The sequence below is a fragment of the Chlamydotis macqueenii genome, chromosome 2, assembly GCF_036417535.1.
Source record: "Chlamydotis macqueenii isolate bChlMac1 chromosome 2, bChlMac1.mat, whole genome shotgun sequence".
Taxonomy (NCBI): Eukaryota; Metazoa; Chordata; class Aves; order Otidiformes; family Otididae; genus Chlamydotis; species Chlamydotis macqueenii.
Genome location: NC_141557.1, coordinates 104,135,010 through 104,423,367, shown reverse-complemented (window position 1 = coordinate 104,423,367; position 288,358 = coordinate 104,135,010). Strand labels below are relative to the sequence as shown.

At 36.5% G+C, this 288,358-nt stretch overlaps 3 protein-coding genes across 6 annotated transcripts; 1 reads left to right on the top strand and 2 right to left on the bottom strand.

Annotated features, from left to right (window-relative positions):
* Positions 1-53,501: 53,501 nt before the first annotated feature.
* On the bottom strand, positions 53,502-67,545 carry LOC104474825 (protein-glutamine gamma-glutamyltransferase 5). Its single transcript, XM_086741489.1, has 13 exons — positions 67,539-67,545; positions 65,007-65,186; positions 64,466-64,708; positions 63,041-63,159; positions 62,393-62,521; positions 61,982-62,159; positions 60,918-61,050; positions 59,779-59,882; positions 59,432-59,674; positions 57,684-58,010; positions 56,627-56,784; positions 56,161-56,294; positions 53,502-55,200 (listed from the first exon to the last, which is right to left on the bottom strand). The coding sequence occupies exons 1-13, from the start codon at positions 67,543-67,545 to the stop codon at positions 53,502-53,504; spliced, it is 3,654 nt and encodes a 1,217-aa protein (XP_086597615.1).
* A 20,800-nt stretch (positions 67,546-88,345) lies between these two features.
* TMX3 (thioredoxin related transmembrane protein 3) lies at positions 88,346-114,995 on the bottom strand. Of its 3 annotated transcripts, XM_086740560.1 has the most exons (16): positions 114,938-114,995; positions 114,599-114,653; positions 110,246-110,285; positions 109,081-109,204; positions 108,614-108,659; positions 108,199-108,279; positions 106,703-106,802; positions 106,370-106,447; positions 104,065-104,131; positions 102,120-102,218; positions 99,985-100,042; positions 99,071-99,124; positions 98,672-98,728; positions 95,028-95,157; positions 92,703-92,771; positions 88,346-91,466 (listed from the first exon to the last, which is right to left on the bottom strand). In XM_086740560.1, exons 1-16 carry the CDS (start codon positions 114,981-114,983, stop codon positions 91,200-91,202), a joined length of 1,371 nt encoding a protein of 456 aa, XP_086596686.1. In that variant the 5' UTR covers positions 114,984-114,995; the 3' UTR covers positions 88,346-91,199. The 3 variants fall into 3 exon arrangements, with proteins under 3 accessions (XP_086596686.1, XP_086596687.1, XP_086596688.1); XM_086740562.1 differs by lacking the exons at positions 88,346-91,466; positions 92,703-92,771 and adding an exon at positions 93,762-94,407; XM_086740561.1 differs by lacking the exons at positions 110,246-110,285; positions 114,599-114,653; positions 114,938-114,995 and adding an exon at positions 109,679-109,804.
* Positions 114,996-157,353: 42,358 nt separating this feature from the next.
* CCDC102B (coiled-coil domain containing 102B) lies at positions 157,354-276,588 on the top strand. 2 transcript variants are annotated; one of them, XM_086742168.1, is made up of 5 exons: positions 157,354-157,969; positions 159,697-159,911; positions 165,243-165,351; positions 184,663-184,857; positions 276,053-276,588. In XM_086742168.1, the coding sequence occupies exons 1-5, from the start codon at positions 157,364-157,366 to the stop codon at positions 276,140-276,142; spliced, it is 1,215 nt and encodes a 404-aa protein (XP_086598294.1). In that variant the 5' UTR covers positions 157,354-157,363; the 3' UTR covers positions 276,143-276,588. The 2 variants fall into 2 exon arrangements, with proteins under 2 accessions (XP_086598294.1, XP_086598295.1); XM_086742169.1 differs by lacking the exon at positions 276,053-276,588 and adding an exon at positions 205,477-205,578.
* Positions 276,589-288,358: the final 11,770 nt, after the last annotated feature.

The window sequence follows — 288,358 nt, the reverse complement described above, 5'->3', positions numbered from 1 at the left end:
TTAAAAGTGTAATAAATACACCAAAATATAACATTATTTTGTGGAACACAAAAAAAAACCCCATAACTTGTGGAAAAAAATATTCAAAATTTCACTGGTCTTGGTAGTATCATAGCATCATTGTAGTGGCTTCATTGCTGTTACTGGGATTTTAAAAATAAAGTAGTTAATGATGTATTTTCTTTATTGTGTATAGATCCTAAGGGATTTTCCCTGTGTCTTGCTCTTCATTTCCACTATCTTCTTTTTTTTAATATACGTATATGTGACATTTATGTGCACATATATATATATATATTAAAACACAAACTTCTGATCTGCAGAATTTATCTATAGAGAGCTTACACATAAAGTTTGGCACAGATCCTTCATGCCCATTGGCATCACACTAGAGCAGCACTTCTTGTGTTTCTTCTGTGCTGCATCATACTCCTCTTTAAAGACAAAAATCAGGAGGGAATGATGAGGAAAGCACAGAGCTAACAGCAGAAGATTGCTCAGCTTTGGCACTTGTCCACTTTAACAAAGCAGGCTCAGAGGAACACATGGCTACTCAGCAGAGCAAAGCAATTCTTTTTTTCATCATGTACTCCATCTCCAAGGAGATTACTAACAGTCAGATCACCTACAGCATAGATGTTCATTAAATATTCTAAAGAAAAAGAAGACAATGAAAAGCATCTTGAAGCGTGAGCATGAAACCTCATGGTATGGAAAAAAAAAGTGTTATTTGTAGGAGGAGGATTTTCAAGGCCTTGAAAGACCAACCTGACTCTATGGAACATTCAAAAGCGACTAAGAAATCCAGAGGGAAAAGAGGTATTCTTTTTAGCTTCCAACTAGCCAGGACTACTCAATATCACGGTCACATTGGTACAACTAAAGGGGAACTAAAAGCTGGGATGCTAGCCTGGACATAGGTGATCTTTGGCTACTTTATTTGCTGTGCTGGAAGCTTTCTCTGTGAGGCGTTCAAGACTGTGGTGATGAATGGAAATGTATCAATATCTTAGACAGAGAGGGTGCTAGCAGAGTACACATTTGAAAAATGCAAAGTGATTTCATCAAAATTGATGCAAGAAATTCTGGAAGAAATTCTGTTATTTTTACCCTGGAAGTAAGTCTGATCCTGGATGCTTTTCTCAGATGGATGCTAGAATCTCAGCGACCTGAATAGATTGGCATGGCTTAATACTCAACACTAAAAGTATCACACATACATACATAATTTTACTTACGTCATTTCCTCAAAGGAAAATTTTATAACTAAAGTGAGATGTGAGAAAAATGCGTGGACATAAGTTACTCTCAGTGTTCAAACATTTTTACAGTCATCTACTCAAAACAAGAGACATTAAAATCAATGGGACACTACTAACAAACTGAAGTAAAGTATCCTGTCCATCAGCAAACAGAAATGAACAGCAAGATAATTCTTATGCAGTACACACATTGACCAATATCAATATTGAAATCTTAAATTCAGTATCAACAAACAACAAAATCCTAGCATTTAATTGAACAACATTTATGTTATGGAAATGCAAGGGAGTTTGTATTCAGTATTTTAATCTTTTTTTTTAAAAACAAAAAATATGAAGCTAAAAATGCAATACATGAATTAATTAAAATAAATTGGGGGGAAAAAAAAGGTTTTTAAAATTTTCTGAAGTTAGTTTTAGGGTTTTTAGCTCATTTGTTATTTAATCAGAAGGACCTCTGAGTCTGTCACATATTTGAGTATTGAACTAGATTTTTCTGTGTACCTAAGTCAAAAATCTTTTAATGGCTATCTGTAGATAAAAAGTAGCTTGAAGTGAAACCTCAGTACATGATGTTCAGAAACAATAACTACCAAGCTAAATCTTCTTCTCCACTTAAATCAAAATCACTGATCTGTATGTTCCATATTTTAGCTTTAGACTTTTTTTTTTTAAAAAATTCTGGAATTAATCTGGGAAATGGTAAAGTAAGCTGTGACATGATTTTGAGAAATTCTGCAAGCTTATAATGGATTCAGTATCTTTTATGGCCAGTGTCCTCTGTATAAGAAATACTGTAAAGAAAAAAAAAAAAACAGTTTTCTCTAAGACCAAGGTCCAAGGGAACTGTTTTAGGGGTAAAAATGTTCATGCCCAGAGGACTCTGAATAATCACCGGGCAAATATTTTATTCTGTGTATTAATCCCTGCCTACTGATTTCTTAGAATTTACCAACTATTTTATACTATTTGTAAGTTACACATTAGCAACATATTTTAGATTATAGTCTTCCTAAAAATTTCTGCTAACTGAAAAATGGCAAAACTAAGGAGCATATGTCTTAGAGTAATTTAAAATAACTGTAACACCTTCTGTATCAAGTCCTTCAACTTGTGTCTTCTACAAATAATTTCTGGAGCTGGTAATGTCATGGCTGATTAAACAGTTGGATTTGTGGGAGCAAATTTAAGATCTCAAAGAAGCAAGCTGCATACACACCACATTTATGGTTTTATATGTGGTTGACTACCCACACAACCAAACCACAGTCTTAATTTCAATACTGGATATGTTATATTGTGTCTCTGCAGTATATCTTCTTCTTTTTGATCTCCTGACTGTAGTTACTTCTGTACCATTTGAACTTGGGCTTTGTTAAGATCAACATTTTGGACCTGACCAGACTTCTAAAAAAAGGTAAAAAGAAGTAGAAGATACCTTCTGGTATTGCTTAGTTTAAATAGATATAATAATGTCTCCTCTTCTGGATTTACTAGAAGTATGAGTTTATTTTTATGTGTTTTAGCTTGTTAGATACATATACCAAAAAAAGATATACATAAATGACAGTGACAATGGGATTTCCAGTGACACAATAATATTTCTAATTTCCTCTGACAAAATATCTAGTTTTAAAATACTTGGTGACTCTCAAGATAAGCTTAAAGGTCTGAACTCTTCTCCCTCAGTGTTTTTTGAAAAGTAGTCTCTGTAGAGGAAAAAGTAAGGACACCTTCAAAATCCCAATTTCTAATTTGATTTTCAATTCTTATAAAAAGGTTTATTTTCATTATTCATTTTTGTAGACTCCTGAGACTGCTTTTCACATTTCCAAAGCAGCAGTGCTGGAATTCAAAAAATACTATACAACATCTAAAAATAATAGGAAGCATTCAGTTTTACAATAATTGCAGTAATTAAATAACCAGCTTTGCCAACCTCAATTTAAATGAGATTACTTATGGATGAGGTTTTTTCTCCCCTTTGGTCCTTTCAAAATAAGCCCCATGTCTCTTTAAATGAAGCTTGCTGATAATACATACCTGTCATGCCATTCCCTTTGAGTGCTTGGGGAAATAAAAATTCATAGCAATTGATTGCCCTGTGTAGCCATGGATCCAGATGCCCTTTCAAATATTCATAAAGATCTTAAAGGAGTCCCTGTGGATCCCATTTGTCTGCTGTATATTTATACATCCCTCCAGTCTTCAGGAAAATTGTCAAACAAAAGTCACTTTTGCAGCTAGATATTATTGACTCTTTTTACCTTGCAGATTTTTGTATTCTCATGCTGTGTATTGTGAGTGAAAAATGGAACAAGATGAAGAAATATTTCTGAATATCATATACCAACTCTTAAAAGTTCTTAATTAAAGCTGGGGGCTTGAAAACTGTTAATGCTCATAAATGGATGAAAGAAAAGGACAAAAAAGTGTTAAAATTGGAGTCAAGTGGAGCAAAATCTGAGATAAAATTAAAGGACAAAAATGTCACATTTGCACTCAAAGTCAGACCACTAAATTCAGTGCTACATGACTACTGAGCATTTAAAACCTCTCACTTAGATCAATGTAAAGACTGAGTAGAAATATAAAGCAATTTTTAAAAGTTTAACTCTCTTTTATGAAGTATTTCCATGGTATTACATGTGTGAAATGTATGTTATTTAACTGATGATTTAAAGAGATCTTCCTTTCGCCCTCTCTCCCTAATAAGTTATCCATTTGCAGAATCCCAAGAAAGTCTGGAACAACCTTTAAGCTCTTCTGTAAATGCTTTGTCTTATCTGTTCTATTCAAAAAGTCATGGAGCAGAAGGTGCTCATCCAGCCTCATAAAGAAGTTCGTACTGGTTTGCAGGATAAAATTCTGTTCACATAATGATTTAGGAGTTAGCCGCCAGTTTCCATTTCCATCTTTCATATTTACTGAGATTTTCAACTTATATTTGTGTCTCTTTTTAAGAGAATATTCCAAAACTGTATTCAAAAGATGTTCTAAACCAAAGATACTGGATATGCAGAGTGCACCCTGAACTCTTCAATCCTTACCCTGTTCTGCAACAGCTACAACGAACTTGAACAGGCCATCACTGTTGACACTGCTGCCATGTCCTTGCTCCAACAGAGCATGACAACAGGAGTGCAACAGAGAGCCAGAAGAAAATGAGGGGAATTCATTCAGGAAATGAGTCTTGTCTGTCACCAATCATTTCCATTCTGCTGCTTAGGTAATAACTGCAGTTCAGAATGTAGGAGTTAATTAGAAATGTAGCAGCTATTAGATCACCTATGAAGTAATGACATAAGCTAAGCTAACATCTGTAATGCAGAATACCAGTGAAAGATAATTATTTATCATGATATCTGTCATGAATTTTCCAGGTGGACCTGGAGCTATGAGTTAAGACACAAATTATATATCACCATCAGTACACTGTAGGATAGACATCAGGATATTTAATGTAATATTGTTACCCATCAGATTCTACAGGCTTTTGTCAAATGATTTTTCAGTCTTCAAAAAATACACTGACAAATATAACGACACATGAAATAGACTTCAACAAATCTCAATAGAAGGGATGTGGTTATTTTTGTTGCTGGTTTTTTTTTTGTTTGTTTTTGGTTTTTTTTTTAAAGGAATAGAAGGAGTCAATTGCTTTGAATTAAAAATCCTAGAAGAGAAAATAAACAGTGTATATGACTCTAAGTTCTATGATATTATACAAAAGTACCCAATGAAACAATCAGTATGTAAAGTGAATGTGCTATTTTCCACTCAAAAAGCAGCTCTTTGCTCATGTAGTACCTTTCCCAGTTGAAATCAGGATGCAAACCTGCACAAAGTGAATCATAGAATCATAGAATCATAGAATAGTTAGGGTTGGAAGGGACCTTCAAAGGTCATCTAGTCCAACCTCCCTGCAAGGAGCAGGGACATCCCCAACTAGGTCAGGTTGCTCAGAGCCTCATCCAGCTTGGCCTTGAACGTTTCCAGAGATGGGGCCTCAACCACCTTTCTGGGCAACCTGTTCCAGTGTTCTATAACTCGCATCGTAAAAAATTTTTTCCTAATTTCTAATCTAAATCTACCCCTCTCTATTTCAAAACCATTACCTCTCATCCTATCGCAACAGGCCCTACTAAACAGCCTTTCCCCATCTTTCTTGTAGGCCCCCTTGAGGTACTGGAAGACCACTATCAGGTCTCCCCGGAGCCTCCTCTTCTCCAGGCTGAACAGCCCCAACTCTCTCAGCCTGTCCTCATAGGAGAGATTCTCCAGCCCTCTTATCATCTTCGTGGCCCTCCTCTGCACCCTCTCCAACTGGTCCATGTCCTTCTTATGTTGGGGGCTCCAAAATTGGACGCAGTACTCCAGGTGGGGTCTCACCAGAGCGAAGTAGAAGAGCAGAAGTGAATGTTCATTGTGGGCAGATTTCCTTCTGCTCTTTGTGAGTTGGATGAATCCACAACAGCAGGAGGTCGGTCCTCTCTCACATACTTAAGGAAACTCACAGAAAAAAAAAATGGAGAGAACAAAGATAACACTATGGGGCTAATTTAAACATCTCTTAAATAGGGAAGTCTCTCCCCACAGTGCGTGAAAAAGAGCAGTGCATCACCATATAGACTGCAAAACATTTTGTACAATGATTTAATTAAAATAGAATTACAGTATCTCCTCTAAGTTATATTGCTTTTATGAGTTTTGTCAGATAGTCCACATAGCCTTAGCAAAGAAATGTAAGACAAAAGGCTAACAATAAGTGCTAACTATTATCATTTGATGTGTTGAGCATGCTAATATCCCGTTCTGTTACGTTAATGGACAAAATACATTTGCTGAAACCAAGGAAGACTTTCTTTCTTAAGATTAAGACCATTAAATATGAATGAAGAGAAAATGGAAAATCTTGTCCTGAATGTATTGGGTAACATCAAGGGCTTGGAAAACCTCTTGCAAGTGGTACCTGTAGTACTGAAATTTTCAGTAAAGATTCTGAGATACATGCTGCAGGACTTACTCTTCATGGTCCAGTTCACATTCCAATGTGAAGTTCAGTGGAAAAATGTGATTGTCTCCTTCTAATGAAAATTTTAGTGGAACTGTCTCTGTTAGTTTCAACATGTTGTCAAAAATTCTTTGCAATGTGTGCACCTGCAAAATGATTATTTGTTTCCTTATGATAATAATAGTGATGAAAAGACACTTAATAAATGACAAAAAAAAAAAAAAAGAGAAAATACAGAAAAATCAGCACATTTCACAGATTTCACTAGATAGAAGAAAATTTCAGTTTTCTGCATTTCAGGTCACAGCACCCCATTTCTTCTCTCTACTTCTCACTTTTTTGTATTGCAGAAATAAAAATATTTGTAATGAAAGATTTGTTATGTGGGGGGTTGACCTTTGCTGGCTGCCTGGTGCCCATCAAGTCACTCTAGCATTTCCCCCTTCTCTATACGACACAAGGAAAAAACACCACGAAAAGCTCATGGGTTGAGATAAGGATAGGGAGATCACTTACCAATTACTGTCATGGCAAAGCAGACTTGACTTGGGGAAGACTTGATGAAACACTGGAACAGGTTGCCCAGAGAGGTGGTTGATGCCCCATCCCTGGAAACATTCAAGGTCAGGTTTGATGGGGCTCTGAGCAACCTGATCAGGTTGAAAATATGCCTGCTTATTGCAGGGGGGAGTTGGACTAGATGATCTTTAAAGGTCCGTTCCAAACCAAATGATTCTATGATAAAATTAATTTAATTTATTGCCAACCAATCAGAGTATGATAATGAGAACTAAGGACAAATCTGAAAAAACCTCCCCATTCTTCCCTTCTTCTCAGGTTCAATTTCACATCAACTTCTTTGCAGGTGGATGGGGAATGGGAGTTGTAGTCGATTCATAGTGTTTTTTCTGACACTTCTTTCTCCTCACACTCTTCCCCTGCTCTTGTGTGGGGACCCACCCACAGCAGACAGTCCTTCACAAACTGCTGCAGTGTGGGTCCTCTCTGTGGGGTAGAGTCCTTCATGAACAGATTGCTCCAGAATGGATTCCCACAGGGTCACAGTCCTGCTAGAAAACCTGCTGCTGCATGGGCTCCTCTCCATGGTGCGTTGCTCCTGCCACAAGCCTGCTCTGGCGTGTGGTCTCCACAGGCTGCAGCTTAGGGCATGTCCACCTACTCCGGTACAGGGTCCTCCCCAGGCTGCAGGTGGATCTCTGCTCCTCCGTGGGCCTGCATGGGCTGCAGGGGAACAGCCTGCTTCACCATGGTCTTCACCACAGGCTGCAGGAGAATCTTGGCAACATTGCTCTTCCTCCTCCTTCTTCACAGACCTTCATGTCTGCAGGACTATGTCTTTCACTTCTTCTCACTCCTGTCTCCCAGTTGCTGCTGCACAGCAGTTTTTACCCTTTCTTAAATGTGTTATCACAGAAGCATTATCAACATCACCAATGGGCTCAGCCTTGGCCAGCAGCAAGTCTATCTTGGAGCTGGAGCTGACTAGAACAGGCTCTATTCGACATGAGGGCAGCTCCTGGTGTCTTCTCATAGAAGCCACCTCTGCAAACTTCCACTATCAAAATTGTGCCATGTAAGGCCAGTACAGTTAATTTGATAGCACATTGTGACACTCATCAGATAGAGGGAAACTTAGTTTTTATTTGAGTTAAAATTTTCACACAAATTCTTAACAGAGTATCTTCTGTAGACCAGAGAGTCGTTACATGTGTAAATACACTCACGTTGAAACACATTATTACTGAATTTCTAAACTTCTGATTTCCAAAATAGAAACAATGTTTAGAAAACATTTTCTTCAAACAAGTCATGAGAAGAAAAAAAAAGGAATATTAAATTGGTCATTCAGGTTCCTTTTTTTTCTACTGAGAAATTGCAGATCAATCAATATTCTTTGAAATCAGATTTGATTGTTGTATGCCAAAACATTACCCTGCCCAAAAATGGGAGGAAAAATAAAAATTGCTTATATCTTTTATATATTGTTAACAGTGTCAGACTGAGTTAGTCTAACATCATCTTGAAATACTAGGTAAGTAAAAATTAATGTTTAATCAATTAATGTGATTTGTCCTACTTAACTGCATCACTGATGCTGCTCAATAGCACCTGCTGTGCTGCTACTGTAATTTTAGACATGCTCCACGAAATCAATGACAGGAATGTAAGGTTATGGTGAGTTCATCAGCAGTCCTCTTAGACCCTTGGTTTGATGTGACTCATTCCTTTGTGATTACACAATTAGTTTGAAATGGTGTGTAAAAATCTATTGCATTGCTAATCAAGATGATTTAAAGTATTGCCTAGCAGCAGAATTACCCTATAAAGAAACAAGAGGGGAAAATTGCAGGATTTTTTTTTTCCTTTTTAAATGCTTTCATCAAAGAAATTGTGTTTGGCTCTATGTGTGCCAAGGAGAGCATGAAAATATGTGAACTTGAATTTGAGAGCTCCTGTAAATAAGAACCAAAGACAAAGAATAGACATGATCCTTCACTCCAGCCACAATGTTGCAGAGGAAATTTTTTTTAAAGCATCTATTGAAACTAATTGAGAATTAGAAATATATGCCCAATGCATTTCCTATGTAATCAAAATTAAGTGTGCTGTATGTGCCACTCCCCCAGCTTTTATATGCTCACACACTAATTTTCCAGAAGCCATGATCAATGCTTCATTCAACACATTGGTTGGACTGTGCTTTGAGGTGCAATAATTTGTCACCAAAGGTGGCAAGTGCATATAGAATAAAGCATGGATTACAAGAAAAGAAGCCATAGTCTTATACATCAGTAAGTTAAGTGCTGCTCTGGAAAATTGTGTGTTTTTCTCTAAATCTGCCACTGAGCTGTAGTGTGTTATTGGAAAAAATCACCTAAAATTAAACTTTCCCTGGATGCCTGGTAATTGTATGCTTCTGTATGCTGAGAATTCTGAACCTAAGGCCCTGAAATGTTCATACACTGAAAGGAAAAATGCTCTAAATTGTTAATTTTGAAAAATAGATTTCAGATTATTTAAATTAGCTCAAGTTAATGGATACTTTTGATTTTGGTCTCTTTTTTTATTCGCTGTTTGTAAAAATGATGATGTAATATCAAATACTTGGAAATTGTGAAAATAAAGTCACCAGGCCATGAAGTATGCCAGTATAATTCAATATCTCCCTATTTTTTTTTTGTGAGAAATTCATGTCTAATCTTAGATCCATCATGTCCATAATTGATAGTCTTGTGTTTATCACATTGAAGAGCTTACCTCCTTGGAGAGACAAGCAGCCACCTCATTACCACCACCTGACATCAATAACGTCAGTGTGAAGTACCTACTCACATCATTGAAAAAAAACATTGTTTTCTTTTGCTAATAAGGCAGCTGTAACCCTACTTGCTGATCAGGGTACTCACTAGAATTTTATTTACACCTTCAGCCCCTTCACCTTTTATTTACACGCAAAAGAACTATATCACTCTCATCTGAGATTTCTGATTTGTGACTTTACAATGTTAACACTCTTTAAGAGACAGTAGTGGCTAAGGCGATCTGTGCTTGTTGCTGTATAATAGAGGCTTGCTACTGCAAAGTGTTAAGATCCAGACTTTTATAACATCCTGGTATTGATCTATCACTCCTATTAACACTTAAAATCCTTTGGTAATTCAGGATATGAATGGGAAGAATACTGCACAGAGAAAGGTGGAAGTATCTGTCTAAATTTTATAGAAGGTACCTTCATAAGAGGTAACAGAACAGAAAAGCACAGATTTTCTTAATTCCAGTAAGAAGATAAGTCTACTACTCTCTATAGTTGTCAAATTTTACTATCAGAATTTTTCTATGTCAGTACATAAACTGATTTTGTGCAACTTGGTTGATTTTATTTCTTATTCCACTGTTAATAAGAGTTTTTGTACAAATGCTAAAACACTAAAAAAGACATGGTTTCTGTTGGATGGGTACATATCTACCATGATATGCCAGGATCTTCAGAGGACTTGAAAGAGTTAATAAAGGTCTGCGGTTGGAGAATAACACAACATTAATAGGAGAGATTGAATATTTGCAACAAAAAACTGAAACAAGAATTATTGCACCTTGTCAGCGTGAAATCTGTAGACATTTTCCGAACACATTAACACCTTTAGCATTTTATGTTCCAAATGCCTAAGAAAACAATAAATTGATTTAGTGTTTCATTACCGCAACTCATCTTTAGGGGATGACATTAAATCTCATTAAAGGCAAAATAAAATCGAACTAGTCTGTTTAAAGTGTGGACCACTAAGACCAAAGTAGAAAGAAAAAATAAGTCCTAGAAGGCCACGGTGTCAGATACAAATCCTGTGCCAGGTATTTTACTCTAGATACGCTGTTGATGTAAACAATTTCTTTCCCAAGCTGCTCAGTTGGAAAATTATGCTCTGCATCCTGTGAGACAGAAGTATGCTTCTTAGTCAACTATTTCAATGGAGGAAACAGACAATGCATTCATATTCAGGCCCTGACTGACTTCTGCACACGCTGAGCAAAAATGTAACTTCTATTTCCATATATGGGATGATGGCAGATGAAGTTGCCAAGCTGCTGTCGATCATATTTGAGAAGTCATGGCAGTCTGGTGAGGTTCCTAATGATGGGAAAATGGGAAACATAACCTCCATTTTTAAAAAGGGGAACAAGGAAGACCCAGGGAGGTACAGACCTGTCAGTTTCATCTCTGTGCCTGGCAAGATCGTGGAGCAAATCCTCCTGGAAATCATACTAAGGCCCATGGACTATAAGGACGTGATTGATAACAGCCAACATGGCTTCACTAAGGGCAGATTGTGCCTGAACAATTTGGTGGCCTTTTATGATAGGGTTACAGCATCGGTGGACAAGGGACAAGCAACAGACATCATCTACCTGGATTTGTGCAAGGCATGCACAACATCCTTCTCTCTAAACTGGAGAGACATGGATTTGATGGATGGACCACTCGGTGGATAAGGAATTGGATGGATGGACACACTAAAAGATTTGTGGCCAACAGCTTGATGTCCAGGTGGAGACCGGTCATGAGTGGCATTCTTCAGGGACCAGTATTGGGACTGGCCCTGTTTAAAATCTTTGTCGGCAACATGGACAGTGGGATAGAGTGCACCCTCAGCAAGTTTGCTGATGACACCAAGCTGTATGCTGTGATCGATACGCTAGAGGGAACGGATGCCATCCAAAGGGACCTTGATAGGCTGGGGAGGTGGGTCCGTGCTGGTGGATGAGAAGCTCAACATGAGCCAGAAATGTGTGCTTCTAGCCCAGAAGGCCAACCGTATCCTGGGCTGCATCAAAAGAAGCATGGCAAGCAGGTTAAGGGAGGTGATTCTCCCCCTCTACTCTGCTCTTGTAAGACCCCACCTGGAGTACTGTGTCCAGCTCTAGAGCCCCCAGCATAAGGACATGGACCCATTGGAGTGAGTCCAGAGGAGGGCCACAAAGATGATCAGAGGGCTGGAGCACCTCTCTTATGAGGACAGGCTGAGAGAGTTGGGGCTTTCAGCCTGGAGAAGAGAAGGCTCCGGGGAGACCTGATAGCAGCCTTCCAGTACCTCAAGGGGGCTTATAAGACAGATGGGGAGAAACTTTTCAGCATGATCTGTTTTAATAGGACAAGGTGTAATGGTTTTAAAATAGAGGGAGGTAGATTTATACTATATATAAGGAGGAATTTTTTTACCACGAGGATGGTGGAACACTGGGACAGGTTGCCCAGAGAGGTGGTTGATGCCCCATCCCTGGAAATATTCAAGGCCACATTGGAACCTGATCTAGTTGGAGATGTCCCTGCTCCTTGCAGGGGGGTTGGACTAGATGACCTTTAAAGGTCCCTTCCAACTCAAACTATTCTACTCTACTCTACTCTATTCTATTCTATTCTATTCTATTCTATTCTATTCTATTCTATTCTATTCTATTCTATTCTATACATTTTAGGTGTCAGGAAGCACACTGTACTACATCATTCATGTGACATCAAAAAAGTGACCTCGAATTAGAAGGTAATGTCTATTTCTCTGCATGCTTGTACTTAATCTTTTTTCAATCAGAGAGCAATATTTATTGCAGTAATGCCATTTGGGAGACGACACATACTTACTCGGTCTTCATTTTCTCCTCAAAACAGGTAACTCAGAATTCAGTAACAAAAATGAAAAGAAAAGCTTGATGCATGAAATAAAAAATAGTTACGAGACACAGAGTTACATTCTGAGCTAGCTAGGAAAACAAATGTGTAATATGTTCACTACAGGAAAAGGAAAGGAAAAAAAAAAATGGTAGTGGTAATAGATCTCCAGGTTCTGAGATTTTTATGTTGTTGTTCTTTTTCTTTAAAAAAAAAAGATTTAATCTATTTTCTGGAATTGACAAAAAAGGGAGAAAAATACTGAAGAATTGGTAACAGTGAGAGGATGGGGAAAAGTCTGATTGTGGCAAGGTACTGACACAGATGGGGCAGGAAGCAAAGAGAAGCTTTATGGACCTGAAGCAACTTACTGCATTCAAAAAAATGATCTGTCACTGAATAGGGCATTCAGGACTGTAATCCACAAGATTGGATCCATTCAGTGTTCATCAGAAAGTGTTCTTTATACAGCATTTTAGTAAAACTTACTTTAAGAGACCAGCTAGAAAAAGGCCTTCAGTCCCACTAGCTTTTGTGGAAAACCTGCATTGTTCCTGAAAAAGGAAGGAGAAGGTGAAGCTCTTAAAACTGATGTCGTGACTGTGTGAAGATTTGTGCATCCACTAAATGTATTTGCTTGCAAATCAATGACATGTGTAGGAGATATAAATATATACAAGCTTGGAGCGAGATATCATTGCTTTATGTAAATCTTGTACAAAAAAAAAAGACTCTCATGGCTAAATATGAAGCATTCTGAGCAGAGAGCTATTCCTTTCTCCTCACCTATATTCCCAAAAATTCAGCACATTCAAAGTGGCATCAATTACATTTTTCATGATATTTCCTATTGGAAAAGCAAAGGCCAGCATCTATTAATTGTGTTATACAGCTTATTCAACTATAGAAATAGACCGCTAACCGAGGAAGTGAGAGAGAAAGAAATTCAAAACTATATGCCAGCACGCTACAATGTCAGTTTTTAGCAGTAAATCTCTTCTTATTGCAAAGAAAATATTGTTTTATTGTAAAAATATTATAGGTGAACTATCCCTATCCCTTCCCTGGAAAAATCAATTTCAGAGGCCCTATTGATATGTGAGATTTTTGTACAATGTATTTCTCTGTTGCTAAAAGACTGTGTCATTCTGATGTTATTCAATTAATTATTGTCTTATGACAGATGTTATCATTCCTAATGTCTCAAAGACAGACTAGTAAACTCAGAGGAGATTTCAACTCTGAAATATCAGCTGGACACAACTGAGTAGTGTTACTTCAATATTTTAGAGAAGCAACAAATAACTTAATATCCATTGAGTCAATGCATCTACCATACCACTGGTCAGTAGAGACCCAGGTAGCCTAAATACATGAGTGGTTTGATACTAATATCCTCTTACATCCGTGGCACTGAAGTGAACAGTTGCAGCTGCATCACTTAATATTTCTAGCTGATGCTATGAGTTCTAGGCTTAAGAAGTGAGCGATTTCTGATAGGTATCTGTACATGTTAACTGATTTTACTTTGAAACAAGTAAACCAGAAAAGGAAGAAAAAGGATCCACTAATTAGATTAGAAAATGACAGAAACGGTGAGCTGAGTGTGTTTTCATAGGAACTGCAAGAGATAGAAATCTCAGACTCCATGATTCTGAATGACCAAAATAGGAACCTCTGTTTTACAGTAATACTAAGAGTAATAGCAAAAAAAAAAAAAGTGAAAAATAATCTAAGGTTCAAAATTCAGACCTTAGTTAAGACTTGTCAGAACTGATGTTGCTAGAATTCATGTTTTGATATCATTTGCAACTGTAGCCTGATACGCTGTTTTTCACATCTGTTATTTTTCTTCCATCATTCAATATTATTTTTACTCTACTATAATATGTATCTCCAGATTAATTAAATATAGAATTTAAACTCTGAGCTGAACATTAATTTCTTCACACGTATTTCTCCTGTACTCTTACCATAGGAACTAATCATTTTACAAGCATTAATATATTTCTCTTTACAGTATATCAGTGAAGTAAATTCCTGAGTTCATAAATAAGAAACTAAAAAAAAAAGATATTAAGAATAGAATAGTTTAAAACATCCAAGAATTTGTGGTATTCAGTTGGAAATTGCCTAGGACTTGGTAATTCAGAGGACTTGGCACTTCAGAGAACTTGGCACATGCACATTATTTCCTACACAGCTGCATAAACGTAACAGTTTCGGAAAATGTGTGTAGGCATCTCCTGTTGAAAATCCAGAAAATGGGCAATGGCCAATTCCAAAAAGTTTGTTTCACATGAACTAAGTAGCCACCTACAGGAATCCTGCACCAAAAAAAAGAAACAAAATCAAAGTTTAACCATGAGACCAGAGATTCTGTTTCTTCAGTTGCATAAAATATACTTAATAATACATAATATAATACATAATATATATTTCTACCACAACAGAGCATAGGCAATAAAATAATGTCTTTCATTAGATCCCCTACATCTTTCACTACTTCCACTCTACTCTGCTCTCATGAGACCTGACCTGGAGTACTGTGTCCAGCTCTGGAGCCCCCAACATAAGAAGGACATGGACCTGTTGGAATGAGTTCAGAGGAGGGCCACCAAGATGATCAGAGGGACGGAGCACCTCTCCTATGAGGACAGGCTGAGAGAGTTAGAGCTGTTCAGCCTGGAGAAGAGAAGGCTCTGGGAAAACCTTGTAATGGCCTTCCAACACCTAGAGGGAGCTTATAAGATCAGGAGAAACTCTTTATCAGAGCCTGTTGTGATAGGATGAGGGGTGATGTTTTTAAAATAGAGGGAGGCAGATTCAGACTTGATATAAGGATGAAATTTTTTACATTGAGGGTGGTAGAACACTGGAAGCAGTTGCCCAGAGATGTGGTAGGTGCCCCATCCCCGGAAACATTCAAGGCCAGATTGGATGAGGCTCTGAGCAACCTGATCCAGTCAGGGATGTCTCTGCTCCTTGCAGGGGGGTTGGACTAGATGACCTTTAAAAATCTCTTCCAACCCAAACTATTCTATGATTTAGAATTTAGTCCCAAAATATTTTGTGTTGAGTACTAAACCACATAAAAATATTTGTTAAAAAAAAAAAAGACCATATTTATTAAGGAAAGTATCTTACAGATAAGCTTGACCAAATCAAATTAAATTCACAGGCTATTTTTTAAAGCAATTTTTTATTTTCAAAATCAGATTTACTAAATTACTCTGTCTTTAACATTGCCCAGACATTAACTTATTTAATTTCGATGTAGTTTTTTAATGCCTAAAAAAAAAAAAAAAAAAGGAAAAGAAAGAATTAAAACAGTTGTACACAGTCATTAGTCTTTGAAACTTTTGCTTTTATAGCATGGAACTCAGCCAAGTTAAAATAATAACTAGCAGCAGCAGTAGGCCCTTGCCTTTCCATGAACTCTGCCATAAAATGGAGTGGGACATAAATCTCAACCAACTTCACAAATATGTGCTAGTAGCAGCAAAGTGTAGGTATCAGCAGTCTTGCATTCACTTCTAGGTTTTGAAGGAGAACTTTCTGCAGTGATCAGCAATCATTCAGCCTATCCCATAGCTTCTTACATTGCTTCTTCTCTCTGTTCTTTCTCTAGCTTCTACCCTTACACAGCATACTTACTGACATCCTTCTACAGTCCCATCCCAGGCTCCTCATGTTCTCCCATTTCGGTCTTGGCAGTTCTAAGCCTAGTCCTGAATTATATCATGCTCCACCATTTACTCTTGCTTACTTCCCAGTTCTTGTCCTTGCAACTTTTTCCACTTGTTCACTCCAAATCTGTCCATTACCCCTTTCTCACCTTTCTCATCACATCCTTTCTCTTATTCTCTGTGAACCCTTGCTACCAACAGCAGATGTAATGATAAATGAAGACAGACTCTTCCCAACTCTTTTCAGCTCCTTTACCTCCAAACATGGATAATAACAGCTTAGAGGAACAACTGGAAGAAAAAGGCAGGAAGAGAAAGGCCTGGAAATTGCATGACAGTCCTGTCAACACTCACAAAAATATATTTTCTTGTCGTTTAACTAAGATATAAAAAATCTCTTTGTGGGTAACAAATAAATTTTGTAGCTTTTACAATGTGACTGAAGCTGGGTAAATCACATTACTGCTATTAAAATGCTATTTAATTCTAAGTTTAAAAAAAAGCTTCTCAATGTAATTTTTTCAAACACAGATATAAGAATACTTTTTCCCTAACCTAGTTCTCAGAAATGTCATTTTTTTTTAGTCTAAACTATTCTTGAAACTTTCTGCATAAGCTAGAAACCTCTTCTTGAAAATGTCTGCTTAAATTGATTAAACTTTAAAAAAATTACGAGAAGCTGAAAACAGTTATCTACAGAAAGTATCTGAAAAAATAGAATACAGACTTTAAACCACATGCATACACTTAAATATAATAGAAAGAGTCTTATAAGAAACAAACATCAACCTGGGAATTACTCCTGTTATATTACTTAGAAATACAATCAACAGTAAATAATAAACTTTCTAATATTTTTATAAAATTGATGCGCAAGGTACATCAATGAGCTACACCCCTTTACACTGACACCAGAAGACTAGCAAATGTTAGCACTGCCATTTATCAAGATGGTAAAGCAGTAGCTAAATCTTATTGTATACAGTTATGTAGGTACTCTGTCATCTTTGCTATTCAGTATTGATCATTTTCCTCTTGATTCTTTCTCTGGGGTTACTACTGCAGCTCTGACTGTGACTTTATTGGCTTCCTGTCCCCTGCTCCTGCTCAACCCTGAACTTTCATATATTCAGGAAGAGTAAAAATAGGCTCTGCTTAAATGTTTTGGTATGGCAGATTATCCACTGCATCTACTGAGGGCCAGAGAGCTTCATCTTTATGCCTCACAGATTCGGAGTTGATCTGTTTCTAAGTGCAGACTCCAGAGCAGGAAATTAAGTGCTCTAAACTGAGTTATCACAGAACCCCATGCTCATCCCATCCCTTCTCAATTGAAGTGGAGCCCTAACTGATGTCCTAAATGCTGAAAGTCACCAGGCTATTACCAAGAGTGGCGCATTTTTCAACAGCTTTCAGAACGATCAGAAATGGTAAGGAAAAGTCTCGTAATGTGGTGATTCAGGAACATGCCTCACTTCAAACTACGTAAGTCATTACCATTACATGCAGGTCATCTACTTTCTATCATGGTTCATTTAGCTAACGAAATGTTTTGGCAGCTAGTCATAGATTTGCAACACAAAATCTACTAACAGAGGATATATTATGAAATAATGGGATATTTTAGTACATAGCTGATCAGCTGCACATTGTGTTTAATACACAAGGGTTTTTTTTGACTGTAATCTCATCTTATTGAAAGGCAATGGATTTTATAAATATGTAAATGTCATCACTGCTAACTCTTTTATTGACAGCAATTTCACTAAGAAACACCATTGGTATTTATAAACTAATTTTTAAAATGGCAAATGCCAGAGACACTGAGTGGTATTGATAATGTACTGTTATGAAAGCAGAACAACTTTGATTTGTTTAGTAGGTTAAAAGTTTGCAGTGATAAACAACTTTTGCAAAAAAAAAAGAACCACAAAAAATTGCTAGTTTAAGTCATGAAAGTTTTAAGGAAAGATGGCTTCTATAAAATTGAGCCCTTCTGGAGCTTAAATCCATCAAAATAAAAAAAAAATGCTGCAATCACAGGAAAAATAGAAGATTAGTAATCAGAACTCCCTGTTCTGTTTCTGACTTTCTAAACTCTCACTGTACCTATGAAAGGAAGCACAGGAAGAGGAAAAGCTCTTCAGGAGTCTGAAGTAGACTTGCTTCAAAGTTATTCCATGAAAGTGTGGTAGGTGGTCTTCAAATGAGGAACGAATTACAGTTTCCTCCTGAACCTCCGCAGCAGCTCAACTCCCCTCTTAGAGTTGTCCATCCTTTCAGGTGATGTTTAGCAGATTTAACAGTCCTGGAGTGAGGAGCTGTATTGACAAGTTAATATAAAGCAAAGGAGGCTTTCGGTTAGTCAATGGTGAAAGTGGCCCGTAGGGATGGTAGTTTTGATCAGAAACTTAATTTAGATGTTGTGAATCTCCCTGTGGATAAAACTATAGCATGACTTTTATGTATTAAAAAATTGTCCTGGCCTGTGCTGTTCACCAATATTTATTTTTGTCTTTCATCAACAAGTCTCAGTAAGTCTCAACATCTTTAAAGAAAGATGCATGATGATTTTTTAAGAGGTAGTGCATGAATTTATGTTTTAGACATTCTCATCTCAGAAACTGAAGGGGTAGAGGGGTAGATGTAGCCCAAGAAGTTTTTAATAGATACTCCTCACCTGTAGAGGTACTATTAATTTTTTTAAAGATTAGTGATGAAGAACACATCGTTCTTTTCAGGTGTCATTTTGAGTCGCTGATTATTGCATCAGTTACATTAGAGGTACTGGGTGCTGAATACTCTGAAACATAGCATTGTAGCTAATATAAAAACATCAGCCTAGGTGTTTGATTTCTGCAGTGAAAGAATTTGATATTTCCTATCAGCTTTAAAAACAGTACAAGGTTCCTAAATAAGGTGCCTTTTTAAATGCTCAGAACTGAGCAAGTGAGGTGAATCTGAGAACAACATTTGAAAAATTTCATCCAGGATTTCTGCAAAACATAATCCTTCTTCCTATCCACAAAAGACAGTATGAAGTAACTTAAGCAAGTTTATCCGACTATTGAAGCAAACTCTGCTCTTGAAAGTAAATAGTGTATCTTTTGTTGTGGAGAAGTGCTGAAGTACCAAAGTGCTGCTGTGGCAAAAAAAAAAATTACTGTCCTTAAGAAAAACATGATTACTTTAAATGTGAATATAATAGTTAGATAACTAGATAAGCAATGAAGCTAAATCAAGTTAAAATGAGCAGATAAAATTTTGCCTTGCCTGAGACATTTAGCTGAAACCAAGGACTTGAGCATTCAGTGTTACAGTGTTCTTTACTGTCTCTTCTGCTTGATGTTAGTGAAAAGACAGACCTTTCTTTAAAGAGATAAGTTCAGAAATACCCAATGGGAGTAAACAAACTGTCTAGAATGGTAAAATCACAATGACTGCAATGATATCTCATCTTCAGAAGCAAGCTAAAGTATTAACAGTAGTGAGAAAGAAGAAAGAGATGACACACAAAGGTAGCAGGATTTTTATCTTCCACAATCCAAGGTCTATCATGCAAGTGGGAGGGAAAAACTGACAACACAGAAAATAAAATCTTTACAATTTTAGAAAAATATATATATATATCTGTAGCAGAAAAACTATATTCAGCTTTATCTAAACAAGCCTGAATTACATGAAATAAAGCCATTTTTCCTCTTGTTTTTGGCGACTCACTTGAAAGAGAATCTGGACACAGCTTAAGGTACATGACCAACTGCCTAAATTAAAGCATGTTTAAAAAGAATTGACCTTGTCTTTCTCTGTCCTCTCATATCTAATAGAAAATCTTTCATGTAAGTATCTACTCTTTGTGAACGTATTTTGACTTTGACACTGCAAGGATTTAATTTGTTGACTTCAAAGGACTTCATGCTGACCTGTAATGTAAATGCTAGTTTTATCCATAAACTGTTAACATATCTCAGCATTTGCCCCCGACAGAACTTTCAAGATTTACACTTCCTTATCTTTTGTTATAGAAACAGCTGATTTTGAAAAGGAACAGGAACTGCTTTAGATTAATCTAATTGGTGTCATTTTCACTAATTATAGACTAATTTTAAGGGACTTCAAGGGCCCAGCTTCTCAGCTGCTTAATGTTACAAAGATTTCAATTGAAGTATGCAAATTGTAAAGATCCATGGCTATAGCTATATGTATAATAAAATTTATATTTTACAAAAGTCTGTTTCTAAAGTAGAGTTTGATATTTTACAAATGCTTTTTAAACAGGACACAGCTGCTGCAAGCTGAAATGGCTCTTGGTCACAAGGATGTGGCTTCTGTGAGCTTTAAGCTCCGAGATGAACTGAGCCAGATACAGATGAAGACAACAAGTTACTGCTTACACATACTTCAGGAAAAGCTCTTTCTAACAATTATTTAACTGTTTAACAAAACTAAAAAAGAGAAGTAAAACATAATGCAAAGGTTTGGAAGACCTTAAGATGTCAAACATGACAGAAAGACTTTGACAGAACATTATTTTAATTTTTTAATTATTATTTCTTGTTTGTTAAAGAAAAAAAAAAGATTCTGTTCTACAACTGTGCCGTAGTTCAGCCCTGATCGGGACCAGACTACGCAGTCTCTCTCTCACTCTCCCCACCCTCCGAGAGAATAGGGGGGGATAATATAAGAAAAACGGCTTGAGGTTTGAGATAAGGACAGGGAGAAATTTTTAAACTTACTGTTACAGGCAAAACAGACTCGACTTGGGGAAAACTATTCATTTATTACTAAAACTAGCAGAAGAATGAGACAGAGAACAACACAACCTCCCCTCCCTACCCCTCCTTCTTCCCAGGCTTAACATTATCTCTACTACCTTCCCCCCGCCGAGTGGCACAGGGGGGGAAGAGGGAATGGGGGTCGCAGTCATAGAATCATAGAATCATAGAATCACATGGTTGGATGGGACCTATAAGATCATCTAGTCCAACCGTCTTCCCACTACCATTGCTGCCACAGCTACTAAACCATATCTTGCAGCTCCTCATCAAGCCACCTCTTGAACACTGCCAGGGACGGCGACTCCACCTCCCTGGGCAGGCCATTCCAGTGCCTGACCACTCTTTGGGAGAAAAAGTTTTTCCTCAAGTCCAATCTAAACCTCCTCTGGTACAACTTGTGGCCATTTCCTCGGGTCCTGCTTGTTGCCTGGGAGAAGAGGCCAAACCCCTGCTCATCACAACCTGCCTTCAGGAAGCTATAGAGTGCAATGAGGTCTCCCCTGAGCCTCCTCTTCTCCAGACTAAACAATCCCAACTCTCTCAGCCGCTCCTCATAAGACTTGTGCTCCAGACCCCTCACCAGCTTTGTTGCCCTTCTCTGGACACGTTCCAGGGCTTCAATGTCTTTCTTGTAGTGAGGGGCCCAAAATTGAACACAATACTCGAGGTGCGGCCTCACCAGCACCGAATACAGGGGGATGATTACCTCCCCGCTCCTGCTGGCCACACTATTTCTAATGCAGGCCAGGATGCCGTTGGCCCTCTTGGCCACCTGGGCACACTGTCGGCTCATGTTCAGCTGAGCATCAACCAACACCCCCAGGTCCCTTTCCTCTTCACAGTCCTCCAGCCACTCAGCTCCGAGCCTATAGAGCTGCATGGGGTTATTGTGGCCAAAGTGCAGGACCCGACACTTGGCCTCATCCCATTCAGCTCAGCCCAGCGATCCAGCCTATCCAGATCCCTCTGAAGGGCCTCCCTACCCTCAGGCAGATCAACACCCAACTTGGTGTCATCTGCAAACTTACTGAGGGTACACTCAATCCCCTCGTCTAGGTCATCAATAAAGATATTGAACAAGACGGGCCCAAATACCGACCCCTGGGGGACACCACTTGTAACAGGCTGCCAGCTGGACTTGACTCCATTAACTACTACCCACTGGGCACGGCTCCCTAGCCAGTTCTTCATCCAAAGAAAGGTATACCTACCCAGTCCACGGGCAGCCAGTTTCCCTAGGAGAATACTGTGAGAGACCGTGTCAAAGGCTTTGCTGAAGTCCAGGTAGACCACATCAACAGCCTTTCCCTCATCCACCAGTCTGGTCACCCAGTCGTAAAAGGAAATGAGGAAATATGGCAGTCAGTTCATCACGCATTGTTTTACGCCACTGCTTCGTCGTTGGGGGAAGAACTCCTCACATTCCTCCCCTGCTCCATCGTTGAGTCCCACCCATATGCCACAGTCCTTCCTGAAACTGCTCCGGCGTGGGTCATCTCTTCCACAGGGTGCAGTGTCTCCAGAATGGCTGCCCCAGCGGGCCCTCCACGGGCCACAGCCTCCTTCGGGCATCCACCTGCCCCAGCGTGGGGTTCTCCATGGGCTGCAGGTGGATCTCTGCTCCTCCGTGGACCTCCATGGGCTGCAGGGGGACAACTGGCTCCACCATGGTCTGCACCACAGGCTGCAGGGGAATCTTGGCCAGGACCCGCATTACTCCTCCCCCTCCTTCTTCACTGACCTTCGCGTCTGCAGCTGTTTCTCTCACAAGAAAAATTCTTCACAACAGGCTGGCAGACGCCTCTCAGGATCTTTTTACATCTCATTCACATCTCATCTCCTCTCCACTTCTTGCAGCCAGGCCGGGCCAAGTCAGCCCCAGTCAGCCGCCTGGCGGGAGGCCAGAGGGTGAGGCCTGCAAGGCCCATGAGGCCTGCACCTCCCTCTCTCTGCCCCCACTCAGCTGCTTCACATCTTCTCCTTTTTTTTTTTCTGTTTTCCCCTTCTTAAATATGTTATCGCAGAGGAGTTATCAAGGAACATTCTGCTACCAATTGGCTCGGCCTTGGCCAGCAGCAGGTGCACCCTAGGCCCGGCCGAGTCCACTGAACAAAGGGAAGCAACTTCTAGCAGTTTCCTACAGAAGCTACCACCTTAGGCCCCCCCCACTAAACAAAACCAGAACAAACTGTATGGTGAAATTCACAATTTAGTTTCTTATGCTGAGTGTATTAACTCCATAGGTAATATTAGGAAAAGTTACTCAGCTCAGAGAAGGATTTAACAGGCATCGTAAGTAGACATTAAAAAACACTGAAGAAACAAAAGTCTCTTGCAATTCTAACCTTTTTCAGGAAGAAGGTGAGAGGGCTTCATGCACTCCTTTGAGATCTGTAAACACCTAGTCTTTGTTGTCTAAAATGTATTTTTTGGCAGTAGAGGTGGGATTATACCTTTATTCTAAAAGAGGTTGAGAGGAGAGGTTGATGATAACAGTGCCTCACAGCACTGATCAGCACTATTCTTTCTCTGAAGGGATTTAAATCCATATTGTCATCAAGTGTTGACTGTCCTCGACACTTGGTTTACAGACGATTTTGCACCCTTCCTTCCATTCAAATTTTGGTATACTGAAAAAAAAAGAAAAAACAAAACCAAAACCAAAACCCTGAAAAGTTGTTGTATGGGAGAATACGAGCATAAGGGATGTCAATCTCCTATTAATATCTAGTCTACTCACTCACATGGTTGAGAACTAGAATCCAGTAGAGTACCTCCATATTAGCATGTTGTGTTATATCAGGGTTATGGCTGTGATGTGAAACCCTCCACTGTCTCCTTTACCATGCTGTGGTTCACACGCTGGAGACACCTCTGGCACATGAACTGGATTCCTTTTGCTTCACTCTACAGAACTTCTCCTGTTCTGCTGTGCTGCTTGCAAATGAAGACATATCCGAACACAACTCAAAAGCCAGATTAAATATTTATTTGGAGAATAGGTTAAATTCCAGCCTGTTACAGAGGAAATTCCCTTAGAGATGGAAGGTGTGTGTTTGAACTCCTTGAGATGAGGCAGTGCTTAATCTGAATTCCTTTACAGCTTCATGCACTCTCATATGTCTTTTAAAAGGAGACCAGTAATTCTTCAAAGGAAAGCAGTCGTGGTTGCTGTGTTATACTGGAATTTAATTCTGTCAGTTTGTCCTGGTCTCACAGTCCTCCTTCCACAACAGACATAGCAGAGCCAAAGCACTCCCACACTAGGCCACATCGAAGGACCACATCGCCCAACATCCTCTCTCCAGCAGAAGCCCATAGGAAATGCCTTGGGAAGAGTACAATTATAGAACAGAATAATACTAGTTCTTCACTCACTTGAAGCTATTTCATACTTACTTATTTCTTACTGCCCTTTCCTGGACACTATGAAGATGTAACATTTTTGATGAGAAAAAACCAAGATTGATGCAGAATGTAACAGATGTTAGTGCACTATGATTTTAAATAAAGACATAGGGGTATTTCTATAATGTTTCTCTGCCTAATAATTTCTAACATCCTGTCTGCTTCCAACTGCTACTCTACATGGAGTTTATATAATTTTTTCACACACTATTTGTTACAACTCCAAGATCTCCTTCTTGACTCACTGGTTAAGCTACATGACTGCATAAGTAAAGGCAGGTTTGGGGTGGGTGTTCTCTGTACATCATTCCAGATTCATCTCCATTGACTTTATTCTACCATTTTGTTCCCAGCTGACTCAGGGAGCCCTTTTGCAGTTTCTCATTGGCTTTTTCTTACTTCGAATACTTCACGTTGTTAGAACACTAACATTGTTTTTAACCAAAAATGATTCCCCAGTCCTCCATGCAGATAAGGTTTGGTTTATTTTAGAGAGAAATATAGAGTTTATTTTGACATGTGATCTTCTAGAGAATCCAGATTCATTGGTAGCACATGACTTCAGTATCTAACTTGCCTGTCAGTCTGTATCATTATCATCAGCATCATCTGCTACCAAGCTGCATAGAGAGTGCTGCAGATTTAATGAACAGGTGTTTATTTAGTATTGAATTTATTTTAAAGGTGATCTATTATTAATTGATATGCTTCTAGCAACATCAAGATACTTCAGGAATAAAAATATCAGGCTCTTGATGAGAATTCTGTCTATAATGCATGAAAAGACTATGAAATAGGTCAAATTCACTCCTTGGTAACACTGCTTAAATAAGTTTTCATAGTAAATACACAAAACCAAGGCAACAAATGTTATAGTTGCTAATAACAATAACCCATCTTTGCATACTGTCTCAACATAACTCAAGCACTAAGAATGCCAGGGGATAATCTGAATTCTTTCAAGGATGTAGAAGACCTACAGAAAGCCAAAATTATTATTATTAGCCTTTGTTGTAACTGACAGCAGAGAATATGCAAGACCATTAACTCAGCTGTATAATTGGATGAAACTTGCAGGCTAAACAACTCCAAAAATAAAAAGAGAAACCATATAAATTGTCTACATGAAGTTTTGAGGCAGGTAGTACCTCCAGCCTCATCAGAATCCCATGTGCTTATGCCCCCCCCTTTTAAACCAGAGTTTACTTTATACCTCTCTTGATCTGGTCAAATCATAATATGCACCTCATGTAATACAATTACAATAAAATATGTTTGCTGCTAGGATGATAAGAAAACTGCTTATTTTTAGCACTGCAGTTCATGTCTATAGGAATGACATATGAAATAAGTGGAATATTATACCTTCTTTCACATATACTGGAGAGTACAAATCTACAGAATTAATCTATAAGAGATCTCCACCTTATATGGATCTGTTCAAAAAGCTGCAATCATGGTGATACACAAAGGCCCTGAATAAAGGTAAGAATAATAATCTTCCTCTATTTAAATTTCCTTTGATGTGTAAAAGAATGGCCATATTTTTGCTCGCAAAAGGAAATACTGATAGGTATGTAGGTTAATGAGTGTGGTAATGACAAGATATGAGGTTACTACAGCTGATAGAATCTCATAGAATATTTGATTTTTTAAAAATTAAAATATAGACACAAAGATCTGTAGTTAAATATAACTATAATGAATATCCATTCCAAAAATTCCTGTTGTGTCCAGAGTATGTCACAAAAAAAAAACAACCTTATTCTTTGGTGAAGTACCTGAGAGTGTGTTTGTAACAGAGTGGGGGTAAGGAGGACACCAGAGACAGAAATATTTTTAAGATGCCTATTTTTTTGCGTTTTCCTCTTTTTCTAACAGTATTTCATCCTCAGCTTTTCTTTCCTTCACATTCATTTCCTTATAAGTTTTCTCAATGCCAGCCCAGAAGAGAAGCAGTAACTAGCTTTCTTGCAACAGGAATGTTGTTTGTAATTTACAAAATATTGGCACTGGAAGATATGACGAGAAAGAGAAGATGAAGAGAAGAGAGAAAGAAGAGAAACACAAAAAAAGTGAACAGTAGCCTGCAATAAAAGTCATTCTTCTTCGCCTAAAGGAAAAAACATGGCCATGAAATAATTATGGTTCTTGTAACCCATTTGTTGACATTTTTAAATAAGACATAGTAAGCATCAGCAGGCTAACTTAAAGTATTAATTGTAGATTGGGACTTGAAGTAGGGGAGAGGATGGAGGATAGAGACAAGTACTGATGGTACTGTCAGCTGAGATGGGGACAGGAAACAACCCAAGCCACATCAGTGCAGCCGACTCCAAAATGAAACTGCTGTCAGTTTCACTTTGTCTCCACCACTGTCAGCACTGCTTTCCCTCTCTTATACAGTAGCCTCCTATTCTATCTCTCTCTTTTCTGATTGCTCTCAGAGTTTATACCTCAGGGAATAATGCCACATTATTTTTCACTTTGTGGGTAATCACCTGTCTCTTTAAATCAACATCAGGTGACAGCTCAGCTCAGGACCTTCACATCAAAAAGCTCTTACTGACTTGGTGAACAGTAAGACTTGCATCCCAGTGCTTAATTATTTTTTTTAGCAGCTGCTTTATGAAAGCAGCCTCACGGAAGACTCCTGTTTTCACCTGTTTCTTTCTCCCTGACACTGCTGTTTTCTGTGTGAAAGCGTGCTCCTCTGGCTTAATTTGCTTTAGTAGCATGCAGTGCACTAGGGCTTTTACAGTTGTTACTAACTTGTGAGACAATTGCTGTTTTCTGTGTGGAAGCGTGCTCCTCTGGCTTAATTTGCTTTAGTAGCATGCAGTGCACTAGGGCTTTTACAGTTGTTACTAACTTGTGAGACAATTGCTTACAATGAAAGCAGTGCCATGTTTCTGTGGGTTTTTTTTTTCCCTCTGGGATGTATAAATAATTCCTGTTGGGAACATTCAAGATCTTATTATTGAATATGTCCAATCAAAAACCAAAATACAATAAGGACAGACAAAAATCATGTAATTCCAGTAAAAAAGCACTCACAGGTCTGTTATTCCTTCTCAGAAGAAGGGAAGACCAGGAAGCTACAATCTCACCATTGAGGAAATCAAAATGAAACTCTGTGGGTGCAGCTAGGTAATTAGCAGGCAGACAGGAACCAGGTTCTGCAGGTTGGAGTGCTAGGCTTTATGCACTGCCCCTGCTTGAGGCAACTCAGTGAGTCCCAGGAACTGGCCACAGCAACAAAACTTCAGCCAAGAAGACATGTATTCATGCCAAGTAACTAGTCAAGGACAAAATGCTTATTTTCTCCAAGTAGACAGTGGAACCTCCTCTAGATCTGTATTGCATGTCCTTTTTCCATTTGATGTCACTGGTTGATCGGTATCTCAGCTATTAAGACCCTTCTAGTCAACCCTCAGATAGTTAATAAAAGTGAAAGAGTGTGATTTCTGCTCTTATTTCTCTAGAAATCCAAGAAGTTCCTCTGGGCAAAGAAAAAGAAGGAGAAAGAAGAGGGAGTAAGAACCAAGACAAATTATTAGAAGCAGGTTCATTAGTTGCTGTGCCCCTTTTGAATGGCTCATGATGAGGTGTACCTGTCCCATTTTCAGCTAAGGAGTGTTTGAGAGGTCTGAGAAGATAAAAGGATTTAAAACTATGGGAATTTAACAACAACAATAAAAAAGTAGCATTATTTCTGCAGATAAGAGAGAGAGAGGAACTATTGGTAGAGAAGAGAAAGTAGGGAATGGAAGGGCCATAGCTTGTACAGACTAAGGGGAAGAAATCTGCAGGTAGAAAACAGAATTGAGGATAAAAAATGCAAAAAGTAAGAAAGTCTGGAGAAAATAAACTAGGTGGTGAAAGATGAGAAAGGAGTAGCAAAATGGGAAGATTATGGCACAAGCTGCCTTTGCTGAACAGGGAACTATCTGTTCAGTTAACCAGAGCACTTGTTGGCTGCAAAGATATCCTATTCTGTCAACATCTGTAGAGTTCGTGGTGACACAAAAAAGGCTGGTGAGGGTCAAAGTGCTGTACTTCCAGAAAGCACCCTGACTCTTGCTTTAATGAGTAGGAACAGGAAGAATCTAGTAGATAAATTAACTATGCTGGTTTTATGTAGAGATTATTGGCATATTTTGTGACCTCCTTTCTTTTTGCTCTTTTTTTTTTTCCCCATAAGGTTGGAGTCATGGCCAAAACAGTAACAATATAGGGAATTTTACTTAAGTTAATTTACTGACAGTTAAAACAAACTTTTGATGATTGATTCAGATTTTTAAAAAAAAACACTAAAACATAAAAAATAAACAAACATTTAGTGAAACAGCCTCTGTTCACCTTCCCCAGGCTAACTTCCATCCCACACCTCTCTTCCCTCCTCCCATTGCTTTTGCCACTTGTAACACTCAGTCCCTCTCAATCCCTTGGTGAGGCAAGGGCCAGAGCAAGATTGTTTATTTCTGCCACTCTTTGCTTCATTTTTCCTTCACTGCTTATGGCTTCTTCCTTGTTTCCCTATCCACCAGTGTAGGCTGACAACAGCTGCAGTCACTTGAGAGTGCCCTCTCCCTGGTGTTGATGACTCACAGCTGGGATCTTTCAACATTCTGTCCTCTGGCAGGGAGTACATCCTTCCCAGAGTGTATCTCCAGCCCTGTCTCCAGCCATAACCCCAACAATGGCCCATCCATTTCTCCTCACATGTCCTCTCCCCACAGTGGCTGTGGCTCTTTCTTAAATATGTTAAGGTTGGGGCACCAAGGATCCCCTGTTTGACTGCAGGGCTGTTCTCATTGGTGTTGGAGCCAGCTAGATCATGGCCTCCCATGCAGGGACCCTGGAGACTCTTACTCAAACTCTGCCAGGTGTGCCTAGTGTAGGATTGGCACAGATCAGCACACAGAATAAGAAGGATACTGGATCAAGGACAAATCTTTCCTAGCATTAAGAGGCATTCACATATAACTCAACTGATCTCCGAATACGCTTATAAACAAGAACCCATATTCATGAGGAAAAAATTAAAAGAAGAATGAATGATTAACTGACCCCTCCCACCCCCCCAAAACCAGTAGTCATTAAAAAAAAAAAACACTTCCTTTTCAAAGTCAAATTTGAAATCAATAAGTCTTATATTCCTGTACACAGTCTGCTGTTAATTACAGGCCTAAAATTTTATCAATTAAAAGACTCATTCGTTTCACCAATAAATAAGGACTAAATTGCAGGTTTTGCTGCATAAACAGTAAATATGTATTGTTGCATTCTCAACCTACCTTTGTCCTATGTTTAACATGGTAATTAACTACAGTAATTATGACTGATTTCAGCACCTACCTTTCCTCTACAACTGGAATTAATCCTTCCACTCTGTGCTCCTTAGTGAATAACTAGTATGCTTGAAAAGATTTCCCTGTTTGATTACATGTATCTGTCTTGACAAACAAGGAGAATCCTTGTACCGTTTTTTAAATGTAATGCTATACTTTTGCCCATTTATGTCAGTATGACACGTGTTGCTTTGGAGGATTATGACACTATCATTAAACTCCACTTGACACAAACAGCCTCAAAGATAGTGTAGATCTCTCACCTCAGCATTTAATTCTCAGAGTTTTAAGGACCACTTACTGAAGTAATGAGAAACTAGAGGTTTATCTAAGATCTACTTAGGAAATAAATGTCCAAACTACTTAATTTGTACCCTTACTAAATAATAGAAGAGGACAAGCTAATATGATGCCTATAAGAGTGGTTCCCCTGAGAAGAAATAGAGATTATTTTGATAGTGTACAAGAGCATGAAAGCTTTTAAAAGAATGAAATTTCACCTAAGCACATGACACACTGCCTTCAAGCTAGCCTCAACTACAGGACCACAGGATAGTTAATGTAAGTAGAGGTTCAGGTGCTGCACTCTCCAAATTTTACATAAAATGTTGCATTTAATGAAATAGTTTAACTTCTCTCTCTTTAATTTCTGAATTTATTTCCATAGGTGTTTGTGTACAATACAAACGGGTAAGGGTGAAAGGGAAGGGTGTGCTCTGTAAAAGCCAGGAAAGGAAGATAAAAAGCACATGAATAGTAACACAAAAGTAGAAAATCAAACAAACAGGCAAACAAGAAACAAACCTACACCCTACTTCCATGGAGTATTAGTAAGGTTTGGAAGAAATAGATATCTTTGCAAAAAATGTTGATTAGCTTCCTTGGCAACAGACATCTGATCTGAGAGGGAAGGAATTATACAGAAACTAGAGTGAAGTAGGAGAAAGAGAAGGAGTATGAGAACTGAGTATAACTTCAGGGATGTGTCTTATCCTTTGGTGGCTTGAAGCAAGTTATCCCTTACTGAATTTACTTTGAGCTACTTAGGAGAGAAACATTATTTCACTAACAGTTGAGTTTTAAAGGGAGATGGTATGCTTTTAAGTTAAAACATAGTATAGAAGTACTTAAACGCCTGTTTGCCAAACTATTGCAGTTTAACTATTTTTTTTTCACAACACTGCATGCCAGGCGTGAAAAAAAACTGGCTGAAATACACACAATATCAAGAGCACAGCCAGAAATTCTCCAGATATAACCAATATAAAACCTAACCTTGGTTATAGAACCATATTAGTATTGTCATTTGGTACATAGCTTCTAATATTAGTAGTCTTTTCAGTACCAGAGTGATTGCTTGATGCACTGTTTTGCAAAGACATGTTTATCCAGAGATGAAACATAGCATTAAAAAAAAAAAAGCTTTAAAAGTTTTGTGGTGTCCTGCTGACAAACAGTACAAATCATCCTTACATGATAAATGAGCAGGTTATTTGCTGAATGATGAGGTGATGGAATTACTTATAATTCTTATTTAAAACCTGACATGACACTCTTGCCCTTTAATTGTGTCTTGACACAAATTGCAGATGTTCTAATTACAAATTTCTTAACATCTGTCCTTCCCCTTGGGTGCTCTACACTACAGATTAATTCCACAAATGTACACTGCATCTCTTGAGAGACGTGCAAGTTAACACTACCTTGCTTCAACATCTGCAGCCATCCAGTAGTGAAATTCCTCATGAATCTCACTGGTTTCTTCATTCTTACAGTTTTTTCCAGTCCTCCAGACTCCTACCGTAGTCACTTGGACTACCTTAAAATGAGTCTGAGTTCTGCATATTCCTATGTAAAAACTTATTTATAATAACAGGTCCCCTTTTGCATGAGCTAAAGCCTTCCCTTTCTACTTAGAGCGTGATTAACAAAGTTAAAAGCATACTCTTCAGTGTTTATAAGTCAGACAAAAAGAAGACAAATCAGAAGAGTTTCTCTTTAACATTTTTTTTTTCCCAGGGGGAGATACATCCTTTGCCAGCTATTTATTACCCAAAAATTGATTAACAACAAAACTGAAAACAGATACAAAACATGACACATAGACACACAGAGACAGACAGAATCACACCTAGTTTTAATAACAGCTGTCTCCTGCCCCAACCCAATGCCCCTGGCTTTTTTCAATGCACAACATTGGCTGTCCATCTTAAGTCATTCTGAGGAAAAAATAATAGATCTTCTTTTTATTTGGCATAGAAGGTCTTGCAAAATGGAAGTGGAAAGAGCATTGGAAAGGCTTTCAGAGTCTGCAGTGCTATTTTCAGACACCGTTTGTAGGTGTTTTCAGAGACAACAACAACAACAATCTAGGCTCCTATTCCTCATCCTTATGACAATAGGGAAATTTGTAACTCTCTTCTCAGGCCTCTCGAGCATCTGCATGCCTGGCTTTCACAAAGCATGGTATATTTCTGAAATTTCAACAGTTAAAAAAAGGTAACACCACTCAAAGGAATATTGTGTTCTAGGTCTGCCCACTGAGGTCTCTTCAGTCCACCATGCCCAATTCTGACAGTTTAAATTTATTGTACTACTTTCAAAGAGTACTGGAGAACTTTTTACATACTTTTGTTTTCAGCTCTGGTTTTCAGCACAAGCACATTTAGTGGTAGGAAGACTTATGCATTCACAGTTGTGACAAACACTGAAATACAGATTTTCAAGCAGACAATGCCTCTGATTTAAGATTATCAACTTGAGAATCAGGAAATCTGTTTTCACATTTGTTACTTTAAAATTATTTTTTAACGTTTTTTAAAGATAAGCAGTCAATTATTTGGAGCTCCAGATGGGCTTGTGAAAATTTAAGCTCCAAAATTTTGCATAGTATTACAGAGAATATTACACTTCAGCGCTTTTTTTTTTCTGCTATAATACATCTCTGTATTTCAAAATGGTGTAATGTTATCTGTTTTCATGGTATGAATATCCTCTAACTCCACGTACTGACAGAAATAACGTACTCTTGAGAGGAACTCATGAAACACAGGCTTTTCTCCCTTTTTCAAAGTAAAAAAAAAAAAATCTGCTTAGCATACTCTTTGTTCATTAGCTTTCAAAAATCCTCTAAAGGTGAAACTATTTATACATTTTATGTGGCTTATTTTTCTAAAGCTTTTCTTATTCAGCCTAGATTGAATATTTTCATTGTTTCCCAAAATCTGTTCTTCTTATTTGTTTTATAAATCACATAAATAAAATAACAAAATTTTCTTTAATTTCGTTCTCTGCATGCCTGCTTGAGGGTATTCTATATTTTATTTATCTTAACACAGTTCTTTAAGGAACAACAGCAGTTTACATATGTTTTTCATAGACACTTATTGTAAAGACACAGAAATTACATAAACCTCCTTCTCAGGTGAATTACAAATAATGTATGTAAAATACTTTCGTTATCTGTTGGTATTTTATTTTTCAAAGGCTAGTACCTTCTTACTTTGCCTCTGGTGGCTTCTACTGAAGCTTGATTTCTGCAAAAACCATCAGAGTTAAATCAAGCACACATACATTCACAAAATTCAGTAACTGTCAAAGTTTTGTGTCATTACAAAGGATCATTTAGATGCCAAAGCAATGGAACATAGTCTACTAGAGGCAGCATCTGGCACTTTGGCAAACTCATCTGGCAGATGGTTTTACATTTGCTTCTCCTGCTATTCCTTTTACTGCCATACGCTTGAGGTTTTTTTCTTGATACAAATTCATTCTAGAAAACTAGCCACTGTCCATGTAACTGTTCTGTTCTATACAAATATTTTTTTACTTTTAAATAAATACTAAAAATAAAAGAAGAACAGAAAAAAAAATTAAAAAATTATTGTCTTTCTGCAACTCTATTGCAATTACAGTGAACTCCTCCACGTAGTATGCATTTACTTATGCATAGACATTGAATTCTCAATTCAGACATCCTGTTGTTTTTTTTAAACAGAAGTGATATGTGTGTCTTCTTACACAGAGTTCACACTCCACCTTACAATAATTTTATATCTGGGAAGCACAAGGCAAGTTCTAGGTTTAGGTTGGATATTAGGAAACACTTCTTTACTGAAAGAGTGATCAGGCGCTGGAACAGGCTGGCCAAGGAAATGGTGGAATCACCATGCCTGGAGGTGTTAAAAGAATGAGTAGATCTGGCACTCCAGGACATGGTTTAGTAGGTATGGTGGTGTTAGGTTGACGGTTGGACTTGGTGATCTTGGAGGTCTCTTCCAGCCTTAAGATTCTATGATTCTACGGTTCTAAAATGGGGGAAGTTTATAAACATCTAAGTATCCACCCACTTGTAATGTACTAAAAAAAAACCCCACTTCTGTCTTCACTTTTAAGAATGAGGTCGTTTATAGCTACAAAGAACAACTCTAAATCAATGAATTTGCTTTTGTCCAGCATTTTAGAGTGAAAGCAATACATATCTGACACTTCTGTTATTGAAGTTCCTGGGAAAAAATCTCAGGCCTAGTGGGTCTGGATTTCAAATCCAAAGCTTCATAATCAAGTTTTACCTCTTCCAAGGAAGGAACAGCTAAAATAGACCTCAGTGATTGAACAAGTCGATACATAGTTTAAATTATTCCAGGTCTACTTCAATATCCAAATTAAATAGCTGAACACTGAGGCTTGTGAGCATCTTTAATACTAACCAAAAACTAACAGTGGTTTGCATTTGCAGAGTGGTGTGGCATTTGCTGTCCTGCATTGATTGATTCATTAAAAGTGATTTAATGATGCCTAAATATGCAGCCTTACTACTTAAATAATATTGTTATGTGCTCTACCATCTGTGTCATTATACGTATGTGTCTCTACTGCCACCTGCTTGTGCTAGTACTAGGAAAGTTTTCTTTCCACCTTTGAAAAGCTCAGAAGAGAACATAATGAATTACAGATGGTTTTTGTAAATTTTCTGTTTATATTTTATCTCTATTCTCTAAAAAAAAAAAAAATCTTAACAAAACCTATAGGTCTAATGGAGGCAGCAATAAAATAAATGTCTGAGACCTTCCAAAACTCTACCAAAAGACAATGTTTTCCTACTTCCTGCCAGGCAGAACGAACCTACATCTAATCATATTGTGCAAAGGTAAAATTATGTGCCCTGTCTTACCGTAAACCTTCAAAGGTACATCTCATCTACTTCTCAGTCTTTCAGTAAAAATCATAGCAGTGTACGTAGAAAAGGTGAGTCACTTATACGTGTACTTATGCATATGAGTAAAAGGTGATCTCAAACAAGAATGTAAAATGAAAAATAAGAATAAAAAGCTCTGCAATGAATGATGAATCAGGTGAAAAGAGTAGGTAATTCTTATCCTTTCTTAAAAACAGAAATCTTGAAAGAACATAGTGAACTACTATAGCAAGGGCAACACTGAGAAGGAAGTGATACGAGAAGATAAAGTAAAATTCAGGAGAGAATTTGGCACACAAGGATGGAAAACAAGTGAGGAAGCCCTCCGCACTTGAGAGGAGTTACTGCCGTGATAATGATACAATTTGCATTCACAAAAGTTTTCAAATATATCGTGATTTACTTTGACTCATGAAGTCATTGCCGCAAGCCTAAGCACTTGAGAAGTGCAGTCTGAATTACGTAGTCAGATATACAAATACAATGTGGTCTGTTGCCAAGTCCAGTGCCAGAACATTATGTTTGTTCAATATGTTTGCAGCATAGACTTTTGATTGCCCTCAGAATTTAAACTTTTCTGTACATAGATGAGCTCTGGGTCCTGAAAAGTTGAATATCTTTGAAAGTTTTGCCATCACTGTACAAAGATGATGACTACTCTACTGAAGCTTCTGCTAACACCTTTTTTTGTAAATAGCTGACAGAAAATGTGTAATTTCAAAACACAGCAAGAACACCAACTGCAGTAAATAAAAAGGCTCTTTCTGCACAAAAGTTTTTGTCAGTGTTTTCCCATTTCAGTGGGGAATGAATTCAATAACTGTACTAAAGAAGAAAGAAAACACAAGAGAGAAACCATAATAGATCCTGAGAACATTGTGACTAGCTGCAAACATTTCTATGCGTCTATGAGACTCTACAGTCTTTATGTCATTAGACAGGTGTTACATTTAAAATAATATCTCTATATTACTCAACATATCATTATAATGTTGGCTGTAGTTTACTTCCCAATTCACTTGTAATGCTGGTGTGAAAGGCTGGATTCCTAGCAACTGCTGTTTGACAGGTTTTTACATAATACTATGTTTTCACACAAAGTATTTGTATGTGTGACCTAAAGTTACTGTTCAAATTTTGTCTGAGAGGACTCTGACAAGGAAGGGAAAGAAAGTCTCTTGGTAGCAAACCTGGAATATGTTGACAGTGAATACAGTGACACAGTCAGAGCTGTGAGCTTTTATTGCCACAACTTAATGACTGAGACATAAATGACCTCCGTTAGCCAGGAGAGCACCACTGCTTGGCAAGGACCACCAGCCAGGCACTGCAAGAGGCCTTCTCCAAAGATAAACCAGTCAATATGGACCTGAAACGGAGCCTTCTTACTCACAGGAGAAACCATGGTCAGCAAGAAAGTGGCTGGTCCCTGTGCAGAGCTGAGTGGCTGCAAGACACTCTCCCCTTGGGCTGTAGGCAGTCAGCAGCCCAGCTGACCTAGATGAAGAGAAATAAGTGCTGCCTTTCCAGGAGACACGTTCCCAGGGCAAGGCCAGAGCTGACCTATCCGTGTGGAAAGTATTCGATGAGCGGGAAAAAGAGCACAAGTGCATGATAGCAACCGGCTCATGTTGGTGTAGACAGGGTTTGGCTGATGTATTGCATGCTGGGCTCCAGGACAACTCTCTGGGACATTGTCTTCACAAAACCAAAAAAAAGCATGGGAATGCTCCTGAGGCCTAAATATGATTTGTCCCTCCTAGAGGTACTGTAGGTTTGCAGCTCCTCAACCTGACAAACGTGAATCTGGAGAAGAAAGGTTACTTCACTGAGTGGTAGAGTGCCAGGGAGCAGCAAGGTTGGGCAGCTCTGCAAGGGAAGGTGAAAAGGGAGCCAAGGGCGACAGCAGGGCTGGCAGGGTAGGGACTTCACTCGCAGAGGTACCAAATGAGGCTTCCCATAGCTCTTTCTCCCAGGTAGGGTATTTTCATGTCAATCTGATGCTCTGAGGTTACAGCTCTATCATCTCTGAGCAAAGCTTGCGCACAGGCTGCAAAAGCCCTAGGGGGTGGGGAGGAGGTTGCAGAGGGAGAGATTGAAAAAAAAAAAAAAACTACATTACAGACAAATTAGGGCAATCAAAGCCTGTTGTTGCCTCCAGAAACCTGACAGTTTGGGCAGCACTTTATATGTTTATAAGAAAGTGTGGGGAGGGAGGTGGAAGTCATGAGATGTACACAGCACTGACACGGTGGGACAAAACAATTGCTGTGAGAGCTTTTGTGACACAAGTAAGTCTCTGTACAGTCAGGTGCCACGTGACAGGTTCTCTAGGGTGCACGCTGTTAGGAAATTTAGAGTGTTGCAGTTTGGACACAAAAGCATTTCCCAGAGTGAGCAGAACCATTTGGGAAACATACAGTGGCATAATACGCAAATCTGAACTGTTAATTACACAGAGATATAAAGAAAAAAGCTGAAAAACCACACACAACTATGCCTCCCTGTTGTTTAAAAGCTTTCATTTGAAATTTGAAATACAGTATAAATTCATAAAAGTTTGTTTGGATTATGTTTCTTCCTCAAGAGTATTTCTGTAGTTTTTTCAACAATCTAGTGTCCAAAAGTTGTTACTGAAATAAAAGAAAAACAAGTTTACTTTCTGCAATCTTGGGTGGCCAACTGTTATCAACTGCAGATGTTAGACACCTTATTTGTGATTCCCCATTTGTGGACTACACTGTGTGGCAATCCCAGCCTTCAAGAGCAGCATCCAAGACTTACGGAGGAAAAGGTTTACCTCTGTTCTTACTCCTTTACTTCCTGGGGACACACTGACACCAGCAGGGACACTACAAATGTGACCATCTGTTATGACTAATTGTTGTAATTCATTTCTAAGGGAAAAAGACAAACAGTCCAAATAACTATATCCCACAAGTCATATGCACTATGGTTTATATCTTTTTTTTTTAATTCAGAAATTAAATTTTATATGAACAGAATGTAAGATTTTTAGACCAGCTTAAAATGTATTTACGGTGATGTCCATCTCCACCTTTAATACATTGCTATTAAAGAAACATACTCTTGAATGTTGTGTCTTTAAAAAAAAAAAAATCTGAGCATCTTTCAAAGTTTGAAAATCCAGTTAACTTTAAGTTTCAGTTGTTCTCTTAGTTGTGACTTAGGTTCCCCACTCAACTTATCTAGTTACTAAACTACCCAGAAAAGACTGAATAGCAAAGGATCAAATGTTCCAACTCCAGGATTCTACACCTGGATCTACAAATACAACAGTAGCTTAAACAATAGTATTTTTCAGTATAAAACAAAAACTCTTGCTTCCCATATATAGTTACGGTTACATAGTCACCAAAGTCAGACATTCTAACTTGCAGGATCTATTAAGGCTTCCATAAACCACAGTATCATAAAACCATCAGGTGTCATATATGGTAAACCGGCCATTTCAATTCCATTCATAGCTATAGTGTTCCACCAAAACAGCCCGCTCATATCAAATATGCAGAAATCCCAATAGAGTGAACTGGAGCTATCTTTCTTTGAAAAATTTAACTAAACATTGAACAACCAACTGAGCAGATGTTCTTGTTTATTCTGCAGTATTTTACTGGTCTAAAGCTGCATGGGGCTAGAAATTGGTTGATGAAGGCAGCTGTGAGCGCTCCAGCAAGAGGAGGATCTTAACAGATGCAGAAAAACCCGTCTGACCTCCTCGTTACAAGGGACACGTGGGTGCTATTGCAAGTGTATCAGAGAATGCAAGCACAGAACTCCGGCTGTCTCTAGCTGGTGAACAATCCCTTGCAGAAGCTGCCAGCTGGCATGAGCTACAGCAATCATGACTTGAACTGTTCTAAACAACACTGCAGTTCTGCTGTCAGAATTGGGGAACCACAATGGATTCCCTGAAGACTTTCTGTGGGATTCTTTTTTTTTTTGATCCTAATTAAATATTTTCAGAAAACAAAAATAAAACTTTCAGTATTTCTCAGAATCTTTTTTATTTTCCCCATCTGCAACAATTTGTTTGCCTGTTTGTCCTACATTTGGCCAATCACGCAATTTTTGGCCAAGAATGGCCTGGCAGCTGTGGCTAAAAACATGAAAAAACTCCACCACTAACCCTGCAGGACAGAAAGTAAATTCACATTATAGAGGAAAGGGTGATGTCGTATCACCTAACTTAAGTGTTTAAGGTAATATAAGCCAATACGCGTCAAAAAAGTTCCTGCCTAGTGTCAAGAGGAGTGTGTCCTCCCATCTCGTTGAACAATTAGATATACAGACATGGTACAGATGGCAGGCAAACGTCTGTCCTGATGCCTTACTTACTCCTTCCTTGTCCCAGCCCAACCGCTGTTTTCCTTTCTATGCACATAGCAGCATCTGTCAGCATGCCAAGATAAAGTGCACAGAAGAAAAGTGCTGCAGAAGCAAGTCTGATCTGTTCTTTCCTCAGAGAAAAATTAAATTTTCAGGAGTAAAATTATAGGAGGGAGAGCTGCAAGTTTCCACAGTTAAAAGCTGTAAGCTTATATGCTGACATTTGGAGGGATCTGTCAGTTACAGAACTGTGTAAGTTTCCTTCATCTCAGCTCACAGACTTGGCTAACCTTATGTTAAAATCAGATTTACACTTTTTAATTATCAGGTAAACAGAAAGATTAAGTTCTGTGTGTTTATTAGGTCAAGTTGCTTTTCAATATTAGCATATATGATTAAAATGAAATAAATTTATAGCACCACAAAATGGACGCATACATGTGTCCATTACATACATACACATGCATGTGGCTCGTGTGCTGTGTTATATGTAAACCCCATTTCTCACGTATCACGACAGAGAAGCCAATTCCAGCTTTCCCAGCTGGGTCCCCAGTCCCTCAGGCGACACTGTCAGCAGCCTCCCTGTTGGCTCAGTCCCTCACTCTGTGCTCCCCAGTCCCCCTCTCTCTGATAAATACCAAGTATCCTAACAAAACATCCAGAATGTGAAACATAATTTGTCTTCATTTTGTGCTCTAAACACATCATTTTTTTCATTGTTTTCCTTCTCCTTCCCAGTCGTTACCTGCTGTCATGTCATCCCGTCTCCGTTCTTCCCTGGTGCTTTGTGCTTCATTGCTCTCCTTTCACCCTCTCTCTATGCTCTGCTAAGCACCTTGGCTGCAGCTGGCTTAAGGAGATACTCTCCCCTCCTTTGTTGCTTCGTAACTATTATGTCCATCCCTGTTCAGCTTCGCTGACTGCATTGGGATTAATAACCAGTTGTTGTCTCCACATCCTTTTACTTTATCACTGATTTCACAGAGAAAAAAAAAATTACTGGAAGATAAAAACTACAGGTATATCACATCCGTTTTACTCCATTAACTGAAAAATATATTTTCATAAAATTTCACAACTGCGCAAAATATGTGTGTAAATGTACTTTAAAATCTATACTGTTCTTATGCTGAAATATACAGAAAATCAGGGATGAAGATGACAAATATGAGACAATTTTGAAAGAATAGGAGATAGATTTTGCTTATATACACTAAGAGGCAACAAATGAGGTAATAGCTTGTTCACCACCTTTTTCTTTCCACCATAAGTCCACCTTCACCTTCTCTGGGCAGTACATCACACTCAAAACAGAACAGGTTCAGTTTCTCTGCAGCTGTTACGGATCTTCTGTTTGATGACTCAACTCAGCTACCCATCTCTTCTCAGTGATATTTACATTCCAAAATAGAAGACTTTTAATGTATGTCACATCCATAAAATGGAAATATTTGGGGTGATGCCACACCCTATACTTCCTGATGCTTATAAACTTGCCTGGGAAAGTAATGTTAACTTCAGCCGTGCCTTGCTGGTGGAGCAAGGAGGGAATTTTTGCATGGCTTTTTTATGTGTTGGCAGGGAGTTCCCAGTGGCTTAGACATCCACTCTTGATAGTTAATAGTTTTTTGACCTAATTGTGTATGTTTAAGTGGTTCAAAAATGTAAGCCATATGGGTTTTTTCCAGGTTTGCAGCAAAATGGTGTATATATGAAATACTTTTAGTTTATTTCATGTTCTTTCTCTTAAAAAGCAGTTAGAGTAAGGAATTAATCCTGAAAAAAATCATACAGGTTTGTGTGACTCAGGAATTATTGTGACTGGTAGGCCCTTAACTTGACAGAAGTAATCTTCTCTTACTAGAGTATGAATTCAATGCACGGCATAGGCAGTGTTTCCAGCTGGTGAATAGGTATGTTTGTAGCATTTCTCAATGGTATGCTGACAGGATGCAGCATGGCATAGTCTGCTATGTGAAGAGTTGGTAAGGAAAAATCATGCCTATTCAAGCAGACACAAACAATTGCTTCTGCAACTGCAGTCAGAGGAAGAACCTAGAAATCATTCATGGAAATACAGATTTCATTCACCTAATATTTTAACATGACGTGAAGATGACAGTGAAACCAAGCACAGACAAAGAACTTCCCAGTTGACTACAGGCAGAGACTTTAGGGAATGCACTTCAGGGGAGTGAATACAACGCCTAGTAGTGCCTGACCACTTTCTGATACATACACATATGTTTCCATGTTTTGGGCACATTTCCACTAGAATTATGGGACAGGGATGTACTTTTAAAGCTAATCTCTCAAGTCTCAGTTATGAGATTTGCTTTGTATTTCAAAGTCATCTTGGGACACAGGAACAACATTTCTTCTGGGTGAGATGACCTAGAAGATCAACTCCACCCCCTTATGTGCACTCTTGAAGAATATATTCTTGGGATATTGGATCCTCAGCATGAACTGTTCTGCTTTACAAATTCACTTCTATTCACTTGCATTGCTACATAGACATACATTTTAGAGCCAAGGGAGAGGTAATGGACACAAACAATGATCTATATAGATTGTACTCAGTGAAACTTCTTCAGTACCCAGGGAAGTTAGTGGGAACTAACTTCAGTACCCAGCAAGGTGCCTCCTTAGAAGGCAGCTCCTATTTCCTGATACTCCAGTACAGCTCGACCTGGAATAGGAAGAATGAAAAGCACCTATCGCTTTATAATTATTTTTTTTTAATTCAGAATTGCATGAACATGTCTCAGTAGAATAGTTCATTTTATGAGTCATTTTAAACTTACTGTTATGTATACTCTTCACTTGTGTTAATAAATAGCACTTTTCCTGTAATGGATGACTGTAATTTTTATAAACAAAGACCCTGGAAATGTTCAAAGATGGACACAGAGATGTGTGGACTAAGTCCTTAATGGCAAGGACACTCAAACAGCTATTTTCTTAAATATTCTGAGGATTAAAAATTGCTTGTATTGTTGGGGTTTTTTTCTATATTTGTTTAAGAAAAAATGGTTGCAAAGGTTATCCAAGTGACTCAGACTCACTTATTCAAATAAACATTTGCAAATACTTCCTGCTCTCACTTGCCCTTCACATTTTATTAGAGAAAGCATTCAGATTATTCTGACTACTTGCCTGCACACACAAAAACTAAGCATTTCTGAGGAACATGCTTTGATGCTTTAATATATTACACAGTAAAAGAGGTGTCATAGTTTAGCCCCACTTGGGATCAAACTACGCAGTCTCTCTCTCACTGTCCCCACCCTTTGAGGGAGTAGGGAGAGATAATGTAAGAAAAAAGGCTCAAGGTTTGAGATAAGGACAGGGAGAGATTCTTAAAGTTACCGTTACAGGCAAAACAGACTGGACTTGGGGAAAACTATTTGTTTATTATTAAAACCAAAGCAGGATAATGAGAAAGGGAACAAGATAACTCCCCCCACCCCTGCTTCCCAGGCTTAACATTATCTCTACCTCCTTTCCCTCCCAAGCGACACAATGGGGAAGAGGAAATGAGAATTACAGACAGTTCATTACACGTTGTTTTACACCGCTCCTTCCTCCTCAGGGGAAGAACTCCTCACATTCCTCCCCTGCTCCAATATGGGGTCCCTCCCACAGGCTACAGTCCTTCATGAACTGCTCCGACATGGGTCATTTCTTCCACGGGGTGCAGTCCCTTATGAACAGGCTGCCCCAGCACGTGCCCTCCATGGGCCACAGCCTCCTTCAGGCATCTGCCTGCTTCAGCATGGGGTCCTCCACAGGCTCCAGGTGGATCTCTGCTCCTCTGTGGGCCTCTCTGTGGGCTGCAGGGGCACAGCCTGCCTCACCATGGTCTTCACCACAGGCGGCAGGGGAATCGTGGCCAGGACCCACATTACTCCTCCGCCTCCTTCTTCACTGACCTTGGTGTCTGCACCCATTCCTTTCACAAAAAATTCTTCACAACCAGCTCAGACAGACGCCTCCCAGGTTGTCTTCACATCTCATCTCCTCTCCACTTTTTGCAGCCAGGCTGGGCCATGTCCGGCCCAGTCGGCCATCTGGCGGGAGGCCAGAGGGTGAGGGCCACAAGGCCCACAAAGCTCAGGCCTCCCCCGCTCTGCCTGCGCTTCAGCTTCTTCACTACTTCTTTTTTTCTTTCTGTTTTTCCCCTTCTTAAATACATTATCGCAGAGGTGTTATCAGGGAACGTTCTGCTACCAATTGGCTGGGTCTTGGCCAGTAGAGGGTCTGCACTAAACCCAGACATGTCCACCGGACAAAGGGGAAAAAACTTCTACCAGCTTCTTACAGAAGCTGCCACCATAGTCCCCCTCACTAGGTAAAACTAACACAACAGGCATGTAAGTTGATAATTACATACTCATATTTACAATGAAAAATCTTCCTTTTAGCTCCTTGAGGGAAAGCATGGCTTTGTATTTCTTATTTTTTTTTTAAAGAAATCTCCTATACTATTCATATGGTGGGACACTGGAACAGGTTGCCAAGAGAGGTGGTGGATGCCTTGTCCCTGGAGACATTTAAGGCCAAGCTCGCCAGGGCTCTGAGCAACCTTATCTAGTTGAAGATGTCCCTGCTTCTTGCAGGGGAGTTGGACTAGATGACCTTTGAAGGTCCCTTCCAACCCTAACTATTCTATGGTTCTATGATTCTATGATTCAGGTAACAGCCAAGAAAATGAGTCAGACTCAGGTGAATGTTCAAGTAGATGTTATGGTGGTAAACACACTCGTTAAACTCTCTGAAACAGAGAGCAGGCTCTACCAACAAAATTATCATCATGAAGAGGGATAGTTACTAACTCCATAGGCATCCTGCTGGAAAAAAGATTAAAGCTCTAATTTTGAATGAGAAGTTCTATTGAAGTCACAGATATTCTGAGAAAACAGAACCGTACAATTCTTTGCCTGCTGAACTTCATTTCGTGCATCTTCTCCTTCATATATCTCTATTGACCAAAATCCATTCAGAAATAAATAATCGTGGGATCATTTTAGTGGCAATATGTTTATCTAGCTGCGTTCCTCTACTATTCTCAGTTTTTCAGTTTTTCTCATTGTTGTTGTGTAAAGTATAGAATTTATAGAATTCTATAAATTATAGAAACAGACTCTGACTATCATGTTTAAATGGAATAGCTTTACACTGCAGTTTCATAACCAGTTTTGTATGACATAAGCCAGCTTCAAAGAGTCGTCCCACCATTCCCGAGTGCTTATTTCTCCACTCATAACTGCAGGCGCATGCAGTCATACAGCTATGCAATTAACTACCTCAGGAAAGTAATCTGAGATAATTAATCTGGAGGAAAAAAAAACACACAACAGCAACAAAATCAGACATTTAAACCTTTCTCTCCTAACTAGGTGTTTTTTTTCAAGAAACTCTCTTCATCTACCTGATGTTTTTTTCTTTTCTGGTTTTTTTTTTTTTTTGACAGCAGAAGGGAAAACATTTTGGGCAACAAAAAACTGCCAAGAACTTCAGGTAGTAGTGCCACCTTATGCAGATTTAAACTAACATAAAACTATGATGTCATCATTCAGTCAATTCTGTGCACTCCAAAAAGCTATTAATTAAAATGAATACAATGATACTCAAAACAAAAATAACCTGGCTTAAAGTAAACCACAAAACCTGAAGTAAAAAAAATAAAAGTATCACATAAACTACTTGCCATATAAAAGTGATAAAATCAATGCCAGCATATAATCTGTGATTTAAAATAGCAGCAGAGCAGCTGGAAATCTATAAAGATTTTGTGTATGTAAAAGCAAATTAGCTGTGTGATTTTGCAAATCATCTTCTGTCTCCTGCATAAGTAAACAAATAGAGTCAGGCATCTTCCATCACAGGAATTATCCTTAGCACAGGTTACTTTTTCCTGAAATAAAAGTGGATTTTGCAATGCGCTTAAGCTCTTAAAGTGAGACATTGACAAATTGTACATGCAGACTTCTGAGGACTTTGTCTTGGAGGCACTGTAGTTCTGTATGTGCTTAGTCTGTCCCTTTACATTCACCAAACCTTGAAGTCTTGTTTCTGGGCACACCCCAATCTTGCTATCTAAGCAGCGTATACAGCGTATGCAGCTGGCTTGTGCCAAAACCAGGCCAAGGTCTGCAAGCTAAGCTTGGCACTGATAGGGTTGATCTTCCTATAAAGTGCAGCTATTGTTTTCCTTTAAGGGAGAGGAGATGATGTTACCTCTTTCATTCCTTAGAATACTGGGGAAATATTGTTAACCAACAGAATGATATAGCACTTCATCATAGGCTATTTTTTGTGGCATACCTTTCACTTTTCAGTTTGAAACTTTGCTACTGAACTGAAGGAAATGCAAGAGCTATGAAATTTCTGAGCTATAAAATGACGAGTACGTCTCAGTAACCAAATGCCTAGGACATTAACCTGGGAACACAGAAGTCCTGATTTCCTGTCACCACTCCAAAATGATCTTCTGCTTTTGCTCTTCTTACATACTTCAGTACCTACTGGCTAAAATATAGAGATGGTGCTGTGGACAAGATGCTTCCTCTACCTTAAAATTTACATTGTAAAATCATAGTGTATCTCAAGACAAGTATCTCTATAGACCCTCATAATTTGTTCTTCTACTCTATATTTCTGACTAGATAGTTCCAGAGACATTTGGTATGCTGAGTTTGATGGGATAATTCAGAGACAAGTAATTTCTATCATTCGTTGTGTGAGAACTTATGTTATTGTTTTGGATGTTTGGTTCCACTTGGGGAGTCAGATCACTAAAAGAAAAGTCAGCACTGAAGCAGTCTGTCTACTTGGGAAGGATCTCTCCTTATTCTTGTTGGTTTCTGTAAATTATGTATACTGTTCATTGGGGGGCCTAAACTGCCAAATTAATATAATTAGTATTTAATAATAATAAGTATTATTATAGCAATAATAATAAAAGCAGTAACTGATTCATCATTTTTAAACCTAATCATTATTATAGAACAAAGTTCTGGAGGGAGAGTTAAAAGATTTCTTTAAGCACTCAAGTAGGTAATGATTTTTCAACAGAAAATATTTGTTATACAAGTATAGATTAGTTCAAGTATAAAACCACTTTCTTATATTATCTCATGTTCATTCTTTCAAAAATTCTACTACATATGGTTTTATTTTGAGGCATATTTGCTTTCTTAATATTTATTATGAGTAAAGCTGTGACTAGTATTTATTATTCACAGGCACACACCAAGGATTGAAATTTATTGGAGATAGGGATGCTAACATCTCATTGCCAAAGCTCCATGTTATACCAATTTTCCAGGGATTTTGTCGGTAATTAGTATATTTCTGTGTCAACGAATCATTTGTGTTTTCATTCTCAAAGATAATTTCAGCCTAGAGAGAGGCTATAACAAAAACTTATTATGTACATGATATATTGCTAGTGAAGAAAAGGATAATGAAAAAAGTGTTTTATGAATGCCTTACTGAAATATAGGTAATGAATATTACACTTAGAATAAAATTATAACGGTTCTTAAACGTTATTGTTAGATTTCGTAGCCCTTCATATACACCGAGCCCATCCTCTGCAATTCCACAGGTTCCTTCCTGCTCCAGTGAATCCGGCAGGAGTCTAGATGCTGACATTGGTAGGAGCCACATCAAGCTGTGAATGAGTTAAGGAAGAAGGACATCTAACATAATGTTGTGTGTCAGTAGGTTGTTCCACATGAAGCCAGGTTTGAAATAAAAGCAGATTGTCCAAGGAATATTTGGCAAAATCAGTCCTAGGAGAAAATGGAAGGAATTAAAATTATATATGGAGGTCAGTGTGCTTGTCAGGGAGCTGCAAGGGAGACAAGCCAAGAGCCGAGTGAGACAGCACTGCCAGCAGGGCAGGGACCTCACCAGCATGGGAGTCCATCCCACAGCTTATGAGCAAGGTGGGCAGAGCAGGGCCAGAGCAGGAGTCACAGCCTCAGGATGGTCGAGCAAGGATGTGGGGATGCATATGGGCTGAAGTTAGTGTGGGACATCAGTCATGGGTGGTGGTCTGGGTCAGGAATGAGGAGGTAGGAGGCTCAGAGGTACCTGCCACCCAGCTCAGGCAAGACCAAGGGCAAGAGCTGCAGCTTCAAAGCAGATCCTGAGCAAATCCAAGGAGGACCTCACCTCTCTCAGCAAGTTGCACCCAGCTCTGCTTCACGGCTATGCAGCTGCACCAAGCTGGACCTCAGCCCAGCCCAAAGCCCTACAAGTTGGGGCAAGGGGAGGGGTGGGGGGAGATTTGCACACAGGAAGGCTTTGGAAAGTTATGCTACTACTTCTTGAGGTTTTAGTCATATGGCCATAAACTATAAGATAACATTTTCAAACTGAAAGACCAGATACCAAAGCAATTACAAAAAGCCAGATAACTAACATAATAAGTTCCATATTACACAAGTTTAAATCTCTTAGAGTCTTAAAAAGGAGAAATATTCCCAGTGAACGTCTGTCAAAGGAAGAATTTCATTCTCAGTTCAATAAATAAAATAAATTAAGTAAGACTCACTTTTATTTCAAAATCCTTAATCCAGCAAATTTAAAACTGTGGATTTTAACTTCAACAAATGGTAGCCGAGATAAAAAAAAAAAAATTGAAGTATGAGTTCTGCATTCAGAAAAAAGCTTGAGCAAATTTTCTTAATGGTAAATCAAGTATTTTCAACACAGATCTTCACTCCTTTAAGAGTATGTACAATCTACGTCAAAAAGTAGATGTCAAAATGTCTTCATTAAAAGAAACTATTTGAGCATCATTGTATTCTGATCTTGGAAATTAGGAATGTCCACCACAGGATATCAATTATTTCCTCCCTAGTAGCCTTTTCTACATAATCACTGTAGGAACTAATGTTTAGGAGTTTTACCCCTCATTCACTTATTTTCCTCTAAAACAAATCAAAAATGTGATGCTGTGTGCATGGTAAGAGTATTAGTTGCTGAGAAAAGGAACCAGTGAATACTGGCCGGTACCCAGAACCTCTCTAATGACAGTCAAGAAGAAAACAATTAGCAAACAAGCATGTGGAAAAACTTAATGCTGTGGTGATTATGCACCTCACTCAGAGCAATAGCCACATCCATTTCTGTGTGAATCGGCAGAACAAGGCTAAACTTTTATTTTAAAGTAAAACCAGCATCAAGTGCCTGGAACCTTTGTATCAAGATTTTCCTATTTGATTCTTTGCTTACCAGAACAGAATGTGTCCTTTGTCTACAGAAATACCCTCCCAAGACAAGCAGAGAAATTTACTGTCTGTTTTGTAAAGGGGAAGAGAAAGACAGCACCCTTCTGCTACAGCTGAAAAAAAAAGAAAGAAAACAAACTATATAGGAGGAAAAAAACTGAAGGCAAGTCATTCCTTTGGCTTGTTGATAAGGCAAAGTGTATGTAAGTCCTAGATTTTGGGTCTAGCTTAGAACTGTGCTTACATTTTGCATTAAACTGTTGATGAAAGTTAAAGAGCAGATAAAATACAAAATATTAAAGCTATTTCTGAACTTTGCGGATGTGCTTATGTTATATGCATTCTGACAAGCTCAAAGATTAGACCACCAAGGGAATTCAGACTGAGAATATCTAGCTTCTGGACCTAGATTTGGCTTAAGAGTAATGAGGAGCACACCAGGATCAATATAACTCTGACTGGGACAAAAATCTATACATACTGGGACACAAATACAGGCACCTCAAGATTTAAAAAATAAATCGTAAGGCTCCTGCAGGGTTTGGATGTTGCCAGGATTAAGCAGTATCCATCACAAAATGTTGAGAATTTTTATTTGGGGCACTTAGTGTCTATTTTTTGCCTCATGTATCAGACAACTCTTCTACATCTTATTTCTGTTTGATCATAGTCTTTGAATAAACGTCATACCTAGTTTTATAGGAGCATATGAAGTTTCACTGTGAAGTTGTTATAGACCAGATCTCAATGAATCCTGTTTATTATTCCTTCTGCATTGATATTGTCCTTGGCAAATGGCCTCAGTCAGCGGTGCAGAAAAGTGCTCATGTTAGTATTCAGCTAATGTGCAGTTGAGACCCCTAATTTCTCATGCTATTATATAATTGACTGAGATCACCTAAAGGAAAGAAGTAAAATCATTACAATTTATCAGTATTCTCTCCGTCATACAATGTTTGTGCTCTGAAGACAGCATTCCGCATTAGAGACTTTGAAATATCTATTGAAGGCTATTGTAACAATTTTGATGATATTTGCATCTGAGCAGCTACTAGCTATTCTAATTGTTCCACCTGCATGGAAAAGGGATAAAGGCCAGAAGAGGTCAAAATGAAGTTAAAAGATAAGTAAAAATTAGAAGATGAAGATGCTACATTTAGCTCAGCTAGAATTATAGAGTATATTTAGGTCAGATTAATATCCAATGTCTGAGCTCTAGATCCACAAACTGCTGCAGATTATGGTATATTTCAATACATTGGAGCAGCAAGGATTCTTGGTAATATTTATCTCAAACATCAACGTTTCTCTATTTCTAATTAATCCAAAGCTAACTTGATATACTGTCATAACTTTAGTAAAATTTGAGTTCTGATACCCACCACGAGGAATCAGAGAACATAAAAATCACAGAAGAGATTTTCTAAAAGGAAACAGTGTATAGTGGTGACATTTCTTACAACATAAAGATTTTTCCTTCTTTACATAGAACTCCTTGTTTTCTAGATATTATTTCATCTTATTAATTTTTGCAACTGATTCATACCTATAGCACTGGTAGTCGGCACTAAACATGCCTTATGGAGAAAACAAACATGCAGTTCAGATGTATGATGGCTGGAACATACTAAAAAGTACAGGTTGCTCAAATAGCTAGTGCAGTCTACTGAGCACTATCAATGGCAACTTTTCTGAGGAGAGAAGAACAGGAAAAAATTATTGCTAGTTGAAAAGTTGGATAAGTGTGGTCAGTTAGTAAATTTGAGGCAAATAGTTTTAAAATCCAAGTTAATGTGGTAGCAGAGTTAATTATTACTATAAGCAAGCAACAGAACAAGGGCTCAGCTGTGCATGTAGATGGTATTTGATCCTCAGGTTAGGAACACTTCCTGTTTTCAGTCCTGCGTTGGTCTCCTGCACAAAACTTTTATTTTGATGTGAGTCAAAGGGTGAGAAAATTATCCAGTAGAAATGAGCATAGGGGTGCATTGCATAACATGCCTTGCAGTTCAAAGACAAAGAATTTTAAATCTTGAGCAAAATCATCCAGGAAGAACATGCGAAGACGTGGACGAAATTCCTCACATCTAAGACATCAAAAGAAAGAAAAAGCTGGGATGCCTGTAAGATATTTGAATAGGATTTCCTTCCCTTATAAAAACACTTCAGCAAGTGCAGTATGAAAAAATAAAGTTTTGAAAATTAAAATATAATGAAAATGTACAACAGATAACATGAAATTGCTGCGTAAAAAAAAAAAAATCCTTTTTTCCTTTTGCATTTTGAATATTTTCACACTTTTTCCTAGTCAGCAAATATAATTTCTATATTTTTATAAATGTCATAGTATATGTTCAAAAGGATGTTTTTTGTTTGCAACACTACGTAAAATTAATATAGTGTTTCCATAATTTAATCTTCTTGTCTGATACAATAAATCAAATTCAATTTACCTTTCTAACTAATGCTTGGTAGGAAATAGGTTCACTGAGTTATAAATTTCAATGTTTTTTCTTGCAGGTAATGGAATACATAAAAATAAATCACATTTCACTCAGGCATTTCATGGTATGTCACTAGCAAATGTCCAAAGAAGCACAGATCTTAGACATTTAAAGTTTGAAAAAGTTAGCTTGCTACTAGATCTTCATAACTTCTCATCTTAAAAAAAAAGATTTTTAAAGGTCTAATGAACTGTTAGGGATAAGAACTGAAAATTATCACATACTAGAGTCTTGCTTGTCCTTAAAAGAAATACAACGCTATTTTAGATTCATGCAAAAATAAATTCCAGTTTATTATTTATTTTTATTATTATTTAACATAAATTTATGTTAAATCATGGAAAGGGTAACTATAATAATTCATGAGATATTGCCTTTTTTCACCTTCAGTGGCCTAGAAATAAGTTAATAGATTATGCTCACTTAAATAAAATATATGTCTGAACTGAGATTAAATTAGAAATGTATTCCTGAACACAGGAATACATAGTACTGTATTCAATATCTGATGACTATAACTGTCATGCTTGAGAGGTGGGCCTGTGAGAACCTCATGAAGTTCAACAAGGCCAAGTGAAAGGCCCTGCACGTGGGTTGGGGCAATCCTAAGCACAAATGCAGGCTGAGTAGAGAATGGATAAAGACCAGCCCTGAGGAGAAGGACTTGGAAGTGTGGGTAGACAAGAAGCTCAACATGAGCCAGCAATGTGTGCCTGCAGCCCAGATAACCAACGGCATCCTGAGCTGCATTAGAAGAAGTATAGTGGGAAATTTATAGATTTCCTCTAATTTCAGATCCCATTTTGAAGCCTTGTTTTCAGACTTTAGGGAAAGGAAGAGGAAATATAACAGAAATGGGTTGGAAGGAAGATTTCACATTCCCAGGAAGGAAGATTTTTTTTTTCCCTGCTTTCCGGGATTACAAAAAAAAAAAAAAAAAAAAAAGAAACCAAACCAAAACAGAATTACAGAGTTTTTTCTAAATTTCTTTTTTTTTTTATTGTCAGTCAGGCAAAGAAATTTTCAGCAAATTCCCAGTAGAGCCTATTGAAACTGTGTAAAAACAAGTCGATGAGTTGTGACCACTCAACTACAATATCCAGGCAAAGATTTCTTCTACCATACTCAGAATCATTATGTATTTGACAGTTGGTTTGTTCATAGCTAACATCTGACATCACGCCTTTTCAAAATCCCCAGAAGGTTACTCAATCTTATCACAATGCATAGGGGTATGAACTACAGTGATACTACTGCAATACTATTGCTACATGACTGAAGATTCTGCAGCACCAGCAAAATTATCTTACCATAAAACCCCACTAAAACTTACTACTAAAAATAACAGAGCACTAGAGGAATATAATGGAGGGATGGGAGGTGTTGTCAGCAAATCCAAAATTATTCTGAGCAAATCTAAATTTTGAGGACAAGTCCATTAAGAAAATGTATGATTTCAATTCCTAAAACACTAGGAGAAGGTTAGCATTGAAGCCATGTCAATTATCTGAGGAAAACATCATACATTTTCATTCACTTTCTTAATCTTTCAGTTGGGAGGGCTTGTTGTTTGAAAGAAAGAATACTGTCATACTTCCTTCTCTAGTTCAGGTCTGCTGATGGAAGTTTCCTAGCTATATTGAATCACAAAGGCATAGGCTTGGAATTAGAGCTTTTCCCATTAACCTAAATATATGCAATATATATGAGGAAATTTTTGGAATATGCTAGGTGAAAAATACTCAGCTGTGAAAGCCAAAATTTGGTATTAATCATTTATGAAGTTTTGCAGCCTTTCTAACCTGACCTTTGGATTCCTGATACTGGAACTGTAACACATCAAGAGTAGTAATGCTAGATTTATTATAACTGTTTGGGTTTTTTGTTTTTTTTTTTAAAAAAAAAACCTCTTCTGTTGATTGGTAGTGATTTACTTGCTCTATGACCTCCACAGATTTCTTTACCTCATAACTAAGAAAATATGAGTGCATGCAGAACTGACCTAAGCCACAAAAATACTGGAGGTCAGAGGCCCAATATCTCTTAGGCAAGGTGTAATGTAAGTCTGCTGCCAACTCTTTGCAGCTTCCAAAGTACAGCACACTTCATGCAGGGAGAGCAACATTCTATGAGTGCTGTAGTCCAGGGAGATCTGAGAAATACACATTGCAAGGAATCAAGAGGAGAGAGTGAAAGCACATCATTTATAAAACAGCTTGACCAAGCAAGTAAGTCTGATTACCTGCACTGTGCAACTATTGTCACTACAGCTCCATGGTGAGCATATTCATTTGTCACTTCCACCATACCATATCTCAAGACATACTAGTATTACATCAAATGCATCCCTCAGCGGTTGGCTAGCAGCCTGCTTTCTGGCACATCTCAAATACGTGGATAAATACTCAGGACGCATACTGCCCTCCATCACCCAATTTCTAATCTCTTTCAAAGCATCTGTGCACAGACTTTAATTCCCTGTCTTTGGCTTTTCCCCAGGTCGTTCTCCATTATAGGTACTTGCGTTTGAAGTAGGTGAGAGTGCTTCTGCTAGGGCTCCAGGGTGTGCGGGACCCGGCATGAGGCAGGGTGCTGCTGGAGGGGCGTGACCCAGAGCGAGGCAGGGTGGCATAGGGAGAGGGGGAGGTAGAGCGGGGCAGGGTGGTGTAAGCAGAGCGGGATAAGGTGTTGTAGCAGGAGCGGGTCAAGGAACTGTATGGTGGGCGCGTGAGCGTGCCATAGGTGGTGCGGGACAAGGGAGAGTAGCCCGAGCGCCCTGTGAGGCTCCAGGCTGAGCGGGAGGCAGGCATCCACGTGGAGAGGGAGCCTGAGCGAGCAGTGGTGTCACAAGAGGGGCCCCACTGAGGGCCACACACTGAACGAGACCCCGATGTGCCCACAACCCGGGAGATAGAGTGAGAGGCAGGGGCACAGAGGGAGTGGGCTGTGGTGGACGCCAGGGGGCGTGGGGTTGGAGGACATGGAAGACAGGCTGTCGGTGAGTCCTCGGGGTCAGCAGTGGGTGAGTTGTCAGAGTGGGTCACTGTGGCCCCCAGTGAGACAGCAGTGGGGGAGCACAACGAGTGGGCCGCAGGGGGCCCCACCGGGCGAGAGGCTGGGGAGCATAGTGAGTGGGCTGCTGGAGGTCCCACAGGGCGGGGAGGTGGGGAGCACAGGGTGTGGGTTGCTGAGGCACCCCCCATCTGCAGCCCTGCTGGGGTGGCACTACGGGCAGCAGAGTGGGACACCGGGGAAGCCGCTGGGCAAGGGCTCGGGGAGCACACACCATGGGCTACCACGGCACTCAGGGGTTGGGAGGGCAGGGTGGCTATTGGGCCACATGGAGGCTGGGTGGTGGGAGAAGGTGCAGAGCCACAGACAACATGTGAGATGGAGGCAGCAGGCACTGAAAGGGGAGCCGGTGGTGGCATGGGACTGCCAATGGTGTGGGCTACTGGAGAGCACACAGGATGGGATGGAGGAGTAGATATATGGGAAGAGACTGCCTGGGTTGCTGCAGTGGGACTGGAGCCAGCCATGAAGTGGGTTAGCAGGGCACTCACCGCATTATTTGCAGGGACAGAGACAGAGTAAGACATTGGCCCCCCTCCACCTCCAGGTTGGTGCACAGGAGCAGGACCTGTCTCAAACATCACGTGAGGCATAGAGGGGCACACAGGGTTGGATGCTGGGGCAGGTGTGGAGCCATACACGGACGGAGGCATCGGGGCGCACGTAGCAGGAGGCACAGTCTCGCATATGACACGGAAGCCAGGATCGCATCCCACTTCAAAACCAGCATTACCGCCTGGATTGAAGCCTTGGTTGCCAATGGAGTTGCATAAGGGATGGCCTGCAGGGAGGTACACAAAGTCGTACACAGGCTGGCCCCCTGCACTGCAGTTTGGGTTGCACACTGGGATACATACATATTCACACATGGAGTTGAACCCAGTGTCTGCCACAGGGACAGGCCCAGAGCTGTTCATGGGGAGGGAGCCATTCTCACATACTGGGAGTGACCCATTCTGGCTGACAGGCAGAGCACCATTCTGGCCCATGGGGCTACACACTTCGGCCTTGGCACATCCCTTGCAATAAGCAAACTTGTGACATCCGAGGTTGGCCAGCAGCCGGTGGCTGCCAAGCCTGTAAGGTGTGAACTCCACGACGGTCCGTGCCTGTTGGTTGGATGCCAGCGTTCCTAAACTGGACCGAGAAAAGGAAAAGAATTAGGACCCTGGGTAGCTCAGAGACCTAAAGCACTGCAAGATGAGTGCACACGTTTAGGCTTGATTTGCTATAATATTTTCAGAGATAAACTCTCATGACAACTTTGTCATTCTTGCCTTCCTTCAGAAAAGCCACATTCTGTATTGGGAAAAGCACAGTAACAAGTTCCGTCCCAAAAGAAGATTTGTAAAACTCCCATAGCCAGTTCTGTAATTGGAACCGGAAACTCATGCATTATACTCTCTCAAATTCTTAAAAAATGTAGCACCCTTCTGCCTCAAAGATGTATTTACTGCTTCCCATTTCCAGTAGTCTAAGTTAGATGGGGCAGTTTTGTGGAATCAAGTTCATTATTATTCAGTGAGAACAATTCCTAATTGCTTCCCCTCAAAACTAGTCATACTTCTGTCAGTTCTCCTTGTCATGAAGAACAGCAATGCATATTAATGAACAGCTACTTTTCCTAGAATGTTATAGCATCCTGGAAGTTTCCAGCTTCCTGTGATTAACGTGTTATGAGCTTAGAATATATTGCTATTTCTCACTGTCGTTCTCTAATTGTTCACGTATGTGGTGCCAGTTCATGAATATTTAGAGGAATTATATTATAAACTCAATAGGATTATAAGGGATGTGAGTTCCAGATAGAATTTCTTACAAAGAAAAGAGTGCATTCCCTTTCAGACAGAAATTTGAAACACATACTTAAATTAAATCTTGAGAAAAATGAAGCAGCATCTTATCTTGTCAGCTCTAAATGATCCATCAGTTTCAAGAGAAGTGAGGCTTTTCATGGAGTCAAAGTAAAAAGGAGCAAAAAGTCCTGTTCAGGGCCAAACTAAAAATGTCAGAATGTCTTCCTCAAAACCTGCTCTGATCTAGCATACCTTAGTCAATCCCCAATATTATTCCAGTTTAAATAATTTATGATCTTACTCAATGGTCATTGGCTCTTTGAATAAACCACAGCCTTCTAAAGTCATTACGCAGTTCTTCATATCTTCCTGGAGAGGATTGCAGAAGGAGATCTCAGCAGTACATGGTACTTTCAGTCTGGGCTGGCTCAGTAGCTAGTCAGAAAATAAATAAATAAAAAAAACATTTTATGTTTTGTAACTCTTACAAAATTAACTATGAAGTAAATAAATGGAAGTAAAAAAAAAAAGGATTATTTAATCATATTTCTTTCTGCTTTACTTATATGATCTCTATACATCACTCTAAGTCAACCGTTAATCATTTAAAATCACACTGATCTTGCTAAAATAAAAAAGAAAAGAAAAGAAAAGAAAATTAAAAAAGAAAGAATTTCAAGTTTATTGTCATTGTACTTAGGAAGTGGCCAATAATACTCTCTAAGTCTGTTCTTTAGATCACAAAACCTATAATTAAAGTTCTTTACCTTTACAATAACAGGTGGCCTGTTGATCACAATATCCCTGCTCACCATCAGAACTTCTCCACACTCTGGATCTGAGACAGCAACTACTTTGATAATGTTGTGATCACAGAGGTAAGGTCCGTATTGACTATATGATATACACAGTGGAATTTTTTTCACTGTAAAACAAATTTATTTTCATTATTTTTTCTGATTTTTTTTTTGTTAATATCCACTTTCCTTCCTCCTAAAGTTTAACTAGCACTTATAATGGCTTAATCAAATATTAAGTTATCACAGTATCTTTGCAAACGGACATGATATTTCCTGGCTTAGGGTGATACATTGCTACCTTCAACAACCAGCTTCGCAGTTTTCAGTTAATTTAACTATATCAGTGCATTTACAAGCAGGTTGGTTTATTATTATTATTCTTCAAAATTCAGAAATTTTCATTCCAGTGTAATTCCTAAAGCAATAATTCAAATGTAGGCAAATTAAAGATTGGTAAAACAGAATGTTAATATCAGGTATGAAATTTCATCTTACAATGATGTATTTTAATTCAAGGGATCATTTTTCTTCCAGAAAAAAAATATTAACCCGGAAAATGAGTGTTTATGCTCTGATATACCTTTGCACTTCCCATATGATATATGGGAAGTGCATATGATATATCTAGAAACAATTACTTTTGTGCTCAAAACAAGTGTTTTACACTGACTAATATCTTCTGGCCAGAGGAAACAAATTGCTTTTCTGATAGACAGCTGTAACTTTGTCTTTGTATTGAATACAGAATCCAGAATTGAACTTTTAGTGGAAACAAGTTTTTAAATTACCATAAGAATCTCTAAGCCTTGAGAAGTTAAGGAAAGACTATGATTTACCTGTCACTATATTGACATTGTGTTGATTTTTGAGTGATTACCCGAAAGTGAGTTCAGCTGTCAATATTTAACATTGTGCTCATTTTACTTCCCACCACTACTAGGAAGTCTCCATTAATCCTAAAAAACAAACTAGCTCCTGAAAAGAACAGTGGACAAAAGGATATTAGACAAATTAACCTTCTTACCTTCCCTTGGACCCAACGTGACGTTCACACAGTCTTTCCAAAACTGATCCATTGGGCAACCACTGTAGGTTATTATTTGCGCACATAAATTAAACTTCAGGGTTTTGTTTTCACTACGCAAATTTTCAAGCAGCCAGTGCAGCTGGACATCTTCACCATACATTGGGCAGTTAGCCATCTTTAACCTCATGTTAATACCAGAGTCACTCAAAAATGGGTTTTTCAGAGATGATAACTCTCTATCAATATGACAGTTGGAAGCATTGCAGTACCCCGGGTGAATTCTTCTGTAAGCCCTGTAATAGGCTTCTTTGTTTTTCACTGAACCTGTTGAAGAAGATACATGATAATGAATATGCTAGAGGCACAAGAAGCCATATCTACCTAAATAATAAAGAGAATTAAATTTCTTCCTCCTCCTTCCTGAAAACTAATGTGGCTTTGTAGAACAAATCCACCAGATGTTGAAACAAAAGATACAGTAGCCTGAATGCATAGAAGAAAATAAATATCTCAGTAAAACATTTAAAAAATATATATGTTACTTTGATTAATTAAATTTTAAAATGGTCATGTAAATCTCAAAATGTATAATTCATGCAAAACTCAAAATACAACCCTTTATAGGGGTTAGGGTGACTATGAAATGCTATTATGTCTCTCAAAAGGCAAAATACACCATTCAAACAAATAAACTATCATTTTTTTTCTTTTTTTTTTTTTTGTTCCTATTAAAAATAAAACCCAGAGCTTGCAATTTTACAATCAGCTGTGATCCACTCTTCATTCCTTCAGGCAATTTTCCTCTTTGAACTCCTCCCTACTACTGGAAGACGAAAATCAGTAATCAGTAGCCCAAAGTAAGAACAGTGGAATATCCTAATAATGTACAAATTTAGTAAGTAACAGACAGACTTGGTACAAGAAGTAACAAGTAAGATGTTAATCCTGGGTTTAAAAGAATTTAGAGGTTTTTTTAGATTATCTAAAGTCTGCTAATATTTTAAACTACTGTACAAGTGTGACCAAAACATGTACATATGAATAGTGGTATTAAACGGGCTGGAAGGCATGCCCTATGAGAAGCAGCTGAGGACTTTGGGTTTGTCTAATTTGGAGAAAAAGAGGTTGAGGAGTATTCATTTCTCTCTACAGCTTCCTGATGAGAGGAAGTGGAGAGGGAGGTACTGATCTGATCTCTTTTCCCTGGGATCCAGTGATAGGATGTGTGGGAGTGGCTCATAGCTGCATCAGGGGAGGTTTAGACTTGAGGTTTCTTTACCGAGAGGGTAGTCAAACACTGGGAACGCTTCCTAGAGGGGTAGTCAATGCCCCAATGCCTATCAGTGCCTTAAAGAAAGGCATTTGGACAATGCCCTTAATAACATGCTTTAACTTTTGGTCAGGCAGCTGGAGCAGATGACTGTTGTAAGTCCCTTCCAACTGAAATATCCTATCCTATCCTATCCTATCCTATCCTATCCTATCCTATCCTATCCTATCCTATCCTATCCTATCCTATCCTATCCTAAATAGATGTAATCACTGTGTGGTTTTTTTGAATCATGTAAATATGTTTAGAAGTTTAAGAATCAAGATCTTTGAACAGAAAGACATCTTCATCTTTCTCAGAAAAGCACAACTTCAGATTGTTCTACTCACTTTAACACAGGAAAAATTACATCCATAATTTCATGCAATTAGCATTTAAGATTTCCTCTAAGCCATGTAATGACTTTTCATCATACCTAGTTCATACTTGTAAGCCCCAGTGATATCTTCAAATTGCTCACTGCCAACACTCTTGGTGATTAGTTTTTGTCCACATGGCCAAGCGTCACAGAAAAATTTTGTTTTTTTAGAATTATTTTGGGAAAGCCAACCAACATAGTTCGAATTTACTCGAGAAAACATATGATGACCATCATAGTCCAAGTCCAGTTCCCCTTCTCTGATGCTTCGAACCCATGTAGGACCGCTGCAAGCTGAACCTAAGTCAGATAACAAAAATGTTATAACAGGTTGCAAGCTGAGTAGTAGAGAAACTCAACAATATAAGCCGAGGAAAACAATTAAAGTTGTAATAAACAGTTACCTCTGCCTGTTTCCAAAGGTGTTGGATCTAGACACTGCCAATCACCACAGCATTGGTTTAAGTCTCTGCGAGCCATCCAAGATTCATTCCAGCAGTGATATCGCCTGTAGGATGCAGGAATATAAGATTAAACACATTTCTTGGATCATCGAGTTTAATGCCTTACAACGGAGGAAAACCACGTCAGAGATAACCCTTTAATCAACTGAAGACTCTCTATGTCTTAACACTGTTAATGATGTTTGGGGACAGGAGTTGTTTGCTTTCAGAATGGAAATTTGTTCCAGGAGTCTGCAGACCTGATTGCAAAACATTCTTCTTATAGTCCTTTTTTTTAAGTTAATAGTGATTTTAAGTTAATAATGTTAATAAAGTTCTTTCGTTTAAGTAGTTTATTTTCCTAACATTTTCCTCCTGGTTCTTTAGAGGAAAATCACATACTGTCTTAGTTTTCTTTTTAATGTCTTAATGAAGAATAAACTCTTAAGTATTTTGTGCTAAAATAAGATCCTCATTCCCTTAGTATTTCAGTTTGACCTCATCTTTTTGACATGTGAAAGGGCAGAAAATTTATTAAAAGCTCTCACAGATAAGACTTAGATACAAACAAAATTCTAGTACAGTGAAACTATGAATACACAGGCCAAGGGTGAAAGCATGAAATTCTGCTATGATAAGTGATAATGTCACAGTTATATGAACATGAATTGAAAAGTTTACAAGAACAAAGCAATCCATGATAAGGAGCCTCGGGAAGACAATGTAATAATCAAACAATAGATTATGACTGAAAATAATAGTCCTAATTTGTGATAAATTTTCCCTTGTAATTTGTGTTCTACTTAATATTTTTACAGCTACTAAGATTGATGGCTTTATTCTTTCAACTGAGAAGGATAAGCAAGTAGCATCAGTTCTCAAAACTGGTTTTGGTTGTTTTTTTGTTTTTTTTTTTTCTGAAAATGTACATTGAGCAAACTGCCTCTTAAGTAATTTCATGGTTTTGAAATGCATTATTAGGAAACGGAACAGCCTTGCCACACCAATGAAAGAGATACACTGATCTGCTAGATTTACACTAGTCTTTGTATCATTTATTTTTTGACAAATCCAAAAGAGCTTGTTTGTTTCTTATTTACCATAGTTTGTCTTTACCACTCAGGTTTTTTCCAGTACTGTCAAAAATCTCGTTAATACCAAGGGGATTCTCAACTGAGCATGGAAAACAGAAGTTCGTGACAACACGGCTTGGAATTCCCAAACACCTCATCACTGTAAGGAAAAATATATCCATGAGTCATTACAAATGGTAGTAACCATTGCTACTATTCTTTGTTACCATTGTTACAATTCTTCACTTATTTTATAAAAAATTCTCCTATGTTCTGCTTTACAATTATATAAACACAACGGATAGGAGGCAATATTTGGGATGCATCCATTCTGTCTTCAAAACTTCTTTTTAGTGGTTGAAAAGTAGTCTGAAAAAAGTCTTGCAGAAAGGAATGGCTTGTTATTCTTCCAGCTCTAAAAAAAAACCCCAAATTAGGTCTCTTGTAAGTTCAGAAATAATGATCCTGATCCTGCATTAATAAAATGTGGAAGTTTTTTTTTTTAAACAGTGCAGTACGTAGAGATTAATCTATGGAATATCAATCTAATTTTCTTCAATACAGAAGCAGATTCAGTAAATAAATAGTATAAAGTTGGAATCAAATGTTCTGTCTGTAGAGTTTAGTTCACTATTATCTCATCCTTTACAGTAAAAGAAGATAGTAGCCTGTTGCTTTTATGTTTTAGAGCTAGAGATTGCTAGAGGTCTTCTTCCTGTTCATAACTTAGTGGTTTTTCTCATCCATCAAACCTCATCCAAAGAATAAATTTTTGCTCCACAATGCTGCCGTTGCTCTGTGTTTTAATAAAAGCTGAAGTATTGATAGCTGCATGGTGTAAAGGTCACAGAAAAGACAGTACTGCTTTTCTTCCTGCTCTTTACAGTGTATAGGAAAGCAATAGGTTTATAATAAACACTACGTTAGGAGCCATGCTATATCATAACAGGAGAAAAAATAGTTGATTTATTTTCTAGTAAAATGCTTATGAGCATTATTCTTCCAGCAGTTTTTAAAGCCAGAAGTTTTTCATCCCGGTTTTCTCTCTTCCTTTTTGGACAACTAAGTAAGTGTAGACTGAAATATCATACCTGTGCACATTACTGAAGCAAGAGACCCACAGTACCCATATCTCACTGGCCTACATCTGCCATTGTACCACTGCTGAAGAATAGGGATGCTTCCATTCCAGGAAAACGGTTTTGTTCCTTTCAGGTAATCATTGTTTTCTGGAATCTTCATGATACTGTTAGTGGTATGGCTGCTTATCTAGAAAGAGAGAAGAAAAACAACGTTTCCAAATAGCTGACCATGTCTTCACACATTAAGCATATCACAAAATCATCAGAGATTAATGTTACAAGTTAGTTTTTCCTTTGAATCGGAGCACTGAAAGGATTTTCCCTGCTACTCATGCTGTGTTAGATTACAGCACAATTTGTTGTTCTATAATATAGTGAAGTGTGATCTATTCAGAGGTCACATGCCACTAGAGGTCTTACCATATGATTTACCACCATGCTGACATGCACAGGATCATTGCGCCAAGAATGGTCACGATCAGAGCCATGATGGTAACTTGCACCCATGTCTAGGATCTTCAAGCAGATATCCAGAATCCCATCTTCAAACTGAGGAAAGAGAAGTTAACACAGACGTCATGGTATTCTGACATAGACAAAGTACCTTTCTTGTCAGTAGTCTAGTCATTATCACATATATGAGCTGCTCTCTCTCCTCCCCTCCTCTTTTTTTTTTTTTTTTTTTTTTTTTTTTTAATCAAGCACAGCTCCTAGTGGTCTGTATGGTTTTGTCTATCTGCCTTAAGGAAATCCAAAGGGAAAAACATGTCATTTTTGCTTATGTTTGAGACCAACGGAATAATTTTCCTTCAGAACTACAATATTCTGTTTCACCTTTTCCAAGAACATTCTGCAGTTTCCTTAATTTTACTACAGAAAACATCCTTCCAGTCGTTTGGGCTACAGTGAGATTTTCAGACATTTTGTTTTGTGCATGCATAGTCTGGATCAGTCCTAAAAAGGTTTCACTCTCCATAACATAGCACATATTTCTGAAAAAATACAGACAACACTTCATTTATCCATCTATGGATGACATGTACTTCTGAACCAGTTTTCACAAAGTACCTGCCCAAAGTGCCATGGTCGAGAGGTAATATGCTTGTAAACTCCTTCATACAGTATGCCATGTTCATTCAGAACATATTCTTCTCTATGGGCCTGACTGTCCAAATATACAGGATCATCTGGAAAAGATGCAGACCTATCAGTCAGATAATACGTACATTTCTAGAACTTCTGTATCTTCTACTTCACTGAATTCCTCTTTCTTTCCTTTTTGATTTATACTTTTAAACATGTTCAAGGGTGCAGGCTCTTTAAACACTCACAGACAATTCATTTTTACTTACAGGTAGATATTATCTTTATTAAGTCTCTCCCTGCTGTAGTACACCTGAATTACAGAAATTACAGTTTATCTTCACACTAAGCTCTTCTAGAAGTCAAACACTGTGCACTTAGAGTGAGGTATCTGATTTTAATCAAATCAAAATTAAAGACAATGAGAATATTTGCCATGTATTGCTTTTGGCAAGGTCCTACAGGCTCCAGAATTGCTTGCTACTGGAACCAGATCTACAAAATTTCATTTATATTTGTACTGTATTATTTCATGGTGATATCACAGAATTCAGACTCATAGAATGGTTGAGGCTGGAAGGGAACTTTGGAGGTCATCTGGTACAATCCCCCTGCTCAAGTAGGGAAAAAAAACCTGCACAAACAACAATTGCAGTCAGAGACAGGAGTGAGAATACATTAGAGAAACAGTCCTGCAGACACCAAGGTCAGTGAGGAAGGAGGGGAAGGAGTAATTGCTGCTCCTGACAAGATTCCCCTGCAGCCCGTGCTGAAGACCATGGTGAGGCAGGCTGTACCCCTGCAGCCCATGGAGGTCCATTGTAGAGCAGAGATCCACCTACAGCCCATGGTAACTGCTGAGGGATCTCCCTATTCTTATCTCAACCCATGAGCCTTTCATTATATTTTCTCTCCCATGTCCAGTTGAGTAGGTAGAGTGATAGAGTGGCTTTGGTGGGCACTTGGCATCCAACCAGCATCAGCCCACCACAAGCAGGGACACCGGGAGCTGACTGCCCAAGACCATGTCCAAATGCCTTCTTAATATCTTCAGGGATGTGCCAGTGCTCCGTCGCCCTCACAGTAAAAAAAGTATTTCCTGATGTTCAGAGGACACCTACTGTAATTTAGTTTGTGCCCATTGCTTCATTTCTTATCAAGCCATTGCAAAAGTGAGAGAAAAAATTACACTACATCCCTACTACCATCAAGAAACCAAATCAAAACACTGGCTTGAGATACTTTTAAACTTTCAGGAAAAAAAAAATAATAGAATAAAATCCCTCACTGTTTCTCATTATTTCTGTGACTTCATCCCTTACTTACCTGATAAGTAATAAACACGTTCAATATTTTTGCCCATCACTAGAATTTTTCTTAAAACTATCTGATCATCACTAGAATTCTTACCTGCACACCAAGGGTTAAAAAGGACGTAAAAATCTCCAAGACATCTCTGATATGTGTGACCACAAGATGTGATTTGCATATTGAGAATGTAACGGCCAATGCAGGCGTTGGAGGGAGGAAACACACTGATATTGATGCATTTTGGCTGATGAATTTTGTAGGAAGCACTCCAGCAGGTTTGATCTAGACATCTGCCCATTGGGAAGGTACATTTCGTCTCATTTGATTCACAGGGTCTGAGGCCTTTTCAGGAAAATAGATACAATTTCAATCAAACTAAACAAAGCACATGTAAAAGGCAAGTAATTTGCTTAGCTATCGTTTGCAATGCAAAGCTCCCAAGGGAGGATTTCTTTTTCACTTATCACTCCTGTGGCAGAGTGAGAAAACTTCACGTTAGCAGAACTGCCTGAGTTAGGGGAAGGTAGTCTTTTCACATGCAAGATGAAAGAGTAGATACTATGTGTCACTGAAGACTACGGGAAATATTATTTACCAGCAAAGGACTGGGAAAGACTACACAGAGTTTGGGAGTGACTACCTGTCTCCACGGTGAAAATGGCCTGGTCCACAGAGTCATCCCATTCCCGATTTTGGAAACGAGCATAAAAGCTGAAGGCTTGTCCTCTCCTTATTATCTGTCTGTCAGTTCCGAAGAAATGTGTATTATGAATCTGGCAGTTGGAAGGACAGTTCAGGTCAACTTCTCCCAGCTCGATGACTGCAGGATGGAGAAAGGAACACAAAGGAAAAAACAGATAATTGAGTTTCCATCATTGTCTGAGGTCAAGATTATATGAAAGAAGAGATAATGATGAAAGACAAACATAATTGTTTAAAAAATATCATTCAAGAATTCTTTCAAGCTTCAGCAACACTGAGATTGAGACATACATCCATAAAAGTATTCTTACAAGTTCACCACTTCTTTAGCTTGCAGGTGGAAACTCATATAAGGCTTTGATTTAAAAAGCTGTGCTACAAGTTTCACAACTTTTATATAATGCCTTTTTGCTTTATAAATACCTGATGCTGAGGGACAATATTAGTATCTTTACTTGAAAAACTGATTTTGCATTGTAATATTCTCTCCACATTACAACACACTGTCTACAGACAGTTGTTTTTCAAGCACAGGTAGGCAGTACATGTTTTACACATGCTGTCAGTTGAGAGCTGTTTTTTTATACAAGTAATAAAATAATAAAATAAACTGAATAAATAAAATATTTAATAACAAATGTAAGTGTTTGAAAGCTTAAATGGCACTCCAAATGAGTTATGAAAAAAATAGATTTCAATAAATGTCCACTCAAAATTGTAAATACTGTTAAATATGCATGCAAATGTCTCAGTCTGCATTTCCCGAAGTCATAAAAGTTTGCAGACATCTTTGAGGAACTTCATGGAGAAGGAAATATTCACAAATTGTGACATCTAAAAAAATGCTGACAATCTATTCCAAGTGCTATGATTAGCTTCTCAAAAATCTTGGCTGTTCCCTCCTTGGGCATCTTGCCTGGATAATATCAACCATTTCATAGGGGTAATTATGATCTTGGTGCCGAAAGGATGGGTGGCAACACTCATTTTTACTTATTTGCATACAACTTTTTATTTTCAAAAATGCTTCACTCTAATTGACAACAATGGGAGCCACAGATTCTCAGCCATTTTGGAACTTGGCCTTCTGAACGATGAAGTCTTGTAGATTATTTTAACTCCAAAGGGTTACATTTGGTCCTGCTAAGCCTGCAGAACAACCAAAAAATGCAACTTCTCTAATTATATTGGCACTAAGTTGAATTCAGAGTTGGTAATTAGGGGAAACTAATTTTTCCCATCCAGAACCAAGGATGTATCCACATAAAAGGAGACTCATAGCTAAGCCCATGGAACCTTGACACTTTTAACATAAACCACTGGAGTTTCCCAGGATCATATCCTGAATTAAATCATAATTGAAATGAATTGGGAGGGCAGCGGGGAGCAAGGAGAAAGCAGCAGCTTTTTCTGATTTGTTTCCTTGAACCAAAATAATTTCATTTTTCATCTAACCATTTAAATTTGGTAATTAACTGCTCATTCAGCTCTTCAGCAAAGATCAACAGATAAATGCAGAACTGGGTGTTACCCATGTTAAAAGCATGCACACTGTCAAAACCAACCAAAAAATATGGCAATACATTACATCATTATTGCTCATGAATGCATCATACCTGCTGACAAGAAAGAGTAACAGAATTGAACTGAAAATCTCATATCTTAATGAGAATTGTCAACCACAATACAAAGTGTTCTGGTTGAACAGAAAGGATTAGAAGCGCTTATAGCACGTATGACGAATTCCTGTGGTCAAGAACACTGAAGAAACCTGATAGATCCTTGCCCATCCTCTGGAGGCGTTTATACACTGAGACAACTACACTTCATCCACTCATTAATCCAGCTGAACCGGAACATCAGGGAGTTGAGATATTACACGTTTCCCAAGAAAGTTCTCTAAAGTCAGACCACAGTTTTCTTATCAGAGTTAGTTATCACAACTGGATCACAAAGGCGTTAACTATTGCCTTCTTAAGCAAAGGCAGCTCAGAGAAAACACTAAAGGCTAATCAATTTCACATCTCTTACTGGTTTTCTCTCTCTGGTAAAAACAGGACCTCCAATAGCAGCCACTGGGTTTTCTCTATCAGTTCACATTTTGCCTTAATTCCAGAGAAAATACTTCAGGTATTCATTGTGAAATAATTACTTCCAGCATGAGAATCCTGAAAATTAGTACTTTGTAGTTTATGCTGGAAATAAAATATATTCTTTTCCATGCTCTTTCTTATTCTCAGAATTGGCTATTGTTTCACCAATTCTTCTCCATAGCTCTCTTTTTCCTTCATAAAAGGAAAGGTTTTTTTCAAAAGTTGTTTTTTTTTCTTTCTCACTAAATCCACAAATAAAATCTAAACCATAAAAGTAACCCCTACAATGACTCCACACACCAATAGGTACATGTTTTTTTTTTTGTCCACTTTCAGTATTGAGTCAAGTGATGATAGTAAAGTTTCAAGACACTCACCTTCCATTTTTCTTCTACATGCACTAGTATCTGAAGCACAGTACTGGTGGAGGTACCTGCTCCTCAGCAAGATGCACTGCAGTCTGGTTGATCTCCTCTGTGAACCAACCTAATTTCCTCTCAGTAACATTTATATTCAGAACTAAAAGGCTGTCACACATATTGCGTCAACAAAATACCAGTTTGCAAAGAGGCCACACCCATGTGTCTACTGATGCTCATAAATGATTCATTTTAACTTCCAGCATTATTAGGGAGAGTCCTGAGGCTGAAGGGAGGGAGAGATCTTGGTACCTCACCTATAGCATAGCACTGTCGATGTCCTACAACTTGCCATGTCTCAAAAATATTTTAAGACCAGGATGAATATAAACACATTTCAGCGTAAGTCATTATTTTTAACCATTTAAAGTTCCCATAAATCCCAGCACCTACTATTCCCTTCTGGCTAGACATCTTCAATCACCTGTAGGAAAACAATAAAGAACACTAGACATAAGTCAAGTTTAGACTCTCTGAATATCATCAGTAGACATTTTTATTACAATGTAAGCAGAGATCTCAGCTTTCAGAAAGTCTGTATAGCACTCCCTCTAAATGGAGGTCAGAGTAAAATCAACTGTTACAAACTTTCCCAGCTAAATTGTAAAATAAACAGAGCAAATGCATAAAGTGTTTTTGAAGTAGACAGTAAAATTTCATCTAAAAATCTTTATACTTTTTGTATATTTATGTTCTAGCAGACAACTAGTTTTGCAGCTTCTTAGCTTACTCCACCTCCCTTCCCCCAAAATTATGAAAACCATTTGAGATTTTTCCAATTTCTGTGAAAAGAAAACATTTCAATATTGTGACATTAAAATGTATTATTTTATTTAGGTTCCATGCATATTTAGTAAAATAAACCAAACCAACTACAAAAAATGTTCTCTCTGCACACTCAGTGATGAGGACATTGACCTACAAATAGAAGAGATGGATTGAAATTTCCAAAACCTGAATGAACATTTGCTACAGTTGCCTCCTATCCTTCTTATGCACCTATGCCAAGCTTTACTCCGTAAGATATCCTTTGAATGGCTCCAAGTTATTCTACTTTGGATTTTTTTTTTTTTAAAAAAAACAAACCACAAAACAATGCAAACTAAAAAAAAAAAACCCAAAAAAAAAAAAACCCAAACAAATAAAAAAACCCCAAACTAACCCAAAACCCAAAAAATCATTAACTGATACAGAAAGGACACAATGACTAAAGTTCAGTGATTTGCATAACTGCCTGGATTCTAGACAGTGCTTTAAGAAATCATAAAATGAAACAGCTTAACTAACAACGAAATAACTTAGTAAGCATAACTTCACAACTCAGGTATTATGAAATAACTTCAGAGAAATTAAAGCAAAGAAAAAAATCAGCACATCAACAGTGTCTTTGGAAAAGAGTGTACATACAGTACTTGTATGACTGATGAATATGAAAGTGAACATAGTATTCAACTGATTCATATTTGAAATTTGTAAATATTTGGCTAGTCAGTAGACAGACGTGAAAAAAATATATGAATCCTAAATATTTCATTCATTTCTCATATATCTGAAAACTTTATTTTTCTTAATATTTGACATTTGACTATTAAACTTCAAGTAATTGAAAAATTAGAAACAATACTATTTAATAAAAAGTAATTTAGTAGCCATAAACATGTAATCAACTTAAAATCAACCTGTAAAACAGGAGTGGTAGTGGTCTAGTCACCCACTGGAGATCTGACTACAAACATATGTCCATACTAGTGTCCAGAGAATAGAACAGAAAAGTATTAAAGTTGGTTACAGTTTCCAAGAATAGACGAAAATCCCCTCAAATTCTTCTAGTTCAATCAACTGCCTGAAATATTTTTGGTAAAAGAAAGCCTGTGACAAATAAAAGAAAATAAATAAGCATCAGTAAGTGGCTGCACCTGTGGGTTCAAAGAGACTTAATTAACAGTGTAAAATAATAAAGGCCTGAATCAGGAGCGGAACACTTTCTGTATGGATATGAGTCACTGACTTTAGTAAGAATGCTTGCTTAGATCCTTGAAGGTGCTTTGGTGCCTATCTGTCTCTGCCGGATCACTATATAGATACCCAGCCCCAAAGCAAAGCTTCCCAGATACCCAAGTTCCCACCTGTCAGTGTTTGCAAAGCCATCCAATTGCTGTTGCCAGCCCACAGCTATTAGACTGGTTGGTCCTCTTACTCGAGCCCATGTCCCAAGTGCCTAAAGTAAGAATCTTTAAGAAGGTAGAAAATCATAGCATACTAGCTCTCTAGGTGCACTCAGTCTATTCTTACCCCTCTTGCTTTCCAAGCCCTGCATCGTATGATAAGAGCTGGACTCAGGTAGTCCGTGCAACAGGGCCACCACCCTAAAGAAAGGGGTGTGGGACACTTAGTACAAAAGGAAATAGAGATATGGTCCAAAGAAAGGTTTTGTGCCTCAGCTTATGGCCTATCTAAACAACAGATTCATCCTGATTGCTGACCCCCAAGGCAGGTTGCTGCCTTTTATCCAAGGTGTCTCCTCTTGGATAGAAACCGTTCCTCTCCCTGCCTGACAGTGAGGTACATCAAGCTAAGGCCAATAGTCCCTTGGTCCCAGCTGGGGCTGCTTTTCCCCTCTGCCTCTGTTTTTTTTTTCTCTAATACTTTGCTCATCATTCACTTGAGCTGTCCTCTCCACATGACTACGCTATCTTACATATCCAACATTCCTTGAAATGTACAAAGAAGCTGATATGCCTGATGCGTATCTGCAGGATAGCACATTTCTGAGGATTTAGGCACTTCCAGAATTTAAGCCATTTAGATTATTAAGTTTCTTTAAAGACCTTGACTTTGGCCCTTACTGCACAAGCATCTGTGCAGTAGTAATTTAGAGAGGATTTTTAAATTTCTGGAGTAATGCGTATTTATAAGAGTACAGACTACATTTACCTTTTACAATAACTGAGGTTTTTTTTAAATACTACTTGCATTACAATAGACTGACATATGATGAGCATTGACAAAGTCAAGTGGTGTGCCTGCTAAGGCTCCGAAATCTTCACAGCTTTAAATTGCCCATTATGCCACTAGGAAAGGGCAAGGATTGAAAAACAGGGCATTGCAATCACAGAAATAACACTTGTGAACGGCACTGATGCAGTTCCGCAGAATCACTAATATATTCAGGAACAACAGAGAAGTCACAGTAATCAAGCATCCAAGAAATCCTTTCAAGAAAAAGGAACACAAAATGACAGCCTAACAGGGCACCAAGGAAAGAATTAGAAAATACGTGAATTGTGGTTGAAGTGTTTTGGTGAAAGTGTCATCTAGTGGAAGGCTGGGTTAACTACAGTGCTTAAAAAGCTAGGTACTGAAGCAGCCCTCAAGTTCACTTTTTGCACTTGGTCATATAATTGTATTCCTTTGATCACTAGCCCTGGAATTTACTTTATTAAAGAACTTACAATTTTGTAGAAATAGCAAAGAGTGATGGAGTACATAGTTACCTGTCAAGTCAGGATATTTGAGGTCACTAACTGGCATTACTGTCTGATCCCAAGAGTTCAAGAGTGTTCATGTCTAATGAGGAAAGGCGATAGAGAAAAAAAAAAAAAAAAAAATGGATACCATAGGTTAGCACTAAAATAAGCACGCATTTGTTAGGAATCCACATCCGACATCTAGAAACTTCATATTACAAGGACAATAGGCTGGCAAACTAACATGAACTCTGTCACAGAACACACCCAGAAGTTTCTTAAAATTCATAAATCAATTTGCAATGAGGGTGCCTTTCATTAAAGAACCTGAAAGCACTGGCAGCTATTCTGTTGAGTGTAAGCAAGTATTACAACACCCTATTTACAGATGAATTAGGACAAAGAAATGCTGCTAATGAAATCTTCAGCAAGAAGCCTGTGTGTTTTAAGAAGTACATAGCAGCTTTGTCTTTCTAGAAGCTGGAGGAAATTAGTAGCATTAAATAATTATAGGTGGTTTCTGACACAACAAAACCACCAGTCTTCATACAAAGAAAGCAAAAATTCCTTCAAGGCAGCTCCCCTCCAAGCTGGTCCATAGGACTCACTTTGCGTTCTGATGAAGCTACTTGCTCTCTTGTCCCTTAGCCTTTTACTGGGTTCACATTAACTGTGCAAGCCACTTTTTTTGCTCTATTTAATAGGATGGTTTTGCCTATTATCCACAGTGCCAATGAGAAAGACATACACCTATAATGTTGCAGTACATGCAGAATGCAGAAAGGTCAAACAATTATAGGATGTGTACTTCATAAGAGCAAGCAACTACATAATTTGTGCTTAATGTATATTGTCATCATATTTAGGACAGGAGCCAGGTAAAATGCTAACCTGAGTCATCCAGTAGGCCTTAATTCTCTACTTCACCTTTGCTCTATAGCACTTCCATAGTATTTTTTTTTTTGATTGGCTCTTTTTTTATGTACCTTAATAACAGTAGCAATGATGACCAGGTTAACTTAATAGACTAAAACCATAAACATGGCATAAATTGCAATTAATAAGTTTCAATAAAATGAAAAATTTTATTTGTCTACCAAAAAGAAAAACCAACTTATTTTCACAAACTGAATCTAGAATTTATAGTTGAGTAATTTGCCAGGTAAGCTGCTCTGAGTACTGTAAATTCACTTTCAAATGAGCATTTTCACAACTCTATTTAAAAATGGAAGTGGAATAAGCTAGCAGTACTGTAAATTCAAACCTCAGCTCACTGAGCAGTAACTTTCCCATACAGAGGAAACCGTGATTATAACCCACCAGTCTAACTGCCCAAGCAATGGAGTAGGTACCATGGATCTTTTACCTGGACAGGCAAAGATAATTGGAAAAGATTCAGTCTGAGCAGTGTGAGTTGAAGAATAAAACAAGGAGAGACGTTTACTGGGTTGGATCACAGGAGGCTTGACACTCTCCAGAAGAACACAATTTGGCTTCTATACTGCTTCTTAATTTAAAACTTCAACTTTTAATGAAGCCTTCTTTTTGTTTAAAAAATATCTATTCTCTCCTCTAATGCTTTTTTGTAGATGTTCATTTAATTATTTTTTTATATATATAAGAGTAGAGCTCAGCATCTTGAGGCACAGGTCTAAAACACAGATGTTCACACCAGCAAAAAAAGTAAGAGTCTTGAGTACTGATATTTACAATAAAAAGAGTTCTTGCTTTTACCTGGGAACTATCTAATATTAAAAACAGAGATGAGGAAATATTTTGGTTCTGACAAACTAATTTCAATACCCGCCTGATGTAACTTTTTTCAAGATTTCTAAAATTTCCTGTGCATGACTTATTTTGAAGTCAAAAATAGATACTTCTGTTTTAATTTTAAGCAGTTAGGAGCAGAAGAATCATAAGTTCAAATTAACAGGGACAGATTCTTAAAATTTTTGGCTGCTTCTTATCTCTATGTCGGGTATCTTACACATGTACACAACATGGTGTATATAGGAGATAGTGTTATGTACAAAGAGAGATGCAAAATTAAATTTTTATTCTTGTAAAAAATATATACAGACTCACTCTTTCTTCAATGAGAAATAGAATAGTAACTCACTTGTAGGCTCCAACGTCACAAAGACTTTTGCAGGGGGTAAGATCCAAATACATTTAAACTTATTTACTAACTTCTTAATTTTTAGTTTTTTAGATTATCAAAACTGACAGCTGGTGATTTCTCTGTTCATTTAGGAATTATTAGACAGTGGATTTGGGCAGACAAAAGAACACATTTGCTGGAACGTCAGGCAATTACATTTCTCTAGTGGTATTTGCCTCAGCTTTCAGAGCCCTCCCAATAGTAGGGGATTAGCAAGTGATTTTAGTGAAATATGGAGCTCTGTTTTCAGCAGCATAAATACAGCACAAAACATGGAATGAAAGGTGTTAAAGAGAGATAGGGAGCTGGAAGGACCAATTTAGATGGAGGGAAGCAGTAGGGCAAGTCAAAGTAATAGATACTATTGGAAGTATCATCATGGATTGGTTTTACATGTGTAATAGGCTCCATTCCACTTATAATTTCTCATCCAACTCAAACCCTGTTACTTCAGCAGATTTTTACTTCTAGTTTATTACAGTGTCATTAAGGAATGGCAAACATAAGCCAGGACTAGCATGAAGACATTTGATGTCTCTCAATATGAAGCAGTAAATATTTCCAGCTCCTGTACAAGCATGGTGTATAAACATAGTCTTAGAATGATGTAGCAAATACATTGAACTCTTTTACAAATGCAGCTGCACAAACACAGGTATTGATGCCAACACCTTTCTTTGAAGGCCCTTGTTTCCCCTTACTAGAAGTTCCTGAGTCAGTAGACTTTCTTTGCTCAATAAACAAATTTTGCTTGCTTTGAGATCTCTGCTTTCTGTCAATATGATCCTTCATGTGTCATTTAGCACCTTAATACATAGTGGCCACAATCAGACTTTTAACAAGACCATTTAATAATATTCTATATTTTGAACAATAGTTTCTGATGCACACTTCAGTTTATGTTTACTACATTTTACTAAGCAAAATATCCATTAACATAGTCTATAAAAGCTATATAGGTGCTATCATCTTCAAAATGAAAGGATACCATAATAAAAGGAACTACCTTAGCTTAACTTAGATTCAATATACAGCTTTTATTCAGTAAGCATTAGATATCATCAATTTATACTAACAAAAGATATTAGACAGTTCAAAATAAGATAGTTGGTTTGGTGTTTTGTTTTTAGCAGGATACAGTATATAATGTCATGATGCTCGCTGGACTGAATTTTAAGTAAGTTAACGATCTAACTTAAGATGTGTAAGGTGCTAGTTTCATCTAGTCATGCTTTTTTTTTTTTTTGTCCTGAAAATTGGCATGGATAACTTATTTTCATGATTCTTAATGAAATTCCCCTCACACATTATATAAAAAAATAGCATAGGACTGAATATGCATCCTTTTATACCAAGATGATCAGTACTTCAGGTATGATTGGCTAAGTACTATTCCTCATTATACTGTTGTGGCTTAACTCCAGCCAACAACTGAACCTCACACAGCTGCTCATTTACTCCTTCCTGGTGAGATGGAAAAGAGAATTGGAAGAGTAAAAACGAGACGATTTGTGGCTTGAGATAAGACAGTTTAATAGGTAAAGCAAAAGCTGTGCAGGCAAGTAAAGCAAAACAAGGAATTCATTCACTACTTCCCATTGGCAGGCAGGTGTTCAGCCATCTCCAGGAGAGCAGGACCCCACCACATGTAACAACTACTTAGGAAGACAAATGCCATAACTCTGAATGTCCCTCCTTTCTTCTTCTTCTTCTGCCTTTATATGCTAAAGATGACATCATATGGTATGGAATATCCCTTTGGTCAGTTGGAGTCAGCTGTGCCCCCTCTCAAATTTTTGTCCACCCCCAGCCTAATCACTAGTGGGATGGCGTGAGAAGCAGAAAAGGCCTTGACCGTGTAAGCACTGCTCAGCAGTAACTAAAATATCTCTGCTTTATCTATGCAGTTTTCAGCATAAATCCAAAACATACCACCATACTAGCTACTAGGATGAAAATTAATTCCATCCCAGCCGAAACCAGCACATACACATAGGCAACTTCTTCACCTAACACATCTGAGCAAAAATTCATGATGCTGAATTTTTCACATATGGAATTATTTTCAATAGAAAATCCAGAATAAGAATCTGCTTTCAGGTTGTTTTTTTTTCTAGTTGTTTTAATACATTCCTAAGTGCACAAACCTTCCAAATTTCATGTGATACACAGAAAGAAAATCCAGTTCACTCCTTTCCTCTTGGCACTTCTCTGTCAGAACAGTGAAAAATACTTCATTGACCTAGTAAAAAAAGTGGAATAACCACTTAATTACATCATGAAAATAAGCAGGGAGACATCTACACACCCAGGTATCACATATTTCAAGCAGCACCTTCCAGTTTTTCCAGTTAGCTTTTAAACAAGTCTGTATTTTAAGGACATACTAAAATGCTTAGGGCTAGTTTATTACATACAAGCATGGATTCTCTGCATGCTAAAGTTACAGTAGCCATAGCCTTGGTTTTCTGCCTTTTAAAATAATCCAGTTATCTTCAGTAATGTCTTTGTCTAATCCTGCTTTCCATTATGTTTTAAAACTTGTTTTTTAACATCATTTCTCAGTTTCTGCGCAAAGAAACTGAATATTCACGAGATCTACTGCAAATAATTTTGCTATGCTTAGAAATCAGTAAGAATATCAAGTCTATTCTTTGCTAGTTTTGAACATCACACATTAGAGTACCATCCTAACATCCTATACAATAATCTGAAATGAGTTCTTTTTTCATAAGCACGCACCCAGCTGAGCAATAATTACAGTGAAATGTGCTGTCATCTTGCCAAAGAATAGTAATTAGGGATATGAGCCTGGATGTCTTGCATGCTTATGGAAACTTTTTCTTTCCAGCTAATGATCATCCAAATAGTAAATCATTAAAGGAAAATGGTAAAGGGTGTGGATAGTGGCTGTCATCAGCCTTGTGCACCAGCTCCAAACTCTGTCATCTTCCTTTGGAAGAGAAAGCATGATGATGCAAAAGATAAAATTCCTCGTGCTTCTTTGGAGAAGAACATAAGTACAGGTAATTCATCTTGTTATTTACTATTGATAATACTTAAAGACGGATCTCCCATGTTTCCCTCTCTCTTTACAGATCTGAGAAAACATCTTTATATATTCTTACTATGTGGGGCAAAGAAAGTCAAAGACCATCTCATCCCAAAAGTAGCTGTGTATCTATGATTGTTATAATAATCTAAACCAAGACCTAAGAGCCCAGGTATGTACGTACCTCTCTGTCTGAAACCCTAGAATCATCACAAGCTTTCCTTTTTCTAATCAGACCAATTTTTAGCACTCACAAACTAGTGTGATCTGATTACCAAGAGGAATGAAAAAGACCTCCTGGGCTGTATCACTGCTCCATTGCACTGGAAACAGGAATAATTCCTGTTGGGTACATGTGTAACAAGTACCTAATCAACAAGTATCTGAAGCTCTTTTTCATTAAATGTCTCAGTGTCAAATAAATATTTAAATAGAGTAATTACTACCAACTCTTAGTATTATCTTTATTATTTTTCAATTAACACTACAAAGGTAACTGATACTTTCTTTGCTGTTTTTAGAGTGATACATGCCAAACTGTTATATGTCCAGTGCATCCATCTCAATAATATTTTCTTGGGATTCTCTTGGGAGAATCAGCTTCCAGAGATATAGGAGAAGCTACTTCAAACCAAACAGCATAGGTGTGACTTCAATTCTTATCTTCCAAATCATATGTGTTCTAATCCTAAAGCCCTTACAGCAAAGTTTTCTTGTCTCTGTCATTTAAATGAAAAATCATAGTGTTAATTAAATAACAACGTGGGGTTTTTTTTCCTTTCTTTTCCCCTCTTTTCTTTTTAATATCAAGTGCAGCAAATTTCTGTGAATTTCCCCCTCAATGAGTGAGCACATTCCAATGAATTTTTTTTTTTTTTGCATCTGCTGTTAATTTTGAAGATGTTCAGAAAAATATTTTTTAGGAAATAGGGTACACTAGCACTGCAAGAAAGCTTGGTAAGAGTTGTGAAGAAAACAGAGGCAGAAAAGCAGGACTGAGAGACTATTGTTTAGTAAGAAATGCTTCCCTCTTTTCCAAATACTTTGACTTTTTTTTTTTTTTTTTTTTTAGAACAAGTAAATGTTGTCAAATCTATTCCATATTATTCCCCTTCCAAGTATTTTTTTTCTTCCTCCAAGCAATAATACATTTCAGGTTTTGCATTTGTTAATCAATATGCTGCCTACAAACCACAGACGTGTTAAGACACAAAGCAACATGTTATATTTCATCAGCCTCACTGTGATGAAGCAGGTTTGTACATGTTCCTGAAACATGTTATTGCTCACTTTGAAGAAATTCCAAAGGTCTGATGGTTGCTACTCGTGGTCAGGATACAAAAAGTTTTAAAAGCGATAATGTCCCACAGCAATATAATTTAAACAAAAATGCAGTAAAATATTATAAAAGATAGGACACAAGTTTAGAACAATAATATTTTAGGGCATTATACAAGACTTACAAACACCTTAGTTACAACATGCATAAAGTATTACAAACAAGCTAGTAATGCTCAGCTCATGGTTTGATCTCAACACAATAACCAGATACTTTGGGTTTTGTTTTGGGGTTTTTTTTTTTGGTTTTTTGTTTTTTTTTTTTAAGTGTTTGATGTCTGACATACAAAACTGTAATTATAGGGATATTCCCATTTAGCTATGTGTAAGCAATAGTGAACACTTCATAAAAGCCTCATGCACAGAAAGAACAGGCCTAGCAGCTCCTTAAAGAACATGTATATCTAACAAATGTCATTTACTATGGTCAACAAATCACTCCTGCAGAACAGGTTACACATTTGTACTGAAATTTCACTGCCTTCCTTATGACATCAAAGAGCTTCCAATCTAGGAAAACATCACAGCAGATCTGGATCTGAGAACTGGTTTGTCATTATGACAGTATTTTTCTTTATTCATTTTTTCTTTCGATGGAAAAATACATATCATACATTAAATACTACATGTTTTACTAGGATAGACACACAATTTACCAGTCTTTTCTAATACTAAATGTATGCCTAATTCCCCCACCTCCTCTTTTCCTTTTTGTGTAAAAAAAGTCACAATAGATTTTCCACATTGAAAACCAAAGATTGATTAGATCTTTTAATTAAGTAAACCAAATACATCCTTTAAATTCTGCCTATATCCCTGAACAAAACATATACTTTCAATGATTCTTCCATACAAACATACACTTTCAATTCATATTTATGATTTCGGGAAAATAGTGATGAAGTTATGAACCAGACTCATTTGTTTTGGAGTAATTTATAATCTGATGAAAATTAGGTAATGTTTTCCTGTGATTCAGTGTTTACTGATACAAATCAATCTTGCTTATACATAAATCCTTGTTTATACCATGAAAAATCTGTATTTTAGTCTGTATTCGGCTACTGCACTTACCTTTGAAAACTATCTGTTGTGACAATCCATCAGTACAAAATAAAACTCACAGAAGTTTGGCTATATCTGGCATGTTAAACATTTAACTTCTGAAACACTCAGCTGACACTCCTTCAAGTTCATTTTAAAAAATGTATTCAGAAATTCTCAGAGTAATAAAAGTAAAAATGACAGAACCTAATAGAAAAATAGCATTATTGCTCTACCAGACCTATTATTAACCTAACTATGACTTTGCCTTCCCACACTTAGGAAAAGAGAAATTTAAACGGATTAAGCGGCTATTTAAAAAAAAAAAAAAAAAAAAAGCTCTTCCATTAAACAGAAAATACCCACATGACTTTAATAAAAAAAAATTAACACTAACTGTACATGTACTACTGTAAGTTAGAATCTAAGTCTAACTTCTCAGTTTTTATTAAGAATCGCTATAAAACACTGGGTTAAAAGTTCTAAACACAACTGGAGTAAAATGCCTTTTTAAAAAAAGCCATGATACGATAATAAGTGTTCATTATAATCAGATTCATCATAGCAATGCAATCTTGTCCTCTGAATAGCAGGGGGGATTTAGTAACCATCATCTTTCTCTCAAATGTATATGTTAGAATTTTAAACTGTGTTGACCAATTCTTTTCAAATATAAAGCATTAAAATCCACTTCTGGGTTTTATTAGTTAGTCGTAACCAATGAGTCACAAAGCATTTTCTGAGTGGTGGGGACCATGAGTGGAACATGTTAAAACATTCGCAAAGAGAAAACATTAAAGGAAGAGGCTTGAAAACATTATTTTTTAAAAATTATTTTGAAAAACACTATGCTTTATTTCCATTGAATTATTTTGAAATATGTAATTATATTTCAGAGACTTCCAGTGGTCTTGTACTAGAAGGACTGGATTAGGCTGTTAATTATTAAGATCCCACATTAACACACAGAGTTAGATTCAGAGACTTGTCATTTACTAATATTACCATATGAACAGAGAGGCACTGCTGGAAGATTAAGACTTGAAATCCCAATTAAATTTCATAGTCTGTTTTCACAAACAGCTGTCCAGAACCGTCTTAATTTTTGTTGAGAAATGCGTAGTGTTAACTACAGAGATGTTCTTTTAATTTTCTGTAGAACAGATCACCCATGGTATTCTAAATTTATTTTTCAGGGAAGATAATCTACATTTTCTCTATTAGTCTCCTCAGTAATTGAGTCACATGCTGTTAAAAAAATAAATTATACAAATGATAGACAATTATAATATTTCCCCCTTTTTATTCACCAGTGTGTCTTTTTCCCTGAATCTCAGAAAACTAAAGAACGGATAATTTAAAAATCCTTTAATACTGTCCTCATGTGAATATATGAAACTGAAAAGATATAAATGTTAACTTAAATAAGCATATTATCACTATTACCTGTGTAATCTAGTAACACCTATATGATCGAGGTATGAATTTTTAAAAAAATTTATTTTGTAATTGATAAGTTTATTTGGAAGTTTTATATTGTCTCTCATTGGGATTCTCAGTTTTAGAGACAGTTCAATTGTTTATATATTTGCACTGTCTGCATTTAAAGATATTTCATAGCAACTGTGTAGATAGATACAATCTATAGAATGATAAATTTAGATTGTTTATCATTACACAGAAAGTTACTCTAGAACATTATAAGGTCCTGAACAAGCCATTAGTCAATGCAAAAGCATTCAGACAGAAGTAAATTATGTTAAAATTGTGTTTCTTACAGTTATGTTTCAGAGAGCTAATAGGGAGAAGTTATTTTGCAATGTAAGTGGATCTGTAGATCCACTTCTGTTAGAGTTAAGTATTACCTTAGCCTTTCATCTCCAGAGTCCATGGTTAAAATATTTCAATGAACCACAATTTACCAGACCTCAATAAAAGTGCCGCAGGACCAGACTAATACAATTTTTCCTGTGAAACCTAAGCTGTGGCATAGCCTAAACAGTATCATATAGAAATGAAACATTTTGGCTCATTGCAGAGGACACAGATACCAGAAATTATACTAACTAGCAGTCTTATGTCTAAACTTTAATAATCACAGGCAAATTAACTTTTAATTTGTAATGTTTGGGGGTTCCATCATACAAGAGAGTTCACTGAATCATCGTTTTTCCTGTTCCGTTTCCGTAGGCAGCACAGAAATTTACAGCTTGCACAACTAGAAGTTTGCTAACAAAATGCCATTGACAAGAAAACAATCCACAAAATTTACCTTGCAAAAAGGTAATAAACTACAGTAGTAGAAAGCTTTGAAGCATCCATAGAGATCTTATAGTTCTGCTCAAGCATAAACTATTTGGACTAATCGGGAATTATTCTTGTGAATGTTGCAGAAGTACTGGTCATATCTAAAAGAAGAAAAATGAGATATTTTCCTTATGAGAACTACCCACACAGCTTGTCAGTTGCACAGGTCCCAGTAGTTTATGTCTATGTTTATGTTAACAGAGAAAGGGAAGGTGAAAGATGTCTCCATGAATACACTTTGGCTGGATGAAAATCAGAACACCCTTATGGCATTTGGGAAAAACAAAAAGCGTAAGTTATGCCCAGTTAAAAGTTTTGCCAAGAGAACAAACGTATCAACAGCTCTTAGACAGTAACCATTGTGTTTTCCACAGACATTGTGCCATTGCATTAAAATGACTCACTTCTGGATCACATTATTAACTGCCTTCACTCAAAGCTACAAAAACAGGACGCAGGGAGGAAAGAAAAGCCCTCTGAAAAAACCCATTGTTTTTTTTTTTTTCCGTATGAAAAATATATGCTCTGCATCCATATTCTAATTAACTAGACATCAATTCCTGATCCAAAGATCAACAATAAGACCAACAGGAGTAGCAGATACAAATGTATCTACAGTATTTTCACTGTAGAAATTAATAATTGGCTAGAGGGAAAGAAGTAATTTGGAAGACAATGTTTATAATCTGAGATCAAGACAAAATTAATCTGTAAGTGCTTGACTGTATGGTCTTTATTGAAAGGAAGCCTTAAATTCTTGATTAACTATAGTAAAAATTCCAAAGAGGAAAAACCTAAATTTCTCCTGTTTTCTAAATATAAGAGTGAAACGTGACTATTCCCAAAAGGAAGGCTCAAAGATGAGATGTTTTATGTAATGCATATAAATCTATTAAATCTCAAATCAGTAAGTTATCTGTAACAAGCTTTCCCCTTACTTTAATAATAAAATACCCTATTGATTTCAACTCGCTCAGTCAAAATTAATGAACTTATTTTATCTATGTAAGATTCCAGAATATTGAGCATGTTGGGCCACTAAGGAAATAACATCATTTTGAAACAGCCTGAGAGGTCACTGAACAAAGATTTTTAACTACAGATTGTTTCATAATTGTCTGACGTTTTCTGTATATTTCTGACAGCTAAGATACAGAGAAAGACAGAAATAAGAATTAAAAAAAAAAAAAAGCTTGGAAAAGGGCAGGAGAAACTGAGGTGGTAAAGCAGTTAGATGGTACAACCCAGAAGAAGAGAGACAATGAAAATTCGAGGAAAGGAGAAAAGAGGGGAAACAAAACAGAATGCATTAATAGATACAATAGGCAAGTGAGGAACTGGTCGAAGAAACCAGTCTTTTCAGCCAAGAAGAGTGGTCAAGGCACTCTCTAAGTCATCAGCACACATCTCTGGCTACTGCTGGTTAAAGGTGGCTTTTGCTTTTCTGTCAAGTTACTAGGAACAAAATATATACGGCATTTGATACTATATCCTCTGTTTCTCCCAGGTTACAACCACAGTTTTCTCATCTAACTTGGGAAAAGTGCTTCCAAAATAAAGCATTGCAGACATTTGAGATTTTCGTTTGACCTTCCCTTGCAACAGTTCTTAAATCTACTCACCTCACAAAACTCTTAGATTCTGATACAGAAAACTCCACCAAAAAAAAAAAAAAGGCGATTGCTATATAACAGATAGTCTAAAATTTATGCAGTTATATTTATAGATTAGATAAGGTTCTCTTCTAAAACACAAGTCTGAAAACCCTATACATTTCTGTAAGGTAGCTCTTATTTCTCTTAGTAATTTGCATAGGTAGTCATGCAAATGAACAAATGAAAAGGATTGCTGAGTTCAGAATCAGAGTTCAAACATTCCGAAGTTTTAAATGTACATGTGGAATTGTAAAGCAGGACTTATCTACAAATGTATAATGAGTCACCTTATTGCTATGACAGTGATTGCCCACAGTTACACTCTGAGAAGTGCATCCTTCCCACTCTCACCTACTTAGATCCTGTGCAAGATGCATTTTGCCTAACATGACAAGACTCAAGATTTTTCCTCTTCCATGTTAACTGTCTCCTAGCAAGGAGAGGTTAAGATACATTACAAATATTAACACATTACTGAAAGAGGGATGATGGGATAGCAACCCACAGTTTCTTTACTGCAAAGCCTCAGACAAATCACCTTTGTTTTCTGGATGGGGCAAGCAAAAGACGAAATAAAATACACAGGTCAGCATAGCCAGCTTATCATGAAACACCCTTTAAAGGTTTCCCCCTCTGGTGCTGCCTCCAGACCCTCATTGCTGTCTCATATCCTGGCATGCTGTTCTGTCTAAAGAGTTGCATTCATCTGGGTCAGTTCATTTATCCACTTACAGCACTGCTTTTTCCAGCAGCTTGTGAGGCCATAATTTGAAGGGCAGCATGCAAAAGCATGAGGACAGAAACTCCTTAAGCTGACACTGTCATTAAAGTTGCAGTATAATGAAAATACGGCCTAAGTATCTTGCCTAAAACTACACCTCACGTCAAAAGAAGACAGCCAGAAACTGAACTTAATGCTCCATGGCATGTCCACACTCTAATTTAAACATGACAGGGCAAGTTCACTGCTGAAGGACTAACAGGCACAGGCCAACTTACGTCTATGATCATGAACTCACTGTCCCCAAAACAAAGTGGCTTTGTCCTAGCTTCAAACAAGCTTGTATGGGCCTAAGCAGAGGAAATACCCCATAGGCTCTTGGGTCTGCTCACCTCCATACCTCATGTATTCTTTCTCATCTTATGATACATCATCACAGCAATGCAATGATGACTTTAAGTGTTTAAAGAGAGTCCTTTTCCATGTGTCTGCAGACAGTCATTAAAACTGTCCGCAGCAGAAAAGAAACTGGTGCTGGAGCTGAGCTAGTTCAGGTCAAGGGTCTGCACTGAGGCATTTTTTTCTTCTAAAGGGAAGACATGAAAATAATTGCCAGTGCTATGGAGGCTTTTCACTTTTTCTTACCAACGTGGTCTCTTTTAAGATGACTGGCATGACAGAGTAGTATATTATTTGAATATGAATATTGCAAGCTTCATTATTTTATTAGGCACTTCCATTATAACTCCTTCCCAGCCTCCACTGCACCGTAACGTAAGGAATAGTCTTATTATAAGACCATCATACCTTTAGGCCTCATTGTAAACTTCATTCCCTATAAGCCTTGCTCCACGCATTTAGCCAAGATCATTGCATTTGGATGCAACAGTTAAGGATGTCAGTAGAAAAAAGTCCTCCCATCTCATAAACATTATTTACAAAACTAAAAGAAGGCTTGCAACTTCTTGCTTAAGCCATAGATAATAATTCTCCGTTAGTTAACACACCATAGACATTGTTCTGCATTAGCTAACACACAATGCCTGCATTTAATTAGTTTTCCATAAATGGCTTGACCCTTTGCAAAGCTAAGCGAGCAACTTGAGGTCTTATTTCTAGCATGTCCTTGCATTTAGATTTCTGACAACTGAAGCTGACACTGAGTTATGGCCCACTGAAAGAACCCCATGCTTCTACATTATACCTGAATTCCAAGTACTCTCCAGAACCTAAAACTCAACACAGATTCACGTGAATGCACTGAAAGCTTTCCTCTTGAAGACAGACTACTTGAATTATAACAACACGTGATGCAAAGTGTAAAAATATAAATATATATATGTTCAGGTCAAGATTCATATTTACATGTAAAACCTGTTCTAAAAATCAAGTATTACTTACTCTTACTCTGCTAGAAATACTTCTATTTTAAATCATTACAATGTGATACAAGAAGCTCCCACCCACTTCAAGGTTCATTCCAAAGAGTATTTTTCATATTGTGGTACATCTGTCTGTCAGAGACACTCAACACAGAACATTACTTCTGTTTACCTTTTAGAAGATACTTCCTTTTCTCCTTCAACCCACTTTGAGTCTTTTGAGACTTCCTACTTCATAGTAGGATCAGATAAATCTTAAAAAGTTAACATCAAAATATATTGCAGCATGTCTTGCAACCCATGGCATTTGGCATGTGATTGAAGTATTTAGGAATTTTATAAATGAGCCACGAAGAACAAAACTATGCATTCTTTCTGCATTTGTTTTTAAAGAGTATGTATTTTTGAAAGATGGAGAAGGGGGAAGATATGCATCGCAGTATTGCCATCTCAAGGTTTAACTTAATTCTCAAGTGTTTTTCATTTGCATAAAGCATAATTTTGCATGAAGGCACAGCATAATTTATAATTATTTTCTCCACTGAGACTTGGACACAGCTATTAAATGATAAATCTGCTGAAGGCAATTAATCTCTCTCTCTCCAGCTCAGGAGCAACTAATGCAATGTCAAGGACTTGTTTGGGCCAACAAGTATTTCTCCGATCTTCTGTGTACCAGGAAATATCCTCTAAATGTAATGTTTATAGTGACTGAAAAGAAGGAAGTCTTAGCTTTCTTCCACGTTACATAAAAGGAGATCTCTTACTTCAAAGGGGAACTCTGTTCCTATAAGTTTTAAGTTTCTATACAAACCATCTACATGCCTACCTCTACTTGAGATGCAGTCTACCGTAGGACCATCTTTTTCTGTCATTCCTCCTGCTCCAACAAATGTTCTGTTTAGGGACAGGAAAGTTATTCTGACACTTGAAAATTTAAATGTTTGTTGAAAAAAAAAGAATCTCAAAAAATGTCTTTTACAAAAACACTCCAATATTTTGATAGCTTCTAAGCGGTGTCCTTTTTTTTTATGGTTAGTGAGCTCTGTGATTCTACAAGAAGTTCTAAGTAGAAGCTGCTTAACTGACTCGATGTGCAAAGGTGAGATCAAAAAAAGACATGTTTTACAAAAGCAAAGAGAAAATAAAATTAGCCAGTGGCCATCCAAAATACCAGTCTGGATTTCAGTTTTTAATATAAGGTGTACTGTCAGAATTCCTTTAGAAGAGCATACTAAGAAAACAAATAAAGATTAATTAAAAATTTACAGTAAGTTCTAAGTGAAAATTATATACTTTGGGAGGAGATTAAAAACTTAGGTACTGAAGTCCCAAAGTCTTTGTTTTCCTTTAATACCGAGTCATTTAAAAGTTTTTACAGTCTATGAACAGTATGCTATCTGCTTTAGATTAAGAGTCAACATTTACTATTCAGGCAAAAAGAATGAAATTGCAGTGACTGTTCCAAATTTTTTAATTATTATCTGAAAAAAAAAAACCCCAACACTTCTTTAAGATTAAAATACAAATCCTGCATTATCGATTAGATCTTGAATTCCTGAAAGCATTAAGACTACAAGTTGCCAATTCTTTGCAAGAATTTAAATACATTCAAAAGTTATCATTCCTTCAAAGTAGTGGTATAGCAACCTAACATGAAAGAGTTGGTTTTTGTTTTTTTTTTTAAAAATAAACAATGAACATTCAAGTACGTTATTTTGAGTGACTTGGAGTGTATGTTTCTGCTGAGAAACAGCAAAAATATCCATAAGTAATCTTTATTGGGTAGTAATGCTATTTACTCTGTATCAGGCAAACTTACTCAGCCAAAGGCTCTCTGTAAAGTAAACAGATACAAGATTTCTTTTGGAAGGACTTAAACTCCCGCTAGCTATGCATGTATGTTAAACGTAGCTCATCCGTACCAAAACATGACACAGATACAAGAACACATGGCCCTGCTACATTCCTTTCTCCTGTTCCCATTGCTCCTGTCTATGCATTTTCACCCTCTTGTGTCAGCCTTAGTGCTTGCCAAAGTTTCAGTCTCTGAACTCAAGACAGCCTAAACCCACCCATTTTGGTCAGGACAGTCGTTAACCTAGCTGAAGCCTATGGCAACCGAGCAACAGGGGCTGCTGAGTACCAGAAGCAATGCAACGAAAGTAAAGTGACAGAAGCACACACCGTGTGACAGAAGCAAAACCGTTTTCAGTACAAATAAGCTGGCAAGCTATACGCTCATTCAGTGATGTTTTCTCTCTTCTCCAATCTAAAGTTATGAGGAAACTCAGCTACAAAGCAATACTATTATTGTCATTAGTAGAAGTCTTAAAGGTTTCCTTGCTCCTCTTCAAAGGACCTTCTAGATATTTCATGTTTTATTGTTAAAAGCCACAATACTCCATTTTAAAATGCTCTGTGTAAAATACTTGTAGTCTATTTATCCTTGCTAAACAACTGCAAACATTTCTATACTCCTTGGTGTATAAGCAGAAGGAAGTTTGCTAGCAACAGGAGAATTCACATGAGCTGCTACATGATGCTCTATGTCAGTAAATTGATACACAGGATAGTAGCAGTAATCCTTTAAAATGGTTCAAATTTCAGAAATCAGAGAAAGGTAATTGTTTCGGGAACGCCTACACTGCCTAGGCAGACTACCAACACCTTGCAAGTTAAGAGTTCAAAGCAGCATTCAACACCATATTGTCCAAATTCTCTTTGTCGGTTAAAGCAATGAAACATGCAACAGCTTTGTATGATTCAATCTGTTACCAACGTTCAGTGATGAAAACAAAACAGCAGAAAGCTGCTTTGCTCCCTGAGAGGTTTTGAAAGCTGGTACCACTCTGTCACAGTATAATACAACCTGAAAGGTCTGCAGTCTCATGAGATTTTAGCAGCTTAAGAGACATACATTCCAGTTTTGCAGCCCTTTCACCAACTTGAGCTTTTGGCTGTCATCAGAACAACTCTCCACCCTCCCAGCCCTCCAAGTACAATCACCCCTTTAAACATACTGACAAAAAAAAGGAACAGGTAAATTAGTTCTGGGCCAGAACAGAGCAAACTAAACCTTTTACTTAAACACTTCATGAAAACTAAGCATTCTTGTGCCGTCTTCAACACATCAGATTTAAGTGTAATCATTCCTTCTTTTAAGCAGTGAGCACCACAGTGTGGACAGTATCTGTTAAAACAGCCTAGGTAAATAAGCAATGAGATGCTACACATGTCCAAGTGTCAAGGCTACTCAAAATTAAGTTATCCCAGAAGGAGATGTGCACTAGAACAGCCTGCCTCAGGTTCCCTTTGCTACTAAAACTCTTGTAAGAACTTGAGAGTATGCTAAAGGAATGAACTGGTATTTGTAAATTTATTTTTCAGAAATGCATTTGTTTTACACTGCTACAACGCTCACTAAATAAAAGACAAGTAAATGTTAACTCCTACATCTAGAGAGTATTTTCAAAATAATGCAGAGAAGTTATCAGACACGATTAATTCCTTTTTTCTTTTTAAAAGCTACCAGTTTCATTTCTGTACTGTGTTACTCAACGTTTAAAGTATGGTTACAATGATTGTCCCAGGAAACATGGTCTCCTACATGCCTAATATCCAAGCTTAACACAGTATAAATTGAGCAAAGGAAACTAGCTCTTTTAAATGTTTTTATTACAGAAAAACAAAAGGCTTACACTTGACTTAGAAAAGCAGCATTATTCTGTGAAATCAAAGTTATTACAGTGAAGTTGCTTTAAGAAACCTTTAGAGACTGAAAAAAAAAAAAAAAAAAAAAAGCTAGATCCCCGCTCAGACAGCATTTGTGTGACAACAGCAAAACTCCTTATTTCGCATCACTTCTGACACCCAATGTATTACTTGGATGCTTTTCTTTTCCCTGTTTCCTATTTCTTGCTGAATAGAGCTGAGAGAAGGATTTGGTGAAAATGGCAGTACATTTCAAGTTTAATTCTCAACAGTTCAGTACACATCTGATTGACATTATAGTTCAGAAGTGACTGACGCACATGCTTTCCTCATAACTCTAGCAGTTAAATGTTACAGTTTTAACAGATCCTACTGTGACTTGTTTCTTAAGACAGTATTTATCATTTTCAGGTCCATATCTCACAAGATTTCTCAGCAAGTTATTTGGCTACTACTGATCATAAACACAAAAATAACCACAAAAATGAAGGCTCATAGTTGAAACAGTTCTCAGCAGTGCAGCAGAATTCAGATTTTTTATTTTTTTTTAATTACATACCACAGAAGGAACACCAGTGTTCCAGCGACCACTTCAGGTTTTTTTTTTAAGTCAAAAGCTGCAGGTTTCCAGCCTGAGCCAAAATTAAATATGTAATTGATCTGTATTTGAAATCTTCAGAAAAGAGACAAATCAAGAAAATATATAACTGCCTTAATAGTCCTACATTTTAACCATCAGCACTGAGTTGTGCAAAAGTCCAGAGAAATTCACAGGCTTGTCATCAAGTGATTTTTTTTTTTTTTGTAATACATCTCAAAAGTTCTACATCATGTTTAAAAATTTTCTAAATACATCTTTAAGCATCTCACTCTTCAAATATGTAGGCTAAAACTACACCTCAAAGATTCTGCCACAAAAAAAAAAAAAATCAAAGCAAAAAGCAAGAAAACTCAAGTCACTATTTACAACTAGCTATGGAAAAAAAAAATGAAAAAAGGCAATTCATAGAAGGAAAAAGAAAACAAAAAAAAAAAAAAGGAAAACACCCCATATCAGACACCTGCTACTCACTATTCTATGAACTAATTTTTTTCCTCTCCTCCTAAAACAAAAAAGGTTGGACTCAAAATCAGACATGGAATTTTTCTGAAAAAAATTCCTAATTTCCTTAGATATCATTTATACTATTTGATAACAAAAATCCTTGAATTCAGGCATCTACTTACTGTACTCTGCACTGCCATATGAAGGCAGCGGTTACCAAGCTACTTAAACAGAAGAAACAAGTTTCTTTCCTACAAGGAAAAAGGATGCAATACATTTTCCCTGGTTATGATTTATATCATCATCAGGTTTACTCAAATACAGAACTTGTCAATTTAAGCTTACCCATGTTTTTAATTTAGAATTCCTTAATGTAGTGCTATAGCACAGTAATTTCTTATGTGATCAAGCTGCCTTATAAGAAGAATATTATAATCTGTATTATACAGTAATATAGCCTTAAAAAAAAAACAAAACAAAACAAAATCCAGCATGAATACAAAGAGGAAGAGCAATATAAGTTTTGTTTCTGTGTTACTCTCCATGACATCAACGTCAAAGGCTCTTTATAGCTTATCCTTGGAGATTTTAACCCTGAACACAAATTAGTCCTTTTCACAGTTACAGGGTTGTATTAAAAGTGACTTTTATGATGAAACAGGTAACAAAAATGCATTATAGTGACGAATGCCTACGTATGGTAACATTACACTTCATTAACTCCCTCCTTCAAAGTAAGTAACAGCCTCCCTCTAACAAAAGTATCAACACCAACTACCTCAAAGATATGTAACAATCTGAATTAAATACTGTAAAACAAATTTACACCATTCAAAAAAAGCTTGTCATTAGACAGTAACGCAAAATAGTCAGAGGGTGTTTATGTTTACACCTTCCTTTAGCAAGTTGTACTGTGGATTCAGAAAACTTAAAGATCATTTGCACTATAAGTTTGTGTAAGCAGTAATTTAACAGACAATCACTTTCTAAAAGGTTTATAATGTAGTTTTCCAACATTTTCAGATGCTAAAGCACTAATAAAGTCCTAATTTAGCATACAACTCTCAAATCCTGTATCAAATAGACATTCTTGATTGCCAATAATTATATTATTACATTTATTACATGATAAAACAGTCCTCTAATTACTAACAATTTACATTTAACTTGAGAAAATATGGAAGTTTGAGTTTTGGGGTTTCTTTTTTTTCAAAATAATGTGCAACAGATAGAACACATGACTTCTAGGAAAACTCGGGAAGTTGTCTTCAGCTATCAGGCTCTGAAAGACTTCACAGATCTCAGATTTCTTGATTTTTCTTGATTTTCAGCCTTAATTTTACATGAATGAGTATTTAGCTGGGCTATATTAGGAGTAGTTCATTACAGACACTAAGGTCAAGTAACATTATTTCACTGTTCTGGAAATGAACAATTCAAAACTCATCAAAAAAACCAAACCAAAACAAAACAAAACAAAAAAAAAACCAGTGTAGAATTGTACCTGCAAATTCCTTCAAATTGCTCTTTGTTAATCTAATAAAGACAATCAAGAGAACATCCATATTTTTTTCTCTTGATTTCTGAGAAAATTTGAATACATGCAAGTCAAAACTACCATAATGCAGACAAAAAAAAAAAAAAGGTCCTCTTTCATGAAGATCATCAATAAATGACTACCTTCAATAAATAAGTCTATTTGGAAATTCTAGAGAATTGTTTTGCTAAACAAGTTAGTCTTTTTTCTTTTCCATTATGTCTTTCTGTTTAAGCTCTCCATCTGAAAGTTCTGTATCTTTTTCATTCTTTTCCTCCTCTTGTTCTTCCTCACTGCCTTCGTCCGTGAGCTCCCGATCACCATGTTCCTTTTTAGCTGCCTCATGTTCATCTACCCCTCCATCTGTATCAGCTGTGCAGATTCCATAACACATAATGCTGATGACCCCCAGGGGCAACCCAAAGAGAAAGCATCCCAGAAGTGGTGAACTCTTGAACACAGACTGTTGAAACACAAATTTAAAGTAAAAAACACTTTCAGTAACTATACAAATCTACCACATTACTTCTCTTATTACTCACTGTACTTATTCAGAAACATCCAAAATGAAAGTCAGGGTTTTTTTGTTTGGTTGTTTTTTGGTTTTTTTTGGGGGGGCAGACGACGTTGGGGGGTGGGAGGAGCATCTGTTTGTTGGGTTTTTTTTGTTTGTTTGTTTGTTTTTGTTGTTGTTGTTTCCTTTTTTATTACAGAAAGGAGCAGGAGTCCTCATTTTAACCATTCCTATGGTAAATTCATTTTTAAAGTCTTAGAACTTTGAATATTACATGTTGCATTGGGATGGTTAACATGCCAACTGTATACCCTATTAATTGAAGCATGAGAAAAAATTGTTCTAATACTGTTAAACGAACACTTTGAAGCAACTAGTTTAATCTCTTACTTGTATCTCATTCGCAAAAGTCAGTGTGAGTAATAAGGGATGTGCAGAAACATTCTGTTAGGACAGCTACCTACTAAAGAGTAGTTTAACAGTACAGGATGAATGACTTAAGGTTTCAGAAACTGATGGCTAAACGTTGCACATTCACAGAAGTTTGGAAGCCACTCATACAGAAACATGTGAGTTTCAATTTAAATTCACAGTACAGTTTTTTTTTGCTTGTGTAGGACAAGGGAAGAAATGGATTCATGTACATCTTCCCAACAAAATTCTCTTAAGCATAACTAAAATCTAAGAAAGAGGATAAAAATATTTACTTTCAAACTACACCAAGTGTGGTATTTAATACCCTTAAGCCCTAACTAATTAGACTGAAACCACAACATTTCTCAGAACGTTAAAGTGTTACCAATCTCAATGAAAGTATGTCAAAAGGATCCAGAAAAAGATTTTGAATTCTCTCTGTTCTACCCCTTAAAACACATGTCAGATTAATACTGAAAAGATGTGAAAAATAAAGAAACTCACGTATGTTGAATATTTAGCACAGTGGAAAATATTTAATAATATTTTAATAAAACTTTAATCAAGAAGTTTATTTGGCTTAAACCTAATGTATATATATATGTATATAATGTGTATATATATTATATAATATATACCTATATACCTATAATATATACACAATATATAAAATACAAACAAAAGTATATAAAAATATTTCTAAACCCTCTTAAAAGATTTGCATCTTGATTGACAAGAGTACCACTTAGTTTAATGAAAAATAAAACTTACCACTACAGTAGACTTGGCATCATAGATTATTCTCTTGATCCGTTGTAGAAGGCCATCACCACCCTGTGCCTGAAATTTCAAACGGAATTATGTCAAAACTGCTGACACTTTTCAGTTACGATTCAAAAAATTAAAAAAATTCATTCTTCAGAGCTTGCAATCTTAAGTCCCTTTAGAAGGAAATTAAAAATAATTACGCTTGGATCTTATGATTCCCTAGCACTCCAACTTCTCAAGTATAGATAAACATTTCAATAGTCTCATGAAAAATTATCTCACAATTGTTCTAAATAATCAGTGCAAACTTTAACAGCAGACTGGCACTCCACTCTCTTACCATAGAGGAACACTAACAGAAACTATCAGCTATCCTCATGTAACAATTACAAAATTGCAGAGATCTTCTGAACTTTCCTGCAGCTGATGGGTATCTATTTATGGATTATGACAGAAGCAGTTAGAAAAATCTAAGAACTACGTAGCAAGAAGATATGAAGGTATAATAAAGAAAACTTGCATCAACCAATGACAGACTATACCTACACTACCATCTAATTTAGCACCCTTCAAAATAACTGAATGAATACGAAGAAAATTTGTCTATTGAACGGGATCAGTTTTCACCTGTCTTGAGTTGCAAGAAAAACAAATAGGAAGAAAACCTACATTTTGAAGTCAACTGATCAGCCCTTGAGCCTGACCAAAACCCAAGTTACAAAAAAAGTCCACAAAGATGAAACACACTCACAGAAGCCTGCCCATAGGGCCTTGCAGAGAATAACAAGAAAGTTAAGGTGAACAATCCAACATCTCCCAAGGAAGGGAGTGGGGGATGCTATACTTCTCAGAAATTTTACTGTAGTTCAGAAAGTCCGAATCCTATTACTCGTTTACCAGTATACTTTGAAGACTGTCATTGCTCAACAGCTGCACAATTTTTTGGGCATAAACATAGCCAAAGTAGTGCCATTTTATGTCTATAGACACTACTTAGCTTAAATGAAGTCACATCCTGTATTGTCAGTCTTGTATTAGCACTCTCACATAAACAGAGATATGAATTTAGACAGACTTTTAATCATTCTAGTTGAAATACTGCAAACAAAAGGCAGAAAGACCTAAATGACACTATGGCAAAAAACAGAAGGGATCACAAATAAATTTCCTCAAAGTTAAAAAACAGACAAAAATCAATTTCACTTGTTATTTCAACCAGAAGGATATATTTAGATGTCGATAACGTAATAGATGCCGATAACGTAATTCAATGCAATTAACAAAGCATTAAGTGAGAACTGAACAACAAAGTTACAGAAATATCCCTCACCCTGCAACTGGAAACATGACCAGTAAAGTTATAAACAGCAAGCAAATCCACCAGTATCATGTTGCTACATCAATTTGTCAGATTAAATAAACCAAAGTATCCCACATGACTGAAACGATCTACAGCATTATTTGTCATTACCACTTGATGACCTAAAATTGCTAGCGCAATGTAAAGATGGATTCAGCTAACATAATAAGCATTCAATATACTGTGAATTGAGGCTTAAACCAACACAGGCTTCTCCCAGGAGGCAGACAAATGATTTGCCCCTCTTCATTGCAAAGTCTTCTTGCCCCATAAGTGCAAATGAAAGCTTTGATCCATGCTCTCTTTCCTCATCCACACATCATAGTCTTCTGTCCAACTTACAGTACACTGAGGGAATAAGTAAACGCGAGTTTGTTTGCCAACATCAAAAAATTGTCCAAGCCGCCACTCTAGATGGATTTATTAATTTGTGGGTTTTTTTTTTTTTAACAGAAGACAGCTCATTTTAGTTTTAGAGCAGAGGGAGAGGGGTAAGCTTGTGTCTGTTTGTAATGTGCAAAGCAAGTATACTACTAATTTTTTAATCTGAACCTATCATTCATCAAGCCATTTGATTTATCAATTAACTGCCCAAAATAAAGAGCAGAGTTGAATTATGCACTATAAAGAAGAATAAAATTTTAAACAAATGCATTTAAAACAAACCAGGAAATGAATAAAAAGCTATCCATTTACCAGTGATACCAGTAAAAGGAACATCAAGAGAATTCAGCTAACATTATGCTATAAACAAAAAAGCTAGCTTTCTAGAAGAGGTTCTGCAGTCAGAACAGCACGATACAGCACATGTCAAGAATTCAGAATCACATATTCACTGACAGCACCCAAGAGAGGAAGACAGACAGGAAAGGAAGATAAAATACATGTAACCATTTTTTTTTCCCCTACTTTAGCATCTAAGGAAATAAACACCCTTGAACATATTCCAACTCACAATGAGGACTTACTTCAGCTGTACCATCCAAGATATTGTTAATAAATTGAACCATGTCTTCTGCGTTCTCAATGCGCCTATCTGGTAGAAAATACTGCTGATTGGAGGTATTCAGTACAACAATAGTAGGAATTGTCAAGTCACTGGAAACATAAAACAGACAGTTTAGACATTTAAAGAACTACTGTGTAAAATATTGCAATTCAAATCATTTCTACACCATTTAAAAGGGTATCCATTAATCTTCACTTTGTGTGTGTTCCTTATACCAATTCCTTAAAGGCAAGAGGGAAAAGAATCACCTCAACAGTATGAGTATGTTTCTCATTAATACTTTTCCATCACATCCATGTCAGTGACGCTATTGAAGCTTTCCGCATTTTACATACCCATAGTAACTGCAAATCAGGTACTTTATGACTTGCCAATTAGTAAGGGATCACAGATAGTAGCCTTGTATTTGAAATGTGTGATTAGCACAACACATTCAGCGTTTCAGTGCACAAAGGCAAGAGTTTCAAAAATTCAATCCATACAACTGTGGTCCAGCTGATCAGCTCTATCAATTAATCTCTACTGTCAAGTCAAAAGAGTAAGCCATACCAACCTACCAACCAAAATTTTACTTTGTCTCTTTTAGATATGGCACATGAGCTACTGAGTTTTTAGACAATTATTACTCAGCAGTTGACCTTCAGATCCATAAGCATTGTTTACTATTACAGAAATGGAAAGAAATTAAAAAAAAAAAAAAAGCTTAGACATTATCTCTGGAGATAAACTAGTACAATCCACTGTTCAAAGTAGCTCTAAATTCAAAATTAGATCAGGTTTAGGAAAATTTAATACTGCACAAGTGCATTGTTCAACAAGCAAGATTTAAAATACACTAAGTAAGGTGACAAATCTCCTGTACTCTTTGCTAACTTTCTACAATTCTGTTAATAATTAGTTTAAACACTAGGTGGCTTTCCTTCACAGAAGTAGCAATGTAAACCTTGTTTTTCTACATTTTCACTTTTGCCTAATAGTGCCCCACCCATGTATATTTGTAATCCATGTAATACTGATTACACAGCCTTAACTGTGGCTATCAATCCATAATCACTAATTTCATGAAAATATTGTTTAGCGTTTACTCAAGATTCCTATTTTTCTTTGAAGGCATAGGAATTATGCTACATTTTCTCAGACATTTTAGATGTTTTGTTTGTTTGTTTTTTAATTTAAATGCAATTCCAAACCTAGAAGTGAGTAAGTTTAGTACTTATACATGAAAATTTTCTAAACTCCTAGAAAATGGAATACTTTTAAGACTTAAGGTGCAGACCACATTCCCAGCACTCAAGCTGAAAGCCTGGTAGCACCTCAGAAAATGTAAGGCCAACTATAGAGATAACAAAATAATTTCATCCTTTCAAAACACTTTAAAAAACCAACCAAACCACAAAACTTTGTCAACAGTGACAACCTGCAACATAAGATTCTCTAAATACAATTTTCCCTTGATATTTTTATTCTCTATTTATTAGAAGCAAACAAGAAATACAAGTAGGAGGCAATCAAACTAAGTCAGGTGTTTTTGCAAGTGCCAAGGCCCTGGTAACAACTTATCAACCTCTGCCAAAATACCTCAATCTAGCCTAAATAGAACAAGTTTTATTACTTGGATGCAGAAAAGATTTCTGTTCCACCCCCCACAAAAAGAAAAAAAGTGCTTCTATGGCATTTAACAGTCTGGTAACTGACGTTCTAGGAGTTGGTTGTAGAGCATCTGAAAGAAACTCGGCACACAAATGTTATTTGCTATAGAGAGATTAATAAAATAATGTTTAATATGTTTCTTCCAAGAGCTGAGGAATTAATACTCTACATACACCTATAGTTGATATTCCAATGATGCTATATACCTTAGCTTACATAAAAGATATAGATTTGCTTTCAGTAAAACACATAATATGCTATTTTCTTGTTTTGTGCATACCATTTTTAATCCAACAAAAGCACGTTCATCCACTGCTGAAGGGACAGATAAATTATAATGTCTACTAACGGAGTTACAGCGAAGTTCATAAGTGAACTTCTATCAGGGACTATTACTCCTACTGTCCTCACGAATTATACATATTTTGTCCGTTGTGAAGAAACAGAATTTGCTCCTAAGTGCATCTAGTGCAATAAAAAAAAACATTCTGCAACAGATTTCCCATCAAGATTCTTTTTCTATTTCCACTTGCTGCCATCTAGTGGAAAACTGAAGCATTTGCAATACGGTTTTACTCGAGTTATTCAAGTAGCCACCCGAAGACCAGCTATTTATATCACTGAACATAATTTTGCTTTCTTTTACTGCTTTCTACTTATGCTTACACTCTGTTTAGAAAATAATTAAAAGCCTGCGAGTACTTGACCAGCAACTTCTCATACATCACAAATTATAAACTCAGGCATTTTGCAGATTAAGTTAAACAATCCAGCTGAACAAATCTTTCCACTACTACCAGATCACTCCTGCTGTTAAGTGGAAGTTCTGTCTTCTTTCCCTTCATTGTCTTCCTCCCAGAGATCTCATCTCCTTCCTCTGCTTCTTTGCACATCAGTTCTGGTACTCAGCAGGACACACGGGAAGACATTTAAATGTTTTGCTGGAGCAGCAAAATAACTCCCCTAACAGCCTCGCTGAAAAACCAAACACTTTCCTGGCAGGTAAGAAGCTGAAACAACTCAGCAGACAGACATAAGAGCCTACACAGGAGAAGCACTAATGAAGTGAGGAAAGTCTCACTCTTAGCAGCTATAAAGCACTAGATCAATCATATCACTTCAACTGAGAGCTGTTTTTAAACTAATAGTATTCAGGCGTCAATCTACAGATATTCCACAGAAATACAGACCTTGTGCCTCCCAACTCCCCATGAAGCTCCCTGAATCCTTAGAGGCATAAACACATGCTTCGTTCATTCTTTGATCCCCAAGAAAGGGGTTTGGAAAACTTACAGAGCTGGCATATTGACCCATTTTTTTTCCCTTTTTTTCCACTCAAAGGCCAAAGGAGAACAACTGTAAATGCCAAGCAACTTAACTCTCTAATTACGCATTTTTAGACAAGGATCATAATAAGGGAAAATGTCAAGCATTTTGTTAACCTACTTAAATATTTCAAAATATACCATGTACATATCAAGTGCAGACAGCATCTTCCACGCATTTTATGCTGCTTTTCTGCAGAGGCATATTTCTATGCAGCAGTTCTAAAAGGGCATCAAGAATGAAATGTGCCTCTCCAGAAATAAAAATCACAGATAATACATAACCATTATTTACATTTCCTGTTACAAATTGATATAATTTCTGTCTAGTGCCCTGCAAATTTAACAAAGGAGAAAACCCCACAGTTCTAATAGAGTAATGAATTTAACAAAGCAGACCTAAAAGACAAGCTTTGTCAGTTAGCAATATCAGTAAGCCAAACTTCTAACACTAAATTATGTAGTTTAATTTAACAAATAACTGACACTATGTTACATGCTGAATTTTGAGAACCCTAATTTTTTTAACCCTTGAAAGGCAGGAATTCTTCAAAAGATTGTTCTCAATTAAAAATATTTAGCAACAAATACAAGAGCAGAAAGAATATTCAAATAAGAATTTACTTACTCCATTAGTAAACTATTAATGTAATCATTTCCATCCATATGGCCAAACTGAAAATCCCTGCAAGAAAAGCAGTGGAAAGTAGAATGAAGAAGAAGAAAACCAAATAATAGGTTTCAGTGAAAGTTCTTCCTTAAATATTTTTCCTATAACTGAAGGTGAGAGCACACACTCAGTAATATAATTCAAAAATTTATGATCTACAGGACAGTCAGCATCCCAAAACACACTCAGTTAATGAAATAGTCTTATTAAACATCAATATATATATGAATATAAAAGCAGGCACTATAACATTTTTCATGTAGAAAAAGAAAAAAAAAAAAAAAAAAAAAGGACTGCTGTCTTAGAAAGGTTAATGCAGAAGTTCATTTAAGACAGCATAGTACCATATGTGCTTACCTGTGAAAGTGATCCCGATAATCTCTAGCAACTTCCTGTATAACAGATTTTAGTCTAGAAGGAAAAAAACATGACATTGATAATCCAGCATATACTCTGTCAAAAATACAAACAATAAACATTGAGATTTCCCCAGTAAGCAGCAAATAGTATCTCATCAGCAATACGGATTCCCTGCTTCATTAACAAAACACACATCATTCATCTTGCTTGGTTTCTAAGGGCTGAAAGGCTATCTACGACATTGTCTCAATATGAGAAAAACACAGATAGACAGTCAGGCTGCTTCACTCCATCTGTTGTCTTCTGAAGATGCAGCACTGTGACTCGGAAGAACATCTAAAGAGGTCTGGGAAAACAGCATAGACAGTACTTGAACAATATTTTCTTAGTCTAATTATATATGCAACCAGAAAGGGACAGGGAAGGTCTTGTTCCTCTCAGTCTCTTCAGCAACTCCAACCCAACAGCCATTCTTAATCTAAATCCCACAGACAATTAATATATATGCATCACTAAATTCATATTTAATCGAACTGAGCTGAAGAACAGTCATTTGTTTAAACTTACTAAGTTCATCTCAAAGTCATCTGAACTCAAGTACCCTCTTCTATGTCTAAAAGGTGACACAACTGCTTTAGAAAACTATGCAAGCAATGTTGGCTCCTGTAATCTCATTAACAAGTGGTTAGAAGAGCGATACAGGAACTCCCATCATCTTACCGAACTCATGCATGCTTCAACAGAGCCAAAATAAGTAAATTCAGTAGGCTGAAGTAATAAATTAGAGAACATCCACAGGTTAAAACTGTTCATTCAACCTAGCACTTCTGAAGATATAAAAAATTTCCAAAGTTCTCAATGTCATACCAGCACATTTCTCCCATAAGTGTCACCAATACTTAATTCTGTACCTGGTATGTTCCACTGAAGAGTTTTTATCATCAATGACTGCAATAGCCACAAGTTTTCCTAAAATAAGGAATAAAATACTTGAAACCATTTTAAAAGAAACATGCATTCTCAGATGGAAATTACTCCAACCCAGAAGATTAGATACTCTCCAGGAACAGGAATAACTTTTAAGTATAAACCAACCTCAATGCCAAATAGCTTCTTCTAGCTGACCAAACTCTGGTTTTCTTAAAGCTACCAAAAAGAAATCAAGATGTGGCTTAATGCCACACCAGTAGCATTTTATGAAAAGTCTATCTATAGAGAAGAAGTTAAAAGGGGAAAAAAACTAATTCCCTAACCAAGCCGCATATTTGCATATACCTAAATATGAAGCTATGAAAAAAGCTTTATTATATAATGGCAATTACAAGTTGATTCTATGTGATTGAATCACTACTGTATGGAATCAGTAACAACTATTTTTCACACTATCAGAAATTTATAGTATTCTCCTTATAGAAAAAAAAAAAAAAAAAAAAGTAAAATTTACTGGCAGAGCTCAGAATTCATTACATCAGAGAAACAACTTAGTTCACAGACCTCTGTCAGAGGAGCTTAAAGACCAAACACCAGAACACACTGATCTTTTCGGGATTTACTTTAAGATTTTCTTATTAAAAGAAAAAAAAAAAAAAAAAAAAAAACACACCCAGAAAATCTCCTAAGGTGAATCAGTGAATCAGATCAAAATATGCTTAGAAGGTTAGCCAAAGGTTCTCCAGATCAAGCACTTGCTGTTAGGAAAGCAGGCCTGTTAAAGGTGTAGTCATCAGCTGGAATAAGTAAAGCCTCTAGAGTGTGGAAGAACAGTTTAAGTCTCTCTAGAAGCCATGATTCACTCAAAATCCTCCCACTAAGCCAACCTATTGCTTAATTCCTACATGTCATCATGCCACAGGAAGCATTCCTCTCAAAAAAAAGAAACTCTTGTTCAAACAATACTGAAGAGTTTTGAGGGCAAAAACAATGATCCATTCTCAGGCTTTGCTGTGAAACAGCAATAGCTTTCCCTCCCCTGCATCCTCCATGCCTCAACCCTCATTTTTCCCATTGCGTTCCACATCTTAAGACATTACCTAGAGAATACACTACGAGACAACTACTTTTTAGACCAGAAAAGAAGACGTAAATAAATTCCAGGTACTGTGTATTTATACATAAAGTTCTTCAAAATAAATGATGGCTTCGCCATCGTGTTAATAAAGTTTTTGGGTGTTTTTTTTTTTTTTCCTGGCAATTTGAGGAACTGTTAGACAATAATGTAACAGGAAGAAATAAGCTACACATAAACAATTTATAACAGTGGTTTTGTAAACTACCTTCTAAAACATAGGTGAAACAATATTAGTTTCACAAACATGTAAGAACCTAGATATTTCATAATCTTTAAAACCTGAAAGAATTCAATGTTGCATTGAATATAAAGATCTTTGTTTTGACATGGAATGTAGATTATAAGGTATTCTGGCCTGAAAAAATCAACACTTAGAGCATTTCTTCTGCTACTTCAGAGTATGTATACCTTAAGAGCAGTACAAGTAATTTGCCTATTCCAGAAGTCACTTGGGTCCAAAGTTTTCATTTGGCTTGCAAAGAATTTTACTAGAGAAATGCTAAAATATGCCAGGACAGATCCACTTCAGTACATGCTTTCCTCCCTTCCTTACCATATCTACTTCAAAAAATATCTATATCTATTAGGTGTAAGACATATCTAAACACATCCAAATTTGATACTTCTAAATCCAGTCATAAGATTCCTTGGAAGTATTCCAAGAGTTAATACGTAATTTATGCAAAACTTAAGCTGTGCTTAAATTAAAGTCCTACTATTTTTTTTTTTTTTTGTGAATACTACAGGAGTAGACACACTAATTTTTATGTTGTGAGGAAAGGACTATTTTAGGCTTTGGATTAAGCATCTAGTCAATACAACAGGTCTCACCAACACCAAAAAAAAATCTGCATTATCAACTCTAACTCCGAGATTAATTCATTTTTGATGTTTAAAAACCACATTCTTAGTCTTTTTTTTTTTCCTTAGTGTTAAGTACAAGAGATGCCAAAGAGTTTAGTGGTAGCAGCATCTCACCTGTATCTCCAAGTTCATACAGCGTAAACCCATCTACATGAAGATAACCTTGAAATCTTTCTCTGTTTATCCAGGATGACAAATCACCGTCTTCATACTCTTAAAAGAAAAAAAAAAAGAATATTGAAAATTTCACACACATAATGCATTATTTTTTTTTTCTTTTGCTAAGGTAGGCAATCAGATTTATTTATTTCAGTACTAGAGAAGGATGCACTATTTTTTTTCCCTTTTTCCTTTTTTTTTTTGTTGTTAGACAAGCTCTCACACATTTCTGGACATTTCCATTTTAAACTTCTAAAGTTATTTTCAATTATTGAACAAAAAGTAAGTGTATTATAGCAAAGTATGAACTGTTGGTTTGATGATTCTTTTTATTCCCCAATCAAGGAAAAATAATACTATTCTAGAAGAAAATTGTGACCCAGTGCAGAAAGAAGCAGTTTCAATCCTTGTTTTTAAAGGTGAGTGGTGAAGTTTCAAACGAAGTGAAGAGATATAAAAATACAGAAAGTAGTTCTTGTGAGTTCTTAAACAAAACAGAAAGAAATCAAGAAAAAGTAGATGCATTAATACCACTGTGAATGTAAATGAACAAATATTTACATATGATTCAGAATCAGTTATACTGAAGGCTACAGTTTCACATGCTAGATGTTTTAACCCGCAAAGAATCAAATTCCAATCTATACCAGCAACGCTATTATAATTAGATCTTAACCAGAAGTAAAAAAGAAAAATGTATACATATTTATGATGCATATATATACGCATATATAAATGGACATTAAATAAAACTGTGTCAAATCCTATTGTATAGAGTGAATTATCAATAACTTCAGGTTAACAATTGTCATAAGATTGTAGCAAGAAATTCCAAGCATAAAGCTTGCCACAAATCTGCACTGCATTCCCTTACTACAAGGAAGAAAAAAAACCAAAACAAAACACTAGACAAGGCTAGACCATTGAAATTGATTTTGCTCAACTTTTTTCTTATCCTGAACTTTTTAACTTTCTGCCTAATCGTAACAGTTGGACATATAACTTTGTTCAGTCTCCTACACTGTGTCTTCATAACTTGTTTGATTTACAATAATGTTCTAGTATATTATAAAAGAGTAAACTGTTTACAAAGTAAATTAGAAGCCTGGATTATTAAGAATATTATGTTTGTTTTGAAATGTATGGCAAAAGCAAGTGAGTCATACAGCACAAAACAATTCAGAAGATTTGACAAGCTTTCCTTCTCCAGGCCTGTTTAAAAACAAACAATCAAAATATCAAATGCAAATCAAGGAGGCTGCAGAGTGAATTTTTATCTGGAAAATTACTGGTAAGGCAATAGACTGAAGAGGGAGACAAGTACAGCCATTCTATGAAATCACAAAAATATCCTTAACGGTCCATCTGGAGTATTTTGCTGTGGTACTGCTGGTCCTCAGAAATTAAAACAGCAGAATAATTTTCTGAGTTATATATTTTCAACTTAAATTAAAACCTTGCATTTAAAACAATCTAAAGAGTAGATGTATTTGTAAATAAGAGGTGTACCTATAAGTCAACCCATGAGACGCGATATAAGTACGTGTCTGTGCATGCATCTAACAGTCTATAAAGTGTAGGCTTCATTGTATAGTCTGAGTATTATCTAGCACTTAATATACTGATTTTCATACCTACAGATATACACTTTTTAGGTGAGTGGCAGGTGTTCTGTTGCAAGTGGTGTTATGAAATACTACTAGTCTCAGGTGGCCATTCTACCATGTACATGCTGAACAATCCAGTCAAAGTAGTTTATCCAGCCTAAAATTGCTGGAATTCAATAAAATTGAGGAATCCCCAACACTCTAACACAACCTTCAAAATCATCCCAACTGTTCCATTTTCTCCATATATACTTTAAATATCTTGTCTTAAGGCAATGTTCACTTTTACTTACCATCATAAACAAAGTAAGTTCCATCTTTGAAGACCATAACAGCAGGCAATTCAGGCAATGTCACATACTGAAACAGATGTGGTTTTCAATTAATCCGTGGAAGATTAAAAGATTTTTAAGCAGACAAGCAAGAAAAATCTTGAAGCGTGGAAATGTAGTCCATGGGAAAAATCTCAAAGTACACTCAAATGTTTTCTGTCTACATTTACTCAAATAAATGTATCAGCTTCCACATACAAAAAAGTAACACAACATAAACTTATTTTTTAGATGTAGATCTCACAAAGTGTAAATGAAGCTGGATTTTTACTAGTATCTGCAGTAGCATGAGGAACATTTTATCAGTTGGACATGAACTTTAGCTAGAAGATCAGAACTTGAGGGTTTTATCAATCCTGCTCTCTGCTGCAAATTTGTGCTGGTGTCAGCATATCTGTCATACCGTTACTTCTACTAAATAGACAGTCAATATTGTAGAGTAAAATAATAACACTCATGACATATCCCACTAAAACTGGGCTATTTCCTGTGGTTCACGCTGATCTTAATATAAAGACACAGCTTCAGTAGACAGGGCTGCAAATAGTCCTAATATAGGCAAACAGAACAATGAATGTCTCATTACCATCCTAAAAATGATATTTAAGATTGTCAGCAACATACACAAAAAAAAATACAAGACGCAGAAATCCTTCCTTTGGAACACTAAAGAATATTATTCAACTCATGTTTAGTAAACTGCCACAGAAGAATACTGCATCTACTCCTTACTGTTTGCTATCATTCTAAGTCAAAATTCTAATAGCATTTGTGGTTAAGAAATGACTGTATCATGAGCTTAGTTTTGGTGACGATGTTGCCTGACTTGTCTAATTTTCTGCTATGTTTGGGAAACATAAGAACAGTATCATGAGTGCTTTTCCAAATTACGTGCCTTGTGCAATCACTCTGCATTATCTTTCTTGGAAATAAATACAAAGGCAGTAAGTTTATAATGTAACTGCTCATACGAATGAGCAAGACACAAAGCTAATTCTAGACAATGCTTTATTGTCTTATTTGCCCAAAACATACTTTAGCATCTTTAAAGGGCAAATCAGTTTATGTACAGTTTATGGCTTGCAAAAGATGCCTTAAGCTTGGAACAAGATTACCTAAGGTGACAGAACAAAGCCTAACAGTCAATACTGTCATGCAAAGCCTCATTACAAACAGCAACCAGTGATTTCATAACATTTTTGCTTCTCTGCATAGAATACTGCCTACCATCACTACTTCAGTTTAAATTACATTTGTAGGAAATTACATTTGTTGGGAAAAACAGCTCACCGCTTGTATCACTGTAACCACAGAATCTAAAAGAGTGCCAGCCTTTTACACTATGTCCACTACACGAGTAAACAGTATTTTCTTGCTCTGAGGGGGCTGAACTGCAAATAGCAATATTCAAATTGAAGCAGCTTTTCATACAAGGCTTCTGGAAATCTAACAATACACTATTTATAATGACGTCAGTTCTACTTATGACGTTGGAAAATGCAGGTGTCTAAAAAAGATAAATCATGCTAGTTCTCACTGCTAATCTCAAACTAATTTCGAAGTCATACGTTATCAGGCTTGGAGTAGACTTAGGTCCTACTTGGAGATAACAATAAATGAAAAAAGTCTCTCGATTTTGTTTCAACATATAAGCAACAACGGTTAGACTAACAACAGTAGTAGCAACTTTTTCCACCCTTGTGACTAACTAAATTATTTCCTTATTACAGAATCTTCCAAAGAGCCACAGGAGAATTCTGCAGCCCATAGACTGGATCAGTTGATCCCTGGGCAGACTAATGTTTTGATCAGCCGTATTGCACAAGGTAAAAATAACTTATCTTTTAACTTCTCTGATTTTTAGGGTACTAGTGGTAGTCCATGCCATAGATTCCCATATTATTTATAAAAGTGGTTGGTAAAAGGGCTGTCAGGAGCAACAAGAGCTGTGCATTGGCTAAAAGTCAAAGTATCTTCTCGAGCAAGTTGTACAGTCCACGTTGAGTTCTGCATATCTTCTGTTTAATTTTATTAACATGAGCGAGCAAGGAATTTGGCTAATACAAAGCAATAACAGACTGAAACTGAGCTTGTTTTCTTTAACATAAAGATTCCAAAATTAAATGTTTCAGCGTAATTAGCTTGAAATTTATCAAAGCCAAATATATTGTAAGAAGCCATTTCTGTGCCATTAAAACAGCAAAATTACATATATGAGAAGAACTATACCATTTCTGAGGAAATAGTAGGAACTGAAATAGCTTACCTCAGGCAGCACATCTTCTGAGGCAGAAAAAAAGTATGTATAAACTATTAGTTCTGAAGCAACTTCAATGTATTTTTCCTGCAAAAATATATACAATGTTTTTTTTAATTTCTGAACATTTAGTATGCTTCAAATGAAAGTTTTGTGACATACCTTATCTTCAAAGAGTAATTAGAAAATATAGTTATGACAAAAGATTGTAAAAACACCTCAATAAATGTAAAAAAATAAATGAGAATTTATTTACAAACATGCACTCCAGTCTTTTAGAAGATATTTTAAACTACATCTGTGAATAGACAAAAGAAGTAACTATTTTATCAAGCTTCAAACCTTTAAAGGAGATTCACCACCAACATATACAAAAAGTACACGATGTCTCTTTTGCACATGCTCGAACATATGCTGGCTAGGAAGCGGCCTGATAAGAGGTCTGGGGAAGAGGGGGGGCGGGAGGGGGGGTGGGGGGGAAAAAAAAAAAGAGAAAAAAATAAATCTCAGTTTCTACAAGCTGTAAAACTCAAACAAATAAAAATCTCAACGAACATGTCACACAGTTTTTTGTGGTCTTTTTTTTTTTAAACTAAATTCCTCAATGAAAATTAATTTAATTTTTCGATTTATTTCAGTTTCAGCTAAAAGCAAACCCACTAAAAATCCCCCTAAAATAAACTTGTTATATTTAAATCTGAAATTAATATCTTAGTACAAAATGCTGCAATGTTGTAAACATGCATGCCATTTACTGGCCACAGGATTCCAGATTGGACTGGGTTGGAAGAGACCTTAAAGATCACCTAGTTCAAGCCCCCTGCCATTGGCAGGGACATCTTCCACTAGATCAGGTCAATCAAAGCCCCCATCCAGCCTAACCTTGAACGTTTCCAGTGATTAGGCATCCACAGTTTCTCTGAGCAACCTGTTCCAGTGTCCCACCACCCTTATACCAAAAAATGTCTTCCTTACATCCAAACTGAAACTATCCTCTTTCAGTTTAAAACTGTTGCCCCTTGCCTGTCTGTACAGGCCCTGATAAAGTCTCTTTCTTATAAGCCTTCTTTATGTAGTGAAAGGCCACAATAAGGTCTCCCTAGCCACAATAACAACTCAGTCACTTGAGAAATAAATTCTGAATGTAAGGACAGCAATTAGAAAACATGGTCTTAGAAATAAATAATCTTACAAAATTCTTGTAAATTACTAGAGATCACTGATATTCCTAAACTACAGAATTCTAAACAAAAATTAATACTCTGTACTTATATGAATGCTTCTTAATTACATCTAAGAATGAAGGAAGGAAATACAATTCTTTTTTCTCCCCAAAAATAACTGTCTACAGCATTTTGAGGACACGGGTCACTGTAGGGAAGGAAGAAACAGCCAATTGTTATGAACAATTTGGTAAAAGGAATTTCCTTATGTTGCCAACTGCCATAACTTTTCTGATGCATAAGTATATATTAAACATATTTTTAAGAGAACCTTTGAGTATTAACCAGATTCTGCATTAGTAATGATGCTTATCTATCAGCCAACATTTAGGTCAGTATTCTTGTTTCTGGCTTCAATGAGTTTCATTTGTTCACGGTTTCCACTACTTTGAAAACCCTTTAGTTCTTGCACTATAAAGAAGGGATTGAGACTAGCCAGTCTCTACTTACCTCCTCCATGCCATTCACCACCAGTCTCACATGCAACATGTATAGTACATACAGTTTTTAACTTCACGTCAGTGGCTTGTTCTTTTTGGAATAGATTTAATTTCTGGCCCACCTCAAAATACTACAGAAGTTTTAAGTCACCAGAACACAGAAGAGTATACTTACCCTGCTACTCTATTAGCAAATTCAACTATATCATCTTTAGTTCTAGGTCCTCTATAGTTGTATGCCAAGTCACCTTTTAAGCTAGACAAATAGGAAAGACAAAAAAAAAAATTAACAGAATTGAAATCAACTAAATAAATTCCAAGTTTGCTAGCCTACCTTTAAGAGGTCTGTTTCTAAATAAGAAGCTTGATATTATTGAATTTCAAAGCAAAACAGTCCAGTAGAAGTCAAAGATAATGTCAAAATTAAATGGTGGAGTTCTTCTGTTTGTTTGGTTTTGTGGCCTTTTTTGTGGTCTGTTTGTTTGTTTCTTTGGGATTTTTAAGCAGAGTGCATTTGGGGTTTTTTACTGCCATTAAATCAGTGACAGGATAGGTAATTGTTAAAAATTCCGTGGGAAGTATCAACTTACAGCTTAATTGTTGGATAGCCTCGCACTCCAAATTCAGATGCAATACCTGAAAGAAATGTGTAAATGTCAAAATGAACCAAGACTTTCCTGCTCTTCTACCTTAATCTTTAAATATATTTTACTGTCCAACAGTAATACAAGGAACCTACAACTGGATGCTGTCAAGGGACACACTACATAAAGACACTCGTATAACAGTACTCTAAGCAGCATATCAAAAGCATATCTTTGAAAAGCTTTTACCTTCCTTTTTTTTAGAAAGAATTCCCTACCCAAGAAGAAACAAGTGTGATAAAAAAACCACATACTACAGCACGTTGCCACTTTCCAAAAGAAAAAGATCATTAAATTATTCTCCAATAACTGTTTTTACATACTTTTGCTGTGATACAGAACAGAAGACTAACTAAAGAACAGTGTCAAAATAGAGGCTGTCATGAAATTACCCCTAACTAAACCATACTTACTAGAAAAGGAAGTTGCATCCATCTTCCCAACTTTTACGGGAGAGCCCATGTTTTTCATTTCTATACCCACTTCATTCCACACAGGCTCCAGTTTCTTGCAGTGGCCACACCAGGGTGCATAAAACTGGGAAGCAAATACATTTTAGTTAAGAAAAAAAGATAATTTAATGAAGATAAATAATTAAGAGAAGTTGATTCTATTATTAACCCTCAAATAAAATAGCAAGGCTTATTTTCCAGTTGTGGTATCCCTAATGTCCTAATAAAACTGCAAATTAATTACAAAGCTGGAGTGACAAACAGAACTTTTACGATTTGGTGCTGCTTTTAATATGAAAGCACAAGTTTGAAAAGATATAGTCAATTGCTGTACTATTACACGATTTCTGACTGTGTGGTAACTTTTTTAATAAAAATTTGTCTTTCAGAATATTTTCCTCTTTTTTTGAAAGTCAAAAGATCATGTAATCAGTCTATCTAGGAATATGAAGTTATTTGCCAATAAGGGAACACTATTCTTTGAAAAGAAGGGCAATATATACACTTAAGCTTCTCCAAGCTGCCCTCTTGATTTAATTTCTTCAACAACTACTTTTACCTGGCACACTGTAAAATTGATCCCGTTTTCTCAGGGCCAAGTAGAGCTGAGAGACTTCACTTTATCTTTCTGCCTGTCTTGCTGCAACACCCCAGTGAAATTAAGTTTTGTTATAACAGGATCAAGTTACAACTTGACAAAGTTAGATTTTATTTTCCTAGACATTACTGATCAATTCAGAATCAGCATATATAGTCTTCCCCACTCAAAATTCACAAATCTGAATTATGCAATTTGGGAATTAGAGTTCCTATTTGGGTGGGCTAAAATGAATTTTACCTCACTCCCAAACAAGCTCCATCTTTTCAATAATTCCTTGCCTCTGAAACAAGGAGCACTGAATCTTCCTAAATATGTTAGAAAAGTAAAAAAAAAAGCCTCTCATATATTTGATGTTGTCATGTTAAATGTCTAAACACAAATTAGCTAGTATAATTAGAGAATGGACTTGTAAAAATTCCAAACGGAGGTTATGATCTCCTGACTATAAGCGTTAAGTAACCTGCTTTCCTTTTTTGAAGACTGGACCCCCACTAGCAAGGCTTTCCATTCTTCTCATATACTCACATCTACAAGCCAAATATCATCTTTACGGTTTTCTTTAAACCTAAGAGGGGAAAAAAATTGAAATCAATATATGACATCTCTGAGAATAAATAAGCGAAGTGCACGTGTGAAACAGAAAAAGTCTACAACTAATTTGGTATAAAACTATAGATACAAGACTTGTTTCTTTCTTTGGTTGTCGATGGAAGGAGGAACTAGGTTTTTTTTCAGTATTAAGACTGCACCTTCATGTAATACTATGTACACAGTCATACCAACTATGTTTCTATAACCATTTGCCAAGATATAAAAATCCCAAAAACCCAGGAAAACAGAAAGAAGTCAGAAAGCACATCAAAACATACAAAAGACACAAAAGATATTTGATTAGGATATCTAAGAGGAAGAAGTATTTTGCAGTTGTTCTAGTTATACTAAAAACTGTTGTTGACTGTTTAGAAAATGTTGTGTTTTTACAGATCAACTAATACAGACTCTCACAGCATCAGTTTACAACGTTAATCTTAGCCTTACTGAACATAGACTAACTAAAGTATCTTCAATGTTAACATGCAAAGCAACTTTAGTTCAACTTCCTCCAACCTTCTACTATAGGTGCATCAGTTTAAGAAACCATCTTAGTGGAATAAAAATGTTGAAGTTACTGATAAAAACAAGAGACACACAGGTACTACTGAATACTCTTAATGCAAGAGCAGTGATATCTTAATGAACTGACCAGCTTTATTAAATGTAAACCTGTCACTAAATGTTAAACCCTCTAAAAATAAACATGATAAATCAAAGTTCCTTGATACCTCTTGAAATGTTGCTTACACATTTCACTGATCTTTTTTCACTACAAGATTACAGAAATTATCAAATTACTTAACTATGTCTATGTTGAGAATTAAATAACCCAGAATTCTAATGTGAGGTTTCTTTTTGTAAAAGATGGGCTTTGTGAAAGTGACTAGAACTGGGAGTAATGGCACAAGCTATAAAACATATTATACAACATTCTTATTGTAACACTCTTATTGTGAAAAAAAGATTAATATATATAAAATTACACAATAAGTATGTGATCTACACTCTAAGTTAAGATCCAATTAATAGAAGTTATAATCCAGCTCATCAGTTCTCAATATGTACAATGCCTATAAATGACTCCAAGGCAGTAAGAAGAATCAGAGACCATTTATTTTATTTTATTTAAAGTTGAATAGATTTGTAATGGTCCATAACAGTCTTGAAGAAATACTTAGAATAATCTAACTACAGCACTGAGTGCCTGAAAATTAGAAATGCACCATTTCATTGATAAATTCAAGCCTTTTTCATTTTATTGATGGCATACCAAGGTTGCAACGCTTGTAAAGCAGAAAAAGTATCTGCAGTGACTAACATAAAACTGCTACAGGAAAGCAGCATTTTTAAGTCACAAAATTGCTTAGCTGACCATCTTACTAAAAATTTACTTCACCACTCTAAGTATTACAGAGCTAATGAAGAACTAGTTATAGTTCAGCATCTCTTGAGAACTTTAACGAACCTCCAGCCAACTTCCAATTACAAAGTCAAATAATTGGTTATGATGCAACAGGCAGAAAGAAGCTACTCAGTGATCAGATCCTGGGCCACACTTCCATTTAGAGTATCACCTTCTGTTTGTAAAAGAAGAACTTATAATGAAATGTTCTCCTCCTGCTGCCACAGTATGACTGTTAGAGGAGATTGCACAGAGCATTAAAGCACCGAGAAAGGCAGACTGAAATCTTACAAAACCAGTAGACAGCAAGCAAAAGAGTGAAAGAAAGGAAACACCTAGTGGCAGAACATTCCAATGTAATTGAATAACTTTGGCCTAAGATATTATAAAAAATATTGCAGTTTTTACAATAATAAATTTCAAGTTGTACCACTCATTTACAAGCACCTATTTAATTAAAAGATCAACTTCCACAGAAACTAAAATCTGTAGTGTGATAAAAACCAGCTAAACTCATTCTAGTTTTGGTAATGCTAACGATTAAATTATTAGACAATAGTACGGAAGTTCAATACACTGACTAAGAAAAACAGAAATCTCTGTACAAATGAGTATTTAAGCATTTTCTGAAGGTGCTGTTTCTAGGCCCTGTAAATATATCTCAGAATGTAAAATTCCATCACCTCTTTTTAACAGTCCTATGCAATCCTCTCTGTCAGCTGACACAGGCACAATCATACTCGTGGAAAGATAACATAGGTGCTATATATCCTTGAATCAAAATTGTTTCAGATACATATGACTCCCCAATATCTGGCACTACCTGATCAAATGTTGCCTCAACCTCCACTTAATCCATGCACCCCATTTATTCATTAATGGTTAAAAGAAAACAGCATGAAGCAAAACTGAAGACCAACGCCACAAGTCCAAGGACCTTAAAAGAACTCAGCTGCTGCTTCTATTCCTCCCTCCCTTCCCACTCCCTCTTACTGTGTTCCTGATGCTTCTCAACATTGGCTGAGCCACCAATCCACCCTCACAGACAGAAAAATATTTCCTTTTTTTGGTTAGGTTACTTATCTGCTTTGTTACCACACTGGAACAACTCAGCAAACATCACAGGATGCGTAGTGGCCTGAGGCAGTCAGCAGTTAGATCAGCACAAGCTGATAGGAACCACAGCTCTTACTTTGCATCCCTTCCACAGCCCTGTTGGGTGACGCTGAGTAACTGGCACCTCTGTTAGTTCTCTCTGCTACTTGTTTTCCTATAAGGCTGGGAAAGAGAACTGCACCTCATGCTAGTAGGAACTGTTTACAACTACCAAATTCCCATAAAATCCAAAGTTTTCAGTGACAGCAAAAACTCCATGTTTAGGCATCTATAAAATGGTAAACTTGAAACTTTCACCTGTCACTGCTCCCAGTTTTTTTAAAGTAATTGTTTTCTTGACTTTTTTCATCATTTGCCAATCACATTTAAAAAAAAAGCAAAAACCTGTCCTGAAAAAGATCACTATTTAACTCTTATTCCCAATTGCAAATACAAGAATCTGTATAGTTTTGTAGCTGAAAAATCCAAGTGTTCTAAAATAGGATTTTCTTTCAACAGCTATTTAAAAAAAAGTCACGACTACAAACTTATGCTTCTTCATTTCAAAACAGCAATTACATTTAAATTTATACCTGTGGAAACATGATATGGGAATATGATGTGGGAGCACAGATACACACTATTTTATTCACCTAGCCTCTTTATCTTCAGTCATTGAAAATATGAGCCATGTTTCAAAAACAAGCTTTGAAAATCAAGTTCAAGCAGTTCCTGTGCTTCAGTTGCTTTTTCACAACACTTTAACCACCAGTCAGATGCTGATGTATCTTTCTTCAGTACCCCTTCCATACATTCCCATTCCCTCCCTCGTAATTCCACTGCACCTCATTTGATCCTATGACTATCTGCTCTAGCTGAATAAGCAACATGGTGAAAAAGTAAATGGTTTTCTGACTGTTTAGCTCTACGATGCAATTTGTCACAGATTGAACCCTCATGAAAACATCACCTTTGAATAGCTTAAATTTATCATAAAGTAGCCATTTAACGACACTTTCTCCTCCCCTACCAGTAGTATTTTCTATGTTTTCTGTTTCAATTCTAATAATCGTGCTGCTTTGTTGCACCTTAGATCAATCTGCTGATCTGACAATAAACAAACTAAAAATTAATTTCATTTTTGGAAAGTTAGTTTTTATTTGGAACTGCAAGTATGTAGCCATCAAGCTGCTAAAGCAAGGCAGTACACGAACAATGATAGTACACAGCCAAGTTAAGGGCATGACTAGCCATTTCAACACCTCCACAGAGTCAGGGCTAAATCTGTTGTAAAAGCACATTTTTATATTGGAACATAATTGGCACTTCAAGCAGTCATGAACTAGTCCTGCATGCCTCCTCCTCTTTTCTGTTTCTGGCCATGCATGAATGCACTTTTACTCATTCTCCCAACTGCTTGTGGTAGCTATGCAGCAAACTCTAATGAAGCAACCAGCTTTTATTTGGGGCAGATATCAATACACCAATATATTTACTCTACCAAAATGAAAGAAAGTGCAGTGAAACCTAGGAACATTTTTGGCAAAGCATCTGTAACAACAATTTTAAAACAACTATGAAACTAGAAGTGTTCCTCAGCTTCACTAATTGCACCTACTTAATAGAGACCACCACCTTTCTGCCACTTTTGCTAAGAAAAACACCAGCTTTTCCAGTGTAACTTCCTTGACAATCACACTCTCCACAAAGCTGTCAGTGTGGGGTCACCCCCCTCGCAAAAAGACAAACAGCATGTAAGGAATAAGGCAAGACATCCCAGTACTTACGACTCATCTAGATCCTCCACAAAACCCGCACCTGACGCCACCAGATGTGCAACCACTTCGAGACAAGGAAAAGGGCACCGTGAGTGACCCCCACACCAAACTGGGGATGCTCTCCCACGCCAGCTGACGGGGTCACCGCCAGCGAGCCCTTCCCCCTCTCGCCTCCAGCGCCTTCCCACAGCCCCAGCTCTCCCCGTTGCCCATCCCCGGCCGCCGCAGCGCTGCCCGCCGCTCCCCTCGGCCCTTCTCCCGCCTCCGAAGCCCACCGCTTTACCCTCCCTCCACCCGCCATCCCACAAGCCCTCAGCTTGGAGCGACTGGCAGCCGCCCGGCGGTTACCGGCCGCCCAGAGGAGGCACCGCCACCGCCCGCCCGCCGCTGCCATGTTGACAAGAGACCCGGCACAGCCGGAAGGGGAAGCGGCGCGCAGCGGCTGCGGCGGCCTTTCACCACTGCGCAGGCGCGGGAGCCGGGGGTGGCTGGGCGCGGGGCGGCGGGGGGCGTTGCGGGAGGGGCGCGCGTGGGGAGGAGAGGCGGCGGCGGGGTCGGCGCTGCCGGAGGGCAGTAACGGCAGCCGCGGCCCGGCCCGCGGGCGGCGCGCACCCTGGCAACTGCCGGCTCTCCGCGCCGCCGAAGGGCGCCCCTGGGGAGGCGGTGGTGACACCGTGACACGGTGCCGGGACGCGGCGTGGGTGGACGTTGCCGTCTGCCCGGTGGTTTCGACAGCTGGAGCCTGCCAGACTCTCTCATTAAGTGAAACCAACGCTCCGATTCCTTGGAAAGCGAGTTTCAGCAGAAAAAAAAAAAAAACAAAACCGTGTGCCCCCTCTCATGTTGACAGCTGTCTTCGATAGGTGGAGCTCATCCTGTACCTCCTCCTGATGCTGCGGTGTCAGCACGGGCTTGCTCCCTGCTGCGCGACGTCCGTGTCATTCTCTTCAGCTTCCCTCATCCTTTCAAGCCCGTTACAGTCTTTCCTATCTTCAGCTACTTTGTCTTTCTTTCAGTACAGATCAGCAGGTCCTGGAAAGCCAAGTAATCCATCTGAGAAACTTTAAAAAAAAAAAAAACTTTAAAAAAAATGTTCAGTTAAAGCAGGTTTTTCGTCTGGGACTGTTCAGCCTGGAGAAGAGAAGGCTCAGGGGCATCAATGTGTAGAAGCACCTGAAGGGAGGGTGCAAAGAGGATGGAGCCAGGCTGTTTCCAGTGGGGCCCAGTGACGGGACCAAGGGCAATGGGCACACACTGAAAACGCTGGAGGTTCCCTCTCAACGTCAGGAATCACTTTTATATTGTGAGGGTGACCAAGCACTGCCCACCAGGCACCCACCTTGGAGATACTCAAAAAGATGTCTGGACGTCGTCCTGATCAACCAGCTCTAGATGATCCTGCTTGAGCAGGTGTCTTGGACCAGATGGCCTTCAGAGGTCCCTTCCAACCGCAACCATTCCGTGATTCCATGATCTGTTCCTTTTCAGTTTTGTCTCCTTCAGCATAAGTTCTTACATACACCTTTCTTTTCTGTACTGGAGTTACTTTCCTCAGCTGTACATGTGAATGTTTGAGGGCTTTGTTGAGGGAGAAGGATAGATTCTTCCAGCAAGAATTCAGTTCTTCTGACTTCAGTGTTCAAGTCTCTTCTTCTTATGATAAGCAGCAAACATTGAAGCTGCCTCACTTTCAGGCTGCTCTGTGTGTGTGTGTGCACATGTGCATGTATCTACATGTGTGTAGGTACATGTTCTCCTCTAGCATAAAAGTGAACTGGCTATTCAATACCTTCCTCGCTAGGCTATACCTGGCCTGCTGAGGACCTCCCTTTCACTTAATGCTTTCTGAGTATACCATGTTGGATTCATCAAACCATCCCCAGAATTGTCCAGCTCTTTGGAAAAGCCAGATAGCATAGGTTTATTGGCTGAGAAATAAGTCAAGACCTGAGAGTGTATGCGGTAGCTCACATTAGAATTCAAAAGTATCTGCCTCTGGCCTGTGTTTTGCTGAAAGATTATGCAGTGTTACACATCATGATAAGACTTTAAGTTGTTCTTTTTTTTTCTCTTCACTCCATTCCCATCAACAGGAGAACTAATAAGTTTCTAATGTCTGTATTGGATAAACTATGAGAATTATTCACTGAATACATAGAATTTCTGTTCCACGGCATTTAACTTTCTGTATACCACAGTTAGCTAAGTGGTGTCTGTATGCCTGACCAAATGAGAGCTGGCATCTGTTTTGATCCTAATCTAACTGCTGTCTAGACTGAGACAATGAAAACAATTTAACCCATCAATCCTTTAGTGGAAAATCCATACGGGAGAAAAGAGGAATAGCCAAGTAGCTGTTAAATTAGTATAATCCTGTTCTCTTACTCAGACAGTTCACGTCTGGCTTTAAATAATTTTAAAAGTGAAAGGAACCTTTTATGTATTTTTATATAGATTTGAATAAAGCTATCTGCACATCCTTTAAGTCTTATTTGTCAGATTTGAAGTTTATTCTCTCTGCAAATAATGGAATGTGACTGTTCTAATTTTTGCATTTTGTGAGCCCAAGTTGTCTTTTGCAAGCCCGTATGCTATTCTTGAATGATATTATTTTGAAATTGAAGGAGTCATTGTATATTTACTTCTTTGTAACTAAATTTGTGTACACCCACATACACAACATTATACTATGCTTATTTATACAATTTATAGTGCAGCTTTACTGCCTAAAATTCGATATGCATATAAAAGATAGTTCTTGCACTGAAGCCAAGTAGCAAAGTATCGTGGGAAAAGCATGCAACGTGGAAAATAAATAAATCCCATAATGACAGATGAGGTCTAGAGAAATCTCAAGTGTTTTTTGTGTTTGTATTTTTTCTAGCAAAGTTTCTAGATGTGTACTTTAATTTGAAAGTGATAAGTGCACATCTGTGAACGAACACTTCTTGTGTTGTTACATTTTTACAAAACACATCTAGGCACTCTTATAACTACATCACAGCCACAGAAGTATTTGTCTTCATGTGTAATACAAGTACAATTATAAACAAGAATATCAGTAACTATGACTCAGTATTGAAATTCATAATAGACAATATGCAAATTTATGCTGCTGAAAATAGTTTATATTAGTGCTGTTTATTTCTCTTTCGTTACAGGAATAAGCTGTACTGATATGTAGCATCTTCCCATAATGACTGCATGAATGATAGTGAGTTTGTACCACTTTAACTGTGTCAGTGCTTCTTTATAGATACAGCCTAAATCTGTTTCATAAATGGATTAAACCAGTAGTATAGTTGTCATTAATCGTAGTTAAATTCAAAGTAGTGATAAACTTGTACTGAAATAATTTCATACCTAATTAGAAGAGTAGATAATTACACATGTTCTAGTACACTTTGGGGTTTTTTTTTATTTGTATGTTTTGCATAATAATACTTGCAGTTTTTGTAAGGCACAACATGAGGTAGAATCTGAATTTAAAACATGACTGTGATGGCATTAATACTGTTGACACGGGCAGCAGAATTTGGCTGATCTTGTGTTAACATTTCACTTTACCATATAACTTCAGTTTTTAGAACAGCTTGAACTGATCTGTAGTGGGGTATTTTTTTTTTTTTTTGTGGATTGGAGTTTGATTTAAAAAAAAAAAAAATTACATTACTTTTATTACAGAGACACCTGGTGGTCTTTGAGTGTATTTACAAAAATAATATTTTCCTTTTTTTTTGCCTGTGTTTGCTTTAAAGTTTGCTTTATCATTTATAATGTATCACTTATATTTAGAATCTCCTATCTTATGGTATGATATAATTTGAAAATTAAATTGAGAACATTTATGTATTATCCAGTATGTACTGAATATTGATTCTCATGATTTATCATGGGTATCTTTCCTGCACCTTCCCTGCCAGAGCTATACGGAGGAGAGATTTGGGCATATTGTAGGCTAAGTAAAGTAAAAAATATATTTCCTCCAAAATTTACTGTTAGAATAATCAGTATTCAATTTATATGTCTTGTTTCTGATTTGTCTGTTTTAAGATATTGAAATGATGACCAAAAAGTTATGTCAGAAGCAGTTTAATGTCCAGATTGATGTGTTAGTACATAAAAAAGTGCTTTCTACACTAGAAACACTGACAAGAACTATACTACCTTAGAAAAGTTTTAATAAGACTGCATGCGTACAGCATTTTATAAATAATAGGCAATTACAGGTAATTACACAGCATAATAGGTAATTACACGGGATACTAACATTAGCTCTCTTCTCACACCACACCCAGACTGTCAGGCAGACAGAGTCAATCAGATCCTGGAGCAACGCCTCTGGTGTTACAGCAGATCCTGCCAGTTTCCATCCCTGTAGCCATACTGGCAGGACAGCTCTTCACACCCATCCACAGGAGCCTGTTTGCCCGACCAACTCCACCTCACGACCTCCTCCTAGCGCAGCTGGGCATGGCCATAAGCAGCTGCACGCAAGTGGGCAAGTGCTGTCACATAGCTGTGCCCTTCTTAACCATCAGCAAGGTTTGGCCTTTTAGGTAAAAGGCACATAATCCCCACACACTCTTTCCGCATGGTCATGTACTGTAAAGTTTTACTTACTTACTTACGTGTCTATACTCAGGTTGGGAGTGAGTCAAACTGAATTCTTGCAGCTACAATGAATGCTATTCACTTTAAGGAATATAAGTAACGTAAAACATTCCTATACAAATTTAGAATGTGGTTTTACAGCTTTTACCTTAGTGGAACAAAATTGGCATTGCAGTTATTTTTATTGGAAATTGTCTTTGTGGAGGTCTTTGGGATTTTTTTTGCACTTGGCATTTATCAGACCTGTGCCCATGATGTCATTTGACAGTCTTTAAGGGCTGATTAATGCAGTCTTTTTATTTTTCTTTTTTTTTAAGAAATGTTTACAGACACTTTGAAGTTGTTTGTTTGTTTTTTTTTCAATGCTTATAATTGCATTTCAGTTGAGGTGTGGTTTTTACCACTCAACCAGTGGAATTTCTGTTATGCTTTGTACAGTGGTTTTCTGTATGTTGCAACACTGATTTGATATAGTTTGAAACTCCAAGAGAATAATTCATGCAAAAGAAATGTATGAAACTCTAGGGAGATGTCATATACAAGATTTGTATTTAGCTTTATTATACTTTAATTTTCACTCTTCTGCTGGCTGCCAGAAAACTTGTGCATCACTCTGACTGTAGGACTCAGAAAGAATTCATTGGGTTTTTTGGGGGGAGATCCAGAGGAAATGCAAAGAGTAATTCAACAGTATTTTCTCCCCAACTTAGCCACATCATTTCATAGCAAAAATATTCAGCATATAGGAGAAAGGAACAACAAAATGAAAGTAAATATGCTTTAAATTAATGTTAGTTAACATAGCGGGTGGTGTAATTTAAGTCAAAACATGTTAGTAATAGCATGGTCAGATAAATTTAGAAGTATTTTTGGTGTGCAGCAGATGCTGCCTGGCAAATAAGAACCTTGTAGTTTGGGTCAATAGACAAGCAAAAAGTTGAAATGACACACAGACAAAGTTGTTAGTGAGTTCTTAAGGACCTGGTTCAGAGTAATTAAAACAAAGATTAGTTGTATGTGTGGTACATCTTGATGGTTTTTAGACCTGGTCTAGAAAACTGAATGCCTGTATTTGAAAGTTTTGTTTTTCTTTAACACAGAAAGACAGTTGCAGCCAAAGAAATAATGCTTTTGGAATTTACATCAACTCATTTGGGAGGAAGTTGTTTAACTTGATGGAACTGTGCAGAATCTCTGAGAGCAAGCTTCCTTTATTGTCACTCACTTAATAAGGGAATGGCTCCCAGTGGTATGGAGTGAATAACTTACATGTCCTATACACTCTGAACCCACACCAGATGTAAAATTAAATTAGAATACACTTTCCCATTAGGTTTTGTCAGTTTAAAGAGAAAAAGAAAAAGTTTCATTGTTTGTTAGCACTAGTAAGTAGTTATCTTTTCCATTTCAGACTTTCCTATAGAGTTACTAAAGCAATAGTTCCTTGCTGATAAACAATATTACTTAGCTTTTCTCTGTCATCCTGATGACTACCTGATTGGGTAGTGTCATGAAAGTAATGACACTTGCATGTCAGAAAGTTGCAAATCTGGAGGTGGAGCAGGAGCCATCCTCTGAGTGCTAGAAGTCACCCACTTCCAGCCTTCACATTCATGGGAGGCTCCATTTTCCAATCTGATAAGCACAGACCCTACCTGCACCCCCTTCATTACTGTTGAAGTTTTAAACTCTTGAAGCTGCAGGCTCTTGGAGAAGATCCAGTTGGCAAGGGATATTGTAAGTGACTATTGGCTCCATAAGTTCCAGGCACAGGAGTTCCTCCTGGCTGGCCACTGGAGACCAGCCCAGTGTGCCCGAACAGCCAGGGATCTCTGTCCTGGGTTGTAGCTGTCAGCTAGCTCTTACAGCACTCACACACATGAGATAGTGGAAGTCCACAGAAAGACAGTGAAGTGATTTAATGAAAGGATAGGACAGCCTGCAGCAACCAGGGACAGGGCTTGGTCAGACAAGTACACTGGCCGGTCATGTTTTACAGGTGACTGGTCCCTTTTATATCCTTTTCTGTCTATTTCCCACTTTGTCCCTCCATAACCCCTTGCCCTAAACATTTATTCAAAAGTTTTGTGTGGTCCCACAGGCTGCACTCGGGTATCCCAAATTCTCATGTTCGTCTTGTTTCCTACTTCTTACCAGTTACAAGGTCCAGACTGGCTGTTTCCAAAGCTGTGCGCTCCAGTTTCTTGATGACTCGTCAATTAGCAACTGGACGCTTCTGGTCCTTGGCATTGCCTCTGTTATCACTTGTTTGTAACCAGGTTTGTGACCAGGCCCCAGGCATCCCTGCAGCTGCAGCTCTGCGGAGCTGGAGCTCCTTTGGGAGCTCACTCTGGTTGGAGGCTCTGCTGTGCGCGGGTGGTTCCTCCAGGGGAGGTTGGGGACTGTGCCCTGTGGGACATCAGCCCCACTGCTGAGCACAAGGATGCTCTTCTCTGCAGAGCATCTGGCCTTTTCTCTGCGCCCTTCTGTGCCAACGGCCTCTGTGAGCAGTGCCCTGTGCCTGCAAGCGTCCCTCACCAATCACACTAGAGCGAATCTGTGACTGCTAATCAGGAGGTCAAGGAGCAAATAGACTAAATCTAGTGCACCGCAGATTACGTAAAGATTCCATTCGTGGCCTAGGGACAAATCAGGTAGATGGAGAGGGATACTTTGACTGGTGCCATCAAGGGACTCAGAATTCCCTCTGGGCTAAATCATGTTCCAGCCAGCAGACACATGGGGATGCAGTAACAAGCGGGTAGTGTTGAGATACAGCCTTTAGAGAAGAGGAGTGCTCTGTCTGGACATGCTGCAGACCATGCTTGTTTGTTCATTTTTAAGACCTCTGTAACGGTTTAATTAATCGAAACATAGCTGCCCTCTGATGATAAAATGAAGTTTATGTGTTTACCTGATTCTTTAGATGCAGAGACTATTTCAAATTTTCAATTTTCTTGCCTTCCCCCCCCGCCTTCTTGTTCCTATATAGGTAACAATATATAGATTCTATAAAACAAATTTATTAGAAACTCTTAAAGTATTTTCCTGTTTTGGAGATGGGGAAACTGAGACATACTAAAAAAGAAAGTGATTTTTCTATGCACTGTAACTTTAAGAGATAGCCCAGAGTCCTGTAATGAAGTCACATCAAAAACCTGGAGTGCAAAAATCACTAACTGTAACAAGTAGCCATTCAGCTACATGTTTGAGAAATACACTGCAAGGAAAGATAAATGCAAATAGGCCAGGGGTGTCTTACATGAAAGAGAGAAATCCACAAAAATTATGCCAAACATCTTTTCTCCTGTGGTAAATACACTGCCTTGAAAATAGTCACAGTGTACGTTTAGGACTTAACTATATTGTATCTCAAAATGAGTGACAAATACATTTGAAGTATAAATACTACATTTTCTAGTTTGAAATAATGCATTTTACTATATGTGACTCCATTCTTATTACACCTACTCTGTAACATGGACATTTTGCTTGTGAAGAGTCCGGCTAATAATAATGTTATTTTATATAATTTTCATCTGAATAAATTACTTGTGGCTGTGCAATCAAGGAGACAGCTTTAGTAGCTAAGTAGCTACTATAATTTTGTAATTATTCAATTGTTAAATATTGTATTCACTATAGGATAAATAACGAGATGCTAATAGTTTTCTTTTTTAGTCAATTTGGTTAAAATATACTTCCACCAATTTTGAATTGTTTTATCTGCCCAATTTAATTTTCATAATTAGTCATCAGTAAGCAAATCTACATAAATATCACAGCTATCGACACAAAATGTAATAAACAAGCATTTGTATTAGAACTTGGATTTTAATTTTATTTGATCCAGCAAAAAGCAGTGTAGTTACTATTCACTATTAACTGTATGCTCAGAATGCAGACTAGAAATTGCATAGCTACAATTTTCCAGTTATGTAAAGGATAAATGGAATGAAATATTTTGAAGGAAACAATAGTAAGCAAAAGCAAAGAAGAAAAAAAAAATAATTTAAATATTTTACTATGTTATTATCCTGATACTATGAAAAATCAGATTTCGTCCCTCACTAGGCCATATTTCACGTGTGTGGAAAACGTATTTTCAGTGAGACACTGTGAAACATGTCCAAGGAGAAATTGGGACAAAATGTAACTATAGTTGTTATGTAGCTTTTTTATTCTTTCTTTGGCAACATCACAGTTAAAATTCCCTGCAGTTAAAATAGAAAATTATTTTGCAATTTCAAGTTAAGGCACCATATCAGATTAAATGTGAGTAAAATGACTTTATAATACCAACCACTGTGATTTTAGTAGCTATAGCCTCATTAACCACACAAGAATAATCCCATATAGTTTATGCAAGTTATGCATCACTATGCATGTGATGATCACTACCCTTCTTGAATTTGAATAGGTTAATTTGTTACTTTTGAGCTGCACTTGTTCATGCATCACCTACCTAAGTATTTTTTTCCTCCTCCTTCTAATGGAGGGTTCTTACAGACATACTGTAGCGTGGACTGTAATATGCTTGCTTGGTAAAAAAAAAATAAAGAAAAATAAACTTTTGTTTAATAAGAACAATGTTGTATTGGTTTAGATGGACATGCAAGCAAATTTTTATTTCTTTGCAATGATTCTGACATTTTTGCTTCTTCAAGGTCCCTTTGACAAAGAGGATGATTAATTCCCAGGATTTTTTTATTTAGTGAAATAGTTTCCAAATTGTGGATAATAGCAAACATCTGCAGAGCTCTATTTGTAGAGCCAAGAGGATGCAAGTGGATTGCGGGGTGCTCATGTAATAGCTGTGATAAAAAACAGGCACTGTATTAAAGGAAACCAACCTCTTTGGCTGGTAACAATTATGATTTCTGCATGGTATCTCTCTCTGTATACTTCCTGTATAAGAAAAAGTTCTCTTATTTTGAGAGAGAGTTGCTGCAGTACATTATGCAGAATTTAAACCGTGATACATTCACAGTCTTTCATGCAGGATGTCTTTCTGTATTTCACATGGGCAGAAGAGCTGAAGACTACGCCACTGGAGCGTCCATCAACAGCCTGAGCCCCTGGGCTGTGCAACACGAAGGGAGAAACCGTCAGACCACTGTCAGGGCTAGTGGCCCCAGGGGGCTGGGAGGGCAGCGAGCGCTCTTTGTGGGCCTTCAGAGCAGGGCCTGGCAGCCAGGGCCCATCCCACCACCCCAGCGAGGAGGAGGGCAGCCAGAGGAGCACTGGGGCACTCCCAATCCCAGGCAATGGGCACCTCCCAGGGCCCATGGGTGGTGGGCAGGGCTGTGGGAGCTGGAGACCAGCCCTGCTGGGGTGTCGCTGGGGCTGACCGCTGCAGAGTGCCAGTGGGATTGCTCTGTTTGAGTAGAAGGATACAGCAGAACCCACAAGGATCATTCTTGGTATTTTAAACATCCAAGTTAACATAACAGTACTTAAATATTCTTTTAGAGCCAGACATATTCTGTCACTAGACATCCAGTGCTGTACTGTGATGACCTTTGCTCTATCCTACATTTGTAATCTCCCATTGTCCAGAGATTAGAGAGTTAGGTTGTTTTCCCATGGTTCAAAAGTAAGATTTATTTTTCTTTAAAGTAATCTGAAAATATTAACATATTGCCCATCCTTTTTGGGTGTTGAGACACAACTACACATGCAAAAATTCAGCATTTGCCAGCCAAGGATTTTCATAGCAACTAGAGAGATTTTTAGGATTCCAACCTCATGTAATTGACAGAAGTATAATTACATAAGAATTTTCTAAATGCTGTCCCAAAATATCAAAATTTCAGAAGTACACACTCTTCTTGTCAGGAAAATACCTGCACAAAGTACAGAATTAGATAGACAATACAATATATATGAATAAAATATTACTGTTTTATATAACTGGTAGTGCACAAAAAAAAACACACACAGCTGGACGCCAGGCTGAGGCCCCTAAGAAAAACTTTCTCAGCCTATTTTTTACAGTCTGTGTAGAAAATAAGCCTGTTGCCAGATGTTTTGTTGAAGTTAGATCTATTATATCCCCTCTGGAACGATGGCCAGCATCTTTGTAATGAACAGCTTAGCTTATGCCTCAGCCTTCCAGCGTCCCACTGATTTTCACAGAACTCTATGTCCTCCTTTTGGGCTTTGAAGCTGCAAAAGAAAGTAATGTTTTGTTGGCTTGTGAACCAGTCTGTCAACATCCCAGGGATGTAAATTAAAGCATGCTTACTATAGTTTGCTTGGATTGGCAGAAACTAGTTGTACACATGTCAGCATCCTGTGATTATTAGCAGCAGAAGAAACTGGAAGAGCTAGCATAGTAAAGGACTAAATGAGATACCTGGTAAAAATATTTTCAAGGGTTGCTGTTGTTCTGTTCTGATTATTCAATTCATATGAGAAATTATTCTGCTTTTATTGATCTGAAAACACTGTGTTCTTGTAAGCAATAAAAATAATCGTTTGAATTTGAAAGAAAAGTAACTCACAGCATTTTTATTTATAATCTTTCAAATTTATTTGCTTGTTTTGGCACTCTGCTTTTTTCCTATTTCTAACACTTGGGTTTCTGCACATTTTTTAAAAGATTCTAATCTGACAGAGTCTAGGAGTCTGAATTCCTTATCGTCTGTCATTTACTTCCTGTGTGACGCACATTGCATGCATTTACCTCATCTGCAAAGACACAAAAAATACTGTCATAAGGTTGTTGTGGGATCCAATGTTTGTAAAACACATTCTAATCTCTTCCACTGAGAAGTCTCAGGAGAGAAAATTTATGCTGTTCAGAATGATATCTCTGAAGAATATGAACATATAAACTACAGATATAACTTAAAATCTCACTCTAGAAGATTTACTTTGACTTTGAGTTAAATAAGTCAATATTATATATGAACCATAGATATTCCCTGCATTATACCAATATCAATATGGAAAAATGTTTAAGGAGTTTAAGTTCTTATACAGTGAAAAGAGAGTGTGGGAGAAATTGACACATTACATGAAATGAAGTTTTTGTTATTTCTGTTGTTCCTTTATCCCAGATATTAAAATTTCCCCAATATCATTGCTTACAAAGGATAGTTGAACTTTTTTTTTTTATTTGTAATAGTATCTGTCTTTATAAGGATAGTTTTATTATTAAATCTCATAATACAATGAATTTGAAATATCCATGAGTATCAAAGAAAATGTGAGAACCAGGAGTCCCAGGTAAAGTCTGGACTAGGATGTAAATAACAGAATTTAATAACCTGCTATGCCAGAGACTTTCTTTCTGTGAAGTCACAGTCACTGTGTCTTAGGGACTTCGTTCCAAGAAAACAAAATACTGTGCTAACATAAATTGGCAAGAATTTAGATATTCTGAGAATCTTATATTTCCAGATACCTGCAGGAACTTCTTAACAGGTTTTCATCAGAATGGTTTGTATCACTCCATGCTGATTTAGATGTACTTTTATTAGCTGCTTGCATTGAGAACATGGGTGCCAGTAACTGAAAATTGGTTTCTGTATGGATTCTTCCATAGTGTTGTTAGATGAATACATGGTTTCTGAAAACTTCGGTGTTCTAGAGCTATCATGCCTTAGTCTGCTTTATTTTAATGGAAGACCCATACCAAATCCAAATACAAAGAAATTAATTGAAAATGCATATCAGAAACAAAACTGTTGATGCAAAATTGTTGTCTTCAATTAACATTCAATGGGTACAAAGAAAAGGAGTGCTTAAATTCTAAAAATGGCCCTACTTTGAAAATGAATATAATATCTTTACTTTTTCAGTCACTAATTTTGAATTTTGGGAAGACATTAAGTGCTCTCATTTTATCCTTTCTAAATTTTTCCTCTATATTTTTACAGTTGATTGTTAGAAATTTCTGGATAATAATTGCTTTTTAGTCTAATTTCTCATAGGACAGGAAAACATTTTGCTAGCTGTACAATGGACACAGCGTCCTTTCTTAAAAGCTGCAAACCCTCCTCTTCCTTCATTTCATTTGGACAGGTTTCACCATGAGCAGGGGCTCTGTAGCAAGACACAACTGAGGGGTATGAAGGGGTTGTTTGTTGGATAATACATGTGATGACAGGCTAGAACTAGCAAGTTCCTAGCTTAGGTATTAATGTGCTTGCAACCCCTTTGAGAGCAGCTGGGTCCTTGTGGGCCAAACAAGCTGTCGATCAGCTGGGGCAGGGCCAGGCTCCTCCAAAGGGCTGACCTGCCCTGCTGCAGCTCAGTTACTGCCTTCCAGTTCCCTGGAGCTAGCAGGAGGGAAAAATCTTACAGTTTTACGTCAGTACTTTTCCCTTTGAGTCCTGCAGCTATTAACTGTTGCTGCTTCAGCAGTTGCACTTCCATCTGTTTTTACTTTCCTTATCTTGCCTAATTTTATCTCGCCTGCTTTCTCACACCTAAACAAGAATTTTCTCAGTGAACTGGAGCCAAGGTCGGGCAGAGGGGCTGTACAAACTAGGGCCGTGGATCTTGGACAGCTGAACCCCACAGCAGAGGGTCACGCAGCAATTAACCAGAGAAGTTACTGAGAGAAAAGTGCTGGAACAGAAGCAAGAAGGCAGTGAAACAAAAGTCAAAGTCAGGCATGGGAAAAATGGGCCAAAGAGCATAGCATAAATGGTTTGAGACACTGGATTCATTGTACAAATATGATCTATTCAGAATCTAGCTTTGAATTTCATGTCCCTAAATGCAAGTATGAAGTGATAGCCAAGTATCAAGACATGCTGTGAAAGGTAACAATCAAAGGTGTCAAAGATAATTGTATCTTTTAAAATTAATTGATGTAATTCACGTATGCCTTGTGTTTTGGCCCTCAGGCACCACTAGCCTTGCCTGTCTCTGCCCACCCCCAGGGTTTCCCCACCCTGCCCACAGGCCAGGACCCCTTTGCAGCCCCCTGGGCCCACCAGCCCATGCCCCAGTGACATCCCAGCTGGACCAGTCTCCAGCTCCCCACAGGCCTGCCCCGCCTGGCCATGGGCTCCCAGAGCCAGGCCCACATCCCAGCCTCAGCCCACCCCCATCCCTGTCCCCTGACAGATCCATGGGGAACCCCTGCTGCCCTCTTGGCCTCCGTGGAGCCCTGACACCTTGCATAAAACTATATTCAGAGAATATTAGCAATATTCAGAGAATATTAGCAGTTAAAAGTACTATACACAGGACTGTTCTTCAAGGCATAGGATGTCTAAAGACAGGTGAAATTTAACCATGAGGGAGGTAATATAGACTGGTTATTTTAATACTCAAGACGTTATTTTCTTTTTTCATGGTTCTGCTGCTGAGATGCTTGCAAATACTATAAAGTCAAATAACTTTCCACCTAATTTCTCTATGGGAAGATAATAATGATGGTTTTGCTTTTGTTGAAATCTGCTTTGTAGATATTTGTATGGTTTTGCTGAGATTTGTGGATGAAGAACTGAGACCTACTATTTCATATGCATGCGTGACACACCTCAGCCAAAATCTGCTGAAACAATTTCCATAACTATTGTGCTTTATAATACACAGATTGAATTATTATTCAAATACCTCTGTATTGTCCCAGTCTCATGGCAGGTTCAGGCTGGGTGGAATTTGATGAATAAGATTGTTTGTCTTCAGTCTTCAATGTCTACTCACTTTGTTCATTTCTGGAAACGAACCAGGCAAGAGTTCTGGCTTATTCATTTTATGTTATTTGATTTTTAAGCTAATTTTAACAGTACAAATGCTTTATATGATCATACAGTAATGTTGAGTTTGGATACTATAGTCTGACTCACAGTGCATAAGGTACGTAGTGTTCCACAGAGCAGCAAAACATTGTTTGTTATGAATTTTTAAGTCTTGTAAATGTCATTATGGATAAATAATTTACAAAGTTGCTTAACTCTTTATCAGTATTTCCTTGGTACCTTTCATTTGAAACAAGTTATTCTTAAGCTCAAGTGCCTGTACCATTGTCTCAGCTTCACTAGTCAGCTCCAATCACGACTCTTAACTAAAACAAAAAAAAAGTTTTAATAAAACTGGTATAGGAGCTGGTTTAATCTTTTCCCTTACAGGAGCCACATGGAGTCAAATTGAAATGGAGTATGCTTCTGACTACCTGGAAACATGTATCCTTCCCAGAATGTAGCCATATAATTGAGCAAAAACCATCTAAAACGCTAATATGTGTATGTCCAGTCTTCAAAAGGTGGCAGAACTGATGTTTTCCACATGTTTGGAAATGATAGCACATGTACTGAGAGTTGTCCCAGAACATTTTTGCTGCTGACTCAGTTTTATTGGGAAGTTAAAAAATTTTCCATTTACAGCATTTTTTTTCTTTTTAGATTTTGCCATGGTGACAAGAGCCATCATTTTAGTGAACTATAGCCAAGGTTTCTTTGTCAGAATCTGAATCTAAAGTTTCATACTTATTTGATTTATAAACTATGACTTCTGCAGCACAATTATTGCTTCAGAAGCAAGTATTTCCTAGAGAATGTTTGGTCACTATCAGAACAAACAAGCAAAGATAAATAGAAAGAAAAATAGTTATTTTAAACATTATATAAAAATAATATAAATGCAAATATATTCTTAGAAATTCTAGTTATTTCCATAACTCAATACAGTTGTGTTTTTCAAGCTTGCAAATTATTTATAGCATAGTATATGCAGAAAATTTTATTTAAGCAAAGATTTTCTCGCTTTCAGCACAATTTCATTTAGATAACATAAATATTCTTTAAGCTCCTTTATTAGCTGTTTATATTTAAATTATCCATTTATCTTATTCTAGAATATTAATATTATTAGCAGAAAACTATCTAAGCTAATTGTGATTATATGCCTACAGGGAAAAAGAGATATCGGAAAACCTTTAGTTGTAGCCTCCATCAGGAAACACATAAAGCAAGCCTGATTGTAACCCTATCCTGTTTAATATTAGATAACCTGTTCTCTTTCTTAGTTGTATTCTGTTGACTATTACCAACCTCAGTTTGTTTGTGTATTCAGTTACGTTAGTATGGCAATTGACACATCATAGATATTAGGAGAATTATAAAATACATAAATGCATAAATATTGAGTAAGAAGGACAATATTTGCACAGGTAGTTAACATTTTGTATTTGACATTTTTACACTGTGGCAAAAAAAAGTCATATTTTTGGGCAAGCTTTTCTAAGATATGTTACCTGTCCCAAAGATCTTGCTTCTTTCATGTATTTAGGTGATCATGCATCTAACAAGGCTTTGAGGAGAACTTGAACAGGAAACCTAATTGGCAAAATGCAAAATTGTTCGGTGTCTTCAAACACTGAAAATATTATACTCAGGTAAAGTAGGAGAAAGCTATCACCACTTCTTTGGTTCTGTACATTATCCACTTTCCTCAAGTGAAGAGGAGTATGTTAAGATGACAAACTACATCAATTTTACTTTTCAAGTTGCAGCTGTTGGGACTGGTTGACAGTGATTCCTTTGTAGCATAAAATATCAGCAAAATCATAATCTTTTCTCCTTTTTAGCCTCAGTTAGAAGTTTAAAAGTTCCTATTGATGTTCTTTCTGACTTCAGTTAAGTCTAGTCTTCATGTGGCAAAGAAATTATTTTTAATCAAACATACCTCCAATGAAATATTATGTGCTAGTAAACCATAGTAGTACAAATTAACTATGTACTCAGCCTTATATTAAAAAAAAAAAAAAACATGAAATGAACTTTAGGAGAGGAAATTTTGTCATGTATCTCTTTAGTTTCATCTAGAGATACTGTACAAGACAGAGAGAACTAAGGGGAAATATTAAGTGACTGGGAGAGGACTGGAAGGAAGTAATTTTCTACTCTTATGGAGATATCTAGGGCTCTAGTGCAAAGCACTCAGGCCAGGCGCCTTTGGCAGTTCTGCCTTCCCTGCCAGAAAGTTTCTACAATTGGCTGAGTCTTTCCACAGCTGTCCAGGGACAGTCACAGCAGGAAATGCAGTAAAAGCTAATACCAGTGCAGGTGTTCTCACTCATTATGAAAATCAGACATCTACAGGATTATAATCTGCTGAAAGCAGTTTTTCCAGTTTCCCTATCTATTCGCTTGCTAATTAAATCTTACTGAGCCATTTCCACATGTTGCTCAGAATTTCAAGCTTTGGACGATAATAATCTTTTAGATGAGCTAAAGTAAGGTAAAAGTGCTCTGAACATGGTATCCTATCTTTAATGTGGAAATGATATGACTTGGCCTTGGAGGCCACAAGCCACCTGTGCACAGATAAGATACGTTCTAACTGTACGTGATGCTGGAACTGGAAAAATTAATAACTAAGGACTAACAGGTCAAATTACAATTTCATTTAGATTTGTAAAACAGAATTCATGGATTATTAGCCAGATGTCAGATCTTGATGCATATAAAGAAGAACAGTTTAAAGCCAAAAGCATGTGGTTGATTTTAAATAACCTGACGTCATGTGTCTTCTCTTAGTAGTTAACATTTGCTGAAGTCAACAAGGAAGAAAAAACTCCTGTCAAAGATGAGGTTTTTTCTTATTTCATGAGTGCTTTTTGAGCATGAAAGCATATCAGTATCAGGACTATGAATCTTTTTGATTCATTTGAATTCTCTCTGCCTTATATACTTGTATATTAACCTTTTATTTATACACACAACCTTTAGGAATCATAATCAGGAGATAGTAGGTTTCATCTCCTATTTCAGTGAATATCAGCTTGCCATCTAATTCATCTTTTCATATAAAAGAAAATACTTTGTAGTCAGACTATAATATTCATTTTAACTGAAATAAGTCCATAGTCGTATACATGAGTGTGGGTTTTTTTCTGCATTGGAGAGAGAATTTGGTCACAAAGTATGTATCAGAGCACTGCATTATTTGCGAATAAAGACAAGGCTAAAACCACACCTAATTTAAACTAACAAGTTAACTTCTTCAGTTTGACCTTATTCAAATCAGCCACAGATAAAAATGTGATCCCACTGCATAGAAAATTGATTGAAAAATAAGTGATCTATCTGTCTTTTAAGTCTGTTATTTTAGTCGGGGGCTATTGACAACTGGATCACTCAAGTTCAGGTTGCCAATGGATACATTTCGCCGAAAGGAAGCAGCAGAACTTTTATCGCTTGCCTTTATCAGCAGTAATTCATACTGCCAACTGAATAAAAGCAAGTACTGACAATTTAACAGAAAGTGGCATTGTTTCTTTTTCTCAAGAAAAAGGTTATTATATCCAGTATTCTGAGAGCAGAATTGTAGTTGCTTTTCTAAACGTCATGTACCTTAGACAAAATTAACATTTATTTGGAAGATGTCTTGTTTTGTTTATTTGAGAAGTCAAACAATTTCCACTTCACTTGATGCCATCATCGCTTCACACTTGTGTCTACATTTCAATTTGTCTACTTTAGGTTAAAAATATAAATACTTTTATAGTTTTGATTTGTAATCACTAAGGCATTCCTATTGTCACTAAATATTTTAATTATGGTAAATTAATTTATAACAATGCATCATGTAACTACTACCCATCTAAAAAATTAAATATGTCAGCAATCTGTTTGAGTTACTAAATTAGTTTATTGATGGTTTCTGTTTCTAATTCTGATATCTGAATTTGCCTGCATATTTCTTCTCATTGTAAATTCATATTTTTGAAGCATGGTTTTGACGTACAACAACACAGTTTTTAGTGATTATTAGTCTTCATAGCTAAATTATAGTGGGTGGGCAACAGAACTCCTTTTGTGTTACAAAGTGATCTCTCTCAACTCTAGCACTTATTTTCTTTAGGCAAGGAATGGAGTGGAGATTTAGCAGAACAAGAATACTTTCTGAGTGGATGCTTGCACTGTAAGAAAAAACTTTTTTTTTTTAAGAATACAAATAAAGATGCTGCTCTAAGGCTGAATGGATCCTTACTTATAGATATTTAGATAGAAAAATTTGGTTGGTTTGCTTTAGTTTCCCCCTGCATGCACACACTTTCTATATGTTATTCTCACCTTAATTTAACTATCCCAAATATTAGAATGGGAGATTAAGTTACTAATATTTTAGATTTTTGAAAATTATCCTTGTGGCTGCTTGCATTATCTGTCTGAATTTCATTAATGAGTGAAGTTTCTGCAGAACATATTTCTTTCTGTTTCTTTCTTGCTTTCCTGTCATTTTCTTCTTGTTCAGAAGACATGCTAGCCATCAACTTGGATCAAGTTAACCAGTACAGAATGTTTCTTTGGCTTACCTGTGATAGAATCTCGGATATTGGGAAAGTTCATCCTTTCATTTCTGCTGGGCATTCTTGTGCTTAAGTATGATGGAAAACCACTAAGAATAGAAATAAAGAATTAGATTAAGTAGAATATATTTGTGAGAGAATATTCTGAAACAATATAAGACTTTGCTAAGCAGTTTCCTGTTAGAAAAAGTGAAGAAGTTAAAATGTAAAAGGAAGTGATAAAAGATAAAGAAAATATTTTTAATGTATACACATCAGTCTGTAATACTCCTTTAGAAATGGTAAAGACACATAGCTCCCCGACAAGCCCAGAATGCAGGTAATAAGCAGTGTCATTTTCCGTTTCAGTAAAAAAAAAGACATAAAACAATATTGCCAAAGCTCTAATTTCATTAATAAGGAGAAGAAAGTTTAAACTGGACTCAGGATACCTATTGATATTTTCCAGTTGAACATAACCATTTGAAATAAAATTCAATTGACTCAGTAGTAATCTTAGTAATTTCCTGGGAAATGGATATACTTCTCAGGCTAATTCATAGCAGCCACTTTCATGTGTGTTAACTCTCTCAAGGGTACAGTTAGAATGCCTTATTTTACCAAGGGGCTTCTCATTACTAAGAGATTATATGGAAGAGTCTTTTAAAAAAGACGTACTGCAAAAAGTGTGGGTTGTCTTAGATGCAAGACATTTATGACAATCTTGACCCTCATCTGCGTAATGCTGTCTTCACAGGTATTCATCTCTTCAGACCATTGCTGACATGCAAGCTTTGAAATGCTAGTAGAGATGGCTGTGAGACTATGTGGAAAGAGCCAGATAAATTGGGTGAAGTGCTTTTAATAAGAGTATTTTAAAACAGTAATAAAGATTCATGTCTTTAAATTAATGTCAACTCTCTTTTGCAACCACTTCTAGTACATGGTGCAGTGATTTGTAACATGCAAGTACATCCACAAATACTGTTTCTGCTGTCACAGCTGAAAAGTGATTTGCACTGCATCTTTAATTCAAGACATTTGTCTGACACTCTGCCTAGACCAATACATTCTTGGTTTTTTATGCTCCTTAGTAATACTGTTGGAAGTAGTTTGCGTATCTCTTTGTGGTACTGTCTTACACTATATATAATAGTCTTAAGTGATTAATAATATTTTTTTTGAAGCGGTGATTAATGTTTGCAACGATAACAGTTAGGTTAACAAACAATAGAGCAAAAGCTTGCAAGAAAAGATTCCTATGTTTCTCATTAGGCTGTTGAGAAATTACTTATTAAGTAAAATTGGTTATTGGATTATTCAAAAGAAGTACATTTTTGATCATACTTTAGTGCTGCCTTGAGTAAAGAAAAATGCAGAAAGATAAAATTATTCTGTTGCTGTAGTTATAGTGTATGAAAAATAATTTTAAAAAATTACATTGAACCTATTCAAAACAAACAAAAAAAAAACAGACACATGCTTGACTTTCTACACTTTCTGTGATTTTTTTGTGTGATTACTATTTTGATTTAATCCTGGGTAAGGACAGCTGACCTAGTCAAAGTCATCACAGGAGTGTGGAGGTCTTAAATACATTCATGTTTTTTATGGTCTTTTCAACTGCTGTTGGCCTATCAGCAGTGCTAAGAAACTAACTTTCAACATCTGTATGCAGCTGATGTTAATCTTCATTTTGGACTACAGGAAGAAATCAGGAACGCTTCTTCTTTTGGGCGTTATTTATAATCTGCTGATTTAAAGACCTAATTATGATAGCTTCTTTTCTGAAATAGATACAGATGAAGTCCAGATATTCAGAAACCTAAATGAAAACATTATTTTTTATTAATAACATAGAACCTTGAATCTTGCCAAATTTTGTCACTTAAAATGCTGAAGATACAAGATGTTTTCATTATTGAGAATGGCAACCCTACAGCCAGAGACACTGTTGCTTGTAGAAGTGAATAAACCTTAACTTTTCAGGTCAGTAACTGTATTTACAGTTATTAGAGTTTTTGTGGCTGTCACTGTTGCTGTTTGAATATTGAGTACCTGCAGTAAAAGAAATAACTACTTTTAGATCAAAGAGGAAAATTATGAGTTTTCATTTTGAGTGAAAAGCTGAAAATAATCGTTTTTTTTGGAGTGGAATAGGCGGTGTTTGTAATATGAATTTAGACATCTTCCCCACTTTAGATATGGTCTGATGAAACACTAATCACATTGCATTGCTGTGACAATCCCCTGTATAGAGTTTCACCTTGTGGAAGATACAATTATTCTTAGCTTATAGGAGCAAGAAAACAAAAATAAAGCTGTGCTTATTAATAGCAGTCACATTAAAAGGATGCAAAGTAGCATCTCGTTCTCCAGTCTTCCCAACATGATGTTGGAAGATACCCATAGTTCTTGTACACATCATTGCAGTATTTCTCAACCTTTTTTGAAAAAAAAAATACATTTCTTTTGTAATTGGTATCTGAGGAAAATGAACTGAGATATGTAAGCATATGAATGATTTATCAATAAATATATTTTCCTAAAAATCTGAGTCTTCATAGTTTTTATTATATGTGACATTTCACATTTTTCATCAGATGTATGTAAGGAGATTATACGTAGAGATTATTTGATTTCTTTTATAGGAATGTGTTGATTAGTACTGATTCACTCTAAGTCTGATTTTTATATTTGATTCAAGGCAATGAAATGAAAAACTGTGCTAAGTCTTTGTCTTCTTTGCATCTACATATGCATGTCTTTCTAGTCAGTGAATTAGTGAACAAATCTAGAATTCACAGCAGCATCGCACGTGTGTGCAGTGAAAGAAAGTGTTGTTGAGGTGGCCTCTCCATACACTCTAGTTACACTGAAGAGCAAGAAAAACCATATCTCTTTGATTCAACTCTGTTTGGTTTTTCATATTGAAATATGAAACTAGAAACATTTTTTTTTAAATTCATAAAAAGGAACTGCTTAATTTATTCTTAATTTGGTTCCACTTAAAATTCTTCTAAAGTATGTTTTTTTCTATTTCAACATTACATTCTTTCAACAGTAAACTGTAGTCATAAATAAAAATTATGAAGTTATATTAATGTTTTCTCCATCAGATGTATGAGAAATTTTGAATTATATTTTTATTGAGACTTTATTTAGAAATTATTTTACTGAGTTATTTCTAAAGTATGGAAAGGGGAAACATTTCTCTAGGCATTCAGTAGAAAATAATATGAATATAACAAAGGGAGAATAATTCTTCTTGCATTTTTACTTCTCTTACTTGTCTTAAAATTACTGGAGTGTTGTCCATAACTTCTTTTAAAAATAACCATCCACTGGTCAGAAAACACCTGGAATAAAATCAGGAACAGTTGAAATAACTGATCTGGCTTATCTTGTTTATTATTATTTTTTTAAAACATAAAACACTCGCATTCTGCTACCATGTAGGAATCTTAAAATTTAGAGCCTGTTTTATAACCTGCTGTGTTTATATTTCTGGATATTAAGAATCAGTGGTAGTTTTGCCAACTTCAGGCCTGTTGAAGGGTACTTATCTATAATGAGCAATCCAGTTTCAGGCCTTATGTGCTTTCTCTAAAAAATTGTAATGAACAACAAACAGTGAAACTTATAGTGAATCTTTAAGAACAATAATAATTTTATCACAACTTTGCTATACATGCTTTGATTAGCCTAACATCAGTCAAATGTAGAATCATAGAATGGTTAGGGTTGGAAGGGACCTTCAAAGGTCATCTAGTCCAACCCCCCTGCAAGGAGCAGGGACATCCCCAACTAGATCAGGTTGCTCAGAGCCTCATCCAGCCTGGCCTTGAACGATTCCAGGGACGGGGCATCCACCACCTCTCTGGGCAACCTGTTCCAGTGTTCTACAACTCACATTGTGAAAAAATTTTTCCTATTATCCAATCTAAATCTACCCCCCTCTATTTTAAAACCATTACTCCTTGTCCTATTGCAACAGGCCCTACTGAACAGCCTCTCCCCATCTTTCATGTAGGCCCCCTTGAGGTACTGGAAGACCGCTATCAGGTCTCCCCAGAGCCTCCTCTTCTCCAGGCTGAACAGCCCCAACTCTCAGCCTGTCCTCATAGGAGAGGTGCTCCAGCCCTCTGATCATCTTTGTGGCCCTCCTCTGGACCTTCTCCAACTGGTCCATGTCCTTCTTGTGTTGGGGGCTCCAGAACTGGACACAGTACTCCAGGTGGGGTCTCACCAGGGCAGAGTAGAGGGGGAGAATCACCTCCCTCAACCTGCTGGCCACGCTTCTCTTGATGCAACCCAGGATGCGGTTGGCCTTCTGGGCCGCAAGGGCCCATTGCCGGCTAAAAATATCCACCTATGTTATACATAGGTGGATATTTTTTTTTGTGGGTTGGTGTTTTTGGTTCTTGTTTTGGTTTTTCTTTTTGTTTTCCTTATCCCTCTTTCACTTCTAATAAGCAAAAAACTTCAGTCAGCAGCACCAACCTGCACAAGATAAATAGTCTCCATTTATCTGGTGTAACTGTTTGCACTTGTGAATCAATTTAACTTGTCCAGTCAGAATTGCACTAACAAGCTGAGCATAGTGTTACCTCTAGATAAGTTTCTTCCTGCTATCCTTTATGACTGTGACAGAATAAAAGTAAGAAAATTTCTTGAGATTTTGCAGTATGATGTTGCTTCTAAGTTTTGCAATCTGTTTTAAAGTTCCTTAGGTAGGAAAGAGGTGTTAAGTGCATAAGTGATTTTATCCATGTAATTCTGTTATGTCTGTGTGTAACCTATTGTTATTTGCTTTAAAAGTTTTATGAAAAATATCCTTTTTATGTGATGATTTTTTTGTTCAAAGATCACTATTCAAGTTTTTAAGTTAGTATTGTTAATGTTAACACTACTGAACTGAAAATCTATAGAAACAAAGCCTTATTATGATTGCCTGTTTAGTATATGCTAGAATTTAGTAGAAAATGAGGTGAAAAATGTTATTCTTCTTTTGAATTTGTAATTTTAGAAGGTGATTCTAAAAAAGGATTGCACTAATTGTGTCTTTTATGTGTCAAAGGCACAGAACTGCATCATGCTTTTTCGCACTGACTGGCCTATGTGTAAGGTTTGATGGCGTCTCATTTTTGATGGTTTTGATTACTGACATAATATCTTCACAGGCTTGTTTTGTTTGTCTGTTTGTTTGTTTGTTTGTTTGTTTTAATGTTAGTTTGGGCTTTGCTGATGCTGCAGAGACAAGATTAAAAATAATATGACCTTTTTACCCCTATCCTCCTCATAGCTTGAAAGTACTTTCTACTGTCAATTGTCTTCTATTTACTTTCCCCTTCTAAGGGAGTGTGTATGGGGTTAGAGGTACAGTAAAGGATGACCTTCTGTCCTTACATTTTCAAAGGCATTGTGATGTTCATTGCTCTGCTTCTATGAAATTGTGTGGAATGATATGAAATAATAGTAAGTTTAAAAACAAGTTTCAACAACACAGAAGAACTAGCATATTTATGTGTTTTTGAGAGTACTTGAGTTAGCCCAGTTTCAAAGGTTACAATTTTAGTACTTCATAGCCCTCTCTATTTTCTGATTTAGTTAATAGGACTGTCCTGATTTACTGCTGTTTGTGCTTGAAGTGCTTTATTGTTTTCGACTTGAACAGTAATGTGATTTCATTTCTTATATTTGCTAAGGAAATTGTGTCAATATAGTAAATATTGTTAACTTCTGTGTTTCGAAAAACACTTGCTCTTTCTCCTCTGAGACAAATTTAAATAATCCTCATCATTGGCTCAGTAATGGTGAAAAGGATTGAGTCTCTTCCTTTGCAATATCAAAGGGATGGGTCTTGACATTTAAAAATTCAAAATATGGATTTTGTATTCTCTTAATGCTTCTCTGTAGATCTTGAAAAAGCAGGTCAGGCATGCTAGAGAAGTTCAAGTGTACTCAAAGGGAAGGGAGTCTATCCCACAGTAGTCAGGGGTGCAATAGTCCAGTTGACAGCTAACACCAGTCATAGTTCAGCCCCGATCAGGACCAGACTACGCAGTCTCTCTCTCACTCCCCCCACCCTCCAAGAGAAGAGGGAGAGATAATATAAGGAAAAAAAAAAGGCTCGAGGTTTGAGATAAGGACAGGGAGAAATCCTTAAAGTTACTGTTACAGGCAAAACAGACTCGACTTGGGGAAAACTATTCATTTATTTTTGAAATCAAAGCAGGATAATGAGATAGAGAAAATGATCACCTCTCCCAGCCCTCCCTCTTCCTGGGCTTAACATTATCTGTACTACATTCCTCCCCTCGAGCGGCACGGGGGGAAGAGGGAATGGGAGTTACAATCAGTTAATCACACATTGTTTTATGCTGCTGCTTCCTCATCGGGGAAGAAGTCATCGCATTCCAGCCCTGCTTCATCGTGGGGTCCCACCCACAGGCTACAGTCCTTTGTGAAACTGCTCTGGCATGAGTAATTTCTTCCACAGGGTGCAGTCCCTCCAGAACAGCTGCCCCAGCACGGGCCCTCCATGGGCCACAGCCTCCTTCAGGCATCCACCTTCCCCAGCGTGGGGTCCTCCATGGGCTGCAGGTGAATCTCTGCTCCTCCATAGACCTCCATGGGCTGCAGGGGGACAGCCTGCCTCACCCTGGTCTTCACCACAGGCTGCAGGGGAATCTTCGCCAGGAGCAGCATTACTCCTCCTCTTCCTTCTTCACTGACCTTGGCGTCTGCAGCCGTTCCTCTCACAAGAAATTCTTCACAGTCAGCAGGCAGATGCCTCTCAGGTTCTCTTCACATCTCATCTCCTCTCCACTTCTTGCAGCCGGGCTGGGCCAAGTCCGGCCCATTCGGACACCTGGCGGGAGGCCAGAGGGTGAGGCCTGCAAGGCCCACAAGGCTTGAACATCCCCCTCTCTGCCCCCAGTCACCTTCTTCAAGTGGTCTTTCTTTTTTTTTCTGTTTTTCCCCTTCTTAAATGCATTATCGCAGAGGCGTTATCAGGGAACATTCTGCTACCAATTGGCTTGGTCTTGGCCGGCAGTGGGTCTGCCCTAGGCCCGGCTGAGTCCACTTGACAAAGGGGAACAACTTCTAGCAGTTTTTTACAGAAGCTGCCACCATAGCCCCGCCTCACTAAATAAAACCAGAACACAGCACGTATCAAAACGTAACTTCTAGATTATTGGTGCTGCCTATAGTCTTTATCATACTTTCTCGGTACAATTTTCTTACAAAAATAATGACCGTGGTCTCATTCCCTTGATTACTGTATGAATGCTCTTAGTATGAACTTACTCACATACTTGGAGATTTCTAGGAAGATAATTCAACTCCCTTTGTGAAAGTCATGTGTTAGCAAGCTTGTATGTTGGCAACATCTGTTTTGTAATTATTACAGTGATAGGCCTAACATCAAGGTCAAATGAGACTGAAAAGGAAGACTATATTTGCAAGTAAAAAAAAAAAGTAGCTAACTACTCCATTTGTATGTTTTAAATAAATATTTAAAATTGCTTATCAAATCTAGCACCATACGTGTGTCAGGTTCCGTGCTACCTTTCCCCTTTCCATTATAATAACTCAGTACTTTTCCTAGTAGTTCCCTAGCATCATGAAGAATTGCAGTCCACAAGCTTATATAGTATGAAAAGTTTTTTGATTTATTGGGATTTTTTGTTTTTGTTTTAAATTTGATTCTCTTATCAAAGTTGGTGATGAATTTTATCAAAGTTTGTAAAACATGTCTGCATAGTTTGGTCCATACAATTTTACATGGTAACTTCCTAAATTTACAGTGTAATTTTTTTTCATTGAATTTGAATGCGTCTTTAAAAATGATCTAAAATCAAGATTCTTCCAAGAATTGGCAATTACTAGAAAGTGTAACAGAGCAGAACCTGAGTTTTGGTTATAGCTTTACTGTTGTTCCGTTACGCATAATTCTGTTTTGTACCTGAGTAAGGTTTTCCTTCCCAAAAAGCAGTTAATGACAGGGGTCCTTTTATTTATGTATTTTTCTTTTTTTTTTTTTTTTAGGTTTTTTTTTTTTTTAAATGTATATCCAGGAGATAAGAACTGAAAAGTGGGCTTGGGTTTTTTTAAGACAAAAGTGGCAAAGAATTCAACATATACTTAGCAGTACTTCCAGCAGTACTACTTCCTTCACGTGGTGTACTTGCACTTCTTTCACTTTTTTTTTTTTTCAATGATAAATTCTTTGTTTCAGATCTTCACAAGTGAAAATCTGAAACAGATAATATTTTTAGTTCTGATTTAAGTTAGTTAACTGCCTCTCACATAAAATGAATGTGCATCAATTTATTCAGAAACTGAGAATTTGTTTGAGTATGGGCAATGGAACAGGCTTCTTGGGTGCATTCAGAGATTGCAGTAGGTGAAGAATGGTGGAAACAGAGTTCTGTATCTCATGAATGGCCTGAAATGTGATTAGTTACAAAGCAATAACATAGCATATAAGTTATGATGTATACACAACTTGATTTTTGAAATGTGAATTGATTTCCTACAGTGGGGATAATGGAATGTAGCCAGAGAGTATTCTAGTGGGAGTTGAGATATACGTAGTTGCTGAAGAAACCATGGAAGATGCATGAAGTAGCTGTTGTCCTATTATTTTATTGTTTGGATTTGGGTTTTGATGGTTTTTTGTTGTTTTTAATTTGATACAGACTTGGAGTTTCATTTTGTTGTGGGTTTTTAAATTTTGTTTTGGGTTTTCTTTGCTGTGGTTTGAAATTGGTAGGCTGCTTTGGGTTTTTTTTTTTTTGTTTTGTTTTGGTTTGGTTTTTTTTTTGCTTTAGTTCAGGGCTTTTAGCCTGGTTTTGGTTTTTTTTTGATTGTGAGCTTTTTTGTTACGTGTTTTTTGTTTGGTTGAGGTTTTTTAATAGGTATGTCTGTTTTGTCACCTTTTTATAGAATGTTTTTTGTCTTCTGGCAGTGCAATAGATTTTGAGTCACACAAGTCACATAATGCCCATGTAATTGGTGGAAGTGGGAGGTTTTGCTTGTTCACTTCCTTAAAATACTTTAAAAAAAAAAATGAAATTAAATTCTAGTATCAGACAGTCCCTTTATTTAAATGAAGAGTCCTGCAGCTGTAACCACTATTCATAATTAAAAGACTGCCTTTTATACTGCACTCAAAAGGTGATGGGATGTTAGTAGGGGAGTAAAGATATGTTCCTTAAAGCTATAAGTAAGGAAATCTGGCTTCTCAGTCTGAGATTGTGACATAGGAATTGTCAGTATTCTGTATATGATTGAGTTTTTTTAATTAGAAATATTTAGCTTTTCAGAGCTATGGCAAATCCTTTCCACTGTGTCTAACTATATCAGTTCTGTGCCTCTAGGACCTGCTATCTAAGTGGCCTGTGATGTCAGTCTTAGGACACTGGTGTCATGCTTTGTCACATGTCAGTTAGAAAAATGTTTGAGTTTATATTCTTTAAAAAAATATTTCTTACCTCTTATTTTGACACTATAGCTCTAAAGTTTAATACAATAGTATTTATTTTTTCAGAAATGAGCTTTTCAATCTCTCTTTTTTTTTTTTTACCTTTTTTACCTTTTTACCTTTTTTACCTTTCCTCACCATATTCTTTTCATATCTACAATACTACAATTTTTCATAAAAATGTCCAACAGCCTCTCGCTAATTACCAAGTCAATTATGAAAATACATGTATTAGATTATATACAGTCATACAGAGGGGAAAAGCTAATTGTCTTATAGGATATTTAAAACTCAGGAGGTATACTAAGAGCAAATAGTGGCATACAAATCCATCCAACCTGGAAAAGACTGGTACCTGTGCTTAACTACTGTGATTAGAATAATTAATTTACTCTTATACTTAATATTTGGGGGACTGGGATCACAGTTTTCAGTTTAGAAAGAGAGGGAGAAGTAAAAACTGAATTAAGTAATACTTAGTAAAGAATAATATGGCAAAAAGTTTTATTTTGGATAAATGACTTGTATTTAAAAGAAAAATGTGAGTTTAGTTTTGATAAAGCCTGACCAATGAGAATGTTTTTGAAGTTACTGTGGAGTGGCCTTAATGCTGTAAATAATTCCGTTGGCCAAGTCCCAGTACTGTGCAGATGAGAAAAGGATGCAGGAAATTCTCTTGTTTACACATGTGTCTGTAACACTGAGAAGCAAGAGGAGCCCAGCAAACCCAGAGGGTAAGGGGTCTTAAGCTTATGGATTTACTGTTTAATTTTTATATTTCTCTTCAGGGACAAAGTATGGGTTACTATCATGCTGATGATAAGGAGGAAAACAATCTGAAATACCCAGCAAAAGTGTTGAAGATCAGAAAACAGATAGTATTTGAAATATGTGGCTAAGATCTAGCTAGGTTTTTCTCTTCTGTCCTTTTCACTACTATCGGGTAATATTAATTCTAACACTTCATTTTAAAATAGCTTGTTTTTCAGATGTAGTAGGATCCTTACTTACCATAACCAGGTAAGTTTTCAAAATTTTCGAAGTGGCAGTTTGTTAATCATTATTTCTTATTTTTGATTTGGAAATTAGTATAAATGCAGAAAGTTCAAGCATGATACTATTTCGATACTGAAAACCTTTTTAAAAATCACTATGTGAAATAGGATAAACTGGTAAAGCTTTGCTGACTTTTAATCATTATTAATATTATGGACATAAGTGTCATGAGACTATTGTTATGAGTTTGCAACCATTCATATTGCTGGGTTTTTTTTTTAGAAAGCAGTGTTTTCAGTGTTTTTTTTTTTTCATGAATTCCACTAACTACTTGTATAATCCTAACTTTTTTCAGAAAATATCTGATGATAGGATAAGAAATATATGTGTTCTTAGCTATATGATGTTATTCTAATGCAATGAAATCTAGTTTATTGATACTATGTTTTGTTGATGCTGGACAAAGATATTTAGTTTGTCATTATTTGAAAGGCAAATATCCCAGATGGTATAAAACTGTATGGATTATCCATCACCAATAAGAACCAAGGGTCAAATTTTGAAAGTAATGTTGATAAGTTTAATAGATATATGTTACAAGTAGTACTAACAGACCTTCTACTGACTATCCAGATAGCTGCATTTTGTCTGTCTTCGTTCTCACTGATTCTTACAACCATTTTGTGAAGCTTACTCTGCTATAAATAATCCTATTGCTAAAAGTCTAGCTTTTATTTTAGATAATCTATATTAGAAAATTTACTTTTTTATGTGTGTTTCTGAATGCAATTCTTTGCATAATATAATAAAGATTAAAGGCTTTACATAATATGTTAGGTACTACTAGTAGAACTGGTCATATCACCCATGAAAACTCTTGGAGAAGTCTACAAAAAACTTAGTGAGAAATGTGAAATAAAATGTCATTTTTATATATCTGCATGTAGCCAGTTTTAAGTTGAGGTCACTCTTTCACCTTTAATATAAAGTATTATTGTTAATTTCAGGTAGATCTGAGAAATAAATCATTAGAAAATGAATACTCTAAAGCAGCTGGTAATCACCAGACTTTAAACACTGTAATTGACTTCAACACCAAGAGGGGTAGATCTCGGAATCACTTAAAGTGTACAAATTTCCTATTCTACTGGTTAACTCTTCTGTGGGTTGAAGAGACTAGCCAATATTACCCACAATAATAATTCCGTATTGATAACCATTATTCCATTAGAATCTGCTAACTTTAACAAACAGAAAAATGAAATGTTATGTTCCAAATAACTTTTCGTAAAGCATTCAGAATAAAACAACACATCTACTGCCACTTTTATTAAACTGATTTTATTTTACCTTTTTCCTCTGAAGTGTAATTGACAAGAACATAGAGACATTTAAGGCAATATTCTATCAGGAAAAACTACTAGTGCAAATTTTCATTTAACTAGCTATATTTTTGTAGCCTATAAAATATTCTTACAATGAGGTATATATTCTTTTTATTTAAATACTGTTTTCTACCTTTTTTTTTCCTTTTTTTCTATATCAAATACTTATAGCAATTGCTAATAAATGAAGAAGTTACTACAATAGTACAGCTGAACAAACTTACTAGGCTTTTCTTTTCCAAGTTGCTAGAAACCCCTTTTTTTACCCCTCTGTCTTTTAATAAGGTATTAACAGAATTGTACAACAGAGATTTGCTTTTTCTTTTACTGACATTATATAAAGATGGATCCATATCTATAAACTACATTATGTTGGTATTAATTTCCTGTTAAGGCTGCTAGAAAACATATTCCGCCTTGCTTTAAAAAAACAGATCTCTAAGCAAAGGACCCTTTTGCTCCTATTACCTTTTTAGTCCATACAGTAATCTTTCACTGACTGGTTTGTTGTGAAAGTGATCCTCCCTGAACAGCTTGATTCTCTGCTCATGCTGATTTGTGTAATCTAGGTCTGATTTACATTGAATTAAGTGAGTCAGGTTTTATACTAAATCCATTCTCAGAGAATCATGGAATCGCTGAGGTTAGAGATAATCTAATCCACATTCCCCTACTTGTAGCAGATTACTCAGGACATCTCTGTAGCATGCGTTTGTTTCAAAAGAATTGCAGTCAGACTAGAGATTTTAATTTCTCTAAAATGGGCAGGACCACTTCCACTTGGAATTGTGAATCTTATTTCAGAGGATTGGAGTAGGTTGTGGGGGAGAATAGCAGTGTGACTGGTGTGGCCATCCTGAGAGCTGCTTAGCGTTACTTCACATTTCCTTTCGTACAATTATAAATTTTGTATATATATGTGTGTGTATATATATATGTGTGTATATAGATATGTAAACACACACAGACACATAAATATATATATATAAAAATTTTACCCTACATACCATCATGTGAATTATGTAAACCTTCAGGAGAAGCAAGCTGCTATTAGCACTAGAAAGAATTCCTCTCTGGAGTCAAAAAATTTTTGTTTCTTAGCATGAATACTGGAATATCAAGTAGCAGTATACTTAATCTTGTTGTATAGTGTAAAATGCTTATTTCAGCCTTACAGTGATTGCTTTCTTTTCTTTTGATTTCTAGATAATCCTGTCTTGCTTCTGACTAAATCAGAAAAAGATTCAGCTATTCTCAAGTACTCCTTTCACTTTACTAATCCCTCTGTGATTTATTGCTTTTCAGTTACTATCTTTAATATGCTCATCCTTTACCTTTTCTCCTGGGAATGTAGCTGTACATAGACTTCTAATACAATAATACAGTTCCTGCGGGTACTTCAGAAACACGTTGTCTGTAATGATATTTTATATGGTAGTAAAATGCAACTTTCCCTACAGAACTACCATTTTTCTGAAGTTTCTAGTTTTGAACATTTTAGACTTGATAGAGTAGTTAAACATTGTTTCTGGATTTTTTGATAGAAGGCCAAGCCAAAACTTGGGTTTCTTTTTTTTTTTTTTTTTTTTTTTTCTTCTCTCTCTGTCATATTATTCCCTCTCATCATCTAGCAGTGATCAGCTCAGAAGTGGGATTGGACTCCAGTTTTGTACAGATTCTACAAACAAGTGCTTACATTTGGTCCTACTTTTGCTACCTGTGGAATTTTTTAACCTCTCCTAAGATTAAATTAGTTTATTTGTTTTCAAAGCAAATGTGTTTATAACATAAGAAAATAACGAGGAAAATGGTGATATTCAGTTTTCCCAAGATTTTATATTTGGCTAGACTTGCAGGAAATGCATAAGACTTTATGCAGCACTTCCTTCTTTACTTCGTGGCAAGTCTAAATATTTCGCAATATTTCCCTTCAGTTTTATCTCTCTCTTTTTTTTTTTTTTTTATAAAACATCTGAATTTTAATCCTGTCCTTTAGGAACTTTGAAAATTAAGGAACTTTGAAATGAATATTCAGACCTGAAACCATTTATTACACTTCAAAAGTTCAAACCAACGATAAGTTACAGAAGGAAGATGAGGTTGAATATTTTTTCTCTTTTGTGTCAGGACATTGATGAATTGTGACTGATTTCGTTTGATCTCAAAGGCACATTTAGCAAACCATACTTTCCGAGTTGATGTGGTGAGAAAACCTTTTTCTTTCAAGGACTTTAGAAATTTCATAACTGGACAAAAAAAAAACTCTAAACCAAAATGTCACAAACATTTCTCTTTGTGAAGTTAGAAACATAACTTCACATTTTATGATTTTCACAGCACAAGTGTGTTTAGTTACTGGACATAGGAAGTAAATAAAGCAGACTTTGGAAATAAATTAAGATTTGTATAGGTATTTTGATATTAACAGGAACATAGCTGGAGAAGTGTAAACGGGTAAAAAAAAAATCACATAACTCCAAACAGGAAGTAAATAATTTTAATTGTTTGTCACTTCAGGACATTTTTTGGTGGATTTTTAGTTATGACACATGTAAGGAATATAATGTTTGGAAACAACATAAAAAAAACTTTTAAATTATACCATATGGTTTAATATTGTTGTATTTTATAGCTGTGGAAAAAATCAATAGAATGATCTTTGGCTATGCATTGAAAAGTCTTGAAATCACCATCTTTTAATTTTCAGTTCTAAATAAGTTTTGTTAACTTGCTAACAGAGACCATGATCAGACCCAGACTGTGGAAGTACGATAATCTGCGTATGTTGTCTGTTTGGATCTCTCAAATTTACAGCCAAACGTACTCTGTAAATTAAATTTTATTTTATGATCTCATTTAAAAAAAAAAAAACAGAACTACCCCCACCTCCAAAAAAAAAATCCAAAACCTCACCAAAACATACAAAGACATCAAATAATGGCTGAATCATCTTTGTACAGACTAGTCTGTATTTACTATTATTTAATAGTAAATAAAATAGTAAATAAAATAGTAAATAAAAATAGTAAATAGTAAAGTAAACTTTACTATTTAATTAATTCATGAACTCTCTAACTCACAAGTTCTCTAATTTGTAACTTGTCTGTGAACAAAATAGCTACCAAGCTATTGGTAAGAGTGCTCATTCTTCCTCTTCTGTCATGGTGGGAATGTCTCCTGTATCACACTGTCAAGCACAGAAACCTCAGCAGTCTGGCTGCTGTTGGATCTGCCTCAAAAACTTAGGGGTAAGCTGATGTATTTATACTTTTCAGCTTGGAAGTTTGGTCTGTAGCATTTCCATGGGTTAGCAGATTCTGAGGAAACTGCTGGGGAGTTACTTTGCAAAGGTGCAGGAGATGATGGCTTCAAGGGATACCAGCCCTTATCTCTTCATGTCCACTGTGTCCTATGTATGTATTGCTTTCACTTTGACCTAATGGCACTGCTCCCAGCATACATCAGGCTTTAGTAAGTGCTGTGTGTTTATTATTGTAGTATTTTCACTTATTTTTCCTCTAGGCATTTTGCATGTCGTTCTGGTTACCCTAGCTTTGGCTTCTCTTAATACCGACAATTTATTTGCTAAGGTTTCAGTATGAAATCAATTCAGTTCTTACACTAATTTTTCACAACAAAATTTTAATAATATCCCTTTTACTTCTACGTCCTATTGGTCTATGACTTTGCAGCTACCAGTCATAAAGTACTATACTCAGTACAAGTTTTATTCCGTGCAGTACTGTATATGTTGGTTAAGTTCAAATGTACATTCATTGCCATTAATTTTGAAGCTGTAATCATAGGCTCTTGTCATCACACAATTGCATGAAGTGAAGGGTACTTTTATTAAGAAGCTGGATTATTATTTAAGATACACAATTAGGAACAAATAGTATCTTAATTTTGTCCATTTACATTGACTTGCCCAGTGATTAGGAGTGTTTATGAAAAAATTGCTATGTACTGTTTTCTCATTGTGTACAGTTAGTGTAATTATTGTGGGCCAGTACGATAGTTGCCTTACATGTCTGTAGTACCCATTTCACTCTTGTCACAACCATGTACAACTTCACGTCCAGTGTTACTACGTATAGTTAAATTCAGGTTAAATTGAGTTCTTAGGGTTAATGTAACCTTATCACCTACTGTCAATACTTGTCCTTGTGATGTTAAGATGGTATTCCTCCTGTAACTAGTTTTGAAGGTGGGTTATAACTGATCTGCAATAGCCAAGTTGTTCTGTGGGTAATGTTAAAAGGCAGAATCTTTTATAGACAAGTTTTGGGTATATGTTCCAATTGTCAGTGTTGCCATGGTGACATGGTAAGGCCATATTTTTTGCAAGAGAAGACACACAGCTCTTGGACGTCATCCAAATCTCAGTTATTATTAACTTGCTCTCTTTAACTTCTAAGCATCCTATACTCCTTTTTCTTTGTAAAAGGAGAGTCACCCAGATAACCCTTGGGTTGGATGTTGAACTACAGTCTCATTTTATGGATTTCAAGAGGGTTTTACTTCTGTTTTAACAGGAATTTGTGTGGCTACTGATATGAATCCCTTATCTATGGTACTTCCTATGGGTCTTTGTCTCTTGTGTAGCCAACTTGCGAGTTCCCCACGATTAGGATCCCCACTTAAAGTATTAATAGATTCACTTTTGTGTAGCTGCTGGTTTAGTAGTCCATCCCATTTGTTTACAGACTGGTGGTACTTTGAGGTTGACACAATAGGTGGAAAATCCATTGTACAACATTTGAACCACACCAAGCTTGTACTACTTTATTCTTAAAATGTTGTCCATTGGAAGATTGTATTTCTCTAGGTACGGGAAAAGTAGCAAACCATTGCCTTAAAGGAGCAACCGTTGCGAGACCAGTGGTAGCTTAGACAAGGTGCACATTCCCGATGCCACTGTTTCTACTCCTGTAAAGACATCTTTCCACTCTCCAGGTATTTGTTCTAAGGGATCAGTATAATCTACATATCAGGTTTCCTAGATAAGTATATCTTCCCTGAAGTTAGTAAAATGTTGGTGATGTGCTGTACCATTGTTGGTCAAAAATGGCACAAATCTAATTTATTTTTTTTTTTCCAGAGTTTTTGCCACTGGGCGTTCTCTCCTCAGAACATGTTTAAATAAACAAGTCCCAGTATACCCAAGTCAGTCCTGTAACCAAGTACTCATTCTGCCTCAGAGTTTTGTGCTAGCCAAATGATCAGCCACCATGTTGCCTCAGGATTTTTAGAGTTTTTGTGACTAGATACATCTTCTGTGGATAAGTTCTTAGACTGAACTGTATCATAAATCACTTTCCAGTGTGGTGGCTTTTCGTCCATACATTTCTACCACTTAATTGCCAAAATTTTTTCACCCAATTCTCTAGCCGCTGGGTAGAACTCCTAAGGGTAACAGCTTATTAGTTAAAATCAGTTTTACAAAAAGAATAACCAGACATAGTTTGATCTCCTTTTCTTGAGTTGATGGCAACCATTTGTAAACAGACAAGTTTTCAGGGAGTGACACTCAGTCACTCCCTGTATTCTTCCCATAATAAACTCTTCGCCCTTGACCGTCTTCATAGAATCCTAGAACAGTTTGGGTTGGAAGGAACCTTCAAAGGTCATCTAGTCCAACCCCCCTGCAAGGAGCAGGGACATCCCCAACTAGATCAGGTTGCTCAGAGCCTCATCTAGCCTGGCCTTGAACGTTTCCAGGGATGGGGCATCCACCACCTTTCTGGGCAACCTGTTCCAGTGTTCCACAACCCTCATTGTAAAACATTTTTTTCCTATTATCCAATCTAAATCTACCTCCCTCTCTTTTAAAACCATTACCCTTCATCCTATTACAACAGGCCCTACTGAAGATTTTTTTCCTGTCTTTCTTATTAGCTCCCTTGAGGTACTGGGAGGCCACTATAAGGTCTCCCTGGAGCCTTCTCTTCTCCAGGCTGAACAGCCCCAACTCTCTCAGCCTCTCCTCAAAGGAGAGGTCCTCCAGCCCTTTTATAATCTTTGTGGCCCTCCCGAAGGGACCTCTCGAACTGGTCCATGTCCTTCTTATGTTGGGGGCTCCAGAACTGGACGCAGTATTCCAGGTGAGGTCTCATGAGAGTGGAGTAGAGGGGGAGAATCACCTTCCTTGACCTGCTGTAGATGCTTCTTTTGCTGCAGCCCAGGATGCGGTTGGTTTTCTGGGCTGCAAGCACACACTGCCAGCTCACGTTGAGCTTCTCATCCACCAGCACTCCCATGTCCTTCTCCTCAGAGCCGCTCTCAACTGATTCCCTGCTCAGTCTGTATTTGTGCCTGGGATTGTCCCGACCCATGTGCAGGACCTTGCACTTGGCCTGGTTGAACTTCATGAGGTTCATCTTCTCAAAGCCTTTGTCCTTTGTAGGGGTTTGTTGATTGAAAGGGCAGCTGCAGCAATATCATGGAAAGTTCTGACTTTCCAGTGGTACTTACAAAAGCATACGTGCAGTTTTAATGGTTCATTTTGTCGTATTACATTATAGATTAGAAAAAAAAATAACTGCCTTAATCTGAAGCAGATATTTTTCTATAAAGATACAAGATCCCTTTAAAAATTGTTTGCTTGAGGCCTTCATAATTAAGAGGCTTGTAACTAGAGATTAACTCATGCAATAAGTAAAAGGATGTTGAAATATTATCCTCAAGTTGCTGACATAGCTACTGAACTCGCTGAAAAACCTGAGTTCAATTAGCAGGTATTAATGTGGGGGAAGTGAATACTTATTTTCTCTCCTGGCAGTTTTGTTAACTGTGCAACAGTTAATACATTTCTCTTTGCCCTTAACAATAATTGCCTGTAATAATAAAGAGCTCTTCTTTTTCTTACTGGTGTTTATGATCATTAAGTAAATGAGCAAAAGTTGCAATATAATTAAATATGATTTAGACCTATATTCCTTGTAGTATTTGCCGGATATCTGCACTTTTTTTTTTTTCTCTGAGAACCATCATATCTCCCTCTCTCTTTCTTACATACTGTCCACACCCCACTCACATGATACAGTGAATGTTGCTTCCTATATTTTGTGCTTGCTTATATTAGATTACTCAGCTAAGAAAAAATACTCTAAAAGGCATTCTGTGTTACTTCTTATCCCTGAATTGTTAAGAGTGGAACTATCAGAAGGTTTCAGTGGACAGAATATCCTCACTTTCATCCAATTCCCTAACTTTATCTTACTTTTCCATCAAATTATCTCTTAAGTAATTATGCCTGCTGAGATCCATATGCTGTGTCAGCTACTGTGCTGCTGCCAACTCAAATTAGAAACTTTAAAACTAGTTGCAGACAGTATTTTTTTTTCTCGGTTTTCAGACTTCTGAATTTTCTGACGTTTAGAGGTCTGTGTCTGTAACAATATTAACACATAACTTTATTTTCTTAGTTATCTTTAACATATGTCTTAGAAATTATTCTTGTTCCCCCTTGGAACAGATTAGAAATATTCTATAGATAAGGGAGTTTTCAAAGTTCAGTGTAGATATGTGAGGTTTTACAGTGAATGACTCTTCTATGAGATAGTCATATACCAAAGAAGATTTTTTTTTTTTTAAATATCACTGTAACTACAGGGATGATTAAAGATTCAGTATTACAACAGTGTTCAGTTAAACTTTTTTTTCTTATTTCATCAGTGCAGTATTTTTGAGAACATGTAAGATCAGATTGATGTTTAGTGTGTTTAAAAAAAAAAAACAACAAAACAAAACAAACAAAAAACTCAAGCAAACAACAACAAAAAAAAAACACCCCAAAAGTCACAAAATCAAAAAACCCCAATCCATCATAATAATCCCTCTGGAACTGTGACCATTAAAAAAAAAAAAACCCAAACATTTGCTTCCTTTCAAGATTAATATTTTAGACTATTTCATTTAAAGTAGATACAAGCACAACTCTTAATGTTCACAGTTGAAATAGAACTATTGCCTTTTTTTTAATCAGAGTTGCTCCACAACTGTGTAGCAAAAGAGTTGCTCTGTCCAGCCATGGATATTAAACTGGCTGCATAAGAATATTCATCTTTGATGCTATTAGCCTGGTGTGTTAATGCTCACCGGAAGCTATTACTCTTCTGATTAAAAGAAAATTTGTGAAAAATATGTGCAGAAAACATAAACATTACATAAAAATGTCCAATTGTAGATGCTCTAGGATTTTTTGAGAAAATAATATTAAAAAAAAAATTCAGAAATACCATTACAATGATGTGTCACAGTTTAAAAGGTAGTACATTTACTTTCACCACCCATAGTCGTAGAGGCTGACTCACCTGACAGCTAGGGTTACCATAATGGATCAACGTGATACATCGTGGTTGTTTGATAAGAAAGGAAGTTTGTAGACAAAACCTCACATTAGCTGAAAAGATGTTCCTGCCAAAGCCTTTTCTCCATAGATGGGCAAATTTACTTTAGTCATCACTGAAATATATTCTCCTCTTTCAGTTTCTCACAGAAGTGAAATACTTTGTTTTAAATAGAATCTTGTATATAATACATAGATTTATTTTGTTTTGTTCACAAACACTTACCTGTTCCTTCCTGGATAATACTTGCCTAATTCTACTAGCTATATACATTGAATGCAGTTCTGTGATGCTGTCAGAAGTCCTACTTTCCTTCCATCTTGTATTTCCACAGCATGTTTTGTGAAAACGCCAGGTTTCATGCAGCCACTAATGAAATGTGAGGGCTCTGATGAAGCTGAAAATTTACTAGCTGTGAATGTTGCATCTGTTTGATCTGATTATTTCACGGCTTTTACTAAGAGGAAAAACTACCTAGACAAGAACATGTAGATGCATGTGTGAGAAAGGAGGGGCTGTCTTTTCAGCAGCAGTGCAGTGCAGTACTTCTGCAAAGCAGAAAATCCTACTTTAATTAATGCCAATGGGAAAATACACTTTTACTTCAGTTAAATGAGGACTGTATGCAGAAGACTTGTAGATGTTTTACTAGAATGAAATCGAAATTCAACAAAGTAAAACCAGTGGTGTGATTAGTTTGTTTGTTTTTCTTGAGGTTATTATTAAATTAATAAAATCAGAATAAGTTGTGAATCATGCTTCCCACTTTCTATATACTCATGTTATCTCTTGTGTTAAATGTAATGGTAAATTTCATAGTATTTCTTAAATTAAGAGGCCACCACTGTACGTTGCTCACTAAACAAAAAATATATCTAAAAGATTTCAAATGAACATTGCACTTTTTAATGTCTCCATTGTTTTTAGTAAGTGATAAAATTTCTAAGATAAATTGTGTAGAAAAAAATATCCTATGGATGGAATAGAGATCTGAAAAGGCTTCAGTGAATCATGGGCTCTAGTTACCTTTCATTCTTTTATTTTTGAGAATTTGGCTTCATCACTTCCTCTGTGCTTCAGTGATAATATCTGATTGTTTACATTGTGTGCAAAGGGGACAGAATGTGAAAATCTGTCCACAAGCAATGAAAGCTACTAATTATTTGTACATGTAGCAAGGTGAAAACAGACTACCTGACCAAAGTTCGCATGTGTTTCTACATAGTGAAACACCAAGATATTTCAAAGCTATATTTCCAATACAACAATTATGGATCCAGGTGTAGATCCTTCAGTGCTGTCCTTCTACGTGGAAAAAAAAGAAAAAAAAATTCACACTTAGCAATAACAATGTATCATTCTTTGGACAGTACTTTTCAATAGTTTTTTTTCAAACAGTAAATTATCTTTGTTTTACAGGGAGGGAAATTTATGTGTGTATTGATGATTTGCTATTTGACTTACTTCTGTCAAATGGGAGACCAAAGACAAGGTCTGTTCTTCTAGTTGTTAACCTACTGTATCTACTTGATCGATGTTTAAGATTACTCATGCTTAGTTATGAGTTGAATGATAGGGTTTTTTACCAATAAAAAATACAATGTGCCTTCATAGGTATCAGAGTTTTTCTTCAGTAAGTTACCCTGGCTGCTGAACAAAATAATAGGTGCAGTTCTTTTTTTTTCTCCCCTTCCCCCCCCGACTTTACCCTACAAACTGACAAGAGAGTTCTTCAGTTTAGTTAACCTGTTCTGCAAGTCTATATTTATTTGAATTACATTTTAGGCACAAATAAGAAAAATTAGAGGGATGATTCTACAAAGCCACCAGATCTTGAATGGTTTTACAGGTGTTTATCACTTTGCAATTTCATGTTTGGGGTTGTTTTTTATTTTCATTTCAAATTAAGCAATTACATTTTTAAAAAATCCTCTTTGCTGAAGACCTTACTTCAAGATTAAAAAGCAAATAGTTTTTCAAGAGTAGGAGGTCTTCTTTGACTGTCTTCCACTTAAGAAATATCCTCTTTTCAGTTGAGGTAAGTTTAATTTAGAAGTTTGCGGAGAAACAAAAACCTTGGGCAAGCATAATGTGTGTTATTAGGTCACATCTGTAGTACTTTGTTGAAACAAGTGTGTGTGTGTTTGTGTCTGAGCTTTACATTAGCAAAGTCAACACTGCTTATCTCTAAGAAGTGATGAACAAAGAAGCTTAATGTGCTTATGCTGTATTCTAAAAGTTGAGAAATCAATTAAAATAGAGATAATGAATGTAGTGTTATTTTCTAGGCTCCTCCCTGTCTTATTAATTTAGTAGGATCATTTTGGCTTTTTAAATGAATTCATAAATAGGTCTTAGCTATACACTGAATCCGTTCTCTGGGGAAGTCTTTTTACATCAAGTTCATCTTTAAATAATAAAAAATATGTAGAGATATATCTTATTTGTAATGAGGTGACAGGCTTAACTTCATCCACTCTCCCCAGGAATCTCTGGGAATAGGTCACACAACAAGAAAAAGACAAACTTGATCAAGCTTTGGCAGTGGCTCTTCTACGTCTGTAGTGTTGTTGTGGGGGTTGGTGGCACTACACAAGACAGTGATAATAAAGCAAGTTGGAGTCCTTTACTGTCCTTTTCCTTCTCTTCTTTCATATCCATACTTGACTACAACAGTTTCCAGAAATTTCTAACCAATGGCAAATAAATGTCCTGGAAAGCACTGAGAAGTTGAAAATAGCTGGAAAACTAGAACTAAAAATTGTAAAAACTTCTATTCAGCTGAAATTAAACATGACTGAACCATAACACCAAGGCTGTATACTATTACATATTTTGTTTACTGGATTGGCCTTCTACATTTCAACTACAGAAATAGTAGTTGGAGTGAGTGTTCTGTGACATTGGTTTTCCTCTGAGCTAAATGAGTAGTTGCAGATAAATAATGAAAAGGAATGCAACAAGATTTACTAGTAGAGTCATATCATCATGAGATAGGTTGTACAGTACAGTAGGATAGTGCTACCATTTCAAGAATAATGTAAGAATAAACTTCCTGGAGATCTTCTGTAATGCAGACAACAAAATAAAGCTCTCTGTGAAAATTATTGATTTTTCTCATGAACCAAAGAAATTCCAAAGGTCAGCTGGGTTTTTTGTTTTTTTTTTTTTTTTTTTTAATTTTTTGTTTGTTTGGTTGTTGTTTTTTTTTTTTGCTTAGGTCAGCAAACTATTAGGTAAGTTTTGCCTACTATGAATTTCCACACTTTGGGAAAGAAGACAAGTGAACCTGTGATTATGGCTCTAGACATATAGATTCCTCTTACTAGATGTTTCAAATACATATTGCTTCAATTTAATCATTTAATCTTAAGTTTCTTCCTGTTTTCTCTAGACTCAAAAATTTTTGAACGCACTATGATTATTTAACCACACTTCTTTTACTAGCAATTCCTAGTCAAATAATAGCTATGTCTGTTTATGGTGTACTCAAAAAGTATTACATAAAATACATTTTAATAAATATTTCTTGTTGATAGAGCACATTTTAAAAACATGAACGTATTATTATCTCATTATTACAGCAATAAAATACACTATTTGAGGTTATTAATACAATTTAATTGAGGGAAGCTAAATTATTGTCTTTCTTTGTCTTTTTAGGAGTGAAATTAGATTATGAATCAAAACACCAATTTAGGCTCCATTCAGAAACTAATGGAAGAGACACAGATTTCTGGGACCCAACCAAGACAACCTTTTAAATTATCTGGAGGCTGCCAATCAAGTGGCCATCTGTGTAATTCATATCTGCCATCTCCAAGTTTCTACCCATATTCACCTCATTACCCATATATGCATACAAGTTACAGCAGTGATTGGGAAATTTTTGAAGCAGTAAGAATTCGGGAACTGGAAGAAGTCAAAGCCAGAGCTGCCCAAATGGAGAAGACCATGCGTTGGTGGTCAGATTGTACCGCTAACTGGAGGGAGAAATGGGGCAAAGTTAGAGCAGAAAGAAATAAAGCCCAAGAGGAAGCAAGGCAATTGAGAATCAAATTAGACGGTGTTGTAAAAGAACTCAGTGTGCTTAAAAAAATAAATCAAGATTTAGTAAGTGAGAAGGAAAACCTAGAAAATGTAACTGCTTGGAAAACAAAATTCAGTTGCTCACAATTGTCTTATATTAAAAAAGACCTAAACCAGTTAACATTTCTGGAACAAGAGCCTGTGAAAGAACTGAGACAAACCAACAAGATTCCTGAGGCAGAACACACAAAGAAGGTAAAGAATGGGGAATTTTTGTAGTTAATGGAGAACTGGGAGATTATGGATGTGTATCTAGAAATGGGATTTTTCAAGGATTTTTACCAAAATACTACCTGATCCATTCAATAGTAAAACCACTTTTTTTCAAACTAATATTCTTAATGTAGAGAAATGCAGAAAACAATTCATACCCCTCAACTATGAATAAACATTTAAGTAACTGTTATATCCAGTAATTTAGAATATTGTTCTGACTCTCGTGTTTTAAAGTAACAGATTACCTCTGTTATCTGAGTTTTCCATGTTTTGTGTACTTTTTTTTTTTTTTAATGTCCAAAAAAGCAATGTAGGTTGCTGGCATCTAAAATAAAATAATTTAATCCTCCCTTAATGCAACTTCTGAAATGAGGGAAGAGATGAGGCAAATTCTTCTACAAAGTGGCAAGTTTTTTATTTGGGGAGAAGAGCAATTAAGTTGTTAAGAAGAATTAAAAATCAAGTATGGACATGGTTTATTACAGCTCCTAGTTCTATACAAAAGAACCAAGAAACCAGTCATTGTTGATGAAGCAAATTTTTTCCTACATTGTAGGAAAGTGTTTTTTCTACATTGTAGGATGTAGTAAACTTTTTACTCCAGTTCAATGAAAACTATCAGGATCTTAGGCCTGAATGTATTATGTTCAGAATATTCACTCGCTCCTGTAATGGACATAAATTATATTATATTCCTGTGAATTCTGAAAAAAAAAAAATCACCATAGTGTTAGTAGTGAAAATAAATTTGAAAAAAAATGCATGGCTTTCGTATTTTTGGGCAGAAAAATAGGCCATAGGAAGGAAATTACACAAAATATATTTTAACAATTTCTCTTTCTCCTTAGTATAAAATAATGCACTACTTGAAAACTGAAACTATACATGAATGTAAAATAATGTTATCTTTTCAGCAGCTTCTAGTATTTTCAGATGTCAATTTCAGGCATCCTTTTAAAAGCTCGAAAGAACACAGTGGTATGAAATAGAAATGTCGGTAACCTGCTAAAATGAGATTAGCTTTTAAATGCAATTTATCAGAGGTGATAAAATTTAAATATATTTCGGAAGGCAACTATTGTTTATAAGAGGTGTTCAGTCTTCCTAATAAAGATGCATTTTATTTTTTTTAAAGATTATTATGATTTTTATTAGTTTTGGTTATATTTCGTACACTAAACATGTATCTTCAAAATAGATATTATAGTGCTTTTAGTTTCCAAATGGGATCCAAATTGGTATGATATGCTTATAACTATATAAAACTGTATAAGAAGTCTATCACCTGCTTCAATATGATTTACATTAGAAATGTAAGACTTCTTAATGTAGAGTTTCTCAACATCTTATTTGTGTACATAAATTGCATTCCTGGTTTTGTATTCTGTCTTCACCGTAGTTATAGCCAGCTAATGATAACTGAAATCTATTTCTTTAGTAAAGATACATTAGAAATATTTTGGATATGAAGCTTGTCATAACAGAAGGTGTGAGACGTTACAACATGACAATGATCCAACTACAATGACTTTTAAAAGCACATTCTATCCATATATACTTCAACTGTACAAGGTGTTACTTATTCCCTTTTTTCTCCTACATGACTTACATGTCTAGAAGAACCTTGGTAGGCCCTGCAGAAATTATGTTAGGCTCTTCCCTTCATTTATATTTTTCTTGGATATAATATTTTTCTATTTTCTCAGGATGTAGAAGTAATTAAAGACCAAAGCAAGCACAATAAAAAAATCATTCCAAAGCCTCCTGATTCCTTTCCCAGTGGAGTTCCCAGCATCTATTTGGAGGAATGTAAAAAAACTTTGGACAATACAGCTAAGACAACAGAGAATTATTTAATACATGTTTCCGACATGCATTTGCATTTGGCTGAGATGCAGAAAATTTTACAGAAGGAAAGAGAGTAAGTGCAAAATATATCCTACTTGGGGAAGTCTCTATTAAAAATAAAGGTTTTTAAGACACTTTCTGAAACAAATATGGTGATATTTCATTTATAGCTCTCGTTCTAATTTCTAAGCTTTATTAATTGCTATTTACAAAGATTTGATAAGAATTTAGAGAGAAAATTCAACATAAGAATCTTTTTTTTTCCTGCTTAATAGTATTGAAAATTGATGTTTCAATGTTTTGTAAACATTTCACAGTAGTGTTTATTGTTTTTCTTAGCTTGTCCGTCATTTAAATAAGAAAGGTTCCATATAGAACTATTAAGAATGTACAGTTCATTAAAAAATTATACTCACTAGCAATTTGGTGTCAATGCAATGGTATCTAATGTATGTTATGTTCAGTTATTGGAGTACTTTGTACATAATAACAAATTTTCAAATATTCTACCAGCAGACTTCAGAAGTTTAACTGCGGAATGACAATTGCAGCTGCAAAATGCTGTTAATCTTAACTTCTTCACATGTAGTAAGATGTATGTCAAAAGCTGATAAAAGAGTGAGAATAACACACTTATTGTATGCTTATTACATCATATCAGATTTACCAGACATAAATAGTAAATGTACATCTTGGTGGTCTAAAATTTTTCATATGTTGATTACACACTATATGCTAGCATGTGAGTCTCTATGTTGGTAGGAATTCCTTGATGTTTCATATAGATGATCAGTATCAAGCAACATTGAATCGCACCAAAAACACTTTCTAAGGAAATGTGCAGTATGTGATGTATCATGGGTGTAGTAGGAGACTTCAGGCACTATGTGACTGTAACTTCAAAAGCAGCTGAAGTTAATTAGAAAATGAAAAGGAAGAAAATGCTCCTTCTGTTGCAAATACACGCAACAGTTTCAGTTCAGAGAGTTTGAAATTGTAAGCTATGATGATTTTTTTCCTGAAAGATTTTTTTTTGCATTTGTCCTGTAGATAGTACAAGTCTAAGTTCTTTTTTTAAAAAAAAAAAAAAAGTCTTTTAAGTCCCAACTAGTACTTAGTGTGTTTTGTTTTCTGAATTAGATAGCTGTAGAAAACATCTAATAATTCTTTAGTTGAATCAGATCACAGCAGATGACCAGAGGTATGCTTTATCTCATTGAAAAGGATTTAGTGTTTTGTGGAAGAAAATATCCCTGAATGCCTAAATTTTCCGGTTTGTCTGGGTTCTAGGTACTATGTTTTTCAGCAGCAATCACACTATACACACTTGCATATATAAAACTTTCTTTTTAGGAAGTGGATAATTTTTCAACTCTTATTTTTTAATCATTTCTTAGACAACATTTTAATAAACCCTGGTTCTACCTCCTTATTTTAATTTGTTTAAGTGCTTCTCTAGCCATTTTGTAATGTACTTCAGAGAGACAAATTTTACCATTTATCCCTAGATTTATACTGAAATAGTATATGGCAGTAAATTTATCAGCACATGGTAAGAACTGGGGCTTGTCTACACTGTGCAACATGTGGCAGTGCCAACCTCAGGCAGCAAATGCTTACGGAGCGGTGATGTCCACACAACAGCAGGCACTGGTGCAACAACTCCCTCTCTAGGTCACTTTGAGCAACATTTCCTGTGTGCAAAGATACTCTGTAAGCAGAATGTATGCAACTTAAAAGTATGAAGCAATTGTTTTTGGCAATGCATACAATAAATAGCTAGGAATAATGTTATTAGGATAAGCATTAACATAGTTACCAGTCTGTTGAGACAGCCTATGAGTCTTTGTTGGGCAAACTGTCAACTGCCAGCTCAGAAAGGGTTGGTCTGCACTGCTTACTGGAATGGGCTTATTTTGCTGAGTCTCCATCTTCAGATTCCCGGGTTTTCCTTTTAGGGTTTTATATTTATTCATGTCAGTATTTTTGCTCCTGGATCCTGGAGCTGATAATAATGACTATCTCAACAATCTCACCCCCCTTTGCCTTTTTACTTTTTTTATCTAGCTTAAGTACTTTCTCACAGCTTCTTCCTCACAACTTAGCAATTTTCTCAGCAAACTTGAGCCAAGGACACACAGCTGTGCTGCATCAAAAGCAAGCTTGGTTCACAGACAGCTTGAATCCCAAGGCCAAAGGTTACCTTGGCAGTCAGTATGGTCTTACACAGCACAGGACTTCTCAGTTTTCTGGTTTACATGCAGTACTCCAGCAATGTGGCCACATTCTTTCGAGAGTTAAGCTAGCTCATGCAGTTTCAGTGTTAGGACTTGCCCTTAGTTACCTAACTAATCTCCCTATTAGATGTTTTTCTTCTTTACCCTGAGAAATGAATGCTTCTTGCATTATGTTTAGAGCTATCTTCAGTAATGCTAGTATACCCTTAAGTCATGGATCAGGCATTGCAAAATATCAAAAAGAAAGGAGCTCTGGAAAAAGAAAAAAAGAGCTAAAAGTTTATTTTTTTACTTTCAAAGAACTTCAGAGTGGGGTTTACAACATAACATCACACCAAAATCCTCTACTATGCACTGTAGCTTATATCAAATGCACACTTGAGATCACATGTCATAAATGGGAATTAAAGACCTTATAAATTGTTCAGCACTTTAAAGAATCAGTTGCCTAAAATGGTTACCTTTAGTCACCTAAAAATTTTCCATTTTCAAGATCTTATTTGTTCCATTTTGAACTTAGAAGTCTTTCTTTGATCTAAAACCAAAAGCCCACTAGCTGTGGTGATAGTTGATAATACTGAAAAGCAATTGCTTAGGGCTGGATGGGTAGACTTAGGCAATGGACATAGAATGCTTGATCTGAGCATCAAGAAACACTTTTATGCTATGAGGGTGACTGAACACTGGCACAGGTTGCCCAGAGACTGTGCTGAGTCTGCATCCTTGGAGACATTCAAAAGCCATTTGGACACGATCCTGAGCAACCGATTCTAGATGACCTTGCATGAGCAAGGGGTTGGAGAAGTTGACCTCCAGAGATCCCTGCCAACTTCAACCATTCTGTGTAATTCTGTGATTTAATTAAATAATAAGGACTTAAAATAGGTGGTTACAAGATCCATGAAAAGTTCTCTGATATTGATCTTTTGTTTAACTAACAGTAAACTGATTCACCAATCTCTGTTATATTCTTTCTTTCACTCTTTATTTCCTTTATTTAAGTAGTAAACTTTATGTAGTTGAGATCAACTATTTCATTTAGTAGCATCAGGGGTGCTGATCTTAAAAGGTACTGTAACACAAAATAAAAGTAGTATCTTCTAAGCAAGCACTACGTACAAGACATTCCTTTTTTACTTTTCAGATTATACTATTTCAAATACAGTCTGGTCATCTGCTGTGATCTGATTCAAATAAAACATTCAGTACAGTCAATAGGCTGTATTAAAAGTATTAAAGTGTCATCTTCCATACTTTCACTTCCTACTGTATTAAAGATCCCTCTTAATAATTCTTATAGTTCCTCAATGAAGTCATGATACCATTCCACTGAGATATCTCTTCATTTTAGAATAAAAACTATTTGGTTGATATGAATATCATAGGTTCTTTACATGTGATAGAAGTCACCTTGCTCCACTTTGCTTTGTGAGTGATGGTGTTTATTACTATAATGTTATGAGAGCCATAGGTGTTCACTAAGATAAGCTGTGCTATGTGCTATATCTACACAGAAAATGGAGATCCCTGGTTTAAGAGCATTAGATTCAGTTGTAAAAGATAAGAGAACAAGAAGATAATTTACTCAAGTGGATTGCTTTATTAATGTAGCTAACATTGTTTCCAGGACCTGAACCAGACCAGCCAGTGGTAACTCTTACTGTATCTGTGCAAGCCTGCAGTGTGCTGCACAGATACGGCTCAGACAAATCTCAGCAATACTTTGCTTTAATTCCTTCATACTGTTGTGGAAAATGAATTGTAAACCAAATATTCTCAGAATGTAGTGGGCCTGGCAATAACATCTTTAGTTGAAGAGATTGACAAATTCCATTGGCCTCATAATATAAAATAACTAGTTTGGCACACAACAGTTTATCTAATTGCAAGTATTAGAATTTTCTTTTCAATTATTTCAACAAATATCTTTTCTGGTATAGTAGCTCTTCATCCCTCTATTTTCACAGAATTTACATAATGTGAAATTTTAATCTCTCAACATAATAGTAGCTATGTGGTTTTACTGGTTTTTGGATTTTAGATTTCTTCAACATCCTGACTTTATAGCCTTTATTCCTGTATCGATGTTTCTATGGAATATTCAAAAATTTTAAACTGTGCTTCAATTTCATAGAAATGTTAGAAATATAAAAAGCTTTTATTTGTAATTAAGATTTTTTTTTAATTTTATTTTTAATTATGTTCCAAATTCTATTTTGTTACAAAATTGCAAAATGACATATGCACATTACACATATAAAATTAAATTATGAAACATTCATTCTTGTCTTTGGAACTTGGCCAGTAGTGTTTCCTGTGAACAATTTTTAAGTGGTCTCAAAGATAAGAACATCTGTAGTGCCTCTAGACTTCATATTTCTTCCATTATTTCCTGAATGGCTGAAAATATTATGATTGGTTAGAAGAGCCGTAAAAGTAAATATCAGCGTTCATTGTTTCAGTAATATAGTATCTTTCTCCGAGGAATTGTTGTTCACTCATTATGAATCATGTGTCCTAAATATTTTTCCTGAATGTAGTAATGGACTTTATGCTCAAATAACATTCCAAAGGCAAATGCTTGATGAGAGTGTAGTATCTCTGAGCTAAAGAATCCATTTTCCTAAAATTATTCTGCATTTTCTTTCAAGAGCAATTATTTTTTGAAACATTAAATATACATAATTTAATATATATATATTTAATATATATTTTCTTTATATCTAAAGTTGATCATCTTTGATTTCAGTACTGTCTACATAGTATATATATTTCCCTGTATATGTGTGTTTAAAATAACCTTCTGTCTGGACCCAAATAAAAGTGATACAGTACCTTTTCTCTGAGGATCTTCACTAACTTGCCATGTATTAAGTAACCAGAATCACTAACTGAAGTCCATTTCCAACTTTTCTTCAGTTTATCCCAAAATTTTATATAATTTAAAATTTAAATCATGTACTACTGGATTTCTTTGTTCTTTTTAGCTATATTCTTAATCTCTTGGAATGATTATATGATGATAATACAGTTTTTTAATAAAAACCAGATATACAATTGACAAATGTAGCAAAACATAACAAGCCATGAAAAATTATTTCTAAAAGTAATTTGTCTGTTGTCAACTTCAAAAAGATGTAATGCTGACTTTTAAAATACTTTTTCAGAATGAATGTATTTCTGGAAAAAGAAATGGAAAAGATAGAAAATGAATTATTTCTTTGGAAATGGAAATATGAAGAACTGAGACAAACCAAGCTGGAAAGCCTGAAACAGGTATGTTAGTGGTATGGTGTTATCACATGGAGTAAGAAACAAAATTGAGACATAGGATTTCTTGTGTTGTAACTATAAGTAAAATCATATCTAGGGTTTATGAAAGTGATAAATCAACAATTTATCCACTACTTATCCCCATAGCCTGATGGGGAAGGACCTGACAAGAGTGCTGTGGAGAAACTCAGTCCTGGTGCATCCGCCATGTGCTACCATGGCAGCACTTGTGCTGGGAAGTTGCAAAGGTAGCACTGAGGTGGCTTCGTAATCTCGCAGGAAGGGACCAGCCGGAGGAGGCAGGTGCTGGTGCCCCATCCCCATGTGTAGGGAGGGTGGTGGCTCTGATGTACAGCAAGGGGTCCGTCTGGGCTTATGTTCAGATAGAAGGGGCCCATGTTGGACAAAGCAGTGTGTGGGAAAGCCCAGCAACCATGAGAATGTTGCCCCTGGGCTACCAAGTGGGCATCGTGGGGGTGGCAGCCTGGTAAGGAGAGGGGTGGCATCCTCAAAGGTAGTGGGGGCATTCCAAGATCTAGCCTGTGGCCAAAAGAGGTGACTCCTGGTTAGGGAGAGCTGAGGGCCTGTTCAGGTGGCACTGAGGAAGAGCTGTGTAACTGCAAAGCCCAGTGCACAGGTCCCAGGCTATGTCTGTGGGGAGTGGTGGATTGTCCAGCAGTTTGCATGTGGAAGGGGGCTGGAAACACGCTCATGGCAGCATGATACACATCAGCAACAGTAGTGGCACACCCTGTGGTACCGTCCCCAGCACCAGCTGAGGCACAGTGGAGACCTCGGCTCAGAGATGCTGAGGGAGGATGCAGGTCCCTGGGCCTCAGGCTGCAGGCAATGCCTGATACCTTCCCTGGAGGGTCAGGCAGGGGAAAGGGGTCTCCATGCCTACAGGAGGTGTGTGCTGGTTAAGAAAATATGTTGTCCCTTTTGAGCTGCAGGAGGAAGTGAGCAGGCCGGGCAGGCTCAGGGAAGACAAAGGGAAGATTAACAGGATCTTCACAGGGTTCCCAGAGATAAGAGGGTCTGAACCATGCAGGAGGGGCAGCCAGAGACTGTGATCAGTTGCAAGATCAATAGTTCTGTAGTAGGAAGCCTGGCAACTTATGATCTCCAGCAACTGGAGGATGGCTCCCTTTCCATGTGCAGATGTCCAGTTGCAGAATAAGCTCACAAGCCTGGTAGCAGAGTAGGAGAAGAAAGCCATGATTAAGGAGGCATCAGAGCCAGCTTTAACTTGAACCATGGATTCAGGAGGAAGCAGTGAGTGGCAGTAGTAGAAGGCTCTCTCCTGTGGAGACAGAAACCCCTGTGTCCTGCACTTACCTTTTTTTAGGGTTATGTGAGGGCCCTCTTGATCCAACAAGCTGACCAACCTAGTGAGGAAAGCTTTGAAATAGGAATGGCGGGGGTGGGAGATTACAACCCGCAGTAAAGTGAAGAAGTCATTGTCTGGGGTGGAAAGCTCAGGGTGCAGGTTGATAAGAGCAAAAAAAAAAAGACTTTGTGAATGACAAAACAAGGTGAAAGCACACCAGAACTACAATATTGTTGAAGTAAATAAGATACTGTGCTAAGTTCATGCAATTGGAGTACTGTGAAGGGCTTCAGGACAGACTAGGAAGGAGAGCCTAAAGGGATGGAAGTTACCATTAGATCTATAAGTAATTCAGATCTTTTGAGCTCTCCTGAGGGATGGATGTTAGTCTGATAAAGAACTTATGGCTCAGGATCAGAGGAGAGGCCAGTAAGGGTGGCATTGTGGTGGGAGTTTGTTACAGACCACCTGATAAAGAAGCAAATAAAGTCTTTAAAGAACTCAAGTGTCTGAGTTGTAGACATTGGTTCTTATGGTGGACGGACTACACAGCTGCTAGGAAGGCAACATGGCTGCTGCAATCAAAAAGTTTTCTGAAGGGTTTCAGGAATAATTTCTTGCTGTAGTTATTAAATGAAACAAAGAGTAGTGACACATACCTGGATCTGCTGTTGAATATCATGAGGGAAACTAGTTGGGGATGTGATGATGAATAACATCCTTTCCTGTCATAAATTTGAAATACTGGTGTTTGTTATCCTGAAGGAAGGGAGAAAGGCAAGCAGCAGAGTAGAGACCCTGAACCCAAGGAAAGCAGGACATTGGCTTGGTCAGGGGACTGTCAAGTAGGATCCATTGGAGGAAGCTCTGACTGGTAAACAAAGGAGTAGTGCCAGGACCAAGTCTCACAGGTCCTGAAGTACAGCATCTTCCAAGTACAACAAAGGTCTGTCCTAATACTCAGGGGAACAGGTAGATAGATGCATCAGGAGATTGACTTAGCAGGGAACTCTTGGTGGAGTTCTGATGCTAGAAAGCAATATGCTTTTATAAAGGAGATAAGCCTACAAATTTAAGAACATTGCCTGGTTATGTAGAAATGGTGATTTTTGAATCCAAGTTCATGGGTAGAATAATTGCATTGCAGCTTTCAGGATTTAGCTTTCAGAACAATGGGTTAAGAACCTCTTTGGTTCAACAAAACTCAAAATAAGTATCTATATAACTAAATATAGATATAGAATTTAAAATTTCTTATGAATTTAACATTTCTAATTTGAAATCATCCAGGAAAACTAATTAGCTTTCTTTTCACATTTTGGAAAAGATTTCAAGCAATCTATTAAATTCCAAGTTCTAGTTACAAGGAGGTGCCTGTGTAAATGGAAATTCCTTAATAGATGAGCATCCACAGCAACAAATGAACATATATCTGTCATATTTGAGTTAATTCAGATTTTAGTTCTTTATTTTCTGCTTGCTCATTAAGTAGAATTTTTAGCTTGTCATGCTTCTGTATAATAGAAGAAGCCTAGATTTACTTAACTGTTTTTCTTAAGAAGTGTAATCTTTGTATTTTATGGCACTGTCAGAAGGAGTAGAACAAGAAGTAAAAACTTACTGAGAAGAGGATCGAGATTGATAGATTGTCCAAGTGGAGACTGGTGATGAGTGGCATTCCTCAGGGGTCTGTATTGGGCCCGGTCCTGTTTAACATCTTTGTCGGCAACATGGACAGTGGGATGGAGTGCACTCTCAGCAAGTTCGCTGATGACACCAAGCTATGTGGTGCAGTCGAAATGCTGGAGAGAAGGGATGCCATCCAGAGGGACCTTTACAGGCTTGAGAGGGCCAGTGCAAACCTCAAGAAGTTCAACAAGGCCAAGCGCAAGGTCCTAGCTGAACTTCATGGTCCAGGCACAAATAGAGGCTGGGCAGAGAATTGATTGAGAGCAGCCCTGAGGAAAAGGACTTGGGTGTGCTAGTGGGCGAGAAGCTCAATATGAGCCAGCAATGCATGTTTGCAGCCCAGAAAGCCAACCGCATCCTGGGCTGCATCAAGAGGAGCGTGGCCAGCACATCGAGGGAGCTGATTCTGCCCCTCTACTCTGCCTTCGTGAGACCCCACCTGGACAACTGTGTCCAGCTCTGGAACCTCCAACGTATGAAGGACATGAACCTCTAAGAGAGAGTCCAGAGGAGGGCCATGAAGATGATCAGAGGGCTGGAGCACCTCTTATATGAGGACAGGCTGAGACAGTTGGGGCTGTTCAGCCTGGAGAAGAGGAGGCTCCGGGGAGACCTGATAGCGGTCTTCCAGTACCTCAAGGGAGCCTACAGGAAAGACGGGGAGAAACTCTTCAGCAGGGCCTGCTGTGATAGCACAAGGGCTAATGGTTTTAAAATAGAAGGAGGTAAATTCAGATTAGACATTAGGAAAAAAATTTTTACAGTGAGGGTGGTGGAACACTGTAACAGGTTGCACAGAGAGGTTGTTGATATCCCATCCATAGAAACATTCAAGGCCAGTTTGGACAGGGCTCTGAGCAACCTTATCTAGTTGAAGATGTCCCTGCTTCTTGCAGGGGGGTTGTACTAGATGACCTTTCCAATCCAAAGGTCCATTCCAATCCAAACTATTCTATGTTTCTATGATATACACATATATATGTGTTACTGCTTTTTTCCCTGGGAATGTGCTGAATTGGTTTAATTGCTAACAGGAAGTGATATTTTGAGCACTATATTTGTCTTCCAAGATTTATAAAACATGCATCTGATTTTTAAGTTACAGGAAAACATTGGTCTTGATGAATCTGACTAATGTGAATGAAGTTACTTACATTTGTGGGATTTTTTCTTGTTGTAGTTCAGTCCTGACTGGGACCAGACTACGCAGTCTCTCTCTCACTTCCCCCACCCTCCAAGAGAATAGAGGGAGATGATATAAGGAAAAATGGCTCAAGGTTTGAGATAAGGATGGGTAGAAATCCTTAAAGCTACCGTTACAGGCAAAACAGACTCGACTTGGGAAAAACTATTCATTTATTTCTAAAACTAGCAGGAGAATGAGACAGGGAACAAGATAACCTGCCCCCACCCCTCCCTCTTCCCGGGCTTAACATTATCTCTACTACCTTCCCCCACCCCGAGCGGCACAGGGGGGAAGAGGGAATGGGGGTCACAGTCAGTTCATCACGTGTTGTTTCATGCTGCTGCATCATCGTCGGGGGAAGAACTCCTTGCATTCCTCCCCTGCTCCAGCGTGGGGTCCCTCCCACAGGCCACAGTCCTTCCTAAAACTGCTCCGGCGTGGGTCATCTCTTCCAGGGGGTGCAGTCCCTCCAGAACAGCTGCCCCAGCATGGGCCCTCCACGGGCCACAGCCTCCTTCAGGCCTCCACCTGCTCTAGCGTGGGGTCCTCCACGGGCTGCAGGTGGATCTCTGCCCCTCCGTGGACCTCCATGGGCTGCAGGGAGACGACTTGCTCCACCATGGTTGTCACCACAGGCTGCAGGGGAATCTTGGCCAGGAGCCACATTACTTCTCCCCCCTCCTTTACTGACGTTGGCGTCTGCAGCCGTTCCTCACAACAGGCTGGCAGACGCCTCTCAGGATCCTTTTTACATCTTATTCACTTCTCATCTCCTCTCCACTTCTTGCAGCCAGGCCAGGCTGAGTTGGGCCCACTTGGCTTCCCGGCAGGAGGCCAGAGGGTGAGGCCTGCAAGGCCCACAAGGATCGCACCTCCCCATCTCTCTCCCCACTCAGCTGCTTCACATCGTCTCTTTTTTTTTTTTTTTCTTCTGTTTTCCCCTTCTTAAATAGGTTATCACAGAGGGGTTATCATGGGACATTCTACTACCAATTGGCTTGGCCTTGGTCTGCCCTAGGCCCGGCCGAGTCCACTGAACAAAGGGGAGCAACTTCTAGCAGTTTCCTACAGAAGCTACCACTTTAGGCCCCCCCTTACTAAACAAAACCAGAACACTTCTGTAAGTGAAAATCCTTCTTTTCTTGGAAAAAAAAAAAAATTGTGTGTTGGTGATGCATGTATGACTGTCACATACTATGTATTACTGTTAAGAAATGGTTGCTGGAGCACCATCCAAGGTTTTTGACAGTGAAAAAATTTGAAAGTGAAATAAAGGAAAACACAAACACATACTAGGCTAAGCATGGAATCTGATTTTTATACACACTTGCAATATTAAATCACAAAGGTTTTTCTAGATTAACAACTGGTTAATCATTACATCTGGATTATTCTCATATCCTTGATCAAGAGTTTTTGTTCCAATCATGTGTAAAATAATATGCTGTTTCCTTTGATAGGTCCCCTAACAATCCCACTGGGAATGTGGAAAAAAAAATGCTTGATTTGTAAGTGACAGTGCCACTGCAAATTAAACCATTTTTAGCAATGGTTAGCTCTGCCATGTTTTTGGAAGCCTGAGGGATTTTCTGTAATGTTAGAAGCTTCACAGCTGCCAAGATTTGAATATTAGTGTTCCCAGTAACTAATTACTTTCTGTTAAAAGATGAGTATTCACTCAGGTTGAAATAAACTAAATACAGAAAGCCTCAGTTATCTTGATGATAATAATTTTCTGAAAAGGTGCATTCTGCATCAATTTGGAAATTTTAAATAAGTTTTCAATATATTGAGTTAACTAAAAAAAAAATGAAGTGTCAATTTGTGTTTGTACTAAGTATGAGCATTATATGTAGCTTCATTCAATTAGCATTGAACTTGTCCTGTTTGGGGTCATAAACTAGAGCGTTTTAACACATAAACCAGGAAGTTGCCTTTAGTGCTGACATTGATAATTTATCTTTCTGTTATAAAAATACTTCTCTCTCACTAAATGGTAAAATTTGAAGTGAATGTTGACACTAAGAAGTTTATTGTTCAAATCTTGATTGATGTTTGACAGCACTGTTTCTTTATTTGCAATCCGTCAAATATAATCTGTTCTTACAGCACATGATTTTGTCTGTTTCTCTAAAGATGCTCAGATGTTCTCTTTCACATCAATTTCTCTGGCCTTTCCTTAATTTTGAGTATTCTTTCATTATAACAGTTTCAAACCAAGTCCTAATTGACTGCTATTCTTAAAGATTACCTCTTCACTACAGATTAGGACTTAAATTTTGCCCTTCTTGGCTGACTACGTAGCAAAAATTGTGTCTCGGCTTTCTTTAGAGAATGAGTTAAGATTTTGTGTCCACTAAATATTTTCCCAGGGAGAAAGGAGGAATGGATGTGAAATGTCCCTTTGTTACATTTGTGTTTGTTGCAGGAAAAATGTATTGTACTATCTGAAGCCTATCTTACAAATTACTGTGAATTTGTGACCCAACAATTCTGTCTATATCGGAGATCATTAAATACTTTTGGGGCTTTTGGAGAGACCTTGAGCTTGTTTATGAGCTTGTTACACAATATATGGTCCATAAGATCACATCTTCAACTAAGATTTATGTGTCTACATTTCTTAGCTCTCAAAATAATTTTGTGTATACTGTCTAGTTAATAAGCTTCACTTCAACTTCTGGAAGAGCTTGCAGCTCTTAGTGGGATACTAAATCAATTAAGGTTTCCGATGTCTGGCTTTTCACATATATTACAAATAACCTCTTAACAACCATAAAACACTTTGTTATTCTTAAAAAGGAGGAATTGTTCAGTAAAAAGTTCTTCCTGTGTTATTGTTGTGTTTGCATGAGAATCCACAGAAGGGCAAAGATTAAGTCTGTAAAACCATTGAATCAAGAAAGGAAAATGAGCTCTCTGATTTTGTCAGATACAGCTTCATTTATAGATCACTTAACTAGCCTTACAGTCTGAAAGACACAAAAAGTGTATTTGAGTCTGATTGGTTAGGTCTTTAGACTCTTTGTAAAACAGAGCAAATCCTTGGTGTGTTGCCCTGATGTTTGTAAACACATAATTATAGTTTGCAAGATTGTTAAAGTTTTAGGTTTTAGAATGCTTGTTTAATCTTATAACATGCACAATAAAACATTCTTGTTTACACTTTTTGCAAATCTTCCTCAACATTGCCTATCTGTCTTTATCATTTCTGAAGGACATGCTCTTCTGGTGGTTTAAAAGTAAAATAAGATGGAATATTTACAAAGCAATTTTACGTTATACTGAAAACAGTGAAAAAATGCATATACTGCTATATTCCACTGGTGTGCGCTGTAGACTTACAAATGCCACTATAGACAGTGACTTCTGTGTTGCTTAAAATAATTTTCTGCTAGCTGACCAATGTACCCTTATTCTACATTGTCTAGTGTGTTGGTAAATGAAGAAAATTCATAGTCCAATTTGCAGAATAAGAGGCAAAAATTACACTAATTGGTACTTAAAGCCTATTGGAACATCAGTATCAAAAGAAGTATTCTCAGATGAAAAGGAACACAGGCTAAATTAGCATTTTATATCTTTAGGCAGAGACATTTCTGTTCTTCCTCTTTTTTGCACAGAGTTGAAAGTAAGTCACCACCATTGTTGATTTTACACTAGAGCCAGGGAAATATCTTTAAACATCTTCTAAAACAGATGTTTTCTGTTATCTCTCCATACATAGATGTTCTACATTGTGTATTATAGAAATCTATGTATTGTTACTTCGGCGCACTGCTTTCTTTAAGAGAACAGTAACAGTTCACTACCTGTTGTATCCAAGGCGAATGAAGCTCCACTGAGGCAACTGAGGTGTCTGGATGTATCAAGTCTTCTACTCTCACTGTATACATTTAAATGCTATGTAAAATGGAACAGCCTTTTTGGAGACTCAGATTGTTAACAGCTAGCTCTTGTTAAAGATTCTGCATTATTTCTACCTTTTCCAGGAATCTTTATTCCGAAATTACCTCATAGTATGAAGATGTTGCATAGCTACTTATATATAACTGGTATTCTAATTCACTTAGTATATATTCACTGAGCAACATGATCTAGTTGAAGATATCCCTGATCCTTGCAGGGGGGTTGGACTAGCTGACCTTTAAAGGTCTCTCCCAACCCAAACTATTCTATGATACATGAATTAGGAATAGTGATACTCTATTAATATTACAGGAAATTTAGCTACCTATAGTAGGACCATCTGACTACTAGTAGAACTATTCTGCCCTGTATTCTTTGCTTGACCCCAGAAATGCCTTCTGATTGTCCCCTGAATAGTGCAGGAAACATAACAATTATCAAACATAAAACAGTAGCCTTAATGGCTATACTGGTTACTGTGAATTGTTCTGTTTAATTCTTTAATGCACAGAAATATTGCATGCTATGCATAGTTATCATAGGAATAAAATGATGGCCCAAAAATAAATTTGTGATAATTTTATGTATTACAGAATAGCCAGTAGTCAGTTTGAGTGAGCTAAAGGAGTCTTTATAAAAAGTCTAATATCAGAATCCTCAAGGCTGAGTTTTAAAATATCATTAGGCAACTTTCTGAAAACTGTGACTGGATTATTTGAGAACTCAGAGTGGAGTGGAAACTCAGTGCAGTTAATTTTCCTGTGGTAAAATCTCATTATTTTTAGACTAGATCTGGAATTTGGAGTGTCCCTTACGGGGCTCAATCCATTTGTTTGAGAGGCTGTTGTGATTTTCAGACTGAGTGAAATGGATTGATGATGTTACCACACATCTGACTAGTGGTTTGATAAAAGTACTTAAAAAAATTACTTGGCACATATATATTTCTTTTTCCTGTCCAAATTACAATGGTTTACAGGTTTACAGTTTGAGAGTAAGGAAAGAATTCTGGAGCACTGCTTAAGCAACAGTTCTTGTAAAGCCTTAACTATTCTTTCCTCTACTTTTGTAAATCAGGTACCAGTTCATATTTAATGTTATCTTTAGAAATTATGTACTTAATATGAATATTTTTCCTGTCCAACATAAAGTATAATTTGTGATGTTGCATAACTTCAAGGTTCCACTTGATTACCTATTTTCCTACAAACGTAATTTGGAAAGTGCTGGAAAAATCTACTGTTTCATTGACTTTTTTTTCCTCATTCTGGCTTCAAACAAGATATTTTAACTGTATTGAATTGTACTTGCCAATATTTCCTGGGTCTTTATTGCATATTTGGCAATGGAAATACAGACCAAGACCAGGATTCTTTTTTTTTTTATTTAAGGGCATTCTGGTATAACTGAAAGATGAAAACTCATACTTATTTCTCTGAGGAAATATGTTTAGAAGAAACATATGTGTGCATACTGAAATATATCTGTGCATACTGATTTTCTGTGAAATGAATACCATGCCAAACTTGCATCACTTGTAAAAGCTTGTTTTGCCTGTTGATCTGCCACCGGCAGAAAGTATAACCTGATGAGGGAATGTTCTGAAGACAAGAGAGGTATATACACACAGCATACATATATACTTATGTATATATGTGTTTGTGTTTTTATATACATGAAGCAGCCTTTGTCCTAGAGGTTAGCATTGGATTTTTAGCGAAAACAGTTTTTCATACCTTAGCCTGAGAAGTCCAAAATGATGACAAAGTTACTTCTTAATAATGTGTTAGTGTGGTCAGTTCACTGTATGATTTTTTTTGGTAATGTATAGTTTAAAAAAAAAATCACCCCTAAAAATGTTTTTTTTAAATATTTTTTAATATCCTGAATTTGTCTTTCAGGAGTATATTTTAGTATTCACTTATTTTCTTGCCTAAGTAAATATTTCTGCTAGTAGGCTTAGTTGTTATTCATTCATATAAACCCAACTTGGGCTAAAATAAGTCAAATAATAAATTAAATGTAACAACTGATAGAATGTACAAAATAGAATTTTATGTCTGACATGTTAAAGACATTGAATTAAACTTATAATTATTTTGTCCTTAATTGTGAAGTTGCTTTTTGCCTATCCTTATCTGGATAAGGGTAGCGACATGTTGCTTAAAATAACTTGGGGGAAGGTTTGATCAGAAAAAATAGCTTTAGGTCTTTCTCTTCCTTAATTTTTTTGATAATAAAATACTCTTTGTTTTAAGCATGACAGATACTTGATCTTCCTACTAAAAAAAAACCAAACCAAAACAAAACACAACTTTACCTTCTTGGGGGAAAAAACAAAACTCAGCAAATTCCTCTCTCTCAATTTTATTTTATTTATTTTTTCCATGGAAACTAATCCTGTCACCTTGCAAGCTCTTGTCATAGTGTTAATAAGAAATGTGTAAATGGTCCTTTATTTATCCAGGATCTAACACCTTTCTACTTGTGAACAGTTTCCACTCTGGACTCAGCAGAAATGTTAGGAATCACTTCCTATGTTGAGTTTTAAGTCTAAGCAAGCCATGAAGACTTGTGAAATCCATTGCTGGGTAATAATCTAGAGTTTTAGGTTTACTATATGGTAAGTGGATTGAGTAACTTTTTGCAGGACTTCGAGGGGAAAACCTGTGAGGAACTGGAATGAAGCTTCTTGTTTTTAAAGGGTCTTGTCATATTCTATGAAATAAAAAGGTTCCTAAACACTTAGTGTTAGAATTAATGTAGCTTCATGCCTGCCATCTCACATACATACAACTTTCAGGACGGTCAGGTAATTGTGCTTCCTAACTTATGTGTGTTGCATAAAAAGCCAGATTTACTGTTTCATTGTGACTTCTAAAATGGAATTTTCTTTTTGACTCAACTATAGCATATACAAGAGAATTGTATTGCTTCTGGAAACAAAGAGGTAGTATTTTCATGGGAGTAGGAAAGGGAGAGAACTAATCATGTTTGGGTTTTTTTTTTTCCTTTTTTTTCCCCCACTTTCTTCTTTCTGTTTAATGTGTAATAGGAATTTTCCTCTTTGCTCTTCATGCTTAAAGAGAAATGTCTAGCATTGAAGTAAGTGCCTTTACACAGTAGCACTACGTTTTCAGATTACTTTCAAACAAAGAATTCAATCTTAGGAAAAGCTAATGACTGTTTTGTTTGGATACAGTCAAAAACTTCATTGTTTACATCAGTGGAGTACCACCTATTTCTCTGAGCAACATAAGTGATATCCTGAAGTCAATGAGAAATCTGCTGATGTCAATGAAATTTGGATCAGTTCCTAATTTAAACTGTCTAGTAACAAGTGATTAAAATCCATGCCAGAAGCTTCTTCAGGAACAAATTTCAAAACAACAAGATAGTTTATTATTGTAGGTATGATTCAGATAAAACAGAAGAGGTATCATGTAAACTGTACTGAAAACAGTAGAACTATTTCTACAGCCACTTGCTAGCAGATTATTGATCTATAGAAATCATGTTTACATAATTACTTATCTAAATAAAGTCATGAAAGCTGTATATTTCAGGTCCATACTCTGAAAGGAGAGCTATGTGGAGGCAATTTCTATACCTCATTTATCTGAAGTCTAACTGACACAACATTTTAAAATTTATTTGAAGAACATCAGCTCCTGTATTTCTTGAGTCATAGAATACTTTGGATTGTAAAGGACCACTAAAGGTCATCTAGTCCAAACCCCCTGCAAGGACCAGGGATATTCTTCAATTACACCAGGTTGCCCAGAGCCCCATCTAATCTGGCCTTGAATGTTTCTGGGGATGGGACATCTATTGACACTCCAGGGAACCTGTTCGGTGTGTCACAAGCCTCATTGTAAAAATTTTTTTCCTTCTGCCCAGTCTGAATCTGCTTTCCTCTATTTTAAAACCATTACCCCTTGTCCTGTCACAACAGGCCCTGCTAAAGAGTTTTCCCCATCTTTCTTATAAGCCCCCTCAAGGTACTGGAAGACTGGTGTAAGGTCTCCCTATAACTTCCTCTTCTCCAGGCTGAACAACTCCAACTCTCTCAGTCTTTAGTCATGGGAGAGGTGCTATAGACCTCTAATAATCTTCATGGCCCTTCTCTGAACTTGCTCCAACTGGTCCGTGTCCTTTTGTTCAGGGGTTCCAGAGCTGGACACAGTACTCCAGGTGGGGTCCCACAAGAGTGGAACAGAGGGGAAGAATCACCTCCCTTGACCTGCTGGCCATGCTCCTCTTGATGCAGCCCAGAATGCTGTGGGCTTTCTGGACTGCAAGTGCACATTACCGACTCATGATAAGCTTCTTGTCCACCAGCACTCCCAAGTCCTTCTCCTCAGGGCTGTTCTCAATCCATTCTCCTCCCAGCCTATATTTGTGCTTGGGATTGTCCTGACCTATGTGCAGGACCTTGCACCTGGCCTTGCTGAACTTCACGAGGTTTGCAAAGGCCCATCTCTCCAGCCTGTCAAGGTCCCTCTGGATGGCATCCCTTCCCTCCAGCGTGTTGACTGCACCCCACAGCCTGGTGTCATTGACAAGCTTGCTGAGGGTGCATTCTATCCCACTGTCCACTTTGCCAACAAAGGTATTAAACAGATCTGGTGCCAATATCGACCTCTGAGGACCGCCACTCATCACTGGTCCCCACTTAGACACTGAGCCGTTGACCACAAATCTGAGTGTAGCCATCCAGCCAATTCCTTATCCACTGAGTGGTCCATTCATCATGGCTCTCCAATTTAGAGACAAGGATGTTGTGTGGGACAGTTTCAAATGCCTTGCACAAGTCCAGGTAGATGACGTCAGTTGGTAACAGTTTTTCTTGCCAACAAGCATCACACCTGTGCACAATAGTGCTGGGCTTGAAAGCAGGCAAGCTGATGGGTTTCCTTTCAGACTTACGAGCTTTTGCAGTTGTCACCTGTCACTCTTACAGACTTCTAGCAGTAGAAAGGTCAAACTGAAGAAAATAAAGTTTAAAACCCCCAAACATCCCAACAAAACAAAGGGTTTATTACAGTTAATGAAGATTTTGAAAATATTTCCTATCCACATGGACATGGGTGTCCTGCTTACATGAAGTCTGTCTTCTTCTTACACCTTTCTCAAAGGGGAGTTATGCAGTAGAACGGAACCATTGTCATCTTCCAAGTTCTGTAGACACTTCTGACCTAAAACCAAAAGGGATTTCAGAGAATCAGATTCATCAGTCTAACTCTTCTGCTGGTATATAGTATTCGTTTGAAGATGCTTCTGCCTGTATCAGGATTTTCCTGATCTTCCAGTATAGACATCTTTTTCTCCCATTTATGCTGAGAGAGTATCTTTGACAGTTCGATACCATTCCTTTTAGATCATTGACAATATGAACTTCAGATGCAGTATTATAACTATGTTACAAGTTGTAACGGTGTTTCACAATGCATTCTTAACGAAGTAACACTTCCACTTGATGGTAGGCTCCTCAGGCAGAGCTTCTTTTTTAATTCATTTGATCCACTCTACCTAGGTGCCGTATTCAAGGAAGTTGCACTTTTGCCATTCCTTCTAGCAGCTGCAACAAATTCAGTACTTTAGAAGTTGGCAACATCTCATAAATAAACAAAACTACCACTGTGAAATGGCAGATCCTCTATCCTTGCATTTCTTGTCAATGTGCAAGGACTTGGAAAACTGTTGGCAAAACTGCACAACTGCTGAGTTCTTGGTTCTGGCTTTGAAACAGTCATCGGATATAACTTTTTCTGAGAGATGGTATTCCTATCTGAGTTACAGAAAAGGAACTTTTGCTTCAGAAACAAAAAACTTTCTTATGCTGTGTTTTGTACATAACTGTGGGGACAAGATCTGTGAGTCAAAATAGCTAATTTCTCTATGAAGCTGTGTAATTATTTCAATAGGTTTTCTTTTTTAGAAGAGTGACATGATCCCTAATTTATAATCAACCTGTGGCTCATTTAACTTTCAGTTCATTCTATCTCTTACATTATGTCTGTAGAATAATTTGTAGTGTAGATGAGCGGAAATGACCTCGGTGCACAATATAGTGAAGATATAATAAATCTTGAAAATATGTATTCATTCATCCTGCTTTAAAACCTGACAAAGCTCTGTGAGTTTTTTAAAGGACAAAAAAAAAAAAGTATATTGATTTTAAATTTTCCTTGTTGATTTGTGCAAACTGAAACAGATGTTCTGCAGGTATTTGAGTGAGGCTGCCAGAGGTTTGTTTGTGTTAGTTTAAACAGGAAATCTTGCCTCTCTGGGTCACAAGTCTGTAGGCCATATCTGGCTTGCCTGTAGATTATTAGGGTGAAGACAGATAGCATTAGAAGTTAATGTTTTGATGTGGTTGAGTAAGGTTCAGACTGCAAATAAGTAAGTTAAACTCTTCTGTGTTTACAGTCAGTTCTGCTGTGGAAAAGGCCTTGCATGTAATGTGAAGTAGTTTGCATGGACAACTTTTATTTTAGATGTTTGAAGAATCTTCCTCAGAAAATGCTGCTGTTAAAAAGTGCCACTTTTGTAAAAGAAAAACGTGTTGCAGAGAAAACTTCTGGTTGAATTGACACTTTTTATTTCTAATATCATTGTCAGTCAGATCCAAGGGAAACTACAGCTTTTTGCCATAATACTTGTCTTCTGTCTGGAAACCATAACTTTCTAAGTACAATTTCCTACCTCTTCCCAGGTTCTAGTAAGCTAACAAAACTTTGTGCTAAAACCCAACAAAAATTGCTACTTTCTTAATCTTCTTTGCTCCTGAGAGGTGTGTGGAAATTTGTTGTCTTCGATCTGAAATGATATTGACTATTAGGTCTGTTCTTCGTCATCCTTTCTTTTGCTGTCATTACTCCCATTAAAAATAGATAGGTAGCTTAATTGTTGTTCTCTATCCTACTCCATCTTCCCTTGATTCATGGGAAGAAGAAAAAAATCTTGTTTCATTAAAACTTTTTGAGCCTCAACTACTGTTATGTTGCCTTAAACTGAACTGCAGCCTTAAGATTTTCCCACTAATGAACTGTACCAGGAGGAGTTCTTTTTTTTCTGTGTCTGTTTTTCTCAGAACCTCTGCCTTTTGTATTAGTCACAAAATGGTGTAGGTTAGCTCTAAGATGTAATTATCTAGTTTCAAAAGATCAGTACACTGTACTTCATTTCCACCATTCTCCTTAGCAATTATCCACTTCACTGACAGTACCTTGACTTCACTCTATGCTTCCATCATTATTGTGGTCTTCCTATTGAAAAGTAAAATTCAATGCAAGTTTGTGCATACATTTTCTGGAGAGAAAATATTCACATCTGAAGGAAAAATGAAACATCTTGAGTTTTTTTCACACGTAACACTGAGTTGCAAATTGTTTCTTAGGCTTTCAGTTCCTTTATAAATCAGAATCTGTAATTCTAGTCAAGAGCATCTAAAATATTTTTTTTTATGTACACATATGAAAATGTATAGTTTGCATGCAAAAAAAAAAGCCCTGAAATTCTTTTCAGTGTGGACATGAGATAAATATCACTGCTATTCAATCAATTTGCATTTTTAGTTGAAGTTTCAGTAACTGTTCTGGTTTTGTTTAGTGAGGGGGGGCCTAAGGTGGTAGCTTCTGTAGGAAACTGCTGGAAGTCGCTCCCCTTTGTTCAGTGGGCTCAGCTGGGCCTAAGGCAGACCCGCTGCTGGCCAAGGCTGAGCCAATTGGTAGCAAAATGTCCCGTGATAACACCTCTGCGATAACCTTGAGACCTTTTACCGTCTTGGTCACCCTCCTCTGGACACACTCTCATAGTTTAATGTCCTTCTTATACTGAGGCTCCCACAACTACACACAATACTTGAGGTGAGGCTGCACCAGTGCAGTGTAGAGTGGGACAATTACCTCCCTGTAATGGTTTAGCCCGAATTACCACACAGTTTCTCGCTCACCCTCCCACTCTCCAGAGGGATGGGGGAGAGAATTGGGAAGGAAGGAGAACTCGTGGGTTGAGATGAAGACAATTTACTAAAATAACAAGGGAAAACTACAGTAATAACAGAATATAAGGATCTTAAAATATACAAAGTGAACAATATATGTTTTCTTACCACCCGATGTCCCAAGACCGATACAGCCCGTCCCGAGCAGCAATCACAGAAACAAAACTGAGTGGCAAGCAAAGGAGCAAAAGGGAGCCAGCAAGGTAGAGGAAACGATGCCAACAAAACAAGGAGGAAAGAGGATGCCAGGAGGGCAGATACCCACCCTCGCCTGCCCCGACTTGTATACTGAGCATGACATTTATGGCATGGAATACTCTCTTTGGCCAGTTTGGATCAATTATGCTGTCTGTCTTTCTCCCAGCTTCCTGCATATGCAGATTAGCGAGACTTGGAAAGCAGGACAGTGTCCTTTGTCTCATTCACAACAACTGGTTTTATCAGGGTGTTTATCAACATTCTTCACACACGAAATCCAAAACATACCAGTTACTGAGAGGAAAAATTAACTCCATCCCTGCCAAAACCAGGACACTACCTCAACCGTCCAGCTGTGCTGTGCTTGATGCACTCCAGGACATGATTAGCCCTTTCGGCTGCCAGAGCACAATATTGACTCATATTCAATTTGCCATGAGCCCAGTCCCCCAGATCCCTTTCTGTGGGGCTGCTCTCCAGCCTGTACTTAATCCAGTATTACCTCATCCCAGGTAGAGAATCCAGCTCTTGCTCTTGTTAAATTTCATACAGTTGGTGATTGCCGTATGGTATATGAATTGGCTTAGGAATGGAATTTGGAGATGTCTCTAATTAATTTGCTAAATAAGTATTTTCTTGTAATATCTCAGTTCTTTTATTTTTTATTTCCTATTTATTCCAAGGATTATACTTTAGTATTTATATATAATTTTAGTTTATAAAGTACCCATACCTAAATAGCATAATCCTTTGGACATTACAGACCTCATTTTCAAATGGCTAAACTCATGGCTGGGGTCTGATTTATACATGGAAACTGTTTCAAACATCAGCATTGCTGTTTGTCTTTTATAATCCTTTTATTCATCATGAAAAGATGAAACTTATGGAGAAAAAAAAAAGCACCTTGTCCTTTTTTTTTTTTTTTTTCCCTTCCCTTCCCACTTCTTTACCCAGTCTTTTGCTGATTCCTGTAGTTTATCATGGAATCATAGAATGGTTCGGGTTGGAAGGGACCTTCAAAGGTCATCTAGTCTAACCTCCCTGCAAGGAGCAGGGACATCTTCAAGTACATCAGGTTGCTCAGAGCTTCATCCAACCTGGCCTTGAATGTTTCCAGGGATGGGGCATCCACTACCTCTCTGGGCAACCTGTTCCACTGTTTTACTACCTTAGTTGTAAAAAATATTTTCCTAATATCTAATCTAAATCTACGTCCCTCTATTTTAAAACCATTAGCCCTAATCCTGTCACAACAGGCCCTACTGAACAGACTCTCCCCATCTTTCTTGTAGGCCCCCTTGAGGTACTGGAAGACCGCTATCAGGTCTCCCTGGAGCCTCCTCTTCTGCAGGCTGAACAGCCCCAACTCTCTCAGCCTGTCCTCATAGGAGAGGTGCTCCAGCCCTCTTATCATCTTTGTGGCCCTCCCCTGGACTCACTCCAACTGGTCCATGTCCTTCTTATGTTGGGGGCTCCAGAACTGGACACAGTACTCCAGGTGGGGTCTCACCAGAGCAGAGTAGAGGGGCAGAATCACCTCCCTCGACCTGCTGGCCATGCTCATCTGGAAAAATATTATCATTGTTAATAAATAATCACTTGTTATTTTCATTGAGTATGATTTTTATCCTTACTACAGAGACTCAAAAAGCATTTCTACTTTCCTCTGAAAATCTAAATGAACCTCTTTAACTAATTGTTTCTAATTGCTTTTATATGCTCAGAAATAAGGTGGGAATAGACAAGTTTACTATTTGATTTAACTAGATAATCACGTTGTTACAATTCACAGGGTACAAATTACACTTCTCTGATGTTGTTAGCACCTCATTCTCGTTGCTTCATGTTCAGTAACTTTTCATAATTTGCCAGAAAATGTTTTTCAAAATAAAAGTAACAAAGACAACAGATATGTGAAGTGCCTTCTTCAGAAGTGAAGAAGTGCCTTGCACTGCTGTCAGTCTCAACTTTTATCAAGTAATCTATTTTAATTCTCACAGAACTGAAAATTTCAAAGTTTTTAAAATTGTGACTTTTATATATTTGCATTTCTCTTCTTTTTTTTTTTGTTTCTATTGAAAGAACTGGAATCTTTAATTTTCACAGCTTTAAGTCTAACTTAATATCTTTTAATTTTCTCATAAGTACCAGTTAATAATAAATTGTTAATAGTAAGTACTTGTCAAGAATAATCTTTTGATAAATACCTGTTTTTCTTTTGGAATCTGAGCAACATTTCATACAGTCTTGACAAAAACTCTGTTTAGTTGTCTCAGAAGAATAAATATAATCAGTTGTTAGATAATTACTTTACATGAATTAGTAACTGGGCTTTTTGTTGATATATTTAATACCTCCCATATGTGGATTAGCTAAATGAATTCAGAAAGCTGGGTTATCCTAAATTAAGGTTACAGTGTTGGCCATAAAAGATAATATTTCCCTTAAGACTGTTAATTGTGACTTCAAGAAACAGAGTAGTGGAAACCTTAAAAATACTTCCTCTGATTATTAGGATAGTGGTTTCTAGTATTGAAGATGTACTTCAGCACTTCTTCAGTTTAATGAATATTAATTATAGTCCTTCTAAAGTATAAACAGACTATAAATAAAAATGTGCTAATTTTTCATCTTTTGGGGGAATAAAAAGTGAAATTTGACACTGTCAGAACAAAATCAGTTTCAATGTTATTTAAAACAATTTCTTTTATTATTTTTTTTAATGCTGTTGCTCCATAAATAGCAGGGAAAGAAATAAGATTTTATTACCAGTTACTATATTAAAACATTACTTATACTTTACTTTTATAAAGGTGCAATTAATGAAAAATATTAGACTGATTTCTAAGGTGCCCACCTTACCTTGAAGTAAGGCCATTAACCTCACTCGGTAAAGAACAGCTTATTAAAATTATATTATTCCTCTTTATTTTTCTCTCTTTTGGTTTTTCTTCCTCCCACCTCAACCCTTCCCAACTGGAAAAACTGCAGTTTGAGAATACCTCTGAATGGGGAAAGAAAGAGAGACTTGAAACAGAAAAGCAACGTTTGGAAGAAGAGAACAGAAGACTGAAGTTGAAGATAGAAAAAATTCAGGGACTTCTGGAGATGAAAAATAAAGCAAAACTGACTAAATCAAGTTGTGATGATAAAAATGAACAAACTCAGCTGCTGGTTGAAAATAAGGTATGTACATTGCTTAGTTTGATTACTTGGGGAGCACTCCCCAAAATAATTACTATATCATAATGTCAAACCGTGTCCCTAAAATAAGGGTTATGCAAGACAGCTCTGTGTCCATCTCAGACCTGGACAATTAGACATCAGTGACTTTGAATTTCTGTACAGTACAGCAACAGAAAGAAATATATTTTCATTTTTAAAAAGAGTATGGGAAAATGACAAGTCTAAGACTAGGGAGCAAAAGTGAAGAGTGGGAGGAAGAGATGATATTAAGTAATCTTTGGTAGCTACAGAGTCCTGATGAAAGTCAAATAAAAAAAAAAAGCTGTGAGACAAATCATTGTTCTGTCTTGCTGAATATTGAATCTCCTTTTAGGGAAGACATAACTGAAGGAAGAGCCTTATTTCTTGTTTTTTATTCTGCTAAAGATCTATTCACTTTTAAACCTTATTGTACTGCTAAAAATTATTTGATAAATTATTCAGACTCTTAGCTGTATTTCCCTTATTTTATGATTTTCTATGCCAATAATTAAGTAGTAATCCAGAAGGCTCCCATTTTCACTGATACTTTGAAAGCTTTGTAAGAGAAAGCAAAAAAACGCACTCCACCCAATCAGTAAATGCATATACTTGGTGTTACAATTGGGCAGTGAGAAACAGTAACATTCTTATTTGCCTAAATAAGACATAATTTAATGTCATTTATGTGCATTCACTGTTAAATAATGTCAGTCTGAGTAACAAGGACCAGATCTGGGGCATAGTTACAACAGGCAATTTCTCTTGGGAAAGATTAAGAGAGACCTTTGGACTTGAAGTCTGCTTTTAAGTGTAACAACATGATTTTTTTATATTTCTGTGATGTCTGCCTCTGCCTACCCCGGCCTCAAGGGGGAGATGGCATGACCTTGATGGGAGCACTTACCCTCCAGAGCTGTGAACTGAGGCAACTACTGTGTCAGGAGTAGTTTATCCATTTCGAGCTGGGAACCATACCCTGTGGTGCATCACCACCAAGGTTGAGAAGTTGTGTAGTCTTCAGCAGTGTTTCCAGCGAAGACTCCTTGCCCGGGCTTGACATAGTATCCTAAGTGAGCGTACTTGCTTACTTTGGCCAGGGGTCCTGGCTTCTGGCTGCAGGCAGAGCAAATGGTGCCACCATAAACAATCACAGTCACTGGTGTCACAGTTTGGTGACACCAAACACCCGCTGACAACATGAGTAAAATAAAAGGTCAATGGTATTAGAAGAAAGAAGAACTATGGCGAGCCCTTAATGCCACAATGAACTCCATTCACAGCCGCAAAAATTTAGTAAGATAAAAACAGCCTTATGAGAAAAATTATTCTAGCAATGAGTTAATCTCCAAATCAGTAATGGAACTGGAGACTTGGCCAGCCATATATGGAGAAGACAGTGGTTTGTAGAGTTAGTTAGCATGTTTTTTTAACCTTGCTACTGCCATTAAATGGGAAATAGGAGTTAAAGGAGAGTGAGTGGCTTTTTCAAGGATTCCAGCCTAACTCTATTTATACTTATGTGGAACCTGTCTATTCCTATGTGAAGACATCCTAATGTCACTGTTGAACCTTTCTAATTTCTGAGCCTATCTATGTAATTTACTCTAATACTATCAATAACCTGAAAAGAATTGCTTTGACTTCTGGTTCAGGAGCCTTTCTTTCTGGGAGGGTAGCTTGCGTTCAAATAAAATAATGTGTCATATGCAGGGTTAGAAGAGTACAGAAGGATTATTTCTGTAAAATAGAGGTGATGGTTAGATGTTTAGGTTAGCAAAGGAGTTCATATGGAAGGTGGAAACCTCAGCTGTCTAAAGATCTTTATGCATCTTAATCTGGATTATTAGGGCTTTATTTAGCAAGTAGAAACAAGGGATATATGTAATGTGTTATGGAATGAATTCCAGAGAAAAACACAGTTGCCTTACACCCTAGCTTCTCCCAAACCTGTATTTGTAAAATGATTTGGGAGATCCACTGTAGTTGTTTAGAACAATATATAGTGTTACTAATTGATGTATGGCCAATTCATTCTTTTAAAGGGTGTAAACAAACAATGGCAACATTTTTTTCTTTAATAACAATTTTAGTAAGATTAAACATGGTATCAAAATACATAATTTAAGTCCTCTTATCCTTGTCTAAATGATTTAATGTTGACAATTATCTTGCTCTTTAATACGTATACCTTCACAGAATATAAAATTTGTACAATCTTTTGCTACTTAGGGTAGTAAATCATGCAGATTGAAGTTCTCAACACAAAAGTTAATATTAATTATGTTTTGCACAAAATGTGAATCCTTAATGTTATTCTTAGCTGGCAGTATGTTGGTTTAAAATGTTTCCATATGCAGTTTTTGAAAGGTTAACTTCTGTTGCACAAGATGAGCAGAATTGATTAAACAATTGAGATCAGACATTGTTACAATGTGGTTTTATCGATTGTACTTCTGGGAATGGAGAATGCCATTTAAATTGATAGCTGTATTATTTGGCAAACAGCATGGCAGCAAATATTATGTGAATCTAACTGGTTCATCTAACTGAAGAAAAAAACCCTTTTTATGGTATAGATCAATATCCAAAACATGCTGTTTATGCAAAGATATTTTGTATTTCATCTGTGTGAATATGACCTTGAAACAAACTTATAAATTATTTTTGGGGAATAACAACTGTTCTTTTTTATTATCTCTAATTATTATGGTAAATATCTGGTTATCAAATATTTGATTCATTGAATATATTTTGTAGTGGACTTGTACAGTATCTAAGTGCAGAATGCTGAACTGTGGAGCCTGTGGATGCATAGATTAATTTTTTTTTTAGAAGTTTAATTTCCATCTTTAATATGATAAGGTTATAATGTTGTTAGGAAAAAAAATCCATAAATTTTAAAGATGTAATGATGGGTAACATGTATTTTTAAGATTAAGCCATTTTAGCTTAACATTACCTAGCAAGATGGCTTTTAAATAATCAATTTTTACAAATTGATTTTTCAAAAGTAGGAAGCACTCAAAATTTTATGCAAATAATTTGAAATATTGTCTCTATTGAGTTTCTGTGGCAAGATTTTGGTAACAGGGGGGCTGCAGGGATGGCCTCTGAGAAGCGATCAGGAGCTGCCCCATGCCAGACACAATGCCTCCACTCAAGCTTTTCATTAAGCAGTAAATTACATATTTATAACAATGAGAATTTTTTTTTACAGTTAAGAAAAATTTTTATTTAATCTTTTCTTTCTCATGAAATTTATGAATCTAGTATTGTTTTCTTTTTTTTCCCTTCATTTTTTCTATATGTAGCTTTTCAAAGGTTATAGAATCATAGAATCGTTAGGGTTGGAAGGAACCTTTAAGGGTCATCTAGTCCAACTCCCCCCTGAAAGAAGGAGGGACATCTCCAACCAGATCAGGTTGCTCAGAGCCTCATCCAACCTAGCCTTGAATGTTTCCACAGATGGGGCACCTACCACCTCTCTGGGCAACCTGTTCCACCACCCTCACTGTAAAAATTTCTTTTCCTGGTGTCTAATCTGAATCTACCTCCTTCTGTGTTCAAACTATTACCCCTCGACCTACCACAACAGGCCCTGCTAAAGAGTTTCTCCCCATCTTTCTTATAAGTCCCTGTTAGGTACTGGAAGTCTGCTGTAAGGTGTCCCCAGAGCCTTCTCTTCTCCAGGCTGAACAGCCTCAACTCTCTCAGCCTGTCCTCATAGGAGAGGTGCTCCAGCCCTTTTATCATCTTTGTGGCCTTCCTCTGGACTCACTCCAACTGGTCCATGTCCTTATGTTGAGGGCTCCAGAGCTGGAGGTAGTGCTCCAGAGCTGGAGGTAGTACTCCAGGTGGGGTCTCATGAGAGGTGAGTAGAGAGGTTAGAATAGTCAAATAAAAAATTAAGGGAAAAAAAAAAGAAGAGAATTTAAAATTCTCCTTATTGCATCATGCCTCTCCCTTTTTCTCCAGCCAGTTGGGGAAGCTTGCTTTTAAATGCCAGTTACCTTTTTTATTTTGGCAGAGTATCATGAAAGGACTTGCTTGCCATCAAAACAAAAGTTCTTCTATATCCCATTTCTGGCATTGACAAAAATAAGGTGTATATATGGAATACTTACTAAGAGCAGTGTAGGAATACTTTCCCAGAGCACTGTCATTGCTTCTTAGCAATTTATGGCTTAGAAAGGTCCAGAATGAGAGTGTTGTTTTTCAACTTTAGAACTTCTTACTGAATATTTACTCTGTAAATTTTTTAAATTATTTTTTGAACACATGTAAACATTTAGCATTCACTACAGCCTGACATGAAAAATTATAATTTTAGCTACATTGGGTGAAATAATTATGTTGTTTGCTTTAGATCTGTATCTGCTATTTCAAGATAATGAAATAGAAAATTAATTCAGTTCCCTCTTCCTTCACTCCATCTACCCCTGGATAATATATGCCAATTCAGTTTGTTTTTTTCCCATCTGACTCAAGTATCATATACCAGCAATTCCTTACTATCAATCATTTATTATTATTTCTCTGACTTTCCAGGTCCAATCCTATGTAATTAGGGTATGGGGCAGGGTGGACACAATAGTAAACAAGAATACACTGGTGAAGATGTTGATATATGATTGAAATAATTTTTTTTCTGCTATGTTTAATATGCTTTTCCTAATCAGTCTTAAACTTCTATTTACTTTTTTTTTACTGCTATTGCACAATATTTTTTAGAAAATAAAAAGCTGATATTTTTAAATAAGGATACCTTTTATAATTGTAAGGTCTCATTTTGAGTGACAATAGTAAAGTTCGAGCTGCACCTTTATCAGTAGAATCAGAACTGTGTTTTGATTTTCATTGCTTTACATTTTTTCTCTTTTCATCACTAAATACTGAAGGCCTTTACTACTTTTAATCCCTTAGTATCTTTGTTGCACTTGTTTTTGCCTAGCTTCCTAAATAATTTTGACTTTTTTTTTTTTTTCTGTGGCAAAAGCTAATCAAGGTTGCCCTTGGATATTTACTGATATGACCTTCCTACAGCATGGAAACTTATCATTTACTTCTTCTCTTCTTGTCCTTTCTCCCTTTTTTTTCCTAATTTAATAACTAGATATTCCAGCATGTGAGGGCCTTTTCTTTTCCCATGTTAGGTACATTTCCATAAGAATCGTTGTGGAAGGCGTTTTTCAAATGTCTTTTGAAGACATTGCCTAGACCTCTGACACAGCAGAGTCAATTTATTTACTCATTCAGATAACAGAACTAGAGTTGTAAGACTTAGGTTTTCTTGCACAGAAGTTGTTTTGATTCTTCTTCAGTATATATTAGTCCATGTGTCATCTTATTTGTAATTAAGAATGTCAGTTTTCCTGTTACTGTTATTAGGTCTGTCTTTTTTTCTGATCCTCTCTTAAAGTTTTTTAAAAATTGTTGTCATGCTAGCTGTTTTCTAGGCCTTCTGAATTCTTTAATGACTGGTATCTGATCTCAGGGTTTTTCAACTACCCATTTTGTCTGTTTTGTTTCATGACAGTGTTCAATTTGAGAAAGATCTTGTGATGAAGCCCATATATAAAATATGGGCACAGGATTATTTCCATGCTTCTCCTATGTGAATATAGAGAAAATTCAAGTACGTTTCTTTCATCTTTCATGTTGATTGTGTAATTATCCACAGACCATCAGGTTTCTTGCTGTCTGTTTGTTAGGAAAAGGATTACTAATCATTTTTATAAATTCTGCATTCCTCATACCCTATTTGGCCTGCCTTATTATATCTTTACAAAAAGACTGTCAAATTTTAAGATATTTTCTCTTTCTCCCCTTTGTAAACAGCTAGTTATAATCGTCCTGATTTCTTCTGGGATGGAGCTGTATATCATGTGGTACAATATTTTATATTGTTCTCTTTATGAAATAAATACAGTAGACTCCATCACAGAATATATGTATGAGAAATTGATTTAACTTTTTTCTGCCCTATTCTTAGACATGAATGTGTTTTCAGACTGTAGTAAAAATAAAATTCAGATCTTCTTTATTTCTGTTTGTTTCTCTCACTATTTTATTCATTACTGAAACGTGTTCTTTACATTACTGCTGTTGATAGAAGAACAGGAATTTTCCCTCTTTTTTTCTTCCCTCATGACTAGGTTGTCAGTTGGTAAACGGAGATGTATACATCAAAGTGTGTTGATACTCAGTTCAAGTTTCATTCTTTTAAATTCAGCCTGTCAAATCTGACAGTTTCAGTGATTAATTTTTTCAGTTAGGTAAAACTTTGACCCTATAAAGAACATACATAAGCTTGTCTCAGTTGGCAAGGTACTTCTTACTCAACATTTGTAATGAGTTTTGATTAACTTCTGACTTGTGAGTCCTTTGAAGTAGCAGATTTTCAAATTCACTTGTTGACAAATTCCTTTTTAAGAAAAATAAAATGAATTTAAAAAGCAAAGAGAGGATAATTCAGCCTTCAGTTTTAGGCTGAATGGTATGGGTATTCTTGAAGAGTACTCTGACAAAAGACATGGCATAAAATGCTATATTGAAAAGTACTGAAATATACTCCAGTGGTGTTACACTCTATGAAAACACAAATACTATAGCATAGAACAAATTTTGCCATAGGAAGGACTAAATGATGGCAGTGAGTGAACACTCTTTTGAGATGCGTGTTCAATTTTGTTAAACATTTAAACTTCATTCATCTTAACATCTTTTTTCATGCCTGCGTAACAAGGTTTAATTTAGGAAGAACTGTAGGTAATAAAAATGTTTTTGTGCATTATTCTAGAGTGTAAAAGAAAAAGATCTATGACGGATTAATTTAGAGATCTAATTTGCCACATCTATAATGTGATTCTGGATAAATGCAGTAGCTGTAACAGTTATGAATTGTTTTCTACTTCATATATATTTTCTTCAGTAAAAATGAAGTGTGTTATTTTGATACAACAACGAGAAAACCATACAATAAAATGTGAGTAGATAATGTACAGTGTCTGTGATGTAATTCCCTTGCAGACATTCAAAGCTGTTTATAATACTGCCGTTAGTTGCTAGTAGATAATGGATGGTTACTGATTTTTGTACTGTGGCTTACTGTAACCTCAAGCTATTTGTCATAATGCTGTGGAAACTCTAGTAGAAAATGAGGAGAAAGCAATTTGTTGATGTTTGCCTATGAGGAAATATCAGACTTATGGGCTTATATAGCAGTATCCTTTTGTCATTTCTGCATTTGTGGCTGTATGTGACAACTTCCTTGTCCTAAGACAATAAACCCCAGTGTTTCTGCACTGCTTTCTTCCTAGTTAAGACAAATGTATTTGTAGCCCTATATGTATATGAAATCACTTCTATCATGTATATTCTGAAGTACTGTAGAGAAAAAAAACAAACAAACAAGCAATATTTTGCATCAGAATTTATTCAAATTCAGTTGAAATAATGGTGGTGATGTTCCAGAAACTGATAAAAGACTATGCTCTCACTCTACTGGAGACACCTCAAAATCACTAGATTATTAGAAAATCCAATATATTGACCTAAGAAAGGTGCATTTTTTAAGTTTTGGTGGGTTGTTTATTTGTTTGTTTAAACAAATATATTGCAAAGGAATTTAAAATCACAAAATAATCTAGTACTACTCATCCTTCTATATAAAAATAAAAAAGTATGAGACAACAAACTTATAAATCATATCTGCCATATGCAAACCCAACGGATGTTAGATTCAATACTATTCTAATAACTGTTAATTAATGAAAAATACTTTAATATTTTTCAGTACCATAAAGTTTACTTTACTAGTATTTCTATATGTTATCCTGTTACTTTATAGCAGTGCATAACACTTTAATGTAGCATTCAATTGGTTAAGAAAGAAGATATTCTAAATAATGAGGATTTCCTGTTATTATAATGAAGGAATAAATAAGCATGATACAGATGTAAGGCAGATAGCACTAACTAATCTGTGGTACTAGAAATAAGTTAGCAATGGAATTATAATTTTGTAAGGACCTTTAGGAATCTGTTACTACTTTGCAGTAGAGTGGTGAAAGTCTGAACTGATGACCATAGTTCTTTAGAAACAATTGCTTTTGGAATAGGAGACTTTAAGTTAAAAAAAAAAAGTGAGTTAAAGAAAAGACACTGCATTTTTTAAAAGTGGAAAAAAATCCCACAATTCTCAACAGGCTTTGAGAACAACTTTGACCCTTATAAACTGTTAAGTTTGTTTCCATCAAGAAATAATGAATGCTTCAATAATGTAAAAACATAGTGTTAACACTATGAGATGAAGTATATTGAAGATAATTAAAAGCTTTGAATGCTTATGGGTTTTTTAATAAATTTATGCATTCTCTGAAATAGGAAGAAATAAATGTTAATGAAGTGACATGTGCTGACACTATTGTGACTGTAATTTACTAATCTGTTACTAATTTATTAGGTAACAAAGGACTGGAAATAACATTTTTTTTTTAATTTTCGGCCCAATTTTTCAATATATTATTTATTTCTTATGCAAGATTTTTTTTTTCCCAAGTATTTATTTTTCTGAAATGTTACAGGTCATGAAATTAATCTTGTAATTTATTTATAAGGAATTTATTACTAGTGACCCAAATATATTATAACAACTCACAAGAGGTTTTCCAGGAGACATTTTAGAGTGTGCAGTGCTTACTAGCTTCTAAATGTAGATAGGTTAATTCCATTGAACAGTGGATGCAACCCATACAGAAATGTTAAATGCTCCAGGATATTTCTAGATTAAGTTTCATAAGAACAAATCAGGCTCACATGCGTGAAGCAGAAGTTTTGCACTCTGGAATGCTGAAGGTTGTATGCCAATCAAATACAAGTTGTGAACACTGGAGATTACGAGGAACAGTACTAGAAATATTTAAATTCCTATTTATTCCTCCTGTGGAGAAAAAGATTGGTTTTTTTTCTTAATGAAAATAAGATTAGTCTCTAAACCTTAGATATGAGTCTCTAACTTGCATATAGTACTGTGGAATATTAAAATATATTCTATATAATTTTCTGTAATTTCCCGAATAGGCCTATTCATCGCATGCATTTGTGTTTTGTCCATTATAAAGATGCATTCTCATACTGAAGTAACAAATTAAAATCGATTTATGAAAAAAAACAACCCATGTGTAATCAAAACAATACAATACCAAAATATTTTAAAAGGAGTTTTAAAATTATCAATGTTCAGTAGTGTAAGCTAAGACTTAACTTTTTCTTTATGTTCTGTAAATTATTAAATGTTTAAATACAGTACATGAATGTATTTTCTTTATCCTGAAAAGGATATTAAAAAATAAATAAATGATGTTAGGATCATTTGTAATTACAAAATTTCTGTAAATGGTCATTCAAAGCTAGACATAGTAAAAATTATTTGACTTATTTTGGGCTCCTTGCTTTTGTCCAAGAACAGGAAAATGAAATTATACTTTAAAATCATGAGGTCTAAAAAAAAATAAAGAAGACTGTAAGCCTGTGTGGCTTGAAAGTATATTCCAAACTGCAACTAGGCTATTTTATGAAAATGAAAGTGTTGTTAGTGGGTGTGCTGGAAATGTACATTGTATTTCAAGTATACTTTTTTTTTTGTTAGGATTGTTCCTAAAGGGAATGTAAAAAATAACTAAATTGCTTTTCTGAACATGGATGGGATATGGCAAGTACAAAACTTTGGGATTTTTTTTAACCTAAGACACTTGATATGAATTATAGAGAAAGCAACTGATAAAATATAGCCCTGTTACACACTCCTAACTAGTATATATAGTTCGCTTTTCTATAAATATATATATTTAAGTATAAATATAATCAAGCATGTTTTGTAGCCACGGAGAATCACAGGAAAAGTGTGAATCATCATTTCCTGACACATTCCAGAACTCAGGTACATTTATGTGAATTCACTTTCTTACGGCTCCAAGCAGTAAATCAGCATAATAGGAGAATCATTCATAAGAAATGCTTGAGAGATACTTTTCATGAACTCTGAAATAGCCTAGTAAACTCTAGCTTTGGACTAGTGAGGGAAACTGATAAGGTCCAGCTTGGATGTATGTGTAGACTGGAGTATTTCATATGCATATTTGAACTGTGCACAAAATTATAAGGCTTTGTATTTTTCTTATTCTTAAACAGTGCTGATGGGCTAGGAATTTCTCTTGCGCTAGAGTGTTTGTTCTGTTTGGCTCTAGAGAAATAGGAGCTGTGTTTCATAAAAGCAGCTAAATTGATATTTGGAAATGTCACCCATGATATAATGGCATTTGCTAATATATCCCTAGGTAAATATAACCGTTTACTCAAAATTTTTGTTGTTCAAATTATGTGGTCATATAGCCTGTTTCTTATTTGGAGTCTTTATTATTTAAATGATATTTTTAAAAATCATTGGATTTGCAAGCTGATTTACCTGTTTAGAGACATTTTATGCAGTAATTACTCATGAATTATCTTTCATTACACCAGATAATAACAGGTCATATGAAGTATTTGAATATAAATATGCTGTAAACAGTTTCCAGAGAAAGAAAAACTGATTTATCAGTATTAGTTTTACAATGCTTTGTGTTAAGGTCATCAGCATCTGTGTACTATGATTATATTTCATTTCAGACAAAGGAAGTGTCTGTATACTGTACTTAAAACATAAGAAATCATCAGAATTATTATCTTTCTAAAATAAAAGTGATCTTTCAACATACCCACTGAACAAGGCTTTGGTAACACCATAGTTGCTGCTAGTGATTTGGTTTTAGGATTGTTTAGAGAATACAGATAATGGAGAATATGCCATTTTTATAAATGTGGTTATTACCTAGTCACTGGGCTTTCTCAAGAAATAAAGAATACAGAGTAGTCCACGGTCTTGCATGATCTGAAATAGCCACAAATTATTGACACTGAGTGTCAAATTGAAGAATATCCAGTGTCCTGCATATTTTTTAAAATCTCAATTACACAAGAAAAATACATTGTTTATTACTCTTTCAAATTTTTTTAAAATTTCCATTTTTCTACATCTATTATGGTCTTCATTGAATTAGCCTATTCACATATTTTTGAGCCAGTGGTTACTATAACATTGTGTCAGTCACTTTATCCAGGCTTTAAATGTATTTATATCTTTTTTTCTCTCAAAGTCACTTAGTTCCACTATTTATACATATAGTAGAAAGCATGCCATTAGGATGGTAGGAAATGGCAGAGCAGAAGTTGAATGGTTAGTAAAAGAATTCCCACTGAAGAGGTGAAAAACCTACCTCGTTAGTCTGGGCAAAGAGGAAATTTTGATACGAGAAATATATATGGGAAACGGTGGGAAAGCATACATACCAACTAGAAACTTTTATGAAATCTTTCTAGGCATAGCCTTCAGAAACCAAGAAGAATGCTGTATACAAGAAAACTTGTGGGTTGAGATAAAGACAGTTTAATAGATAAAGCAAAGCTGCACACACAAGAAAAGCAAAACTAGAAATTAACTGCTTTCCATTGGTAGGCAGGTGTTCAGAACCATCTCCACGAGAGCAGGGCTCTATCACACATAACGGTTATTCAGGAAGACAAACACTGTAACTCTGAATGTTCCCCCTTTTTCTTTCTCTGGCTTTTATTTCTGAGCACAATGTCATACGGTATGGGATATTCCTTTGGTTAGTTGGGGTCAGTTGTCCCGGCTCTGTCCCTCACAGCCTCTTGCCCACTCCCATCCTACTTGCTGGCAGGACAACATGATAAAATTGAACAGAAAAGGCCATGATGTTATGCAGACACTTCTCAACAATAGCTAAAATACTGGTGTATTATCAACACTGTTTTGGTAACAAAACCAAAACACAGCACCATATGAGTTGTTATGGACAAAATTTACTCTATCCCAACCAAAACCAGTAGATCTATGAAAGATTCCTTCAGGATATATTTTTTGCTTTTTAAAAGACAAGTTAAAGTAGTATTACTTTGCTTTAAATGAGACATTACTTGTCTGTTTAAAGCATCTACTTCAGTAATTTGTTTTACTTCCTTATGTTGATAGAATCTAGGCAATGAACAGAGAGAGTGGATGAAATGAAACAATATGAACATCATATGCTTATGTAATCATGTCTATGGAAAAACTGTCATTATGCCTTTTTGATTGGACATTTGTTTCTAATAGCACATTTTTCTCAGATATAGATTCACAGGATTTAGAACAATAGCTTTTAGTTGTGAACTGGAGGTGGACCTGGGTTCCTATATTCATCTTTATTCAAAACTAAATGTTCCATCTGGCCTTTTTTTTTTTAACATAATGTATGGTGACAACAGCAAAGTGATAATACCTAGAAAAAAAGTGCTGTCTCTCTGTGTAATTAAGGATGACTGCATAGTAGGTTGAGTTTCTGTTGCATTCTGTTCCATTAAAATATATTACGGAGCAAAAAGCTATATTCTATTGGTCCAAATCTGTGTTTGTGGTAACATTATGATAATGTAGCAGCATGATAAGTTCTGTGGTTTGCACAGGATTACATTAGAAAAAGGCTGGTATAATAATTCTAGCTTAATAGATGTTAACATAGCCAAACTAAAAAAAAAAAAAACAGGCCAGTAGATTAATCTGTTACAATTTAAATAGTAAAATACACATGAAACTTAATTTGATACAGTTTTTTTTTTCTTATCTATTTAAAGAATAACTCTATCAAATGTTTTCTGACTCACCCAAAAGCCCTTTTCCAGCATGCCAGAAATTCTGTGCTCCTAATGAATAAAAGTATGGAGCATCTCAGTTGTCACTTCAGTGTAAATAAATTTTATATTTAGAAACTTGAATAATAAAAGTTTAAAATATTAATTAAATGAGCCTGATACTAGGGAGGGGGGGGTGTGGGGACCATAGCTGAAATTCTACGTGAATATCAGTAAAAATTACAGATTTTTTTTTTCTCTCTGAAGTTTTGGAAGTCTAACAAATCAAGCTTAGAGTGGTAAAGATGGAATTTACATCACAAGTTAAAATTAGCTACTTAGTTAGTTCTTAATTGGTTTATTTCCTAATTTAGCAATTATTCTGTGATAATTTTTTTTTTTTTTAATAATTATTGTCCCTAATTCTAGACGGGGCTCTGAGCAACCTGACCTAGTTGGAGATGTCCCTACTCTTTGCAGGGGGGTTGGACTAGATGACCTTGAAAGGTCCCTTCCAACTGAAACTATTCTATGATTCTATGATTGCTTGACCATATTTGAAGATTCACTTTTTCAAGATAATTCCTTCTTTATTTGGCATAGTTTAACTGCAATGGCAGCATTTCATTACAGACACTTACTTCTTAAGACCATCTCCTCTGCTGACCAGATAAAGGACAGAAAAAGAAAACCACTGCCAATTACTGTCCCCTTGTGTTATTTTAGATTGCTCTTTAAAATATTTTTATTATTTGCCTGTGTACCATCAACATAAAAGGATCATATAAAATACCATTAAGTAGACTTCAGCTCTGTTATTTCAGTTGCTACTTCATTACTTATCGACAGCATTCAGAATACTTAATGGGATTTTTTTTCTTACAATATGAGCTCTGGAAAGGCATTAAATCCCACCTCTGCCTATTCTTTGAGGGACATGCAGTTGTCATGCAATGCACTTTTCCTATAGGTGTGCAAAGTCCTCCTTCACATCTCAAATTAAGAAGACTATAATAAGGTAGAAAACATCTGATTAGGCCTGCCATATCTGTCAGTTTCTCAAATTATTAGCTTAATAAATAGAATATCCATCCAAAGTAAAGAAAAAAAACCATTGTTTTTTTTTTCTTATGCACCATAAATTGACATTTTAGTTAAAGCCAATGAGGATGTTAATTTTCAAACTTCATTTGCTCCTTGATCCACAGCAATAAATCTTGCATAGGAATTTTTCTATCTTACCTGGTTTTTCTCTTCTACTAAGAGGAAGTAGAAGCAGAATAAAGAACGTTAGTGCTGGTGGTGGTTTTTTACTTTGAATTCTGTCAGTAAGCAACAGATTAGGTAAAGTAACAATTATCAGTATGTGTCTAGATAGCGTTCAGGTGCTCCAGGATCTGAAGAATATCTGTCCTGTTAGAGGAAAGAAAAAAATACCAAGAAAAAAAAAATGTAGTCTCTTCAGAATGATGATAATTTTTTTTGTGGTTTTTTTTTTTTGTTTGTTTTACTGGTGTAGTGGTATCAATAGTAAGAAGAAATAATTAGTGAAATGCTATTTTATCACATTCGTCAGTGAAAATTAACTATCACTTTTTAAGATCTGGACTTCACTACTGTGGGTAAATCACAGTTTGTTGCTGTTAGTTTGAGCATAATGACCTTTGAACTTGTCCCTAATTTATTTCTATTTCTTTTAGAATGATTGAGGAATGTTGTGGAGGAGTAGTTGTATCAGAATAAGACAAAGAAAGAAAGCAGGAAAAAAAAGGGATTTCATAACAAGGGTATCTTGAACTTGGAAGGTGCATATGATGGTGGTACTAATTGAGGAAGCACGTACACACTTTAGATTGTTATAATACCTCTGGAAGATGTTGCATATCTAGAAGCTTACCGTCCAAAAGCTACCAATGATATTTTAAAAGGTGCCAGGATAGCTCCTTAGCATATAGCCCTTTGCATATTTTTATCTACAGTATTTGTTGTTTTGCCTGTACTTTGAACATTGCATTTAAAAATACATATGAGCTCAAAAATGTTTTTAACAAAGATGTTGTCAGCTTTACTGCAGAAATTGCAAGCCTTATTTGGATATTCCCGGGAGGCAAGAATTGCATGACAGCATAAATTAGTTTTCAGGCAACTCTCTTTTTAATTTTTTTTTAAGTAAAAATTAACCACTTCTTTAAAATGTCTAATCACATTTTATATGCCCTGTATATCACAGAACACAATGAACAGCTTTATCTCGAAGGAATAAATCTAATTGTCTGGACATAGGAGCAGTAGGCAGGGAGGTGAACAGAGTAGTTTCACTTCCCAAGGGGCTCCATTTACTCAGAACTCCTGGTTTCCATTTAACCATCTATATACTCTGCACTACATGCTACTTAAAGAGGAGCTGGTTAAAGCTTGAAGTTTTAAGGGCAAAAAGGAGCACATTTTATATGCAGCGCTAATACCTTATTGTTAATCTAATTGAAGTGTTGATTGTGTAATCCAGGTATGTAGTTATTACTTTAGTTTACTAGCATTTACCGGCCAAAATATCTAGGTAATTGTTCTGGTTTTGTTAGTGAGGGGGGGCCTAAGGTGGTAGCTTCTGTAGGAAACTGCTAGAAGTTGCTCCCCTTTGTTCAGTGGACTCGGCCGGGCCTAGGGCAGACTTGCTGCTGGCCAAGGCCGAGCCAATTGGTAGCAGAATGTCCCGTGATAACGCCTCTGCGATAACGTATTTAAGTAGGGGAAAACAGGAAAAAGAGGAGGAGAAGATGTGAAGCAGCTGAGCGGGGGGCAGAGAGGGGGAGGCGCGAGCCTCATGGGCCTTGCAGGCCTCACCCTCTGGCCTCCCGCCGGGCAGCCGACTGGGCCCAACTCAGCCCTGCCCGGCTGCAAGAAGTGGAGAGGAGATGAGAAGTGAATAAGATGTAAAAAGGATCCTGAGAGGCGTCTGCCAGCGTGTTGTGAGGAACGGCTGCAGATGCCAAGGTCAGTTCAGAAGGAGGGGGAGGAGTAATATGGCTCCTGGCCAAGATTCCTCTGCAACTCGTGGTGAAGACCATGGTGGAGCGGGTTGTCCCCCTGCAGCCCATGGAGGTCCACGGAGGGGCAGAGATCCACCTGCAGCTCGTGGAGGACCCCACGCCAGAGCAGGTGGACGCCTGAAGGAGGCTGTGGCCCGTGGAGGGCCCGCTGGGACAGCTGTTCTAGAGGGACTGCACCCCGTGGAAGAGATGACCCACGCCGGAGCAGTTTCACGGAGGACTGTGGCCCGTGGGAGGGACCCCATGCTGGAGCAGAGGAGGAATGCGAGGAGTTCTTCCCCTGACGATGATACAGCGGCGTAAAACAACGCGTGATGAACTGACCGCGACCCCCATTCCCTTTTCCCCCCCCGTGCCGCTCGGGAGGGGAAGGTAGTAGAGATAATGTTAAGCCCGGGAAGAGGGAGGGGTGGGGGGAGGTTATCTTGTTCCCTGTCTCATTCTCCTGCTAATTTTAGAAAATAAATGAATAGTTTTCCCCAAGTCGAGTCTGTTTTGCCCGTGACGGTAACTTTAAGGATTTCTCCCCGTCCTTATCTCAAACCTTGAGCCGTTTTTCTTATATCATCTCCCCCTGTTCTCTCGGAGGGTGGGGGGAGCGGGAGAGAGACTGCGTAGTCTGGTCCTGATCAGGGCTGAACTACGACAGTAATAAAGAAAAGTTTCAATAGTAATACAGTTAAATTTGTTGTACCAAAATTACCCAAGTTTTCCACTCCTTTTCTCTGATGTTTTGTTGATCTTTCTGGTGCCAGTCTAGTATTTAAGGTTGGTAGTCTTAAGAGGGATGGGGTGAGGGGGAGCATTACGGAACGTTGTTCGTGTCCTGATCTCCTTGCATGGAGGACTATATGACTGGTGGTGAGCATTTTTTTCTTCTCAGACTTGAGTCTGTCTTGAGATTATTTTTTATATGTTCAAACACCATCTCTCTATTTGATTTTTCTTCATTGATTGCTACCTGAAGCGTGACTGTCTTCACCTCTTTGCTATTAGTTTAGGTTCTATGATAGCCTTCTACAACCACTCTTAATATAAAGAGGTAGTGTTTGTTACTCATCAGCTTTACAGATTTGTTCGACCTTTGCCATAAATAATATACACAGGCAATAGTTATTGACTGCTAGCCTTTCTATCAAAGCTGAACTCAATTCTGGTCAAGACAAGATCTGAGATGCTGCATTATCAAGTTAATAGAAATCCTGTGGCCTTCTACTAGTAATGGTAAATCACCATCTGTAGTGGCATCACCACCACGCTCTCAGTATAAACTCTGAAATATATTCCATATAGACACCCTTTACTGTGTTGATTTTTTTCATCTGGGTTTTGTTCTGTTGTTTGGTTTGGGGTTTTGGGGGGTTTTTCTGCTTTTTTTTTTTTTGTTTGTTTGCATGTTTGTTTTGACTTAAATGAGTGAGACTACTTAATGAAAGAGAAATTTGTTGGAAGCTTAACTGCTGATCCTCTACCAAGTAACTTGAGCCAATCTACACTATAATTTTTACTGTATTTAGCTGAATGTTCCAAATCAAGTTGCATCAGGTTCATTGTCAACAGCTCAAGAGCATTTGGCAGTAAAGAACTAATAAAAATTTAATCTTTGAAAAAATGAAAGTGAAGCATAATTCAATATAGAATGCCAGAGGGAAACATCTGAGCATATACACACTCCTATTTTTTAAAAGATACGAGGCATGATATTCTACAGCCTTTCTCAATGACCATTTATCCTTTTTAATTTTTCATTTAAGAGGAATGAAGGAAAGAGGGCTCCGGAGGTATATTGTGAAACGAAAGAGCTCGTCAGTCTGTCTGCATTTCCAATTTTTTGTTTTTCCAGCTCCTAACTGATGACAAAACAAAAAAGTATATCTCTCTTCCCTTGCTCTGAAATGCCTTCTTCAAGATTGTCATAGCATTTAGTTGTATTTCTGTACATGTCCTAACACCTGTTGCTCAAAATCCTTCTGCCTAAGGAACATGGGGAACTGAATAAAAATCTTGCTACAGTGCTGTGAATATCTATGACCGAATGGCTTGTGTTTTGTGGGTTCTTTGCAGGTAGCTTGTTTAAACCTACACGTAATTGTTTGTACCACATCCTAGTAGCTTCTGATCACATGATGGCCTATAAAAGCTAGGAAGTGGCTCAGCTGATACCTGGAAGAGTGATTGGCTTGGGATTAGCAGGACAGCCTCATTCGGTCACAAATAACTTATTTCCTAAGATATTTCCAAGACACTACATTTAAAGGAATTTGCTAGGATTGAGGCTGAGGAAAAAAAGAGGCAAAAGGACAAGTTTATCTTGAAAGTTCAATCTTATGAGTACTCATCAATGTGGAAAACAAATAGAAAAGTTTAGCAAGAAACCTTGACTAGTAATTTTAGCTCTGTTCTTATGGCTTCGAATAGATTTAAACCTTTGAAAAATATTTACTCTTTTTCTAACAGAGAAATATAAGAAAATCAATAAAAGAAGGTTGTAATTCCAGTTTGTGTGTATTAGTAGGTTTAAAAATTACCTTTGAATTGCCTTTTTGCACTACTAAGTATCTTTGTAGTGGAGGGTTGTAGCAATTGCAATTTCTTTCCCCAGTTTCTCTTTCTGACTCATTAAGATTCCAGAATTTTTGGATTCAGTAAACTGACAAGTCCTTATGTCCTCTAAGCAGAGAGGATAGTAATGCTTTTACCTTGAAAGTCTAGGTGTTTGATGTATTGAACTACTGTGGGTAGAAAGACTAAGGCAATATTGTGACTTAGGTCATATTTGATGGATTCTGCCTATTCAAATTCACAGGAATGAATCAATGTACCACCATAAATGTCTGTACTGCAGTCTTAAAAGATATATTTACTGTAGAATTTTTTTTGTTATTTATTTGAATTAGATGATTATATAAGAAATTCTCTTATTTATTCCCGTCATTCTGTGACAATTGTTGACAACAGACCTGAAGAACTGTTAAACAAATGAATTATAATTGTTAGTTGTGTGATTTTTAACAGGAAGAGGGACTCAAAATTTTACAGTGTTTGCATCAGTAAACTTGACAGCAGTGTAATGCTGTTGTCAGGGTATACGTCATGCTTGGTAAGCAGAACTTTTTATTTGTCATTTCACATTTGTGGAGACCTGCCTTTGTTTAGCAAAAGTCACATGTAAAGTCAGGAGAGGCTTAGCTTGAAGTCAACCCCCATGTAGACACGTTTGCAAAAATACAGGCAACTGCTTTTTGACCTGGTTTAGAGGTATGTGCATCTACTCAGATACTTTCTTTTAGGCAAAGAAGGTTGGTAGCATCAGTTTCTTACACTGTTTTTTGCAAATTTCTGGATAGACAATCACAAAATAATTTTCCTGCTCCCTGATTTTTGTTGGTCTTTTTTTGGCACACCTGTTCATGAAGTTGAAAATACCTCTGGGAGTTAAAATAAATCATTATTGGAAATAATTAATGATAGTTTGAAGAAAAGTTTTAGTGTCTTAAAAGCGGTAAACTGTATGATAATAGGAGGTTTTCATTTACTGCATCTACCAAATTGACAATTGATAAGTATGGAAGATTTTGAAGCATGCTGTATTGTATGCCTTTTATACCTGCCCTGGATAATTTTCAAGCATTATGAGAGGAATACACATAAGTTACATAAATACATAGACTGTTTGCAGTCCTTTTTTTTTTTTTTTACAGTACTCTAAAAACTCACTATTCTTTATTTGGTCCTGACCAAGCGTGAAAGCAATGGTAGTCCTCAACAGGAGACATTACTGGGAGGTCAAAACAGTGTTTACCATAAATATCTACATGGCATCAATCTGACATAATTTTCTGTGTATGATTTTGAAAAACAGAACCATATTGCAGATGTGCCTCCAAACTTCTGAATTTATGTGATGTTTAAGAGCAGAACTAGTTGAGTTCTGTAAAGATCTATCTCCTCTGCCTCCCCCATTTAATGATCTTATTGAGAGAATTGCCCCTTAAAGCTGCTGCATGTTGAGTATCATTCCTTGTCAATCATTAATGAGGTGGTCATTTAGAAAATAAGTGATGGATTAAACCTTAACAATGTATAAGTTCTGCTTATCCATCTTTCTGTAAAAGTTAATGAATGGCCTAGAGCATCAACAGAGACTGTTCACTCTATCTAAAGCACATCATTCATTCAGCACAACTTCAACTTTCATAATACCTCCAATTCTGGTGATTGAATATCTGCATCATAAAATTGACTGTAAAGTCAAATTTAATTCTTCCCAAATTTGTATATGAATGCAGGGGACCTAAAGATATATGCTTAGAAGATAAAATATTTAGTTAATTGTTGTTCAGAATATGATCTTAATCAATAATAATTAATAGTCAACATCAGTATATTAGATGAGTAGTACTAAATAATTTGCAATGCTTCCTGTATCTACAGTAGCTCCATGATATCTGAATAAGGATTTTTAAAAATATCCACACCAGTAAAGCTTAGCTTTGAGATTATGTTTAGTCCACTGGCTTTAGGGGCACTGATTTTTATTTACATTTTCACAATCTGGCAACTATATCTGTGAATCATTAAAAGGTAAGAAATTGCAAAGAAGAGATTACTATGAATGCCATAGGAATAAAAGTGAAAAGAAGATTCTTGGCTTGCTTTAGTGTTGATATATTATGCTGTAAGTAAATGTAATAAAATCAGTAGGTCTCTGGAAGGTAGTGATTTTTTAAGCATTAAACTTCTGATTGTGCAGGTAATTTTAGCTGCTGCTACAGTTCCTTTTATGATGGGGAAATTTTTTAATGTCTGTGATTCTTTTCAGAGTGCAGCTATAAGAAATCAAAGAAAAATAGGCTAAAAAACCTAAGGATCTTTTGATGTGAGTAGCAGCCATGTGTGTGTACAGCTTTATGTTTTATCAAAGTAAAGAAGGAAGAAATCAGGAAGAGTTTTAATTTTAAGAACTTTAATCATACTGAGTTATCATCAGTAAAACTTCTATCTTCAGTTGTGTTGCAGTATGCTAAATTTCAATAGAGGACTCAATAGAGATTTAGAATTTCTATATCTTCAATGATTTTTTTTTTTTGTTAAGTAATCAAAGTCTCCCTGAATCATCTTCTAACAGGAATTAGCAGGGAGTGCCTCACTAACTGGTTAGGATGAGTTCTGAAATTACTATATTTTGGTTTTCACCTGAGTTTTGCTTAAGTAGTCTCCACTAATCTCCTATGTAAAGTTTCCAATTTATCATAAATATTTTACTTATATGGAGCAGGTTTCTGTGCATTTGAAAGGGAGGGACTGTAGAGGATGAAATGTAAGAACTATCATAGTTTGGTTTACTCCAAGAGAGTTTGTGGAATTGAAGGTGCTCTGCCTAGGTGGATTACATAAGAACTACATCTATAGCATTTATTTTGCTGTAGACATCACGGCTGAAGGGGGAGATATGAGGCCTTTGCTTTAAACACCTTTTAATGCTTGTACAAGGAAAGAAATGTTTAATTCCAAAACAACACTCAGTAGTGCTATTTTCTCCATCTCCCACTCCTGGGTGAAAATTATTTGAGGAGTCAGCAGAAGAAAACAGCTCTTACAATGCCAAAAGTTCTTTTTAACCTCAGTCAATTAGGTTTTAGATATTAGTAGAATAAAGAAATAAATGTAATGTACTACGATTCTGTTGGCAACAGATAGCAGTAGAATACCAACAGTTCCTTTATTTTGATGGTTACTGTGGAAAAATCAGGTATGAGATGTTGCTGACAAAACTTCAGACTGCACCAGCAATCATTAATTTTAGAAGGGCTGTGTTTTGTGCTTGATATATCTGAAAAATAACAGGGGACATTTTTTCCTGCGTTTGCTTGTCTATTCTTTTAAATAGGATAAGCAGGGGCTAAAAAAGAGAATGCTTGAAGAAGGTGTCAATTGTTGGGTATTCAAGCTCTAGCTACAGAAGTATTGATGTTTATATCTCACTTTTTCTGACGGTGCTTGTATGTTTGCACATAGTCAGGATTACTTAGCAGGAACTCAAAAATGTAATGATGTAATACTTTTTATGTGAGAAGAAATGAAAATGACATTTGGTCACGGTCCTTATGGTTGATGAGATTTGTAAAATGATGTGGAGTCCAATTACTAAATGATGTTTCAGGCAAAAACATCACTGAGTTTCTCAGTCACTGCTGACTGCTAATCAGTTTGTTGGGTAATGATTAAAAGGTTTTGCTTTGACCTAAAATGAATTAGCATGAATTTGAGTCCTACCTAAATGACTCTTTCTAATGAGGAACTGCACTCCTTTTCTGTATATAAGCTCTCAGTTCCCTGATTTAAGAAGAAAAATTGTGAGTGATTTTTTAATAATTTTTTATATTTCCCTCCATTTCCACCTTATTCAAAACAGAAATTTGTCATCTTCATACTACTTAAATAATTTTTCTGTTCAGGAAGGTAGGAAAAGAGGATGAAGTATGTCAGAGATGAAGATGATGTTGATGTTTTATGAATATTTTTTTAAGATCTTCCTCATTCACATTTTGACATACTCATTTTCTGTTTTATAAAGGATTGTGGGAACAAGGGGGCAAAAAAGTACATATGTGTATGCAGATGACTTCATGTCCTGTTCTATACAGGAAAATTCTCCTTCTTTGATAAGTCAAAAAAAAAAAAAAAAAAAAGATAAAATACGCTAAATTGAAATAAAAAACTTTTGGAATTTTTTTTTCTGTAAGAAATATTCCATGCGAGAGCGACAGCATATTTTTATGGTTTTGTCTGTGTTGTTTAGATATTACTAAAAAATATGTGATTGTACAGTGATTGTAGTATTATATTACCAAGCAAGAACAACAACTTACAAAAAAAAAAAAAAGAGAAAGCTAATAGAATGATATCCCTTGTGCAGGTAGTCCAGATTTCAGTGCAGCTCTTCAGATGCATATAGGTGATGCATGGGTGTGATCTAGTTACAATTCTATAGAAGAGAGGCATAATTCCTCATAACCTCAGTAATCCTTTTGTAAGATTTATCTAGCAGTCAGATAAGATCATACCAAAGTGCAGCTTGTTTGGTTGGGGAAAAAAAATGCTAGGATGTGAAAATGTCACAGTAACTTATAACACTGACAATAACAAACCTTTCCCTCATAGTAACATATGAAACCTCTGATCCCATCACTTTTTCCAAAGTAGATTTATGGCATAAAAGCTTTGTACAGAAGTCAGGTATGATTCAAACATGCAATTTTGGTCAAAGTCCAGCATTAAATCTATTACTGGTCTAAAATCCAGGCTTGTTGTAAGTGTCTGTACTGTTTGTGAAGTGATTTAAAACCCAAAAAATCTCCTAAGCAGGTTTATTTAGCAAAAGTTAAATTTGCTTTTATTTTTATTTTGAGGGAATGTTAGCTTAAACAAATGAGGATATATGCTACTTAGAGAATTAATGTATACTTGCTCAGAGAATTGGAATTTCTTTGGAGAGCTCTAACAAAATATTTTGATAATTTTTTACTAGTTTGTATTTTACTGTTAAAAGTGGAGAGAATAAAATTGTAGTAAATTTGTAGAATTTCTATTTTGGAGTTTATTTTCTTTTGGACTGATCATATTTAAGAGAGTAAATACTCTAATTTAGGGCATATAGAAATCAGTAAGAGTGTTACTTTCTCATATCAAGAGAAAAAGTGAAGTTCCATATGCAAGGTTCTTTTGTTTTTGTCTTTCTGAATCAGACTAAAATCTTTAAGCAACATAAACATGCCATTAAAATAAAATACAGAAAGTCATACACAGAAAGCAATATCAAGTCCTTATCTGTGTATGAACATCTATAAGAGCAAAACACACAATATACAAACTTTCTCGAAAAGCTCAAAGGGAAGAAAAGCAGAATTAGTCTATAGACCACCTACTAGCAGAGTCAAGCTGTTCCTTGGAATAGTTTGTTTAGCCCACAGACAGAAGTAGTGCCAGTGTTTTCCTCTTCAGGTAGCAGGGATTTTTTTGGGGACCAACTGTAAGAAATGCTAAGCAGGAAGGTGGAATTCCAGAGCAGGACAACTGTTTGCTTGTGGGGAAATGACAATCTGGCTGTGCTCAAGAGGAGTAACATCTCACTTTAGCAAGATTTATTGCAGCTTCAAGCTGATACAAGCTTCTTGATTAAAAAAAAAAAAAAAAAAAAAAGAAAGAAAAAAAGAGGATGTGGTGGTCTTGATCAAAGCACTGTCTTAATGACTACTTGATCTGTGCTGTATGTTCAGTTTTGTATTTGTATTCAGGCTTGAAGAAGACAGGTAGTAGTTGTCTGCTTTAGATTTCTCATCAATCAAAATGGATGATACTTTCCTATTTTACTAGTTTGTTACAAACAAAAATTATTACTCATAGGGCCTCTAGGCACTGTGGGTCCATAGTACCAGAGAGAAACTTAAAATACTAATATCCAGTACCTCTACACACTTTATACTAATACTTCTTCATTGTGTTGTGCTCTCTGCCATGTGATTGGCTCACTTCTTTGTTTGGCTTTTAAGCAATTCACTTGTGTGACACATAAACGACTGTGAGTAGCTTTATCTTTCATATCTGTGTGTGTAGATGAAGATGAACTTTGCAGCTTGATTTTAGCTAAATGTCATTCATATACATAACTATATGAAAGCTGTTGCCCTTTTAAAACTGTACATTACTAAAAAAAAAAGTGGAAAAATGTGTACAGAACTAATTGGCCACAGATATACACTTAATAAACCTTATGAATGAATCTGTAATGAATCTGTAATGAATATGTATGTTCATATGAGATAAACAAAAATACTCACTGTATAATGAGACATATTTCATTCATATTTCTTTCTTTATATTACCAAATATTTGTAATTTTCCAGTTTTCCGTGATACCATTTTTTGAGAGAAGTGATGTACCTCGAATATTTTGAGAAAAACCCAGGTAACTTACCAGCAGAGAAGTATTTCTTTAATGAATAAGCCCTTTAATTATATTCTTGTTCTGCTATATGCTCAAGATTGTAAAATTGCTGAAGAGAAGAGTAAGTAATTGAATAGCAATTTAAGTGTGAATTTATTAAATCAATTAGATTTACAAAAGTAATTTGAGACACAGTGGTGCTATATTTGGCACACCAAGTATATAAAAATTTAAAATAGATGCTTGTAAGTGTAGCATAGTTTCTAATGGGAATTTTTCTTGGTTATAAAGGTAAAAATGATTGATTCTACGTGTCTTGCAAAGCTTATTCTGTAAGTTATTCTTATCCTAATAGCACCTGAGAGGTAGGTTATTTCATTTCAGATTGCTGGGGAATCTCTAGGCATAATAAAAGATTTCATAAACTGATGAAAATCTATAACAGAGATTCAAATAATTCTGTGCTTTTCTTTTCCTCTAAAACAAACAATTTCTTCTGTATTACCTAGTTTGATAAAGCTAGCCATTTCTCTGCACTCTGACCTTTCATGTACATTATGTTAAAATTTTCTGTTTAATGTACTATGCAATATTTTATATAGAATCATAGAATCATAGAATCATAGAATCACATGGTTGGATGGGACCTATAAGATCATCTAGTCCAACCGTCTTCTCACTACCATTGCTGCCACAGCTACTAAACCATATCCTGTAGCTTCTCATCAAGCCGCCTCTGGAACACTGCCAGGGACGGAGACTCCACCACCTCCCTGGGCAGGCTGTTCCAGTGCCTTACCACTCTTTGAGAGAAAAAGTTTTTCCTCAAGTCCAATCTAAACCTCCTCTGGTACAACTTGTGGCCATTTCCTCGGGTCCTGCTTGTTGCCTGGAAGAAGAGGCCAAACCCCTGTTCATCACAACCTGCCTTCAGGAAGCTATAGAGTGCAATGAGGTCTCCCCTGAGCCTCCTCTTCTTCAGACTAAACAATCCCAACTCTCTCAGCCGCTCCTCATAAGACTTGTGCTCCAGACCCCTCACCAGCTTTGTTGCCCTTCTCTGGACACGTTCCAGGGCTTCAATGTCTTTCTTGTAGTGAGGGGCCCAAAACTGAACACAATACTCAAGGTGCGGCCTCACCAGTGCCGAATACAGGGGGATGATTACCTCCCTGCTCCTGCTGGCCACACTATTTCTAATGCAGGCCAGGATGCCGTTGGCCCTCTTGGCCACCTGGGCACATTGTCGGCTCATGTTCAGCTGAGCATCAACCAACACCCCCAGGTCCCTTTCCTCTTCACAGTCCTCCAGCCACTCAGCTCCAAGCCTATAGCGCTGCATGGGGTTATTGTGGCCAAAGTGCAGGACCCGACACTTGGCCTTGTTGAACCTCATGCCAGTCAGCTCAGCCCAGTGATCCAGCCTATCCAGATCCCTCTGAAGGGCCTCCCTACCCTCAGGCAGATCAACACCGCCACCCAACTTGGTGTCATCTGCAAACTTACTGAGGGTACACTCAATCCCCTCGTCTAGGTCATCAATAAAGATATTGAACAAGATGGGCCCAAGTACCGACCCCTGGGGGACACCACTTGTAACAGGCTGCCAGCTGGACTTGACTCCATTAACCACCACCTGCTGGGCACAGCCCCCTAGCCAATTCTTTATCCAAAGAAGGGTATACCTACCCAGTCCACAGGCAGCCAGTTTCCCTAGGAGAATACTGTGAGAGACCGTGTCAAAGGCCTTGCTGAAGTCCAGGTAGACCACATCAACAGCCTTTCCTTCATCCACCGGTCTGGTCACCCAGTCGTAAAAGGAAATGAGGTTGGTCAAGCACGACCTGCCTTTCGTGAACCCGTGCTGGCTGGGCCTGATCCCCTGGATGCCACTCATATGCCGAGTGATCTCACCCACGATGATTTGCTCCATAACTTTCCCAGGTACTGAGGTCAGGCTGACAGGCCTGTAGTTCCCCGGATCCTCCTTACGGCCCTTCTTGTAGATGGGAGTCACATCGGCAAGCCTCCAGTCCTCCGGGACCTCCCCAGATAACCAGGACCGCTGGTAGATGGCCGAGAGCGGCTCGGCAATCACCCCCACCAACTCCCTTAGCACCCTAGGATGGAGCCCGTCCGGTCCCATGGACTTGTGGCAGTCCAGATGGAGAAGGAGCTCTCTAACTGTCTCCACCTGTACCACAGGGGGTGTACTCGGCCTGGCATCCCAGACTTCCAGATTAGGGCATAAAGTGCCCTGAGGATAACTGATCTGCCTATTAAAGGCAGAAGTAAAGAAGGCGTTGAGGACCTCAGCCTTCTCCTTATCCTCAGTGATCACATTCCCCGCTGCATCAAGTAAAGGGTGTAAATGCTCCTTATTTCTTCTCTTACCACTGATATATTTGTAAAAGGATTTCTTGTTCTCTTTTACTGCAGTGGCCAATCTGAGTTCATGCTGAGCTTTTGCCTTCCTAACTTCCTCCCTGCATACCTTAGAAACTTCTTTGTAATCTCCCCAAGTAGCCTGTCCCTTCTTCCAGAGGACATAGACTCTCTTTTTCTTCCGGAGCCTCAACAATAGTTCCCGGTTCATCCACACCGGTCTTCTTCCCCTACGGCTCGCCTTACAGCATTCAGGAACAGCCTGTTCTTGTGCCTTTAAGATCTCCATCTTGAGGAGCGTCCAGGCTTCCTGGACCCCTTTACCCTTAAGGAGCGACTCCCAAGGGACCCTCGCAACAAGCGTCCTGAACAAGTCAAAGTCCGCCCTCTTGAAGTTCAGGATAGCCGTTCTACTAGTGATCCTTCTGACATCTCCAAGAATAGAGAATTCTACAATTTCATGGTCGCTCTGCCCAAGACAGTGCCCAACCTTCACGTCTCCCACCAGACCTTTTCTGTTAGTAAAGAGTAGGTCAATCAGGGCACCACCCCTGGTAGGCTCTCGTACCAGCTGCATAAGGAAACTATCTTCCACACCCTCTAGGAACCTTTTGGATTGTTTCCTGTGCGCTGTATGATATTCCCAGCATATATCAGGGAAGTTGAAGTCTCCCACAAGAACGAGTGCTGGCGATTGCGCGACTCGCTCAAGCTGCCCATAGAACGCCTCGTCCTTCTCTTCATCCTGATTAGGCGGTCTATAACAGACCCCCACCACGATGTCACTCCTACAGGCCTTTCCTCTTATCCTTATCCATAGACACTCAACTGTATCATTCCCAACCCCAAGCTCTTCAACGTCAAAGCAGTCTTTAATATAAAGGGCCACACCACCACCCTTCCTTCCTCGTCTATCCCTTCTGAAGAGCTTGTAGCCTTCCATCACAGCACTCCAGTCGTGGGAGTGGTCCCACCACGTTTCAGTAATGGCAACCAGGTCATAGTTATCCTGCCACACAATCGCTTCCAGCTCCTCCTGTTTGTTACTCATGCTGCGTGCATTGGTGTACATGCACTTCAGCCGAGACGGCTGCCTCAGCCCCAGATCGAGCACCGTTCCCCTGGGCTCTTCCCTTGAGGGCCTTGTTTTGTCCCCTTCCCCCTTCGTAGCTAGTTTAAAGATCTGTCGATAAGCCCCGCCAGCTCCTGTGCTAGGATTCGTTGTCCCCTGTAAGAAAGGTGGGTTCCACAAACAGAAGACAGGCCAGGGGCCGAGTAAACTGCCCCATGATCAAAGAACCCAAAGTTTCTGTCTCGACACCAGCCTCTAAGCCAATTATTCATTAATGGAACTTTCCAAGCCCACTCCGTGCCGCTCGCTGACCCTGAAGGTATAGAACAGAAGATCACTTGAGCTCCTGCTCCTTGAACCAAACGCCCTAAACCCCTGAAATCTCTTTTCATAGTTCGTATGGTACTCTAGAAAACTAACGGAAAACTAATTTCTACAATTTGGTGGGTCTATGTACTGTAAGTAGCCAAATGGAAGGAGAGCAATGGTTAGAAGGACTTACATGACCAATACCTACTTTAGCTTATATGAAGAGATGAACTCATACCATGGTGTTATATGCATTATACTAGAGTGTGAGAGAAGTTATTTGGTATCAAAAACCTCAAGGACTGAATCTAAGATGAGGAGTGCAACTACTTATTAATTTCTTACCTTTTCTACCTTCTGAATAGTGAGAGAGAGTATATCTGTTCAAGATTTCCTTAATGTGATAAAATAAGACGTAATAGATGCAGACTTTATTGTCTCTTAATGGAAGCAGGACCTCATGATACAGTTTTCATTGTACCTCCAGTTTGGTAACAATTTCCTTCCTCTTCTGTCTCCCATAAAATATCTGCAATCCTTCAGAACATCTTGACCACACTTCCTATTCCATGAAACTTTGTTTTACTGCTTGCTATCTGGAGATACACAGGACTTTGAAATACAACTTTATTTTTAGGGATTTTTTCCCTCTCTACTTTCAAATGTCCTTGGACATACGATAATTGAAACTCCAGTCACTATTGTTATATGCCTTCTTCTCCCCCTTTACCTCCAGCAAGTTGCTTGGATATTCAAGGACACCTCCCTACCCTCTGATAACTTAATATTTTTATTTCCAGGTTCTGTATATCAATTTTTCACTACTGTCCTCAGTCATTTGCATTCAGGAAGTTCTCAGTCTGAATAGGAAAGTATCAGGTTTGATGAACATTTGTTATTATAAGAGTTTGTTCCTTTTTACTCCACTGTGTACAAGGTCAATGTGGGGGCTACATATTAGTATTAACATCAAAACGGGGTTGGAAAGCACAATCAAGAATACTATTTGTTAGAGAGTACATACATATTCGCATGACATACAATGAGGTATCATAAAGATCAAAAGAGTAAATGAATGTGTTCAAGATTCACCAGAGAGATTGATTATTTATTTAAATAAAAGTGAGAGTTGAAAGCAGAAATTAAAAGAAAATTAGGAAACTAATATGATTATTATGATGTTGAGAGGCAACACTGAATGTATGTGTTGCTGACAGCACATATGAAGAGAGCACATGAGATATTTCTTTATTTTGTAGCATGTAATGATAAAATGGGAAATTATATAGGAAAATACTGTAAGAAAATGGTCTTTACAAAATTTGGAAGACAATACTGAGGAACCTACTTTAAAATGTTGTGTGGTTTTTGCATTCTGTAAAAATATGGAATGAGGAATGAACTTGACACAAATCAAAAACAAATATAAAGTTAAATATGCAAGTAAACATGTAAATGGCATTTTTAAAACAGTAGTACTATCCAATGAATTGGCAAATAATAGCAATTGTCTCCTTTGTAAAATTTTTGTAAAAATAAATAAGATGTAACAATAAATGATTCATGCTAATCCGCTGGAAATGCTGCATTCATCTATTTTTTCCTAGTCTTCGCTGGTTAAACTTCTGTTCCCCTTTCTCTTCAGGAATTTCAATCTTGCATACTTTTTCTCCTTTTGAAGCTGACAAATAACAGGATCTCATCCAATTAAAAAATGTACTTTGGGAATCTCCTTGAGCCACTTGATAGTTTTATAAAGTATCAACTGAAACTTGATGTAAACTTAATTATCAAATAAAACTTCAGTATGTCTATGCTCCCTTTGCAAATAGAAGTACTTAAAATGTGAGTTTGCTTGACAGGATTTTTTTCTTTTTTTTTTTTTTAAATCATTCTTTTCAAAAAAAGATATTTTGGTGATAGATGATTGGTATGTTATCACTTCTTACTGATTAGCTTTCTTGGCTTCTTGTGCTGGTGTTTCTAGAATTATTGCTGTAGATTTTCTAAAATCAGACGACAACAGAAAATGAGAGAAATGTAATTTTTTAATAGAAGCAAATCTATTTCATAATAATGGTAGGAGACTTTTTGGATAAAAGAAAAAAAAATGTCCTAAAGAGAATTTTTATTACTTTTTAAATTTTTTGTTGTTGGGTTTTTTTAATACCTGAATTGTCTCTTAATGAAGTTCATGTATAGTGGTACTCTTGGCTGAAGTTAAAGTTTGATTATGATAAGACTGAGCCCAGAAACACCAGACACAGTTCAATACTCTGCATAATGCTTTGTCTGTTGTTGGGGATTTTTTTCCTATTATGTGCTTCTTTTTGGCTTATAGTTGATGTGTCTAACTCATTTTCAAGTGAACAGCTTTGATTATGGGGTTAGTATGTTCTGCACTTGAGTCAACTTGTTTCTATGGAAGAATAACTGTTGCTGTATATGCCGCTTATTAAACCCAGCTGGAGTGTAATAAGATTATTAGCACAATGCAGTCAAGCAGGACACAGTTTTGAAAGTATGTTTCCAGTATAATTGTTGAACAAAGGATTATTATTCACTTGCAAACAGGTTCTCCCTGAAATTGGCATAAATATACTAGTTATAACTGTAGATGTTGCTCCTTTCATCATATGGGGGTGACATAATCAAGTTATTAAAAAAGTATTTTAAAAAAAAACATAAAAAAACATAAATAATTTTTCTCTGAAATACCTTTTTTTAAAAATTTTTAGAGAATCCAACTTGGTCTGCTCCCATACATCATTTTCAGTTTTACTGCAGCTGTATTAGTATTAGATGTTTGGATGCATATTGTTCTCTTACCTGTTTCCAAACTCTCAAAAAAAAAATACTTTAATAGCTTTTCTGTTAAAGAAAGTATCATAATTTCTTCCAAAAGTAAAGATTTGTTCCTAATCATATCAAAACCAAAAATAACACAAACATCTTTATAAAAACTTAATTTATGGATAATAATAATTTAAATTTCCTATGACTTTATCTACCCTTTAATCAGCTTTTAAATTATAGCAGTTAAAAGCTACCAAAAATGACCCAGAGTAGAGGGAGAAAAAAAAATAAAGGTGGAAATAAGGCCGAATGAAAATGTTCATCTCATATTGGAAAGAGAGTGACTGGCAAGGAAGAGCAACATGGGTTGTTTCTGTTGAATCTAGAAATAGGTGTTAAAAAATTCAGCAGCCTAATGTCTATTTATAATAGTCAAACAAAAACAAATTTTAAAAGCCCTTATCTCAATATCTTGTTATTTTATTAAGTGTTTCTGTCTCCCTTCTCTATAGTACCTAAGTTCTGAATTACTCTCTATAAACAAACCATAAAAAATATTTTGGGCAAATAGTTAACGTAAGGTTGATTTCAAATGTCTGGCACTTCATGAATTTGTAGGAGTAGTTCCTCAGTTTGTTGGCCAAAATAAATACTGCTGTCAAAACATGACTTCTTTGAAGGCCAAATATGATCTTTCTTTCTCCTTCTGCTTTTACTTTATATCTCATGCTGCAACAGAAAACAAAACTATTACTGCATCTTCAAGGATAAATTGGTTTTGACTGATTAAATGCAGAATGTGATAGTTGCCACATAACAAAAAAAAAAAAGTGTTAGAAAAGTTTATTTTTTCCTGTCAGAACACACCATATATGGGTTTTTTTCAACTTTTTCATAGTTACACAGTAGCCTAAGGTACAGATTTAGGTTATAAAATGTATGCTATTGCAAAGTAGCAGATGTCAAAAAAATCACCAATTCTGCTTAATTATGAGATAAGTTAGATTTTGTAGGTTTCCTAGACTTCCAAGAAAGATGTCCATCTTCCGGCAGTTCAGGACAACAGCTGGTACTTATGTAATGGATGAATTTAACCTTTTGCTTTCTGATACTTGATGTTAGAAGTTGTATTTTGACTTTGGAATGACTTTTCATTAGTGACAGCTATCATTTAATTTTGTTATCCTTTCATATATTGGATGCAATTATAGCTATAATATTTAATTGCCAGTTTTCAATTTTCTGTTTTATTTTCCATTTCATATTCAAATAAGAATATTTATTAATAGTTACTTAATAGGTAATCTAAAAGGACAATTGCCAACTGCAGAACAGTGAGACAAAGATGTGCTGCCAAGTGAGTATTTATTTTATTGTTGTAGTAGTTAAGCTCTTAGTCAGGGACTAGTGCCATTTTTACTGACAATACTGTCTATACATATTTATTTGTGTGCGAGAAGGCAAGGAATTAAGCACTGATCATACTCATTAGCGGTGAATTCTAATTTATATTTGTAGCTAACTAAATATTAGTCATAAGGATGCACTCTCTGAAGGAGGGTGAACGTTTTTACACCTTAGCTCAGGAAGGACGCGGGTTGCGTAACCTTGGTCTTCTGGTTATAGGCTGGTAATAGAGAAATTATCTGAAAAATAGAGTGTATTTAGTAAAGATATTTACTTTTACTTTAGTAAAGATATCATAATAACAGTATTACTCAGTTACTTTTAATTGAATAGAAATAGTCATTTTGTCTTTCTTTCTGTTTGAAAGTTCTTTTCCTTCATGAAGCTCAGGCTTCAAATATAACTTTGGATACTCATTTCGCTTAATTTAACCGAATGGACTATTTTAGGATATAGCAAATTTCATCCTGAAGTGGATATCTCTCTGAAAATTTCTCTTATCTAACAAGTCACACATGCAACATAAACACTGGATGAAGTATGAGTGTGCAAGGTCTAAAAATCACTAGTTCCCTGCACTCAAAGGCTCAAAACAAATTTTGTTCAGTTCAGTCATTACAAATGTCATTCTGACATATTGTTGACCATTTGGGAACTACAGGAACTGAAAATTGCAGTAAGAGATGGTGGAGATGGGAATTATGAACCATTTCTTTTATATAATCACTAGTATGTTTTTTCAATACTAAGGAAAATTAATATTATGATAGTCAATAATAATTATTCAACTTTGCATCTAATCGGCCAGATTTCTTCAAATTTTACTTTCAGTCAAGTTTCATTTTATTTATGTTCTAAGTTGTTCAGGGTAATGATCAGTTTTCCTGTTTGCTCTTACCTGAGTGTAGTGGTACAGCACTGCAGTCTAATGGTATCAAGCATCAAGATTATAAGAAATACAGCTTTTGTTCTGAAGTCACTTTCACACATTTATAGTACATATTGCTTTTGTTTCTTTAAAAAGTTTGTTCTATGCTCTACCTTTAGAAACTAAAGGTATCAAACAAACCTTACTGCCATTTCACCACCCACACGGATTTTACACTGACTAAGTGCCAACTTTATCACAAGGGAGGTATGGGGTTTTTTTCAATGTATATATACTCAACTAGTGCTTAGGAGAAAGCAGCAGATTGTGCACAGGGTCGGTAGGAAAGCATAGGATGATAGTGATAGCTAGATAGTTCTGTAACCTCTCTACTGAAAAGACTTTTTTCTTTGTCAGTGTCTGGAACAATGTGTCCTGATTTCAGCTGGAGTGGAGTTAATTTTCTTCCCAGTAGATATGGTGTTTGGATTTAGTATAGAAATTGGCATGTGAAAAATGTTGCTAGTACACAGATGTCATTTGTTGTTGCTAAAGAGACCAAGGACTTTTCTCAGCTTCCCAGATTTCGATAATGTGCAGATGCAAGAAGCTGAGAGGGATATAGCCAGTACAGTAGACACAAACTGGCCAAAGAGAGTATTCCATACCATAAATGTAATGTTCAATATTTAAATGGAGGTTGGCAGGTGGACTATCACTCACATTTTTTCTTGCTGTTCAGGATCATTCCATGATCATTGTCAGTTTTTGTTCCGTGATTGCTGCTAAGGATGGGCTGTGTCAGCTCGAGGGGGGAAGGAGGTAGAGATAATGTTAAGCCTGGGAAAAGGGAGGGGTGGGGGAAGGTTATCTTGTTCTCTTTCTCATCGTCCTGCTTTATTTTTAATAATAAATGAATCGTTTTCCCCAGGTCAAGTCTGTTTTGCCCATAGCAGTAACTTTAAGGATTTCTCCCTGTCTTTATCTCAAACCTCAAGCCTTTTTTCTTCTATTATCTCTCGCTGTTCTCTCAGAGGGTTGGGGGAGTGAGAGAGAGACTGTGTAGTCTGGTCTCGATTGCGGCTAAACTATGACAGGGAGCTAAAATAGTCAAAAGTTGAGATAGGTCAAAGTAGAAATGACCAGTAGTATTCTATGTTGTCAGAAGTAGTTGACTGGCATATGAAAAGGTAATACTATTAATTTTGCAAATTTATATATTTATTGGAAATCAATCGAGACTTACACTCTGAATTTAGACAAAGATCAATCATCTAATCCACTGTTGATACTGTTCTTTCTATAACTCTCCTTTGTACACATATTTGCTTTCCTACTTCTGTTTGTGTGTATACACTTCAAAATTTTTGTCAGTCTTTTTTATGCACCATTGAGACTATGACAAGGTAATTTATAAAACACTGCACTGTTTGATGGTAAAATGTTAATACATGTTTTAAAATGAAATTAACTAATTTTCAACAGTCACATTAGTAGGAATTAGAAGATGACCATTTTTACTCAGGCCTCAAAATTTTTTACTTTGAAGGTGACTGAGTGTGTTATAAATTCAAAATGTTAATGAGATGTGAATTAAACTATAATTTGGTATCTAGGAAATGGTATTGGGCAGAAGCAAAGCACCTTTGTTAATTAAGTGTAATCATAAATAATTTTTAGTAGTTTCTTTAAATTCAGATTTAAGATAATAATGAATATTTAACTTTATACATCCTTCAAAAGATACTTTATAAGAAAGAGGGAGTAATCTTTGCCTTTAAAACTGTATATGCAAAGTATGCATTCTTCCTTCTTCGCAGTCTGTCCTCTTTCTGAAAATACTCTTGCTCAAAAAATGCTTCCTCATCAGTCTCAAGGTAAAGCTCTATTTATTTATTTATCTAGCTATTTATTTATTTATTTTACTTATTTTTAATGAGTAAAGTAGTCCTAGCTCCTGAAAGTAGCTACCTTTCCTATTCTCTGCAAAATGACTTGCATTATCACACTTCATTTCAAGGATCACTCTTCCTCTAGAAGTCCATGGAAGTCACATACTCACTCTCCTCTGCATTCATGGAAAGGTGCAGACAGATGCCAATCGCTAGCTGCATTCTGAAACCTGTATAAGTCCTTTCTGTAATCATAGTTATGATATAGTATAAAGAAGACGTCTCCCTAGCATTCACCTTTAAGTTTTTCTTTCTTGTATAGAAGTGTCTAAGAATAAACATTTTCTTATTAAACAGCAAAATAACACATTGTGTAAAATCTCAAGTGAAGATGAAACAAAAAAAAAGATCTTCCCTTACCATAAAGAATATGTGATTTTTTTCCTTGAGCTTTTTTTACAAAGTTTTTAATTTTCTGTGGTTGACTTTCTGATAGTCAAATACACCCAAAGACTAGATCCAAGCAAACAGATCTCAAAAAAAAAAAAAAAAAAAAAAAGAGATAGGAATGGTAGGATTAATAGGAAAATACAAGATGGTGGTCATTTATAGGGGTTTTTCTTGTTTGTTTTTTTTTTGTTGGGTGGTGGTTTTGGTTTGGTTTTTTTTTGAGGTTCAAACTTTTGCTGTATACTTTCCTGTTTAAAAACTTCAATTGCCCCACTCTAGCTGAAAAAGTTAGAATTTGTGTCATAGCTTGCTTGTTGGTTATTTTCTGTAATCTTGATCTGAACCTCACCTCTGCTTTAACAGGTGACCCAACAGCTTGCTTGTAGATGAGCTGCACACACACAACTGCTCATAACCTTAACTGTTACAGGCTTGAAGTTATTTAAAAATCTGCATAGCATATTGAGAATCAGAAACTATTGAGACACGGTCAGTAGGATTACCTTTCCAGAGAAAAGGCACTGACTGCACAATGTATTAAGAACCATGTCTCTATACTTTTAATCAATAATGTCTGTACAGTATCAATAATGTACAATACTACATTATAAACAAATATATATATTGGGGATGCATACTCAAACATTTTTTACTAGTAATGGTGCATGATCAAAAGTGTTTGAGACCACTGAACTAGACAATCTCCAGAGGTGCCTTCCAACCTCAGCACTTCTGTGACTCTGATTCTGAAAATTAATTGGCACATCTGTTAGAAGTGTCAGCAAAGGGTTTATGTAAAGAAGTGACATAAAATAATTTAACTTCCTTTACTAAAATATGCAAGTTATGGTACTGTAAGGGGATTTTGCAAAACTACAGCTCATCTTGAACATTTTTTTGTTGTGTGAAAAGGCAGATTTCAAGCCCATTATATTGTTTACTTACTGAATTCCCTGATACTCACTAAAAGTCTTCTCTCTGAGTCTTTCTGGAGTAATAAGTAGAAAAAAGGAAAAATGCCTCCAGCACTGGAGTAATATATTTTCCTTTATTGCTTTAAAAAACTCTTACATAAAGGGAGAGAGAGATAGCTTATATTTTTAGAGATACTATCACATTTATACTCATGTTCTCTTCCCTAATGCAGATGTTTATTAGTGCTTTAGCAAAAGTATGAAGAGCCTCTTTTCAGTTTAAATCTGAATGGCAGGAATAAAGGGAGAAAGCTAAATGCTAATTTAAGTTTATTTAGAAAGCACGTAACTACAGTATGTTCACTGTTAATATACATTGCACAAAAGAATTATACTTAACACTACAGGCAATATGTCTTTAACACACCACAAAAGTAGTTTGTTGCTTTTTCTGTTTCATTGCCAGTAAATTATCTTGTGTATTCAGATGAAATGTGCAATGTGATTATTTGTCTTCTCAGAATCATAGGAAGATGGAAAGTTCTCAGTCTTACTGACTCTGCCAGTTTTTATTGTACTATATTATCCATATTAATTATCAGTGACCCTCTTAGGAGTACATTTATATAGCCATAGCCTAACCTAACAGGTTTTGTAGGGGTATTTGTTAAGTGAGGAGGGGGGTTAAGGTGGTAGCTTCTGTAGGAAACTGCTAGAAGTTGCTCCCTTTTGTTCAGTGGACTCTGTCAGGCCTAGGGCGGACCAAGGCCGAGCCAATTGGTAGCAGATTGTCCCATGATAACTCCTCTGCGATAACGTATTTAAGAAGGGGAAAACAGAAAAAAAAAAAAAAAAAAAAGAGGGAGAAGATGTGAAGCAGCTGAGCAGGGGCAGAGAGGGGGAGGCACGAGCCTCATGGGCCTTGCAGGCCTCACCCTCTAGCCTCTCGCCAGGCGGCCGACTGGGCCCAACTCGGTCCGGCCCAGCTGCAAGAAGTGGAGAGGAGATGAGAAGTGAATAAGATGTAAAAAGGATCCTGAGAGGCGTCTGCCAGCCTGTTGTGAGGAACGGCTGCAGGCGCCAAGGTCAGTGAAGAAGGAGGGGGAGGAGTAATATGGCTCCTGGCCAAGATTCCCCTGCAGCCTGTGATGATAACCATGGTGGAGCAGGTTGTCCCCCTGCAGCCCATGGAGGTCCACGGAGGGGCAGAAGTTCACCTGCAGCCCATGGAGGACCCCACGCTGGAGCAGGTGGAGGCCTGAAGGAGGCTGTGGCCCGTGGAGGGCCTGCGCTGGGGCAGCTGTTCTGGAGGGACTGCACCCTGTGGAAGAGATGACCCACGCTGGAGCAGTTTCATGAAGGACCGCAGTCCATGGGAGGGACCCCACGATGGAGCAGAGGAGGAATGCGAGTTCTTCCCCCGACAATGAAGTAGCGATATGAAATAACGCATGATGAACTGACTGTGACCCCCATTCTCTCTTCCCCTCTGTGCCACTCGGGGGGGGAAGGTAGTGAGAGACTGCATAATCTGGTCCTGATCGGGGCTGAACTACGACAGTTATTTTTGTGCCCAACATGGAGCTCGAGGAATTTGAGATAAGGATTGAGTTTAATTGGGAGCAGTAATGGGTAAAACAGGGATTGAACTCGATAAAAGAATGAAATGATTATGGGGAATTTGTGTTCTGATTGTGGTGAAGGGAAAAGTGGTGAATTGTTTGTTAATTGTCTACCCACTGTTGGTGTTGTGAGGATATTATTTTGATTTTGGTGGGGGCAGTGAGAGAGAGACTGCAGTCTGGTCCCGATCAGGGCTGAACTATGACAGGCATGCAGTCAATAATCTGATTTATATAGATTAATGCAGCAATCTGAGGTGCTGTCAGGTTTTCTTATTATTTTATATACTCTTTAGGACATGAATCATTCAAATGATCAAGGCTTTTCTGAACTAAATGTGATCCAAACACTATTGTCAGTGAGTTCATAGTAAACTCTTCAATTTCAAGAATAAAGGGGTTTATTTTTTCTTTAGATTTTTTATTCTCACGTGAAATAAATGTTACAATGTGTTCTAGGAGTATGTAGCACTTAAGTTTTGTATCTGAAATTATGTTTATGTACATCTCTAGATATTGCTGCAGAAAGTAATATTACCTAGCTCGTTATTATAGTATCTTCCTGTACAATGGAGTATGCTTTCATTTTTTCCCTATAGTTATAAATGTTTAGATTCTAATCAGTGCTTGTAGATGAACTTCTTTATGATGAGTTAGGATGATGAACTATATTTTTCTCAAAGAAATACTCCTTTAAAGATTTATATCAAGTATTTTTTGCTGAATAAAAACACACTTGTGCAACTAGAGTATACACGCTGGAAAAGCTGTAAGCAACACCAGTTATTTATTAAAAAGATAGAGTATTTTATCTCCAAAGCAATATAATGTGGAGCTGGTTAGAAATGAAGAGAATTTTGCTGCAGAAAACTTTTCTATCAATAAATAAAATCAGAAACACATATATTTTATAACACTACTAGGATACTGCTTCATTAGTTAATTTCTTATATTAGCATGAATTCTCATTTGGTCTCTACTCTCTATAATGTCTTGTAGTCTTTCCTCTTAATGAGTAAATAATTGGGACATTTTATTCACGACATGATTTTAGAACTGTACTTACATTGTTCCAAAATTTTTTCTGTTAACTATTTTGTGTTTTCTCTTTAAGAAAATATGGAGACAGAGAGTGCAGTACAGCTGTTTGATATTGACAAATTTGAGCTATGTTCTTGAACATCACTTGCTCAATAACAAAAAACAGCAACTAGAACAAGATAAGGAAATACCAAAGGCAAAAATATTAAAGACAACCAAAAAACTATTACCAATCCAAATGAAGCATAAGGCGCGTGAACAGTATGTGGCTACCAATCAAATTAGATGATTAAGTGCGTGCACTTCGCGTGTAACTTAGGTAGACTATAAAAGACTAATGCTGACTAACAAAGGTCTCCGGAATACCATCCACAGAGTCCATGTTTTTACTGCAACAACAAAAAAAAAAGAAAAAAAAAAAGGAAAATGTCAGGAGTAATGTTGAGGCTGTCTCATGTATTTTCTGACGGTAATCTACAGTTAAGGATGCAGTGAGATTTGTGCTTCACAAAAGTAGCTGGACTGATTTAAGTCTTTCAAAGATAGCAAGCATGCTTAAGCATCATTTTTACTGAGTTTAATCTCAGTGAAGAATGAGACTCTTTACGCTTAACTTGAAAACTGTCAGTTTGAAGTGTAGAAGATAGAGAAGAAAGAAGTATATCACAGAGAAAGCGTGTAGGATTCTACTAGCTAAGAAACAGCAGGACAAGAGCAATAAATCTATGGATGGAAAATGAGATCTGCTAAGATCTTGCTTTAGGGATGCTAAATGGACAAGTGGATAAGGCCTTCTACATATAGCTAGAAACAGTCTCAAGTTCACGGGCCCTGGTCCTCATGGGGAACTTCAACCACCATAATATCCGCTGGAGGGACAGCACAGCAGGGTATAAGCAACCCAGGAGGTTCCTGGAGAGGATCAGTGACAACTCACTGACTCAAGCAATAGAGAAGTAATGGGGAGAGGTGGACCTCTGCTGTGCCTCTGAACACTGGGAAACACTTTTTCATTGTGAACTTGACTGAGTACTGGCACAGGTTGCCCAGGAAGGTTGTGGAGTCTCCCACCTCGGAGATATTCAAACACCTCTTAGGTCTTGGGCAATCAGCTGTTGAATAGGGGGTTTGAACCAGATGACCTCTAGAGTTCCCTTCCAACTTCAACCATTCTGTGATTCTGTGAAGGCAAATTGTAAGGTGACTAGAACCAGGGCCAGAACATTAAATGCTTATTTGTTCTGCAGACTACTTTGAGTATTCCACAAGGACTAGGAAAAGATCATCTAGTAATATAGAGCAAAAAAAAAGTGTATTAACACTCATACAGTAAAACAGAATTATGAGTTGCACTACAAAGATAATACATTTATAAATTTTAATTTTGTGAACATAAAATATCTCTTAAATTATCTTCTCAGCTAACATATTATGTCCTCCAAATGACAAAGCAGAAAGAGTGAAAGAGGAAGTATATCCAGTTGACAGCCCAAGAAGAAGAGGAGAAGCAGTCAGCTACAACTAACTGAGCAGGAAGAACCTGTCAAATATAGTTCTAGATACTGGCTTAATTTTATGAGTATTAGGATCTGAACCCGAGCAATATGCAATGACAGGACTATCTTCATATAAAAAAACATTTGAGAAAAGAGAGTTAATTACATGGGAAATATTTACTTTAATTCAGGAATTTCATTGATAGCTTTTGCACTACAATTAGTTGAAGGATCGATAACAGTGTACTCCCTTTCTCACTTTCAAACATTTCTTTCCAAATGCCTCTCGCAGCTCCTGTACTTGCCCAAGCTGCAGTTATTATACTGTTTTGTAACTTATCTTTTGTAGGTTAGCAATTTAATGTTTTTTCAGTTTAATGATCACACAAAACATTTCAAGAAAAAAATCCTGTTAACCTTTTGTTGAAAAGCAGAGAAACAATTTCAACACTGTGACTGTTTCCTTTCCTAGTGATATTTGCCTGCTTTTGATCTTGATTGTGCTCTTTACTGTGATAGACTCTTTTTTTCTTTCCTACAAACTTTATCTCACTCTATACTAATGCCTTGGTAATGTAAAAAGACTGTAAAAAGACTATTTGTAAAATAGTCTTTTCACTTTTATTTCTATCCAATCTACACATCTCTTAAATGGCAGCGGTTTGTAGAAACTAGTGATGCAAATTTTATTCATTTAGTTCAAATCTCTTTAGACTGCCATCTTGAAGAACAAGGTCATTCTCATGCATTTGTTCACAAACACCAGAAAATTCTACTCTATATATTCTAGAATATAGGTTAAAATAGTTGTGTAGAAATCCTGATATGTAAAAGGTTCACCTAAAATATGTATAAAATAACGTCATATGGTAGCATATGCATTTGTGTTAAGCAGTATTGGTATGGTCTACTGTAAAACAGCAGGCAATGATTTTAAGAATAACTATTTTACCTATCCATGTTAATCCACTCAACTGAAAAAATGGGCAAGAAAAACTTGAGGTTTTTTTTTTCTGGGAAAAGCTGTAATAAAAGACAACTCAAGGACCCTAAGATTTTAAAGGTCTTTTCCAACCTAACTATGCCTCTTGCAGGGGGGTGGGACTAGATGACCTTTAAAGGTCCAGCCTGAGCTATTCTATGATTCTATGATAATGTAAATAGAAGGAAGACAGAATGCCTCAAAACTAGTTCCTTTCCAGGAACTCTGCTTCATTCATTTGATCTATCTTTAGTGAAATGAAATAGTTGCTAAACAGATAATTAGGTAAATGTAGGTCCTTCTTTTGATGAACCAGACATTAATAAATCAAGAGAGATTTGAAAATTACAGAATGGAAGGCTAGCATCAGAATTAAGCATATAGCTAAAATAACATTGTGACAATTGAGATGTTCCAATGCTTGTTGTAGACAAAAAGTGCGTGGAAATTTTTTCAATAAGGTTAGCACAGATGAAGGCTAAATCAATAAAATGCATATGTAAAATACCATTTCAAATTATATCAGTAATTAGTGATTTGTTTTAAAACAAATTTGTCCTTATCTCAACCCATGAGTCTTTTGTTACATTTTCTCTCTCCTGTCTAACTGAATGTAAAATACAGCCCATTTCAAACATGATATCTGGTTCTCCTCCCCCACGCCTCTAGCCAGACATGTCATGTTCTAAGTCATTTGTGTGGCAATAGAAGTTTCTTACTCTTTAGAAGATTGGGAGGGAATCTGTGAGAGTCAACTGTTTAAGGGTAATGTATTGAATATCTACTTCTTTTAAAAGAGAGACAGATACAAGGTACTGACTGCTGCCAGTGATTAAGTCCGATGACTCAAAGGATTTAACCAGTCTTGAGCCAAACTCTGCCCACGGATTTTAGTGAGATTATATGTCTGTAACAGAGGGCAGAATTTGTCTTGTGTTTCTCTAGCCTCCTTCCAAACTGGATAATTACATTCCAGATAACTACAGTTATGTACAGGTTCAGTTCAGCTCAGTACAGTGCAGGTCTTGCGGATGTTAGAGTCTAATTAGTTTGTTACACTTCTAATATAATTAAAGTATGTTTGGGACCTCTGTTTATATAATGTTAAATACATTACCACTGTAACAGTCACCACTTCCAGTCCTGCAACACAATTGAATTTAGGATTGTGTAGTCTGTAAAGGAACTTAAATAAATCATCTTTACCATAAAGTAATGTTTATTTCATCTGGAAAAAAATATAACACCAAAGTGAAAACACAAAACAAAGCAAAAGAAAACAAAATAAAATGTTTTTATTAACAAAGTAGTATTATGTTCAAAAATGCATTATTATTGGCTTGCTTCACTCCCTTCATAATTGTAGTTAGGAACAACAGATGCAAGATAAGAAAATCCTACTTTAAGTTTTAGTGTAAAATATGATGGGAAAGCAATATCCAGAATAAATCAAGTAAAGAAATGAGAGTACAGGAAATGAATCTCTATGTGCAGAAAAATTTACACATTTAAGCATAGACTAACAAAGTACTCACAAAAGTAGTTATAATGATTGCAAATCTTACTAGAACTAATCATAGACTTCATGAGATCCTTGATCTTATAGGTATTAATGTTATCTTAGAAACGTTTTCAGAGTATTTGATGAATTCCCACTCTTCCTCCTCTAATCTCTGTCACAGGTATCAAAAAATAATTTTCACTTAAAGGTGCAGATTTTTACCAGATATTAGAATCATAGAATCATAGAATGGTTAGAGTTGGAAGGGACCGTCAAAAGTCATCTAGTCCAACCCCCTGCAAGGAGCAGGGACATCCCTGACTAGATCAGGTTGCTCAGAGCCTTATCCAACCTGACCCTGAATGTTTCCAGGGATGGGGCTTCCACCACCTCTCTGGGCAACCTGTTCCAGTGTTCTACAGCTCACAATGTAGAATTTTTTTTCCTAATATCTAATCTAAATCTACCTCCCTCTATTTTAAAACCATTACCTCTCGTCCTGTCACAACAGGCCATACTGAACAGCCTCTCCCCATCTTTCTTGTAGGCCTCCTTCAGGTACTGGAAGACTGCTATCAGGTCTCCCCGGAGCCTCCTCTTCTCCAGGCTAAACAGCCCCAACTCTCTCAGCCTGTCTTCATAACAGAGGTGCTCCAGCCCTCTTATCATCTTTGTGGCCCTCCTCTGGACCTTCTCCAACTGGTCCATGTCCTTTTTATGTTGGAGGCTCCAGAACTGGACACAGTACTCCAGGTGGGGTCTCACCAGGGCAGAGTAGAGGGGGAGAATCACCTCCCTTGACTTGCTGGCCACGCTTCTCTTGATGCAGCCCAGGATGCGGTTGGCCTTCTGGGCCACAAGGGTGCATTGCCGGCTCATGTTGAGCTTCTCGTCCACCAGCACTCCCAAGTCCTTCTCCTCAGGGCTGCTCTCCATCCATTCCCCACCCAGCCTGTATTTGTGCCTGGGATTGCCATGACCCTGGTGCAGGACCTTGCACTTGGCCTGGTTGAACTTCACGAGGTTGGCACGGGCCCGCTTCTCCAGCCTGTCCAGGTCCCTCTGGATGGCATCCCTCCCTTCCAGTGTGTTGACAGCACCACACAACTTGGTGTCATCAGCGAACTTGCTGAGGGTGCACTCTATCCCACTGTCCATGTTGCTGACAAAGATGTTGAACAGGGCCGGGCCCAACATGGACCCCTGAGGGACACCACTCGTGACCAGTTTCCACATGGACATCAAGCCGTTGACCAGCACTCTCTGAGTGTGGCCATCCAGCCAACTCCTTATCCACCGAGTGGTCCACCCATCAAACCCATGTCTCTCTAGTTTAGAGAGAAGGATGTCATGTGGGAGAGTGTCAAAAGCTTTGCACAAGTCCAGGCAGATGATATCCGTTGCTCGTCCCTTGTCCACCGATGCCGTTACCCCGTCATAGAAGGCCACCAAATTGGTCAGGCACGATCTGTCCATGGTGAAGCCCTGTTGGCTGTCACCAACCATCTCCTTGCTCTCCATGTGCCTTAGCATGGTTTCCAGGAGAATCTGCTCCATGACCTTGCCAGGCACAGAGGTGAGGCTGACCAGCCTGTAGTTGCCCGGGTCCTCCTTGTTCCGCTTTTTAAAAATAGGGGTTATGTTCTTTCTCTTCCAGTCTTCTAGTCATATTAGGCTAATGATATTGTTTTGAGGTGCTTACTATTTAGTCTTCACTATTTGAATGTAAACATAACCTTTGTTTTAAATTAAATTCAGCAACAGTGAGATTGCCATGTTCTCATTTTTGCATGTTCTCGTGAAGGTATACCGAGATCTAAGATTTTTGGTTTTGAAGGCTTCAGTTCCAAAAATAGTCCAAGTGATTTGGAGTCTATCACATCAGAATACTTATCAGCTCTTATATTTTTTTTAAATTCTTACCCTCTTAACATCTTCTGTCATTGCAAATCATAAAGCATGTATCCCACCAGAAGTCCCCAGGTTTAACATGTATTTGATACAGTCAGACTACATTCCCTTCCTCGCAGGTGAAGATTCACTGTAGTTAGGAATTCAGTTTTAACTAGCATACCCATTGAACCCATTTATCTGAAACTGCTCAGGAATTCATAGCATAACTTCAGGGTTTTTAAAGGTCATGATTAGGAAAGATAGCTACATATATTTAGCTTTCTTAATTATTTCACTTTAAAAGAGTTTTATTCTCTTGACTCCCTTACTGTGACTAAACCATCTGGCTGGGACATGTTTTATTATTTCTTGGGGACTATGCTAACACAGATCATTTTTGAGGCTTTTGTTCACAATAAACTTTCTGTAATGATAGTTAGATCAACCCAGAGAAGAGGATGTTATTCCAGTGCGAATCGAACTTAGAGGGAATGCTGCAAGCATGCTTTGGATGAACTGAGTGATTTGGTATATTTTGTATATAGTGAAACTCCCTGTGTGAATTGTACACCCTTGTACACTGAAAACTCATAAAGAGAAGGCAATGACTGAGTTCTCTCTCCATCAGTGTGCTAGCCATTGTCACTAGTGTCACTAGTTATTGCCAGTAACATTCATGCAGACTTGGAGAGGCAGATGAATTGTGCTACTAACTGTTTAGAGGTATTTTGAGAAATGAAGACAAGACCATATGATCGCTTAAACTGAAAATTTGTCCATTGCATCTAGAAAATAAATGGGAGGGCATCAAAGTTGTTACACTGAATTTGTTTTTTGCTCCCTCCAGTTTGAGTCTGGTGAATACCGTATCATGTCAGCTGCTGACATCCCAAACACTGTTGTGAATGGTTCTTAGAAAAAAATTTATTTCTGTTAAAGTCTAGGTTTCCCATGCTTATTTAATTTCTTTTCTTTTTAAATAAATATTTTTCACTTTTCGAAGAAAACTATGGAATAGCACAAATGTTTCCTTTCTCAACAACATGACAAGAAAAAGATATTAATATTTGTGTGCAGAAGTGACCCATATAATTATTGCATGCTCAGCATTTTTTTCTTAGGTACTCGATTTCTAGGGACCTATTCATGTTCGGTCAAAACATGAAAACGAGGTTGCTCTTTACTTGGAAACGAAGCTAGATAAAACTACTATATCTAGTGGAAAACTTAATGAATTCTGTGTGCCTTCTACTTGTGGGCAGAATAATTTAAAAAATCAGCAGCATGGAAATTATGTTCTTTCTTCACGTTCCAAATTGGCTCAAGAGGTAGTGCTCCTTATACTGAAATACTTATATGAAGCAGAACTGCCAGTCCCATCCATTTTTGAGCTCTCTGTCAAATTCAGTTCTGCTATATTTATATCTCACAGCTTGGTAACCAAGTACAATTCCACAAACAATTTAAATAATATTCCCCTAGGCATTATATCCTTTCTTTTTTAAAAACTACTGGACAAAAAGCCTATTTTATCTCATTCTGACTGTGCACAATAGGTTTAAATGTCTTATTTAAGCAGGAAGAAATATATGCAACACTTGCAGCAAAACAAGCAGAACTGAATCAGAGGAGTGAATGCACTTTCAAATGATGACCTAATGTTGTATTAGTTTTCACCAGATTAATACATACAGCTTATGTTTGATGGATTTGTTTGTCTACAGTGTATAAATTATGTTTGTTTTTTTTCACCATATCTTGTTATAGAAAGGATACCTTCTTTCAAGTCTTTAAAGTTAGCTCCTCAATATTATGCAACAACAAATTTCATGTGATTTAGTAAGCTGAATGTTGTCGTGAAAGCTGGTACCAGTGCTGCCACTAGTACCACTGTCATAGAAAGCTGGTATGAAAACTTCTAAAACTCATTGTTATTCAAATGGTCTGACTTTTCCTGAAAATAAGTACTTCCAATTCTTCAACAGTGTGAGATTCTGCCAACCCCCTCTATTTTTTTTCTTTTAAAGAAATAGTTTAAAGCAAAAACAAACCCCCAAAACAATCAACCCAAGATCAAGAATTGCACCTGGAAGATTTTGAAAATTTATCTCCTTAAGGAATAATTGCAAAATTCCTGAAGATAAGAGTTTATTCTTCTTAATTATTTTTTTCAGAGTGATTGACTACTTTCAGTTTCTGTCTTTCAAAACTAGTGAACAAAAGAGGAGTTATGTCACTGAAATAATTACATTCGGGTTTTAACCAAAAACAAATACACAAAATAGCATTTTAAAGTTAGAAATAGAAATAACTGTACTAGTATCTAGGAGGAAATCTTGTCTACTATGTCAATGACATTGAACTGACAACGGATGGTATACTATTTTATCCATTTTCCCAAGGTAATTGAGTAACCAAAGCTGTAGAACAGCAGTTTCTACTATGACTGATAACAGTCAGAAATACAATACAATCATAGTAACTGAAAAATGTGCTATTTTTGCACAGAGTCATAAGAATATAACAATAATTCTTGGAGAACAGTTTATTCAATGACACTTCCTTTTTTTTTAAGATATTCTTTGTTTAAAATATATTTATTTTATACAAATTATTTCTCTTCAGCAGCTATTGGAATGAAGCTTAATAGATATACAAGTTTCCTTTCGAGTTAAAATTGTACTTCAAGTTACTTTATCAATACAGGACATTGTTCATGGCTGAGTCATATTTCCTGTGAGGTAAATTTGTCTTATGTAATGCTGAGTAACATATGTAGTTTGATTAATAAGAACTTACTAAACTATGATTGAGTACCATTCCAGAAAAACAATATTTTCAACTAATTTGATTTATATAATTTCATGTCAGTTTAGAAAACTAAACTACATTTTTCTTATTTAGGCATATCAAGCACTTTTGCTTCCATTATCAATAAGAAATGTTTTCAAAAATTGTAATTTATGACACTTCATGTAATATGATAAATTATTAAATGCTTTTGTATTATCTCGGACAAAATGACATACTCTTAGCCAAAAAGAAATGGATGCCAATCATTGTATTCTTTTACTGCTTTTGTCTAGAAAAGAATCAGAATATTTTGTAAGTATCTTGATAATGATTGCGAAGAAGCTCCTGATTCAGACCTGTTTCTGATCCATAATGTCAATCCTCTCATTAAAAGCTTTTCCTCTATGTTATTAAATCTTACCATTATGTGTATGCATGCACATGAATACACTCAGAAATATTTTCAGAAATATAAATGCAATATTTTGACCCCCCGAGTTACGCCTTTTAGAAAATTAATTGCCACATTATATTCACTTCTCCCTTTGAGACTAATTTTTGTTCTTGAAGTAAAAATACATGCCTCAGTCCATCAACAATTTTCTGCACGTATGCAAAGCCATGGAGCATTGAAATCAGCACAAGCTCAGATAGAACATTTTGATGAAGCCTTTACAAAAATGCTGGTCATACATCAGTTTTTTATTTATCAAAACCAGAAAAAAAAAATTCATCTATTATCAATTTTCATTATAGAGGTTACACAGGGCTCAAATTACAGTTCTGGAATGAAAGTTATATGTCGCCTATTTCTAAATAATTTCTAAACTATATTGCATTTCCAGTCTTGTGACATATAATTTATTGGCAGTGGCGCACAAACTGGACAAATACATTAAGGTAAAGAAATGTCCTTGTCTGTGATTAGAAGGAAAGTTGTATGTAATGTCCTATTGTCCATAAAGTGTCATATAGCATTTTCATGGAAGAATTTCAGGATACCTAAGAGAATGTATAGCCAAGAATATACAGTGCAATGCTATACATGCAATAAAATCTGTAAACATTAATTTAAGGCATGCAAAGCAGAATACTACTTTTTTAACTTAAACATTTAAAAAAGTGAAACATGTACCTGTGTAGAGAACAGCTTCAAATATTCTTGGATGTAACTTTGCATTATAACTAATGTCAAAGTAAAAATGTGCTTAGGATATTTAAAAATCAGTCTATTTATTTTCAGCTTGATGTTTTGCTAAATTAGATTCAAAAGTTACAACAGTGCCTGGATAAGCAGAGAAGCAAAAGAAAATCTGCAAATTCAGTTTAGGCATTTGGAAAATACAGAGATTACACTAACAGCTGAGTCTCAATGGTGATGTTAAAATAGGCATATTAGGTGGAGATACACCTAATGCATTGATTTTCTTTGCTGTTTACAACAATAATTACAGTGAAAATATTTATTTAATTATTTTTCTATTCTGCATCTGTGTTTCAAATCTAAAATGCTCGGGTTAGGGTCAGATGTAACAATGTTAAGACAAAGTACTGGCAAACAGTAATGTTACCGAAAGAAAAAAAAAATTGTGCTCCTGGGGAAGGAACTTCATGACGGACAGATAATTGGTCTGTGCATATACAAGTTGTGCCTATAGATGCTGTTCCTAATTGTTCCTCAAGAAAATAGTTATTTACCATAGAAAATACATAATTAGTATGAATAATAAATTACTTGACAATGAAAAGACTAATTGAAAGGAAGTTGATGTGGAAAATTACAATAGAAAAGTCTGACTCTTGAAAGTATATTCCTTTGTGATAACCCAGTTAATAAATGGTTTGCTGCTCAATATAAGAGCATGACTTCGAAGAGATCCCTAGGCTGAATGAGAAGTACTGATTCTTAGATAGATGAATATAATGTAATAAAAAATACTGAAGCTATGCTTCTGTATGGTAATAAGATCATTCAATTTTCCAGGAAGTTAATTAGAATGAAAATGTTCCGAAAAAATATCCTGATGAAGAAATGTAACTGGCATCAAAAAACCTCTCCAGGAAACTTCACTTAGCTTCATGCAAGAATAAACACCAGTCCAGAAAAACGTGTTTCTCCTAGAGATTATAGCTGACCCTAGGACTGAGCAGGCTCTCCTGCATTATTACAGAAATACACCCATTCACTATGTTGAGTTTACTGTAGCATACTTTCATTGCATAAACATGGTTTGGCCACATCCAATAACATTGTATAAACCTTCCAATTTACGCCAAAATTTCATGTACTTTGTGTTATCATACTTAGAATTAATTTCAATCTATTGGATACAGTTCAATGGTCAGCTGCCTGATTCTTAAATAACACTCAACATACATAGATGATCTCTATGAAGTCCAAGTGTTCACCTTATAATGCCAGAACATCTTAATAAACAGGACAGCATGTTTTTCACAGAGATGATTATTAAGAACAGGAAGCAGTAAAAGGTCAGGGAAACAGCACTGTATGTTAGTAGTACAAATGTATTTGTGACACAGCAAAATTAACAGCTCCTCTCCTTTTTAATAGCATGTTTATGTACTTTACAGCTTTAGCAAAGTTTGAATGCTATAGACCTCCTAAATATTAAGCCTCTTGAATGTGTCCATTATTAAGGAGACAATTAGCAATGTGTTAAATCAAAAAGATTTAACATTTACTCCATTTGTAAATATCCTTTTAGTTATTTGCCCCTACTTTACAAAACAGTAGCACAGCTGGCTATGCAAGGCTTTTTACTGCCAATGCTGGTAACATTACAGAAATTGGTTACCACAAGCAAATGAGTTCTTAAACGCAATATTCTTGTTGGTTTTGTGGTGTTGCCTTCTTTGGATAATTGAAGGTTCATGAATTTAAGAAACTAAGGAATTGTTTATTCATTTACTAAAACTGGCAGACATCTTTGCAGGGTCTGAGTGTACTTGTGGCAGAAGCTGCAGGTATTGGAAAAGCTCCAAACCTCATAGGAGACCTTTATATCCATGTCAGCAGATGTGATTGTTTTTGAAAATGCAGGATTGCAATAAAAATTTAGGCTACTGCTGGAGTTGTTCAGTTCCATGAGCTTTTAATGACCAGCTGTTTTCTGTATCCATGGTTACCCTCAATGTAAAAACATTATTTTCTAAACAATTTATCTGTATATTACTGTTTATTAATTTTGCAGTGCTATGTGTAACTACAGAACAATATTAAAGAAATGTGCGATAGATCAATTCTGCTTTTACCTAAGCAAATACACATGGGTGAAATACTCTAGGTACATCTGAATGAAAAAAAAAAAAGAGGTTTATTTCTTTATAGTTTTTTTTAGACTGTATAGTCTAATAAGGACCTTATATTAAAAAATGTGATCATAGAAGAGAAATTAGCCATTTCAAGAAAATAAATAAATTTAAATGTTCCATACTGTAATGTGCTGGTATTTTTATTTCAGCACTGAAAAAGCAAATATTGCAGACTGCTTTTTCAAGCTGTCCAGGATTCTTTTTTTTTCTAGAATACTGATTCTTTAGCACCCAAGTTTGATGTTTTGTGTGATGTTTTGTGTAATGTTGCTGAGTTTCAATAGAATAACCAAAATCAGAGCATAAATATTCCTGCCAATATTAAGTTACATAATATAGAGTTATGAAGTTCCAACAGACAATAATCAAATTTATGAGATTTATTGTCACAGAACACTGTGCAGCTGTTAAGATACATAGAGATTTTTATGGCTATGACTGCCTTAGTCTTTGTACACAGCTTTAAAAATATAAGAATCCAGCAGAATTAAGCATCCTTTTTAACATAAATAATTATTTTTCATTTAAAAAAATGTATTTTCATAAGATTTGTAGGTTATTAGTGTCGTGGTTTTGTTAGTGAGGGGGGACCTAAGGTGGTAGCTTCTGTAGGAAACTGCTAGAAGTCGCTCCCCTTTGTTCAGTGGACTCAGCCGGACCTAGGGTGGACCTGCTGCTGGCCAAGGCCGAGCCGATTGTTAGCAGAATGTCCCGTGATAACACCTCTGCGATAATGTATTTAAGAAGGGAAAAACAGAAAAAAAGGAAGAGAGAAGAGAAGATGTGAAGAAGCTGAGCGGGGGCAGAGGTGCAGAGGGGGAGGCGCAGGCCTATGGGCCTTGCAGGCCTCACCCTCTGGCCTCTCGCCAGGTGGCTGACTGGGCCCGACTCGGCCCGGCCTGGCTGCAAGAAGTGGAGAGGAGATGAGAAGTGAATAAGACTTAAAAAAAGATCCTGAGAGACATCTACCAGCCTGTTGTGAGGAACGGCTGCAGGCGCCAAGGTCAGTTCAGAGTGAGGGGGAGGAGTAATGTGGCTTCTGGCCAAGATTCCCCTGCAGCCTGTGGTGACGACCATGGTGGAGCAGGTTGTCCCCCTGCAGCCCATGGAGGTCCACGGAGGAGCAGAGATCCACTTGGAGCCCGTGAAGGACCCCGTACCGGGGGAGGTGGATGCCTGAAGGAGGCTGTGGCCTGTGGAGGGCCCGCTGGGGCAGCCGTTCTGGAGGGACTGCACCCCGTGGAAGAGATGACTCACGCCGGAGCAGTTCCACGAAGGACTGTGGCATAGGGGTGGGACCCCACAATGGAGCAGGGGAGGAATGTGAGGAGTTCTTCCCCTAACCATGAAGCAGCGGCATGAAACAACGTATGATGAACTGACTGCAACCCCCATTCCCTCTTCCCCCCTGTGCCGCTCGGGAGGGGAAGGTGGTAGAGATAATGTTAAGCCTGGGAAGAGGGAGGGGTGTGGGGAGGTTATCTTGTTCTCTGTCTCATTATCTTGCTGTTTGTAGTAATAAATGAATAGTTTTCCCCAAGTCGAGTCTGTTTTGCCCGTGACGGTAACTTTAAGGATTTCTCCCTGTCCTTATCTCAAACCTCGAGCCGTTTTTCCTTATATTTTCTCTCCCTGTTCTCTCGGAAGGTGGGGGGAGTGAGAGAGAGGCTGCGTAGTCTGGTCCTGATCAGGGCTGAACTAAGACAATTAGGTACGTTGCATTATGCTCACAAATAGATTACAGTTAAGCACTGTGTTTAACACTTGTCTGCAGCTTCCAAAAAAACCTGAATGATTTCCAATTTTTAAATATATTCCTATGCTACCAACAAGTCCAAGATATTTTCCACAGTTTTACTGCTGAAAATGAAGAAGAAGTGAAGAAGAAAGCCTATAGAGGGTGGAAGCAGAGACAGGTAACCTGGGAGCACTACAAAGAGGCTGTGCGAATGGCCAGGGACTGGGTGAGGAAGGCTAAAGCCCTGACAGAACCGAATCTGTCCAGGGATATAAAAAGCAACAAGAAAACTTCTATAGGTATGTAGGGGACGAAAGAAAGTCCAAGGAGAATGTAGGCCCCCTCCAGAAGGAAACCGGTGTCCTGGTTACCTGGGACATGGAGAAGGCTGAGGTACTCAATGACTTTTTTGCCTCAGTCTTCACCAATAAGGGCTCTTGTCCCACCACCCAAGCTGCAGAAGGCGCACGCAGGGACTGCGAGGATGAAGAAACACCAACTGTACTCGAAGAGCAGGTTCGGGATCATCTGAGGAATTTAAAGGTGCACAAGTCCACGGGACCTGATGAGATCCATCCGCAGGTCCTGAGGGAACTGGCGGATGAAGTTGCCAAGCCACTGGCCATCATATTTGAGAAATCGTGGCAGTCTGATGAGGTCCCCAATGACGGGAAGAGAGGGTAACCCCTATTTTTAAAAAGGGAAACAAGGAGGACCCGGGCAACTACAGGCTGGTCAGCCTCACCTCTGTGCCTGGCAAGGTCATGGAGCAGATTCTCCTGGAAACCATGCTAAGGCACATGGAGAGCAAGGAGATGGTTGGTGACAGCCAACAGGGCTTCACCCAGGGCATATCGTGCCTGACCAATTTGGTGGCCTTCTATGACGGGGTAACAGCATCGGTGGACAAGGGACGAGCAACGGATATCATCTGCCTGGACTTGTGCAAAGCTTTTGACACTGTCCCGCATGACATCCTTCTCTCTAAACTAGAGAGACATGGGTTTGATGGATGGACCACTTGGTGGATAAGGAGTTGGCTGGATGGCCACACTCAGAGAGTGGTGGTCAGCGGCTCAATGTCCATGTGGAAACCGGTCACGAGTGGTGTCCCTCAGGGGTCCGTGTTGGGCCCGCCCTGTTCAACATCTTTGTCAGCAACATGGACAGTGGGATAGAGTGCACCCTCAGCAAGTTCGCCGACGACACCAAGTTGTGTGGTGCCGTCGACTCGCTGGAAGGGAGGGATGCCATCCAGAGGGACCTTGACAGGCTGGAGAGGTGGGCCTGTGCCAACCTCGTGAAGTTCAACCAGGCCAAGTGCAAGGTCCTGCACCTGGGTCATGGCAATCCCAGGCACCAATACAGGCTATCAATCTAGAGCTGATGTCCAATTGTAATTAAAGTTCTAGTGAAAAATGGGGACATGCTGCCATGCATTGTTGTTATTACAATGGAAAATCATAGACACAGTAAAATCTCTTATGAAGAAGTCAGGTAACAGAGAATTGGAGTAGAATAAAAAGAAGTAAATTATTCTGAAAATGAACCAAACAATTTTCTCTTTGCACATTTAGGAGACTGTTAGGAGTTTGTGGACTGTGGATGTTGATTTTTTAAGGCAAGGACATAGTACTGAATAGTTTATCTTTCAAAGTTCTTTCTCTTTAATGCTAGTATAAAACAAAGCAGGTTTTAACTGAATATGTTTCATCTTCAAAATATATGTGTGTGTTTAGTATATAAGAATAGTTGTGCGTGGGGGTTCTGTTTCATATTTGTTAAAAACCTCTGCCTGCAGAAGAAGATTTATGACTAACAGAATCTTTAAAACACAAATAGTGGAAATCTCAGCAAGGAAAAAACTTCTCTTTCTGTCATTTTTTGATTGTGTTGGGGTTGAGTTTTCAATTTGTTTGGAATTTTTCTTAACAAACTTTTTTTTTACAGCTTTATTTTATGAATTGGCTGGAAGAACACATAAAGAAAAACTCCACGGTCTACTGGCTACATTCTTTGTGTCACAAAGGAATTAAAATAAAAATCAGATTTAATCAAGCCTCATGAATGAATAACCAGGTTGTACATTAAATCTTAATTGTTTTTTCTAAAATATAAAAATACTATTTGAAATAATTTTTGCAATGAGGCAGTGTTTACATTAGCATGACTCAGTCTGATAATAAAAATATTTTATGTTCTGTAGTATGGTTAATGAGAGACCTTTTCAATTCCTTTCATTATTTCATTATCTTTTATGTATCAAAATGTTTACATATTTTTTTTAGAATTGCACAGAGAAAAAACATTTCAGGACCTCATGGGTTTAGAATCTTTTTTCTGTTTTCATGAACTATATAGGAACACAATGAGCAAGATTAATTGTTTCAGTAATTTCGTAATTTATATTCACTATTTCTACACTTGTTCTACACTTGCAATTATTAATTGTGTCTGAATCTACAAATTCTGTATCTTCTTTGCAATTGATCAAAAAAACATTTAGTAGCTTTGGAAAATAAACATGTTTGTAATGAGTTATGACACTTAATAGAAGTGTTCCAGCTTGGAATAAGTAAATTTACATATGACTTTGTTTAAGATTTAAAAATAAATTTGTGAAATTTAAAGAAAAACTGAACGTTCATGTATATTCTGTTAATGGAACATATAGATTATAAAAGGAAATAACCAATGTGGTTCTTGCAAATGACAGGAAATGTCCACTTAAAGAAAATAAAAGTAATAATCTGAATGATAACAAAAGTTGAAGATTATTTTAATTAGAAATATATACATTATTTTTCAACCATAATTTCCAGGAAACACGTTTCTGAGAAAACAGTGGTGTTCAACTTAAAGAGCATTGAATCTAGCTACTAGAGAAGATTTTTTTTTCCTGAAGAGTCACTTCTCACATCACTAAGCATCTCTAGCTGAATACTAGCTGACTCCAGCTTCAAACTGACAGACAGTTACTAATAAATGTCTGATTGAACCACTATGAAGGAAAAGTTAATGGTTACCAACTAGAATCAGTGTCTGATAAACAGACATTTAAAAAGTATACAGACTGTAATTGATTCAAAATATACTTTAAGTATTCCCACTGAAATATTTCTGATCAAAAGTAGGAACATATGAATGGTTTTCCTTTTTTTGCTCTTAAGAAAACTTGTTACTGAATACCTGAATAATTTTGTCTAAGAAAAGCAAAGCATAAGTAGCTTGTAAGTTCATGTAGAAACAAATAGTGGATATTCACAGTATTCATTCTATCCAAGCCACTGAAGCCATTTGTTAGTATGTTTCCCCAAGGGACTTTTCACCTCATCCATTAATAACACTTTTAATATTTAACATAGTCTATATTCTTATTCCTAATTTTCCTATCACAGCCAGTTCATGAGAAAAGTTTATACTATAGATGCTTCACTCTAATTTGTGTCAAACTAACTGAAGTGTTTGGTTTCCTGAATACATTCCAGTTTATTAGTAAGAAAAAATAATTTTGAAAAATAGACTTTGGAAAAGAGGGAGTAGACTTCAAGTTCCTTACCTGTTTCTGTTTGTTTATATTCAAGTCAAATAATTTCATGTAAAATAGTGAGACAATTCTTCTCATGAAAGATGGAATCAAATATCTTCTTAGATGAGTAGCATCAGACATGACGTTCCTATTTACTCTTGCCCTGGATTTTAATTTATTCATTACAGAATCAAGGTATTCTGACACATAGTCTATTGATTTTACTTTGCTTAGATATTTACTTTGTAACTTAGAGTTTCATTAAGTGAAAAATGTAGATTCAAATCCATTTAGATAGAGAAGGAATTGAACCTAGATCCTTTACAACTTGAGTTCTAACGTCCAAAATAATTCATCTGTTTGTAATGTATGCAACAGCTGACTTTCCAGGACTCCCTAAAAGCAGTATATATTTTCTGAACCTTTAAGGGTAATGAATTACCACCAAAGAAAAATCTCCCTTTCAAGGTAAGATGTCTGAATCTGTCAGTGGTTTATGGTCTGCTCTTTTGAATTACAAATGACAAGGAAAAAAAAATCAGATTATAATGAAATTTTTCAGAACTGAAATTTACATTTGCAGGGAGTTACTCTAATTTGTTGTGCTGACTTCATGGATTGTAACACTTTCCTGTTTAATAGCCTTGCCCAAGTAATGGTAATTCATGTCTATTTCATACCTGTAATATTTAATGGTTCCTTTTAGTGACACCTTGTTTGACATAAAAGGATAATATTGAGTTATATAGTGTTTTCTGTATATTTCAGAGTGCTTTCGCATTCCACTTTAACTTCTTAGGCCGAAGAAATTCTTAGAGCTCAGCAATCATTGTTAATTCTTCATATTGCACATTTAACACATTATCTCATTTAATGCACTGACTTTTTTTTTTCTTCCACTTTCTAATGGTGACTTGTGCTTTAGGATTACTGCATTTGTGTGTTTGTTTTTTTATCACACCCCTCATAAAGCATTAAATACTCTGGGTTTAGTTGCCAAGACTCAGCTGTAGTTCATGCTCTCCTAGCTTTCCAACCTCCATTTTTGTAGATCATTAGTTTCATGTAAATATGCTCATTGCACATAAAGTCAATGTTGCTTTGCAGTTTATGGCATAATAATTCAAACATTTGTATCTAAACTGCGACAAGTTCATACTTCTCTTCATTTTGTGTTTAAGATTTTTCAAGTCAAGTATTTGTTCTGTACAGTACAGCTTCATTATCCAGGTTTTTTCTTTGTGCTTGGAAACAGTGTTTCCAGTAAATGGATTTTAGTCTCATTGATCTAACAGTTCAATTTGTTAGTTCACTGATAAATTACTTCTGCTGCTGGTGTCTACTGTGAAGACAAAATGGTTGTAAGTGTCTCTGAGAGCTTTGTCTATTCCAATACACTGCTTTATAACTGCAAGTTCAAATTTTGGCAGTATGAACCTCTAGACCTAAAGCTTATCTGCAGTAATAGAAATTTTAATTGTTTGTCTTTGCTAGAACTTCAGTATTTTGCTGTTATTACATAAAATATTATTGGTTATTGATACTTCCTTTTTTTTCTGAAGAGCCTAATTCACTTCTAAACACACCAAATTCTAGTGGTTTTTCTAATCAATTAATGAGACCCAAATAACTTCCAGCAATTATGTGCAGCCTGGAACCAAGCCTAGGCTGGTACATGAAAGCACAGATAATATAAATGTGTTACTTTTCAGCCTTTTCCCTTGGCTTTGCTCTAGCTTACTTCCATGCTGAATGTCACTCCCTCCAGAAACCAGCATTATTATCTGAGCATGTGTCTATTCCTATCTTTTCATAGTTAGTCAAAAAACCAGAACTCTGATTCCTTCATTAATTTCATTTGTGTATTAATAATTTTCTCTTTTTTTGCCTACATTTTTATGGCAGGAATCAAAAGGGTCTCTGTTGTAGTAGAGAGAACACCAGGTAATCTCTTTTCATTGTATCATAAAATACATAGAATCAATTGCACTTGGGGTGGGTTTTTTTTGGTTGGTTGGGGTTGTTTTTTAGATAGTTTCAGCAGGGTGCCTAGGGCTCATACGCTTACAAGAAAATATGATATATGGGGAAATGGTAGCAGAGAAATTTTGAGAAAATGTTATTACTGGTGCCATTATCTGGTTAAATAAAGATATAAATATTTTTTTTTAAAGTAAACTTGCATAGAGAATTTAGTTTTTTGGTTTCTTTGGGATTTTTTTTTTTCCTTCCCCAGACTCCTTCTTTACAGGACTGAAATTGCTACTTAGGGAAAAGGGGACATAATGAGTATTTCAGACTGTACACATCAGAAGATTTGAATGAATGATCTCTGATTCTCCAAGAATTCTGGGAAAGTGTGTTCTGTGTCTAGTAGAAGTTGAAGCACATTGTGTCTATGCTATGCTTTCTTTGTTGTTACTTTCAGAAGTGATCAAAGTGTACAAGACTTCTTGGTGAACATAAAAATAAGTCTACTAAGTAGTAAGAAGGCAACTTTGTGAACACAATTCTCAAAAGATCTATCAACTGTTGCATAAAAGTAAGTTTAGCTCAGAATATTCAGTAGAAGAGACTAAGAATTAAATAATGATTCTAAACTTAGTTTTGAGGAGAAAAAAAAAAGAAAAAGAGAAATATATTTTTAGGGCATGATGAAAGAAGAATATTGCCTTTACACTTCCAATTGTATATCACACTTCTTTTTTTCCTGTTTATATTGCCGTTTTTCCTTAATACAACATAATGATACAGTAAAATTTTTAACATATAATTAGAAATATAAAAAACCCCAGATTTTCAGTTTGTACAACAGAAGATCTGATTATTCATAGTAAGTTATAGCTGTTATCCAAACAAATTCATATCACCTCTTGTGTCTTTGGAAATTTAAATTCTATCATCTCCTTCAGAAATTAATAAGAAAGACAATTAATGTTCTGGGACGCACATAGATTTTAGATAATTAAATTATATTTTCAAGATTTTTCAAATCAAATTGATTGCAACTGATACAAATCTTGTTTCAAATCTGATTTGATCTTATTTTTTATCATCAGTCTACAAACAACATCATACTTAAACTAAAGTCTTTAGCAGTAACTAAGCTGCAAATGATTAATCATCCACATTTCTCCTTTTTTTATCAATGCAGTATATTTCTTCAAATCAGACCACTAAATGTAAGCTATGTGAACTCATTATGCTTAATAACACACCAGAAAATACCCAATGTACCTAAATGTACCTAAGATTCTCTGTTGTAGAAGCTAGTATCATGTCTTATTTCTAATTAAAATTTTTGATAATAAAAATCAATCAAGATGCTGTGTTTTCTGAACATTTCAAAGTACTTAACAATCATTACTTTTTCAGCAGAAGGAAAAATGAAAAATGAAGCTTTGTGTTTTAGTCAAACTTAAATATTCCAGGCAAGTTTCACAGCTTTTTGGAATCACAGAGTAATTTAAGTTTGAAAGGATCTAAGAAAAGAAGGATATTTTGCCCAACCCTATACTCAAAGCAGAGTTGACTTCAAGGATAAATGTGGTTGCTCAGGTATTTACCCAGACAATGCTTTGAATGTTTCCAGCAACACAGTTTCTACAACTTGTCCAGGCAATCTCTGTGTGCGTTCAACAACAGTCCCTGTCCTAAACAAAATATATGATAACCTTCTGAGAGGAAGCTAACTACTGATGAACAAATGATTGGTAAAACATTGTCTGAGGGAAAAAGCACAGTCTGCTTCTGAGATATGAGCTGTCTATTTATCCATTTGCAACAGTTCTATGGTAATAAAGCAAAGCTAAGTTTTTAAAAGGATTCTGAAAGATTGGAATAGGGTCAAAGAAATGGTTAAATTAATAACTAGTTTAAGCAAGCATAATACCATTGATATAGTCTAAGTAATGCATTTTTTATCTTAGCTCAAGAGCTTCCTTAAACCTTGTCAGTTGTAATCTCAAGCAAAGGTGTTTTTTTTTTTTTTTTTTATTTTCCTGTTTTGTGAGGTTTTCCACCTACTTATTTCTTCATTTAGTGTTACTTTTTATTTATTCAAGTTCACTTAACTTTTCTATACATCATCTTGATAAATTTTTTTTCACTGATATTTGTTCTGACAACTGTTGTTCATTAAAAATGCTGAAAGTATGAATCATAGTCAGGCTCCAAAGTCCCATGCTATAAAAGATGAAGGGAAAATCTTTGATAAAGTGAAAGAGGTGACTTCATTATTTCCATAATATATAGGAGTAAAATATAAGTTCCCTTTTCTATGAGAGACTCTGAACCTTTGAAACAGATACCTGGTACCATATAATGCGATTAGGGCTAAAACTTTCTATTACAGTCAGGGAAGAAGGTATCTATCTCTAGCATTAAGGGAAGGGGCAAGATGGGTATGTGTCTGGACTAGAACTAGAACAAAAGAGGCTAGATATACAATATCATCGTATAGACTTTTCTATGCTCACTATAGATTCTTGATGTGTGCCAAAGTGAATTTGTCTCTCAAGGGAGAAAAATAAAGCATCCTGGAGTTTGTGTTCTGAAGAAAACAATTACCTTGCAGTCAAAATAAACAGACAGAATTTCTGCAGCTGTCCAAATCATACATGTTTACTGTATCATTATTCCCTGTAGTCCAAGGCTAAATGTTCCATCTGCAAAATGATTAAATGAATTTCGTAGGTAAACACATTTACCATTCCATTTTAATGGAGTTGTTCTTCATTAGAGGCTGTCATTCGAAATTAATATGAGGAGCCATTACTAAGATGTCTAAAATTAAGAGCTGAATGACATAATACTCATTTTTTCTGAAGTATGGACATTTTTGAAATGGGAATTGAAAACTGATAGCAGACTAATGTAATAGTTAGTTACATTTTTATGCCAATTGCTCCTATCAGACAAAGTGTGGCAAACTAGGGGAGAGCATACAACAGAAGAAATATTCAAAGTAACAAGCACAGACCAAAGAATGTCCTTCTTTTGTTCATTTTGCTTATAACACTTCCACAAGCATGGAAGAAGATTTTAGGTTTGGTTTTTTTTGTGGGTTTTAAGAATTTATTTTAAATAAAAATAACTCAAATTATTGACTATTCAATTAATTCAAATTGTAAGAGAAACAATGGACACTGAGCCTATATGAGCTTCGTGAGCTAGAACACAATTTGTATATCAATATTGGACTAATATTTTTATCTAGGGTTTTAGCTGATAAAGGAAAGGTGAAAAAAAGGAGAGGAAAATCTTCAAGTACAATTGTATTTTCATTTAATACTGCGGGTAATTTTTTTTCTGTTAGCCTTTGTGATTTATTTGCTGAGCAACAGATCTCCAGAATTATATGATCTTATATATTATTCCATATTATTAATTTCATTTTCTACTCTTCTTTCTTAGGAGATATTTATATTTATGTTCTCTAACAAAAGTCTGTATTTTCCTTCATATGTAATTGTAAGTCTGAGTATGACTATATTATAGTCATACTTTGTGGGGGTCTTTTTTTGAAATATGCATTTTTATGTCCTTTTTATAGTGTATGGCATCTTTGGCTGTGTGCTTGTCAAGAGGAGGAAATCTTTCTTGTAGCTGTTATCCTACCAATTCAGTTTATACTTTGTTGTATCTTGATGCTACCAAAATTTAGGTATAATGATTAGTATTGTTTAGTTCGATTAGAGCATGCATCTGCTCCTTATGATGCTTCAGTTTTATTTTACTATTTGCTCTCATTACAATGACAATCCATTGCCAGAAATTAGATTATTGTTTACTTCAAGACCTGAAACTGAGCTGTAGTCCTCTGCCTTCAGCAGCATCTGTATGCATCTACCATCTGTTCTTCTCATGTGGTCATGAAGCATTACCTGTAAAAATTCCTTCCTTTCACTTTGTGAATAGTTTCTAAAATTTCTTAATATTTGCTGCTAAGCAAATTAACAACTTTTTGTGTTTAGGGTTGACAAGACATAATATAACGTATTTAAAATATATATATATATCTCAGGAAGGACTATTACTACTACAGCATTTTTTAATAATTTCCATAAGAAAAGTGTGCTGTAAAAGTTAGATGTCGATAAACTGAAGCCTTCTCTAAGTTTAGAATTTGTTTTAGTAACATTTAGTAATTTTTTTTCATTGTGACAACCTGTTGCTAGGTATATAAGATTACATTTAAATTATTGATGCATTAGTTAGACCTACTTTTCTCTTGAGGAAGTAAAGGAATGAAAAAAGGGCAATTTAACATGTGTATCTCATTTATATTGTTACAAAAATCACATGTATGCTGGGAGAATCTGTACTAATCCTGAGGCATGGTCAATAGCAACTTTTGACATTTACATGGTTAGAGAGGAATCAGCCACATTTTACCCATTTAAAATGGTTTCATTTCATCACAATTTTAGATATCTTTAAAAAAAAAAGTAAACTGTGTTTTAATGGTGTTGAATCCCTTGCCATTATCACAAAATATGCAAAGCAGAACACTGTCTAACTTCTGTATTGTAGTCTGAGTTTTCTTCTGTCACTGTGACCTAATTACTAAGGAGACTAGGGATGGAAGACTTTATAAGCCTAGCTTTATGGAAAACCTGTTTGGTAAATATAACCACTTCCTAAATCCAACTGAACTGGCAGCATTTTGTATTTTGTATCTTAGTTTGCTTGCTATAGTAAAATGTTCTTTTGTATCATTTTTTGTCAGCAGGTGGATACAGATGTCCCTGTTGAAAATGTAAAGCACAGAAAATAATTAAAAAAAAAAAAGGATGAGAAAAAGGAAAAAAGGGAGAAATATTATTGAAATTATTATATTAAAATTCTAAAACTTCTTTCTTAAAATTAGAGTAAGAAAGAAAGGGCAGGTACTTGATATAATTTTTATCTCTGGTTTATATTTTAACTTCTTCTCTTCCCTTCCTCCCACACCTCACTTTTTCCCCTAACTCACTTTTAAGAAATATACATGTAAAAAACTGTGCAAACATAAGTGACGGGAAAGGAAAATACTCATCAATATTTTAATGGGAATTTAAATTTATAATATTATAGTGCTCAGCCTTCCTAATTCTAGACAATATTCATCAGAATAAGTGAAGACTGATCTATTGCCCAGTGTAAGCTTTCAATAAATTAGAAAGATGAAAAAAGTTCACTTGATACATGTACTGAACTGTTAATTTAAATAAGTTCTGTTGGTCTTATAAAGCTGAAGCCACATATTCACACTAGCATTCAATAAGCATACATAACTAATGAGTAAAAATGTTACTTCTATTAAAGATTCTTAATAAAGGGCAGATTGGAAAAATGATTGTCCAATTTTAGCATAAATGAGGGAAAATCATAAGAAAATTAAAGAAATCCAAGAATGTTTATAGAGACCAATCCATTTAAAAAAAATTCAGGAAGAAAAGCTAATATTTTGCTGATAAGCTGCAATTTTCTGCTTAATAATTATCTTTTATGGAACAGTCACAGTTTATTAACATGACTAATTAACTCACTGTACTGCCATGCTAATAGTGAAGGAAGCACAATAACTGAATATTGATAGTATGAGAATCTATTAAGAGGAAAAGTTAACTAGCACTGTGTTCCCCATATTCCATAGCAGCAATTTAAATGCAAATATACAACACAAAAAGGACCTCAATTTTCCTCCTACATGGAAGGAATATATGTGTTCTGGGAAAGCATGTTTTTATTCAAGAACCAGCCTGAGAAAAAAAGCTAATAAGGAAATGCAACACAGGTTAAAATCTTAGTCTTCTGAAGTCAATGAGTTCAGCAGGGCCAGATTTCAAGTGGAGTTACCTTTCTTGAAGTAAGAATTCAAAAGCAGTAATTTCAAAAAATCTAATTTCTTGAGTCTTACGCATCACAACAATTGCAAACCCTGTTTGTCCGAACAAAACTGGGACTGTAGATTTTTTGAGAAGATAAACATTTTATCTAGGAATGTAATAGATGGATATAGTATAGGACTAACTGAGGTCTCATTGCTACCAACAGCACTTCTCTGACATAAGATTCAGAAGTCTTGCTCTACTTAATGAACAATGAATAGCACAAGAAGGAGCTACATGGAACATAAAGTAATGGAATGAAACTTTGTCTGATGGAAATTTTTGCTCAAAAAGAGAACCTGGGATAACAGTAAAATAAAAGTAAAATTGAGATGTTGATCAATTTTTCCATGTCTAGTCAGAAATTGGTTGAGCTTTTGTATAGGCCTACATGAATTTTGTAGTCAAATAGGAGCTCGCACTAAAGAGGCAAGTTAGAGTTATGTGGTGCTTCAAGGCATAAGTGAACAACAAATTAGAACTGTTCTGTACATTGTTTCCAGCAAGCAATATTCATTTTCAGAACAGTCCTTACCTTCTGTAGAGAAAGATCTGACATACAAATTTTATATCCAGCAAGATATTTGAACACTACTATCATATTTATAGCTTGGTAACCTTACTTTACTTTGGCATTTCTAATTTATAAAACAGGCAGTCTTCTAAATAATTCATATTGAATGTTTGCACTTGCAAAGTGCAGAAAGTTGAAAGACTATGAAAGGAAAACCTACAATCTTTTTCTAGTACCTTCTAATTATGCTTCCAGAAGAATGAAGGGAAAATAGATACCAAACTGACATTTGGACTTATTAAACAGATTCAGTGCTACACTGTGTATCAATATGAGATTTAACTCCTCAGCGCTAGCTGTGTCACTGCATGAGGCTGCTAACAAATATTTTCCTAGTATGGAAATCTAGTATGGAAGCACTTGCATCTAAAGGTAGGCAAAATACAAAGAAATATTGTCTATGCTATTTTTAGATGGTATTGTAAGTTTCTACTATTATTAGGTTACTTTTTTTTTTTAAATGAAACAATATCCTGAAATAACTTTCTTTCACTGTGCCCAACTGGCTAGTTGAGAGGAATTTTTTTTTCTTTTGTGCCTTGTTTTATTTCCCTTGCTTTTACTATACCTTCTAATTAGAGTAGCCGCTAAGATGAAAACTATCATTTCTTTATATTAATTGAAGAAATAATTGATGAAGGGACTTTCACTCGAATTTATAGTGGGAGTTACAATAACCAGCTTCTTCACAATGTTGCATTGTATTATAACAGTTCCTAGCTAAAATTACTGAGAAATTATTCATGTCAAAATTAGAATTAAAAAAATTAAGCTGAAAAGTGCAGACTAAGTCCTTCAGAAAATTGGGAAGAGGTTGGGCAAGTGTGGAAATTAATAGTACAAACCAAAAAGTACTATGAACTGTTTCCAGGGCTAGAGGTAGATAACATCAACTACAACATTTCAGATAAATAATACTGATAATCAATTGTAATCTGTTAACAACAGCCTCAATCAGGATCATACTTGACAAAGTGTGCTGTTGTATACTGTATTCCTGCCAATCAGCCCCATATCATCAGTCAAACATATCTGGAAAGAAGGTTTTCACTGCAATTTTGTTCTTATTTATTTTTAATTAGGAGCTACTCATGTTCTTGAACAATACCTGTTCCTTACAAAAGTATTATACTCTGAAATTTCCTATGCATTCCAGTCACCATGTAATAGCTCAGTCATAAGTATCCCCATCAGGACACTATGGGTTGGGCTCCTGCTTTACTTTAGTCAGATCAGCAATTTGCTATTCCAGCTATGAAACTGAAAAGCAAATTTTGGAGCTTCTACTTCAGTGCACTTCTCCAGCCTCAGTTCTGTGGTAAACTTGTCTGTCTGTCAAATTATATTTAGTCTGAGTATTCAAGTACAGAAGTTCTCTTATTTTGCATATAGTAATTGTAAAAATATTTTGGATATTTAAAATGCTTATTTCTACAGCAATTGGTCATATTTTTGAATCACAAAAACAGTATATGTTTTTTTTTAAATTATCTCCGCTGCAGTGGAGTTAATTAATTGAACAAATAAACAGAGAGTTTTTCTTATACTGATGCTCCATGAAAAGCATTTGATCAGGACTTTGGCTGTAGTACAGGATACTTAGAGATACTGTAGTGACTGAGAAAAAAAAAAGAGAAATACATACTACACCAGCCTGTAACCTTTCAGTGAATGATTAAGTTGTGGTGTCCCTTTTGGTTTTGCTCTTTTCTTACAGTAGGTCATCTTCACATCTCCTTCATTTTAGTCATTATGAAAGTAATGTTGAAGAGAATTATTTGAGATGTAAACTACCAGAAAGAGATTACATATGGAAATATTACACTGATCAAGTGCTTCCAAATAATATAATTTAAATGGTCAAATCTATCAGCAATTTTTTTCATTCTCTTTTCTTTTGATGAATACTTGGGCAAGAACCAATTATTCTCCTGATATTTTTGTTTTCAGAGTTTGTGATTGGAAAATCAATTTGAATGTTTTTTGTCCTGTAGTCTGTAGGAAATTAAGTTGTGAAGGAAACCATGCTTGCATAGCTTCAAGACATTCATACTTAAAACAGTCAAAATATAACATAGTCTCCATAGCCTGTCTGACCTGTGTTGCAAATAGTATCAGTTTATAAAATGTGTAGTTTTCAGAACAATCACACACTAGGTGTTCTTAGTGACTCAAGGCTAAACCCCTACACATCTTGCTGTCATAATATGATAGATTTGTCAATACATTTTCATGTAGCACTTGTCATAAATTCTAAAATTTGGTACAATTTGAGATTAAAATGTAATTGATCTGAGAAGGAACTACTTATGACGTACAATAACATTCTCATCAATTTAATTATGTTTCAAAATCTAGAGATCTTTCTTAAACATTCACAGTACTAAAAGGAAATTAATCTACAGCTCTGTTTTAGGGAGTTCTGTTCTTTTTTACATAACAGATATCTGTAAATCTCATCAGAATGTAGCAATGATTTTCCTAGTAGTGTTTTGAAATTATCATTTATAATATGTAGGCAACTGGACATATTGAAAAAAATCCATTGGAAGATTTTCTAAAGGTGTAATTTCTGGTGTTAACAGTCAATTTTTTAGCTCTCTTGAACTGTGATATTGTGTTGGCTTAATAAAGACTCTTTGATAGTGGGCAGTAGACAGCCTTGTGTAGCTTGCAAAATCAGTTATGCTTCTTGAGTTTTCAGTTAGTGCTGGCTCGGATCCTTGTGATTTTCCACTATATAAGCACCAGAGGGATATTCTTTCACATACTGGAGGTTATCAGCAAACCCTGAGCACTGTTTTTTTTTTTTAAAAAAAAAGGAAATTTTATGAATACATAAATTTACTTCACGGAGTCTTTTTGGGGTTTTATGTTTGGTTTTTTTTTTTTTAGTTAAAAGTTTGATGACTAGAAATTTAGTGCTTATGCAGTTCTTTAAAATTAATATGAGCTGCAAATTTTTGCAGTAAACAATGATTAAAACGTATGACTCAAAACTATAACTGCCGGGTTGGCTTTTTTTGTGATTTACAAATATCAACTAAACACAAAATTATATGCTGTATGTAGCAGAGCACCATATAATTACTGTCAGGAGTGACACCACTCAGCCTGCTGAGTGAGAAGGCTGGGCTTTGTGTTGTTTTTTTCTTTATTCTAATATAATAGCTGTGTTTATGTATTAAACTGCCAGACTGTCTGATTAAGTTATTATTGTTGAGATTGCCTTCTTGATAGCTAAATGTTTTTTGAATAGCTAGGGTGCTGGCTTTGTTTTGTGTCAGTGTTGTTAGGTTTTTGGTAACACCAAGAACGACAACAAAACCCCAACTCTTCATTTCTGATGTTGTTGAAGTATATTTGCATCACATAATGGGAAAAGATTTTTGCATTTGTTGCATTATTTTGTCTTAAAAAAATATAAGAGAACGTATTGCAGACTGCTTGACTTTCTTCCACTGTTGCCATCCCCTAATAATGTCTTATGCACTCCAAAAAGGTTTCTGATTTCTAATCAGAAATCTAATGTGAATACTAATGTGACTCGTGAATAATGACAGATCCCTGGCACAAAGATTAAATTTGGAGGTAAAGCCTTTTAAGAAAGGACATTGAAGAAAGCCAGATTTTATTGGAGGTTATGTAGAAATATAAAGAAAATATCTGAAAAAGTTTATCACATTCAAAGTTTAAAAATACTTTGAATAAACTTCATTGTAACACACATACACAAAATATAACATAGGGAAACAAAAAGCCTGAAAAATAGTCACAACCACTCTACCAAAGAAAGAAACATTGCAATTAAGTAACTTACAAAGTTAATTACAGAATAAGTTATTTATATAGTTTAGGTTGTATATTACTGTGTCCTTTGCAAGTAGTGATTGACAAATGAATTAACAGAGGTTACAATAGTAAAAAAAATGTAAATAAAACAACATCTTGGCTTTGTCTCATGGAAGATTAATAAGCCCTTTTGGAAGATAAAAAAGACTGAGGAAGAAAAGGGTAGATAAAAGGGGAGATTTGGTATTTTGATAGATCAAATTTTGGTTGAACTAATATTTTCAATACTTGGTGACTGTAGTCTTTCTATTTCCATAACAGCAACAAGTGAACAAGAATTTAAATAGACTGATTTATACGTAATGTCTGTTTTCCTTATAAAGCATAGCTGTGTATAAAGAGCAATTAGTGGCACAACTATAACATATTACATTATTTTGTTTAAAATAATATTAAAAGTCTTTCTATCTCAAGTTTAGGAGGCAATCACAGTGTTGTTCATTGAAGTGTGTATTTTTTAGTAGCTTAGCAATTGATTTAAGAGAATAGCCCATTTTCTGAAATATGAGAGCAAAGTGGAGCTGCTATTTCACAATTATATAAAAACCTAGGTTACGCTGCCCATGTTAGATTGTGAAATATCTGTCAAAATGTACTATGTGAAACCTTTAATATTTTTCAAGTGTTTTCTAAAACTAATATATCTCTTATATCGTTACATAGATAACATTCAATAGTGCATAAGAAGTGAGCTGAATATACACGGAATTAAACTATATATGTGACCATAAATGGTAGATATTCACAAAACCTAATATTAATCAGTGACATTACCATCTCTAACCTTCCTTGATGTAAACCAAGTGGTCAAGATAGAACAGGAGTCTAATTTTGGTTGTCACCTTGGTATAATATTTTTTCCTCTTAATTTGCTCTTGAGGGATTCCCTTTGAACAAGCTTGCCTCACTAGAATAAGTGTATGCTCTGTTATTAAGTCTCAGTTCTGCATTTCATATATTACGGAAATCAAATACACCAAAACATGCTTCAGATATTTTTGTAATCTGTATTTGAGTTTTGGCTTTGTTTTGTTTGTAACATACCTGTTAACTTATCTGTTTGAATCTTTTATTAATGGAAAGGAAGCAACAAAGTTTTTCCAGAATGTTTCTTTTCTCTCTGTTACTTGAATGAGAGCCTTTCCCTAGGTAAGGACCTAGTAGCTAATGCACTTTGTTAGTTAGGATTACAAATCACCTTTCAGTTATGTTGGAAAATCTGCACAACTTTAACTAAGTGGTTTAAGATAATAAAACCCCTGACAAACTTATAAAAATAATTTGGTCTTTAATTTGACAGCTGTCCTCTAATGTAGTTTCTAGGAACATTTTGGTGACAATATAGTGTACAAAAATTATTTCTTCAATTCTTCGGTGTGTAATCATGTAAAAACAAGCATCTGCCTAAATACACTTCAAAATATTTTCGTTTTAAAAATTAAGTATAGTAATGATGCAGTATGTTTCACACCAGCTGTATAAATTCAGAGTGATAGAGCTGCCTTGGCTGAAAATTTAGGGAAAAATTGTGTTTTTCAGTGTGTCCTGAAAGTCGACATGTCCCAGCTCTGCCAGATCAAGGCATGAGCATAAAAATGGAGAGCTTCTAAGAGACAAGTACTGTTAGCTGATTCCTGGCTCTGAAGCGCTCCTGCCCTCTTTCTCTCTTCCCTCCCCCTCACTCACACTCTCTTTCTCTTCCCCCATCTCTCTCTATTTCTTTCCCTCTTTTTCTTTTTTCTTTTTTTTTTTTTTTAATACCATGAATCATCAGCTTCAATACTGCTTTTTTTTTCAACTATGGCAGCAGGAGAACTAGGTTGTAAATCACAGAGTACTTAACATGGCTAAGTTATCTCAGTTTATTTAAAGCTCACACAGATCACAGAATACTGACCTATGCAGACTGGTTGGAATGGTTGGTTATTTATGGTTATTACACCTTGCTCATGCCTTATAAGTGCCATATGTCTTGCCCATAAATGCCTTGGGATTCACATTTCATGTTAAGCAGAAATGCCTAAGAAAATATTTCAGATTTGATTTCTTTTAATCAATTTTCTTGGGATTTTGACCTGACAATGTAAATATCAAGGTCTGGCAAAAGGAAAAAAAAATTGTGCTATTGAATCCCTGAAACACCAGTGAGGCTTTCAAGTATAAAACACTGTAAAATTTGACCAATGGAAGTTCAAGGAAAACTTTTTATTTCAGATTCATTAGATGAAGGTTTAGCTCTATGCTGTGAACACGAAAAAGAAAGCTGTGTAAGCAAAATCACTCTGTGAACAAATAGTGGTTTTGACTGTGATATATGAAGCTAGACTGGAGGGGTGGATGTTTTTTAATTTACCTATTAAAAAGTATAGAAAAATATTTTACATGTTATGTATGTTATGAATAAAATAAGTTTGAAATTTTAAAGAATCTTAAAAAGTTTAGATATAAGAATCTATTAGAATAAGTTCTTCCTTTTTGGAGGAAATAATTTAAACTGGTTAATAACTATTTAGTATTACTAAAAAGTATACTTCTTTTTAGTATTAATAATGTCCAAGAATATTAATGCAATTTCTACTGGAATTTTTTTAAAAAAATTAACTGAAATTGTTTCTAAAAAAAAAAAAAAAAAAAAAGGAGTTTGCAAGTAAAAGCTATTTCATTCCAGCACCTAGAAGGTTTTTTTTTTTCTAAGAACCTAATGAAATTGCATCTTCTGGACTCATATATTTGTTTTCTTGGATAAATTATTCTAAGACAAAAATTTTGCAAGCTTGACACTTAAGATAATTAAATAAAAAGGGAAAAGAATCCAAATAATAGCATGTAGTACTTCTGTGTATCTTATCTATTTAGATCTTGCCCCTTGTAATTCTACATGAAATCTGGAATTGTCTCAGGGGCTAATGAAGGACAAAACACTCTGGCAGGAATGTGTCAGTATGACAAGTACTGATTATTTTTACCACAGGGAATTAAAGTACCATTTTTATTTTTTGCCTGCAATATTTTCTATAGCACTGTTGACTACTCCTGATTATCCGAGATCATCTGACTGAAATGAGACATTTATTTGCTTGTTGGCTCAGAACCTCCAGCAGTGTTTTGCTTCTCTGAAATTGGCATTAATATTGCCCATTGGCTTTGGTAATTAAATTGTACACCTGTTCAAAAATAAGCACCAGATTGTTAATGATTCTTGGCCATCATACTGTCAGTAGTTTTCCAACAATATTTCTCTTCAAATTATCAGAACTTTTTTGTATTCCTCTAATTGTGTCATGAACTCTTCCAAGTCTTCCATGGCAATATTTCGGCAAAAACTTAAGTATCAGTATTCTAAATCAATAGCATTGTAGATGAAGTGGGAAACCTGCTGAAAAGAGGGTCATTCTTATTAAATGTTTCTTTAATTTATCAGCTCCTAATTACTCTTAGTAAGATATAAATCATTTTCGTTATTTCTACAAAGATATAACAATTCCTCATATAACTAAATCGCTGGAGGTTAAGTAATTACAGTATATAGAAATCCAACATAACATATTCTCTGAGAAAAATAACTAGTCTTATTATATATAGAATTGCATGTATTGAGTAGCTATGAGAATAACAGAAGCAGAGAATAATGAAGAATTAAATATCCCATACCTAAATGTTATTACTTGCTATCTTTTTTTTTCGTAATAGATATGATCATACGCTATCATGAGATTCAGAAAGGACTCCTTGCTTTCTAAATTCCTTCTCAGAGAGGAATCTAGGTGTGGCTGGATCCAGTCCTAGTCCCAAGCTTGACCGACATTTTATGTGTAAAGGATTATATGTGCACAATCAATCTTTTATATCACTTATTTAAGATTTCAAAATTTCAGCGCTCTTATTCCAAATTCACTTACCAAGGATCTGTTGTGGCAGGAATTCTCTCAGCCTTGAGAGATATCCCTGCTCAAGGGGAAATCTTGATGTGCAGCCTGCTGCCATGCAGGGCTCTTGGGCTGCTCACTATTTATGGATTAAGATAATTGACTAATAGTTGTATTTGCAGATGTTAGCTTCTGCCAAATTTGGCATGAGTTGGACATTGACCAGCACTGTGGTTAGATGAGCACCTTACCTTAAATTAGCCCTTGGCTATGATGCTGTTATCAGTCTCTCCCAAATTCACTTTAAGCCAGATGCCGCCATCACGACCAGACACATCTATCACTGATGGTTATCCCTTGAGCAGGGTTACAGAAAAAGTGGTCAGGTTTGAAGGTGGAGTGGAGGACAACATCACATCTTATTGGTCTCCCTGCTGTACTCATGGGACCATAATGTCTACATTCTGTTTTGTTCTATGCCTGTGGTGTCTCTTGAAGCCTGTGAACTTGCACCAAATCCTGTTCCCTTTACTTAGATTGTGTCATTTTTACCTATAAACATTATATCCAAGGCTCTCCAGAATCTGTACTGGCTGTACTGTACCCTGAAATCACATGCCCTTCAACTAATCCTGTCTTACATGTCTAATATATGTTTGGATGACAGATCTCTCAGCTTTCCAGCACACGCATTTAATATCATTTTTAGTGAACGAGTTTTGATTTGGAGTAAGAGTTCAACAGCTAGTTGACAACTCAGTACTACAGAGTTTGCATTAGCACATTTTTCAGCCTTGTTTGTTTTGGACTTCAAACTCTTGACTTTTTTGTTCTTTGAAATTTCTTTTCACAAGCTACTCTTCTAGTGTATTTCCCATTTACTTACAGATATTAGACAATGACTGAAAGGATGGAAAACAAGCTAAACCAAACCAAAAGACCCTCAAATGAGTTAGACCAGAACCCAAAGGCATGTTATAATACAATACAAAATATAGATGTGGTTTTTTTGAAGAGTATATCTTAGAACATTATATTATGCTCTAAAATATACTCTTTTATTACTGGCTAAACAGGAAAATACTGGGCTTTCCCCTTCAAAATCAAGTAATCTTTTTTGAAATACATGAATCAACATTGTCTATTGTCTCAGTTCTTCCAGTTTTAATTTCATCAGTGACCATGTAAGTGTGGAGTTTATTGCATACTGGAAAGCATGTCATAGCTTTATGTCTCCTCTCCTGCAGGTTACAAGGGAGGGATGACAAGATTTTAGCTCCTGTAATCACTTTAGACTTTAAGCCAGAGGAGGCTATGGAGGCTATTAAGAAACCTGCAGCTCTCGAAATTAATGAAAAATACAGCTGTGCAATGAGTACAGTTTTATTTCTGTGTTTAGTAGATTAGAAAATAACCTCCTGGTAACAAAGTTAATTTCACACCACCACCTCTATGGACATCAGTAAAACTGTACCCAGAAATGCTGAAAAGCTCTGCTCCAGCAGGGTAGTGTGCATGAACAGCTCATAGAAAAATCAGAGAGACTGATTTTCATGTTCAGAAAGTTAGATGGAGCAGACTCTTCTATTTTCAAACTCTATGGTTACTGGTACACAGAAAAATATATTATTTTTATATTGATTTGCTTAAAAAACAACTTATGCTTATAGAAATCATTGTACCTGGATATGATAATATTAGTAACAATTTAAACCCTTTGTCATTTGCTTATAAGTTTGTCAGACTTCTATGATAGAGCATAACATCATCCTGCATGGCCGGAAGCTATGTGTCTATATGCCTCTGTGTGCCTATATAGCTATATAAAGCTGTGTAAAATTTGCCAGCCTCCAAGAAAATGCACTGATTTGCTTATGCTGAAATAATTCTTTAGTTCAAACTTTTTCAGTCATAGTGTTTTGGAGTAGGGACTTTAAATTGGCCAGATTGATTATTCTGCTATCAATATATGCCTTTTGCCTTCTCCATGAAAACTTGAATATTCTGATGAAGCCTGTAGAAATCGATTTCCCAGATTCATTGGACACTTGTTAGAGTTTTGTAGCAAAATGCTTCATAGCTTCTCTGTGTACCTGGTGTGCATCAATCCTGATTCACAAGGTAGTACAATATTTGCTACAACTGCTCCTTCCAACCTCAGAGGACCTCTGGAAGGCACAGTGTTTCAGGACAGAATCTGCTCTGTGTTTGCAACACTCCCTCCCTGACTTCCACACCCTGAGGAAAAGCAGCATGGCTGACACTGGCATATGGCAGCAGGGCTGGGCCTGACATAGTTTGAATTTTTCACTTTTTCCCTGTGCTGAGGGAGGATAAAATCTACAGTTCTGTATTACTTCCATCTACTCAAAATGGTTGCGGAGACAAATTATTTCTCTGTCTTTTTGTCAATAACAGTATGTCTTAAAAGAGCAAGAGATGAGGAGAAAGCAGACTTAACTTTTCAGAATGACTGATCTAATTAAACTCATCAATATCTCCATCTTTACTGAAGAAAACTAACTTTTTATTATATAGGACTGAAAGAAATAAACTAATGTTTTGTCTGTGTTAAGGGACCTTTTAGCCTCCAGCTTGCGATCTTACAAATCACTTATGCAGTGTACTTCAATTCTTTGTTGGAAGTATAGGAGTTACCTCATGGAAGAATAGTTTGACAAGAATATGTAAAAAATTTATTTCTTGAAATGAAATTTGGCAACTGGAAATAAGGTTCCAGGTTTCAGACTATATGAAAAATATATGCTTACAGGGACAGTAGTCTTATTTGATCTAGTTTAACCTTCTTTCACTGGCCTTCCCTAATAGCCATCAAATATTGACATTCAGACAGCATTTAGACATTAATTACTCAGATTTTCCTTTCTTTTCTATGTTTACTCGATAAAAGCCTTCAATGAGTATCTGATCATATTTCTTTACATATTTACACACACAAGAGAATGAAAAAAAGCTTAATTAAAATTATATATTTGATTAGCTTACCAAAAGTATTAAGTAACAAATCTACAGAATAAGAACTGAAATAATAATTTAAATAACTCTTTCTACTAAAAGTAAAAACATATTTAAGCAGATCCTGCTATTCAAGGAATCACAAAAAATGAAGGTTTCAGTAACGTAAGGCTAGATACTTGAGACTTGGAAGTGACAAAGCCCCAAAGATGTAAAATCTGATTGGTGTACATTCTACAGTATTATCTCCTACAAGAGCAGTAAATTGTGGCTAAAATTAATACATTGTGACTTCAGCAAAGTTGCTAAAGCTTATATTGAATTCAAAATGGAAAGCTTATTTGAAAGTTGGCTCTAAAAAAAAATTTTTTTCCGCTTGGGAAAACAGTGTGAAGAGTTGCATTTGACACTCTTGAAGCACAAAAACTTTTATATTTGAGAGATAAATTAGTACTTCTACCCAGAACTGAATGCTGGAAAGCTTGTAATTTGTTGCAAAGTATAGGAATTCTGAATAATTAAGAAATTAATTGATACAGTTGCAACAAAGAGACACAATAGAAAGGGAGAATGTGGAAAGTAGTGTGAAAGAGGCACACTAATTAGAAAGTGATGTGTGACCAACTGCTGGGATTTATAAGCAATATTGCACTTTGCAGAAGGTCCTGGAAACCTGCCATTTGAATGATTAATTATCTTCATAAGTACCTAGAAGATCTACTTCCATATTCTAGTGTCATGCTCCCTTTTAAGGAGGAAGCTTGCAGCTAAATCTGGTTCCATAAGATATGAAAAATGAAATATCTTCTGATGGGATGATCGGAAAGTATAGAGCTAGAGAAGCAATATTGCAAAATTTGTGCCAAATGAGCTATGTTGTGTGATACTGCAGTATATATAGCAAAGTTGCAAGAGTTGTGATGCTTCATTTTACATATTCTAATAGATTTTAATTCTTACATGACAAATATGGAGAAGTTATTTTGACATTTTGTTAGGCCAGATTTATTCTCAAAAAGGAAATAGCATATATTGTAATTAACTGAATTACTTAAATTCATCAAATTAACAAGATAATTGTCATTGATTGCAATTAAATATAATGGGGAAGATATTCAATGTCTTCCAAAGGAGAAACTGTAACTCCATCTCATCCCTGAAGTCATAATACAAGTAAAATACCACTGGGTTTTACTAGACAGAGAGAAGTCACAATCTGAAATAAAAAAAGACTGAACTTCGTGCTCTTTTTTCCTGCACTTTAAGATATTGGTATTGATTTTATGTAAAATAGAAACCCATGCTTATATAAGTCTGAAAGTTTCTCCCTGGTCAGTAAGGCTACATGTCTTAAATGTAGTTGGAGAAAAAACCGTTTAAGCAAAAAGTCCTCCAGGTCCTAGCAGAGTGCATTTCACATTTATAATTTTTCTGATGCAACCATAATTATGGGTCTGGAAAAAAAAAAATCTTAATTTCAAATGTTGTCCTGTATGTTCATTAATGCTTAATGAACATAACAGAAAAAAATTACCATATGAAGGTCCATCTAAGATGGTATCCTGTTACTGGTGGTGGACAAAAGTGTAATTGTGTAAGAATGTAAGAGCAAAGCAGACAGGTAGGCATACAGCCCAGGAATCCAGTGCGAGATTCCAGGAAAATCAAAGTCAAGGACTTCTCAGTCAGAGATGGTAACTTTTTAAAGCCTTATATTGAATTCTAGAATCATAGAATCATAGAATGGTTAGGGTTGGAAGGGACCTTCGAAGGTCATGTAGTCCAATCCCCCTGCAAGGAGCAGGGACATCCCCAACTAGATCAGGTTGCTCAGAGCCTCATCCAGCCTGGCCTTGAACGTTTCCAGGGATGGGGCATCCACCACCTCTCTGGGCAACCTGTTCCAGGGCTTCACCACTCTCATTATAATTTTTTTTTCCTTATATCTTGTCTAAATCTACATTTTAGTTTAAAACCATTACCCCTTGTTATATTACAACAGGCCCTGCTGAAATGTTTGTCCCCATCTTTCTCAAAGGCCTCCTTTAAGTACTGAAAGGCTGCAATAAAGTCTCCCTGGAGCCTCCTCTTCTCCAGGCTGAACAGCCCTAACTCTCAGCCTTTCTTCATAGGAGAGGTGCTCCAGCCCTCTGATCATTTTTGTGGCCCTCCTCTGGACTTGCTCCAACAGCTCCATATTCCTATGCTGGCAGCTTCAGAACTGGACACGGTACTCCAGGTGCTGTCTCACAAGAGCAGAGTAGAGGGGCAGAATCATCTCCCTTGACCTGCTGGCCATGCTTTTTAAATTTGAATGGTTATGAATTTGAATGGTTCTGTTCTGCTACATAAAGACTGATAGGAAATAATTATTCCAGAAACATTCTCTGTTTGTAAATTTTCTCTTTAAGTGTAGAGTTATGTTCTTTTTTATTTTTCTTTAGACGGAAAACATTCTAAAAATTCTTCTTTTGCTACATTAGCGCAACAATAGAAAAAAAATTTAGATTCTGATTTTCCACTGGGCAGCTTGCCGCTTGTCCAAAACTGACACCAAATTTGTATATTGATTTACAGAGGATTTTAATAAATTGTATACATATAGTTTCTTTCTTAACAAGGTAGCAAAACATAGATATATATATATACATACATATTTATATAAACACACAGAATTTTAAAGTGGAAGATAATAAAGAAACAAAGAAATTAAAAAGCAAGACATAAAGGGGATGAAAAACTCATCTTTGCTTTTCAACTTAGGTTATTTTTACAGTACAGGTATGTCTAGTAATTCACAAATAATTGAAATACCCTTCTCCAGCTCAATAATGCTTTATATCTTTCAAGATCACTGTTTTAACTAAAAGCTATGTAAATGTGCACGCAAGTTGTTCAGATTTTCTTTCTTGTTTTTGAAAGACAAATTAGAAGCGGGCAAGGAATAACTCTTTTCTGTATTGCTATGATCAACTATGATTAATCTCCATTTTTTAAAGATCCTGAATTATGATGTGTGAAATTGTTTCTTGAGCCTATTTCAGACTCCAAATAATACACTTTTTTTTTTCTACCTTTCTAGACAGAGAAATAGTAAATGTATTTTTTTCTGTTTCTATTATTGTGTGCCTTATACAGACATATATATTTATCTACAGAAAATGAATAGAAGCAAGAAGGATATTCATGGGCCTGTCAGCATTTGTGCTGCTTATAATCATACATTTCTTTGCTATTACCTGTAAAGTATTTGTAAAGGTTACTTTTTCATTATTGCTTTCATTCTTCAGCTGAGATACGTTCCAAAACTTAGAAAATTAGTAGAAAAGAGAAGATGTACCATTCAAAGATTCTCATAGCTTTTAGGTTCAAATCTAAGAAGCCTTTTGAGAGGACAATGTTTTGGGTATATATTCTTCCCCCAGACTAAGATCTTTTAAGCCAAACAGCATCTCAGACTGAAGAATACAAGTGTATTCCTCATGGAGAGACTTTCAGTGCTTCATTCTGATGATGGCACTGCCATTTCTTTCCCTTCCCAGTACAGTGGCATTTGTTATAAAAATTCCTAAGTTATAGTTGTGCCAAACTTTTACTAAAGTAGAAGTTGAGCTAAGCTCATTCATATTATTTGTATAATATTTCCAAACACTAAAAAAGTGTGAAAAGTGAAATGATTTATGTATGCTCTGAATTTGTGTTAGTTTTGTGAAAATAACTCAATGAATGTTAAAGATACATCAGTGTGGAGCTGCTCGTGGTGATGCTTTCAGTTTTTGCAGGAAAAAAAATCATTACATCAGTTTTAGGAATAATTAAATGGTATGTCTTCTTATTCAAAGGCAAACTAACTCATACACGTACATTGTAACAAACAGCTATCTATATTTTCCTATGTTGTTTTATTACCCTCAGTTTTGTATGTAATATAACTTGAAAGAGATGAGCCACTTTATCAAAATGGCACGGCCATCCATTACTAGAATTTGACAGTGAACATTTCTAATACTCTTCTTACATCAGTTTATGAAGGTAATGGAATTATACTGGCACAAAACTGATCAAATCCAGCACAACATATGAACAGAGTTCAGAACTATATGATGAAAAGAATAGGTTTTTCTGTTTCATTTTTTGTGTTTCTTAAGTTTTGCAAAAGTGATATATGTGCCTCTGGCTTCTACATATTATATAGTGGTATCATTTACTTCATAACAATCATGTGGATTCTGTATCTTCTATAAAATCCTGTAAAAGTTCCTAAAATCTAAGAATATCTACCATGCAGACAATTTTCTCAACCCCCTTTTTTTTATTTCTGATCCCGGTAGAATAATGCTCACTCTAAATCACCTGCTGTGATTCATAATCTTCAGGAAATAAAGAAAATACATTGAATCAGTTATGCCTGGTTTAACAACCAAACAAAAAGCTGTATCCTGTTTCTAGACACAGAAGAACTTTATAGTATGTCAGTCCAATAGTCTATTAATTTGTGATGCCATAAATAGAAAGATAAACTTTTTTTTTAATTGCAACAATATACTTGAAAAGTAGAGGTTTTCAGGCATCTAAAGAATAATGTGATAGATGGAATATCTTTGGAAGTAGCAAAAGATTTAGAGAAATGAAAAACTAAAGAGTTACAAGTGATAGCCAGAAGGAGAATCTCAACAATAATAAAATTAATCTATCCAGACAACAAAGAGAAAAGACAAGATTTCTGTAGATACCGAAAGTAAAAATGTTCAAGATATAAGACCTTTTCTTTCAGTGAAAGTTATAAATAAAATTGCAGAGGATGGATGTGAAATTAACCTCAATTACATATAATTTGAGCTGCTAATATTCCATCTCAATATATAGATGCCTTTTTCTTTTTTTGAACTTTTGAGCATAAATACACACTAAAACCACAGCTGTATATGCTCCAGCTGCTAAATGGATCAAACAGAGGGAGAGGTTGCTTTTCAAGGAAAGAGTCTTGAACTCTTTCACTTGAGGAGAAGAGAGCTGAGAGGGATATGAATGAGATTTACAGAATCATGAGGGCAGTGGATAAGCTGAACATGACACTGTTGTTGACCAGCTGTGAGAACTAGGTACTACTGAAACCAGGAGGAGAGTACGGATAACACAGGCAGCAAATAGGTGCAGGAGTTCATGCAATTTTTTGCACAGAAAGGGACATAAGGTGGATATGGGAAACCAAAGACCAGTCAGCCTCACCTCAGTCCCCAGAAAGATAATGGAACAGCTAATCCTGGGAAAGATTTCCAAGCATATTGAGAACAAGAAGGTGACTGTAAGCAGTCAGCATGGATTTATAAAGGGGAAATTTTACCTAATCAACATGATAGCCTTCTCCAGTGCTAGCTTTGTGGATAATGAGAGAGCAATGAATATTGTTTATCTTGACATTAGCAATACTTTCAACTCTGTCTCTCATAATATTCTCATAGACAATCTGATGCAGCACAGACTAAACAAATGAACAGTGAGGTGGACTGAAAATTAGCTGAACTATTGGGCTAAAAGATTTATGGTTAGTGAAAGTCAAGCTGGAGGGCAATCACTAGTGGTATACCCCAGGGGACAGTACTGGGGCAAGTACTGTTTAACTTCATCTGGATTATGGGACAGAGTGCACCCTCAGCAAGTTTGAAGATTTAACAAAAAAGGGAAGAGTCATTAATAGACCAGGTAGTTGTGCTGTCATTCAGAGGGTCATCAAGAAGACAGAGAAAGGGGCAGACAGTAATCTCATAAAGTTCAAATGGAAATGACAAGTCCTCCACTTGAGTAGGAACAATCCTTGCACTAAGGAAAACTTAGGGTCGACTGGCTGGAAAGCAGGTTTGCAGAAGGGAGCTGAGTTCCTGTTGGACAACAAGTTGACCATGAGTCAGAAATGTACCCTCAAGGTAATGAAGACAAATAACATTAAGGGTGAGCATGTCAGAAAGTTGAGGGAGGTGATCCTTTCCGTCTACTCAGCTCTAGTGAGATCACATCAGGAGTGCTGGGTTCAGTTCTGGGCCCCTAGTGTAAGACAGGCATGGATATACTGGAGGAAGTCTACAAAGGGTAGTTGTCATGCTCCAATTTTAGATGACAGGAAGGCCCCTTTGCATTCTACCTGACCTCAGATGAGTCTGGGAGGCTAGGGGCGGCTGGACCAACCTCTCACACACCGGAGTGTGGTTTTGCTCGTATTCTCAGGAACATAATTAAGACTCAAAATGGAGTCAAACACCAGGTAACTTTATTTACCTAAGAACAAGTTCACAAATGCAAGAGAAAAGAGAGAAAGAAAGGAAAGAGGGAGAAAATAAAAGAGTTTCAGTTGCAATAGCTACCACCATGGAGCTGCAGCGTCCCAACAGTCCAGTTCACTCGGTGGGGGAATGTTCTGTCCGATGTTGATTCCGTGGATGTGGATTCTGTCAATGTGGATTCTGTCGATGTTGGCTCCCTTGATGTTTGTTCCCCTTCTCATGTTGGTTGTTTTTGTCCTTTTATTGTTCATTTCGTTGCATATTCATTGTATTCCAAAAGCTGGTTTGCCTAGCCGCACCCCTCACCTGGCGGTGATATGCATGCCCATTACCAGGTGATATGCACGCCCATTACCATCTCTGGGCCCCTCTGTTTTTCTGGCCTTGGGTCTGGGCGCATGCTGGGGGCTAGGGCTAAATTTCTCAGAATCACCTCTGCATTCAGGTTCCCAGGACAACAGGAGTTGGCTTGCAAGATAACAGGAAGACTAGTCCTATAGTTTAACTGAAGTTCCATTGTTCGGGTGGCGGTTTGATGTTTCGACAATGTTGAGACAAATATTTGACACGGTCTTATACACCACCCCGTGGCTCAACATTGTTGCCTCAAGGACGGGGTTCCATGGTGGCATAAACGATAGAAGAAAGGAAAAAAAAAAAAGAAAAGAATCCAGTATATATATACAACTCTAAACATTATTGTTTGTCAGGCAATTGCAAAGCTAAAAGGAAAGAAAGAAAGGTTCTTTCCTAAACTTTATATGAGTGTACAAAGAGACATAAATGCTAACTAAAAGAAAACAAAAATATTTCTCTTAACTATAACATCTTTGATTTAATTAACAATATCTTATCTAAGTAAATTATCTTAACATATCTAAATCTAATTAACAACACTTATGTTATCTTATAAAACTAAAAATTTGTCCCAGGCCAAGTTTGAGGCTTATGGCTCTGGGGGATCAGAAGAAGCAAATAATTGTTTACAAGGACAATCATAAGGTAAACAAAGATAAACCAACAAAACTGTAGCAATGCACAACATCATAAATGCCCCAAGATAAAGCACCATCAAAATGTTAAGCATTTTGTTCATTTTTTTGCAACCAATTTTTTTTTTTTCTTCAGCAAAACAGTTCAGGTTTTGCTTTTTGGTGGGGCTGGTGACTAGGTCCTTGTGGAGCTTGTGGCTGTGCGATCCTGATCCACCAGAACTGGGGTCTGGATATGCAGCAGGAAAATGGATTTCCACGCCTCCAACTCAGAGCACAGTAAATAAACAATAACACTATAAATTTGCTATCAATTTTATATCACCCTGTGAATCCATGGTGGTTTCAAAAAAAACCAAAAAACCAACCAACCAACCAAACAAAAATCTCATATAATTTCTATTGCTGATGATGTGGTTCGGTTCTTTCCATTGTCTAGCTATGTTGAGACATTCATTAACCTTTTCAATCTCTATCAGTCATGAAAATAATTGAGGACTTCATCACTGTGAATCTACATTAAGAGATTACTCAGGCAAAGGGTATTGGCTTATTCCAAAAAGGTTTCTCTGAATTGCTGGGCAACAGGTCAATAAAAGCATCCTGAAAGTACTTAGCAGGAATGTATCCTCAAACATTCCTGGTACAATGGTTATGGACACTGGAGGAGTACCAGAAAGACAGTAGAAACACAGTCAGCTCATTCCTGGCACAGTCACAATCAGAGACACTAAAATTAGACTTTTCAAATGAGTTTGTAGGTAACAGGTTAACTTTGTCTGAACTGTATTGAGAATTATGTACATTATGAAGGTAATTGAGATGTGGAAAACTTCAAGCATCTTTTCTTACAGAAAAATTCAGAAAACATATATTGGTTTGGTTTTTTTTCCAGTATGAAACAAGAACTGAGAATGTTATTTGGTAAATATCAATTTGTTATTCTAAAACATTGGTAAATAAATAAAACGTTACAAAAAATGGATAGGGAAAAACAGAGAGTGCTCTTATCTAACTGTTTTATCTCTTGTATTTAGCTATTTTAGTCTTTGTCTGCTTTTGCCTTTTTTTTTGCTTTAGTTCAGTTTAAGGACCAGTGCTTTTCCCCTGCTATTTTCATACTTAAGATAAGTTTACTGGTCCTGAGAGCACTTGTACTATTTCATCAGATATGGTAGGTCCTAAGATAATGAAACCTTCACATCACCAGCTGACCATCACCATTTGTTGCTTTTCACTTCAACTCCCACATGATTTTAGCAGTCAAAATCTTACAAGCCTCAGAGCTAGAGATTAGCGCTTTGTGATATTTGGAAGTCAAGATTCAAAATTCCAGTCAGATAATTTTTCTAACTGCATGCTATCTGTAACATCTTGAAAGATAGTAGCTACTATCATGTCAGAATTTGAAGCTAGGAGGAATGCAAGGGAGCAGAATAAGTTATTGTAATGTGCACGTTCACATTCTATCTCTCAGCCTTACAAGTTTTAAAATAAATGCTTTTACTGTTGCAAAGCTTGTAATCACAGCACAGCAGGAATGCACAGTATTGTTTCTACTCCAGACGGTTCAAGAGATGTCAGCCTTTAATACTGTGAAAGATGAAAAGTGTTTTGGGCAATGGTCCAAGCCAGAACATAGTGTATGGCAGAACTCCAGTGCTTCTGAGAACTCTCATATAATTTTCATTCAATGACTATAACTAGGAGGCAGAACATTGAATGATACTGCAGTATAGTAAAGAGCTTTTTCAGGAATTAAATGGTTGATTTTGTTGAGCATACATTATTTTTTCCTTATTTTGAAGAGAACTTTACATAACAGAGAACCTACTTGGCATGATTCTGAAATTAGCCCACTTAGCTTCAAGACAAGTTTGGATGGGGAACAGGAAGTGGAGAAGGGGAGGGGAAAGTCCGCTAGAGCTGAGTGGGTTTCATACCTGAAAGAAGCAAGAGGAAAGTAATGAAGATACATGTTGAGCAACTGTTAAAAGTTAAGAATTCTGAAAGGGTAAATGGAACTAAATTGAAGCTGGCAACCATGTAATTACTGGGAAGGGAAATGATCATGCTTTTTATTGGCTTGGAGATTATGTAGGTGAAAATATTACTGTAGAAAGTGAATCTTAATGTATAAAAAAAAAAAGAATGAGAAAAGAGCTTGTGCCAAATGGACTTTCTCATCCTTTCTTCAGCTATTAAAAAAAAAATGCCCATAAAAAGCCTTCCATGTAAATCACACTTCTAAAAACAGAAAAGAGTTCATATATTATTGATACCTCCTTCTTTGAAGGACTAGAAGAACGGTTCCTATGTTCAGAAAGCAGAAGGAACTTTGTAAAGAAATATTAAATCAGGTGAAATGCTTTATACCGTCAACTTATAAGTCTTAAAACAGCCACTTACGGTATCTACTTTCCCAGATAAACTTTAGATTGTTTTCTTTAATAATAAGTAAGTCATTTAGCTAAAAGTTTTTGTGTTTTCTTTTTTTTTCTCTAATTTAATCAGACCATAAAAAAAAAAATATTGGTTTTGTTGTGTTGATTACTACTCAATATTTCTGACCTATTTTTTCAATTTTTACTTTTAATGGTCTTTAAATTTTGAGTGCTTGCAATATGAACATCAAACAACAATTTGCAGAGAATAATAGTAAAACAAATTTATATTTAGCCTTAATGTATGCTTAGCAACAGCAAAAGAGCTGAAGTATGCCTCGTATTCAAATATAAGGATATCCTCTGTTCTCCTATTGTAATATGCAAGGAATTACATATTTGTTTTCACAATTACATGAAACTGATAAATAGTGATGGACATAGAAAAAAAAATGCATTTTCATGCAAGTTGTGAAAAGTGTACTTTTTTCTGCATTCTTTCACTGTAAAAACAGATTATATGGATATTCTGGATCATTCTAGTAGGTTCAGAGTATTCTAAAAATCAAAGCTAGAAAAGCCAGAAGGTTACTGTCAATTCCCTAAAAGCTAAATTATTTATTCCTTTGGTTATTTTTTGGGGGGAGGGTGAGTAGATTTTTTCTTCTACCATGTAACTGAAAGGAAGCATTTTATTCAGAAAAGTTATTTTATTTGGGCGTGTTGTAACCTGGCATGATCAGATTCTACAACATTAGAACTGAAGAAATATATTATTCTGTAAAGTCAACTAAGAAAAATATGGGGAAAAAAAAGCAGACCTTTTCAAAAGTCATCTTAGTTCTTATTATGTGGCAGAACAGTGCAATTGTTTTGTTATAAAGTGGAATGATTCTTCTTTTGGAAAACCTCACTGTTAACAAGACCTGAATTTATGAAAGGATGTTTGAAGGAGTCCATCTCTGTTAGGTACTCACAGTGTAATGTTCATCCTCTGCTAGTCTTAAAGTGCTTAAAGTATTTAAAGTACTTAAACTATTTAATCTCCAGAAATATTAATTTCAGATTCTGATCTGTATGACTACAGTGATTAGTTGCAAAGTGTTGTTTCTAGTTTACAGTAGGAAAAGTTCGATCCAAATTGTCATTTTTGTCATATTCCACTAGTTGTTTAGTAAATTTCAGTAGTAGCGGTTGTAATACACTCGACCAAGAAATGTACTAGGGAAATTTATTCTGAGATGAATTTTGAAGTTAAAAGGGGACATATTTGTACAGCCGAACACAAACTTTTTCTTGTGAGGAAAATCTAAAAGCATAATTTTGCATGAGTTCCAAGGAGGTAAGAACAATTGAATAAGAAATACAGAAATACACGACTTGGGGTCTTGCAGTTCTGAAAGGAAATATAGCATCTAAAGAAAAAGTCATACTGTTTGAGAGCTCATATAGTGCTTTTAGAGATTGGAATCACATAGTGGATGAGTTTACACAGGGTCTAAGCAATTTCTGCCTTGTAAAGATGTGAAATGTAATTCAATATCCATATGTTCACTCATGGTCTGAAACAGTCCCCTAATCCTAAATGACAAATGTTTTAATTAAATCAGTAGATTATATAAATCTATGTTACTATAATTTGTGCAGGAACCTTTAATTCCACTCCGAATATTAATTATCTTAGGCCTAAAATTGAGGTATAGTTTATACCAGTGAAGATACTAACTCAAGCCTGTAATGATTTCCTTTCTTCATTCTGATTTGGAAATAAACCACGCATTATTTTTCAAATAATACTGCATAGTACCACTGTCATGGGTGAGACAGTAAACAGCAAATCCTAGTGGATCTGGACTGATGCTTACTATTGATTATGTGAACTCTCATCCTTTATCATTTAAAAATAAATATTCAGTGTATTAGTTAGTTGGTATAATCAGTTATTTGATCTAAACATTTCTAATGCAAGCATTTGGGAAGTTAGCAGATTTTTCTAATTTCATTTTCTATATCAAGCTTTTTTCATATACTGAAGCAGTATATGAATCTTTTAGAAAGGCAGATAAAATAATTTATAATACTCCTTTGATAAGAGAACTATTTTTTTTTCCCCACAAGGAGTCCTGACGTCAAATAGGAACTTTGGCAGGATTGAACTAACGTGGGAAAGTTCAGCTCTTCTAGGACTCATGCAGAACATATAAATACTGAAGAGAGAAACAATGTATCTTACGAACAGTTTGCATCTTGGTTTTGAGAATCCTGAGTTTCCTTAATCTTCTTTAGGTTTTCAAGAATAAATACCCATGAAGGAGAAAAATCTTTCAGACATCTTGGTTTCCTTCTCTTCTCCACATGTACAAGTGGACAGTTATCAATACATAGCCGTTTATATCTCTTGTTGTATTTTCTTTAACAGTGCTACATTAGTCCTTTACTATTTTGCCTCTCATCTACACTCCTGAGAGATACTCACATTTGCCCTTGGGAAGTCTTAATTGATTAAAACCAACAACAACCTTGTAATGTCCCTCTGTAGCATCATTACAGCAAATTGTGTGAGGACTTAAATAAGAAGATAATAATAATTTAAGTATCATGTGTAGCTACCTTAAAATAATTCTATCTAGCTCTTCCCATTTAATTAAGGCTTGGAAAAAAAATCCTACCTTACATTAATACTTACTGTGCATTTGCACTAAAAAAAAAAGATTAATTTTAAGCAGGAATGAAGAATTTTAAAATATTCTGCAGAGAAATGAACACACAAACTGTATTAATTGAGCTTTAAATTAGTGATGCTAACAAAAGCAAGGAAATGCACAGTGTAGCAGGAAATGTACCATATGTTATTGTATACCTGGACACAATGGGGACACTATCTTAATGGCTTTCTTAATGTTCCTGTTGTACTAGATATTGGTGGACATATGGTATGCTGTCTTTTTATATGCCTGTGCATTTTCATGATTTTGTTAGCTGACTTTGATAGCATTTTCTATTTGTTTACTGTTAGGAAAAGGGCTTTAGATTGTTTTGCTCATTTATCTGGAGTTCAAAGCCCATGCATTTTGTTTTGCTTATTCATTTGTATCCCTTTTTTATTTTTTTCTAGAGAAGTTGTACATTGGTTTTATTATTGTATTTTCCACAGTTTTAATCCCTGTCTGCAACAATTTGGAACACAGTTGTACAGTCCTTCCACGTACAGACAGCTAAAGCAACAGCAGCAGCTGCAGAGGTGACCGGGGTTTGCACAACCAGGAGGGGTACTCGTGCAGTCGGCTACTTCCCTCTCTGCCCATAAGAACCTCAGCAGACTCCTACTGGAAACAGACATGGTTCCCATTTCACCTGGCTCCCTAGTGCGCTTCCACCATTGTGGATGAGGGACACAAAAGAACAACTTCTTGTCCCAGCTCTTCCTGGATGCCAGGTGTTGTCAAGGTTGGCTGGTGCAGACTACGAATGGGAAATATTTCACTAATTTTTAAATGGCAAAACCCCCATAAATATTTACATTTAAATAGGCTGTTCATTGCTGCTGTCACATGGAATACATATGAAAGTCACAAAAGCACAGAACTGCTCAGAGGAATTATCACAAAACCACAGAATTATTTAGATTGGAAAAGACCTTTAAGATCATCAAGTCCAACTGTAAACCTAACACTGCCAAGTCCACCATTATATCTTGCAAACAGAAAAGAGCAATTGAGCCAAACCTTTTGACATGCATGTAATATACTTCAGTTATACTTTGGCAAAAATTCCCTTACGTAAAGCTATGATCTCAGGGGTTCTTACAGGAGGTGTTTGAGGACTGTTATAAACCAGTATGGAAATAAGAGGAAGTTGTTGTACATTAGCTTGTCAATAGGCACTCTTAAGTTTTGTGATTTGTTACAGACTGGGACTAAGTTTTTAAATCAGATTGTCTATAGGATAATGATTTTTGGCAAGCATGTATGCTTTTGTATAAACATTCATTATAGAGAATTTTTAATAAGGCAAAGTTATTATTGGAAATCATTAAAGTAATTAAAAAGGAAATAGCCATCTGTTTCAAAAAATTTCCGGTGAAATTCAGTATCAACAACTAAATTTCTGATCAGCCAAGTCTTGTGTATCCAGCAGGGTGAAGAATTTGGCAGCTTATTGATTCTTACTGGTGTAGGGCATAACAATCATTCTGTATCTGGATTGATTAGTGGGCATGTCCATCAGTAGATGATAGCATCATGGGGTCTATGATGCTGTTCAGCAGACATATTGCTATGCTAGCTCAAAGACTTTTATAGTTTGACAGCTTACTTGCCCAGAGTTGTTTTGATACGTAATGCTGGGTTATTCTAAGAATATAATGGGCTAACTTGGTTTCTAAATAATAGATATATTAGATTAGACGTGTATACATTGAGGTATGGCTGACCCATTCACAGTGCCAGAAACTGGGTTACAGCTACAGAGGAGTAATTAGGGACCATCGTGTTCAACAGTTTGCTAAAAACTCTCAGGTTCCTTGGCTTGTTGTTCAGACATTGGTCATAAGACTTTTAGATTCCCAGAGCCAAGACTAAACCAATGGATTTGTGAATTTCTTTCACTGCAAACCTGCCCAAGTTATATTAAAAAGACAAGAAACACAGAAGTTGTACTGTGGCTTGTGATAGGATTTCAATGAAAGTGCAAAGATGACACAGAAAAAATTGGACATGTATGCCCCTAAGCTTAAAGCACAAGAAATTTTCAATTAACTATGAATGAGATAAAAACTAGTAACATATAGAAACAGTTTAAATTTGCCAGGATTTATTTAATCTCACGTACACTCTTCTTGGGTCAGTTTGTAGTGAGGCTACTTTGGGCAGTATTTGAGCTCATAAATATTGACAAAACTGTGTTGTTCTGTGCAGAGTTACTGAGTACCTGTTCACTGTGCTCTGAATTCTGGAGAGCATAATAGCCTGTTTCTAGTGCCCAACTTGAATGGACGTTCTGGTTCTTCTGCACATTGTTATTGAAAATTTGATTTATCAATCCAAGATTTATAGAAATTAATATGTTTTAGCATCATTATGCTTTAATTATATTCTTTATGATTATTATGTTTTTGGAAATGAACTCTCCCTATTGCCATTAAGGCAATATGAAGACATTATGCTGGACTAGTGGCTATCATTCTGTCAAATGAGAGGTCTGAGATATCTTTGATCATTTTCACTGTTCTCCAATTTCCTATCTTCCAATAAAAAGACCTATAAGTTATATGTAAGTACTTTAAATCTATCTTGAATAACAATAATACCACAGTTCAGAACAGTCAATGAATAAATAATGGCTCCTGATCATCAAAACTGAAGCAAGCAAGTGTAAACTGCTTCTTACTGTGAAAGACAATTCCAAGTAATTGCTCTGAAACCCTATATTTTTCTATTCTTTAATAAAGAATCAGTTGAAAAAGTATCCAATGTGTACTATAAAGTTAACAATACCAAAATATTGTCCATTTAAATTCTACTGCCTCCTACAGAAACTTTTTTCTTAGAAGAAATTTTATTTGCTATTGTTTTAAACTTTAACTGGCTTTTCTGCTTAGTGTTGTGGTCACACTTTTTCAAAACTTCATTTCAGAGTAAAGAGAGAGAAGAAAGTAAACCCAGGATTTGGGACCAGACAAAGTTCCTTGTATGTTGCTGGAGATTCTACCAAGACAGTAAGTGAAGATGCAGGAGATCATCAAACAACCCTGTAGCAAGAAGGCTCACGGTAAAGAGAAGGTACAAAGACCTTACAGTCCTCACAAATACTGACAGGAAAATTTCATTGAAAAAGTGCATGTTGGATACATGTAGGAACACTGTATGCATTGTTTCTATATATTCCAGGTTTTTCAACATGAACCAAGGAAAATATGCTAGTGTCAGTGTGCACCAAATTAGAATTTTCGTTGCAATTGTCTGTCCTTCCTTTAGAGTTGTCTTAATTGCTCTCTTCTAAAGCAAAAGATGGACTTCAATTAACATAGCATGTAGTTTATCTTTGGGAAAAATACTTTGGAATGTAAATGCTATAGGAGAGAGGTTCAGTTTCAGTCCTGGGAAGACAATGAGTCTGAAATAGAAATCAATCGTTTGTGTCTTGCTTTGCTTCTATTTTTTTTTTTTAATTCAGCAGCAGGCAAATAAATCTGTTTCTCAGTTTCCCCAGTTCTATCAGGGTGACATGCATATTACACCTCTTTTTAATTAAAAAAAATATTTAAAGAAGATAAGTTCTTTTACTTAAAATATCTTAGTATTATCATTTATACATTTAGATTTTAAAAGTATCACTTCTCTTTGTGTTTCTTATGCTGAAAACATAATAGGAATATATAGAAATAATGTATCTCAAGTTTATGTTAGTGTATACATCAAATCTCTATTTATATTTGAGTTTATTAATTGTCCATATAAAAATTATAAATATTACATAGGCAGTAACATGAATAAATTAAGATAAACTGCAAAAGCAGATTTTGAGAATTTTAGAAAACTCATGAGTTATTGTCCTGGTTTCACCAGGGATGGAGTTAATTTTCCTCTCAGTAACTGGTGTGTTTTGGATTTTGTGTATGAAGTATGTTGATAAAACACCCTGATGATATAAGTAGTTGTGAATGAGACCAAGGACACTGTCTGGCTTTCCAAGTCTCGTTAATGTGCAGATGCAGGAAGCTGGGCAAAACATAGACAGAATAATTGACCCAAGGTGGCCAAAGAGAGTATTCCATGCCATAAACATCATGCTCAGTACATAAGTGGAGATTGCCCGTAGGAGGGGGTATCTTTGGCATGCATTCTTCGGCATCTTTGGCATCCTTTGCATCCATCTTTCCATCTCCCTTGCTTGCTGGCATCGTTCCCTCTACCTTGCTGGCTTACTTTCGCTCCTTTGCTTGCTGCTCGGTGTCGTTTCCGTGATCACTGCTCGGGACAGGTTGTGTTGGTCATTCGGACATCAGGTGGTGAGAAATTGTATATTGTTCATTTTGCATATTTTGTATATATTAATATCTTTACATTATGTTATTTTTGTAGTTTTCCTTCGCTATTTTAGTAAACTGTTTTTATCTCAACCCATGAGTTTTTCCGTTCTTCCCAATTTCTCTCCCCCATCCCGCTTGGTAGTGGGAGGGTGAGCGAGAAACGGTGTGGTAATTCGGGCTAAACCACCACAGTTATAAAAATACCAATAACTTTCAGCCATCAAGACAGGCACAAATTATAATAGGTTGCTCTTTGCCATATACAGTTGTTAATGAGTATATGCAGATTCTGTTTCACAGAGGTTCTGTTAATTTTCTGTAATTGCTCGACAATATGTTTATTTCATACTTTATATCCCTATAAACTGAAAACGCCTAAGATCACTCTAGTTGTATTTAAATCCAACAATATTTCTTTTACCCCTAATAAACTGCATTCTCCTTCTAAGTCTGCTTCACAGATTGTATGAAGTCCTCTGGATTTCTCTTGTAATTTGCTTAAGACCATACAAAAAGAAACAATTATTTCCACAACTGGTAACTCTGCTGCAGAAGGCTTTGTGAAGATAGTGTGTGTACAGTTAAAATTTGCTTAGATTCAAGTGGAAGTTGGTCAACCATGTATGGAAAATATTAAAGATTATTAATTACAAAGGAATCATGTCTTGCCCAGGAATTCCCTGAGCTGTAAATGGTTGGAGGTTGGGATTAGCTAGTAGGCTTTACCTATTCTTACGGCCCTTCCTGAGCACCAGCATTTAGCCACTGCTGGAGATGGGATGTTAACATAGAAGGATCTAGGGCTTGACTGTCTTCTTATATTCTTAAACTTCTTTCATGTTTACAAATGCTGACCTAATTCCAGCCATCACCTCTCAGGATACACTAAGGGATACATGATGTCTTTCTCTGTTGCCAGTAGCTGATACACAAATTCATCAACAAGGTACAGAGACACTGGGAGACAGTTTATTTTAAAATAAGTTTAAACATTTAAAATTTATAGGAATTGACAATAAAATAGGATTCACAATAGTTACTTTTTCTTTTTTTTTTTTTTTAAATCCAAACTCCCTTTCTTTCTTAGCTTACTGGTTCAAGGTTTTATATTAAATAAAAGAACTCTGGCCTTGTTCTATACCTTGTGAAACGATACACTGACTTTCTCTATAACTCCATTTGCTTTTCCAATGCCAGCATCTTAATGATACTCCACTGTGCAACATAGCTGTATTGAAAATGTCAATGTGCACAATAGAAATGGAAAGTGTATAATTATTGATATTCAAAAGCTGTAACAGCCAAATATGCTTCTATGGTTACACTGAAGCACTTGAAAATAGAATAATTTCACACAACGGCTTACTTATAAAAGCTTGTATCATTTAGATAGGCTTTAGAGACAAGCTCTTTTTTTTTTTTTTTCTTTTCTGTCAAGCCATTAGAAACATGGGTCTTTCAGAGATAAAGCCCTAGAGTTTCAGCAATTGGGTAAAATCTCCAAGGTCTCTTCAGGCCACAGTAATATCCATGGCTAAAACTCAAGTCAAATAATTTTATGAGTTACTGGGCAATCTAGAATCCTGTCTTTTCCTCTCTGTATCTCCAAATATGTAAGAAAAACAAATAATGTTTAATTGGTGCCGGAGAACATTTCTATGCTAATAGCTTGGCAGTGTAACATGGATATTAATGGAGATCAGCAGCTAGAAGCTAGTTTGTACTGTCCTGTCTACTCCTACTATACAAACCTTTACTACATGTTCATTGCACTATAATACACTGCAGGTGTAATGTACCTGGCTAGTGCAAAGATCACAGTAGCAATGAATAGATCATCAGACAATGCTAACTTTAAAAATTATATTTCAGAATATCAGTACAATATGTCTTCTTTCTCATGAGGAAATTATATTTTCTTAAGGTGTAGTTAATATTCACATTTATCCCACACACTTCTTTGTAATAATTTTATTGATCATATTCTACTTTCAAGTGGCTCCTTCTTAGTAGTGTTATTTATGTTTTGTTGCTTGACTATGATAGATCACACAAGGTGCCTTCATTTTTCATGATTTCTCCCTATTCCCTGAGTAAGACAAAGCTCAGCTACTTCAATTAAGTGCATACATGGACACGAGCCGTCAATGAGCACTCACAGCCTAGAAAGCCAACCATATCCTGAGCTGCATCAAAAGAAGCATGGACAGCAGGTCAGACGAGGTGATTCTGTCCCTCTGCTCCACTCTTGTAAGACCCCACCTGTGTCCAGCTCTGGAGCCCTTAGCACAGGAAAGACAGACCTGCTGGAATAGGGTCAGAGGAGGACCACAAAAATGATCAGAGGGTTTGAATACCTCTCCTATGAAGAAAGACTGAGAGAGTTGGGGTTCTGAGTAACGACCTCATCTCCAGCAACAAATAAAAAAAAAAAGTATTAATATTTATGCAAAATATCCTGGTTTGAACCATTCATGCCAAGCTAAAGAAGACTTCTGAGAAAAAAGAACCATGACATGGACTTAGAGCCACAAAAATGAACTGAGGGCTGGAGCACCTCTCCTGTAAAGAAAGACTGAGAGAGTTGGGGCTGTTCAGCCTGGAGAAGAGAAGGCCCTGAGGAGACTTTATTGCAGTCTTTCAGTACTTAAAGGGGCTTATAAGAAAGATGGGGACAAACTTTTTGTGGGCTTCTTGCAGTAGGACAAGAGATAACAGTTTTAAAATAAAGGAGTGTAGATTCAGGCTACATATAAGGAAGACATTTTTTACAACCAGGGTGGTGATTCAACCCACAATTTTAGGGTTATCTCAGAGTAACCTGAGTCTATTTTCCTCACTTTAAAAGAAAAAATACTCCAATACTAAAGTAAAAATATACCTCTAAGTAATTATTTATTAGGAACAAAGATTCATGGATGCCTTTTACCATTACAGACCTTTTGTCACATGACTTTGGGAAGAAGGTAAGCAATTTTATTCATAGAATCATAGAATGGTTAGGGTTGGAAGGGACCTTCAAAGGTAATCGAGTCCAACCCCCCTGCGAGGAGCAGGGACATCCCCGACTAGATCAGGTTGCTCAGAGCCTCATCCAGCCTGGCCTTGAATGTGTCCAGGGATGGGGCTTCCACCACCTCTCTGGGCAACCTGTTCCAATGTTCTACCACCCTCATTGTAAAAAATTTTTTTCCTAATGTCTAATCTAAATCTGCCTCCCTCTATTTTAAAACCATTACCCCTCGTCCTATCACAACAGGCCTTACTGAACAGTCTCTCCCCATCTTTCTTGTAGGCCCCCTTGAGGTACTGGAAGAATGCTATAAGGTCTCTCTGGAGCCTCCTCTTCTCCAGGCTGAACAGCCCCAACTCTCTCAGCCTGTCCTCATAGGAGAGGTGCTCCAGCCCTCTTATCATCTTTGTGGCCCTCCTCTGGACCCTCTCACAACTGGTCCATGTTGGGGGCTCCAGAAATAGACACAGTACTCCAGGTGGGGTCTCATCTGAGCAGAGTAGAGGGGGAAGAATCACCTTCCTCAACCTGCTGGCCATGTTCCTTTTGATGCAGCCCAGGATGCGGTTGGCCTTCTGGGCCGCAAGGGCGCATTGCCGGCTCATGTTGAGCTTCTCATCCACCAGCACTCCCAAGTCCTTCTCCTCAGGGCTGCTCTCAATCCATTCTCTGCCCAGCTTGTATTTGTGCCTGGAATTGCCACAACCCAGGTGCAGGACCTTGCACTTGGCCTGGTTGAACTTCGTGAGGTTGGCACAGGCCCACCTCTCCAGCTTGTCCAGGTCCCTCTGGATGGAATCCCTCCCTTCTGGTGTGTCGACAGCACCACGCAGCTTGGTGTCATTGGTGAACTTGCTGAGGGTGCACTCTATCCTGCTGTCCATGTTGCCGACAAAGATGTTGAACAGAGCCGGGCCCAACACAGACCCCTGGGGGACGCCACTCGTGACCGGTCTCCACTTGGACATCAAGCCATGACCACAGCTCTCTGCTTTCAGTTGAAATAAAAAAGGTATATTCATGTTTTTGCACAATCTAAACAAAAATTATCTCAAAATCAAACACTAATTTCAAGGGATGTTCTCAATATATTCAACAAATATAACTATGTGAGACTGCAAATCTGATTCAGATGTGTGGTTTAATCATGAATAGAATATTTTCCAGGCAATGCCATTTCAGGCACCAGTTGATCGTAATTAGAAAAGGGTTGTAAATGACTGCTTTTGCTAAGATGGGATAAAATAATTCTTACCGTTATTAACATTTGAAAGGAAGAAAATGCAGATAAGAATAGGACAAAAAAGTCCATGCTGCTTATCATTTAAGCTTCGGATTTTTGCTTTGTAAGAGAGTCTAAAATGAAGAAGTATTAATATACCATGAATTTGTGAACATATCAGAAGATAAAAGTGGATTTGCTAATTTCATTGCTATGGTACACATACAATAGACTATATTTCTGTTAATAAATGAATGTTTTTCTTTCAGTCAGATAATCAATAAAAATACAAATGGATTCAACAGCCAGTGTTCTACATAGCTTCTCATTACACATTGCACTACTTTTTTTGTATCCACAAACACAATTTAAGAGGCACAGTTTTGAGAGTTTTGAAATAGCAACATATTTCTGAAGACCACTCTACTTGTTCCCTAATGTCCTGTTGGCATCGATTAGAGCTCAGTGAAACTATGCAATTTTCTCAAAAGAAAAAAAAAAAGAAAAAATTGTGTGGGGTAGTTATTTCCATGGTAATTCTCTAAGAAAACAAATCAGAATAAGGAAGAATCTCAAACTTTGAGGAGTTTACCCTTAAAAGAAAAAAAAAAAAAAGAAATGCAGTGTCTTTAATGTCTTTTGACGTATCTTAGGCATGTATCTTGAAACATTCACCTTTAAAAACAACAACAAAAAAGAAATCCAAAAAGTTTTTTTCATAAAGTTATAAATTTATATCATTAATCACATATTTTGTTCTTTCCTTGCTGTACATTAATTCTGCATCTTATTTTACCTTTGTTATGTATTGTCAGGTATGTTGTTAAAAATCATATTGAGTGGAGTAGGAAGTTTAAAGGCTTTTACTACATTCAATGGAACAATTATTTGTTGTCCAACTTCAATGCCTTATGAAAGCTTACATGTAATTAGATATAAATAATCATTGATCAGATACACTTTTTGCAGTGTTGTTGTGGGTTAACCATGGCTGGCTGCCAGGTGCCCACCAAGCTGCTCTCACTCCCTCTCTTCTACATGAGAAGTAGAGAAAATAGGATGAAAGAGCTCAAGGATCAAGATAAGGACAGGGAGATTGCTTACCAATTATCACAGGCAAAGCAGATTCGACTTGCAGAAGTTTAATTTATTGCCAATTAATAACAGAATAGGATAGTGTGAAATAAAAAAAAAAAACTAAAAACACCTTCCCTCCCTCCCCCTTCTTCCCAGGCTCAACTTTGCTCCTTCAGTCCTGACTCCTCTACCTCCTCCCTTCAAGGAACACAGGGGGATGGGCAATGGGAGTTGCAGTCAGGCCATAACAGCTCCTCTCTGGCACTCCTTCCTCACATTGTTCCCCCGCTGCAGTGTGGGGATCCTCCCACGGGACACAGTCCTTCACAAACTGCTCCATGGTGGGTCCGTCCCACAGGGCACGGTCCTCCGGAACAGACTACTTCAGTGGGGATTACCCACGGTTTGCATCTTGTTCCAGAAATCCTGCTCTTACACGGGCTCCTCTCCATGGGCTGCAGCTTCCTTCAGAGCATGTCTACCTGCTACAGCATGGGGTCCTCCATGGGCTGTAGTGCAGATATCTGCTTCACCATGGTCCTTTCCAAGGTCTGCAGGGGAACTTCTGCTCTAGCACCTGGAGCACCTCCTCCCCTTCCTGTTCCTCTGGCCTTGGTGTTTGTGGGGCTTTATCTCACATTTTTCTCACTCCTCTGTCTCACAGCTGCTGTGAACCATTTTTAACCTTTCTTAAATACATTATCACAGAGGAGTCACCAGTGTCACTGATGGGCTCAGGTTTGGCCAACGGGAGATCTGTTTAGGAGCCATGTGGAACTGGCTCTGTCAGACGTTGGGGCAGCTTCTGGTGTCTTCTCACAGAAGCCATACCTGCAGACCCCTCCCCATTATCAAAGCCTTGCCACATAAACTCAATACGTGTCTTTATTTCAACAGTAAAACATTTATTTATCGAGTAATTTGAACAGTGCCTAAAACATAAGTTAGAGTCAACTTATCCCATTGTCTTAATTAAACAGATTTGTGCTACCATTATTCAACTGTTGTGATCACTTGTAAACCATTGTATCGATTCTTTTTGGGCTATGTCCAATACAATCCTAGCTGTGCTGCAGTAGAGAGGACTGTTCCAAAGCAGTCAAAATTAATATACTTCTCTATGGTGGATAAGAGTTGTTTTCAATATTGTCATTCATTACTCTATTTAGCAATAAAAAGTCAAGACTACAAGAATCATGCAACTTGATCAACAACCATAGAAAAAGCTTACCTAATCTACTATTAGTAAACTACAATTGTTTCAAAAAACCCCACACTATGGGTTTCTGTTTTGTTAATAAAACTACAGCCACTGTGTATAACTTACGAGTTACCATGTATAGGTTGAAGAAAAGGTTATATTACGTGATGGGTTACTTTTTCTAGAACTTAAGACTTTTCTAGCAGTTTCATTCCAGGTACATTAGATAAAATCTCTGCACTTACATAACTACAAATATTCTTTAATAAGAGATATGTCTAATGCTTAAGAAAGACATATTTTATTCAAAGTGGAGTAGATCCAGAAAAAAAATAGTTGAGGAAAACTGTTTTTATCATGCCACTATATTGGTAAGTATTGCCTGGTAGCTGTGAGATAAAGGAACTCTACTAGAAAGTAGAAAAATCCACTTGGAGAAAGCGAGAGTCAATTTTCCTCTTGAGTTTTGAGTTTTTGGCATTTTTTTTTTGTTTGTCCTGCAACCTGGTTGACTATTTTAACTGCTGAGATTTGAAATAAAAGCAATTACAGGTGATTTATGAACCTTGCCTTTCATTTGTTTTCCTTTTTTTAAAAATGTCTCAAACTGATAGCTTTAGGATGAACAGAAAATATCATGTTCAATAACACTATGATTTGATTTTTTTCAATTTTTCTTTTAGGTAAGGAAAGGTTACTTTTTTCTTTGCTCACTTTGAAGTACTTTTTCCGCAGTTTGACTGCCAAACTGGAAAATCAATTATCACAATCCTTTTCAAATACTTTGCACAGAACAGCATAAGCTTCTGCACGGTTGAAGGTATCTATCCAAAATTACCATATAAGCATCTAAAAGTTCCAGTTTCATAGCACCTGGTTATCAAATACAGCCAAAACAAAACAAAACAAAAAAAAACCCTAAACAAACAAAAAAGGTAAAGGTTATTTTTCCATATATATTCTCTTTTCCAGTGCTAAGCAACTTTACTTATTTTATTTTCAATAAGCATTGTAATTGTGAACTCTTCTTGTCACTCCTCTTCATCACTTTCTGCCTTTGATGTTTTTCTCAGCTTGTTACCATGTAAATACAGCACCTAAGCTTTTTGAGATTTTTGCTGCTCACAACAAACTTATTCTATGCATGCTTTTGCCTTGCCTATATAAAAAGCACTTTGCAGTCTCTGCAATCAAATTTTAATATATTGATTCTAACAAATTAGAAAATTCTGCAAATAATTGTTTTCCGGCACAGGTAAGTTAAAAAACATTCCTTTGTGTAACAAAATTGTATTTTTAGTGTACATTAACTTATACTATCTCGTTTACACTCAAATATATGTCACCTACTGGTATGTATTTTAACTGCTTTGGTTTTTCTTTCTGATGAATCAAGTTTTGGAAGCCTTTTGTATCTGTACAAGTCAGTTCAGGAATATCTGCTTATAAAATTTTAGATATGTCCTATTTAACCATGGAGGCAATAATGTTATACAGTTCTGTTTTCTTTTTCTTTTTTTTTTTAATTTCTAACTTCTAATTTTCCTTTATTTTAATGTAAATTTTATTTTTAATCTACTTTTAGATTGATTTTTTTTCCATATTTTTACAAGGTGCAAAGATGCTCACTGTAGTTTTATCAGTTCTACAAACAGATGCACTTTGTCCAGTCCAAAGAAGCTTGAGATGCAATGTACTGTCATCAGCAAGTAAAATATGGAACTTTTTTAGAAACAGTAGATATCCCTTGCATATTCTTCCATCAAAAGGCACAAAGTAAACCTTTTGGTTTTGCTACATTGTGGTTCACAGAACTGCTTCTGCTTTGTTTGACTATTCAAACAATTATGCAAACAGCAGCATTAACTTAGAAAATACTGAGTATGAAAGAGGCTGAGTGTTATGGATGTATTAATGGAAATCTTTAAACTTACTGTAAATTCCTAGGGTCAAAATTTGTTTGTTTTCCATGATCAGAATATACCTCTATATTCATTTTTTAAAAAATGAAAAGAAGCATAAGTTAACTGAAAGTGTAGTAAGGGTAACAGGAATACTTTATTGCTTGGTAGCTCTGTAAATCTGCTACTGTTGCTTTTCTTCATTTCTGTTTGTCACAGACACACTTTTTTGCATATTTTGTGTAACGAGCAAATAAAATTGTTAAAATGCATAAGAAAATGCAGTAATGTTTTTGAAATATAATCATGACTTTCTTCAGTCAGAATAAGGACTAGATATACAACTCAACAAGTTCCAGGTATCTGGGAGCTAAAAGGTGAAAATCACCATGATCCTCAATTATAATGGATTAAATGTTCTATTTTTATTAATTCAAGCCACTAAAATCTCACAGTTTGCATCAATCTGCATTCCAACCTATATCAGAGGGAAAACAGAAATTTTTTTTTAAACTATATGTTGGATGAGAGTCTTTTAATAGATTCAAGGAAAAAGGGAACCTTTTGAGTTCGTCTTGCCTATTTAAAATGTGTATAAACATATATGTCGTTGAAAAACATAACCAGAATCTATAAAGGTGACTGCTCTGTAGTTCTTTATCTTAGTCTGAAAATGCTGTCCATAGAGCTGAAAATATGTTATTAAGGAGAGTCCACTTTCACAGTCCTTTATAATCGAAGATCACCATAGACTTTTCAGGTAAAAAAAGTACAAAATAATCAGATACAACACTAACACAAAAGTCATAATTAAGATGTATTTTAGATAATTTTCTTTCCATTCTTTAATTTATCTAGCTTGTTTGTATATATGGAAGCAGGATTTTCATGCTTCAGTCCTCCCAGCTGTCTCAGTAAGATTAATTTTAATCATTCAAAACTTAGAACTGTAGTTTGCCTTTGTGTTCACATAGGGGATAGGGAAGTCAGATTCAGTTTTCCATATGTTTTTTTCTTAGAAACTTGAAGGTTTTCAGTGTCTGTATTGTATTATTAGGTATTTATATGCAAAGCAATCTGAGTTGTGCAGAAAGAGCTTCTATTGTGTTTGAAGTCAACAGTATTCATACTTTCTATTTCAAATGTTTCAATATTTTTTTTTAGAAAAAAAATTTAGAAATAAATTTGGTTTAGAAAGTAAATAATAAATTCACGTAAGTGACTAAGTGTAGCTCAGTTCCACTTGTAATACTAGACAACTTTATTTTTCTTCACAGCACTAGGTACTACATTATTCAAAAATTAAAAAAAACCCAAACATTGTAATTAAAGCTAGCAAGATTTTGCACGTTGTGATTAAATGGCAAAAAAGATGTTTCAAATTCTTAAATGGAGTATTAGACTCTGAAAGAGAAAAATTCAGAAGATTATAAGAAAGTGATAGGGGAATGCAATCTTCTTCCAAAGTACATCAGAGCCACCTGGCCAAAGGTATGACACTAAGAAAAAAGACAAATTCTAAAAAGAGAATAATCTGTTAACTCATGGGTCATAGTACTATAAAACTTCAGGCTAGAATAACATTTTTTTAAGTGAGTAAGAAAGAATTAAGGGCTTGCTAGAGATAAAATACACAAATATATCTTAAACGTACAACAGATTTGCTTACCTCCATTTCCAGCAACCAGTGTGTACCATGCAAACCTAGAGATTGAATGCCTCTAGCATAATTTAAGGCATTGATATCAAGAGTGAACCACATAAGGTTAGGTCAATATTTCTGAATCTAGATGTAAAGAAAGATCTATACTCATTATAGTCACAAAACTCCTGTCAGCCTCTTCTTTTCATAACTCATGGAAAGCTTCCATCAATGAGAAATGTGGAATAAAACAGTGTATGTTGGAATAACAGTGTATGTGTGGGTGTGTGTAGAAGTGCATAACCTAAAATACAGATTTTTCTTTAATACCTTCTTATCTTCAGGTTTGACATCAATTAGCAGAACAGAATTAAACTACTGTAGATTTGATTACAAAGTTCTGCAGCTACAGTTTTAGTAAGATATATAAATATATGGAATTTAACAGAACTGCTTAAAGTGCACGTTAATGTATCTTCCTTGGTGCTTATCATTCAACGAAAATGAAAAAGTGTCCTACCTTTCTTATCAAGTCACATGGATTTGAAGGAAAACAACCAAAGTGGAGAAAAAAAAATAGAGAACGTGACCAAATGTTGAAGAGATAAGAGAAGGAGGTAGGAAACTAAAAACAGTTAACACAGGTAAAAGCAGAAGCGTACAAAAGGAAGAACACAAATTTCACCCAAAGTACACTATTCTTTATGATCAGGGTTTGCAATAACAAAAATTCAATATTTGAATATAAGAGCTACAAGAGAATTATAGATATATATACAGTAACATAAGAAAATATGCTAGAAAAATTGCGGATAAAATGGTCAAAGGAGAAGCGTAATAGCTTCTTCATCCTT

Bases quoted from the DNA above. Each gene is read 5' to 3' on its own strand.
- LOC104474825 (XM_086741489.1), bottom strand. The intron at 63,160-64,465 runs GTAAGAATTCTA...CATCTTTTCCAG, and splicing joins TTTTAACCCTTGGTGTGCAG to ATGATCCTGTATATTTGGAC. The intron at 62,160-62,392 runs GTAAGACCTCTA...CTCTCTTTCTAG, and splicing joins GCATGGTGGTAAATCATATG to ATAAGCAGCCATACCACTAA.
- TMX3 (XM_086740560.1), bottom strand. From the start codon at position 114,983: ATGGCAGCGGCGGGCGGGCGGTGGCGGTGCCTCCTCTGGGCGGCCG. The intron at 114,654-114,937 runs GTAACCGCCGGG...CTTGTCTCGAAG, and splicing joins GTGCCTCCTCTGGGCGGCCG to TGGTTGCACATCTGGTGGCG. The intron at 109,205-110,245 runs GTGAGTATATGA...TTTGCTTCCCAG, and splicing joins ATGATATTTGGCTTGTAGAT to TTTTATGCACCCTGGTGTGG.
- CCDC102B (XM_086742168.1), top strand. From the start codon at position 157,364: ATGAATCAAAACACCAATTTAGGCTCCATTCAGAAACTAATGGAAGAG. The intron at 157,970-159,696 runs GTAAAGAATGGG...CTATTTTCTCAG, and splicing joins AGGCAGAACACACAAAGAAG to GATGTAGAAGTAATTAAAGA. The intron at 159,912-165,242 runs GTAAGTGCAAAA...ATACTTTTTCAG, and splicing joins ATTTTACAGAAGGAAAGAGA to AATGAATGTATTTCTGGAAA.